A 247,641-nucleotide genomic window follows, 5' to 3' on the forward strand; every position below is an offset into this window, starting at 1 on the left:
AGGGAGAGGATTTGAGATCTATTTAAGAGAGAAAATCAACAGGACTTGATGTTGGATTGATATGGGAAGTGAGGCGGGGAAGGTCAAGGATAACCTTTTTTCTTCAGACTTATTGAAACTAAGGGAATGCAACAAATTCCACATGAATATTTTAGAGTAAGAGGATAGAATCCTGGAAAGCAAATGAGTACTTGAAAGGTGAGTCAAATATCTGGTATAAGGGGCTGGGGCAGAGAGGAGGCCAGGGAAGTTGGAGGAAAATGGGGGGAGTGGAGATTTAGGAAGCCAGAGATAAACTCTTCGAAAGCAAGGAATGATCAATTGTGTCAAATGCAGCTTAAGCCAAGTAAGAAAAGTCCGGAAAATGCCCTTCATACTCAGCAACCAGAAGGTCACTATCAGTGGTGGATTGACATGTTTAACAAGTGGCTTCCCAGAAAGTGTTCGTCAATTTTTGTGATTTAAATACTTCCACCATGGATGATTTTAAGCTTCAGTGAACAAGGAGTGGGGGAGAGATGCACACAATCAGCTCCTGAGAACAGGCTCCAGTGCCTCAACTGAAGACCTTGGCAAGGGTAATTTTGGTGTGGTGGTGCAGGTGGAAGTGAGGCTGAGAGACAGATGCAGGAGCAGAGGTAATGGCAGTAAGAGAAAACTCCTGTTTCAAGAAGGAAGGCCAGCAAAGGGTGAAGAAAGGTAGCTACAGGAGGAACCTAGGATTGAAGATCAAGGCTCCATCATGCAGGGTGGAACCAAACTGAGGAGGGGACCGGATGTGGCTCAACAGATAGAGCATCCGCCCACCACATAGGAGGTCGAAGGGTTCAATACCCAGGGCCTCCTGGCTCGTGTGGTGAGCTGGCCCATGCACAGTGCTGCTGCGCACGGGGAGTGCCAGCCCACGCAGGGATGCCCCTGCATAAGGGTGCCCCCCGTGCAAAGAGCAGCCCCTGTGCAGGGAGAGCCACCCTGCGGGAAACTGCAGCCCACCCAGGAGTGGTGCCGCATGCACAGAGAGCTGACACAGCAAGATGACGTAACAAAAAAGAAGAGACACAGATCCCCAGTGCCGCCTGATGAGAATGCAAGCGGACACAGAAGAACACAGAGCAAATGGACCCAGAGAGCAGACAACGGGGCTGGGGGGAGAGAAATAAATAAATAAATCTTTTTAAAAAAAGAGCCAAGGAGCTGAGGGTACTGGCAAGAGACTGGCTGTCGCCAAGAACTACAGAGCCTGGGCTTGATATGAGGAAGGACAGATCTCAGTGTCTAATAAACTGTCGCAAACGTAGACATCAAAAATGAGGTGTCTACATGAGGCTGAGAATCCCTGTTCTTCACCTCTCTTTCACAATTATTTTCATATTTGTCCCTCACAGCCCTCTAGTAGTGGCAGTGATTATTATCTGCATTTTAAAGACGTAGTCACCAAAGCACAGGAAGTTAAGAGACTTGCCCAAGCTCAGAAAGACAGGGCTGACACCGAGCCTTTTGGTTCCCAAGACACTGCTCTCACCCCCACCGATGGACTCCACACTGACTCAGGTATTTATTGGAAGACCTGGGACTGGGGCATTGACAACTACCAACCTTTCCTCAAAAGGAGTATTTCTTAGCGTGAGGCCCTCCTCCTCCTCAAAGTTCTGGTCACTTACTTTTTTATTCAACACGTTCTTCTATAGCACTTAGTATTGCCAGGCACAGTTCTAAGCATCATCTAACCCTCATACCAACCCTGTGCGGTAGATATTATTAGTATCCCCATCGAGGTTTGGTGTGGTTATCTTTTGCTTCACAGCGCCACAACACTTAGTGGCTTACAACAACCATTTATTCTCATGTCACTTAGCTCTGTGGTTTGACTCGGGTCAGCAGTTGCAGGCAGATGGTGGTGGGGCGGGGCTTATCCACAGTCCCACCAGAGTGTGCATCGGAGCAGTCCCAGCCGGGGCCAGTCCAAGTGGGTGGAGGAATGCACTTCTCAGTGGGGAGGTAGCAGGCACCTACAGAGAGGGGAGGGATTGATGGTAGGCATCTTTAGCGACGCTACGAAGGATAACCTAAATTGAGAAAGCCAAGGCGCAAAGATGTTAAAAAACTTACCCAAGGTCATATAGCTGGTATGTGGAAAAACAGAGTTAAACTCAGTTAGTTGAGTTCCAGAGTCTGCTATGGGAGGCAAAAGGGCCTGGAGCCCCAAAGCCGGGGCACAGCCTCTCCTATCAGAGCCATGGTGATTAAGAGCAAGCATTTTTCATAGGTACACCAGAGTTCCTGGGATTATGTACCAGGGATTTGGGAGAGAGGAAGAGTGGAAAGAAAGGAGAACACAGATTGTGTCACATTTCAAGGACTTTCTAAATAAGGCCCTTTCATGTTGAGGCTAAAGATATGCTCTCATCTGGTCAGTGGCAAATGGAAGACTTCATGCTTTTGTGTTTACCCAATCAAGATGGAGTGGAAATATAAGTGCATGTGTGTGTATGTGTATTGCTTTCCCTTTAATTAAAATCTGAAAGACTGTTAGTCAACTATTCAAAAGGATCAGGCCTGGGGTACCTAAAATTTGGACCAGGGAGTTAGAACCTGAGGTGTAGACCAGCCTCAGAGAGGATCTTTGTGCTCCCGCAGTGCCCCCTGTGGCATGATATCATAGCCCTGAGAGCTTGGATCATCACTAAGCTTGTACACATCCTGGCCCCTATAACTGAAGGACAAGCGAATGCCACCTCTACTTCAAAAAGGTGATCATTTTACATGAGCAATGAGGCAAAGAGAATGGCCAGAGTGGCCAGTGTCTCTTCCTGAACCCTGACAACCTGAGATCTTGTGTCCCTTGGGCCCTGCGCATTTCTAGCTTCACGGCTTTATGGGCCAAGAGGCCACCTCCCACAAATTATTTGGACATGCCCAACACCTAGGTAAGTATGATAAGTGAGAAGAACAGCAGGCCATTTCCCGGGTCTTTCCAAATTAGTCTCCACCATTTCTAATGTTTTTCTTCCCGAAGACCAAAGAGAGAATTTGGGGCCACTGCTTTGGTGAAAATTAGCTTCTTCTGCTATTGGTCATGCTGAGTATGACAGTATGATAGCCACTGGGACTCCTCCACACTCGGTGTCATCCTTAGACCAGAGGGCTTCCACCCCGGGCGGTGAAGAGTCTGCAAAGGCCACAGGGACGTGCCCGCCCAGAGTCTGCGTCCTCCTCCAGAGTGCACTCTGGGCACTCAGGACCTGGGAACTCCCTGCGCTCTTCCCAGACTTGCAGGTGTTTTCCCTGCGGGCCACGGCCCTAAGCTCCAAGGACGGCCAAGGGAACGTTATCTGCAGGGGACGTGGGCAGAGGCTGGGATGTATTACCATGTCTACATGTGTACACACGGGCCCCAGCAGTGTGAGACAAAGCAGGGGTAGGAGATGGGGGAGGTGGGAGAGACCTGGGCCAGCTCTGCCACACTGTCACTGCAGCATGGACACCAGGGAGTCCGGGATTCTAGAATCAAGCCTGACCTTCCAGATTGTTATGAAGGTACATATGTCAAGGAGAGAGGATAGGACATTGTTAATTAACAGTTTGTTAGCCTGATATATAGCTTTTAAATATTTAGGCTCCGTCTGTATTCTCGCCCCCAACCCTGCAAATGTGAGAGAAGTGCGACTGTCACAACTCCCCAAAATGCCTGGCTTCTCATCACACTGTATCTGTGCAAAGCCCCTGGCCCTATTAAAATGTCTGTCTCCACCTCCAATCCATTCCCAATCTGCTGGCAATCATCATTTCTCAATACCTAGTTCAGGATCCTCTTTAAAGCCCCTTCTTACAGTGTTAGATGAGACAGCCGCCCGGACCTTTGCCTCCCCGCTCGCCCCAGCTTTCTGGGATGAGCCGTCCTCCCCTCCCCCCTCAGGCCGCAAGCTCCTCCAGGATGATCCCAGAGCTCAGGTACCTTCGTGTCCCCAGCATCAGCCTGGTGCTCTCGTCTTCGTTCCTTAGGGCTGCTGTAACAACGGACCCCACACCGGGTGACTTAAAACAACAGCAATGTATGGTCTCACAGTTCTGGAGGGTAGAGCCAAGGCCAAGGTCCTGGCAGGGTGCTTTCATGGAAGTCTCTAGGGTGCTGGGGCAGCTTGCCGGCAACCCCTGGCGTTCTTCGGCCTGGGGCGTAACTCACCCCTGCCGGCATTGCGTGGCCGTCTTCTCGCTCTGTCTGCCTGTGTCTGAAAGTATGGCCTCATCTTAACTAAAACCTTTGAAGGTCCTATTTCCAAACAGGATCACATGCAGGTGGCCAGGGGTTAGGACTTGAGCATATCTTTTGGGGGGACACAGTTCAATCCATAACAGCCCTCAAATGTGAGTCATTTCCTACGTGTGCCGATTTACCATTCTAGGGTGGCCAGTCATCCCAGTTTTCCCAAGAGGCAGAACTACCAGTGCTAAAGTGAAGACACTTCTGGACTAACAGGGATGGCTGGTCACCCTATGGGTAAGAGACTCTTGGGAAGGGAGGTGGCATCAGCTGCCACAACACAAGTAGAACTAATTGGCCGCCTTGAGTTTGCGACAACCAATGGGGCCGTCAGCTTCCCAGCACTGACTCCTGAGCAGCAGGGAAACATCCCGGACACACAGAAATCGGACCAATCTTGGCCAGTCTAAGCTGGGAAAACTATGGGGCCTAATTTCCCAAGTGCCCTTTTATTATGTCACAAATGCTCCCTCTACTCGCCTTTCGGGCAGGACGTCCTGGGGCATCCAGCCCCTCCCTGAGCTTCCAGCCCCCACACAAGGCGTCTGCCTCAGAACCTTAGCGTTCCCCACAGGAATAAGTCAGGCCCGCCCAAGTCTCCGCCTCCCCCCATTTCTCCTCCTTCTATCCTCATGCTACTCAGTGGAGAGCTGTGGGTTTCCTGCGGAGTCCTCTGCTATACTTATGGTAAAACCAGGCATCTGATTGTTCTTTAAAAAGCAGCCCTCCCTGCTTCATTCCTCAGCCCCTGCCCTTCAGGCCGTGCGGGTCAGGTGGGACACTCTCCACCCCCTGGTCCAGGGCTGGGGGGCGGGATGGCTGGGAGAAGAGGGGGGAGACCTGTGGCCTGGTGTCTTATACACTCTGTCTCTGCATCTTAAGAACAAGTAAACGGAGTCAGGACCCTCTCAACTCCGAGGGACCTAAACCCAATTGCTCCTGATACCAGGAAGTCCAGGAACATAGCTGGCTGTAAGCCAGGCTGGAGCCAAGGGCTCCAAGCAAAGTGAAATTTTTTCTCACCTCCCTTTCTTTCCCTCTTTCCCTCTCCCTTCTTTTTCTCTGCTCTCCTTTCCTCTTCATCAGCTTCAGACTCAGACTGTTTCTCCAGAATGGGTGGCAAAGATGTCCTTGCTGACAGAGAGTGGAATAAAGTTCTCCAAACCAGGGGAAAACATATTCATCCGAAAAACAGTCTTCCAAGAAAGCAGAGGCACTTATACTAACAGCCCCCTCTAAGCAGCAGAGTCTGCATTCAAATCCAGGATACCCAACACCATAGCTACACTCATAATCTCTACCAAATAGGCTGTGCAACTCCTTTAAGGACACATTGAAGAAAAGTTCATCAAAATGACCACAAACCACACGGCATTCAGCTAAAACAAATTGTCTGAGGTCCTGTGCCAGATGGCTTAATATTTATTCCTCAGGAGAACCTGGAAGGAAGGAGGGTATTTTCACCATTTTATCAGAGTCTGACTGTTGTCCATGTGTCCTAACTGCCAGGCTCTGGAAAAAAGAATCTGATTCTCATTCTCCCCTCTCCCCACCGAAGGGATTGATTCTCCTTTAGTTAGGAGTTCACTCTTGATCCAAATACTCCAGTTAAAGGGACAGAGCCCTACGGTAGAAGGCGGCTGCAGAGGACAGTAGTTCAAACCCAGACATTGTCAGAGAAGGCAGGGTGGCCTGAGAGATGCCCCCTGTGCCACCTCCTGGTCCCTCAGGCCTGCCCCTTTATGGGTGAGAGCTTCTTTGTCAGTAACCGCATCAGTGTCACCCTCGAGGTCTGTGATAATGGCTTCGATTTTGCTGTCCGACTTTCCACACCAGAATCTTCCATTACAGATATGCCTAGATTGTTAAACCAGCAGGTCTGCATACCCTAGAGGTGGGCTAAGGCCTTGTCCAGCCTTTCACACTTATTTGTGGGTGAGATGTGACATAGGAAGTGTGGGATTTTTGTATAAGTGTCTGAAAAGGCTGCCTCATGCCCCACCCGACACACAGCCAAGAGTGAATTTATTTTGACGGAGCATTTTCACCTCATGGTGTCAAATTGTAAACATGTTATTCTTAGGAAATGTCATAAATGCGTTATGTGAAACTTGTTTTGAACATGCTCTTTTTCAGAAAGTTTTTTTTTTTAAAGAAAACATGTTTGCATCTTAAAAGTAAATACTGTAAATCAGTTTGTGTTTGAGAGAAAGCCTGCGGAGGCATGGAGAAGGATTACGCTAAAATCCCTGATTACTGTGGCCCCAATCCCCTAGTAAAAATTTTAGCATGAAAGCCCAGCCTGCCGGACGCTCAGGGAGCATCAGTGTTCCTGCATCTCCCGGAAGAACGCTGAGCCAGGCACGAGCCTGGAGGTGACTCCCACCTCTCTGTGCGGATGGCAGAAGAAAATCTTGCCAGCAGAGGTCACTGACGCGCCAGCTGGGAGCCAGCCGCCGCCGAGGCAGCCACCGGCCTGTAGCTCTAAAGCTGGGCCTGCCCGCCCTTGGCCTTCTCCATTAACTCGCTCCCTGCTAGCTCATTGAGGGAAAGAAATGTCACCGCTGCACTAACCGAGTGCGCGCCTTCATCGGCATTCCTCCCCGCAGTACCTGCCCTTCCATATCTCAAACCCAAGGGCTTTTAGTGTAACATTAAGTTAATGCTTAAAATAAAACAGCCCCAAACACGACGCTTCTGTTCTCTTTTCCCATTCGACCTCCTGCCCTCTACCAACCTCGAATTGTACTTGTCAAGTTCATGCCACACCCTAAACACATCCCAACACACACACCCATCAGACCTGGGGTAACACGCAGAGAAACCCTCAGAGTAAAGATGGGTGCCATGGTATGACCTGGAGTGGCACAGCCCAGTGAAAAGCAAAAAAAGAAAGTGCCTGTAAGGGATGAGAAGCATCTTAGAGCCGTCTGCGGGCCAAGAGCCAGCCCTGGACAGTAGCTGGGTACAATGGAGCCACTTGCCAGCCCGCTCAAGTGGCCACCAAAAGAGTGAAACACAGGGAGCGGGTGTAGCTCGGTGATTAAGTGCCACCTTCCTCATACAAGGTCCCGGGTTCAATCGCTGACCCCGGTACCTCAGAAAAAGAAAAAAAGAATGAAACAATGCCATCGGGGCGGGCCGCTTGTTAAGGATTAAGGGGAAGAAACCATGCATTCGGAGGGTGGGGGAGGGGGCAGTAGAGCCCCTAAGACCACTGAATGACCACACCTGACTCAGAGGCCAGGAAAGAATGCAGCTTCAGGCGTCACTTATCCTGTGGGCCTACCTCTCCCATAGGCAGCCTGGTAATTGGACAACACGAAACTAGGAAGAGGTACCAGGCACAGTGGCAGCTGGCAGTGGCAGCTGGGAAGGAGAGGACTCTGTCCATTTATCTAGGCTGAGCACTGACGGAGAAGCATGTGACCTTGGCCTGAGCCAATCAATGCCTTGCATTTCCTTGGTCACAGTGATTGGCTCAGCCACGTGCATGTGATCCCTTCAGAGCCAATGAGACTCAATGGCTCGGCGGGGCGTGCCGTGAGGAAGTCAGTGTGTTTCTTTCCCGACGGGACTTGGAGCAGAGGAGATGCAGTGCACAGAGAGACTGGTCCGTCTTGCCATCGTGAGGAAACGCCTGGAGCTGAGCTGGCCATCTTGTAGTTCCTGAGATTACAGTGAACACAGCGCACGAGTCTCAAGGAGAGAGAAATTAAATCCGCATGACATTGTTGGAGTCCTGAATCCAGCCATACCTGAAGTTAATTCTCCTGGATTTTCAGTGATGTGAGCCAAAGAACTTCCCTTTTGCTGATTCAAACCTCACTCCTCTGCGCTGGAGGTGGGAACGGAGGTAGGGGTTCCCTGGACTGGTTCTGGCATCTGCCAACATAAGATTTAAAAGAGTTTCTAGCAGGAGAAGATTATAATACAAATTAATTTGAACCATTCCCATTATTCTCATTTTAGGTGTGCAAAATATCCTTGATATCCCCTTTATTCAAAGTACTGCCTTTATCCCATTCTTGTAGTCATGGTAAAAAAAAAAAAATCTGGGGTCATTTTTTCCCGTTGTTCCTTTTTGCTGTTTTATTGAAGTTAAACGTACCAGCCATAAAGTGCACAAATCTTAAGCACACTTAATGGATTTTAACATATATAAAACAAGTGACTTAACCTCTTTGGGTATCAGTGTGCTCATTTGTCAAATTAGGTTGATGAGGCAGCATTTCTTCAAAAAGAGCTCCACTATCCTCCCAGTGACTTTCTTACAAGCCATTGACTCCTGTAGTGGATTGAATCATGCCACCCACAAAGACACATTCAAGTTCTGATCCCTGGTCCTGTGGATGTGGATTCATTCATAAATAGGGTCTCTGAACTGGATCAGAGTGGGTCTTAATCCAGTATGAGTGGAATCCTCATAAGGCCAGGAAATTTGGATGCAAAAGTACAAGCCACAGGCAGAGACAGAAGTTGATTGCCAGCAAGTCATCTGCAGATCACTACAGATTTTGAAGAAGGCATGGCCAGCTGATATCTTGATATCAGACTTCTAGCTTCCAAAACGTGAGCCAGTAAACTGTTGCTTAAGCCAACCATTCTGTGATATTTTGTTATAGCAGCTCTGGCAAACGAAGACAATACCCATTTTGCAGGTTTTGCTACACATTTGCATACCACAGCAACTGCATCATGATTGCAGTGTATGTTGTACCCCACATCTAATGCAGTGGCCCTGGCATAGTGGGTATTGGATAAGTCTTTGTTGGGTTGAGTTCCCCGAGGTCTCCTCTGACACTGCCTCTGGAAGAGCCCAGCTTTGGAAGCAGTAGGCTGTTAACTAAAGAGCTCATGGCCCACAGTATTGCCACAGCACCCAGCGAGGGAAACAGGAAACCCCATCACTGCCCCACTGGTAAATGCTCATATGGAGGAGGTTTGATAAATTTTATTGGATGCGTGGATACATGAATGGATGGATAGGTCTCAGTTCCAAAATGTTCAGGGAGAGACAACCAACTAAACAAAGAAAGCTGGTTCCATCCAAGGTAGGCTGTTGTCTCCACAGGAAAGGAGATTCCCTGGCCATCCACCCTGATGAGTATCATTCACATCAATTTCCGGTTTCTCCATAGTGAAACTATACATTCAGACTCCTCAGAAAACCTCTGGAGTTCAGCTTCTCGCTTTAAGCCATAACCAAACTAGAGTGTTTATAAATTGTTTGCTGAAGGATTTCTTTATGCCTGGTAATGTTAGATCAGCTGAGTAAGAAATATGCATATCAAATAGGATGCTTTGGGCAGCAATTTTTTAAAAACTCAGAAGTCTCCAAGTAGGCTGTTCTGAAGATCAGTTGTGTCAACAAGGACCCAGGCCTGTGTTCGCGTCCATCGCCTCAGTCTGTAACATCTACCTTCACAATCAGAAGATGGCCAATCCACTCGAAGCATCAGACCCTCACTAAAGTCCAAAAGCAAGAAGAAAGTAGAGCAGGACAGGACTATAGCCCTTCCTTGAAAGTCCTCAGCAGCTCACAATTTAGATCAATTCCAGGCAAAGAGGAAAGTTGGTTATGACAAGGGTTAACCTTTGGGATTGTGTCATGGCCACCCAATAGCTGTACATATTTGGGTTTCTGCAAGGACAGAAGGAGAAACTGTGACTTATGATTGAGCAACCCACATGTCTGCTGTACTAGTCAGCCAAAGAGGTGCTGATTCAAAATACCAGAAATCAGTTGGTTTTTATAAAGAGTATTTATTTGGGGTAGAAGTTTACAGTTACCAGGCCAATTAACATAAGTTCCTTCCCTCATCAAAGTCTTTCGCCAAGTGTTGGAGCAAGATGGCAGCCGATATCTACCAGGGTTCAGGCTTCCTGGGTTCCTCTCTTCCTGACAGTCATTCCTCTCTTGACTCAGCTCCTCTGTTTTCCTCACAAGGTCAGCTGTGGACTATAAGTTTCTCTAGGCTTTGCCTCTTTCTACAAGACCAGCTGTCGACTATCAGGTAAACAGCTATCTCTCTCCTTGGGGCTTCTGCTGTGTCTAAGGAGCCATCTCTATTCTTCTGTGTTCTTCTCCTATGTGTTCACTTCCTGGGCTCCAACTCAAAACTCCAGCATCAAAACTCCAACAGCAAAATCTCCAACTCTGTCCTTTGCCATGTCTTTTTTCTGTGAGTCCCTATCCATCAAGGGTGGGGACTCAATACCCTACTGACGTGGCCCAGTCAAAGCCCTAATCATAAATTAATCATGCCCAGGTACACATCAGTTTATAAACATAATCCAATATCTATTTGTGGAATTCATAACTATATCAAACTTCTACATCGGCCAACGCATGGTCATATTGGCAATCGTTGGCAATCTCCAGTCCAATCCAAATTCAGCTAAGTAAATTATTTTTTAACTTTAAATAATAAATTTTCACAGTAAAATTGGATTACAGCCATTGACCAAGCAAGGACTCGGTATAAAAGCTCTGGTGGCTTCTGAAGGCCCTTGGAGACAATGAGGGCCTTCTGGCTCCATTTACCACAGCTTCTCTCCAGCAAATTCAGAGACTCCTCAAGTGTGCTTGGCCTCTTCCTGGGTAAAGGTCAGAGCTCTGGAAGAAAGCAGCTCATTGTGTGGCTTTTCAGAACAGTCATCATTTGTTCCTTCTCAGTGAAATTCAACAGTGTGGGAAAAGAACCGAGTGCCCTTCAGCGTCTCGTGCCAGCTGCGCCTCGAGAGCACACCCACATGAGCCTGGATGAGTGCCACTGGGAGGGAGGAGTATGGGCGTGAGCAATGGCCCTGGAAGGGGCAGAGGTTGATGGCAAGAGAAGATTTCCCAGGAAGTGCCAAAAATGTCAACTAAAAGGCTTATCTACTAACAAGTGGTCCTTTATTTCTACCTTTTCTAGGCAATTACGGAGGCAGGACCAAGTCCTCCCCAGATACAGGGAATGTGTGTGTTTTGGGGGGGGGCGGGAAGAAAGAGAGAGAAAGAGGGTCTGTGTGTGTGTATAAGTGGGGGAAAGTAGGCAGAGAGTGAGTTTCACTGGGTCCACAGGGAAGGAAGAAAGTCCTGCCCCACATTTTCTTCCCTCCCTCCATATCACCTATATGTTAAATATAACTCCCTAGTTTGATGTGTGTTGTATTTTACATTAACAAAACCTTTATAAATTAATCAATGGAAATGGCTGGTTTCTAGAGGACTATATAGGAAGCTGTAAATTTCTGGATTCTAACCCAATTTCTAATTCTACTTTTATCTACTGCTTTTTAAAATATATAACTTATTTACCCATTCTGCTAATTTTTTTTGAGGTACCAAGACCAGAGAAAGAACCCAGGACCTCATATGTGGGAGGCCAACACTCAACCGCTGAGCCACATTGGCTCCCCTGAGTTGGCTCCCTCTTCTCTTTTGCTTATTGTCTGCTCATTTTTGTTGTTGTTCATTGTCTGCCTGTTGTCTGTTCATTGTTTTCTGCTTGTTGTCTGTTTCTGTTCTTTTTTAGGAGGCACCAGGAACTGAACCTGGAGGCTTCCATGTGGGAAGCAGGCACTCAACTGCTTGAGCCACTTCCACTCCCTGCTCATTTGTGTTTGCTTGTTTGCTCATTGTTGTGTCTTGGTGTTTTTTTTGCTCATTGTCTACTTGTTGTTTTTGTTCATTGTCTCCTCCTTGTTTGTTTGTTTTCTTTAGGTGGCACAGGTAACTGAACCTGGGAACTCCTATGTGTGAGTCGAACACTCAACTTCTTGAGCCACATCCCTTCCCTATGTAAGGCTTTTAACAGATCTCTGAATATCTTTCTCTTTCCTCGTTCCAGAAATTACAGGACACTACTGACATTACAATAAATTTTTAGTTTAGGACTTTAAAGATAATATCTTTAACCTGATTTCAAAGAAACTTTAATGGAAATTAAATTTCAATACCCAAATAAAAATGTACATCATACACAAGATTACACAACTCATATTTCAGTGCCAATCTTTTTCTGTAAACTCCTGGATTTCTTATTGCAGACTCAATGTAACTGAGACATCTAGTGTCCAATCTAAAGAAAAACACCATTAAGAAATTGAGAAGACAGCCCATATGTAAACATATGTAAAAATTTTGTAAATCATATGTAAAAGACAACCCAATTTTAAAATGGGCAAAAGATCTGAATACACATTTCTCCAAAGAAATCATTAAAGTGGTAAGTAAGCACATGAAAACATGCTCAACATCATTAGCCATCAGGGAAATGCACATAAAAACTACAAGATACTACTTCAAAAAAAAGAAAGAAAGAAAATAGCAAGTGCTGGCTAGAATGTGGAGAAATTGGATCCCATGGACATTGTTGGTGTGAATGTAAATTGGTAGAGCTGCTGTGGAAAATGGTTTGGCTGTTCCTCAGAGCGTTAAACATTGAGCTACCATATAACTTGGCAATTCTACTTCTAGGCATATACCCAAAAGAATTGAAAGTAAAGATTCTAACAGATATTGCACATCAATATTCATAGTGGCATTATTCACAATAGCCAAAAGATGAAAGCAACCCAACTGTTGCTCAATAGGTGACAGGATAAACAAAATGTGGTTTATATGTACAATGGAATATTAGATGTAAAAAAGAATGACATTCTGATACATGCTACAACATGGATGAACTTTGAAAACATCATTTTGAGTCTTGAAATAAGCCAGACACAAAAGTTACATGAAATAACTAGAATATGCAAATTCATTGAGACAGAAAATAGAGTCCAGGTTGGTGGGAGGGGGAGGAAGGGAGGACAGGGAGTTACCGCATAATGGACACAGGGTCTCTGGGGTGATGGATAAGTTTTGCTAATGGATGGTGGCAATGATAGTGCAAATGTGATTATGGCCCTGAATTGTGTGCTTGGGAGTGGTTGAGATGGGAAATTTTGTATTGTATATTTGTTACCACAATTAAAAAAGAGAGAGAGACTAAAGAGACAATGACAATTCAATGACCCTAGACTAGATGTAATAATGGAGGAGAAAATGCCCTGAAGGATATTACTGGGACAACTGAAAAAAATTGGAATAGAGATTTTATATTTTATATTAATTATTAATGTTAAATGTCTTTAACTTGATAACTGTACTTACTGTGGTTATATAAGTAAATACCCCTGTTCTTAGGAAGTACACATGGATGATTAAGTGGTAAAGGATCATAATGTATGTAACCGACTCTTAAATGTTTAGAAATAGATAGATAGATAGATAGATAGATAGATAGATAGATAGATAGATAGATAGACAGATGGATAATAAGAGTAATGTAGTAAATGTGGCAAAATTTTAAAAGTTGGTAAATCTCCTTATTTGGGTAGGAAATATATTGAAATTCTCTGTATTATTTTTGCATTATTTTTGTAACTTTCCTGTAAATTTGAAATTACTCAAAATACAAGTTTTTTTTCTTTGTTTGTTTGTTTTTTTCAGAAGGACAAGTATCGCCTGTTGGGGAAAAAAAACACAATGAGATACCACTTCCCACCCATTAGAATGAGTAGAACAAAAAAAGACGGATGATAAAAAGTGCTGGGTAGGATGTGCTGGTGGGACTGTAAAATAATGCAGTCACTTTGGGTTTTTTTTTCTTTCATTTTTTAATTTTTTTAAAAGGTACTTAGATTACATAAATGTTACAGAGAATATGTAGGGGATTACCATATGCCCTGCTCCACACCTCCCACATTTTCCCACATTGGCAACATCTTTCCTTAGTGTTGTACATTCATTGCAATTGATCAAACACATTTTGGAGCATTGCCACTAAGCATTGATTATAGTTTACATTGTAGTTTACACTCTCTTCCGCTCAATTCTGTAGGTTATGGCAAGATATATAATGGCATATATCTGTCATTGTAATGCTATTCAGGACAATTCCCAAGTCCCGAAAATGCCCCCGTGTTACACCTGTTTTTCCCTCTCTCTACCCTCAGAACCTCCAGTGGCCACTGCCTCCACATCCATGATTTTTTTCCATTGCTAGAATCACAATAAGTCTATAGTAGAATAACAGTGTCTATTCTAATCCATCATTCATTTCCCAATCCTGAGGATTCTGGGATGGCGATGCCCACTCCACCTCTAATTCAGGGGGGACTTCGATCCCATATGGCCAATGGATGGGACTGTCTTGCTTGCAGTTGTAGACTCTCTTGGTTCCTTGGTGTGGTGGTTGTCCATCCTCACTTCCTTGTTAGTTGTCCTGGGTGAGTTCAATGAACAGGTTAGTAGGTACTAAAGTTGTAAGTGTGCATCCAAGAGACTTAAATCTTTGAGATGCAACCACTTTGTAAAACAGTCTAGCAGTTTCTCAAAAGGTTAAACAGAGAGTTGTATGATCTGGTAATTCCACTCTTAGGTGGAATACCCAAGAGAAATGAAAGCATATGTCTACACACAAACTTGTACACAAATATCCATAACAGCAAAAAATGGAAACAAACCAAATGTCTGTCAACTGATGAAAGGATAAATAAAAGGTGGTATATCCAAACTACGGAATATTATTTGGCAGTAAAAACAAACGAAACATTGATGCATGCTACAGAATGGTTGAACTTTGAAAACATTGTGCTAAGAAACAGAATCAAGCCACGAAAGATCACATTTTGCATAATTCCATTTCCATGAAATGCCCAGAATAAAAAATCTAATAGATTAGTGGTTGCCTAGGGCTGGGAGAGTTAGGGAGAAATTGTGAGTGACTCCCAATGGGTATGGGGATTTGGGGTGGTGGTGGTGATGAAGTACTCTAAAATTGATTGTGGTGATGGTTGCACAATACTGTGAATATACAAAAACCCCTAAATTGTACATGTTAAGTATGTGAGTTGTGTGGTATGTGAATTATGCTTCAATAAAGCTGCTATTACAAAGTGAATTGAAAGTAGTAACATATTTTAAATAATTAGTAAAATGATAAATATGCACAGTAATTCATAATGTGCATATGAACATCTTTATGACCTTCCAGTTCTGGCAGACTTGAAAAGGCTGGAGCAACCTCATTGAATATCTCTACAAATTAAAATAAATAAATAAATCTTTTAAAAAAAAATACTTCATTGCCAAAAAATCCTAACCATCTGATCCTTTGATGAGTCAATCTTTTTCCAAGTGGAAGGTCTTGCCCCAGTGCTGAGACTGATGACTGATCAGGGTGCTGTTTGCTGAAGATTGGGGTGGCTGTGACAATTTCTTAAAATAAGACAGACGTGAAGTTTCCTGCTTTGACTGACTCTTCCTTTCACAAAACATTTCTCTGTAGCATGCAGTGCTGTTTGACAGCATTTTATCCACAGTAGGACTTCTTTCAAAATTGGAGTCAACCCCCTCACACCCTGCTGCTGCTTTATCTAAGTCGATTAATATTCTAAATCGTGTCTGGTCTTTTCAACAGTATTCACAACAACTTCACCAGGAGAGATTACATCCCAAGAAACTACTTTCTTGGCTCATCCATAACAAGAAACTCCTCGCCTGATAAAGTTTTACCATAATATTGCAGCAATTCAGTCACATCTTAGACTCCACTTGTAATTCTAGTGTTCTTGCTATTTCTACCACATCTGCAGTTTCTTTCTCCGTGGAAGTCTTGAACCCCTCAAAGTTATCCATAAGGGTTGGAATCAACTTCTTCCAAACTCCTGTTGTTATATATTGACCTCCTCCCATGAATATTATATTTTGACCTCCTCCCATGAAACGTCAATGCACTTAATGGCATCTAGAATGGTAAATCCTTTCCAGAAGGTCTTGGCTTTGCCTAGAAACATCAGAGGAATCACTATCTATGGCTGCTGTAGCCTTACAAAATGTACTTCTTATGTAATAATGCTTGAAAGTCACAATGACCCCTTGACCCATGGACTGAAGAATGGATGTTGTGTGAGCAGGCACAAAAGCAACATTCATCTTGTCCATCTCTATCAGAGCTCTTGGGTGATGAGGTTCGTTGTCAATGAGGAGTCATATTTTGAAAGGAAATCTTTTTTTTATGAGCAGGTCTCAACAGTGGGCTTACACTACTCTATAAATCATGTTGTAAACAGATATGCTGTGACCATTCACAGACCACAGACAGAGTAGATTTAACATAATTATTAAGGGCCCTAGGATTTCCAGAATAGTAAATAACCATTGGCTTCAACCTAGTCACAGCTGGATTAGCCCATTAAAAAGAAAGTTGGCCTCTTTTTTTTTTTCTCTCGTTAATTTTTTTTAAAATGTTACATTAAAAAAATATAAGAGGTCTCCATATACCCCCCCTCACCCCACTCCTCCCACATCAACAACCTCTTTCATCATTGTGGCGCATTCATGGCATTTGGTGAATACATTTTGGAGCGCTGCTGCACCTCATGGATATTGGTTTACATTGTACTTTACACTGTATTCCCAGGTGTGCATGTATCGGTTTGTGTCCTTGTTTTCAGTTCTACTGGGTATATACCCAGTAGTGGAATTGCTGGGTCATATGGCAAATCTATAGCTAGTTTTTTGAGAAACTGCCAAACTGTCCTCCAGAATGGCTGGATCCTCCTGCATTCCCACCAGCAGTGGATGAGTGTTCCCATTCCTCCACTTCTTCTCCAGCACTTGTAATCTTCTGTTTTTTTCATAGCTGCCAATCTTATGGGAGTAAGATGGTATCTCATTGTAGTTTTGATTTGCATTTCCCTAATAGCTAGAGACTTGGAGCATTTTTTCATGTGGTTTTTAGCCATTTGTATTTCTTCTTTGGAGAAGTCTGTTTAAATCTTTTTCCCATTTTTTAAATGGGTTGTTTGTCTTTTTATTCTCAAGATATAGGAGTTCTTTATATATGCAGGATATGTCTCCTATCAGATATATGGTTACCAAATATTTTCTCCCATTGTGTAGGTTCTCTTTTCACTTTCATGACAAACTCCTTTGAGGTGCAGAGGGCTTTACTTTTGAGGAAGTCCCATTTATCTATTTGTTCTTTTGCTGCTCGTGCTTTGGGTGTGAAGTTCATGAAGCCATTTCCTATTACAAGGTTCTGTAGATGCTTCCCTACATTGCTTTCCAAAGTCTTTATGGTCTTAGCTCTTATATCTAGGTCTTTGATCCATCTTGAGTTGATTTTTGTATAAGATGTGAGTTGGTAATTCTCTTTCATTCTTTTACATATAGATATCCAGTTCTTCAGGCATCATTTGTTGAAGAGGCCATTCTCTCCCAGGTGAGAGGGTTTGGTGGCCTCATCGAAAATTATATGACTGTATATATGAGGATCTAATATCAGAACTCTCAGTTCGGTTCCATTGGTCTGTGTGTCTCTCCTTGTGCCAATACCATGCTGTTTTCACTACTGTAGCTTGGTAGTATGTTTTGAAGTCAGGTAGTGTGATTCCTCCAATTTCATTTTTCTTTTTCAATATGTCTTTGACTATTCGGGGCCTCTTTCCTTTCCAAATAAATTTCATAGCTAGTTTTTCTAGTTCCTTAAAGAATGCTGTGTTGATTTTTATTGGGATTGCATTGAATGTGTAGATCAGTTTTGGTAGGATAGACATCTTAAAAATATTTAGTCTACCTATCCATGAACAGTGAATATTCTTCCATTTATTTAAATCTTCTGTGATTGTATAGTTCTCTGTGTATAAGTCTTTTACATCTTTAGTTAAATTTATTCCTAGATATTTGATTTTTTAATTTACTATTGTAAATGGTATTTGTTTCTTGATTTCCTCCTGAGCTTGCTCATTATTGGTGTACAGAAATGCTACTGATTTTTGCACATTTATCTTATAACCTGTGGCTGTACTGAACTCATTTATGAGTTCTAGAAGCTTTCTTATAGACTTCTCAGGGTTTTCTATGTATAGGATCATGTCATCTGCAAATAATGAAATTTTGACTTCTTCCTTTCCAATTTGGATGCCTTTTGTATCTGGTTCTTGCCACAGTGCTCTAGCAAGTACTTCTAAGACAATGTTAAATAGAAGGGCTGATAGTGGGCATCCTTGTCTTGTTCCTGATCTTAGAGGGAAAGATTTTAGGATTTCACCATTATAAATGATGTTGGCTATGGGTTTTTCATATATACCCTTTTTCATGTTCAGAAAATTTCCTTGTATTCTGATCTTTTGCAGTGTTTTTATCAAGGAAGGGTGCTATATTTTGTCAAATGCTTTTTCTGCATCTATAGATATGATCATGTGATTTTTTTCCTTCAATATGTTTATATGGTATATTATATTGATCCATTTTCTAATGTTGAACCATTCTTGCATACCCAGAATGAATCCCACTTGGCCATGGTGTATAATTCATTTAATGTGTTGTTGAGTATGATTAGCAAGTATTTTGCTGAGGATTTTTGCATCTAGGTTCATTAGAGAAATTGGTCTGTGATTTTCCTTTCTTGTGGTGTCTTTGCCTTTGGTACTAGGGTAATGTTGGCATCATAGAAAGAGTTAGGCAATGTTCCTTCCGTTTCGATTTTTTGGAAGAGTTTCAGCAAAATTGGCATTAGTTCTTTCTGGAATGTTTTGTCGAATTCACCTGTGAAGCCATCTGGCCCAGGGCTCTTCTTAGTTGGGAGGTTTTAAATGACTGATTCTATCTCTTTACTTGTGATTGGTTTATTGAGATCGTCAATTTCTCCTTTCATCAACGTAGGCTGCTTATGTGTTTCTAGGAATTTGTCCATTTCCTCTGAATTGTCCTTCTTGTTGGAATAGAGATTTTCAAACTACCTCTTATGATAGTCTTTATTTCTGCGGGGTCAGTGGCAATATCTCCTTTCTCATTTCTGATTTTGCATATTTGCATCTTCTTTTTTTCTTTGTTAGCTAGCTAAGGGTTTGTCAATTTTATTGATCTTCTCAAAGAACCAGCTTTGGTTTTGTTTATCTTTTCAAGTGCTTTCTTATTTTCTATTTCATTTAGTTCTGCTCTCATCTTTGTTATTTCTTTCTTTCTTTCTTCTTCCTTTGGGGTTACTTTGGTGTTTTTTTACTAATTCCTCCAAGTGTGCAGTTAGTTCTTCAATGTTAGCTCTTCTTTTTTGATGTTTGAATTTATGGCTATAAATTTCCCTCTCAGTACTGCTTTTGCTGCATCCCATAAGTTTTGGTATGTCATGTTATCATTTTCATTAGTTTCAAGGTAGTTATTAATTTCTTTTGAGATTTCCTCCTTGACCCACTGTTTTTCTAAGAGTGTGCTGTTTAATTTCCGTATCTTGGTGTGAAATCTGGGCCTCTGGCCCTTGCAGATTTCTAGCTTCACTCCACTGTGGTCAGAGAAATTATTTTGTATGATTTTGATCTTTCTGAATTCATTGAAACTTTCTTTGTGGCCTAGCATATGGTCTATCTTGGAGAATGATCCATGTGCACTTGAGAAAAATGTATATCCTGCTGTATTTGGGTGTAATGTTCCATATATGCCTATTAGGCCCAGCTCCTCTAATATACTGTTCAAAGTTTTTGTTTCTTTATTGATGCTCTTTTGAGACGTTCTATCCAAAGTTGATAGTGGTGTAATAAAGTTCCCCACTATAACTGTAGAGGCATCTGTTCTTTCACTTAGTTTTTCCAGTGTTTGCCTCATGTATTTGGAGGTGCCCTTGTTAGTAGCATAAATGTTTATGATTGTTCATTCTTCTTGAAAGATTATCCCTTTCACTAATATGTAGTGTTCATCTTTGTCTCTCACAATTGTTTTGCATTTAAAGTCTATTTTGATACTGATAAAGCTACTCCTGCCCTTTTTTGGTTATTGTTTGCTTGTAAGATTGTTTTCCAGCCATTCACCTTCAACCTCCTTGAATCCCTGGGTCTAAGATGAGTTTCCTGTAGACATCATTTAGATGAGTCATATTTCCTTATCCAATCTTCCAATCTGTGTCTCTTAACAGGTGAGTTTAATCCATTGACATTTAGTGTTATTACTTTCAAGGTATTACTTATATTAGCCATATTTTCTTTGGATTTGTGTTTGTCTTATGTTGTTTGATTTTTTCCCCTCTTTTTGTAGTTTTAGTTGTTCTTACAGTCTCCTTCAACTCTGTCTCTCCTGTTTGTTTCTTTCTACATCACTAAATCTTTCCTCTGCCCCTTCAAATCTGCTGTTATTTGCTGAGAGTGTATTTTTGACTTCTTGGATTGTACTATTGATCCCCATCATCTCTGTGATCTTTTTGTGCGTGATCACAGTTTCTTCTGTATGCTCTCCAAGTGTTTTCTTAATATGCTTAATCTCTTCCTTCACTTCATTGAATTGGTCCATGATACATGTTTTGAGAGGTTTAATTAATTGTTTGGTGTTCTACTTCTCTTCCTGGTTTTTAGTTTGTTTGTTGTATTGGGTCATGTTTTCCTGATTATTGGTATGGTCTGTAGTTTTTTGTTGCTGTCTGATCATCATTGTATCCTGTTGGGTTTATTTTGTTGATTATCTTCTTATTCTAGCCTTGGGGTTTAATTAGTTGTTGTTTTTGTGTGCATGTTAAGACTTCTCTTTGTCACTTTTTTCTTCTTATTCTATTTCCTTGGAAATGCTATTGGAAGCCTGTGAAGCACTTCCTACTGTCCTTTTCCCTTAGATGTGCTACAAGGGGGCGGGTTGATTTTCTGACTCCACCTTCTCCCAGACCATGTTTCCTATCCCAGGGCATTTAGGTAAATTGGGCTCTCTCACCAGATTTGCCTCCTTCTCTATTCCTAGGGTCTCCCCAAGTCAGCTAATATCTCCTCCAAACTCAATAAAAAGGGGGGGACCAGAAAATTGAACCTGCATTCCTTGGCCCCTGTGCACCTCCCACCTAAACTCTCCCACTTCCGGGGTTAGTCCGCTTCGGGAGGGGTCGGGCAATGCCGAATTTCTGGGAGTGCTGGGCTCCGGTAACAGAGGCCTGGGACAATGTGGACTCGGGGTATTTAGTGTGGGTCACCGGGGTCCCGGGGACACAGGCTTGGGGTTCACGTGTTTGGGGGACACGGGGCTTGGAGACTCCGCCCCACGATCGGCAGTTTTCAGTGAACGCCGGGGCTCTTAGCCCTAGGGAGGGAGGGATTTACCTTCCCACGGCTTCCGCGTTCAGTGTTAGAAATCCGCAGTTCTACCTTGAGCAAACACCAATTCTGCTGCAGTCTCAGCAGATCTATGTCCAGACACCACCCTGCCCTGCCGGTTCCCGAAACAGCCTGCGCCAATAGGACTCCGCCACCACACAGCCGGTCTTTTGTAAGAGAGATGACGACGGCGTACTTCTCAGACACCATCTTGTCCAGCCTCCCAACTGAGCTTTTAATGTCCAAGATGGACCTTGGTTCATGGAAAGAAATACATACGGTAAAGTGTGTCTGAATCAATCTTCAGTTCATTTTTAAATTAAAAATGTTTTAACTTTTAAAAGTCAACCCATAAATAAGGTTATTTTATTAGGTATATATGGTTAAAGGGATATATAAAATTGTTTTATGTACAAAAATAACAATCATTTTCTCTCATTCTTGAACTAATGCTCAATTAACTTGCAAGTTTAAAGGTTGTATGCCCTTGAACAAATAACTCTTTATACAAAATTGTTTAACCATTTTACCTGAAACGTTTTAAATAACATTTACAAATTTAATGTCATATACGTGCATGCATTTCAGTTGCCTCACAAAACAGACTTATAAATTTAAAAAACAAAATCTTACGAAACTCATTAAAAAATCATACATATCTTAAATAAAACTTGTAGATGCCAACCCAGGTGCCTCTAATATACTGAGTTTCATTTTAGCGTATGGGACTCTCTAAGCATATGACTTTTTTCAAATCTGGTGCATTCCATGTCCCCTTTCCCAATTTTTGCTTAACCTTTTACACAAATTTTAATTTCCTGATTTGAATTAAATAGTTTCTATATCCCTGTCTGGACTCAACCAGCCTGTTTCCCTCCTGGTTTACATGGAAGGGGTGTTTGCCCCTTCTTTACACCTGCCTTAGTCTTTACACCTGTCTGGTGTTCAGCTTATGAACCCCTTGATAGATGACATGAAAGGAGACATGTTAAACATTTAAAGCACCTTACAAATGTAAGGAACTACATGCTGATGAGTGTTGCTGCTATTATTATTTGCTCAACATTTATTACCTCCTTCATATTAGTTTTCAGTAAATACTTGTTGAATAGGTTGTAAATGGACAAAGTGAAATTCCAATAAACTGTCAAGATGATTCTAATAGTTCATCTAGAAGGAAAAAAGTGAGAATAGATAAGAAATATTCTGAAGGAAATAATAAAGGAGACTTGGAATATTAAAAGCATTCCATAGTTGTTGTGGCTTTAAATGTGCGGTATTACACAATAATCCATAGGCTGCTTAAGGGAATAGAAATGAAAGCCATAAAGGTGATATTCATATTTAAGATATTACTTAGTTTACAATAAAGAGAAGAACACAAACCAAATGGCCTATCAAACAAATGGTATTGAGGTTATTGCCTGTCTGGGGGAAAGCAAGATAGAAGGCAAGTTGAGATTATTGCCTATCTAGGGAAAAACATGCAGCTTGGTTCACACAATGCAGTTCAAATAATGTACTGAAGTAAATTTCAAAGAAATTAATGAGTAATGGAAAATAAAGTAGACAATATAAAAATCAAGTGCACATGGATCTGATCTAGGGACACTTAAGGATGTTCTCAACACAAAAGTGAGGAAAGACCTTGCACAGGAAATATTGTGACAATTTATAAATAGTGAAAAATAACACAAATAAGGGTATGCTAAAAAAAAAAGGAGAAAATATCAGCACATCACACACACATACAAATAGTTCATATCTACTGATGCAAAGGTGTCCTAGAAATCATTAAGAAGAAAACATTCTCTTACTCCTCCAAACAAAAGGGTCAGAAGAAGAGTCCACTAGTGACATGGAATGGAAAAAGAAAGAAAATATAAAATAGCAAATACCAAATATAAGACCTAACATTTTTTTTCCTTTTAAATCTGTCCAGATGTGGAAATAAGCAATTCCATTTTAAGCACTTATCATTTTACTGACATGATAAAACCACTGGCAAGAAACAGTGGGAACTCAGCATTTGAGTCAGTAAGCATTTTTCCTAAAGTGAACAAATAGATCAAGATGTACGTAAGTGTTTGACAAGTGTTAAAAAATATATGTGTTCCTGTAATGCAACTAAAGTAATTCACTGTAGTGAATTATACATACTATTACATAGTTTCATAATTTATACATAATTTTCATACTCACCATTAATTTTTAATATATTTTAGAATCAATAACATCTTTAGCCGGGATTCAATTAGCCATTATTTTCATGTTTTTTCAGTGTAATAGCACATGTTTACAATAATGACTGAGGAGCTACATGTTCTTGTAGTTTCTTCTCAATAATCTTTTATCAGTGAAAGTGTCATCATGATGTGGGCTATGGGTGGAAGGCTCTTTGTCTCTTCAGAGATAACTAAGTTGTTTGACTTGTAAGTGTAGAACGGTAAGAGGCTGCAGTCCTGCCCTTAAAAACAGTGGCAGCGGCTCCAGTCCCAAGAAACAGTTTAACAATGCAAGGGCTATAAACTTTAAGTATTTAAGAGAAATGCAAAAAGTAAATATGCTAAAAGCTTATCTAAAATATCTGGAGTCCATGCTAAAAGCTTACCTAAGATGTAGAAGAGATATATGCTAATTGAAGCCTAATGAAAACTGAAACAAAGGAACCATTTGGCCTTTCCTCTCTGTATAAAAGACGTTTGAAAATCTTGTTCGGGGCTCAAGATTCAAACAGAAAGCTCCCGAGTCCAGCCGGCCATCAATAAACCATTTTTCCTTCTCAAAATCATTCCTGAGTCCTGGCCTCTCTATACTCAAATAATTGAACTTCTCTCTAATTCCACAACAATCATACTGTAGAATATATTTCTATCAAAATGTCTTGTCTTCAAGGGATCCATGTATGGCACATAAAGTAATTCTATTAATAACTTCCCTTTGCCCAACTATTCCGTATAACAGTAATTTTACTATAATTTAATCCATAAAATACCTTTGTTTGAAATGTGGGCAATGGAATGGAACAAACTTACTATTTAATAGGGAAAGGGTAAGATGACAGTAGTTTAGAAGAGGAAACGAAGCTGATGTAAAAATTTTAAAATGCCGAAGACTATCTTAGATCAGCAAAATTTAAGTAGAACTAAAATGTGTTTATTAATGGAATGTAATTTGTAAAATCTTGATTTTCTATTTTTATCCAACAGGTGGCAATACAATAGCATCGTCCCTGGGAGCTCTACCCTAGGGCAGCCTCCAGCACCCGCCTGCAGCAGTGCTTATGGGCTCTGTCGCCAGGGTTAAAGTGCAGCCTTTAAGTACCTCACTCCGTCATAAAGCGTAGCATAGCCCCGCCCCCCAAGGTACTAGTAAAGTTTACTTGATGAGGAGGATGCCAATCATTCTCCCTAGAGGAAAATTAATTTCTTCATTTATTCAGTCAGAAAGTATTTGTTGAGTGCCTACTATGTGCCAGGCCCCATGCCAGGTGCTGGAGATTTCCCCACAATAGTGAGGGAAGTACATGGACCTGCTCTTACGGGCTGCATGGTTTAGAGGAGGAAACTGACGTTAATGGAATGATCGCATAAATGAAATCATCACAAGCTGTGGTAAGATATCTACAAGCTTTCAGGCTTAACACAGACTGTGGTAAGATAGCCACAAGCTCCCAGGACCAGGTGAATCCAGGTGGGAAGCCTGCGTGAAGAAGGAATAAATTCCATACAGACTAAGATAGGAATTGTCTAAAGTGTTAAAAACCTACCCTATGTCTATCTATTAGGTTATTAGAGGTGTCTGCGGCACTCTTTAAAAAAAAAAAAAATCACCTCATCCCCATGGTAACCAGCAGAACAGAAGAAATGGCCTGTTCCTCTCCCACCAAACATTATACATTGGTCAAAGTCTGGCATGGTTTCCATGTTTTCTCTCCTAAATAGCTTTCCTTCCTCTAGCCTCTCTTCCATCAGATGCAATAATTCCACCAAAGACTGCATATAACCTACAATTTAAACTCCCAAACATGGTTTTCTTTATGTCAGTTCCCTTCTGAAATTGCCAGTTCTGCCTCTCCCAAAGCTGACATTCTCACCCTGTTATTCAAAGATCTCCACGATGTGCCCTTTCTAGTCCTGCCTCCCACAGGCCCCTGTACAAACGCTTTAGGCAAAGAAGTCCCCTGCCACCCCTGGCACAGGCACTGCCTCGCTCCTTGGCTGCTCCTGGTCCATGCCTTTACACTGTGCCATTCCAGCTTCTGAAGTGGCTACTCTCTCTTGTCAGCAAGCAGCCCCTTAATAAAACAAAATCACTCTTTTAGTAGTTGTTAAAAGCCCTGTCTTTTGGGAGGAACTGATAATATAAATAGTGGTTTGTTTGTTTTAAACATGCATGCTCGGTAAAATAAAAAGCTGAAAACTGTTTAGTTTTCCCATTAAAAGTATTTCTTTCCTTTTTTGGCTTTTATAAAGGGTATTTATTTGGGGTGAAAGTTTACAGTTACAAGGCCCCGAAGAGTCCAACTCAAGGAACCATAAGAGGTATCTTCTCACAGATCTGTTGCAATGTGCTGAAGCAAGACGGTTGACAATCTCTGTGAGGCTGAAGGGTTCATTTCTTTCTGGGCCTTCTCAGCTGTTCAGGGCTCTGGTCTTTTCAGCCACTGAGACCAGGTGATTGATATTCTCCAGCATCACTTCTCTGAGTAGCTTTCTCTGGAAGGAGTCTAGCATTTCCCACTCTTCCTGGGTGAAGTCTACAGCTACATCTTTGAAGGTAACTAACTCCTGTGATTGCATTGTCAATACGTCAGCTGGCATCTATCTTCCTCTAGATTTTCACTCAAAACCAGACAAGTAGAAGATGAGGAAAGCTTAACAATGCATGTCCACGTTCAGGTTTAAGGTACTGGATCTGATAGTCTTCTCTTTCTTCAATTCAGTGTTTGTGGAGTCCTTCTCCAGCTTCTACCATCCTCCAGAGCTCAGGAATCTGCTCTTATAGTCACTAAATGATATCTCTGAAGTTTTTTCAGGGGATACCTTATGTCACTATCAAAAATATCTCATTTTTGACAAGGGGGCAAAAACCACTTACTTAGGAAAAAATAGTCTCTTTAACAACTTTTGCTGGGAAAACTGGATCACCACTTAGAAAAAAAAAAGAGAGAGAGAAGGAAAACCCTTACCTCTTACCTCATACCATATACAAAACTCAAGTCAAAATGGATCAAAAACCGGGCGGCGGACTTGGCCCAGTGGTTAGGGCATCCGTCTACCACATGGGAGGTCCGCGGTTCAAACCCCGGGCCTCCTTGACCCGTGTGGAGCTGGCCCATGCACAGTGCTGATGTGCACAAGGAGTGCCCTGCCACGCAGGGGTGTCCCCCATGTAGGGGAGCCCCACGCACAAGGAGTGCGCCCCGTAAGGAGAGCCGCCCAGCGCGAAAGAAAGTGCAGCCTGCCCAGGAATGGCGCCGCACACACGGAGAGCGGACACAGCAAGATGACGCAACAAAAAGAAACACATATTCCCATGCTGCTGACAACAACAGAAGCAGACAAAGAAGACGCAGCAAACAGACACAGAGAACAGACAACCAGGGTGGGGGGGAAGGGAAAATAAATAAATAAAATCTTTAAAAAGAAAAATGGATCAAAAACCTAAGTATAAGAACTAGAACTATCAAACTCCTAGAAGAAAACATAGGGAAGGAAGCGCCTTGTGTTAGGCAATGGTTTCTTAGACTTTACACAAAAAGCACAAGTAACAAAAGAAAATATATATAAATGGGACTGCATCAAAATTTAAAATTTTTGTGCATCAAAGGACTTTATCATGAAAGTAAAACAACCACCTACAGAATGGGAAAAAATATTTGGAAACTATGTATCTGATAAAAGTTTAATATCCAGAATATATTAAGAAATCCTTCAACTTAACAACAAAAAGACAAACACCCCCATTAAAAGATGAGCAAAAGACTTAAATAGATCTCTCTCTGGCCAGAAAGCATGTGAAAAGATGCCCAACATCACTAGCCATTGCGATACCATTTGACAGTCATTAGAACGGCTGCTATTAAAAAAAAGAAAGAAAAGAAAAATAATAACAGTTGTTGGAGAGGATGTGGAGAAATAGGAACACTCATTGATTGCTGGTGGCAATGTAAAATGGGGCAGCTGCTATGGAAGACAGTTTCCTCAAAAAGCTAAGTATAGAAATACCACACAATCCAGCAATTCCAATGGTCAGTATGCACCCAAAAGAACTGAAAGCAGGACTTGAACAGATATTTGCACACTGATGTGTATAGAATCATTATTCACAGTTGCCAAAAGATGGAAGCAACCCAAGTGTCTATCAACCGATGAGTAGATAAACAAAATGTGGTATTTACATACCACAGGATGGAATATCATCCAGGCATGAAGAGGAATGAAGTCCTAATACATGTGACAACATGCATGAACCTTGAAGACATCATGTTGAGTGACATAAACCAGACACAAAAGGACAAATAGTGCATGATCTCACTGATTTGAAACAATTTGAATAAGCAAACTCAGAGTCAGAATCTAGAATATAGGTTACCAGGGGATAGGGAATGGGAAATTAAGGCTTAAAATATATAGGGTTCCTATTTGGAATCATGGAAATGTTTTGGTAATGGATGGTGGTGATGGTGGCACAACATTGTGAGCACAATTAACACCACCGAAATATGTATCTGAATGGCTGATTAGCAGGAGAAATGTTAGATTGCATATATGGTAACAGAATAAAAAAGAATCCATGGAAGTCCATGTCACAAACATGTGAAAATAAACCATGGACTTTAATAGTACAACTATAAAAATGTGCTATCATCAATTGTAACAAATGTCCACAATAATGCAGTGTGTTGGTGTACGGGAATCCTGTATTTTGTGTATAACTGTTCTGTAAACCTACAACTTCTCCAATACAATATATATTTTATTGCACAGCTCTTTTGAATTATAGGAAGGCCCTAAAAGAAGCCTCCCTTCTTAGACACTGGCCTGACTCCCTGTGGGAGAGTTGACCCACACCTGGGAAGGCTGTCCTAGTCCGAGGCTTCTGTGAGTTGAGGATGGCAAAGAGCCCCTTCTTGTGTCTGTGAAGACTCACCCTCGGATTTCTGGTTTCTCCATCATCTTCTGACCATTGACGGACCTGTGCCGTCTGCCCACAGGGCTGTGGCCTCAGCCTTACAGGCCTCTATGGGGCAACCACCTTAGAATGTGACATGTGGTGAGGAAATTATCAGTGTATACAATGGTGATATTATTGGTTTCTTATTTAACAAATCCATTTTATTGATACGTATTACTAAAGCATTGCTTTGAAATACCCAAATATGCTGCTTCCCTTTATATTTCCTTCTATTGCGCTCTTCCCCCTTACCCCCCATGCCTACTTTCAGAGGTCTCCACGCCTCAGGGAGGTTTAGGTTTGATACAGAAAGGATGCAAAAGAAAAAGGAAAAATTAATTATCAGCTTCTGCCATCTGAATAGGGTTTTAGGGTTTTCCCGCCAGATTAAGAGTCTTAAAAGCTAGGCTTTGTAAGAAAGTGAAAAATTATCCTAGAATCTTCTCTCTCCCTCACTGGCATATCAAGACCCAATTCTGTGGACTTGATCATTGACTTTTACACAGAGAAGTCCTGGAGGAGACAGGAAGAGGAAGAGGCAGGCCACCCTGCGGGTCCGAGCGGGCCACCCAGCGGGGCAGAGCAAGTCGCTGTCGAGAGGCCTCAGGGCTGAGGCCACCTCTCATCTCCAGAGTCTGCCCGCGGCCAGGAGGACTGGGTCAAGATGGAGGGAAACGCCGAGGGCTTCCGTGGACTCCACCGCTGGGGTCCCGGGAGGAGCGCCCCCGGCAGGTTGCCTGACACCCACCCGAGGGGGGCTCCCTGAGGTGAATTCAGCAGCACAGTGCGCTGAGGCAGGGAGAAGGGAGGAAGAGAACTTCCTGGGCGGGAAGCATGGAAGGGATTGTGCCACGGAGCTCCGACCTGCTCCAGAAAAGCTGTCCCGGAGCAGGAAGTGAGGTGCGCGCCGCAGGCTGGCCCGCGTCTGGCCGTCATGAGGGGCGCGTGAGGCGGCAGCAGGGCTGGGGTGCGCGTTCCAGACCAGGGCCCCACGCAGGACGTGGGGTCTGGAGCGGCAGCCCGGGCAGAGGCGGAGTGCCCAGGGCGCCCAGCAGCCCCTTCCGAGCCAGCAGGGAACGGCCCGGGCCCTGGAGACAGCCGCGGCGCGGCCCCTCCGAGCCCGCAGGGACGCCATCAGCCGCGCGGGCCGAGGCCTCCATCCGGGGAACACGCAGGCCGCCGAGGCCTCCATCCGGGGAACACGCAGGCCGCCGCGGCCGGCGGAGACCCCAGAAGGCGTGGAGCCGAGGGCCGCGTCCTTCCTCCGTTAGCCGCGACTCCTCCACAGCTCCAGACGCCGTCCTGAAAAGACAGGGAGGCTGCAGATATCGGAAAGCCCAGGCGTTTTGTCCTTCCGGAGTCTGACCATTCACCTGAAGCGTCTGTTTCAATCGCGCCCGATGATTTTTTCCCTCTATTCAGGGGTTACAAGGGAGATAAGAACAGTGTCAGAGGAATGAAGCAACTACAGCTTCTTTGCACATGTGTGAAATCGGGTGAAAAAATTCTGCAACCCTTCATACATCTGCGTGTTGCCCGCTTTCCCGGTCCTCCTCCCCGCTGCTAAATTTGGTGCTGCTTTGGGATGCTCGGTTCCTCCCACCCACCCACACTCAGCTGTGGAGCAGAGCTTGGAAGGTCCAGACTGGATCTGGGGGAGGCTCAATGCAGAGTCAAGGGGATGGGAGTGGGGCAGAAGCCGCAGGCGTATACTCTAAGGAGAACAGAATGAAAAACCCGAGATCCTCTTGCAAGAGGCCAGGGAGAGCAGGGGGAATGCGTGGGTTCAGAGTATCAAGGACAAGTGGGAAGGGGGCCGAGAGAGTGAGTGGGTGAGAGTGCTGGCTCCTCTGGGGAGAGTGAGAGATCCTGGTATTGCTGGATATTAAAGAATATAAGAGGGAAACAGACTTTGGCCCAGTGGTTAGGGCGTCCGTCTACCACATGGGAGGTCCACGGTTCAAACCCCGGGCCTCCTTGACCCGTGTGCAGCTGGCCCATGCGCAGTGCTGATGCGCGCAAGGAGTGCCGTGCCACGCAAGGGTGTCCCCTGTGTAGGGGAGCCCCACGCGCAGGGAGTGCGCCTGTGAGGAGAGCCGCCCAGCGTGAAAAGAAAGAGCAGCCTGCCGAGGAATGGCGCCGCCCACACTTCCCGTGCGGCTGACGACAACAGAAGCGGACAAAGAAACGAGACGCAGCAAATAGACACCAAGAACAGACAACCAGGGGAGGGGGGGGAATTAAATAAATAAATAAATCTTTAAAAAAAAAAAAGAATATAAGAGGAAAGGTATTTTGATGAGAACTGCCAAAGAATGCATCCTTGGATCTCATTTTTATTCCTTGAGATTAAGAGTGGAATTCCTACCAGGATTCTGCTTCCTTGAACCCCCCTCTTTCAGGGACTGGACCGATGGAGCTCAGCTTTGACAGGTTTACAAGCACAGCAACCTGTGTAATAGATGCATTAATGTAAAGCCAGAGCAGGGGTTCAAAACCGGAGACGATTTTGCCTCCCAGGAGACACTTGCAGTGTCTGGAGACATCTTTGGTTGTCACAACTGGGAGATGCTACGGGCATCTATGGGTAGAGCCAGGGACGCTGCAAAACATCCTATAATCCAATAACAAAGAATCATCCCAACCTCATATTTTTTGAATGTAACATTAAAAAAATAAAGACAAAAAAAAAAAATCATCCCAGCCAAAATGTCAAGAAATAGTGCCACACTTCAGAAACGCTGATATAGAAAAGTGGAGGAGGCGGGAGACAGTTCTTTCCTTACATCTTCCCTTTCCAGTGACAAAATAAAAGACTGCTTTTTTTTTTTCATTTTTAACATTTCCTCAAATCTGTGATATTAATTCTTAAACAATGCTCTGTATGTACAGTAAATCATAGAAACTGGATTCCTAAAAGACTTTTAAGTGGGAGAATTCCTGCTTGGAGAATTCCAGCCCCTGCAGAAAAGTAGAACTGAATATGGAGGATTCTAAAAACTTTGTGACGAGCTCCTACAAATAATTTTACTCTCAATAACAAATATAAAACTAGCACATCAAATGAAACGGCTATCACATTTAAGATGTCATCAACATGAACAATCATGGTCACTGTCCGCCTTTGGCTCACGACTAGAGAATCGTCAGAATCTGGTTCTGCCACAGCTCTCCTGCCACCCCCAGCGCTCTCACTGAGGTGCAGATAAATCTGTTTTGTATTGTTCCCTATAAAACATCTACTAAGCAGGATTGTTTAGGGTGAGAGTATTGAGGGAGGGTGGTATAGCGAGCCCCCCACCATCCAAACACTGTATTGGAGGCCTTTTGTTTCCTAACTCCTTGACCCCCTTTTCATCAATCCTTCCTCCTCAGGTCCCAGAGTTCAGTCCTCATACCCCCATGACATGGCTTAAACAGCAACACAACAAGTCAGAGTTGTTTGACTTTGATTTCCTTGTGGCTATATGTTGATATCTTCTCTCTGGAGCAGCAGTCCTTTGAACTAGATAAAACAAAACTTGCGCACATCCACAAATACCATGCTTGTGCCTGTACCAAGGGGTGAGGGTTTTGTTCCCTCATCATACCCTGGACCCTTCCTCCTTTCAAAGCCTGAAGGCAGGAGGCAGCTGCCCAGGACAGGGCTCCGGCAGCCCTGGTGTGAAGAGTCAATCCCAGCTTCGCCTTCCTTGGCCCCCCACTGGCCCGACCCTCCATATGTCTCTCTAGGGCTTGGAGGTAGGATACAATCACGGAGGGAGATTGCCACCCCAACTCCAGCACCACCACAAATGACTGCCTTCAGAGGAAGGCACCGCTTTGGTGGACACGTGCTTCTTTCCTCCAGTAGCAGTAAATGGCCGGCAGTGCCACCAGGGGATGACTCAAGACGTTGGCCCATCAGGTGATTTTTGATCAGACAACCTTGGGATGATTTTGTAGCATCAGCACACACAGTGCAAACATTAAACTTGTAACAGGAGCATGCTTTTGGTTTAAGCTGACAAAGGGCAGCTTAAACAAACGGGCAATTATTTTTCGCTCCCATAAGAAGAAGCCTGGAGGAACGCATTCCGGTGTAGACCAGAGGCTCAAAGATTTCAAGGTGAGCTATTCTCTGGGCCTTTTAATCATGGACACAAGATGGTTGACTCGTTTGAACACCTAATGGAAAAAGAGGTGAGGAGCAGAAGTTAAGAGCTGCTTTTTTATGAGAGACTCTGGACCCAAGCAGTGCTGCTCTGGGGCTGAGAGTTGGGAAGAGGGCCCTTCTCTCCAGCTTCGCTGACACCTGGAAGCTCCGTGGGCTGTGTAGGCTATGGAGGGCGATGGTCTTGGCCTGGGCTCGGCATCGTCATGGCAAGCACCATAAAGCGGTAGGCCTCCCTCGAGCTGCCTCCTGAGTGGCCCAGTGTGAAGAGCACTCCTTCCAGAGCAGGAGAGGAAGAACGTAACAAACCCAGAATCCCCAACGTGGTCTTCCCCCATACTCAGCCAATAGTGAGTCCAGCTGAGCCCTAGGTTGGACATTAATTAGAGAGAGGTGCAGACAAGTTCAAGAACTTTGGGTTAATGGTGTTAACAGGATTTCATTTGTAACTACAGGCTGATCTGGTTGCCTGAAGGGTTTTCTTTATTTTTAAAGAAGCTTTAGATTGCATAAGTGTTATGTGGAAAACACAAGGGATTCCATCTACCCCACCCCTCATTAACAACATCTTTCATTATGTGGCACATTTGTTACAACTGATGGACATATATTGAAGCACAGCTACTAACCATGGTCTATAGTTTACATTATGGTTTATTTTATACTGCACAATTTTATAGGTTTTGATAATGTGTATATTGGCCTGTATCTATCATTGTCATGCAGTACAATTCCAATGTTCCAAAAATGCCCCAAGTTATACTGATTCCTCCCTCTTCCTCCCCTCAGAACCTCTAACGATCACTGTCTTCATATCAATGTTACTTTAGTCCATAGTTGCATTCCCCCGTATGTGTGTTCATTCCTCAATCTTAAAGATTTGGGGATGGTGATGCCCACTCTGTTGATGATTGAGAGGGGCTTAGATCCCATGGGACAGATGGATGGAACCACCTTGCTTGCAGTTGTTCTCTGTTTTTTGGAATAGGCATTGTCCATCATCATCCCTTTATTACTTGTCCTGGGTGAGTCTGATGAACTGGAGAGAAGGTGTTGTGACTCTGCTGAGATTCAGGACTCAACCAGCATATGAATATCCAAAAGAATTAAGTATCTGGCACACATATTTAATGAGTATAGTACTAATTACAGGTTCAAAAAAAAGAGGCAGAAGAACCATGTGTAGGAAAAGTATAAATGAGTCTAATTTTCATACACCCAGGAGATAGGTTATCACTTATTCCAAGGTAAGGCCCACCAGTGGGGTGCTGATTTTCTGGGGCTGTCTGCCCTGCCTATCGTGTCTAGAGCCCTCAGGAGCACTCCTGCTTGAGGCACTGTTTACTGTAGCAGTGAGAGCCTCCTGAGATGTGCATAAGCCTAACCTCTGGAATGACCTCCAAATTCACTTTGAAATCTCTTAGCCATAAAACTCATTTGTATTTAATATTTTCCCCTTTTGTCCAAGGTCTTTTTCCAAATGCATCTCTAGTTAGTGCTTGGTAATAATCCCTCGGTACCAGGGCGACTCATCCCTGGGAGTCCTGTCCCATGCTGGGGGGATGGTAGTAAGTTTATATGCTGAGTTTGGCTTAGAGAGAGTCCTCATTTGAGCAACAAGGAGGCTTTCAGGAGGTAAGTCTTAGGCAATATATATATTATTAGACTAAGTTTCAATTTCACAAGATCTGTTGCTTCCCACCCGGTTGGGGCAGGCTGCCTGTTCGCGAGGTAAGTGACGACGGAGCCCCAGTATCACACAGCCGGGTTAAACACACAGTAACCACTCTGGAGACGCAGGCTCATGGCGCAGGTCTAGTTTATTGGGGAAGTGGTACAGCTTATATAGGCAGGGGTGGGGGCTAGGGGTGGTGTGGTAATTAGAGATAGGCTAAAGGGACTGAGGTAATTTTAAGTGGCTGTTGATTGGATGAGGCAGGTTTAAAGTTGGTGCGCGTGGGTTTCTCTGGCGGGAAAATGGCGAGGAAGAAGGGCGGTGCCATTTGTGATAGCCATTATGTATGCTTAGAGGTCATTTTGGCTAGATGTTACTTGCTAGCGAGCTCACCAACAAGATCAAGGTTCATAAGTATAAGAATCAATATCAAGGGCCTGGGAAGTGGCTGTGTCTTAAGCAATTGGGCTCCCGTCTACCAAATGGGAGGTCCAGGGTTTGATTCCTGGGGCCTCCTGGTGAAGGCAAGCTGGCCCATGTGGTGAGCTGGCCCGTGTGGAGTGCTGGCCTGTGCAGGAATGCTGACCTGCACAGGAATGCTGGTCCACACAGAATGATGGCCCATGCAGAGAGCTGGCACAGCAAGATGACACAACAAAAGGAGACAGACAGGAGAGACAATAAGATGTAGCAGACTAGGGAGCTGAGGTGTTGCAAGAGATTGAGCACTCCAGAAGATCCCTGGATTGGTTACCGGTGCCGTCTAAAGAGAAGACAAGCAGACACAGAAGAACACACAGTGAAGGGACACAGGGAGTAGACAATGGGGGGGGGGGGGGGGGAACAGTATAAGTAAAATGAACAAAATCTTAAAAAATATATATATATCAAGGGCCTGGTGTACTGGTCTGTCCTCTTTCACTAAGCACTTCCCATGAACTCTAGAGATTGTTTCTGCTTTATTAGAGAATATAGCAGGACTCCCCAGGATGGAAGTTTAATATTGTCCTGTTTATTGTTTGCCTGGAGATTTGATCATAGTAACAAGTAAGTATGAAAATATCTTGCAAATTCAAAATCATTTTTTTTCAGCTTTGATAACAACCCCCCAAAATTAAAAGACGTTTAGATCAAGCCTTCTACTAGACTACTGTTCATGACCCTTGAGCTTCTGCTTTCCTTGCCCATGGCTGTCAAAAATGTCAAAAATGAGCTTGTGACATACCGGCCCCAGACCGGCATGAGCACTGCAAACCCCACACGCTGCCTCCTCGCCTCACTCCTTCCTCTTCTGACTTCCGAGACATGGCCCTTTTTTTTTCTATACTGAAGCTTTCTGCAGAGCTCAGGTTCAGCCCAACATGGTTATGTGGTCTGCTCTGGTTTCCTTGTGGGTTTTAAATTCAGAATTCTGGACTCATTTATTAGCAGCTTCTCTGAACAGCCATCTGATTCATTTGCTCATTCATTCATTCATTCATTCATCAAACATTTACCAAGTGTCTATATTTTCTATATTTTCTATGTACTAAAGAGACAAAGACAAATTAAAAAACTGTCCAGTCTTTGAGAAATTTAAAGACACGTATAAAAATAGGAATGGTAACTGTAAATAAACTGCAGTTTATTTACGGGGAACTATAGTGGAACAAAGGAAGAAAAGGCCAGTTCTATGTGGGAAAGGTGAGCCTTGGGTACTAGGTGTATTGAAATATTTTCAATTGAACTTAGATAATTTTATTGAAAGACAGGTAGATATGTTGGTATGGTGGACAGATAGCCTTTCTTCCTCACAAAAGAACATGGATTTGGTTCAAGTCTCAGGCAGGAATGCACTTTGGAAAGGAAGTTCCATTCCCAGCCCCAGGGGAATTGATGTTGATTAGACTAAGACAATTATAAGTTCATCATGATTGTGAGTGAGACTTAAGGAAAAGATACCTGGTCAGGTTGGGAGAGGGCATTTGGGGTGGGAGTGGAGGCAGGTGGTGACTTCTAGGAAAGCTATCTGGAAAAGGTTCTCCTCTCTAATTAAAAAAAAAAAAAGCTATTTTAGGAGAAAATGCTCCTTCTTGCCATTGGATGTCATTGAGATGTTTGGAGCTGCAGCAATCATCTTGTGACCATGAGACAAAAGCCAAGAGAATCACAAAGAAGCAAACTCAGAACCTTGTCATTGTTGAGCTGATGAATTATTAGGTGGCATCTTCAGGGCTGCCTACCCAAGGACTTCTTTTTTATGGAGAAAATAAATTGCAATTATTTAAGCCATTTTCTAACAATTTTTCTGTTACACGAGGTCAAAACCTTCCTAATTGATACCAGGGGGGATAGCAGTGGGGTAGGCGTCTTGAATAAAAGGAGCAGAGGAGCACAGCACCACCTGGCATCTTCAGTGAATTGCAAACAGCTCTGCAAGTCAACACATAAAGTGAATGAATGAAACAACAGAATTCAGCCTAGCTAGTTTAAGAAGAAAATGAACGTGTTAAAGTTAGTGGGTAGCTCAGAATCTCTGAGAGGATCGTAAAGTCAGGTTGGAAAGCTCTTCAGTCGAGGACAATCCCCAGGTCACCCAGCTGTTCAACACACATGGGCACAGGATACAGAAGCCCAGGCGCTGCCTCCGCTGCCCAAGATCCCTGTGCCATGCCCTGCCACTTTCACCAGCAATCTCTTCCTCCTCACATTTCTCTCTTCTGAATCGAAATCTCTCATGGCTGTAGCTCCCAGGGAAAAGCTGAGTCACACGCATACATCCAAGTTTCAAGGGCGGCTTTGACCTTGAGAAGGCTGGACTCAATGGTCCGAGGTTCATCCCAGCTCAGTAGGAAAGAGTGCTATGATTGATTAGTGCTGAGTTTGAGTCAGGGACATAAGGGAGTTTAATGTCCAGTCATTACCATCACTGCCTGCGAGCCTCCAGTTTGCAACTTCTTTTTTTTTTTTTTAATTTTTTTATTTTTTATTGACTTTGTAATAATATTACATTAAAAATATATATGCGAGGTCCCATTCAACCCCACCCCCCCACCCCCCCCTCTCCCCCCCCCAACAACACTCGTTCCCATCATCATGACACATCCATTGGATTTGGTAAGTACATCTTTGGGCACCTCTGCACCTCATATACACTGGCTCACATCATGGCCCATACTCTCCTCCATTCCATCAAGTGGGCCCTGTGAGGATTTACAATGTCCGGTGATTACCTCTGAAGCACCATCCAGGGCAGCTCCACGTCCCGAAGACGCCTCCACCTCCCATCTCCTCCTGCAACTTCTTTATTAAACATGTTCAGGACAGTCATATAACTGGATTTGTATTTTTGAAAAACAACGCTGGTAGTAAAGTGGGTAGGGGTGGGAGAGGAATAGACAAAAAGTCGAGAGCTTAACTCAGGTGGTGTCATAGTAACTCAAGGGAGAGATGATGAGAAGCTGAGCTAAGCAGTGACAGTGGGGGTAGGGGAGAAGACAGCAAGGGTTGGCGTCTACAGAATTGACTTTGAAAGGTGAGGAAGAGGAAAGAGCGATGACTCCCCTGGTTTCTGGCTCAGGCAGTTGGGCAGGTAAAGAAGTAATTCATCCAGATGGAGTATGGAAGGAGGAGCACATTTGGGAAGAAAAATAAATTCGCTTTACGTGTTCTCAGACCATTGCCCTACAAGATAATTGTTCATTACAATGGGAACAGAGTAACCTTACACAGGATAAATCTGGTGGTCCCCGCCTTAACCAAGGATCAAGGTTAACCAGTGAAAGGACACACGTTCTCCGTGTGCCTCCTGATGGAGGCCCTGAGAAGAACTCAGTATCACCTAAGTAGTGTCCCTTCCACAAAAGACATAACCCAAACTGAAGGACATTCTACAAAATAAGAAGCGTGTGAAAGACAAGGAAAAACTGAGTAACTCTCCCAGACTAAAGACAACTGAATGCAATTCATGACCCAAAGTTTTCTTTTCCTAAAATGATCCTTCTTAGGACAATTGGTGATATTTGGATAAAACCTGTAGATTAGATAACATATCAGTGTTAATTTCCTGACCTTGATTGTGATCATTGCACTGGGTCATGTAGGAGAACTCTTATTTTCAGGAAATAAACACTAAGTATTTAGGGGCCACATACTCTTAAATGGTTCCTGGAAAAAAGGTGTATGGAGGGAAATGGAGAAGAGAGAGAAAAAGAGAAAGAATGGCAAAGTAAAATAGTGTTAAATGTTAACATTTGGAAAATTGGAGCAAAGGGTATATATATATAAGCCTGAAATTATATAAAAATAAAAACTTTTTTTTTTAAAAAGAAGAATACGTTTTTGGACCTGACACGGTAGACACAGGTGTGTGTGGTTGTTGAGGTTCAGTGAAAAAAATTTTTTTCTTCCAAATAGAGGTTAGCGTTCCTCCTTCCTTGCTGGAAAATGATCCCTTGGGGAATTTACCTTTTGGGTGCTGGCCATCTAACCTTCACTCTCCCTCACGTGCATCACGGCAGCCTCACCACATGCCCCTGGAAGACATTTGCTAAGCTGTCCTAGCTGCGGTTCCCGGGGACAGCCGGTCATTCCACAGCTGAGCCCTCCCTGTAGGGAGCAGCCGTCTTCTGTCTGCAGGTCTGAGGAGGAACCTCCCGCCTCGCGCAGTCTCTTCCGCCCCATCCTTCCTTGTGCGTCACCTGGAAGGACTGTCCCCCTTGCAGGAGGTCTAAGTGGTCTCTGCAGCTCTCCCTCCCAGGAGCTAGGAGACCCGCTCCTTTACTTCCTGCTGCTGCCTGCGGCTGATGAGCAGCTCGGCCTGCCGTCCCCTTCTCACAGGCCTGCTGGGACAGGACAGTGCTGTGGCGTGTGTGTGGCTAATGTGACAGGCCAGAGCCCCATGCAGGATTTGCAAGACGCTGAGTCCCGTTCTGTTGGCCCGTGTTTGCCATCACCCCACTCTGGCGTGTAATAAGGAGAGGGTGGAGTTGTCCAGTGAGAGGATTCTCCTGGAAAGATTGTCACCGGGCTCCTAGCCTGGCCGAAAGCAGGAGGGCTGTTCCCTTCCTTCTCAAGCTGAGTGAAAGCAGCCTGGGCGAGGTGACCTCTCAGGGCACTTGGCAGGTGTCTCCGGAGGGTGCTAGACCTGAGAAACCTACAGGCCAGAGACTGTGGCTGGCAGAAAGGGAGAGCAAGAGAGAGGGAGCGAGAGAGATGCCCAGGGAGGGAGCTTCCTCTCCAGCCAGGATGGCCCAGACGCCCTGAGGGACTGACGTGGAGACAGCGTGCACAGGCCCTCCTCCACGGTGAGGGGTGCCGGGTGCACTGACCCGACAGAGGGGTGGGCCGTGGAGGCCGGGGGGGGGGGGGGGGAAGGGGCCGCGCAGTGGGGGCTGTCAGCTGCCAGCTGGGGGAGAGATGGCCGGAAAGGAGGCTCGGAGCCCGGAATCTCCAGGAAACCCACGGAATGGGCCAGGAGAGAGAGGCTGCTCCAGCCTCCTCAGGACCCAGGGGCAGCGGTGCTGGCGCAGGCTCGGGCCTGCCTCTAGGACTGTGCCAGCTCCCGGTCACCGCTGTCCCTGCACCCTGCCCACACCAGAGGTGTCAGAACCCGAGGCCAGGGCAAGTGAGCAGGAGCGGGTGGAGCAGGAAGTCTCACATTCTCCTGCCCCAGGAAACTTCCCAGCCTGGGGGAGTTTTGAATCTGGGAGAGTAAAGCTTAAAGTTTAACCAGAGTAGTCTGATTGTTGTGCTGAACTGGACAATTAAAGTATTGCAAGAAGACTTTTTTTCGGCAACTAAAATCGACTGAAAAAGCTCTGGGACCTATGTGAGACTCCACCCAATACAGGGACAGAAGTAGCCCAGAGCAGGGAGGAGAGGCCCTAAGGAAAAGGGTAAATGGTTTTGTACCCTACGGAGTCCTGCTCACGCAATAGCCTCCCAAGAATTGCTGGCTCCCCCTCCTTCAAGCTGCCCTGTCCCTCCTGCCTGGTTCCCTCTTCCTTGAGTCCTTTTTGGTCTCCAGGAGTGGAATAAGGTCCTGCTAGGTTCTGAAGCCAATTTTCTGCAACTAGGGGGCTAAAACCCCCAACCACCTCGTTCATCTCCAAACTATCTCAGAAGTTGTGCAGAAGCTGCTCCAACCATCAAGAGTAGCTATTTCTTAGAACTCCGCTTCCCAGCCTCTTGTCATTGGGAAAGTTGCCCATGGGAGAAGGGCTCCCGAGGACGGCAATGGAGAGCAGGGGTGAGGAATGTGCACTGCAGTCAGCCTGCCTGAGTTCAAGTCTCAGGTATTCTATTTGCCAGCGACCTGAACTGCAGATGTTCTTTTTTTTTTTTTTTTAAAGATTTATCTATTTATTTCTCTCCCCTCCCCCCTCCACCCCAGTTGTCTGTTCTCTGGGTCCATTTGCAGCGTGTTCTTTGTCCGCTTCTGTTGTTGTCAGCAGCACAGGAATCTGTGTTTCTTTTTGTTGCATCATCTTGCTGTGTCAGCTCTCCATGTGGGCGGCGCCATTCCTGGGCAGGCTGCACTTTCTTTCGCGCTGGGCGGCTCTCCTTACGGGGCGCACTCCTTGCGCGTGGGGCTCCCCTATGCGGGGGACACCCCTGTGTGGCAGGGCACTCCTTGTGCGCATCAGCACTGCACATGGGCCAGCTCCACACGGGTCAAGGAGGCCCAGAGTTTGAACCGTGGACCTCCCATGTGGTAGACGGACGCCCTAACCACTGGGCCAAGTCTGCTTCCCCAGATGTTCTTAACCTCTCAGTGCATAGAGACATGTCTGTGAAACGACTAACACGAATGATGTTAATGTCATCAGCCTGCAGAGGTCCATGAAGAGTCTCACACAGAGGGAACACTTAGTCCATGGCACCATTAATTCCTCTGTTTTTGTCAGAGAGCAGAGACTCTATTCAGAAAAGGACTCCTTGGACTTGCCTTCCTGAGCCTTTTATTGGCTTTTGCTCCCACTATGAGCTTTGCTGCACAAGGGAGCTTTGGGGGCAAGCTTCGTAGTTAGTTCATTTCTAGTTCTACCCAAGGCCTTTTCTTTCTCCTCCCTCAGAGTTTGGAAGAAATCAGGGACATCATCTACCCTCTCCTGTGCTCCAGGGTAGTGGAGGAGGGTGCTGGGAGGTGACACATTGACTCAGACATGCCATGAGCACGGTGGGCTGGGCATCTCCAGCCGCACTTCCTTCACTGAGTGCTGGTGTGTCCCCTCAGCTGAGTGACAGAGTCCCTGGCCTTTGGAGACCTCAGCTATGACATCAGAGCATCAAAACTTAATATCCGGGAAGCAGATTTGGCCCAATGGATAGGGCATCCACCTACCATACGGAGGGTCCAGGGTTCAAACCCCAGGCCTCCTGACCCGTGTGGAGCTGGCCCACACACAGTGCTGATGTGTGCAAGGAGTACCGTGCCACGCAGGGCTGTCCCCTGCGTAGGGGAGCCCCATGTGCAAGGAGTGCGCCCCGTAAGGAGAGCCGCCCAGTGAAAAAAAGTGCAGCCTGCCCAGGAATAGCGCTGCACACACGGAGAGCTGACACAGCAAGATGATGCAACAAAAAGAAACACAGATTCCAGGTGCTGCTGACAAGAATACAAGCGGACACAGAAGAACACACAGCAAATGGACACAGAGAGCAGACAACGGGGGTGGGGTGGGGGGGAAGGGGAGAGAAATAAATAAAAAAAGAAAATCTGAAAAAAAAAAAAAAAGTAATATCCACTGGCCCCAGCTGAGGTCCTTTGGCCTAACTTCCCTGTCTCCAGGGTGCATAGTGAATGGACCCATCTGTCCAGACAAATATAGAGGTTTCCTGAGTCCAGAATAGAAGATGAAACAATAAGTGCTTGGTTGCTCAACTTTCCCATTTTTCTCTTCAGATCCATTATCTTATCAGTTTAAAATGCAAGGAAAGTGCACTGGCAGTAGGGGTGGGTGGGGGTTGATTTGCCTTCTCAATTTAAAAAGAAGGGCGGTGAAATAACTGAAGTTGGACTGGCCTAAGGGTCATAGTCTGCCCCATGCTCCAACATCCAGGTCCTTAACATTCTCTTGCAGGAGATAAGTTAATGTGAATTTTAAAAAACGTTATTGTGAAATATAAATACAAATACACTAGTGAGAAGAGACACAGAATAGCAGCTATGTACGGCAGGCAGGGGAAGCCTAGAGAGATTGAGAGGTCAGGAGTTGGGTTTTTTTTTTTGTCTGTTGTTTACTATTATTATATGGAATAATGAAAGTGTTCTAAGAATGACTGAAGTGATGAATGCACAAATATGTGATTACAACGAATACCATTGATTTTACACTTTGGATGGATTTACACTTTATTAATATGTATCAACAATGTTATTGTGGTAACAGATACAACATGAAATTTTCCATTTTAACCATTCTTAAGTGTACAATTCAGTGGCATTAGTTACATTTACAATGTTGTATCACCATCACCACCACCCATTGAACTGAAAATGGAGAACTAAAATATTTTTAATGGAGTAACTGCAAGCTTTAAGTATTAAAAACTTATCATGGCTCAGTTTGATTCTGAGGTAAAATGTTAAAAGTAGTTTTTCTGACTAGATAAGTCCTCCCCACACCTTTCACCACTCCAACTTTATCAAAAAGAAAAATTCTGATAAGATTTAGGGGTGGTTTTATAATGTAACTAAGTGCATATGCTTAATATACAAATGTACTCCGATGAGATGAATGGGGAAATCAAGCCATCAGTGACTGAAGGAACTTGCCTCCCCACCAGTCCACCAGAAATAGTTCTGCCTCATGAATGTATGGCCCTATGAATGAGACTTACTTTTAAGTACAAAAAAAGTAAGTGTATTTCTCTTCCCTTGACTCACCGGAAAGCAGGTAATAAATAACTCTGGGCTAGGGGGTACGCCACATAGGTTGGCAGGTGCTGCTTTGAAACAGCTCTCTGCCTGACAAGTACTGAATTAGTTTATAGCCATTTTCCTACATCAGCCAGCATGAAGCAAGCCAGTTTATGGGTTAAATGAATGGGTTAAAAATTGGTGAAGAAATAGGAAAAGGCGTAGTAGTGAATGGTTGCTCATCAGAATGGTGAGGTGCAGAGATCGGCGCAATGGCCTTTAAATACATTCATTAAGAATTTGAGGAAGGAAGTGGAGTGCAAGTCTGTATGTGATGCAATATTCTTCCAGTTACTAAATATCATGAAGCAATGAGAGGAACTCTAGATGAATTTAAAACACAATGCAAGGGCAAAAAAAGGGAGTGAGATGTAAGAGCCTTCTTGTAATTTCATTGTGAGTAAATTGTAATAGTCTTTATTTCCCCAATATTCAACATTAATGGAGCATGGACTCTACAGAAGATTTCTGCAAAGTAGGTTAGTGTCAGTAATAGAATAGAAATGTATTTAAGTATTTATTTGGAATTAGAATAATTAGAAATGACTTCAAATGAAGAAGAAATGGAGTTTCTGGGTTTTGAAAAATTATGACAATTCTGACATCTACAAAAGACTGTAGAAGACTGCCTGGGGGCGGGGGCAGAGGCAGAATGTCAATTCACTCAAAATTGTTTTCATACATTTAGTAACAGTTTAGTAATGAAGTTATGTACTTGACGTTAAGCCTGTGAAAAAGAGGGGAGGTGAGATGAATCTGGTAAAGAAAAGAACAGGCCTTGAAAAATGAGCTTTTAATTTCAAATTATAGGATGCTATTAAAGTTTTCCACTCCAATTTTAACCATTTGGACAGACATGCTAAAGAATAATAAATACAGATCGCAACTTTCAAGGAGGAACACTTCAAATATGCAGCTTGAAGGAAGAAATGAGCTAATGTGATTCGACCCATTCAGTCAACAGATTTATCAAGGGGGTTTTAAAAATGAACTTAGGAGAAGAGTTAAAATAAGTGCATAGATAATCCTTAGAAAGTGGTCAAGACCATAAAAAGGTACAAGTAAGAACCTTTGTGTCTAGGAGAGAAGGAGATGGATGGCTGAGGCAGCACTCTGCCTGGTCACAGAAGGGCCACTCCTAGTGGAGACAGGGTGGCGGGGAGAGTAGTTCGGCGTGACCAGAGATAAGAGGAGTCAGGCAGGCTGCGTCCAGGCCCAGCCCTGAGTATTTGGCTGAGGAATTTGAACTCTATTCGTTAGTCATTTCTCACAGTGTTCAGGACATGTACTGTGTGCTTGCTGGCTGAAGGAATGCCTTTTGAGCAGGCAAGTGACAAGCTCTAAATTATGCTTGAGGAACTTTTACTTAAGTGGTGTGTAGGAGGAATGAGCAGAATGGAAGACCTGTTACAAGGGCTCCCATCAAGAGCATGAGGTGACATTTACTACTTAATCCCACTACACGCCCAGCATTCCACGAGCTGCTTCACACACACGTTCTCCACCATCAAACTTCATCCTAGTAACAACCCTTTGAAGAAGGAAGAATAAGTATATACAGCATTCCCATTTTACTGTTAAAGAAGCAGGTTCAGAAAAAGTGAGCACCTTACCCAATGTCACCCACATAAGAAGGGGGGAAGACTCAGGTTCCAACCCAAGTCTGTCTCCAAGTTCATACTGCTCTAGAAAAAGCTATGATGTGTTGATGCTCCTCAAATGAAGGTGATTTTAACAAGGGCAATGACAAGGAATGGAAAGGAAGAGTGACAGGTAAGAGATTTCATCAGAGTCAAAAGGACATAGCAACTAAAAACTGTTGGGGCAAAGGATAAGGAGGAAAAGTCTCTGGTACAGATGACAGAACATGGGTGTGTACTCAGATTTGGAAAGGAAGACAGAGTATTAAGTTTTGGACTTGTTGGAAAGAACAGCCAAACATCCACGTAAAAGGTAAGCTCACTTTCTCCAACAGGAGGAAGCATCACAAAGGGGGATGGTAGAGGGGTCCCTCCAGCACTTGTGTAACTGGAAGCATCTGCACCTCAATGCTGGGCACGTGCTAAACTCAGGCCATCCTCTTCTGTAGTCCAGCTTCTGCACAGCACCATGGTTTCTACTCCTTGTCACAGCGCTGCTTCCCCCTTGTTTTCAAGGCCCTGTCACGTGCGTTATTCCACAAAGGCTTTCCCTGACTCCCCAAGCACTGTGTAGGGCTCTCTTGGTGCCCTTGCACTCTGTTTTTCCCATCTTAGTTCTTATTTCCCAGAGCTTCTGTCTTTGTGTATATTTCCCACAAGGCTGAGCTGCTAGAGGGCGAGGGTTCTCTCTTCACTTGAACCCTTGCGAAGTCTCTGAGGCTATCACTAAGTCTGACCCTCAAAAAATATTTGTAGACTGACTGACTGATTTCTATTGTTGCCCTGGAAAGGAACTACCCTGCCCTATTAAGTCACAGTTTCTTCCTTCTTAGGGCAGCGCAGTTAGTAACCTCAAGACCAGGAAATCATCTTCCTCATCACATACCAGGGTATTATTCATGCAGTTTACTCATTGTAAAGAGTTCCCTGGAAATAAAGCTAACAATAAGGTAAAGATTTACGAATTTTCTAGTGTAGATCCACATTTTAACACGCCCACTTACGAGGGAGAAAAACCCTTACTTGCTTTTGTGTCTAAAATACACCCAAGTGGTGAAGGCTGAAGAGTTTCTCAGGTCCTGCACTCTTGTTGGAATTGGGGGTTACGGTCCTTCACTCGAATCAGCCTTTGCAGAGCGAGTACAGTGCTCTTTCTTTAAGGGTTTGTATGTGTCGAGCGGCTTTGGGGGCGCGTAGGTACTTTTGGGTGAATTCTTAAGGCACCACTCGCCTCTTTGAGTAAGGTAGTTCTGAGGCCCACCCAACTGCGAAATTCCATTCTATTTTCCTTCCACAGGGAGTTCCTCCGATTGGGAAGGGCCCCGAATTTCCCCGAGCGGTAGGAGGTGTGGAGGTTCGCTCCGCGGGGGAGCCCCGTTCCCAGGAGGATTCGGTGATCTCTGGGGGGCCAGGGTTTCCTCCCCGTGGGACTTCAAGGCTGCTCAGAGCCACGACTTGGAGCCACATTTGGCAAGCGCCCGAGCTTTTATGGGGCAAAAGGGAGCAAGGGTCGCGATCCGGGAGGTGCCCCGACAGCCGGGGCTCGGGGGAGGCGGGGACCGGGCCAGTGGCCGGCGGGGTGGGCCCGGCGCGGGGGCGGCGGGGCGGGGCGAGCGCGGCGGGCCGGGGGCGGGGCCGGGGGCGGGGCCGGGGGCGGGGCCAGGCGCGCCGCCCGCCCGGGCCTAGGCCGCCGCTGGGCCCCGCCTCGCCCGGCTACGCAGGCGGCGGGGCTGCGGCACGAGCCGGGCGGCACCATGGCGGCGGCGGCGCCTGCTGCTGCGGCGGCTTCGTCCGAGGCGCCGGCGGCGGCTGTGACGGCGGAGCCCGAGGCCCGGGACGAGGACGGACGCGAGGTTCGGGTGCTGCAGAGCCTGCGGGGCAAGATCTGTAAGCGGGGGCCGGGCTGAGGGGCCCGTCCCGTGGCGGCGGCCGCGGGGCTGAGGGGGCGGCGGGCGCTCGTGGGGGGGGGGGGGGGTGGCCGCGCCGAGCGGCGCGGGGATGGCCGGCCGGAGACTGGGCCTGGGGTCTAGGGCCGGGGCCGGCCGAGGCGCGCCGGGAGGGCCGGGCACGCGTGAGGCAGGAAGGGGGGTGTGTGGAGGGAGGCGACGCCTCCACAGGGCGGCGTGGGCTGGGGCTGCCCGACGCGGGCGACTGTGGAGGACGCGGGCGTCCGAAGCTCCGCGGGCCTGAGGTGCTCGGCCGCGGGGCGCGGCTGGGGGCGCGTGTCGGGGGGCGCTGGGAGCTTCCGGCCTCCCGCCGGCGCAGGCCTCCCGGGGGCCGCGGGCGCCGGAAAGCCGCCCCGAGGTGGGACCCCGCGGTAATTACGGGAGCGCGGCCGGAGGAGGAGGAGGAGGAGGAGGAGGAGGAGGAGGAGGAGGAGGAGGAGGAGGGCGGGGAAGCGCGGCTGGCCGGAGGGGAGGGGGCGCGCTGCTTCCTGGGCTCGCGAGGCAGTGGGAGGTTGAAAAAGGCGCCCCGAGCTGGAGGAAGCGGGCGGCCCCGGGACTTGGGTCCGCCGCGCGGGGTGTGCACGAGTGAACGCGCGGGGAGGGGCTCGGGCCCGACACCTGTGCTCGCCCCACCTCGCCGCGGCGGGGACTTGAATTGAGAGACAGCGTGACTGACAGGGACTTCAGGCAGGATGTAGTGGCTTCCTGTGAGCAGGTCTCAAAACACAGTCATCCAGCCCGCACTGAACCCACTTAATTCTTTTCCTTCTCATGCATTTAATTGTTACTTTTGTGAGTGAGCCGTACTCGTTGACTAAAAACATCATTTTGCTCAGAAGCGTTGCTGTAGTCTGGCCTTTTAAAGTTCAATCGTTTGGACATTTACAATGGACCCTTTGCCTTTTTTCCCCCACAGACGATTCAGACAGGCTTTTCCCCCTCCTTTTTTGGGTAAGATATATCAATAAAAACTTTTTTTTCCCTTTTGCTGCAAATTAGCTTTATTTTCTTTATCTTCACATTGTAAACGTGCTCATTTTGCACGCGAATAACCCTCAGTAGTCAGAGGTACTTTTCACATTGTATGAAGAAAATCGTATCACATTAATATGACAACATTGTTCATTCTTGTGCAGAATGTAAATTTTTCCTTTTCTTGAATAGTGGTATTATTTATTGAGCTTGATTTTTCTACTTTCTTCATGTCAGTTTGCTCCCCCCTTTGAAGTATTTGGGATTTTATTCAACCTTGGAAACAAACATGTCAATTTTTTTTATTCTCAGGAGTGGTCCTAGGACCCTTAAGAGATTACAGTTCTTAAAACTTGGAAAATGACACCAGAGTAGTAGATTCTTGTCTGTCTGTATCTAAGTTCCCAACATTGAAATTAACCTTTTAGGGTGTAAAGTCATCTCAAAATTCAGATTAAATATTCTGTTTAATATTTGCATATTTCCAATACTAATATTTGAGAAAGCTAGACATGGTCAGAATTCTCCCGTTGGTCTAATTTTACAAATTTTACAAATTTTCACCACTTTACATTTTAGTGAAAATTGATGTTCAGTATTGTCCTTTGGAGCGTGGAAGTGCATACACACAGATACTGGAATTGAAGGTTAGACCTGGGCAGTTTACAGAGGAACTTAATTACCCTACACTTTCACCTGCTGCATGACAGTGCCCACTGAGAACAGATTCATAAGGAGTTATCGCTGTGAATGAATCTTGGATCCACAAGCAACAAAAAACACAGCTTGGTTTCTATGATTTAGAGCACCTCCACCACCCAGACTAGGATATTGATCATCCAATTGCTGGGAATATTACTGTTGTAACCTTACTGAAAGTATTATATCTGTTATTCCAATCAGCTCCTTGCTTTTTGAATTAACTCAGTTTATTGTTCATGTAATGACGTGTATGTTTCATGGAAAAAATATGTTAGGATACTTACATACAGGAACTTCCCCATGCCCTCTCCATTTCTTTGCTCTTCTTTTAGTGGGTGTAACCCAGAGATGGTTGATCTTCAGAACCTTGTGAAGAGATGCTGTTCTCTGTTTTCTGAAACTTACGTGGGTTTGCAGGGTTGGGGTTAGGGAGCTGGAAGGGTCTTTAGCCAGTGCTAAAGTCACAGAAGTGGGATGATGGTGATTCTGACAACGAAGTTATTAAGCAACTTGGGGGTTGAGGTTCCCATGTCAGCTTTCCTTCTTTCTGCACGGGGAAACCTCAGAGAGTGCCTGGAGAGACACTGGCAGATTTCAAACTACTGATTGAGAGCCCTTGATCTGGAAAATTAGTGATCCGTAGGGCTGAAAGTGAGCCTGGAAGGAAACCTTTTTCCTGGACTTAGGTAGGATCCTTTAACTACAAACTATTCCAACAAAAAGTGAGGATCGATTGATTTATATTTACCTTTAAAATCCTCAAGGTAATGGTCCACAACCTTCTTTAGGGTTTTAATTTCTGTATTAATTTTCCTATATACTTCACAAAGTAAAATAACAGACTGACAGATTGAATAAAACATTTTTGTGGCCAGTTTCATGTAATCATGTGCATTAGGAAATCAATGTTGCTGAATAATATTTTGCCTTATGTGCTGAGCCCTAATTGCCTGAGGTCATTTTAGTGCCCTTGGAAACCTTGGCATTTTCAAGTGGTCTACTTCCTTAAATGTATTCAAGAGGTAGGTTTGGGTGTTGGATCCCCTGTGGCTGTCAAATGAACCCTTGATTAAGGAAATTGGAGGTGTACTCTAGATTCCATTTTTTTTGTCTAAACTCTGGGGAACAGTGGATAGCTGGTATGTGAGTGCACCTGAGGCGTATTTATACTTCCTTTCCCCCCTACCTGCCCCACCCCCCCCAAAGACCACACAGCCCACACACAAGTGAAAGAAGGGGGCTGGGCTTTTTTCCTTCACATACACCTTCTTTCAGGCTTCATGCTGTTATTTTGTGACCACTTTTTTGGGTACTGCATTTGTTAAGTTTGCTCTTGTCCAAATAAACCAGATTGTAAAAATGTTGCTGGAGCAGAGGGCCCATACCACTTTATGCATGGATTTATCTACTCAAGGGAGACAATCTAAGGCTTTGTGTTTTTTGAGATTCAAGATCTGTGGGGCTATACTGTGTCCCAGAAGTCACTTGATCACTTGATTTCCCTCATGTCTTCAGACCAGGAATGACCTAGGCTGTTTGACAAAGTAGGGAGCATATGTGGGGTATGGTTAAGTGCGTAGTCTGCTGGGCTTGAATCTCCACCAATTTCCAACTTTTGTTAATCGCTGTGTACTGCTGTATTTTCAGGTGTAAAATGGGAATAGTAAAAACACCTGTCTCATAGGATTACTTTATGGATTAAATAAATTCCCCCTCCCCCACAGCCCTCTCCTTTACTTTGCCCAGAATCTAGGTCAAACATGGACCAAGTCTTAGGAAGGAGTAGAGTAGAAGATAAAAACTAGTCTTTTGTCTGGTTTTCTTGACCAACATGTATGGGTATTTCCTGATGTACAAAGCTGATTAAAATCAGAAGACCTGTATTCTGCTTCATACATTGTTAATTATAGTCATGTTATTGTAGGGGTTGCTCACTTACTTTTGAGTTTATCTTCCTCATCTTTAAAATGGGAATAATATTTCATCACTAACCAATGATTTGATCCTTCTGCTGGGGAGTGTTTGTCTCTTTTCTCCCACCCCTTATTTATGTCAGGGAACCCCTCCTACTCATCCTTCAAAAGGCCACTTCATGTTACCTGCTGCCCAGAGGCTTCTTGGGGCGCCTTATCCCCATCTCTGTCAGAAGGCCCTGGTTAAGCCTTCCTGCTGCTGGGGAATCACAATTCCTTGTCCATTTCCTTATTACAGCACATTTCATAGAAATCATTTGTTTATTATTGAACCATGAGCTCTACCAAGGTTCTTGTTCTTTTTTTCCTTTTTTTAACTGTCCCGGTACCAGCACAGTGCCTAGAGCAGGGTGGGCACTTTAGGAAATGCCCTACCTCACAATGTTAACCTCAGGGTGATTTCATGTATGACTGGATACGAAGTGTTTTGTAAATAATACAACTAAACCAACAAGAAAATGATAGTATTACTAAAAGAAAACTACATGGTTTTGTTTCTGGAAGTTCATCTCTTTCACATTCACGATGCGCACTAAGCTAGGAGTCCCTTGAGTTTGAACTGATGCCAGTGGCCTCATTAGGAAAAGGATTAAACTTTTCTAAATGCTCTGATTGGTTATTATTAAGGTATTTGAATATTGTTACTGATTGGTTCTAGAGTATGGAAAAGAAAATCTCATACTGTTTTTATTTAGCATGGCAAATTTGAATTTTTTTGGTTATAAAGTACAAATCAAAACATTTTATTGACCACTCAATAGAGTTGAGAGGGAGAGATTAAAAAGGGTTTATTCATGCTAAGAGTTCATTATTGTCAGAAATTTGAAGTGAGATGAGTGATTTTAAGATGGAGGAAGAATCAATCTTAGAGATGAATAGAAACTGAAGAGAAAAGGGTTCTTTGTAAAATTCCACAGAGCAGTCTGCTAATCATTTGCTCTGAAGAAGACAGGAGGTAAACCCTGATGAGTTCATAGAGTTTGTGTGTGTGTGTGTGTGTGTGTTTTAACTTAGAACTCTTTGAATAGACTCTCTTAAATGACTGTGGAACTAATGAAGCTGGATTAAAATTATATTGATTAGTCAAAGATGTTAATCCTATTTCCTTGTTAAGGTGCTTTACAAAATTATTTGGCAATAATATCAGATTACATGTTTTATCTAAATGAAGTTCTGTGCTCTTTTGGGAACTGCTAACAAAGATTTGTTGTGCACTCATAGATTAATGTAAATTGAGAAATTTTGTATGTAAATTAAGGAACTTTTATCAGATATCTTTAGTTTTGTATGCCGTTAAGTCATCACAAATCCCTAGCTAAATGACATAACTTATAAGGTTATACCAATTTGCACACAAACATCAGTGAACTGTAATTAACAAATTTGTTATTGTAGAAGTGGTTCTAACAATGCCATTAACAATAGGACCACACTGGGTGAATTCTTAACCTTCCTAAGCCCCAGTTTCCTTACCTGTAAAATGAGAGGTTTGGATTTGGTTTTTAACATCCTTCTAGCACTAAGTCTTTGGGTTACTGCTTTTAAACTTTTACCATAAGCTTTAAGACAGTATCTCAGATGCCTTTATTTTAATACTTAAATGTATGAAGTACACCTCTGTTGCAAAAGATCCACTGTTCTAAAAATATTTATCCAAGGTTTATTAGATAGGGTTTTTCTGAGTCCTAAAAATATTTATTTATTTATTTTCTGTGACCACTAATTTATTTAGTAGTACATAATACATATTTGAGTACCTGCTAGGGCACTAGTCCACCAGCTTGTGAGTTGGGCCTAAGCTGTGACTAGAACAAGAAAGGTCTTTACTGTTTCATTCTTAAAAGCAGTAATTGCTTGGGAAATGGATGTGGCTTAATCATTTGGGCTCCCATCTACCATGTGGGAGGTCCAGGGTTTGATGCCCAGGGCCACCTGGTGAGGGCAGGCTGACCCGTGCGGCAAGCTGGCCTGCGTGGAGTGCCGACACAAGCGGGAGTGCTGGCTGATGCAGAGAGCTGACGTAGCAAGATGACACAACAAGAGACACAGAGGAGAGAAAATAAGATGTAGCAGAACAGGGAGCTGAGGTGGCGCAGGAGAGTAATTGCCTTTCTTCGGCTCTGGAAGGTCCTAGAATCAGTTCCTGGACCCGCATAACGAGAGAGTACATGCAGACACAGAAGAGCCCGTGGCAGGTGGATGCAGACGGGGTGGGGGGACGGGGACGGGGACGGACAGGGGGGTAAATAAAGAAAAATTTTTTTTTTACAAAAAAGCAGTAGTTGCTTTTAGACATGTGTTCTTAGAGAATTATGGAAGTTTAGAACTGGAAGGAAGAGAACATACCTTGTTCTGTCCCCTCATTTCACAAATGAAGAAATTGACAGACACCAGGGTTACACATTAATGACCTATTGGGGCTAGTCCACTGCTAACACAGTTCTTTCTAGAATGCTACATGGGATTAATTCACTACTGTGAATGTTACAAATATACTGGGTTTAATATATGAAGATTACATTGTCAGTGATCTGTCCAAAAGTGGTAATAAATTTTCATTGTGCCATCTAACATTCTTATCTGTTCATTCTTAAGAACTTCGTGAAGTGGTTAGGATTAGTGATGAAACTAGGTTGTGACCTAGGTTGAACCTGAATGTTTACTTATTTGTGTCATCCTCTTAACTCAGCTATTTTCAGCCCTGATTGCCTATCAGTATCATTTGTCCATCTAAAAAAATTCTGAAGCCCGGCTCTATCCAAGACCTACTGACTCAGGTTTTCTTGGGTGGTAAGTGGATGTCATATTTTAAAAAGTTCCACAGTGGGAAACGGACTTTGGCCCAGTGGTTAGGGCGTCTGTCTACCATATGGGAGGTCCGCGGTTCAAACCCCGGGCCTCCTTGACCCGTGTGGAGCTGGCCATGCGCAGCGCTGATGCGCGCAAGGAGTGCCGTGCCACGCAAGGGTGTCCCCCGCGTGGGGGAGCCCCACGCGCAAGGAGTGCGCCCGTGAGGAAAGCCGCCCAGCGTGAAAAGAAAGAGCAGCCTGCCCAGGAATGGCGCCGCCCACACTTCCCGTGCTGCTGACGACAACAGAAGCGGACAAAGAAACAAGACGCAGCAAATAGACACCAAGAACAGACAACCAGGGCGGGGGGAGGGTTAAATAAATAAATAAATCTTTAAAAAAAAAAAAAAAGTTCCACAGGTGTTGATATGGTGATACTGGGTAGCTTAGATGGTGAACCTCTGTTTTTTCCACTTGAACGGTCTAGCCAAAAACTATACCTAAATAACAGCTGTCTGCTAAAGGATACCTATAGAAAGTTTGATGTGATCACAGGGAGTTTTTCATTTATTTGCTTATTGTTTTTAAGATTTATTTGTTTATTAGATATGACAAATATCTGGTGCAAAATTCAAAAGCTCCTAAAGAGTATACCTTGAAAATAAGTTTTATTCCTTCCACTATCTCCTTTGTAGTAGGTGGGGACTCAGTTGCTTGAGTCACATACACTTCCCTGTCTACATATTTTCAGAGCCATTTTTATTTGTTTTTTTGTGTGTGAATTTGATAATTTTTTTTTTAAGATTTATTTTTTATTTATTTCTCTCCCCTTCACTCCCCTCCACCCCAGTTGTCTGCTGTCTGTGTCCATTTGCTGTGTGTTCTTCTGTGTCCACTTATATCCTTGTCTGTGGCACTGGGAATCTGTGTCTCTTTTTTTGTTGTTGTGTCATCTTGCTGCGTCAGCTCTCCGTGTGTGCGGCACTACTCCTGGGCAGGCTGAACTTTCTTTTCGTGCTGGGCAGCTCTCCTTACGGGGTGCACTCCTTGTGCGTGGGGCTCCTCTACGCGGGGGACACCCCTGTGTGGCATGGCGCTCCTTGTGCACATCAGCACTGCGCATGGGCCAGCTCATCACACGGGTCAGGAGGCCCTGGGTTTGAACCTTGGACCTCCCATGTGTTAGGCAGATGCTCTATACGTTGAGCAATGTCTGCTTCCCTGATAATTTCTTGTATACTTTTTTCCTTCTGGGCTATCAGTATTGTTTATTGATTTGTGGGAATACTATGAAGTAAGGAATTTAGCTATTTGAAGTTTTTTTGTTTTTTTAAGGTACCGGGGCTGGGAGTTGAACCTGGGTACCTTGTATGTGGGAAGTTGGCACTCAACCACTAAGCCACATGGGCTTCCCTGAGTTGGTATTTTTGTTTGTTTGCTTGTTTTGTTTTGTTTTTTAGGATGCACCAGAAACTGAACCCGGGACCTCCCATGTGGGAAACAGGCACTCAACCACTGAGCTACATCTGCTCCCCAATGAGAGTTGGTTTTTTGTTTGTTTTTAGAAGGTACCAGGGATTGAACCCTTGGTCTTGTACATGGGGAGCAGGCACTCAACCACTTAGGCTACATCCATTCCTCTGTTTGAAGATTTTTTAAAAAATTAGATGCTTTGACTGATGCCTACATATATTCTTGTGGAGAAGTTGATTGTGACATCTGGTGAGGGCAGTCAGTTTTTGGTTTCATTTACTTATATAATGCTTCACATTACAATAGAGGTGGAAAAAGAACTGTTTATGAGGAAAGGTAAGTGAAGACCTAAAACAAGAGTTAAATGACCATCAAGAGTTGGGAGAAAATATTTGCAACATATCCCAGAGATGAAGCAAACACTCTGTGCCAGGCAATTTTAAAGAATTTTATATGTAGCTAATTTAATCCTCACAGTAACTCTGTGAGATGAGTATAGTTATTATTCTCATTTTACAGATGAGGAAACTGAGGCACAGAGAAGCTAGGTAGCTTACCCAAGATCAGACAGCTAGTGAGCAGTGGAACTGTCATTACTATCAGGCACACTAGCTTTAGAGTCCATCCTGTTACTCTTACTATGCTGTGCTGCCTCTCTATTTATTAGAGTATGAATATATAAAGAATTCATATGAATTAAAAAAGAAAAAGACTAGTAGAAAAACAGAAAATGCTGGATAGGCATTTCACAGAAAAGGAATCAAAATGGCCAGTAAACATGAATTTGTGAGTTTGAGCACAAATTAGGAAAATATAAATAAAAAGTCATTAGTTTGTGAAAAAAGAAAAGTTTAATCATTTTAGTATTTGATGAAGGCTTAGGGAAACAGGTACTTCCCCCACTGCTAGCATGAGTTTAAATTGGTAAAGAAATATTTCAGGGCATTTTGGTAGTATCTGTTAAAAATGTAAACATATTTTACCTTATGCATTTCTATTTCTTCATATCTGCTCAACAAAAACACTTGTACATTTGCAGAGGAGGGTGTGTACAAAGATGTTTAATGTTGTCTTGTTAAAAAGGAATAGAGACAACTTAAGTGTCCGTCAATAGGGAAATAGATAAGTAATACGTTCATACATTTCATAGCAGCTAAAAAAGAATGAGATGTATCTATATGATGAAAGGAAAGAATTCCAAGACATTGTTAAGTAAAAAATACAGGTTGTTAGAGTGCTATTTGGAGTATCATATGTATTTTTTTTAAATCTCAAAATATCTTTTCTACATCTATAGAAAGAGGTCTGAAAAGATATTCACCATTGGTTACCTCAGTTATGTACAAAGAGAATTAGTCTAATATATGATGGTATTTAAAAAAATTTTTTTTTGTATTATGTTATAAAAAACGACGTGGTTTAAATGAATTTGAGGGAAACAGACTTGGCCCAATGGATAGGGCGTCTGCCTACCACATGGGAGGTCCTCAGTTCAAACCCTGGGCCTCCTTGACCCATGTTGAGCTGTCCCATGTGCAGTGCTGATGCGCGCAAGGAGGGCCCTGCCGTGCAGGGGTGTCACCACGTAGGGGAGCCCCACGCACAAGGAGTGCGCCCCGTAAGGAGAGCCGCCCAGCGCGAAAGTGCAGCCTGCCCAAGAATGGCACCACACACATGGAGAGCTGATACAGCAAGATGATGCAACAAAAAGAAACACAGATTCCTGGTGCCACTGATAAGGATAGAAGCAGTCACAGAAGAACACACAGCGAATGGACACAGAGAGCAGACTGTTCGAGGGGGGGAGAGAAATAAATAAAAAATAAATCTTAAAAATCAAATAGATGAATTTGATGCAAGGTTGGTCTGTCTTAAGCTTTGAGAGTCTCTCTTGCTCTCCTTTTTGAAGGCTATCCTGTCTGCTAAAATAAGAGTAACTAAATATTAGGTTTAGTAACATTTTGAGTGTGCATAGAAATAAAGTCAAGTTTTCTGTCAAGTTTTTGGGTAACTTTTTTTTTCTTCTTTTTTTAGACACTGGTCCCAGGGATTGAACTTGGGACCTCAACTATGGGAAGCTGTTGCACAACCACTAAGTTACACTGGCTCCCCATCTTTTTATTTTGATATAATTTCAAACTTAAAGAAAAATTGCCGAAGTAATACAGTAAACTCCCGTATACTTTGCCTGGCTCAGCAGTTGTTACTTATGTTTGAAAAGTTGACTTAAAAAATAATAAATGCTTTGTTTCAGAGGAATGTGGTAAAAAATGTTCTGAATAATTTTGATCCACAAATATATTATGTATGAGTGGTACAGAACCTCTTAGTTCTGAGTTTTTATTTTAAATAAAACTTTCTTGGTGGACGGGTGAAATGAACTAATGTTTATTTAGTATTATTCTTCTCCAGGTGCCGTGTTAGGAATCCTTGCAAATTTCATTTAATCCAGCTTCATGAAGGAGATTGTTCTTATTCCTATTTTTAGAGATAAAGCAGCAGGCAGATTATTTGTGAAGAATTTTAAGGGGCATTGCCAGGTTTCTAGAAGGTCTTTATATTATCAAAGTCTACATCCTTTTCTCTATCAAGTTGCCTGTCAAATGGTTTATTGGAAAGATTTGATGTTACGCCTAAATTGGTCATGGTTGAATATAATAGCAAATCAATAAAATTAGATTGTTTGCTATAAAAATTTTATCTTTGCTACTGTTTTTAGCTGTCACAAAATACTACTATTCTTTCTGCTTTACTCTGCTCATGTGTATTTGTACTTGTGAGTGGTTCTCAAACACACACACATACCCATACACATACACATGCACATGTGTGACTGAGATGTCTTTGTGTCTAGGTGCCACTTTTTCCTTCTTTTGAAAAGCAGTAGATCACAGTGAGCCCCACTTTGTCTCCCTGTATGTCATTAGCAGAAATAGCAACTAAATCCCATATTTGGCCTGTCCATGTAGCCCCAAGCTTTTTTGGCACTTGGCTTTGGGCTTTTTCTTTGCTTGCCACAACACCAGGCTCCCATGGGCCATCTAAGAACCTTGATAAGCTTTATGTAGCTTGTGAGTACCCTTGGCCTAGCCAGGGAGAGATTCCCTCCATATGTACTTCAGAGTTTGGTTTGCTACTTGAGAAGGGGGCTATAGGGAGCTTAGGGCCCAGTACACATTCAAAACTGAAACCGGAAGTGAGTGAGGCAAACCACAGGAGGATCCTGCCCACAGATGGTGACGTGACGGATCTCCATAACCCATGGACACTTCCTGGCAATACCTTGCGAAACTTGCCTTTCATGTATGAGTTTCCTAACTTCTTGTTCTAGACTGTGTTGCAGTCAGAGTTGATTAATAAGATAGCAATATAGATGTTTTCTCACTGAGTCTAGGCTGACCTCTTAAACTATGCTGGATTCCTGGAGTCCTGTGCCCACACAGGTGCTTGTTTTAGGCACCTTGATGAATGCAGAATACCTTAATTTTGTGATGGAGTAGGAGTACAGTATTAGTGAGAGTTATTATTCCCTATTTCCTTAACCTCCTGGTCCCAGATTATTATCACAGTGCCTTGTTCTTAGGCAGAACTAAATTTCTGACAGGAATTATTTAATGTGTTGAGTTTTTTAAGATTCTCAGCTGAATGGGCTTATAGAATCTCAGATTATGTTTTTTAAAGATAATTTATTATTTACTAGGAGTGAGAAATTGCTTGAAAATTGTTACCTGATCAGACTAATCTGTGGATTGGGAAACGTACTTTCTAGTAGATATACCAGCAGTCACCATATGTCTCTCTGTTCCATTTCTCACACTGCCTGAATAATATTACAAATGTATAACTTTCCAGTGGTGTTTCAAAGTTATAACTCAAGAAGAAAATAACATCTTCATATTTTTTTTTCTCTTCAGTAGTTCTTAACCCTTTTTTTTTCCTGCCAGCCATTCACCTAGGGCAATCTGACATACTCTGAGGGAGGGGAATGTCAGACTCTTTGGAAGGTCAAGTGTGACTGAGGCCGCTCTTTTCTTTTTCCCATTGAAAATGACTACTATAGATTAGTGACCAAAAGGAGCTCTTACCTTGTGCTAAAATTTCTTTATCCTATACATCTTTATCCCATAAATATAATATTTATTATATTAGGTATAAAGTATTTGTTTCTAAATGGGAGAAAAATGTAGCATATTGAACAAATGGTTTTCTGCTACTTTTTTAGTAATCACTTATCCTCTCTGGGCCTAAGGTTCTTTTCCTCTTCTATATTAATTTAGAATAGCAGATTTTCCAATTTTATAGGGTAGTTGTGAAAAGATTAAATGATTGTCCTCTGTACTCAGTTAAGGGTTGGCTACAACTTAAGCAGAAGTGATAATCAGTAAAGTGTTAATATATTTTCATAGTTTTCTAGATGAATTTTAGTTAATATAAATATGTGTACATAATTAATTTCCAGCTCTTATAGTATACATCAGATTGAACTGGCATTAGATAGTAATATCTGGAAATCGGATTTGGCTCAACTGATAGAGCATCCAACTACCATATGGGAAGTCCAGGGTTCAAATCCAGGGCCTTCTTGACCCGTGTGGAGCTGGCCCGCGTGCAGTGCTGATGCGCGCAAGGAGTGCCATCCCACACAGGGGTGTCCCCCGTGTAGGGGAGCCCCACATGCAAGGAGTGTGCTCCAAAAGGAGAGCTGCCCAGTGCAAAAAAAGCGCAGGCTGCCCAGGAGTGGCGCCGCACACACAGAGAGCTGATGCAGCAAGATGATGCAACAAAGAGAGACAGATTCCTGGTGCTACTGCAAGAATGCAAACAAACACAGAAGAACACAGCCACACAGTGTATGGATACAGAGAGGAGACAGTGGTGCAGTGGGAGAAGGGGGGGAAATAAATACAAAATAAGTTAAAAAAAAAACAAAATAGCAGTATCTAAAAATATTAGAAATCATTGGTACCCTGAGCCTTTTTAATTTCAAGTATTGTCTCAGAATTTTAGAGGTAAGGGAAATCTAGATGATTTGTTATGTAAAGGGTTACTAATGCAAATATCTGCAGAGACCAGGCATAATGAAGTAAGCCAGGTGGGATTGTTTTGATTTAATAAGGGTTTGTTTGTCTACAGTTTCTGTCTACTCAGAACTGTGTTGCCAGATCTTTGATTATTAAAGAGAAACCAAAAATCCAGATTTATTTATCGTTTTATTCTCCAGGTTTCTAGATGTTGGCCACAGATTCACAAAATCTTTTTTTAAAAGGTACTGTGCTAGCAAACAAAATAAATCTCTCACCCAACTCCCAGTTTGTGTTCTCTAATTCATCCCCCTTGTTTTGGAGATGTGGAGCCTGAGGTATAGAAAGGCCAGGTGTTTTTCCATGTATTTCCTATAACAGAAATGTATTACTTCTGTTTTAAAAAAAGCCTCAGTAAATAAATAAACTAATGAACTCCTCTGGTGTATCTAATTTTAAATTACAGATTATTTTTGGTTAGGGCTCATGGCTTGGGTAAAGGGAATTGTATTCAGATGTTAATTTTTAGGAATTGCTAGTCAAAGAAGATTGCCAATTGTTACTGTATACTGAGTGCTTACTCTTTTCTAGGCATTGTGCTAAGTGCTTTTACATTACTTGAATTAATGCTCATCACAACCCTGAAGCATTATAATGACCTCTTTTTATTTAGGGGGATTGCAACTAAGGACAAGTGAAACTCAGATATCTGTTTCCAAAATGCTTTCATTTAACTTGCTTTACTATACCAATACTGTATATGTTTTCAGAATTATGAGCACCTATTATCCTGTTGCAGAACTTGAAAGTAAACTTGGTAAGAAAATTTGAAAGACCTTCTAATATGTTAACATTATATAGGATTATCTTATTTATGTATGACTAGGTGGCACAACAGTTTTAAAATTTTACTCTGAATTTGTCAATGCCAGAAACTGTATTATATTTTAAAATGTACATTTGATTCATTCTTCTTCATTCCAGTTTTTGTTGTAATAGTAAAGGATAAAATTTGCATATTTTAATATCTTTTCCCCATCTAAAGTTCTAACTCTGTGTTTATGTTTATATTTCTGTTATTAGAACATCATATCTTGAGTCACTCAGGCCAGTTGCTGCCCCAAACCTGTGAATTCTTTTTCATTTCTTTCATTTTCCCTTTCCTCTCCATTTCCCTTTCATTACCTTAGCTTAGGCTCTTGTAACTGTCAGGGTACTTTTCCCGAAGCATAGTTCTAAACACACAGAACTATGAATGAAGTTAAAACTCCTTAGCTTGGCATTTCAGACTCTCTTTGATTCTCTTCTTTACAATCTTATCTCCTCATATGCCCACTTATCTCCCTTATACTTTAGCCAAATGCTTCTTTGAAGGTGCTCTTGTTCTTACCTCCAGAACTTGTTCACATTGTGCCTTTATCCCAGAATTTAAATCCTCAATTCTATATTTTGAAAAAAATATTGTGTCGTTTGGAAGAGGTACTGCAAAGATTGAATGAAGTAATAATGTATGTGAAGTCCTTAAAAATAATCTCCTATATTAATGTATTAAATTTATTCAGTAAATGGTAGCTATTATAATTGTGCCTTTTCCCCAATCCAAATAATCTTAATTTTGGGATCATCTTGTCCAGGACCCTTGCCCTTTGCAAGGGGGATTAATTCCACTGGGATATGTGTTGGCTTGTACCCCCTCTATTTAAGGTATCTTTCGAAATAGACCTGGGCGTAAAGAATAGTTTCAGACAGGTTCTCAGTGGCTGCTGTATTCAGAAACATCTTAGGAGTTAGAATAGAAAGGCTGAAGGCTTTGGAGTTTGATTTATGTCAAATCACCTTACCAGCTATAGAAACATGATTTAAAAAAAAAAAAATGAAAAAAGGAATAGTAGTACCTCACAGGGTTTTTGTACAGGTTAAATGATAAAATGTTGAGAAAATATTTACCTTTGTGAAGCATCTAAGTACTTGATAAATACCTACCTTCTTTTCTTATCTCAGTTTGCCATTTCATATGGTGCCCTTTCCTGCTTACAGTTATTACTAGCATGCCATGTATTTTTACTTACTTTTCTTGTATATTATGTATCTTCCCATTTATGTTAGTGTCATGAAAACATGAAGTTTTGTCTGTTCTGCTCACTTTTGTATCCCTAGCATCATAGTAGATATTTGAAAGTGCGATTTTCTAGCATTGGTTTGTTTATTTTTGATGACATCTATGTGTGAATTCTATTAAGATTTTTCTAGTGCTTTTGATAACTGCATATAGCAGACTTCCTTTTTTTGAGCTCTTAGACATTATCCTTGACCCCTCTCTTTTTCTCAAACTACACATCCAAAATATTAGTAAATCTTGTTGGCTCTAGCTTCAAAATATGCTCAGTTGACCACTTATTACCATGTCCATGACTGCCACCTGGTCCAAATGATTTCTCATTAGCATTATTATAATAGTCTTTTGCTTCTACCCTTTCCTTTCTGCAGAGTGATTCTTCTAAAACAGAAGTTTGAGTATACCTTTCTTCTGTTCAAAATCCTTCAGTAGCTTCCCAGCCCACTCAGAAAAGTTTGAGATTTTCCATTGGCTTACAAAACCTTGTTGAATCTGCCACCACCCCCAGCTTTTCCTCATCTTTTACAGTGTCCTCCCTTTCCTAACCTTGCTTATTGTTTTTCAGCCATACCTGCTGCCCTGCTATTCCTCCTACATTCCAAATTGTAGGAGCCAAATTGTAGGCTCTCTCAGAGCCTTTGCCTATTTTATTTTCTCAATCTCTCTCTTTCCCCAGATAACTGCATGACTCTTTCCCTCATTTCCTTTCTTCAGGCATCCACCCATATGTCTTAACAGAAAGGCCTTCCCGATTCCCTATGAGAAGCAGCATTACTCTTCTCCCTCTCTTTTTTTTAATAAATCAATTTTATTGATACATAATAGTAAAGCATATAATCCGTTCTCCCTCTCTTTACACTCTGGGCTTGGCACCCCCTACCTCTTTCCCCTATTTTGTTTTCTTCCATGGCAATAAATATTTGTTTCTTCTGTGACAATAAAGTATTATATACTTGTTCAAGAGTTTGTAATGCCTGTCTTCCCTGTCTAGATTGTACAACAGCTTCATGTGAGCAGACTTCTTTTTATTCACCATTTTCCCCCAGCATTTAGAATAGTGCTTGGCATATTGTAGGCACTTAATAAGTATTTGTTGAATGACATACAACAAGTGCAATACAATGTGATTACTATAATGGAAGTACATATAAGGTGCAGTAGGAACATAGGGGAAAGAATGACATGATTACCTAGGAAATGGAATACATTACAAACAAGGGTACCCTTAAGAAGGCCATTTTAGGACAAACATGATAACATTCCATTACAAAGAAAATACCACTGCATATGTGCAGTGCATGAGAGAATGCAGTGTCTTCAAGGAACCAGAAATACAGTACTGTTGGAGCATAACTTGTGGGAGTAAAGATTAAGTAGATGAGATTGAACATTTAATAGATGGGGCCAGATCATGAGTTTCTTGTCCTGCAAGATGGGCACTGATAAGTTATGTGAAGCCATTGGAGACTTTCAAGCAAGGTTTACATGTTAGAGAGGTAACTCTGGCAACAGTGTGAAGTATGGACAAATGGGAATGAAAGCATGACACAGCAGTTTATTTAAGGTATTTATGATGTGGAGAAACAATGACTATCACGTGTAGGTAAGAAGATATTTCATTTATGGATAGACAGAACCCATATGTTTGGCGGCTTGGCCCAGTGGTTGGGGCGTCTGTCTACCACCTGGGAGGTCTGTGGTTCAAACCCTGGGCCTCCTTGACCCATGTGCAGCTGGCCCATGCGCAGTGCTGATGCGCGCAAGGAGTGCCGTGCCACACAGGGGTGTCCCCCGCATAGGGGAGCCCCACATGCAAGGAGTGCACCCCATAAGGAGAGCCGCCCAGTGCAAAAGAAGTACGGCCTGCCTAAGAATGGTGCCGCCTACATGGAGAGCTGACATCAACAAGATGACGCAACAAAAAGAAACACGGATTTCTGTGCTGCTGGCAACAACAGAAGCAGATAAAGAAGACGATGCAGCAAATAGACCCGGAGAACAGACAACTGGGGCAGGAGTGGGGGAGAAGGGGAGAAATAAATAAATCTTTAAAAAACAACAACAAAACCATAGGTTTGTGAAGGTGTTCCTGGAATATTTGGAGTACATTTGTAAAGGAGAAGAAATCCCCAGTGGAGGATTATTCTGTTTATCTCTGAAAATCTGTGGTTTAAGAGAGGAGATTAAAAAAAAAAAAATTATTTTTTTAAGTCATCGTATAGACTTGAAAAGTGCTTAAGGAGTGCCAGTTATGAATTCAGCAAGAAGGGGTGGTATTTTAAAAAATAGGTTGTACTAGCCTTCTTTATAGAGGAGCAGTTGACTATTGATAATATGGCTCTTGGTCTTGATTCATTGTTAACGGAAACAGTGACAGTTGTAAATACAATCACATTCACACTGTTCGCTGTAAGTGCAGTATATCTGCCTTTGCATATTGCAGTACCCTGGCATGCACAGAATTTTTAAAATGAGGGATAAATTAAAAGCATTTCTCCCTTTAATTGAAATAAAAGTAAATACAATTTCCATTATTTCATTTGGCTTGCCAGAGTATCATATCTCAGCAATATTTTGGATGTTACTTCAAGTTTATTACTTTAGGGTCAAGATATGATTTGTAAATTTAGGGATAAGAGAAAGGTATCCAAAATGGTACACATGACTTGAACGTTGAAAATTTGAATTTGACACTCACAAATTCACAAAAATACAGTACTAAATTATTGAGCATATTTAAAAAATAATATCCAAATGCCACAGTAGAAAATGAAAAAAGCTTTCCAAAAGCATATGCATCCATAAAGAGAATTAAGATCTAGTTGTCTCTATTTGTCAAGTTGAGACGTTCAACCTTTCACCTTTTGAGTGTGCTGTGTTATTCAGCTCACTATCTGATGGAGCAAAGTATTTTGCAGTGAGAAATTGCTTCATGATTTCTGAGTCCATGTTTGATCCAGATAGCCGCAGTGAGCTGACAAATCTACCAAACTCTGTTGACAAGTAATCTGAGTGGAATTTTCAAATTTCTCAGAAATGAAGGGTAAAAAAAGAAACTTGTCAAGATTAGGAAACAGAATAAACTCTAGCTAGTTTAAGCAGAAAGAGATTTAATAAAGGATTGTAAGTGGTTTACATAGCAAGTTAAACTTTTAGAAATGGCATTCAAAATTGGGAACAAATGGGGCTCAAGTGGTTGAGTGCCTGCGTCTCACATGGAAGGTCCCAGGTTCGGTCTGCTGTACTTCCTAAAAACAAATAACAAGCAAACATGAAAAAATTAACTCAGGGAAGCCCATTTGGCTCAGTGGTCGAGTGCTGGCTTCCCACATACAGGATTGGGGTTCAATCCTGGGCCCTGGTACATCTAAAAAAAAAAAGTCACATTGTAGCTGGGATATATACCAAGAGAGTTACCACCTCTTTTAGGATCAAAAACGCATCTGCAAAATTGGGAAGCTACAACTTATAGTTGCTTGTTTTTAGAACTCTACCACCTCTGCCATGCTCAAAAATATGGTACTTTAGGAAATAGCCATTGTCTGATAGCCACCTTGATCTGTAAGCTATTGTGACTGCTGCTAGCTCTAGAGGCAGTCCACACCTGCGACAACCTGTACGGACAGAATGGATGCCTTCTGCCCTTGATATCGGTGACACCTCTGACTGGATATTAGGACTTCTGCAAATACTACTGCAGAAAACCTGGACATCTTCCTGACAGTGCTTCCTAGAGAAGAATCTACCTTAAAACACAACCTTTCCTTTTTTGCCATCCAAATTTTAGCGAGTGTATCTGATTTGTGGAACTTAAACCATACCCACAACCCTAGCTGTGAGACTGGAAAATACAGTTTTTTGGCTTCTTATTTATAATACAGGAAGGCAAAACCTAAAGGAGGTTTAAGTGGATGCTGAACACCAATCCTCCAGAGCTGACACAGGTAATAGAACCTGATTCTCCTTAAGGCTAGTCCATCATCAAAAATGCTTTAGCTACTTTGAAAAAGACTGCAAATAATACCATCAAACACTGTTGATAAGCTCTTACACCTCTTTGTTTTTAACATATTTTTACAGTTTCCAAATGACACATTTTAAAAAATACCTAAAACTGGTGTTCCACATATATGATGAATTTAGTGGTCTGAGGATGCTAGAAGTTTGGTTAGTGGATGAAAAATCAGAAAGAGAAGAAAAGAGTAACCATTAGATTGGATTGTGCAAACTTGCTCAGTGTTGTCAAATACTGATTCTTTGTTGTCTTCGTTTGTCTGAGCTGCTATCACAAATATCACAAACTGGTTTTGGCTTAAACAACAGGATTTTATTGGATAATGGTTTTGAGATTAGAAGTCCAAAAGCAAGATATCAGCAAGGCTTGCTTTCTCCTGGAGTCTACCATTCTGGTGCCTGTTGCCAGCAATCTTGAGACTCTTTGGCTTGTATTTCTGCCTCATATTACATGGTGATTACCTCTCCTTTGTCGTTTCTGTGACTTCCCATGTTCTCTCTAAGGCCTCCATTTTAATGGTTTAAGACCAACCCTCATTCAGTTTGGCCACACCTTAACTCAAAATAACATCTTCAAGAGATCCTCTTTATAATGGATTCACACTTAAAGGGACATGAATTAAGATTAGGAAGATATCTAAATTGGGGTACATAATTCAGCCTACCATAGTAGTCAGACCAGGTCGTTGCCAAAAAACATTCATCTGATTTGGTAGCATTTAGTGTTCTTCAAGATTCTGGTCACAGAGTAGTATCAGAAACCAGATTGAAGTTTTGCGCTATGAGTAAGGAGGGTGGGGAAGGATTGGAGAATATACAGTAAGTTCTCAAGAAGCCTGGCTTTTAAGGAACAATAGATTTTTCTCCCCCAGTGCACGTTTATTTGTTTACCAGAATTGGTTAGAACTAGTCAGACTCTAGGCCAGGGGTTCTTAACCTTTTTTGTTCCATGGACCCCTTTGCCAGTCAGGTGAAAACCACTCACTGACCCTTTACTAAGCCCACACTATACTGTATATTATTTGATAAATATATCACACCTGCACCAACACTTCCTTACAAGAATAATCTTTTTTTTTGAATTTCAATTCAGTCTCACAGACCCCTTGTTAAGAACTCTTGCTTTAGGCAGATATCACACATGAGACAAGTACAATCTTCCAAACTTGCTTCCTTTTGTCTTTTTGTATTGCTTGATGTAAAATATGTGTTTTAAACATTCTCTTTTTGCTTTGAGATATCATGGGTATACTCATACATTTATTGTTTGACTAATCATGAGTTAGTTCACTTTTGATTATGTTTTTATAAAGTGCCAATTAATCATTTAGATTTATGTTGCTTATAAAATGCCAGTTAATGACTTTTTGTAGTTTGTAGTTTCAGTTTGAAGTCCTGGTAAGTAACCTAAACAGTGTATTTGTATGATTGATTGGTGAACTGGGCATTGGTTATTTGAATTCATTTTGATGTAATTGATTTGAATTTTTAGTCAGTGATGGACATTCAAAGAGTACAGGTTATGATAAATTGGATGTATTTATTTATGAATTAGATACCTGATAGTGATAAGTTCATTGGATTCTACAAAATAACTCCATTGTATTCCTCTTATTTTTAAAAAGAGGGAAAATATGTGTATGTTTATATAGTATAGTTTACTCAAACTGAGTTACGCGAATGAAACAGGAACATGATCAGAATCAGTGATCCATTGTTCCAAATTCTCCAATTAGGAGCAATGAAGTTCTTAAATATGCTTCTACATGGATGAACCTTGAAGACAACAGGTTGAGGGAGATGTCAGACACAGAGGAACAAATACTATATGATTCCACTAATATGAAATAGCTAGAATATGCAAATTCATAGAGATAGGAAGTAGAGTACAGGTTACCATGGGAGGTTGCCATAGGGAGCTAATGTATAATGCATACAGGTTTCTGTTTGGGGTAATGGCAGGGGATAGTGGTGAGTGCAGTGCAACATGTGAATGTGAGTAAGGCCATTGAGATTTGGAGTGGTTAAGAGAGGAAAGTTTAAGTTATATAGATGTGTCTACAGTATTTTAAAAAGTGACTAAAGAGACAGTGGCAATTAAATGCAGTACATGATCCTGGACCAGATCAAGTAATGGAGGAGAAAATGTCCAAAAGGACATTGTTGGGACAATTGGGAAAAACTGGAATCTAGATGTATGCTTTATATAAATGTTAAATTTAAATTGATAACTGTACTTAAAGTGCTTATATGAGCAAAGATCCATGATTTTAGGAAATGTACATGGCATGGATGTTTGCAGCCTACTTTCAAAGGTTTAGAAAATAATAAATGGATGGACAGATGGATGGATAGAAGTATATATAGAATGATATGAGAAGTATGGCAAAATGTAAAGTTGATGGATATGGCTTTCTTGGTGAGGAGTATGTTGGAACTCATTTTGTATTTTTACAACTCCTGTAAGTTTGAAATTGTTTCAGAATAAAACGTTAAAAAAATAAAGTTGGACTTCAAATTAGAAAGTAAATAGGACAGTGCAATTGGGTTTATTATCATAAATGTCTAAACTATAAAGTCCTAGAATTATAAAGGACCTTGTACTCATTTATATTTTATCAGATGCTTCACTTTTTCGGATACTGGTAGTCAATGCTGACTTGTATGGTCTAACTTCCATGTTGGAGAATCTATACTAAAAATTTCCCCTTGCAAGCTGTCTTCTACAGACCCTGGTATGTTAAATGTGGAAAAAATCTAGTCAAGTGCAGTGTAACAATCTGGATTATATGTGTAAAAATTTTTTTTTTCTATTTGATAGGTAACATGTTTATCATGATCTAATTCCAAATTCTTCTACATTCCAGGCTCTATATGGTTTTCTGATTGGAAAACCTCCTCTGTATTATCTAGACAGGAGAAGTCAAAGAGAGAGAGATTGAAAATAAAGAAAATAGAATTGCTGGTCAGCCTCTGGAGGGAAGGAGAGGCAAGGGAGTAGTAGAGAGAGGACAGGTTGATGGATGAGCTTTGGATAAGAGGAGAGACACCTAGTCATTTGAAGAAGAGGAGAATGGGTGGATATAGATTCAGTTATATATTAATTTTCCTGTTAGGAGACTGATCTGTTAGTAAGGCCCAATTCATATTAGGTGATTTGAGAGTCATTTAAAGGGTTACATTCCTTGCCTCTGACTTGAGATGAACTTAAATTTGTTTATTTTGTTTAAATGGTAACTTGTTATTTTCCTATTCAAAGGCAAATTTAACCAGTAGTAAGATACTTGTGCTGTTCCAATGGATGGTTTTCTTGTTTTAATTTTAAAAAATTATTTATTTATAGGCTGTTTCACAGGTTTCTTAAGTTTCTGATAGTCATACTTGAAATATAATGGTTTAAATGTCCTTAGGTGTTAAAGCTAATAAGCAGAAAGACTTGAGTTTACCTAGTCCAAGCCTTCATTGGGAAAGCTTAAGTTATTTGTCTGAAATTAGATAGTGACTTATTAGCAGAGGTAAGACAGGAAAATTGGTTTTATAGTTGTTAGGGCAGTGGTTTTTCCTTTATGCCATTTTCTTTGCTTTTTGAATTTAGTACACTGTTTTCTGATTTCACCACTCATACTTATTGTCCTTTTGGTTCAATATCTCACAAGTACTTCAAAACTACTAGACTTCTTGAATTCTTTAATATTCGTTTATTCAACAAATATTTCTTGAGTGCCTACTATATGACAGTTACTATTTTAGATCTTGGGGATCAGCAAGTTCTCAGGGTCTCAAGAATGGGGGAAACAAAAGAAACACTAAAGTAAATAATTAACAGAGTTTCAGATAGTAATAAATTCTATAAAGAAAAAGCAGAAATAGAATGTGATAGTGGAATTATCTGCTTTAGATAGAGTAGTTAGGGAGAGTTTCTTTGGGGAAGTGCCATTCAAGCTGAGACTAGACTGATAAGAAAGAACCATCCATGTGAAGATCTAGGGTAGAACATTTCAGAGGCCCTAAGCTTGAACAAAATTGGCATATTTGATGAATGGAAAGAAAGTGAACATACTGCAGAAAAATGAGAAGAGGTTCAAGAGGTAGACAGGGACCACCATTTCAGTAGAGCTGTATAGACTGTGGTATGGAAATAGGATTTTATTCTAAGTGAAATGGGGTGGTGTTGGGGCAAGGGAATGACTGACCTGAATATGTTTAAAAGATAGGTCTGCTTTATAGAGATTGGATTGTAGGAAGGGTTAGGAGTGGGAGCAGACATACCAGGTTGGAAACTGTGTCATGCTTGTCCAAATGAGAGATGATGGTAGCTTGGACTTGGGTGCTATCAGTGAAGGTGAAGATAAGTGGTAGATTTGGAATTTATTTTGGAGGTCTGCTGGATTTGCTGATGGAGTGGATGCCAGGTTGGGGTGGAGGATGGGAGGATGGTGAGAGGGAGAAGATGATGATGGTGCCATTTATTGAACATCTTTGGGGAGGGGATGCTTTAGGGAAGGAAATCAATTTGTCTGGGACTTGTTAAATTTAAGATGCCTACTAGATAGACAAGGAGGCAGTTCAATATTTACATGTAGTATTGCGAATAGATCAAGCTTAGGGATGCAAATTTGGGAGGTGTCAGCATTAACATCGTATACTGCAGGAAATTGCATGGGGAAAGAGAAAGTGGCCCAGAACTGAGCCCTTGGATATTCCAGCATTTAGACATGAGGTGGGAAAGAAGTCAGCAAAAGGCCAGTGATTTAGGAGGGATACCAGAAATGTTGCCTTGTGGAAGCCAAAAGAAGAGAGCATTTTAAGGAAGAATGTCAGTGTTCACTTGTGTTAAATGTTCTGTGAGATCAGGCATGATGAGGACAGAGAAATACCATTGGATCTGGCAATATAGAAGACATTGGTAACATTGGCTAGAGCAGTGTCATTTGCATGGTGGAGTCAGAAGCTGATTGGAGAGAATTGAGTAAGTGGAAGGTGAGAAAGTAGAGACAGTAACTGGAGATGATTCTTTGGAGAGATTTTGCTGTGAAAGGGAAAACAAATGGAGTGTTATCAGGTGTGGGGAAGTGGAGTCAAAAGAGTTTCTTTTCTTTTTGTTTGCTTTTATGAAATTGGAAAATACCAAAGCTTGTTTGTGTGTGTGTGTGTGTGTTTTATAGACTTTACTGAGCCAGAAGAAAATGGGATAGAACAGTAAGAGTGAGGTTGATAATGCTGTTTTAGGTTTCTCATATGGTCAGTTTTGATTTATCTGTCCTCAAACAAACTTGAAATAATCAAGAAAAAAAGTATATTAGCATAATGTCTCCAAAACTTGTTTATATGCTGATGGGAATAATCCATTACAGAGGAAAAATTGATGATCCAGAAAGGAGGGATTTATTGCAGGAGTAAAGTTTTGAGGGTGGTGGTAGTGGAATGAGAGGGAGAGCACAAGTGGGGTGCTTACAAACACAGCATGTAAACTCACCACTGTCCCCCTGGTGTGGGACATGACTTTTGGGAATGAACCTCCCTGGCACTGAGGGATTATTACTGAGTGCCAGCTAGTGATGGATTGGAAAAAGACCTTGGCCAAAGGGGGGAAATATTAAATACAATGAATATTTATGGCTAAGAGATTCAAAGTGAATTTGGAGGTCATTCCAGAGGTTATGCTTATGCAGGACTCAGGAGGCTCTCACTGTCATAGTAAACAGTGCCTCAAGCAGGGGTGCTCCTGAGGGCTCTGGAGATTTCCTAGACACTGTAGGCAGGGCAGACAGCCCCAGGAAATCAGCACCCCATTGGTGGGTCTTACCTTGGAATAAGTGATAACCTATTTCCTCAGTGTATCAGAGTTAGACTCATTTATACTTTTCCTACACATGGTTCTTCTGCCCCTTTTATTTGAACCTGTAATTAGCACTGTACTCATTAAATATGTGTACCAGAGACTTAAATCTTTCAGCTGTTCATGTGCTGGTTGAGTCCCGAATTTCAGCAGAGTTGCAGCCAATGCCTACTCTCCAGTTCATCGGACTCACCCAAAACAACTAATAAAAGGATGACAATGGACAATGCCTATCCCAAAAAACAGAGAATATCTGTATTTCCATCCATCTGCCTCATGGGATCTAAGTCCCTCTCAGTCATTAGGAGAGTGGGCATCACCATCCCCAAATCAAGATTGAGGAATGAACAAACATAAGGGGGGAATGCAACTGTGGACTAAAGTAGACTTATTATTCTAGTAATGGGAGAACTTATAACACTGATAAAGAGACAGTGGTCATTAGAGGTTCTGAGGGGAGGGAGAAGGAAGAATCACTGTAATATGGGGTGTTTTGGGGACATTGGTATTTTTCTGCATTATACTGTATTGACCGATACAAGCCATTATACATTTTATCAAAACCTATAAAATAGGGAAGCAGACTTGGCCCAGTGGTTAGGGCATCCGTCTACCACATGGGAGGTCTGTGGTTCAAACCCCGGGCCTCCCAGACCTGTGTGGAGCTGGCCCATGCGCAGTGCTGATGCGTGCAAGGAGTGCCGTGCCACGCAGGGGTGTCCCCTGCGTAGGGGAGTCCGGTGCACAAGGAGTGCACCCTATAAGGAGAGCCACCCAGTGCAAAAGAAAGTGCAGCCTGAGCAAGAATGGTGCTGTGCACATGGAGAGCTGACACAACAAAAATAAACAGATTCCCAGTGCCGCTGATAAGAATAGAAGCAGTCACAGAAGAACACACAGCAAATGGACAGAGCGCAGACAACTGGGGGGGTGGGGGAAGGGGAGAGAAATAAACAAAAAATAAATCTTTAAAAAAAACCCTATAGAATATGGATTAGAGTGGACTTACTGATAGTCTATTCATGAACTATTGTGATTAGTAATTGAAGAAAAGTGGCATTGGTGTGGAGAAAGTGGCCATGGTGGCTGCTGGGGGTAGGGAATGGGAGGAAGAGATGAGATGTGGGGGCATTTTCGGGACTTGGAGTTGTCCTGGGTGGTGGTGCATGGACAGTTACTGGACATTGTAGGTCCTCCCATGGCCCACTGGGTGGAACGTGGGAGAGTGTGGGCTATGATGTGGACCATTGACCATGAGGTGCAGCGGTGCTCAGAGATGTATTCACCAAATGCAATGAATGTCTCATGATGATGGAGGAGATTGTTATGGGGGGAGGAGTGGGGGGAGGTAGGTGGGGGGTATATGGGGACCTCATATTTTTTGAAAAATATTAATAAAGACGAAAAAAAAAACCTATAAAATATGTGGTGCAATGTGTAAACCATAATGTAAGCCATAGATCATGGTTTGTAGCAATGCCGCAGTATGTGTTAGTTAATTATAACAAATGTACAACACTAAAGAAAGATGTTGTTAATGGGAGAATGTCTGGGAGGGGAGGGGAAGAGTATATTGGAATCCCCTGTGTTTTCAATGTAACATTTATGCCATCTAAAGCTTCTTTAAGAGTGAAGAAAAAACACCAAGTGGGGTGTTTGCCCTGTCATAGGAGTAGGAATACAGTGGTGTAAAATGGCCTTACATGCCCTTTTACACACAGCTTTTCCTTTCATCTTTCCAGATTCCTTTAAGAGACCAAGTAGGTGATATTCTTTTTCTAATCACTTATTTTTTGTGTGTGCCGTACTTAATATGTTCATCTGGATTAAATTTATCCTATACAAGATGTATATGAAGTAGCTGGTGATATTTAATACACATTTCAATTTTCTGCCAACAGGTGAAGCAAAAAATTTATTGCCATATCTTGGACCTAATAAAATGAGAGATTGTTTCTGCACCATAAATTTGGACCAGGAAGAAGTTTATCGTACCCAAGTTGTTGAAAAATCTTTAAGGTTAGTAGAAAAATTGGTAAATTATCTTATATGTAATCATATGACATATAGTGATTATTTTTATACATTTTACAGATTATAATGATTAAGAATTTTCATCTGAGACTTTTACTTTTCTTTTACATTCTGAATTTATGTTTAGAATCACAGAATCTCAGAATTTGAAGGGGCCTTTAATATTCCTCAAGCTGGACTAACTGCTTTATGCTTGGTTCCTTCTAACAGTATCCTTGACAAGTCATTTTAGCATCGTTAGTAGTTTTTTTTTTTTTTTTTTTTTTTTTTTTTAAGATTTATTTTTATTTATTTAATTCCCCTCCCCTCCCCCGGTTGTCTGTTTTCTGTGTCTTTTTGCTGCGTCTTGTTTCTTTGTCCGCTTCTGTTGTCGTCAGCGGCACGGGAAGTGTGGGCGGCGCCATTCCTCGGCAGGCTGCTCCCTCCTTCGCGCTGGGCGGCTCTCCTTATGGGTGCACTCCTTGCGCGTGGGGCTCCCCTACGCGGGGGACACCCCTGTGTGGCAGGGCACTCCTTGCGCGCATCAGCACTGCACACGGGCCAGCTCCACACGGGTCAAGGAGGCCCGGGGCTTGAACCGCGGACCTCCCATGTGGTAGACGGACGCCCTAACCACTGGGCCAAAGTCCGTTTCCCCGCCGTTAGTAGTTTTTAGGGGCCAAGGAAACTTCTAAGGAAGTTTTTATATTTAGTTGGTTAATGTTTATTAAAATGCGAACCTCATAGATGCCAAGAACTTGATGCTATTTATTTATACAGCCATGAAAACAGATAGATGTAATGCTTGCTTTCATGTATTTTTCATTGACCTAAAATGTGTCTTCTTCTTCATTGTTCCTAGTTATTTAAAAACGATCATATACCTCAGTCTATTCTCTAGGCTAAATTTTTTCCATTCACTTAAATTTTCCTCAAGAGTTTATCATTATTATTATCATTATTTTTTTAAAGATTTACTTTTTATTTCCTCTTCCCCGCCCCCCTCTCCCCAGTTGTCTGCTCTCTGTGTCCATTCACTGTGTGTTCTTCTGTGTCCGCTTGTATTCTTGTCAGCGGTACCCAGGATCTGTGTCTATTTTTATTGAGTCATCTTGCTGCATCAGCTCTCTGTGTGTGCGGCACCATTCCTGGGCAGGCTGCACTTTTTTTGCGCCGGGCGACTCTCCTTATGGGGTGCACTCCTTGCGCATGGGGGTCCCCTAGCGGGGGACACCCCTGTGTGGCACGGCATTCCTTGTGCACATTAGCACTGTGCATGGGCCAGCTCATCCCATCGGTCAGGAGGCCCTGGGTTTGAACCTTGGACCTCCCATGTGGTAGGCAGACGCCCTATCCATTGGGCCAAATCCACTTCCCTCATTATTTTTATTTTTCTAAAGAATAAATTACTTCTTAAAGTTCATATAAGTCATTTAACCTGCTATTGCATTATCAGGGAATAAACTCTTAGGCATCTTTTGAAGGTGTAATAGCACTTTGAGAGTATTTATGGTAAATTCTAATTTGTAAAATTTTCATTCCTCACGTTAGCCCTTGTAACAATGTCTGTGGACATAAATCTGGTGCATAGCTGTATTGGAAGGATATGGTCTTGTTTAGGGATAAAATGTCAAAGCAGGGGAATGGAGTTTTTGGAATGAGTATAGTTGTGAATGGAATATTGAGTACCATGACCTATGTGAATTGTATTTCAGGCCACTGGCTGTCTGTTTGATGTTCTTTTCGTATCTTTTTTTTTTTTCTTTTAAGCACTTGCCTTTTCTCTAAAGTTTCTCTTTTATGTCTTTATTTTCAGTTTTTATAATTTTAAATGTCTTTTGAGCTCTTCATAGGAAAGGCGTTGTATAAAGCTAAATACCTTAAGTAATCCAAGGAGTTAATACACTTCAAATCCTTACTCAAAAATTCCCTGTCCCTATAGTATCAGAATTCTGGTGTTAGTTAGGTATTACAAATGATAAAACTGAGGCATAGAAAGGCTGAATAATTTTTGCATGTAATAAAGGAAGTTGCAAACAAAACTGAGATTAGGACCTGAAACTATTTAAATTTCACTTTGTTACTTCATGTGCACTGATTCTGTATCATACAGTAATTAGTGATATACCAAACTAATTAGTAACTGTCCATAAACTGAATATTTAAGAATACTTATGGTAGTTTCTGATGTGTAGTCTTGTAAATGAGTAACTAAAATTAGCCTACTTTATTTTTTTAACCTTTGCCTTTTTAGAGATTTGTGTTGGGGGAAAAAGATAGAACTAGTTTTCTCTATCCACCTTAAATTATTTTTCTAGATGCATAGCAAGTTGGGAGATATTTTAATGCTAGCAATGGTTGCTTTTGGTAATTGCAATACAATTAGATGAGGTACTTCTTGGATTTCAGATATCCTCTAGAATTATTCCTTGTTTGAGAGGGCAAGAAAATATCTCTAGTATAAACCCTTGTTCACCTTGCTTTATTTTAGTGTTTCCTATGCTATGGATATTGTGATAAGCTGTTAAGTGAAAGTCAGTAGATAACCATTTAGATCTTTTATGGATTCTGGATACCATAGTATTTAACTGTAGTCTGGATATGGCATTTTCATAATGGAGGAGTAGGAATTACCATGGAATCTATTGCTCCTAAGCATCTAGCTTAGATCTTTTTAGGAAGTAGATATACTCGTGCCTGGTGCCTCTTTTCTACAACAGGAATCTCCTTAGGAGCCATGCATAGTTATAGGTCAGTGATACTAACAGGATTTGTTTTAAAAACTATATAAATGTAGTCATGGCTCTTTACCAACACTTGAAAAGTTTTCTTTGTATGGATTGATTAAATTAATTAATTTATAAAATAAAGATGGGGGCACTCAGATGTAGAGATTAGGTTGTTGAGATTGTGATGACTCAGTGATACAGATAATTTAATAATTCTCGTGTTCTTGTTTGGCTGTAGAATGTCTTTTTACAATAATATTTGAATGTGGTTATGTGATATTTAAAGGAAATTCTCCGTTTTATACTTGTTTATAAAATGTTGCGAATGAGAAAATATCTGAAAATTTCATGTTTTGCCTAAAGTTGGTTTTATATCAGTTTTTATGTTGAGACTAATTAGTTAGAAGACCTCGGTTATTTTGATAGACTAACTTTAAAAAGTTTATTTTTATTACATTTGCAGTGAGAAATATATTGACAAAAATTGACCAGGCATTATAACAACAAGTAAAAAAGTAAAAAGTTGAGTCAACTATTGTGGCAGATTGAATTAAGTGCCCCAGAAAAAAACGTTCTTAATCTTAATCCATTCCTGTGGATGTGAGCCCATTGTAAATAGGACCTTTGGATACAGTTACTTTTAAGTTAAACTCTGGCCAGGTGTAACTGGATGGGTTTTAATCCTATTACGGAAGGCCTCAAAGAGTAGGCTGCAGAGAGAAAGCCAGGAATAAGCCAGAAGTCAACATACCCTGCGGAGAAAGGAGAAGACATCGCCATGTACGTTGTCTTGACAGAAAAACTAAGGATAGCTGCAGCCAGCCACAGAACTCCACAGTCTTTGAGGAGAAGGCATTGCCTTGCTGATGCCTTGATTTTGGACTTCTCCTAGCCTCAAAATGTGAGAATAAATTCCTGTTGTTTAAAACAGCCCATTTTATGGTATTTGTTTTAGCAGCTGGGAGTCTCAGGCTACTGTTTTCTGGAAAAGATAAGAAATAACTTCTGTAAGTGTATTTTACTATGCATTTCAGCTTCTCTTTCAGTTGTGGCAGTCTGAAGATATTACACTTCATGGTGACATTTTTAAAGTACCTTTGTGTTCTTTTAATATTCTCAGGAAAGGGAGTAGATGTAGCTCAAGTGGTTGAGTGCCTGCTTCCCACGTACGAGGTCCCAGGTTTGTTCCCTGGTGCCTCCTTAGGAAACAAACAAACAAACAAACAAAAAAACTTTCAGGAAAGAGGTACTCTTTACAAAAGATATCACTAGGATTTCACAGATTCATTTCTTCATAGAATAATTTTAAGTCTGATCTAAAGAAGCATTTTTAAAAGGAATTTATAAAAATAAGTTGTCTCTTAGGAGAAAATGATCCTAATTTGGGGATAGACAAAGATTTCTTTCTCAGGATGCAAAAAGCACTAATCATAAAAGAAGAAAATGGATAAATTTGATTTCATCAGAATTAGAGCCTGCTCTAGAAAAGACAAGGTCAAGAAAATGAAAAGGCAAGTCACAGACTGAGAAGACATATTCTGACAAAAGACTCATCCAGAATTTATAAGAAAACCTTTTTAACTCAGTAAGGCAATCTGTTTAAAGTATGGACAGCAGAGGCCCCAGTCAAATGCTTCACAAAAGAAGATATTACTAATGGCCAGGAGCCATGTGAAGAGATACTCAACATCATTAGTTATCAGAGAAATGCAGTTTAGAACTATTTCTAACATGTTAGCTTCTAAAACGTAATATATAGTGATAGAAATTAGGTCTGTGGTTGATTGCCTGTGGCAGATATAGTGGGTATGACTGCAGAAGGGCAAAGGGAACTTTGTGGAGAAAGAGAATCGTTCTATATCGTGATTGGGTAGAAGTTACACAGATGTATAAATGTATTATGTCATATTCACTTGGAATGGCTAAAATTATAAAGACTGGCATTACCAGGATATTCGCGAGGATGTAGAGCAACTAGAACTTTTCATGCATTGCTGGCAGTTATAAAATCATATAGCCACTTTGGAAAACTGTTTGACAGTTTAAACATTGAACTTTCACCTACCCCTTAGCTCAGCAATTCCGCCCTTAGTTACTTACCCAAGAGAAATTAAAGGATATGTCCAGAAAAATCATTGTATAAAAATGTTTATAGCAACATTATTTTTAATATCCCCAAACTGGAAACAACTCACATGAGTAGGTAGGAGAATGGAATGTGGAATATTCATACAATGGAACACTACTCAGCAGTTAAAAGGAATGTGCTAATGCTATACACAATATGGAAAAATCTCACAGACATTAAGTGGAGTGAAAGAACCTGGACACAAGCATATATACTGTATAATTCCATTTATATGAAATTCTAGAACAGACCTAGGTGATAGAAATCCGATTACAGTTGCTTGTGGCAGGTATGAGGGAGTGGTGATTGCAGACTTCAACCTCTATACTGTAAACTGAACTTTATATAATTTATACCTCAATAAAGTTTATTTTAGAATAACCTGTTTTAATTTTCAGTATATATATGTAATCTGGGTTCAGTTCCAGACCATTCCAGGCCAATAAAGTGAATATCTCAATGAATCAAATCACATGAATTTTTTTGTTTCTGAGTGCATATAAAAGTTATGTTTACATTATACTGTAATCTGTTAAATGCTCAATAGCATTACATTGAAAAAAAAGTATATACCGTAATTAAAATGTGATACAGAGACGCAAAGTGAGCACATGCTGTTAGGTAAATGGCATCAATAGACTTCCTCAATGCAGGGTTGCCACAAACCTCAATTTGCAGAAAGAATATAGTTATCTGTGAAGTGTATAAAGCAAAGTACAATAAAATGAAGAATCCCTTTTTTTAATAGAATAGAATAAATAAAATAGATTTTATTTATTTGTTATACAAACAATAAAAATCCTGTTACAACTCCAATTGTAAAAAAATATTTTTTAAAGTAACATTTTGCATAACATTACCCATTTTAGACAGTACAATTATTAGACGGATATAGCGTTGCATTATTTCCAAGACGATGATAGTGTGAATAACACTATTCTCAGCTCTCATTTGTTCACATTAGGTGATCTTTACTCCAGTCAATCACTGGGTCTTCTGTCCACAGGCCTCCTGAAAAGCTGTCTGTTTAGATCTCAACCTGGGAATTGGGAATTCTCTCTGTAGTTAGCTTGGTTTGTACAGGATTTAGTTGAAATTTAGCATGGGGAATTATTTTAGAGCTTTTGAAATTCTTTTTCTGTGGCAGTTTAGTTTGCAATTTAATTGATTTTGTTGAAAGTAATATTTGAGGTCACAATTGAATTTAATCAGTTTTTTCCCTTTTTTCTAGCCCATTTTTCAGTGAAGAATTTTACTTTGAGATTCCAAGAACTTTCCAGTATTTGTCTTTCTATGTTTATGACAAGAACGTTTTACAAAGAGACCTTCGTATAGGTATGTATTATTCATAATTATTTTTAATCACAACATTGGTGTTTATATTCATTCTTTTTCTAAGTATGAAGTATAGACAACTACAGGGAAATACATGTTCACCATTTCTAACCCTTTCTCTAGACTTCATTTTCATTTGTCAATTTGATTTTTAATTTGTGTGCTCAGCTTGGGTGACACTTCCCCAGGGAAGTCTTTCTCTGATCCCCTAGTCACTGGGCCTTTTATTTTCGTAGATTTGGTGGTCCCCCTTCCATAGTACTCATTACACTTGTTCATCAGTTCATTGTTTAACATCTAGATTCTCTAGTTGAATATGCTCTTTTGGAGGGCAAGGACTGTTGCCTCACAGAATGCCTTACATTTAGTAAGTGTTCACTGAAGTATTTGTTGAATGAGTCAAACAGTGTTGTTTATACAAAGATCACACTATTGCTCCTCCAAGAGTATCTGTTTTTGAAGGTTTTCTAATAGAAATAATTTGCTTTAATCTAGTCAGACTCTTCTCCCTGGTTCTCTTGGTGGCCAAAAATGTATTTCTTAACTAATTGTCTGAGACTGGGGTATTTTCTGTGGGCAAGGACTAGAATTAAGCTCTCTGACTTACATGTGTTATATTCTTAGTCTTTGCCACCACTATTTGTATTTTAATAACAGCCAGAGGAAATGTAGTGTCTTGAAGTTCGTCATCTCCATCTTTCCTTTCTGACTTGAAATATGCTCAAGTCTCCTACAACTTAAGTCTTGTATGACTGTTCTTAGCTACCATCTAATGTATCTCTCCTTTTGCTGTTGAACTTTTTAATAAATGGTCTGTGCCCTTCTTCTGCTTACTACTTGTTTCTTTTTAAATCTCTGTGGTCTGGCTTCCATATTTTTCTGCTAAGTACTCTTTTTTGAAGTTTGCCGAAATCACTTGGAAGCAAATTACCTTTTAATAGAAATATTCCGTGTTATTAGTAAGCAGTAGTGACTCTGTACAGAGATAACTATGGTTAAGAGTTTGTTACACCTCTTTCTATTCTTTGTATTGTGCATTTATATTATCACCTTGTATTATTTACTGTTTTTTCCCTTTTTCACGTATTATCATCCAATGATCCTTTTCCCATGTGATCACATACTTTTTAAAAATTTTGTTATATAGTCTCTTTTCTATAAAAATACATTATTTTAACTACTCCCTTGTTGGTGAACATTTCTATTTCCAAATCTTTGCAATTCTGAATGACATTGCTGTGAATATCCTTTGTGTATCTGTTTTTCCTTAGATAAATTTCCAAAAGTGGAAATACCAGGTCAAATAGTTTTAAAATTTCCTCTATGTATTTTCACATTGGCCCCAGAAATATTGTACTAATTTTTATTTTCCCACTCATGACATGGGCATAACCATTTCATCTCACCTTTGGGCATCCTTGGATATTCTCTTTGAAAGAAAATTGTCAATTTGATAGGTGAAAAATAGGGTTTTATTATCCTAACTTGTTCTTCTTTAATTGTTGGTAAATTTGAGGAATTTTCATATGTCTATTGGCCATTTACATTTTTTTCTTCTGTGAATTAGTTGTACTTCTTTTGGGCTCATTTTTCTTTTGGTTGAAATTCTTTTATTTATTCTTGAGCCTTATTTGTTAAATATGTTAACTTTTGTCAGATACATATATAACAAATACTTTTTCTCTTTTTCTAAAAAGGCTTTTTCTTAGTTTTTGTTCTCATCTGCCTATGTGTTACATTTATAGTGATACAAGACAGTTTCATGGCATTGTATTTTGCTAGATGTAGCTGACTTTTCCTTCTTTACTTATATGCAGACTCTTCTATTTCTAGCAAACCCTTAATATAGATCACTCTTGAGGCCTCATCTTCGATTTAATTGAAAACCAACTTTCTGGGTGGCATACAGAGGATGGAACTATTAAGATGATTAATACTCAAGTTGTCCCAGGCTATCAGAGAGGCATTCATGTACCCTAATGCTAATATTTTATAATAGGGTCTGTGCTAGAGGTATGAACAAAGTACTATGGAAGCATAAAAGGGAGAACAGTTAATTTAGTTTGGTGGAAGATTAATGAAGACTTCCGGCATAGGAAAAGGAAGAAGAGTTTCAAGGTAATAAAGTTTGCAGAAGCAGAGGAGTAAAAGTGAATCTTATGCTTGTGGAATCTATTGGGACAAGTTGTGATGGCCCCTAAAAGCCAATTAAGGAGTTTGGACTTTTATTTTGTAGACAGTGGTTCTGAGCCTTTTAGGAATAAAGAACCTTTTGAAAGTTACATGTAATTACACACACACATACACACCATATACTTTTAACATGTAATCTATAGATACTGAGTTTGTAGTTTGAAAGTTACTGTTGCAGGCAATAGGAACTTGTAGATTTAGAATAGGGAGAGATTAGAGGCTGGGAGGCCAACTAAGAGGCTATTAATTGAGATGAATAGGGAAGTGGCAGTAGAAATGCAGATGCGGGAATGTATTTTAGAAGTAGCATCAAACAGGTCTTTAGGACCAAGCAGGTAAAACTGTGAGAAGGGGAACAGTTAAAAATGGTCCTGTTTCTATGGCTGTCATTAACTGAGGTAAGGAACTCCGAAGGAACATTCATTTTAAGTGAGGGATGCAAGGGAGAAGGGATGACTTTGGTTAAACTTGTAATACAAGGGTAGTGATGTTGGTTGACAGTTGAACATTTAGATCTCAAGCTTAGAGAAAAGACAAAGCTGGAGATGTAGATTTGAGAGTCATTAGCATTAAGTGATATTTGAAACCACTGCTGAGAAGAATGGAATTACCCTGGGAGCAAATAAGGAGGATTGCACAGAAAAGGCTTCAGTGTAGGAGATTGAGAAGGTGTATCAGGAAGGTAGGAAGAGAGATAGGAATGATTAATATCACAGAATGCAAGGAAATCTTATAGTGTGAAAAAACTAGAGAAGATAAGGACTGGGTGGAGGCCGGTGGTGATTATATTAGTGACCTGTGAGAGTATTTAATTTTGATCATGATGTCTTAAGAAAAAGTTTAGTAATTTTCTTTGTTCATATTATATTCATATTATAGTTTACATATAGTATTTCTTGAAAAGGCCTTTATAGCTGAGGTTTATAGTTATAAACCTTTGTGTTTTATTTTTGTTTTTAAAGGAAAAATCTATTTTATTTTAAGTAAAGTTACTTTAAATAAAAATCACATCTTTATGGAGCGATGTCAAAAAGCCATAACTGTTGATGGTGAGGACTTTAAAAAAAATAAGGTATTCTTATTAAGGAATAAAGTTTCTACATCTGGGGGAAATTTTTTCCTTTCACAAATGGAAATCATTAAAGTAAGCACAGTATATACCCTTTAATTTAAAGTTGTAAGGTTGAAAATGTTCTGGATATTTTCACTTATAAATTTTTAACATTTTATAGGCTAATACCATTTCTTTTATCATTAACTCATAAATTATTATTTAAAAATTTTGACCTATTGGAAATTGAGTTTCCCAGTTATAGATTAAAGACTGCCATAGCATTTTCTGAAAATGAAATTTGAGCTAGAGTTGAGAAAACCATCATCTTTGAAGCTTGAAGAGATCTGAAAAATACACCGGATGAATATAGCTTTAAGAGCCTTTTTTTAATTTTAATTTTTAATTATATAAGTAATATGAGTATGTTTTTTCTTGTAAAAATTTTTAAATTATGACATTATAGATACTGTTAAATTATTATTATTATTATTATTTTAAAGATTTATTTATTTATTTAATTTCCCCCCCTCCCCTGGTTGTCTGTTCTTGGTGTCTATTTGCTGCGTCTTGTTTCTTTGTCCGCTTCTGTTGTCGTCAGCGGCACAGGAAGTGTGGGCGGCGCCATTCCTGGGCAGGCTGCTCTTTCTTTTCACGCTGGGCGGCTTTCCTCATGGGCGCACTCCTTGCGCGTGGGGCTCCCCCACGCGGGGGACACCCTTGCGTGGCACGGCACTCCTTGCGCGCATCAGCGCTGCGCATGGCCAGCTCCACACGGGTCAAGGAGGCCCTGGGGTTTGAACCGCGGACCTCCCATGTGGTAGACGGACGCCCTAACCACTGGGCCAAAGTCCGTTTCCCTGTTAAATTATTTTTGACCAGGGCAATTACCCAGTTCCCTTCCCAGCGGTATTAACTATCTATCAATAAGGTACATAATTTTTCATGAGGCATCTTTATATGCTAGGAACAATTGGTGCAAAAATTGGATATATGGCTTAACTTTTAAAACTTGAGAACTAGGATCCGTGCTACAAGAAGATAGGAACTTGTAAAATTTGTGCTTTGAAAAGTGTCTTATTGTGTGATATATTGTCCTAATGTATAGGGTCCTCTCTTAAAAAGAGAGAAAAAGATTTTATGTAAGTATAGTATCAGTTTCCAATATGGATTCTTATAATATTGAAATTAAAAACATGCTAATGTGTATTTTCCAGTTGTCTTAGTTTACAGGAAGCTGGGTCTCAACTAAACTATGTGTGTTTTAGTAGATTTTGGCAACTTTTTTTTCCTTTCCCCTTGGTTCAGAATGATATAGAGATGAGCATCTCACTAGAATGTAGGAAACCTGAATTCTTATCATGATTTTGTCACTGACTACAGCTGTATAATTTGTATACCAAGTCTTCCTGGTATTATGTTGCTTAGCCAGGAATTTGATACAATCCATAACTAAAATATATTGAGAGACTTTTGTGATTTAGCTCTTAACCTAAACTTTTTCAGCATTGTAAAGAATATTTGTGTATCCTAGTCAGTGCTTGAGTTCTGTACTTGATTTTTAATCTGTATGTTCTGTATCATATGAGTTTGTTTCTCCACTATTTTTATCTTAAATTTAGCCAAAAATAAATATATTATTTCCTTAGTGCCATCTCCTACATGATTTGAATCAATTATAAATGCTGTATATTCACATGAAGATTTTGGTCTTCACATTAAATTTCATTTAATATATTTAAAAGAAAGTTGGAAAGATCATCCTTTTTGTGAGGGCCAGATTATTAATATTAAAATTTTACATCTTTTAAACTTCATGTGTTAATAGATACAGTTGATGAATTTTCAGTAGTTCTTTGGATTAAATATATAGTTTTTACTCTATAATAAAAATATAGCTGTGTATTTTAATATTTTCCTTAAAATTATACATAAAGGTAATCTTCATGTTTTGAGTTCCAAGTCATGAGTGGGAAGATAAAGTTATAAAAAATTTGATATGGTTAGATTAAAAAAAAAGTTTTATTGAGATAATTCACATTATTGAGATAATTCACATTATTTAAAAATGTACACTACAGTAGTTTGGGGGTATATTCACAGAGTTATGTGACCATTACCACTATCTATCCAAAGTAAAATTTTAAATATAATTTTCCTGTTTTTGTTTTCCTGTCATGTATTTCCTTCCCAATTGATACACAAAATTTGATGTATCTTAAGTGAAAATTTTCTTTACAGTTTTCTGAAAATTTTCACGTTAAACTCAGACCAAGCTATGTCATAACTAAAGGATATGAAGTATAATTAGGGTATTTAAAGCAAAAACTCTTTATTTGATGAAATGAGAGGCATTGACCTGTATTTGACTTTAGAATATATATTTTGTTAAAGCTTTATGTAAAACTTCAGAATGAGTTGTCAGTTGGAATACAAACTATATCTACTTCTTAAGGCTGAGGAAGGAAATGCTTTGTAAATATTACGATAAGAATATTTTTGTTTCTTCCTCTCACTCTGCTTTGTTCTTCGTATTTTATCTTTCTGAGAGGTAGAAACTCTTTAGGGAATTGCTTTGAGCTTTATAGGTATTGAAGCAACATAGACAATCAGTGTGTGTATTGGTTTGAAATAAGTAAAATTGTAATAAAATTAATCTTCCACAATTAAATACATTTTCAGATTTTTATGATGGATGATAATTGTTTTTACTTTTCTCTTAATTGGAACTTAAAAACACTTGTTAAATGGAGAAATATGTGCTTAAAATTTATCAGAACATATTGTTTGTTAAAGATTTGTGTTAAAGAGGGAAGCGGACTTGGCCCAATGGATAGGGCATCCACCTACCACATGGGAGGTCTGCGGTTCAAACCCCCGGCCTCCTTGACCTGTGTGGAGCTGGCCATGTACAGTGCTGATGCGTGCAAGGAGTGCTGTGCCACACGGGTGTCCCCCACCTAGAGGTGCCCTACGTGTAGGGGAACCCCATGCGCAAGGAGTGTGCCCCGTAAGGAGAGCCGCCCAGCGTGAAAGTAAGTGCAGCCTGCCCAAGAATGGCCCCGCACACATGGAGAGCTGACACAACAAGATGACGCAACAAAACGAAACATAGATTCCTGGTGCCAACAGGGGTAGAAGGATAGAAGGATAGAAGTGGTCATGGAAGAACACGCAGCAAATGGACATAGAGAGCAGACAACTGGGTGGGGGGGTAGGGGGAAGGGGAGAGAAATAAATAAAAAATAAATCTTTAAAAAAAATTGTGTTAAAGAATTGGGACTTTTTGTTTGCATTATCATTGTGCATTGCTTTTTACACTGACTGTACATGAGTGAAAACATGAATCTGAAAAAGTACTTAAAAATTCTATTGCATATAAATACAACTAGGTTTTTGTCTAATCCCCTGATTCAAAATGACCCAGGGAAAGGTCTTCCAAGGGCAAGAGTAAATGGGCTATTTGGATTCTTTAGAATATAGAAAATGCTACATAAAAGAGGATTTAAAAAATATCAATAGGTACAAATTATTTTAAAATATTTTCTACAGTGTATTCTATTTTATAGTGCTAAAGAGTCTTAGGATTAAACAAAATATGCTTTATGCGTTTTCATATTGTTTTACTTATTTTCTACAGGAAAAGTAGCCATCAAAAAAGAAGACTTGTGTAACCATAGTGGTAGAGAAAGTTGGTTTTCACTACAGCCTGTTGACTCCAATTCAGAGGTTCAGGTAAATATTATGACTTATATAATGCAAGAAGTTGTTATACACGAAAATGAGTGACAAAAAGGGCTAATGCTATTTTTGTGTAGATGGCGATTATACCTTATTCTAAATTCTGGCACCAAATCTAATTGGGAGGAAATGGCTTTGCCATATGAGTCAAGATAATTCATGTTTGTGTGTGTGTGACTTTTGGGAAGGTTGTGTTAGGGGGACATTTTTTCTCTTGTTCTGTTTGAATCACAGGAGAAAATTGTTACTTCTTTCTTTTTGGAGGGGAAACTATTTGAAGGGAAAAGATATGTTTTATTAACTCTGATTTTGAGAATTCCTAGAAGTCTGTGGTTTCATCCATTCTGATCAGGGTGCTGTTTTTCCTCTCTAATGAACTATACTTGGGAAACTATTACTCATTCAAACCATGCTTGAGCCCACCGTTGCTGAGCCTTCATTCCCACATCCACCCCTTCCTGTTAGTCACATCTCTTTTTATTTGAAAGCATGTAATTACTCTTTTTAAGGCTGTTCTTTCCTCTTTACCAAAGTTAAGTGTGCAGATTGTATATATGTGAGTAAGTAAGTATGTTTATGTAGCTGAACTTTATGTTTTTTTTTTTTTAAGATTTATTTATTTCTCCCCCCGCCCCTTTCCCCATTGTCTGCTCTCTGTGTCCATTCGCTGTGTGTTCTTCTTTGTCTGCCCATACTCTCATCAGGTGGCTCTGGATACTGATCCTGGGGCCTTCTGGAGTGGGAGAGAGGCGATCACTCTCTTGCGCCACCTCAACTCCCCTGTTCTGCTATGTCTTCTTATTTTCTCTCCTCTGTGTCTCTTATTGCGTCGTCTTGCTGTGACAGCTCTCCACGTTGGCTGGCACTCCTGCGTGGGGCAGCATTCCTGCATGGGACGGCACTCCACGTGAGCCAGCTCGCCTCATGGGCCAGCTTGCCCTCACTAGGAGGCCCTGGGCATTGAACCCTAGACCTCCTGTATGGTAGATGGGAGCCCAACTGGTTGAGCCACATCCATTTCCCAGTTTATTTCCGAAGAGTCTGAGCTGCTCTATTTTAGAAATTGTCATTTCCGTCTAAAGGGAATCTTTTTCTTGTAAGCCTATTTATTTATAAAGTATGGTAAGCATTGTGAAACCATGTCCTATGGGCATAACTGCAGTCAGGATTCTTCTCCACTAAAAGAAGTTATAATTTGCAACTGTGACTCAAACAGAAATTTAAGGCAAGAAAAAAGTGCTGCACACAGATCCACAGATAATTTATTAAATTCTCAAAAATATAAAATATTTGTGTATTGAAAATCCCTTTTTCTTAAATGTGAATTATAACTGAAACTTTTCCTGTTTAATCCATTCTATCCCCTTTTAAGGCGTTTTTTCTTTCCATTTGACTATAACAGTTATTCAGATCCCAATTACACAGTACTATAAATGATCCATATGTGAGGCAGTGCGATAAAGTAGAAAGAGTTTTAAATTAGAAGTCAGAATATTTATGTCCTAATTTTTTTATGTGGTTATTTTCATGGCATTGAATGTCATTTCCATTAAATAGGAGTAAACGTTGCCATTTTTGTCTCACATGTTTTGAGAATTATGGGAAATGTCTTTAAGAGTACTTTGAAAGCTGTTACTTGATATATCAATGTAAAATATCATCAGTTTACCACCAGTCAGTTTACACCAGGCCATTTCCCTAGTGAACCTTTATAAGAGGGCAGATACGAAAATTTTAATCATTTTAACGAAAGAAATGATAAGAAAAGACTTTGAAAACTTGGTCTAAAACCAATTTGAGGATTATTATAACATTTAGTTTACTAAATCCATTCTTCTTATGGCCAGTATAAATTTACAAAGGATTTGAAGGTTCCAGATCTCAAAAAGTAGAAATCTATGTAGAACACTCTTTATACTTTTTGGAGGTGGTATAAGAGATTAGTACTTGGTCACAGGGTTGTAGTTGATGGTATATATAACTCATCTCTGAAATATGAAAATTCTGGAAGCAGCATTTATTTGCCCGTTATAATACTAATATTATTTTTAACTTGCTATGAATTATTTTCTTGACAATGGTTTATTAACCGTTATATCTCTTTTATCTTAAACAATACTTAATTAGTAACATCTATCCATGATTTAAAGTAAATTTTGGTTTGGGAGGAAGAATGCTTAAGGGAGTAGGAGGGATACCATAACACTTTTCAGGTTAAAATGTCACCATTGAGAATGTTTTGCCTGGCCCCAAAAGTGACCTAGAAAATGAACTTGGAGTCTAGAAAAGGTAGAAAAGCAGCCCATGCTACCCCATGCTTCATACAAACCCTATTTTGTTAATACATTTGTTCAACTGCATAAATTTTATAAAATTTTACAAAAATATCCTGGAAAATAAGAGCAGTTTGTGGAGCTATAGGAGAAAACTATGAGACAGATTGAGTTCAGCAGGAAGATTAAACTTAGTAATTATAATAGTATGTACCAAGCACAGCACTAAGTGCTTAATGTATATTCTTTCATTTAATCTTCAGAAAGTATTAGGATGTAGGTAGTATTGCTTCCATTTAACAAATAAGGAAAATGACATTCATAAAGTTTGAATAACTTGTCCAAAGTCACAAAACTATTAAGTAGTGGAGCCATGATTACAACTGAGATCTACCTGATTCTAAACCTGCTAACTACAGTGCTTTACCACCTTTCATTATTCTATACTGTCATTCAAAGAGGCTTTAGCAGAGATTAGGAAGAATACCCAGGGAACATCTGAGTATGAGGAACAGAAGCCTACTCATATTGGTTCACAGAAAAAGAGAGGGGACATTAGAAAATTCCCAGGGAATATTCCTTCTTGGAATATGATTATAGGAACTCTCCTGTGACTAATGTGATCTAGAAAAATTCTCAGTCATTTGTGGAGGAGCTCCATCTTAAGTGGAGGTTAGGTTCTTAAGCCAACAAGCCAGGTGAAGTTTACATCAAGTCAGAATTATTTTTGAAGACTTAATTTCTTGTAAAATACACTAAAGTATTAATCTGTTTATTTTTTGGTTGACTGCTACGTAAAGTAGTTGGCTTGCATTTGGGGTCATGATGAATGGAAAATACATGCTTTCTTTAAACTGTAGACCCCTACTCAGTAGTACAACAGTAAATGCTCACATTGCAAGAGGCACGTGAAAAATGAGACCCACTGATTCATTTCTCCCTACTCCTATGCTCACTGTGCTTATTGAATGTAATTTCTCATTATTTAAATAGTTTTTTCTTGCCCTTTCATTTTGTAAAGTGAATAATATTTTCTCTATGTCTCGCTCTCATCAAGTGTATATGATTACACTCATTTACTTCAAATGATAAGATTCTGTTGTATTCTTTTTGCATGTCTGATGAGACCACTTGTCTCTCCCTTCTGCTTCTCTGTGAAACCACTCTAATCTCTTGTCTTTCTCTGGATAGATGCTTTTTTGTCGGCAGCTAAAAAAAATGCCACACCAGCCTTTCAGTCTACATGGCCATGCAGCCCCTTCTGACTCTAATAACTAATTCAGTTCTACCTCACAGTTTAGGAAAGAATTTGGCCAAAGGAGGGTCAGGTGTCCACCTCAGTCTAATTTGATATGTTTGGAGAATAAAGTCATTGTAGGGCAGTCCATTTGCAGGCTTTGGTTATGCATGTTCCATAAGAAAGTGGTTTGGGTGGGGAAGTGATTGGCACCTCTGTTTCGGGGGCAGGGTGGGGGGTGTTTGATTTCCCAAGTCTGCCACTAACTGGCATTTCAACCCAAAATGGTTGCTAACCTGTTGTTGCCTGAGGATCTTTATCTGTGAAGCAGAGACCAGTGCAGGATTCCCTTCAGTTCTGAAGTTGTGTCATTTTAGGAAGCAGAATAGGGAAATAGCATATGCAGAAATGTAATTTAGCCCTCAAATGAAGAAATCCCCAGTAATAGTAAGATAGGTTTTTTACAAAATAGTCAAAAATTGCTAAGAACTATAACCTCTTCCCTTGAATTGTCTCCTGGATACCTTATTATTGAAGTTGATAATGTTAACAATTATTTTCAGTTTCTTTTAAAAAGCTCAAGGTATTGTAGTATTTCATGAGTGCATTTTTCAACTTTTTTTCTTTTTACTTGTTGGTATCTTTTCACTCTTTGGGTTAAAACATTTTCTTCTCAACCCATTTTGATTTTCCTTCTGACCCCACAGTGGGTCAGGAGAGCACAAATAGATCTCACTAATTTTTTTTTTTTTTTGTGGCATTTGTGTTACTTAATCTAGTGGATGCTTTTCAGACCTCTTCTTACTTGACCTTTTAGTAGCTTGTGATGCTCTTAACCAGTCCTTCTATTTTAAGCATTTTCTTCCTTAGTTTCTGGTTCTGGAACTGGCTGTCATCTTGCTTCACTTGGTATTTCTCCATAAGCTGTGCCACTGTAGATGAAATTAATATAATGGATTGTGCTGGGTCCTCTCTTGAAAAATCTTCTTTTTGCCTTTGTGATCTGCATCCATTTTATTATCTGTTTGGTCCTAGAACTCCCAAGAAACTTTAAGCCTCTATTTTTTCTTTCTTCGGAACTATGATAAAGAGCATGACTCTGACAATTTTCTGAGTTATAAGAGAAAAAGGTTGAGTACAAAATGAGTTTTAGTAGTGGTCCATGAAGCTGATGAAACCAAATCTCCTATATGGAGAAGTTGGTGCTCTCGTTAACCAAGGGTTTGTACAAGTAGGAAATCCAGATACACTGTCAATCATGTGCTTTTGAAACTCTAAGTTCTTACCAACAAGCTTACCTTCAATTTCTGGATAATGCCATAAGTTATTGATTGATTTATAATATTTTTGCGTAATATGTCCTCTCCCTTACCTGTTCAAATATGCATTAAAAATAAATGTAATGATTATAGCTAATAATATATACATCAGGGTTTTTCTTTAAGTGCCTAATTAAGACATAATAAATGTAAAGGCATACGCCATTATAGCAGGTTGATTACCAAAAAAATTATTTGTGAAGTTAAAATAACAAAGAAATGAGCTTTTCTAGATCATATTAAATACTTCTTTAAGAAGCAAAACAAATATATTCATTAATAATTGGCATTAAGAGATGTTAAATGAAATTTTGTTTTTCATCTGAGACAATTTTGTCCAAAATGATTTATATAGTGTAATTACTATATATTAAAAAGTCTGTCAGAAATCCAGAAGTTGGGATTTTTCCCTGTCATATGAAGAAAAATTTTCACCACTTGAAACATCTTTTATATGGAAATGATTGTTGAACTTTAGTGGTTTTTTTTTTTTTAATTAGATTTGAGATGTTTTTAAGTGTATGTATTGTGTTTTGCCCAAATATTTGTCTGAGTTTCACATCTATATCCAGAAATTCATATGGTATCTGCTATATGGTACCAAGAATATACATAACATTGAAATAATCACAGATATAGTAAAAGTAATTGAATTAAAGTTGGTATATAAAATATTAAACCTTAAGACAGTACCAGAGTAATGTAAGTTCCCAAATATGCTGCTTAATGCAAATTAATGTGCTATAATTGTATAGTTAACCTAACATCATTTCTATGAAATCCATGTAGAATAATTTCTGCCAATAGTGTGGCTTATTTTTCCTTAAAGAAATGGGGGTACAGTACTGGATATTTTCTGACATATATGAAAGGTATGTTATTTGTTATTGAACCTCTTTAGAAGATTGAATAATAATGCAGCTGTGGACCAGTTCACATTGCAAATTTATCATCCAACACAGCTTCTTGTTAGAGTTTTATTGTTACTTCTTTGTAAGTAATGTCTCTGCTTTTTCTAGTTGCTTTTAGAATTTCCTCTTCATTTTCTGTTTTCAGCAGTTTTATTTTGATATGCGTAGTTGTGGTTTTCTTTGTATTTATCCTATTTGGGTGATTCTAGAGCAGGGACTCTTAACCAGGGGAATATGAAAATATTTCAGGGGGTCCATGAGCTTGAATTGAAAAAAATCAACTTATTATCTTTATTCTCTCTGACCTCTAATTGAAATCTAACATTTCCTTCACTTATGAATGTATGCAATAAATAAATTACATTAGTAGTCATTTCACCTGGCTGGCAAAGGGGTCTATGGAACATAAAAGGTTAAGAATCTCTGTTATAGAGTTTCTTGAATCTGTGGTTTGATGTCATTCATCAGTTTTAGAAAATTCTAGGGCATTATCTCTTAATCGGTTTTTTCCCCTGTCCTATTCTTTCTCCTGTCTCCTGGGATTCCAGTTACATGAATAATAGACTGTATCACCATGTCTCATATGTCTCTTATGCTCTTTCTTTCTCTCTGCTTCATTGTGAATATTTTCTACTACCCCATCCCATTTTACCAGTCTTTTTTCAGCTGTACCTAATCTGCTGTTTAAGCACATCTATTATTGTAAGTTATTCATTTTGGTTATTTTATTACCTAGCTCTAAATTTTCCATTTGATTCATTGTGTAGTTTCCAGTTCTCTGTTGGATTTGCCATTTGTTCTTTATTTCAAAAATTATTTTTAAACAGCCTTTTTAACCTCTGCAAGTTAACACCAATATGTGGATCTTCTATAAATTTACTGATATTGTTATTGTTTTTGTTTTCTGTGATTTGGTTTTGTCTTCTGGCATTCTTAGTAATTTTTTTAATTGAATTCTGGGCATTGTGTGTGAAATAATTTGAAGATAATTTGAGATTCCAGTGGTGTATATTTTTTCCTCCAGAGATTTACTTCTGTTTCTGGCAGGCAGAGGTAGATCACTTTAATTCTGTTAGGGATGTGGCTGATTCTGTGCTAGATTTCTATCTTTGTAAAGACTGATTTGCTTCCAGTTTACCCTTGTTCCTTGAATGTAGTCCTTCAGGGGGTCCATCTGAAAGCCTGGATGTTTACCATCTCTCTACCTTGATGAGCCCTAGAATCTGATTTTTGTCTTCCCAGTACCATGAGATTGTGGAAAGCTTCTCTTAGCTTCTCAGGCCACTGCTTAGGCTAAGGAGTCCCTTTAGCTCTAATAGGTATAAAAACTATTGCTCATATTTCTTTACTAAAACACAATACATATCAGCAGAAACTTCAAAAATCTAGATGAGCAAAAAGAAAAGAAAATCTTCTGAAATCCCATTAACCAAAGGTAAATTCTATCAATGTTTTGGTGGGTGGCCTTCTTGTATTTCTTTTATTTCCTTCCCTCCCTCATATAGTGTATATTTTATTAATTAACATTCTAGTGTACACCCTATTTTGTAACTTGTTTCTTTTATTAAATATCATGTACATATTTCCACATTAAAGTATACAATGAAGTAGTGTTTTACTGTTTAGAAATTATAATTTCCTTAATTTAACTCTGCCTTTAATTTTAGTATTACACCCTAATTGTATGTGTCTTGTGTCAACCTGTTCTGTCCCCATTCTTTTCTTGACCAGATTAATGTACAATTATGTTTACTGTTGACTAATACCAAAGGGATGTTCTGTTTAACAGTCAGTGGGAGTAATGAACATATTAGGTAGGCTTTGACTCAGTGATAATGATTCTTGGCAGAATACCATTAAATGTTTTTCCTAACCTTGACTAGGATATAGTACTATATTTTTAGCTATGAATAAGATATTTTTTTCCTTACTTGATTTTAATGGTTTTTGAAATAGAGTAGATCCTAGACATTTCCTGAGGGACAATTGGAGAATACCTTTAGTTATCCTATCTTCCATAAAATGCATACATGTTAAAACAGTAAAACTGCCTTGGGATGCAAAACTGGTGCATTTAGCTAGACTCATTCACTAAAGTGACACACACATGTTGGCATGACAGGAAACATGAAGCACAATTCTAGTTGAATAAAATTACAGATTGCTACATATCATGAACCTTCAAGGTTACTCATAAATAGTAGGGATTGTGACTATTAAATAAAGGATCAATTAAATGCCTGTAGTTTAATGATTTTGTAATATATAATGGTTTTATAGATATTTGTGTCTAGACTTTCAGTGGAAGATTTGCTTAATTTAGTTTCAACTCTATCTTACTGCTAATTGTATGACCACTGATGCCTTTTGTGCTTTAGAGCTTAGCTTTCTCATGTGTTGAGATACATCACTATTTATTGTTCATCACTTACTATCCATCTAACCCTGAGCTGTATAGCTAGTGGACTTCAGATTAACTCTTAAATAACAAATCCTCATAAAATAGTGAGACTGACTCAGACTAGGTTTCTGTAAAAAAAAAAGGAGTTGTTCCAAAAACGACAATAATTAGATAATGAACTTTCCTACCCTGATGAAATCATTTATGTCATCAGTTTCTAGATGTCACACCCCTAAAATCTCCACTTGACACTGGAGATTTGTCTTGTCAGCTGGGTGGAGGTAATATAGCACTGATTCTTAACCAGTTTAGAATTGTTCATCACGGGGTAGAAATATCAGGCTCTGAATTGTATTGTTCCTAAGCCTTTGTTTCTTGAGGAGTTGATAATTTGAATTCTTTAAAATTTGTACTACTGAAGTTTAAAAAATCCATTTAGTAGTTGCTCTTTTAGAAAGTGCTCCTTTATTTCCAATATCCCATTTTTTCCTTAATGCTCTTGACCATGTGTTATATATTTTTTATTATCTCCCCAGTTAGATTGTAAGCTTCTTATTAGCAGTGACTGTGCGTTATACAGCTTTGTATTCATACTCCCATTATATCTCCTAACACATCGTAGGTATTCCTAACTCTTTATTGTTTGATAAAAATAAGTTACTGACAAATTAAGTCTTATTGACTTTTACTTAGTTTTATTTTTATTGTATTAGAATTGTGTGGTTTTTCTGTATTTTAATGATACTGCTTCTGTCCTTATTGCTGGCTTATCTTTGCTGGAAAAAACTCTATATAATTTTATTTCATATTTTCCTAAAATAAAAGTGCTGTCCTTCTTTTTAATCCATGATAACTTAAATATATAAGTATTTGTTGAACTGTGCTTAAAATTTTTAGATTTAATACCATGTTTAGTAGGAGCATTTGACTACTTATCTGTCAGCATTTTGATCTGTGTTGTTGGTTATTAGTCATTTAAAAAGCATTTCATGTGGGCTAAGTCATGTGCAAGGGGTCAGTGGATAACTAAATATTATGGTACCATTTGAAAAAGTACATACCTCTGATATTTTCTCAGTTAAATAGACTACTCAGTTTATAATTTTTTGTCATTATAGGGTAAAGTTCACCTTGAATTAAAACTGAATGAACTGATAACAGACAATGGAACTGTGTGCCAGCAGCTTGTTGTACAGTAAGCATATTTCTTTTACAAGAATCAACTAGAAATAAATCCTCCATTTTGTGTTCTTTGAATCTTAAGCCAACTCCTTAATTGAAATATTTCAGAAACTGTTATTTTTTTTCCTTCAGAAATTAAACTCTGCTATGCCATTCCTCTACTAAGTTGATTCCCCATTTATTTCTCAGATCTAGTTTACTCAGGTTATGGTGAGTCATTAATTCATTCAACTAATATTTATTGAATATGAGTTCAATGACAGATAAAGGCACTAGGATATTCTTGGATCACAGATAAGGGTGCCAAACTGCCTAGCAAGGAATATTAGGAAAGGCTTCCTAAAGGAAATACTCTAGAAACTGTTATACCACAGAATAGAGCATTAGGGGTCTTGGGATTAGTCTTAAATGCTCACTCTGAGATTACCAGTATTGATTCCTTCCTGTCTTGAATTCCTATTTAGTTTTTCCAACCTTGGGTCATTTTTTATCACCCAGATTCTAATTTTCTAACTGTTCTAACCCAATTCTCTGCCTCTTCCCTTCCAACTTATACCCTTCCTCTGTATTTTCAACAAATTATGGTTATTCTTAACTTCTTAATGTTTTCTCTAATTTTGCCTTACCTGGTATATGAATATCCCCTCGGGTACTGCTTCCTTTATAGCCTTCGAAAGCAGGACTGTTTTTCTACCATACGCACATGCCCTAGGACCAGGGAATAGGGTAGATATTTTCCTTATTTCCCCATTGCTTCTCTAGACCATAATTTATTCTCCTAATTGTGAAAACCCAAGTTCTTTCAGGCAGTATAACTCTTATCACTTATCTCCTCCTTTCCCTTCATTCATTGAAAACTAACTATTGAATCAAATCTTTTTTTCTCCACCCTTACTCCCATCGTCACTCTAATTCTACATGGAAGGATGATGCAATCAATACCATGGTCTCTAAGTTCTTGACTACCCTAACTTTCCCTACATTTTCTTTTTACCTGAATCTCATGGCATGAGAACTTGAGGTATGAGAAACTTTACTGTTTAAAAAATATGATTTAAAAATCATATGAACTTATAACATACCTGGGAAGGAAGATGACCAGAAAATACAAGGAACCTCAATTTAGAGCTATTGACTTTGATCATAAACTACAGACCTTTCTCTCTCTGAGAAATATAGACCCAATTAATGGATAATTTGCTTGGATAACTACAATCTGACTTTTGCAGTTATCTGAGTCACTAAAGTTATCCCAAAGGGAGAGAAGGAAATCGATTGAAAACCTGGCTATCTGTGACATACTCTTCCCTCCTGAAGGATGGACCGTGGCTTCCAGACTTCAAATAGACTCAAAGCTCTGTAGCCAGGAAGGAGTGCCTTTCTGTAAGCACAGGTTTTCATATAGTTTTTGAGTTTTTTGCTCTGTTGCCTGAATTTTCATGCTTTAAAAAAGGATAGTCATCCCATTTAGAATTGCATTTAGAATATTGAAGTAATGTATTTTATTTAAGAAATGTATTATTCATTTTCCTTTTTAACATTTTTGGTTTAAAAAAAAACACTGTTAAAGAAAATTACTCATTAAATGTTAGAAAGCTTCAAGAAACCGATTAACATTGATATAATTAAAACAGAAATATCAGTTACATTTAAAAAAAATCATATACTCTGAAGACTTCACTCTTTTCTTCTAGCTCAGTTGTACTCTTATAACATTTTTTATTTTGCAGTAATTTTAAGTTCACAGAAAACATGCAAGAATAACAGAGAACTCTCATGTACTGTTTACACAAATTCCCCAATTTTTAACATATTGGCATTTACTTCATGTCTTTTTATCTGTCTAGCTATAATATTATGTGTATATAGTTATTTTTTTCTGAGTCATTGGAGAGAAAGTTGCATACATCATGACTTTTTAGCTTTTTAGTACTTGTTTTTCCTAAGACTAAGAATATTCTCTTAACCCCAGTGCATTTATTCAACCCAGGAAACTTAACATTGTTACAATACTTGATCTAAACTACAGTTATCAGGGAAGGAGGCTATGGATTGGGCAGAGAGCCTAACGGTATCAAATACTAAGTATTTGATTTGCCATCGTTCTGTTAGACACTCAAAGTTTGAATGAAACAACAGATGACCTTACTGAATCTTCCTTAATGGTAAAAGAAGAATGAGACATTAAAATGTGCGATGCAGGTGGTGATTGGTAGTGTTTCAAACAAAGAGTACTAGTGTTCATATGGAAGTAGGAAAAAATGATAAACAAGACCTATGGTCCCTGTGCTTATAGAGCATAATATGCTAATGATAGACAATTATTAAAGCAAACATTATTTTAAAATATCTTCCCAGTTTTGGTAAAATATATGAAGGAAATAAGCAGGAAGGGGTGGAGGAAGGTTATTTTTAGATTACTTGATCAGGAAAGGTGAAGAGGTGACATTTGAGCTGAGACTCAGAAGCCAAGCAAATTGCGTGGAGTTAGATTGGGAGAGAGCATTCCAAGTAGTGGGAACAGCCAGAGCACAGGTTCTAAGAGAGGAAAAAGCTGGTAGTGTTACAGCAACTGGAAGAAGGCCAGTGTAACTGGCCTATGGTGGAGGGAAACATTAGAGAGATAAGGAGCCAACTTATAACAAGACCTATTTTAAGAATAACACAGCCTTATTTAAAAAGAGTCTTTTATTTCCTTCCTTTTAGTTTCCTAGCTGCTAAAAGCAGTAACCACACAGTGTGTTGACTTAGTAAATGAGAACTTATTGAATCACAGTTTTGAGGCTCGCAGGAGTTTAAAATTGAGGGTTCATCAGGGTGATGCTTTCTCCCCAAAGACTATTACTTTCTGAGGCTGGCTGCTGGCAGTCCTTGGTCCTTGGCTTTTCTGTCGCATGGCAGTGCACATGGAGGTGTTTTCTCCTTTCTCTTCTGGGTTCCATTGACTTCCAGCTTCTGGCGCTGCTCCCTGTGGCTACTTTTCCGTGTCCATTTTGTTTGCTTTTATGGACTTCATCCATATTGGATTAAGGCCCATTCTCATTTCCATTTGGGCATACCTTAACTAGTAACATCTTTAAAGGTCCAGTTTGCAAATGGATTCACACAGGACCAGGGGAGCCTTTTGTGGGGGACATTATTCAATCTCCAACTTCTCTTTGTCAGTTAGATTATTGTGAACCTAATCAGGGTCTTAGTTCATTGTATTTGTAAAGAAGGTATTAAGAGGCTTATATTAGCCAAGATGGTAGTGCAGGATGCGCTCCTACAGACACTTTGAACAACTAGCACAAACTGGCAGAGCACTCGTCTCAGAACTCTGGGAAAGAGTTTAAGGATAGTAGTAACTGAGAAAGGACTGAATCTAGAAAAGTCAGCTTTGACAAACAGTAGGAGACACTTGTGGTACCCATGCTGACCCCTTTTTCATCCCCGACATGATGTGGATCCAGCCTGTGCTCCCATGTGGGTCCCTGGCCCTGTTCCAGAGGGAGCAGAGTAACCCCTGTGAGTATGCGGCAGTGCTTGTATGTCGGTGGCAGCCTATTGGGTGGTAGCCTGAAAAACTAAACCAGGAAATTTGTCTCTGACTCACCTCTCAGAACTTGCCTTGCAGGCAGAAGCAGCTTGCATAAAAAAATGATTATGTTGAAGCAGCCTAGGCAAGGATTACCTGCTTTAAGTCATAAAATAAAGCCCCCAAGAAGGGGAAAAAAATCTATTTCATAGGGAGTAGAGGGGATGTTTGAATTCCTGTAAACGGGAATTCCTAAGGCCACAAGCAAGCACAAACCCAGGACAAATTGCAGACTCAGAAAAGACAAAGAGGATCCTGCACTTCACATTCACCTAGGGCTGATCTTGATAAGAGGTCTAAATTCTAAAGGAGAGTGCCAACCAATGCACAGCCAGTTGGCAAAGACTCTGAAGGGTATTTTATGTGTTGGATTATTTGTTTTTGTTAGTTCCTGGCACTCAAAGAAATCTCTATCATATCACCTGCTAGATACAAACCTAAGAAACAGTCAACATAGGAACTAAATCTAACAGATAACCCTTAAAAATATTAAAACGTACAGTGTGCAGCAAAAGACTACAAGACAAACAAAGGAAAAGTAAATTGTAGGCCATCCAAAGGAACAAGATAAAAAACCAGAAACTATCAACAAAGAAGATCAGTCTCTGGGTATACTGGACAAAGACTTTTAAAAAAATGATCTGCAGGAAGTGAATGTGGCTCAAGCAATTGAGCGCCCACTTCCCTCATGGGAGGTCTTGGGTTTGGTTCCCAGTGCCTCCTGAAAAAAACAAGCAACAAGCAAAACAAATGAAAAAAACAAAACAAAACAAAACCGTTGAGGGAAGCTGATGTGGCTCAGTAGTTGAGCGCCGACTTCACACATACGTACCTAATATATATATATATGTCAACAAGATAAAATACAGAGAAAGAAATAAAAGATAACAGGAAAACAATGAAGAATATGAGATTCTCTATAAAGAAATGTAAATTATAAAAAAATGAACCAGGGAAACGGACTTTGGCCCAGTGGTTAGGGCGTCCGTCTACCATATGGGAGGTCCGCGGTTCAAGCCCCGGGCGTCCTTGACCCGTGTGGAGCTGGCCCATGCGCAGTGCTGATGCGCGCAAGGAGTGCCGTACCACGCAAAGGTGTCCCCCGCGTGGGGGAGCCCCACGCGCAAGGAGTGCGCCCGTGAGGAAAGCCGCCCAGCGTGAAAAGAAAGAGCAGCCTGCCCAGGAATGGCGCCGCCCACACTTCCCGTGCCGCTGACGACAACAGAAGCGGACAAAGAAACAAGACGCAGCAAATAGACACCAAGAACAGACAACCAGGGGAGGGGGGGAAATTAAATAAATAAATCTTTAAAAAAAAAAAATGAACCAAATAGAAATACTGAGTTTAAGGTCGCAATAACACACAAATGAAAAATTCCTTAGAGTATTTGAACAGCAGAATAGAGCTTTGAGAAGAAAGAATAAGTTAACACAAAGACAGGTCAGTTGAAATGATTTGAGTTAAGAAGTAGGAAAAAAAAAAAAGAATGAAAAAAGTGAATAGACCCTAAGAGACTTGTGGAAAACCATCAAGTATACTACTTGTAGGAGTCTCAGAAGGACTCTTCAAAGAAATAATAGCAGAAGACTTCCCAAATTTAACAAAAGAAATGAATATGCACATTCAAGAAGCCCATTGAAACCTAAACAGGATATACTAAAAAAAAAAAAAAACCACAGAAAACATGCAGACACACGTAATTGTCAAACTGTCACATGCCAAGGACAAGGAGAGGGTTCTGAAAGCTGTAAGAAAAAAGCAGCATGTTGTATACAAGGGAATCCCAGTAAGATTAAATGCTGATTTCTCATCAGAAATTAGAGAAGAAGAAAGTGGGACAAACTACTTAAAGTATTGAGAGAGAACAAATGGCAACCAAAAATTTTATAGCTGGCAAGACTCTCTCAAAAATGAAGGAGAAATTAAGACATTCCCAGATAAAAGCCGAGGAAATTTGTCACCACTAGAACTGCTCAACAAGCAATGAAAAGACACTAGACAGTGGATTGAAGTGACATAATGAAGACCTCAGGTAAAGGCAACCTTATGGATAGTTAGTTATACTATTGCACTATACTACCGTATTGTATGTTTTAGTATACAACTCCACTTTTTATTTCTTACAAGTTCTAAAATGCAGATACATACAAAGTAATTATAAACAATTATAAATCTATGTGTGTCTAATGGCAGAGGCCCACAGTATGTAGAATAAATATTGACAAATTAGAAGGGAGAAATATATGTTTCTCTTTTAATAGTAGGAGATTTCAATGTGCCACTTGCAATATGGATAAAACATCTAGACAGAACACCAAAAAGGAAATAGAAAGTGTAAACTATACTATAAGCAACCAGACCTAATAGACATATAAGAGCACTTCACCCAACAGCAGCAGAATATATTCTTCTCTAGTGCAGATGGGTCATTCTCCAGGATAGATCATGTGTTTGGTCACAAAACATATTGAAATCATGCAGGTATCTTCTTTCATCATAATGGAATGAAGCTAGAAGTCACTAATAGAGGGAGAAATGGAAAAGTCAAAAGTATGTGGAAATTAACCAATTGTTCTTAACTAATGGGTTCAGAGAAGAAATCAAAAGGAAAACTAGAAATATCTTGAGGCAGATGAAAATGAAAACAAAATATAGTAATACTTAAGGAATGCAGCAAAGGCAGTGCTACGAGAATGATTTATAGCTCTAAATGCTTACTATAAAAGAGAAGAAGGATCTCAAATCAGGGATCTAACTTCACTGGAGAATCTAGACAAAGAAGAGCAATGAAAATGCAAAGAGAGCAGAGATAAATGAAATAGAGAATTAAAAAACAATAGAGATACTCAGTGAAACCAGAAGTTGATTCTTTGTAAAGCGCAATAAAATTGACAAACCTTTAGCTAGACTGAAAAAAAGAGAGGGTGCAAATAACTGAAGTCAGAGGTGAAAGGGGGGTATTGCTCCCTTTACCACAGAAATAAAGATTATAAAAGTATACTATGAAAAACTATACACCAACAATTTAGATAACCTACTTGAATTGTACAAATTCTATCCTAGAAAGAACAAACTTACTGGATCAAGAAAAAAATTGAAGCTCTCAATAGACAAAATAACAAGGGAAGAGATGGAATCAGTAATTAAAAACTTCCCAACAACACCCAGGACCCATATAGTTTTCCCTAGTAAATTTTACCAAACATTCCAAGAAGATTTAACACCAATCCTGTTCAGACTCTTCCAAAAAATTGAACTAGAACTTTTCCCAACTTACTCTGTGAGGCCAAAATCATCTTAAAACCAGAAACAGGTAAGATATTACAAGAAAAGGTATAGATCCTTATAAATGTAGATGCAAAATCCTCAACAAAATACTGGCAAACCAAATCCAATAGCACATTAAAAAAAGTATACACTATGATGAAATGGGATTTATCCCAGGTATGCAAGGGTAAGTCACAATAAGAAAATCAATATGTTATTTACCACATTAACAGAATGAAGGAAAAAACTGACATGATCATCTTTTTTTTTTTTTTTTTTTTTTTGAGGTACCTAAGGCCAGGAATGAACTCAGGACCTTGTATGTGGGGAGCCAGAGCTTTACCACTGGGCCACAATGGCTTCCTTGAGTTGTTTTTTCCTTTTTATTTGTTTTGTTTGTTCTCCATTTTGTTTTGTTTTCAGGAGGCATTGGGAACTGAACCTGGGACCTCTCATGTGGAGGGAGGTGCTCAGCTGCCAGCTGCTTGATTCTGTCAGCCAAAGGGGTGCTGGTGCAAAATACTGCAAATCTGTTGGCTTTTATAAAGGATTTTTATTTGGAGTAGAAGCTTACAGTTATCAGGCCATAAAGCATAAGTTACTCACCAAAGTCTCTTGCCATGTGTTGGAGCAAGATGGCTGCCAGCGTCTGCCAAGGGTTCAGGCTTCCTGGGGCTTGTTTCTCTCAATGCTCAGCTGCTCTGCTTTCTACAAGGTCAGTTGTAGACTTTCAGGCAAACAGCTTGTCTCTTTTCCTGGGTACTGTGCCGTGTCCAATCTAGGCTTCTCTCTGCTCTTCTATGTGCTTACTTCCTGGGCTCTGGCATTAAAACTCCAACACTCTTCTCTGCTGTGTAGTTTTCTCTGTGAGTCCTGCCCCATCAAGGTGGTGGGGACTCAACGTCCTACTGATGTGGCCCAATCAAAAGTCCTAATCATAATTTAATCACACCCAGGTACAGACTAGTTTACAAACATAATCCAGGATCTATTTTTGGAATTCATAACCAATATCAAATTGCTACAAGGCTCATCCTCTCCATGATCATCTTAATTGATGCAGAAAAGGCATTTGACAAAATCCAGCACCACTTCTTTTTTTGCGCTCTTAAAATGGGTGGATTTTATTGCACATAAATTCTACTTGAATAAAGTTGATTTTTAAAATAAAAATGTATTGAAGTATATCATCCATACATGAACCTGTATAAACTATAAGTGAATAGTAAAATTGTGAATTACAAAACAAACATGCATATCGTTATACAGGGCTTACATACATCACCCCACTACCAACACCTTGCATTGTTGTAAAACATTTGTTACAAACTGTGAAAGACACTGTCAAAATATTACTGTTAACAATAGCCTATATCTTACATTTGGTATATTTTCCCTAACCCACCTGATCATTAACACCCTGTATTAGTATTACATATTTGTTATAGTTCATGAAAAAATACTCTTAATATTTGCTGTTAACCACAGTCCATCATCCCCCATTGGATTCCCTGTGTTACATAGTCCCATGCTTTGTACAGTCCTTTCAAAGGGTACACTAATGGCTCTCATTTTCACCACAGAGTTGTTCTGTCATCACCTCAGTCAGTTATAGAATGTTTTCATACTCTAAAAGGAAAAATCCCTTACGTCCTTATACTCCTCTCTTGTGCCTTAGAATCGATATATTTTGTCATCCAGCACCCCTTCTTGATAAAAACACTTAGAAAAGTAGGAATAAAGGGAAATTTCCTCAATATGAGAAAGAATGTAAATGAAAAATGCACAACTAACTTCATATTCAATGGTAAAAGACTGAAAGCTTTCCCACTCAGATCAGGAATAAGACAAAGATGCCCATTTACACCACTGTTATTCAACACTGTACTGGAATTTCTAGCCAAGAAGTAAGGCAAGAAAAAGAAATAAAAGGCATCCAAACTGAAAAGGAAGAAGTACAACTTTCCCTGTTCGAAGATTACATGATATTATACATAGAAAATGCTGAAAAATACACAGCTAAATTAGTAAGAGTTATAAATGTATTCCATATATAGTCATCCCCTGGTACCGACTGATTTAAAACTCATCAAATTTGGTACTCAATGCATTTTGACACAAAAATTTTGTCCTGGTACTCGTCGTTTATTTGGTACTTGATGTACAAGCTAGAACTTGTTGGTGTCGGTTGCTTCATGACATGTTTACCCTTTCCAGCTGAAACAAGGGTCATGCATTAGTCACGTGGTAGGTTTTGCCCAGTGCACATCCCATTGTGGTCTTGTCTTAGCTTCTGTGGTCATTTTGTATATTTTTGTGTTTTTTCACATCATGAATCCTAAGAACATGAGCAATGATAGTGCTGAGCAGAAAGGAAAATTACTTCTCACCACCGTTAAGCAAAAAAAATAAATAATAGATAAATATGAGAGTGGTATTCGTATTACTGATGTTACTAGGGAACATGGTGTGCTTAGAACAGTGGTCACCACCATCATTAAGAATAAAGAAGTGGGAAGAGGATGTGGCTCAAGCAATTGGACTGCCTTATGGGAGGTCCTGCATTCAGTTCCTGGGGCCTCCTGGTGAAGGTGAGCTGGTCTGTGCAGTGAGCTGACTCAACAAAAAAGAGACAACAGGAAAGACAGTGAGACAACAGACCAGGGAGCTAAAGTGGCTCAAGAGATTGAGTACCTCTCCCCCACATTAGAAGGTCTCAGGATCAGTTCCCAGTGCCTCCTAAAGAGAAGATGAGAAGAGTAGACAGACACAGAAGAAGGCACAGCGAATGGACACAGCAGACAGTGAACGCAAGTGGCAAGAGCGGGGGAGTAATAAAAAATAAAGAATAAAGAATGATCAAAAAGGCTGATTATGTGAAAGGGGTTAAGGCAGTAACAAAGCAGCTTTCCCAAACACTCCAGGAAGTTGAAAAGCTGTTAATAATTTGGGTAAACAAGAAGCAGTTAACAGGCGACAGTGTATCAGAAGCCATGATATGTGAAAAAGCCAAAGTGTTGCATTTTAATCTTCCAAAAACTAACCTCAACCAAGTGATCAGAGTGTTGAAGTTTTTAAGGCCAGGCACAAGTTGGTTTGATAATTTTTAAAAAGAAGATCAGCATCCATAGTGTTGTGAGGCATGGCAAGGCAGTGAATGCTAATAAAAAGGCTGCTGATGGGGAAACAGACTTGGCCCAGTGGTTAGGGCGTCCGTCTACCACATGGGAGGTCCACCAAACCCCAGGCCTCCTTGACCCGTGTGCAGCTGGCCCATGCACAGTGCTGATGCGCGAGGAGTGCCGTGCCCCTCGGGTGTCCCCCGCGTAGGGGAGCCCCACGCACAAGGAGTGCGCCCTCTAAGGAGAGCTGCCCAGCGGGAAGGAAAGTGCAGCCTGCCTAGGAATGGTGCTGCACACACCGAGAGCTGACACAGCAAGATGACGCAACCAAAAGAAACACAGATTCTCATGCCGCTGACGACAACAGAAGCAGACAAAGAAGACACAGCAAATAGACACAGAGAACAGACAACTGGGGTGGGGGGTAGTGGAGAGAAATAAATAAATCTTTAAAAGAAAATAGGCTGTTGATGAATTAGTGAATTTCAAGGCTACTTAGAGGCTGAGGGCTTTATTCCCTACAAAGTTTTTAACTGATGAGACCGGAGTTTTTTGGGAAAAAATGCTGAGTAGAACCTACATCACAAAAGAGAAGAAAGCATTACCAAGGTAGAATTTGTGGCCAGAAGCGGTCACTCAGAGAGACTTTGAAGGGTTTGGGGCTGACCCCAAGCCTGAAGGTACAGAGGGTCCAGTTGTGCGGGATATTCTATCTTTGGTCCAGTCCATGGGGCTGGAGGTCGATGCTGCTGATGTTGAGGAGTCAGTGGAGGAACATGGTGAAGAGTCAGCACTGAGGAGCTGCAGGACCTGCAGAAGGAGCAGCAACAAGAGGTGGCTGAAGAGGTTTCTTCAGGTGAGGAGGAGAAAAGGGAGGATGTCCTCAGTTCCTTGATAAAAGAAATGCGTGCAAAATGGGCCGAAGTTCAAAACTTTGTGGAGAAGTACCATCCGGACAAAGCTCTGTCAAGCAGAAATGTGAATTTATTGAATGACCAAACAATTCATGCTTTGAAGGGATTCTGAAAAGAAGACAGAAGAAATTCTCATTGGAAAAGTTTTTAGTGAAGATGAGAAAGAATGTGTCAGTACTTGTGGTGCAAGTTGAAAAAAGGCAGAAAAAAGAAAGAACACCTGAAGTGCAAGTGCCTGATGTTCTGTTAGAGGGGACTCTCCTTCCAAGCAGCACTCCATGTAGCCTCCCCTCCTCACCACTCTCCTCACACCATCCCATTAGGCCATGGACTCTTTTCCATGCAGGTAAAGTGGAAGTTTTATTTAATCTAAGTATTTATTTTTAGGTTTATTTCTCATGTAAAGTAATGATATACAACCCTAATCTTTTTACATATTGCCTTTAAAATGTGCATTGTCTTTGGTTTGGGAATGCATTACATTTATTTACGTTATTCCTTGTGGGAAAAGTTTGGTACTTGTTTTTTGTATTTGTCACGCCTCCTGGAACCAATTAATGATGAGTACCAAGGTACCACTGTATAAAACCTTTGTCAGATACATGCTTTGCAATTATATTCTTCTACTCTATGGCTTGTCTTTTCATTTTTTCTTACTAGTATCTGATTTTTCATTTTGATGAAGTCCAGTTTATTAACTTTTATAGTTTGTTCACTTTGTGTTACTATAAGAAATCGTTGCCAAATCCAGGGTCACAAAAGTTTTCTTCTATAAACAGCTATATTTTTAGCTGTCCATGATCTGGTTAATTTTCACATATATTATAAAGTAAAGATTTTGGCTCACATTTCTCTTTATACATATGTCCATTTGTTGAAAATAGTGTCTTTTCTGTATTGAATTGCCCTTTTTTCATGTTGTTGAAAAATTAATTGACTATGTGTGCTAGTTTATTTCTGGAATCCCTGCTCTTTTGCACTGATCTGTTTGCCTGTCTTTATGTCAGTACTCTGCTATCCTGATTATTGTATCTTTTTAATAATTTTCAAAATCAGGTAGTATAAGTCCATCACCTTTGTTCCTCTTTTCATGTTGTTTTGGCTCTTCTGGGTCCTTTGCATTTCCATAGAAATTTTAGAATCAGTCTGTCAATTTCTCCAAAAACAAAAAACAAAAAACCCTGCCAGGATTCCAGGATTTTGATTGGGACTTCATTGCATCTATAGATCAATTTGCAGAGAATTGACATTTTTAAGAATGGTACATGATCATGGACTATTTCTCTATCTTTTTATGTCTTTAATTTCTCTTAGTAATGTTTTTAATGTACAAGTCTTTGCATATTTTTAGCAATTTTATCTATATTTTTTTAATGCTACTTTATTATTTCAATTTTGGATTCTTGCTAAATTTGTATTCTGGAACCATGTTACATTCCCTTATTAGTTTTACTAAGTTTTAATGGTGTCCTCATTGAATGAATTAGGAAGTGGTCTCTGATGGGTTTCTGAATTTTTATAGATTTGGTATAATTCCATTTTTAGATGGAATTAGAAATGAAGCTACCTGGGCCTGAAGTTTTGTTTATTTCATTTTGACTTATTTTGAGTGTGTGTGTTTGTAGAAAGGTGTTTTACCATGAATTACTATTTCTTTAGTAGATATAGAGTTAGGTTATCTGTTTTTCTTGAATAATCTCTGGTAATTTGTATCTTTCAAGAACTTTCTCAATTTAATCTGAGTTGTCCAATTCCTTGCCTTGAAGTTGTTTGTGTTACTCTCTTCTTTTAATTTTGTAGACTCTGTAGTAATGTCACCTTGCTCATTCTTTTTTTTTAACAGATCACTTTTATTGATGCATATTAATAAAGCATATAGTTCACTCAAAGTGTGCAATCAGTAGCAGTTGGTATAATGCTCATTCTTAATATTCATGATTTGTATCATCTCTTTTTTTCCCCTTTGATTATCCTAGCTAGAGATTTATAAATTTCATTGACCTCAGAGTAACAGCTTTTGCTTTCATTGACTTTTCTAGTTTTTTTTTTTTTTTATATTTTATTGATTTCCACTCTATTATTTCTGTTTACTTTTTTCTTTCTCTAGTTTCTTATGGTGGAAACTGAGGTCATTGATTGAAAATCTTTCTTTTCTAATGCAGGTGTTTAGTGCTATCTGTTTTTTAAGTGCTATGTTAGTTGCATCCCACAATTTTTCTTTTTTGTCAGCTCCTCAGAGTTAGTTCCCTTGTCTATTTGCTCATTGTCTGCTTGTTTTTTTTTTTTATTGACTTTGTAATAATATTACATTAAAAATATATATGTGAGGTCCCATTCAACCCCACCCCCCCACCCCCCTTCTCCCCCCCACCCCCCTTCTCCCCCCCCCCCAACAACACTCGTTCCCATCATCATGACACATCCATTGGATTTGGTAAGTACATCTTTGGGCACCTCTGCACCTCATAGACAATGGTTCACATCATGGCCCATACTCTCCTCCATTCCATCCAGTGGTGGGCCCTGTGAGGATTTACAATGTCCAGTGATTACCTCTGAAGCACCATCCAGGGCAGCTCCATGTCCCAAAGACGCCTCCACCTCTCATCTCTTCCTGCCTTTCCCCATACCCATCGTCCACCATGTCCACTTTTCCCAATCCAATGCCACCTCTTCTATGTGGACATTGGATTGGTTGTGTCCATTGCACCTCTATGTCAAGAGGAGGCTCAGATTCCCATGGATGCTGGATGCAATCCTCCCATTTTCAGTTGTAATCACTCTAGGCTCCATGGTGTGGTGGTTGTCCTTCTTCAACTCCATCTTAGCTGAGTGTGGTAAGTCCAATAGATCAGATTGTAGGTGCTGGAGTCTGTTGAGGCTCAGGACCTGGCTATCACATTGTCAGTCCAGAGATTCAAATCCCCTAAATATATCTTAAACCCCAACATTAACTGCACCTCCAGCACATTAGCATGAAAGTCTTATGAAGGGAGATCCCATCTGAGTCCAGATTCATCACACATAAACACCATTTCCAAAGAGGGGCCATCTGCCCTGGTAGTTAACCCCATCGGCCATGACCATAACTCCCATGGGTCTCTTTAGCCCTCAAAGGAACCAATATCTGGGGGTTGTATCTGCTTTATCTGTCTCTCTGACTCTGCTCAGTTGTGCATGAGGGCAATCCTTCTGCCAGCCTCCAGACTCTTTTTTAGAAACTCGTAGCCATATAAACTCATTTCTCCTTTCCATTTCCCCCTTACTTTAGGTCAAACAGCATTTTAAAGTCATGGTATTTTATGTAGACATGGATATTCTGCTGATCCGCATTGAACCTTCCGTATAAGGTCATTTTCCAGTTGCATCATCAGTTGGTAGTTGATAGTGGTCCCTCGTTGCCAGGGAGGCTCATCCCTGGGTGTCACGCAGGAAACCGAACCTGGGACCTCCTATGAGGGAGGCAAGCACTCACCTGCTTGAACTATGTTTGCTCCCACATCCCACAAATTTTGATGTGCTGTCATTTCAGTTTTTATTCAGTTCACAATATCTTCTCAACTTTTTGTTGTTTTATTCTTTAATGGGTTATTTAAAAGTGAGATATTGTGTTTTAATATTTGAGGATTTTCCAGATAGTATTATATTTTGTCATTTCTTTCTTATTTGATTCTACTGTTTACGAAAAACATACTTGGTATGGTTTTAGTGCTTTTAAATTTACTAAGACTTGTTTTTTGGTCCAGTATTTGGTTTTTGTTTGTACATGTTCTTTGTGCATTTGAAAAGTATGTGCATTTGGTGGGTAGATTGTTTTATAAACATCAGTTATGTCAGATTGGATGGTAATACTGTTTAAACTTTTATTCTTATTGGGTTTCTGTCTACTTGCTTTATCGGTTATTTAGAGAGAGGTGTTGAAATCTCTTAACTATAATTATGGGTATGTCTGTTTCTCCCTGCAGGATTGTCAGTTTTTCCTTCATATATTTTGATACTCAAATGTAAGGTACATAAACATATAGGAGTGTTATGGTCCTATTGATGAACTGATCTCTTCATTGTTATAACAAGACTTTTAAAAAATCTATGATAATATTCTCTTTGTTGTGAAATGTTCTTTGTCTGATATTAATATACCCATTCCAGCTTTCTTTTGATTAGTATTAGCATCGTATATTTCTCCATCTCATTATTTTTAACCTAATTATATCTTTATGTTTAAAGTGAGTTTCCTGTGGGCAACATATAGTGGGTTTTGCTTTTTTATCCAATCTGAAAATCTCTGCTTTTTAATTGGAGTGTTTACATTATTTACATTTAATATGATTATTGATGTGATTGGGTTAGTATCTACCATTGTGCTGTTTTTCTCCTTTTTTCCTTTTTTTTTTTCTGACTTCTTTTGAAATCTTCCAATTTTTAATGATTCCATTTATCTCCTTTGTTGACTTAGTAGGTACCTCTTTGTTTTGTTTAACAGGTTGCTTTAATATTTATAGTATGCATCTCTAACTTATCCCAGTCCACCTTCAGATAATATTATACCACTTCACATGTAATATAAGAATCTTATAACAGTATGTTTCCATTTCCTTGCCCCTCGTGCTTGTGCTATATTCCTGTACATTTTACTTCTATATATGTAAAACAACAAAAACCCATAGTGCCATATTATTTTTGCTTTAAACAGTGAATTATCTTTTAAGGAGATTTTAAAAATAAAGTCTTTTATATTCTTTTATCTATCATTTTCAGTATTCTTCATTCTTTTTTGTCAATCCAGATTTCTATCTTGTATCATTTTCCTTCTGCTGACTGATTTCCTTTAACATTTCTTATTGTACTATTCTGTTAGTGATAAAACTTTCAGTGTTTGTGTCTATGAAAAAGTTTCCATTTTACTTATGCTTTAAAAGATCCCTGGATAGGAAATTCTAGAATGACTTCTTTCCTTTACATATTTTAAATGTCCCCTAATTTACGATTGTTTTTAACAAGAGTCTGATGCCATTTTTATCCTTGCTCTTCTTCTTTTTCTCTCTGATTGCTTTTAAGATTTGGAAACTTTGTATCCATTTTTTTCTCCATATATTTTTTTCTGTGGCCCATTTCTTTGAATACTCCAATTACATGTATTTTAGATTACTTGAAGTCATTCTGCAGTCTCACTAATGTCATGCTTAAATTTTTTCAGCTGTTTTTCTCTGTACTTTGGACAGTGTTATATCTTGTTTATGATTTTTTTTCTGCTGTATCTAATCTGTTAATTTCATCCAGTACATTTTTCATGTCAGGTCTTAAACTTTCCATCTTTGTACTTTCAATTTGTATATCCTCTAAGTCATTATGGAATGTATAAAAATACAATTTTAATAACTGTTTTTAATGCTTTCGTCTACTAATTTTATCATCTGTCTCATTTCTGATTCTCTTTCTATTGATTTGTTTTTATTTTCATTAAGGGACATGTTTTCTTCCTTCTTTGCATTTCTGGTTATTTTTTTATTAGATGCCAAGCATTGTGAGGTGGCTAGATATTTTTGTATTCTTATATTCTTATACTTTACTTAGTATAAATAAAGTGCTTGGAAACAGTTTGATCCTTTTTTGGCTTGTTTTTAAGCTTTGTTAGATGGAATGAGAACAGCCTTTTTCCTAGGGTTTATATTTACCCACTATTCAGGCAGCACCATGAATTACCAGGTTTTTCACCATGGCTAATGGGAACTCAAGTATTGCCAGTCATGTGTGGGCTTCAGAAATTGTTCCCTCTGATCTTTTAAAATGGTTAGCTTTGGATAGTGTCCCTCACATATATATGCTTACCAGTATTCATTTCAAGACTTGAGAGGGAATTTTGCAGCTCTTTGGAGGTCTTTCTCTCTGCAGCTCTCTTCCTTCTGATACTCTGCTCTGGAAATTTTAGTCAGTTGACCTTCCCCACCTGACAACTCCATTCCCTCTTCTCAGGAAGATATCTGCAATTGAGATTATCTGCCTCTAAACTGGGGCAGTTGGAGGGCTCACTTATTTATTACCCCCTTAGGATCTCTGTCCTGCTCTGTTTTTTTATTGTTTCAGGTGAGAGAGTATTTCTACTCCCTGTTACTTTATTTGGCTGGATGTGAAAGTTACTATATGTCTTTAGTTTTTAAAAAAATCCAAGGAAAATATTCAGATTAGTCAGTATTAAAAACAAGTTTGAAATAAAAATTTTAAAAAAGAATAAAAGCAAGTTTGAACTAAATTTATTTTCCTTTATAATTTCTAGGTAATATAATAATATCAAATGCCATAAATAAATATCATAAATAAGCAAAATACCTTGTAAGATAAATCTGTATACTAAGGTTATTTTCAGCATTTATTTTCTTCTCATCCATGGTTTATGATGTGAAATTGCTTGATTTACAGATTGGGAGAATATCTGTATCCTAAGTAATTGGGATAATATTTCAGAATATATGTAGCAAATTAAAACAACCTGTATTTAATATTATGTTGGTTTGGCATAAGAAGGTTTACCTTCTTCTGTTTGAAAATTAAGAGTACATCTGATGATTTTTTTTAAACAAATCAATTTTATGGATACATATTAATAAAGCATAAGTCCATCCAAAGTGTACACTCAGTGGTATTGATTTTTATAATCTCATTTTGGTTTGCAGGCATCATTGTTTTGGTTTGTGTGTATTCTTATGGAAGTCCAGTGTATACTGTACTGCATTTTTCTTCCATTTTTTATGTCATAAAATAATGGTGAATTGGGTTCTATAATTTAGATTTCTCCTATTAGTGTTTATGTGCAATAATTTGGTGTTGCAAGAAGAATAATACAATATATTGGGAAAGTGGGAATGTAGATGGGTACTGGACTTTATTAAGAGTTTAGAAAGTAGAAGAGTTTTGGCCCACTTCTTATGAGCTGCGTTACATCTTTAAGCCTTATTTTGTTACTTTCTCACATAACCTCTTTAAGCCTTACTTTGTTCTTTAAAACGGCATATTGATACTCATTATTTCAAAGGCAGTTATAAAATAAAAACAAAAACGAAAAAAAAAAGGATGCAGTTATGAGAACTAGATGAATTTTGTGAAAGTGCATAGTAAACTATAAATGCTATATAAAAATCAAGTATCATTTTGAGATTTAGCCTGAGAAGTGTAAGTTTCAAATAGTATGTACAGTGGGAAAATTTTACTGTACCTGAGCCTGACATTAAAAAACAGAACTATTATCTTGGCTTATGCTTTCTTTGGTTTGTTTCAGAAGTTTTGTTAATTTGATTTTTGATGCCCAGTTTAATTGAAATGAGTCATATCATTTCTCTGTTTACTCAGCAGTACACCATATGCACTTCACCCACATAGGCGATCTGTGGGCTGTGGAGAGAAATGAGGATGTTGTGCAATAGTTCTACATTTGTGCCCACGTCTTTCTACAAAGAATACTTTTCAGCAACACTCATGAATTTATCCTAAGCATTAGGAAATTACAGACCCTTAGACGTTAAACTCTTGAACTCAGTAATAATTTAGTGAGAAAATCTGAGGTACAAATCGTTAAGTCAGGTTCTCTGTTCGCTGTAAATGCCAGTGACGATAATCCATGAAGTGAGTTAGCTAGAGCCTTGATTTTATGGTCTAAAACATTTTCTATACAGATTGATAAAGAAGCTGTTCCTGAAATCAGAATAAAGCATTACAAAATTGTGTGAAAATTTGTCCTATATTTATGAATCAGATTTTAAGTGGAAACCACACTTGCTTCCTTGTTTCTCATTCATGCTTTAGCAGAGGATGTGATGCCATAGAGCTGCCTTGGTTTTAGTTCACTCAGAGTTTGCACTGCTTTTTTTTTTCCTTTTTAGAAGCCACAATAGTTTTGTGTATTATCTAACTAAAGAACATACCTGGTTGGATATTTAGGGGCCAGAAGTGTGTTAAATTTTATTTGTCAGTCTCAGTATTGATTGTAGCAGCACGTGGCAAATGGTTTTGGAAACATAGCATGAATAAGTAAATGCATACATACTTACATTTAGGATAAGTGGTATATGGGCAGCCTCAGACACATGGAAAACAATTTGAATTTAAATAATGTTTTATATTTTTTAACTTGGATATAATATATTAATTCTCTTTTATTCTTTCCTTAGCATCAAGGCATGTCACGGGTTGCCTCTCATAAATGGACAAAGCTGTGACCCTTATGCGACAGTTTCCCTAGTGGGTCCTTCTAGGTAATGTTTATTGAATTTTTATTGGGTCTTTAAATTCTAAAATTTGATTTAAGAATTACAGAACTAAGAATTTAAGAGCAAATGCTAAATAGTTATTTATAACACAAAGTAATGAATGCTTTGAAAGTAAAATCTTTAGTGAGTTCATACAGTTGAAGACAACCAAGCCCTGTTTTTTACAGAAAGAAAATAGGTGCCATTTCAAATCTGCCAGACTCTTAGGCTGTGGGAACCACTTCAGTTTTACACCAGTTAAAATGTCCTTGAAAGGACAAACTTAAACTCTGTTTATTCATCTTAGATGAATAAACAAATGTCTTAGATTTTATGCAGGTAAATCTTATTTAATAAATGTCAATTCAGAATAACAAGGCATTTTCCAGAATTTTTTCTGGAAAGCAGCTCAGATCTGAAAATGAATCTTCCATTCATGAGATCTGTCCTTAGAGAATTCCAATTAGAGACAAACGGTTGAAGTAACAGAACATGGTGAAGTACATCAGAGCCTTGATTCAAATAATCTATGCTAATTTATGAAGAAACAGCATACTGTAGTATTTTGTATTTTATAATTTTATTATGGTTTCTTTCAGGGCCTGACTGGTCTGAAATTTGTCTGCAGCTTAAAGGTTTAGAATCAGGAAATCAAAAGCACAATATTCCCTCTACACACAGACACACAGATGTGCATACACACACACATGCATGTATATCCCTCCTCCCCGATCCCAAGCTCTCTAGTCATTCTTATTTTTCAGAAAATCACTGTCCCTTTGAATAATATATTTGTATTTGTAGGTATATGTATATATATGTGTATATATATAATATATGTGTGTGTGTATATGTGTGTCTAGCGTCATGCCTGGAGTAAACTGAGTTAAAAATGACTTTTGTATTCCTTGGGTATTTTCAACATAGGTAAAGGTACTCCAGATCTCATTGTCTTCCTTCTTACCTTTATTCCAAGTTACTCATATAGTAGATGTGTTATTAAAAACTCCTGAAGAAAGCTTCGCAGTCAGTATAGTATAGCCATAGAGGGACTAATAATTTTGGCATATGTAGAACATAGGAAGTTTGCATATTCTTTAATTTTAGTTTGTTGAGATACCTCAATTTTTATTGAAAACTATAGCCTTTCCTGAGTATCTTAGCAGTTAAACAGAGGTCAGGCTCCTGGTTGGAAATAGCATGTTTTATAATTGTGTACTATTAAGTTCTACAAGGTAAAACTCTACCACATTGGAACAGGAATGACCAAAAGAAGACAAAAGTAAAGAAGAAAACAAGCAATCCACAGTTTAATGAAATATTTTATTTCGAGGTAAATTTTTTGTTTTATATAAATGTTAACATAGAATATTTACTATTGAATGCTGATTGACTCCTTTTTTCAAACCACAGCCATGTTAAACATTTTATCAAAGTCATTTGTGACAAGTTCATATCTGTAAGTCCAAAATCAATAAGAAGTGTAATACTTTCAATCACTTAATATTATAATCTAATAAGTCAGTCATTTTTTAAGAACAAAATATTAGATCTTTGGATTTCCTAACCAATAGGATGAAGAAATAATAATGTAAGTAAAATGGTAATAACATCAAAGGCTTTTTATTAATACATATAATTCCAGAAAGCTATTAAAATGTTTACCTGTATTCTTCACTTAAGAACATAAACCCCACACATTAGTTATTACTAACATACATTAATAAGAAACTACCTTAGTAGTTATGTAGTAGTAGACCCATTTGTAATGCAGTGGAGCCCTAATATATAAAACAAAGGCAGAGTTCTGATTGATTTGGGGGCAGGCAGATCTAGGTCCACATCCTCCTCCCTTCACCTTATTTGGCCCCCGCCACCTGATACACAATAGCCACCATACTTCCTTTGCAGAGTACTATTTGACAACCAAATGAAGTAAGTGTAATTTCACTTGGTAGATGTGAGTTATAGTCTCAGTTGACTTTGAACAAGCTACTACTTGTAAAAGGATAATTTTGTAAGTGAATAAAAGTAGAAGTCCTGCCTCAGTCATATTGTTTTGTAAGCCTAAGTGCAAGAATATTTGAGAGCATAAAATACTATATATGAGTAGGGCTTTATTAAGTTCTTTTTGCAGCTTAGGCTGATTTGCTCTGTGGACACATGCTAATTTTCATGGGAATCTTCAGAAACCTTGAAGTTGCCTCAAATATAATACTTTGGAGTTCTTGTATTTGTTTTAAAAAATCAGTTTGCATATTTGAGAACTACAGAAAAAAAATATAAACAAACTCTGTACTCTAAAAGATTGGGTTCTAATGACAGAATATATTGCATTTGAGATTAACAAGGAAGGTTTGAAAAAAGAAGTTAGGTTTTATGCTTTTTCTCCTTTTGTGTGTGTGTTTTCCCTGGTGTTTCAAAGTGGGAGAGAGTAAGGGCATATCTTGCCATGGCTGATTACTGGACTTTAATAAAGGAACATGCCAAGGGAAATGCCAAACTGAAGTAGGAAGAAATGTGGGGGTGGAGGCAAGGGAGAGGAAAAACAAAAGAAAATGGACCAGTGTGAGACTTTTCCATTTCCTGGCTAAGGACGTAGTGCAGTTGTTCTGCATTTATTAATTTTTGTTACATCTAGCCTGGGGAAGACAAAGAAGGCAGCAATATAAAGAACTACTGACTAAAGACACTCATACGTCTCATTAGTTCACATTCCTTAAACTTCGTATAAACTTTGGAATTTACCATGTCTCACAGGTTCTTGTAGCAAGTAAGTGGCTTTTAACAGGAGAAAGTCAAGTTCTGGACCTGCTTGCTATATTCAAGAGCACCTACTAGGCCTTGAGACATTATACAGCAGTCCCCTTTACTGAAGTAATTCTAGATAGATAAAGGTTCAGTCTCTGTCCTCTAGCTAGAGCAAGAAATGTGCATACACAGCAGTAAAATACAATAGATGTTAGGGATATCAGGTGAGCTGTGCTCCAGCTGAGGTCATCAGGGCAGAATTGCAGAAAGAGGATTTTCTTAAGTGAGAGAAAAGAGAAGGAACATTTTGAGCAGAGGCATCAAGTCAGAAAAGTAGAAAGTTATGTCCAAAGAATAGCAAGTCAAGTCATGATTTGACTAAAAGGTTAGTTTAGGGAATAATGGGAATTCAGACTAGAAAGATAGAGTAGGACCAGCCAATGAAATGACCTTGAGTACCAGGCTGAGACGCTTACATTTTAACCATTGAATGTTTTTTAGCCTATTAATGATAAGAGTACAGCAGTGTTACAGGATGAATAACCATGCTCTCTGGGCCACTTGGCTTAGGGAGAGAGAATAGAAAGTAAGAGACTGTTATAAAGTAGATGCTAAAAACAAAACACCCCCCATCCCCCCCACCACCCACCCCCACTAATCCAAGAGAGTAAAGATGGAAATAGGAAGGGGCAGATGAGAAAAAAATGCAATGGAGAGATGGTGAATTACTTATAGAAGAAAAAGAAAGGGAGGAGTCATATGTTTTCCAGTGGTTTCAAACCTGGGAAAATGGGAAAATTAAGAGGAAGGAAACAATAAATGGTTCATTTTGGAGCATAATGAGATTGAGTTCTGGCAAGGACTGAAATTTAAGTGCGACAGTGGGTTGTAGATAACGATTCAAGATTTGCTCACATTGTCAAGAAAGCCAAGGGAATAGAGATAGAAAATAATGGAAAAAAACTGGGGAAACTCAATCATTAGGTATTCAGCTTTGATGATGTCAATTATTTTCTGTATTTCAACTTCATTTTTAACATGAGGATCATAAATCTAGCCCTGCCACCTCAGAGTAGCATTCTTATGAACAAATATGAAAGCACTTTGTAAACTGTATAGCCCTCTGCAACTGCATGTTACTTTTATACTAAATTAAAGAGAAAACTTTGGCGAATACCCATCTTTATAGGTTCTGAAAAAGAGGAGAAGCCAGAGGAAGGAGCAAAGAGAACAGAAGGTTGTCATGTTAGTGTCCCAGTAAATTCATGAAGAAAATACTATTCCTAGGAAAGGAGGTATAGCTGTATAATTACTAGTGCAGATGCTTCAGAGTGGTCAGGGAAGATGAGAACTAAGAATTGATCACCAGATTTGGTGATGAAGAAAGGGATTTTACAAGAGTGGTTGTAGAAGAGTTATCCGTGCAGAAGCCATATTATGAGGAGTACCTCTAGTGAGTGGGTGGTGAGGCAGTTGAGGCTGTAAGGAGGGTTTCAGTCTTGTGAAAGATAAAAGATAGAAAGACCATAATTTTGGGAAACGGACTTTGGCCCAGTGGTTAGGGCGTCTGTCTACCACATGGGAGGTCCGCAGTTCAAGCCCCGGGCCTCCTTGACCCGTGTGGAGCTGGCCCATGCGCAGTGCTGATGCGCGCAAGGAGTGCCATGCTACACAGGGGTGTCCCCCGCGTAGGGGAGCCCCACATGCAAGGAGTGCACCCATAAGGAGAGCCGCCCAGCGCGAAGGAGGGAGCAGCCTGCCGAGGAATGGCGCCGCCCACACTTCCCATGCCGCTGACGACAACAGAAGCGGACAAAGAAACAAGACGCAGCAAAAAGACACAGACAACAGACAACCGGGGGAGGGGAGGGGAATTAAATAAATAAAAAAAATAAATAAAATCTAAAAAAAAAAAAAAAAAGAAAGACCATAATTTAATAGGAGAACTTTTCTTAGACTTGAGTGAGGTGAATAAGCTGGTAATGCTGTAATTAAAATCGATTGAGTGCTTACTGCATGCTTATTGCATACATTGTGTGGGTGCAGTAATCTTAGAAAAGAGAATGATCATCTCATCTCCTTGTTCAGAGAACAGGATGAGAAAACTCTTCAAGTAGAGGGACCTATGCGGGAATGGACATGTTCAGGTGGACATTAGCTAAGGAAGTTCCTGGCAATGGCCTTGTTATTTTCAACAAAAAAACATGAGAAGGGAGTGTGAGGATTGGATGGGTATTTTGAGAAATTCAGGAATGTCTTCAGTTCTTAGCACATGCAGCTTTGTTGCAATAGGATATTTTTATTTAATTTCGAGGTACAAGCGGGATGAGCCAGGAACCTAATGTTGAATCTGTTGAATGGGTAGGAATAGTATGAAGGCAAAGTTTCTTTTGCTATTTATACCTTCTTATTCTCACCTTCATGCTACTTCTCTGTTTTGTTTTAACTTTAGGGTACAATATTAACTAGGCATTTTCCTCCATTTATGTCCACAATTGAACATTTTGGGGATAATAATCTTTTAAGTTCATATATTAAGTTCATGTATTAAAAAAATTTTTTTTACTAAAATATTTTATTTACAGGTAACCAGATCCAGTAGTTACACCAGAAAATCCCAGTTCCAGGTAGAAGAGGAAGATATTGAAAAACTAGAAATTAGGTATGTACTTTGGGGTTTTACAGAATTGCTTTTTTCTGTGCCAAAAGAAACTCCTAAATTTAACTGAAAAAAGCGAGCCAATCTTAATATAATTCTCTTTAGCAAGTTGGTTGATGAAACTTAGAAGAATTGGCATCTAATTTAAATCTAAATCATCTTTTCAAAATCTGATTCCTATGCAGAAATAATCAAGGTGTGTTTATTTTATGAACAAAAATAACCTAAATTTCACGAACTATATTATTTTTAAACTTTTTCCCAAATTAGTTGCTCCTTAAATTTCTAAATCATAGCATAATGGATGCAAAGAATATATAGAAAAGCAATTATATCTCAATTTAGAAATAATTTTTTTATTCTTCTTGACATATCTGCTGTCTAACAGAAATTTCAGTGAGGTAAGAAGTCTTATAAGATAATTCAAGAGGTGCATGTGTTTGAAGTCTGTGCTATCCTAGGTCTTAAATTTATGCTCTTTGGGAGAGGAAATTTTTTGTAAATGCATGTGTAGGTGTGGTGTTAACAAGTGTGTTCATCCAAAGGGTGTATTAATCATGTTTGGAATGATAAGATAATGTACTTTTCTAAATCACCCATGTTTACATATTAATTGGTTATAATTGAGAAAGACATTTAATCTTTGTGCTTTTCTTAAATTCAACAAAGTAACCCTGTAGTCTTGCTACACTTTAAAATAAAGCCTATACTTTGAAACTAGTAAACTTAAGTGCTTTCTTTTAGACTTTTAAAAATGGTTACTTTCTGTGCTTTTAAATAAAAGCTATTGCAGCATTTTGCCTTCCTAGTTGGATAGTGAGGTGTATGACAGTGCTGTAACATCTCTTTACTTTTAAGCATGTAAAATTGATTCTATAATACAAATCAAAGTGATTTGAAGCTCTTTGGTACCATGTGTTTTCTTTAACATTATTTGCAAAAAATAAAGCCAGTTTTCACTTTCAGGATTGACTTGTGGAACAATGGAAACCTGGTGCAAGATGTTTTCCTGGGTGAGATTAAAGTTCCTGTGAATGTATTAAGAAGTGACTCTTCTCATCAAGCCTGGTAAGAAAACATACATTCTAGTAAACTCTGTAGTAGGTCACCCTTTAATACACTGTGTATGCAATTAAATGCTTATTTTAAATTTGCAGTGGGATAAGCCAAAAGTCTTCAGTGTTAATTGGTTTAATCATTATTTAATTGTTTCAGAAATATAAGTAGATAAGTAATTTTGTGACTTCACTTGTGCTATTGGGATAAAATAACTTAATTGTCTAGGGATATTTTTCTGTTAAACTAAATCTTAATTTCACGGGGAAAATGGAAAACATTTAAAACAGTACTTAAGAATTGCTTGTATGAGAAAATAGTCACAGATCAACCTGTGCAATTCACAAACTTTATTAGTGATCATGGGAACTGTGGTTGTTTGAAAGCAAAGGGTTTCAAGGGAATCATGTTTATGGGGTCTAACAACCAGTGATTGTCCTTCACCACACCCCACTGAAATGCACTGCAGATGGCCTTGGTGTTTTTTCCCACATGTCTAGTGTCTAAATATTGTTGAGCTGATTCAGTTAATACACCTTTCAGGAGCTTTGGGGACTCCAATATTGGCTACAATATTACTTTATCTTTTCATGACTTAGCAATAATGACATTAAACTTAATGTTCAAACATTAAATTGAGGTTAGTTTCTTAGCATACTTAATATGAAACTATTGTTTTTTCTGTCTATAGCACTTATAAGCATGCATATCCTATCCCTTCCAATAGGTAGCCTCAACTAGGGATTCAACTGAGTATATAAGAACATGCCTTTTAAGGCCCACTTGTTAAATTTCAATTTCAGCTGCCGGGAAAAAGAATTGATACTGCGTGTTTAGATGTTTCTTACTGTAGGCATCAGTCTCAGTTGTCCTGAAAGAGTCTTCCTCTCCTGATTGGCCATCAGACATACATCATTTTGGACTCTGTTTCTCTCAATCCTTTATAGACTGATTTTTAGACTTGCAAAAAAATTTTTCCCTGCTTTTTAAAATCTACATTACCAGGGCATATTTGCAATAGAAAGCACATACTTTATGCAGTTCAGTGAATCTGGATCCACGAATATACGCACAGCCAACACTGTAGTCAGGCACAGAACCGTTCCAGAGTCCCAGAGGTTCCCGGTGCCCCCCATCCCCAGGCAGCCCCAAACCTCCAGCCCTAGCTCTTGGGCTCTCTGTCCCTATAGCTCGGATTTTAGACTCTCCATTTTTCCATTTTACTTTTACCTCTTGCTAATGTAGATCAAATAATTATTGGTCTTTAGAGTGAGATTTTGTGAATTTTCTAAAATGCATCCACATTTTAGAGGAAAAAAAATAAACTTAGTCACTAGGAAAAATGGGGTCCATCACTCCCCTCCTATGTACACCTCTTCTCCTTCCCCATTCCATAATATATCATAAATTTTAAAGTGAACTTTCCAGAGTTCTGTTTGTCAAGTCTAAGCTAATAAGCCATACTACTCAGTTCCAAAATAGGATGTGAGGGTGAGGGAATACTTGTGCCACAAAGGGTTCCTAAAGTGAACTTGATATGTACTGCATAACCTGTATTTTAAGTGAGACTATCTCCATATATGCCCTCCAAAGTTGGTAATACTTTGTCCAGCTATGTTGTCATGATGTAAGAATGCATGGATATCATGCATGGATATCAATTTTACTCCTAAGATTTTTGTTATCAATAGTATTAACACTTTAACCTTTCAAAAGTAAATATGCTAAAATTTTTATGCAGCATGAAATAGAAACATCTGCTAATTTGTTTATATTTCCATTGATTCAAGGAAATACAAAATCTGAATGCCATTTTCTGAAGTCAGAAATTAAACACACTCCTTAGCCAACTGCAGAATTGTAGCATCCCATTGTGGGATTGATTGTAATCGCATGAAAACTCAAGAAAAGCTTTATTTATCTTAAGGATTTCATGCATATTCTTCCTAATCTTCATAATTAGGAAAGAGAATAGTTACCAATAATGTAATTTTGTTGTTTAAAAGTCTCAATTTATTTTCTTTCTTAGAAAATTTCCACTTAGGTTTTGTCTATTACAGTCTTCTCCTGAAAACTGGTGATTTTACTGTTTCAAGTTTAAATTTTTAAATAAAATTTTATTGAAGTACAACATTTTATACATGAACATACATAAACGATAAATGTGGAGTAAAATCTGTGAATTTATAAAACAAGCATATTATCATATATCCCATACATCTCCCCACCACCAGTACCTTGCATTATTGTGAAACATTTGTTACTTACTATGAAAGAGTATTATCAAAATATTACTGCTAACCATAGCCCATATCTTATATTTGGTGTACTCCCCCCACCTGATTATTAACATCTGATATTAGTATTATATATTTGTTAGCGTTCAGGAGAAAATGTTCTCATATTTATCCTGTTAACCACGGTCCATCATCCACCACTGGATTCTCTGTTATACAGTCCCATGTTTTAAAAAATCCATTCAAAATGTACACTCAGTGACTTTCATTTTCATCACAGAATTGTGCTGTCATCACCTCAGTCAATGGTAGAACATTTTCATTCCTCCAAAAGGAAAAATCCCATACCTCCTTGTATCTCCCTTTTATTGTCCCACTCTCTTGCCATTGCTGCAAAATATTACAGGAGTACTGTTAACTATCATCCATAAGTTATATTAGTTGCGATTTTCCTGTGTATCACCATGTTCTTAGTATTTTGTATAAGAACATTCTTACATTTATACTATTAACCACAGTCTTCATCCACCACCAAAATCAGGTATATATTCTCTAGATTATTCTCTGGTTTCCTTTCAGTTGACATTTAATGTCCACAGACTACCCCTTTCAGCCAGAATCACATTGTAGGTCAGCAGTGTTAGTTATACTCCCTATAATTTGTTACTGTCAACTCTATTCATTTCCATACTTTTATAGTTGTATTAGTCAGCCAAGGGGGTCCTGGTGCAAAATACCAGACATCTGTTGGATAAAGAGCATTTGTTTGGAGTAGAATCTTAACGGTCACAAGGCCATAAGAATAAGTTACTTGCCCCACCAAAGTCTGTTGTCATGTATCGGAGCAAGTTGGAGCAAGATGGCTGCTGACATCTGCGAGGGTTCAGGCTTCCTCTTCCTCTTAAGGCTCCATGGTCCCAGCTTCTTCTCATCTCAGCTGTAGGCTAGCATAGGCTCGTCTCTCTCCCTGGGGCTCATTTCTTTCCTGACTTTCTCGGCTGTTAAGGGCTTTAGTCTCTTCAGCTGCAAACTAACAGCTTGGCTCTCTCCCCAGGGCTCCAGGGTCCAAAACTAAACTCTCTGTGTTCTTCTTCATGTATTTTCTTCCCTTTGATTGAGCATCCATTTATATAGCCCACAAAGGAGGTGGGATGAGCTTTAAACCAAATTGCCCTCATGATGTGGTCCAGTAAAGCCCTAATCTTGATTTAATAAAGTAAAAGTGACACCTCTGAATCTAATACAATCTAATACACCCAGAGGAATTGCCCAGTTTACAAACACAACCCAATATCTATTTTTTTAATTCATAAATAATACCAAACTGCTACAACAGTTAACCTTATTAATAATGCTACTCAGTTTAATTTTATGCTCAAAGTATAAAATGATAATTCAGTCACCTTCACATTCCTTTCTTGACTATTCAGTTCCTTAGTAATGATGTGTATTCTTTATTCTGAAACTTCTATTAAAGATTAGGATTAGCTTGTTACAGTTGATATTTAGCTATTTTTTATTTTAACTGTAGATAATATAATTTTATTTGATATTTTTAGAATACACACATAGTGCATAGTTCAAAAGGTAAAAATCTCTCCAACCCTTTAAACCAGCTATTCAATTTCTATCTTCTCAGGCAGCCACAGTTTTGAGTTTCTGGAAATATTTTTTGCATATACAGATAGATATGTATTATTATTATTATTTTTTTTAAGATTTATTTATTTATTTCTCTCCTTCGCCATCCCTGCCCCCCACCCCGGTTGTTTGTTCTCTGTGTCCATTCACTGTGTGTTCTTCTGTGACAGCTTCTATCCTTATCAGTGGCACCAGGAATCTATGTTTCTTTTTGTTGGCGTCATCTTGTTGTGTCAGCTCTCCGTGTGTGCGGCGCCATTCCTGAGCAGGCTGCGCTTTCTTTCGTGCTGGGCTGCTCTCCTTATGGGGCGCACTCCTTGCACGTGGGGCTCCCCTATGCAGGGAACACCCCTGCGTGGCTTGGCACTCCTTGTGCACATCAGCACTGCGCGTGGGCCAGCTTATCACACAGGTCAGGAGGCCCTGGGTTTGAACCTTGGACCTCCCAGGTGGTAGGTGCACACCCCATCCATTGGGTTGTATCCTGCTTTGCATCTTGCTTTCTTTTTTTAAAAACAGATTTATTTATTTCTCTCCCTACCCCCGGTCCCCCATTGTCTGCTCTGTGTCCATTCTCTATATGTCCTTCTGTGTCTGCTTGTATTCTCTTTAGGTGGCTCTGGGAGAACTGATCCTGGGACCTTCTGGAGTGAGAGAGAGAGAGATGCTCATTCTCTTGAGCCACCTCAGCTCCCTGGTCTGCTTCGTCTCTTATTGTCTCTCCTCTTGTCTCTTTTTGTTGCATCATCTTGCAGCACCAGCTGTCTGCATGGGCCAGCGCTTCTGCACAGGCCACCATTCCCTGCAGGCCAGCTCACCATGCAGGCCAGCTTGCCTTCAGTAAGATGCCCCTGGTAAACAAACCCTGGACCCTCCTATATGGTAGATGGGCGCCTAATTGCTTGAGTCACATCCACTTCCCTGCATCTTGCTTTCAAAGCTCAATAAATATTTGTTGACTGTTGATGGTGGATAAGAGGTATAGACTCTGGAACCAAAGTATCTTGGTTCAGATCCCGTCTCTGTTACTATCTGTGTGACCTTCTTCAACAAGTTACTTAACCTCCAAGCATTTAGAGATAAGGGAAATTACTGTGGAACAAACCAAAACGGGATCTGTATATCTGAATATAGAGAATGGGACACTTTTAAAATGGGCACATGCCATCCCAGGGAAGCACAACCAAATCGTAACTGAGTAAGCAGTAGTACAGATAATTTTGTTATACTGTGTATGGAAAACACTAGTTAAAATAGAAAAGTAAGATCAGCCTAGAACAGTAAAAAAAAGATCCCAGAGAGGCAGATTTTGGTACTGTTTAAGCACAGGGATTCTGACTGAGAAGTATTGTTACTGTTTCCTTGCAAAGATTGTTGTTAGGATATATGAGAGTGTCTTGCTTAGAGATTCTTTTTTTTTTTTCATTTGTTTCTCTCCCCTTCCCCCCGCCCCAGTTGTCTGTTCTCTGTGAGAATTAGCTGTGTGTTTTTTTGTCCGCTTCTGTTGTTGTCAGCGGCATGGGAATCTGTGTTTCTTTTTGTTGTGTCATCTTGTTGTGTCAGCTCTCCATGGGTGTGCCGCCATTCCTGGGCAGGCTGCACTTTCTTTCGTGCTGGGCGGCTCTCCTTAAGGGGCGCACTCCTTGCCCGTGGGGCTCCCCTATGCGGGGAACACCCCTGCGTGGCACTCCTAAAATGTATTGTCACAAAAAATGCAGATACCTATACCACTTGACTATTGTATTTCCTTAATAACTTTAGTAATTGGCTCTCTGCTTTCTACGTGTATCAAGCTCTGAGCTTAGTCATTGCAAATCAAGTTTACCCTTCGATGTGCTGATAAAACTAAGAATCAGAATTTGCAAGACTACGGAACATATCCTGGATTGCCAAAGCCATGCCCTCATCAGGATGCTTGGTGATCAGCTGGCTTGACTTTCCTAGAGTCATCTTTCTTAACAGATTTAATAAGGTTCTGAATTACTTTATTGGACCAATCTTTAAATCACTACTTCTCAAATCAGAGTAGAACAAGAATTCCTCTCTTGGGGTGGTGACATAGTTTTGCCAGGTTAATTCATTGGTTCCCTTTTCTGTCTTTATCATATCTTTCTCAAAGCTAATAAAAATTTTATTAAACCTTTTCCCTCTCATTTTTAGACAAGTTAGTCAATTAAGGGAGGCCATAGGTAATCTAAAAATTAAGTATCAGAACTGCACCATCTCCTTTATTTAAAAAAAAAAAAACCCAGCAAATAAGTGAAGGAGGAATGATGGAATTACAAAATTAGCAATTTGCAGTCCATGATAATTAATGGCTCTAAGCCAGTGATCATCAGTGGTTGCTAATTTCACAAAAATAGAAACAATCAGACATTAGTGCCTCCTGGTGGTGGAGTTCACAACTCTGTCAATGAAGTATTCTTGCCAGAACATCAAATCTTGATCTAACGAATCCTCAAAATCTAGCCACCAATATATAGGAAATACAGGGGGAACAGAGGAACATGTTAAATGACATCATGGAGATAGAGTTAACACAATCTCAAATGCGGACAGCTCTAGGGACAAAATACCTGGTTTCTTGGTGGGGGAATCTATAAATTAAAATAGCCTTAGGCAATCTATCAACAAATTACAAATCTATGAACCTTCTGAAATACTTCAGTTAAAATTATAATTCATAGAAATGGAAATTGCTTCAAAATGATGTAGGAGTGGAAGGGAAAGGATGAGTGGAAGTACAGCAGAAAATTGTAACTCAGGAAAATTGACCTTGAGTTAATAATTATTGAAGATTGATGATGAATACGTGAGAGTTCAGTATTCTATTTTTTTGACCATACATTGAATTTTAAGTAAGTTTCACTTTTTTTTTCTTAACTGGCAAGCAAATCCAACACTTAATTCCTTTGAGATCTTCATTTTTGTATTTTCTGTACTTTTTGTTTCCTGCATAAAAATCTATTTATAGCTTTCTAGTCCAATATACAATGAAAGATTGAGTCTCAAAATTAATAGCCTGCTGCTTCTGAAGTTTCCCAACCTTAAAAATCTAGTTGACTCTTATTCAGGTTTCTTATAGCTTAGTTTGTTGATTTACCTTACTGGCTTGGATGCTCATTACCACTGCATGGCATTGACTGTACTTTTTACCTTAGGTACTTGCTCCAGCCAAAAGACAATGGAAATAAGTCTTCTAAAACTGATGACCTAGGGTCTCTTCGATTAAATATAAGTTATACAGAAGACTATGTGCTTCCTTCAGAGTACTATGGTCCTTTGAAAACTTTGCTGCTAAAATCACCAGATGTTCAGGTACTTTGTAATTTTATATGTAAAATAATTCTGTAAAAGATGAGGAAAAGATTTCAGAGTATCAAATCTTATCAGATCAGTAAATATACGTATTTAATTTGACTGAACCAGAGTACTTTGATTCCATTTGATGTGCTCCAAATTTCTTCTCTGTGATAGAATTTTGGGGAATTATTATTCTCTACAACAGATATAGTTAATGAACATATTTTAATTACTTTTACACTTTATGATTGCACATTTATTCATGTTTCCTTGATTTTGTGCTTGTTTTTCACCTTTCTGTGTTCTAGCCCATATCTGCCTCAGCTGCTTACATTTTGGGTGAAATATGTCGAGATAAAAATGATGCCGTTTTGCCCCTTGTACGACTGCTGCTGCACCATGATAAACTTGTTCCTTTTGCCACTGCAGTGGCCGAATTAGACTTGAAGGATACACAGTAAGAGTTGTATCTTATTATACGTTAATTATGTATTGCTGAAATTTGACCTTAGCTTGCCAAATTATTTTTGTATTCTGGGTACTTTCGAATTGACCAGCCTTACTGCATAGTAGGCTTAGCAAGTGCCAACAGTAAAGATAACAATTAATGAAGGATTTTTTTCTTCTTTTTTACTCAGTGAAAAAATTTCCTTTGTTACTTACCTTTGTTTCTCTCTGTAATGATTCTAGTGTCACTTTAAAAGCAAAACATCAGGGCAGCAGTTTTATTTCCTTTACCCGTTATGTATCATTCTTATTTGTACACATCACATTATAAAACATAATCAGGGAAGCAGATGTGGCTCAATTGATAGAGTATCTGCCTACCGTATGGGAGGTCCAGGGTTCAAACCCAGGGCCTCCCGACCCAAGTGGTGCACTGGCCCACACACAGTGCTGCTGTGCGCAAGGAGCACTATGTCACACGGGAACTTGTGTAGTGGAGCCCCACGCGCAAGGAGTGCACCCTGCAAGGAGAGCCGCCCTGTGCAAAAAAAGCGCAGCCTGCCTAGGAGTGGCACTGCACACACAGAGAGCTGATGCAGCAAGATGATGCAACAAAAAGAGACAAGGTTCCCGGTGCTGCTGAGAATGCAAGCGGGCACAGAAGAACACACAGCAAATGGACACAAGAGCAAACAACGGGGGGGAGGGGAAAAGGGGAGAGAAATAAATTAAAAAAAACATAATCAGGTGACTTCCCATTTCCACCATAGTCCAACACAGTTATTTTATATACACAAACACATATTTATATGCCACTTTTGTGGTTCATAAACATCCCAAATACCTTACATAGTTTGTTTTTTGCTTTAAAAAAAAAATTTTGCTCTTATACGTTTTTGGTAACTAATTTTGCTAAGGTTGAAAAACCTAGTGGCTACCAGGTTTTAAATGGGTGGTAAAAAAAATTACTAAAATTGTATATTGACCAGTCAAATATCTCATGTTATTGGTTTTGTAACTTCTGTTTATTACATATGGTTTCACTTTATTTATATTTCTGTTTCAGAGATGCAAACACAATTTTTAGAGGAAATTCCTTGGCTACCCGCTGTCTGGATGAGATGATGAAAATAGTGGGAGGGCACTACCTGAAAGTAACATTAAAACCTATTCTAGATGAGGTACATAATATACATCCAATAATGATAATTTGGGGCTTCATTATAATATCACTTTCACCTAATGATTTATTGATGGGAATAATATATCCATTCATGCTTTATTGAAAGAATAAGGCTTACCACTTTGAAGTGAATAAGTTACATTTCAACCAACAGAGTTTTACTCAACACATTGTAGTATAATCTACATCATTATTTCTTTTTTATTGGATTTCTGTGCTAGATATTTTGTTTCACCTAGAACTCTAATTCACAAGAAATATTTTTTTATAGAGTTCTTTTGGAATATTACATTATCTCTAGGTGAGGGGTTTAAACTTTCTTAGAATTTTAATTTTTATAATGAGCTTGTATTCTTATAGAAATAGTAGTTTCATTTTGCCAGGTTATTTAGAAAAAAACATTAATTGAAAAATTAATCTGTTTTTAGATATGTGAATCCTCAAAATCCTGTGAAATCGATCCTATTAAATTGAAAGAGGGAGATAATGTAGAAAATAATAAGGTAAGTCCTTGTTATTGATAACTACATACAAAACTGGTCTTAAAGTTGTACCTGTTTCCTACTTACATTGTAATATTGCTTTATACAGGGGAACAATGATATTGATTATTTTCATAATGCCCTTAGTATTAGCAGCATGTCCTGTGACTTATTTTTAGAATATTTCTTCATTGAACTTTACTTTTTTGGTTGTTTTTGATTTTCTCTTTCTTGGCTCTAATAACCGTAGTGGATTACAGCCATATTTAGTTGCAACCCCCATTTTTGCCATTCCTTTGGGGTCAGACTGATCAGACTAAGTAGCATTTGCCTCTGAGAAAACAATGAATGTGTTAGGGTCACAAGTTTTCATTGCAGTAGACACAGTGTCACACTGTGCATGAGGCTACAAATTCAACTTCTCTGACTTCCCTTCAGATCATTTTACTACTCTCTGTTGCTTCTTTTTCCGTACATTGACCTTTTAAATTTAAGTAGTCAAAATCTAATTTTTAAAGTTAGGTCAGAATATAAATTGCAGGACTTTGGAATATTAGATAGTGACTTTGTAATCTCATTTTCCTTGCAGTTTTTTCATAAAGGCTATTGAAGATGTGTGAAAGTCAAAATTTTCATGTTTACCCTTTTTAAATTCTACAGGAAAATCTGCGCCACTATGTTGACAAGTTATTCAGTACAATTGTAAAATCAAGTATGAGCTGCCCCACTGTAATGTGTGATATCTTTTATTCTCTAAGGCAAATGGCTACTCAGAGATTTCCTAGTAAGTGCCATTGTTACTAAAATATGCCATTTCTTTTCCTGTATTTGATTTTTTCTAGGTATTTATTGTGTTATGGTTTGTGTGAAATGTTTAAAAGGTTTATAGATATAGTCTTTAGTTTTTCAAAATGGTTCTAGCCTTTTTATAAAATGTCTTATTTTTCTTGTAATCACAAAACGTTCTTTGATACAATAGCAACTTTGTACCAAAACCATATCTAAAAATCTTAAAAGAAAGGCAAAAATTTAGAACTATAATATTATGTAAGCAAACATTTATGCGAGGTGCCTATGAGATTGTTAAATAGAATAAACAAAAATAACCTTCATTTTCTGTACCAACAGCTTTTTCACTGTACCTGCATTCATTTGGTGGGAATATTTAGATTTTCTCAAACTGCCTAACAGTTTGAGAAAGGCAAGGTTTTGGTGATGAGAGTTTCTTACAGAATGACTTTAGTCAATATAAACATTTCTATTGCAGTGTTTGTAGAATTTTGAGGTACATGTATCACTTACTGGTATGCTTTAATTTTGCAAGAGGAGCTGTGTCAAGGCTTTGCTTGGAAACATTTTGTAAAATTAAGGGTTGCTGGGAAGTGGACTTGGCACAATGGATAGGGCATCCACCTACCACATGGGAGGTCCATGGTTCAAACCCTGGGCCTCCTTGACCCATGTGGAGCTGGCCCATGCGCAGTGCTGATGCGCGCATGGAGTGCTGTGCCACGCAGGGGTGTTCCCCGCATAGGGAGCCCCACACGAAAAAAGTGCAGCCTGCTCAGGAATGGCACCGCACACACGGAGAGCTAATACAACAAGATGACGCAACAAAAAGAAACACAGATTCCCCGTGCCGCTGATAAGGATAGAAGTGGACACAGAAGAACACACAGTGAATGGACACAGAGAGCAGACAACTGGGGGGGAAGGGGAGAGAAATAAATTTTTAAAAATAAATCTAAAAAAAAATTATTAAGGGTTGCTATCTCACTGTAAATACTTGGAATTATTCTAGTTTTATACATCTCTTGATTAGTAAATAAACTTGCTGTAACTCTCCTTCAAATCTGCTTGTTAAGGTGGGGATGGGATAGGGCAGCACTTAAATTATCATTCTTACCCAGCTGTGTGAAACTAAAATTATTTCAGTAACTACCTGAACAGATTTTATCACTTTCTTTTAAGTCTGTCTGTATGTGTGCACATGCATGCACAATTATCTACTGCTAAATGTACTCAGTTCACTTTTTGTGGGGTTGTCTAAAGTAGATAAATTGAGACTTAAACAGTTAATATCAAATAAAAACATGAAATCTGGTCTTGGTAACAAAAGTTAGGGCAATAGAGACATTGAAATATGAAAAGATGAAATTCTGATTGAACTTGGGTTTCTTCAAAAGTGAGTTAGATCATAATAACCATATTGAGTGCTTAGTGAGTGAACAGACACAGTGCTAGCCTGCATCGTCCTCTACTCCCATCTTTACAACACTCACAAGGTAGGTGAAACTTCCACTGGGTAGATAAAGAAACCACCGAGGGTTAGAGAAGTTAAATAGTTTGTCCAAGTTCCCTAACATGGCCAGCAAGGTCTTAGAGTTAGGCCTGGGCTACGTCATAGTACGTGCTACTTATCAATAACTTCTACACTATCCAATGATCTTGGCCTTAAATATGCTTTAGTTGTTTAATTCTTTACATAAATTATCTAAAACACATTTTGAGTTTTTAAATAAATGCAGATGTATCTCCTTAACTATCTTTGGTGCCTTAAAGATTATGATGTCTTCACATCCTCAGCAAACTACAGTATTGATAGTTTCATTGTCATAAAATATTTTCATATTCTCTCATTTGTTCTTCTTATTCTCCTGGGAGGATAGGCAGACAGTGAGTGGGAAGCCACTATTGTTAAAGACCTACAGATTAAATAGCTTGTAAGTGGTTACCTAATGAGTGTCTTAAAAGAGTTAAAACTCAAACCAAATCCAGATATTCTTTTCCTACCCCACCTGCTTCTCTACCATCTATCTGCTTGCTGGGGTAAGTGATTTACTTCAGTCTAAGATGAAAGCTGTAGGTAAATGATAAAAGCCATGGAAGTCTTCAACTCATCTGCATTTTTATTTTGAATATTGATTGCTTTTTTTTAAGGAAAGGATTTCTAGATAATGGTTTTAATAACTTTTGATATTAATAGAATTTTTGAGGGACAAATTGAAACAGTATCCTAAAGCTGAAAGCAATCTACTATCCTAGTCTTCAGGGTAAAGTATTGCCACTAGGTAGTGCTAGATACTACCTTTATTTTTTTATTATTATTTTTTTAACATTAAAAACATTTTTTAAAGGATACTTAGATTTCATAAATGTTGCATAAAAAACATAGGGATTTCCATATGCTCCGCTCCCCATACCTCCCACATTTTCCTACATAAACAACATCCTTCATTAGTGTGGTACATTCATTGCAAATGATAAATGCATTTTGTGGCATTGCCACTGAGCATGGATTATAGTTTACTTTGTAGTTTATACTCTATCCCACATAATTCTGTAGGTACTACCTTTATTTTTGTTATTTTAATTTCAGGAGTCTCTTCGTGCAGGTGAGGAAAGAGGTATTTTTCAAATTAAATATTTCTGAAAATCTAGTGGTTTGCATTTCATTTTATTTCCTTTCAGATTTTTTTTTAGTCATAGGGTTTTTTCTTTAACTTAGTCATAATCATTACTATCATTTCATCAACTCAATCCTTACTAGACAAATTATATTGATCTCCTATTTAGTTTACATGTTTTCCCAATTTTATTTTACTGTCATCTTTGTTTTTTAATAGTGTTTTTTGTGCATGACATTTCACCATTTTTTTCCCTGCAGATGACCCTCATGTTCAATATTCTGCAGTGAGCAGCTTTGTATTTCTTCGTTTCTTTGCTGTAGCCGTAGTATCACCTCATACTTTTCATTTGCGACCTCATCACCCAGTAAGTGTTTGCTCTTTTCAAAGCTTTTTCCATTTATATTTATTTATATTAAAAAGAAGAAAAGATAAAATAACAAACCAATTTCAGTTGGCCATGTTTTCTTATAACTGTTACTTAAATTTGCTAGGCATTTTTTGGCCATTTCATTCTATCAGAGAAGGCTGAAAATTCTATTTCTATTTTGTGTTGTTAAAAGATATTATAGAAGAGTGACGAAATGTTGAGAATTGTTGACTCCTAGTGATGGGTACAAAGGGAATTCATTGTCCTTTTCCCTCTGGAGTTGTATATGTTTGTAAATGTTATTAATACAAGAATTTTTTTGTTTCTGTTTTTTTAACAGAACCTACTTTCCTTGTCTTAAAATAGTTTAATTTGGCAAATATTTTTAAATCTCACAGAAATTTAAGGGACTCATTTCTGAGAAACATACAGAGTTTTAGTAGAAAGTAATTTGGCATCTCCATATTTTTATTCACCTGGGGTAACATTGTAAATATATAGATTAAAATATTTTTAAAAGCATATATATAGTCTTTGTGTTCTGAAGTCCTGTTTAAGCATATTAATTTTTTTTTATTAACTATATTTCAGATTCGCAAAAATAAAAGAATAGAAAAAGGCAGTTCAACAAGTTATGGAAACATTACTCCTAAAAAGTTATTTTCCAATTCCTTTTATCACATCTAATTCCAACTGCTAACTCATTTGTCCTCTAATATTCAGAAAGATACAGAGATAAACATGGATTAGTTAAATGACATAGTCATGCTTTCCTTATGAATGAAAAAAAAATGCTTGATCATATTCATATCTCATAAAACCAAACCCCATATATATTTTTTAACCTTTAGAATTAATGTAGTACCAACTTTGCTTTTTCTACAAAACAGTACAATATTATTGCTAACTGTAGTCCATAAATTATGTTAGTTATATTTTTCCCACGTACCACCAATTCTTAAACCTGGCAGTAGTAGAACATTCCTGTATTTACATTATTAACCACAGGCCTTATCTATTTCTAAAATCATTGTTATACATTCCTAATATTGTCCTCCACCTGTCCTCCAACTAACATTAATCGACCTAGACTACTTATTTCAGCCTCAATCACATTCATAAATCAACAGTGTTTGTTGCATTTGTTATAATGTTACCATCAAGTCCAACCATTACCACATATTTACATTTGACCTTATTAAACAGTCTTCATACCAGCGTCTTCTCTACCTTCCCATCCCACATTCCATCTCCCACCAGCCTACCCTTCATAGTCCAACTTCATAAGTCTACTCATTATACTTAATTCATACTGATGAGACCATACAATATTCATCCTTTTGTATCTGACTGATTCACTCACCATAAATATCCTCAAGGTTCCTCCATGTTGCCATGTGCTTTCCTAATTAATTTCTTATGGCTGAGCAATACTCCATCGTACAAATATATCACATTTTGTTTATCCATTCATTGTTGATGGACACTGAGGTTGTTTCCATCTTTTAGAAATTGTAAATGCCACTATGAATATCAGTGTGCAATATCTGTTCACATCCTTGCTTTCAATTCTTCTGACTATATTCCTAGCAGCAGGATTTCAGGATTATATGGCAGTTCTATATTTAATTTCCTAAAGAACTGCCAAATTGTCTTCCACAGAGGTTGTACCATTTTACATTCCCACCAACAGTGGAGTGTTCAGATTTCTCCACATCCTCTCCAGCACTTGAAGTCTTCTCTTCTTTTAATAATGGCCATTCTATATGGTGTGAGATGATGTCTCGTTGTAGTTTTGACCTGCATTTCTGTAATAGCTAGTGATGTTGAACATCTTTTCTTGTGTCTTTTGATCATTTGTGTTTCCTCTTTGGAAAAAGTTCTGTTCAGTTCTTTTGCCCATTTTTTAATGAGGTTACTTATCATTTTGTTGTTAAGTTGTGTGATCTCTTTATATAATAGGGAGATCAGTCCCTTATCAGACATTGCGTAGGCTACCTTTTTACTTTATTGACAAAGTCTTTCGAAGAACAAAAGTATTTAATTTTGAGGCAGTCCCATTTATTTATTTTTTCTTTTGTTGCTCATGCTTTAGGTGTAAGGTCTAAGAAACCACCACCAAGTTCAAGATCTTGAAGATGTTTCCTTAGATTTTCTTCTAAGAATTTTAAGGTTCTAGTTTTTATATTTAGACTCTTGATCCTTTTTTTTTTTCTTTTTTGAGGGACAGTTCACAGCATTTTATTCAAGTTACTCCATTTTACTTAATAACCTGCCATGTAGTTCCTGGCACCATGAATATTACTGTCATTATGGTTTCTCCTTGGAAAGGACCATGGTTTTAAAAATTGCATCTCTTCTTATAATTCTATGGTCAAATCTTTTATTTATGGAAAAGCAACCCCTTAATCACAAGAGAAGCAGAAGGAACACTTGAGATTTATTTGTATAAATTTATCTCTACTGAAAAGAATTCAGAGCTCATAATCTTTCGGGTTTGTATTTCACTTGGGGGCTTTTTGGGGGAGAGGGGGTATCACTGCCTCTCACAAAACTGAGTGATACGAATAACATGCCCCAGTATCCATGAAAGGAAATGATGACTAGTCCCCAGAGGACAAGCAGGTAGCCCTTCAGGAAAGAAGTCTCAATGGCTTTTAGGGGTGACAGAGTCATCCTACCAGGGTAAGGGGACAGAATCATTAACCCCTTCCCTTGTCAGTAGTAGTAATTACCCATCAAGAGAATAAGGTATAACCAGGTAAATAGGAGAGGTAGTAACTAGCAGGGTAACGCATGAGTTAGAATCGCTAAAACAAGGATGTGTGTGTTTAAATAAGCCAGGGGTTGGTAGGGGGGTGACACCCATAGTTTGGAGAATATGACAGAGAAGAGGAATGTGTGAAAGCAATATATAGGTTTCCCACTAGGGAACCCACAAAAAGGTGGTACTACCAGTCAGGGGTAATCTTGGGCTGTTCTTTGAGATGAGAGTATATTGAATGGGTTCTATAGTTTTTAGGTGAAAATTGGAATGATAATGAACAAATGGAAATGGTAATCATTTTCCCTTGTTTGTTCAATAACTACTGACAGAGCACCTGTGGGCAAGCTAGTAGGACAGGTGCTGAGGAGAAAAATTAAAGCTGCCTGAGATGTGTCCTGACACAAGGAGTGATCTAGCAGTGGGCATCAGATCCTAGCACACTACAGAGCATTGCGTCCCAGGAACCACGGGAAGGGAAGGATCATTTCTGAACGGCAGGATCAAAAAAGGCATTCCCCAGTCCTCTTCTCTGGGTTCTGTGTGTGTGTGTGTGTGTGTGTGTGTGTGTGTGTGTCTTTGTGTCTTTATTTTTTTAATGTTACATTTCAAAAATTATGAGGTCCCCATATACCCCTCACCCCCTCACCCCACTCCTCCCTCCATAACAACAACCTCCTCCATCATCATGAGACATTCATTGCACTTGGTGCATATATCTCTGAGCACCGCTGCACCTCATGGTCAGTGGTCCATACCATAGCCCACACTCTCCCACAGTCCACCCAGTGGGCCATGGGAGGACATACAATGTCCAATAACTGTCCCTGCAGCAGCACCCAGGACAACTCCAACCCCTGAAAATGCCCCCACATCACATCTCTTCCTCCTACTCCCTACCCCCAGTGGCCACCGTGGCCACTTTCTCCACACCAGTGCCACATTTTCTTCAGTTACTAATCAAAATAGTTCATGAATAGACTATCAGTAAGTCCACTCTAATCCATACTCTATTCCTCAGTCCTGTAGACCTTAGAATGGTTGTGTCCACTCCACATCTGTATCAAGAGGGGGCTTAGATTCCAGATGGATGCTGGATGCAATCCTCCTGCTTTCAGTTGTAGGCACTCTTAGATCCCTGGTGTGGTGGTTGATCTTCTTCACCTCCATGTTAGCTGAGTGGGGTAAGTCCAATAAACCAGAGTATAGGAGTTGCAAGTCTGTTGAGGCTCAGGGCCTGGCTATCACATGGTCAGTCCAGAGATTCAGGTCATTCTCTGGGTTCTTAGCATGTCCTTTGTGCTAATGTCTCATTCTGCCCCATTCCAGGCACTTGCTTGTCTTATCTTGCTCTGTAGTTTGAGAGAGAGAAGTGTGAGAGGGTAAGGTCTTGCATCTCAAGTACCTAATAAATGTGTGTGTGTGGAATTGATGTTTGTGGAAGGGCTGTTCTATTTCGGTCCAAAAAGGTGGGAAATTTTGAGGGAAAGGAGAGCTAAGATGGTGGAGGCAAGGCATTCTAATCAGAAGGCAGGAACAAAGGTAAGTCAACAGGCAAATTCAGTCTGTGGTTGGAGACCAGCAGGTAGCCGAGATGAGCTAAAAAGTAGAGCTTTGCTTGGATATAGAAGGAATGAAAAAGTTGAAAAATTAAGATATTGCCACCACCAGGTTAAATTATCTGGACATTTTTTTATAGACGAGGAGCTTTGAAGGTTTGAGGGCAAGGAAGTGACTTGCTTTAAGGATGATTTCAGAAAGATTAATTTTGTGAGACAGTGAGGTACAAGAGAAGTCTAAATTAGAGAGCTGCTGCCATGATCCAGGTAGTAAGAAGGGCCTTGAACAAAAGTGGATGCAGTGGGAATGGGAAGGCTGCCCTGTAGTGATAAAGAACTTCATCACTGTTGGACAGAAGGGGGATAAGTCCAAAACAATTGCTAGGTTTTTAATCCAGGTCATGGGGAGAACGCCAATATAGTAAGGGACCTCAGAAATGGTAGCTGGACTCCCTCTGCCAAGTAGGTTTGTCAGATGAACTAAAAAGCTAAAATCTTTTCCTAGTTCTCTTCTTGGAAACAACTGTCCTACTCAAGCTCAATCGGATCATATTTTTTAAAATAATGAAAAATAGATGGTATTAAAGAGAATTGAAGGCTAGAAATTCCTACGTAAACAGCATCCACCACAGAAGGTGGGGCTACCACAAAAGGTGGGTCTGAATGTCAAAGTTTAGAGAAAGCTTTAAGTTTGTTTTTTGGTGCTTTGGATGGTAAGCAAACAAGATGGAGAGAGATGCTATTCCATTTGTGATACCTTTAGATTTGCACAATACCATGGCATGCAAGGACTCTACCATGTGAATCAGCCAGGCAAGCCAAAACCCATTGCTCAGGAGGGTGTGATAGTGGTCCCAAGTATTGATTGAAGGGGCCCAGAAGCCCAAGGCTCTGATAGGGGATACTCTGAGGCTGGAAGACAACCCACATGTAGCAGCCCATAGAGAGGGTGATGATTGTGAGCCAGAACAAACTGACCTTCCGGAAATAAGCTGCTTCACTTGCTGTGCTCCCCATTGTGGCCTCCTTGATCCATTTTGAATTAATTTTTGTATAAGGTGTGAGATAAGGGTCCTCTTTCTTTTAGATATGGATATCCAGTTTTCCCAGCACCATTTGTTGAAGAGGCTATTCTGAACCAGCTGAGTGAATTTGACAGCCATGTAAAAAATCACTTGACCATAGATGTGAGGGCTATTTCTGAATTGTCAATTCCATTCCATTGGTCAGTCTGTCTGTATGCCAGTACCATGCTGTTTTTACCCCTGTAGTTGGATAATATGCTTAAGTCTGGAAGTGAGAGTCCTCCAACTTCATTCTTCTTTTTAAACGTATTTTCGGCTATTCAGGGACCCTTACCTTTTCAGATAAATTTGATAATTGATGTACAAAGAGGGAAATTGGAATTTTAATCAAGATCGTATTAAATCTGTAGATCAGTTTGGGTAGAATTGACATCTTAATGATATTTAATCTTCCAACCCGTGAACATGGAATATCCTTCCATTTATTTAGATCATCATTGGTTTCTTTTAGCAATGTTTTATAGTTTTCTGATTTCAGAAAACTATATCCTTGGTTAAATTTATTCCTAAATATTTGATTCTTTTAGTTGTTATTATAAATGGAAATTTTTTCTGACTTCCTCCTCAGATTGCTCTCATTAGTAGTGTATAAAAACGCTATTGATTTTTGCATATTAATCTTGTATCCCTCCACATTGCTGGAATTATCTGTGACTTCAATAATTTTGTTGTGGATTTTTCAGGATTTTTCTAAGTTAGAATCAGATCATCAGCAAAAAGTGAAAGTTTTATTTCTTCCTTTCCTATTTGGGTACATTTTATTTCTTTTTCTAGCCTAATTGCTCTAGCTACAACTTCTAGTACAATATTGAGTAGCATTAAAGTAGGCATCCTTGTCTTCTTCAGTGGGAAAGCTTTCAGTCTTTCACCAATAAGTTCATGTTAGCTGTGGGTTTTTCATATATACACTTTATCATTTGAGAAAGTTTCCTTCTATTCCTTTCCTTTTTTATCAAGTGTTTTTATCAAGAAAGGATGTATTTTGTCAAATGCCTTTTCTGCATGCATTGAAAGGATCATGTGATTTTTCTGTTTTTTAATATGGTGTATTACACTGATTACTTTTCTTACATTGAACCACCCTTGCATCCCTGGTATAAAGCCCACTTGATTGTAATGTGTAATTTTTTGGATTTGTTAGCAAGCTTTTTTTTTTATCCCTCCCCTGTGGCTTTTTGTGTGCTCTTTGCTCTGTGTCCATTCGCTGTGCTGTGTTTTTGCTTGTCTCCCTTTTTTGTTGCGTCACCTTGCTGAGTCAGCTCTCTGCAGCTTGCGGGCCGGACAGCGCTTCTTGTGGGCCGGACAGCACTTCGCAGCATGCGGGCGAGCCTGCCTTCACAAGGAGACCTTGGGACATGAACCCAGGGCCTCCCATATGGTAGATGGAGCCCAACTGTTTGAGCCACAGCCACTTCCCTGTTAGCAAGCATTTTGTTGAAAATTTTTACATCCATATTCATTAAATAAATTGGTCTGTAATTTTCTTTTTTCGTCGTATCTTTATTTGGCTTTGGTATTAGGGTGATGCTAGCTTCATAGAATGAGTTTGGTAGTGTTCCTTCCTGTTCAGTTTTTGGAAGAGTTTGAGCAAGGTTAATATTAGAGCCTTTTTTTCTTCTTCTTTTTCTTTAAATGATTTGAAGCATCTGGTCCTGGACTTTACATTTCGGGGACGTTTTTGATGACTGATTGAATCTCTTTACTTGTGATTGGTTTGTTAAGGTCTTCTATTTCTCCTAAGGTCAGTGTGGATTGTTCATGTGTTTCCAGAAATTTGTCCATTCATCAGCATTGTCTAATTTGTTGGCATATGGTTCTTCTTATCATCTTAGGATCTCTTTTACTTCTGTGGAGTGAGTCGTATTGTTGCATCTTTTCTCTTTTGTTCTTTGTAAATCCAGCTAAGGGTTTATAGATTTTGTTTATCTTCTCAAAGAACCCGTTTTAATTCTATTGGTTCTCCCCATTTTTTTTTCTCCATTTCATTTATTTCTGTTTTAATCTTTATTATTTCTTTCTGCTTGCTTTTCGGGATTGATTTGTTGTTCTTTTTCTAATTCCTTCAGGTATACAGTTAGGTTTTTATTTTAGCTCTTTCTTCTTGTGTAGTATAAGCATCGAGGACTATAAATTTCCCTCTCAGCACTGCCTTTGCTGTATCTCATAAGTTTTGGTATGTTGTATTCTTATAAAATCAAAAATTTGTCTTGAAGTATTTACTTATTTCTCTCGTAATTTCTTCTTTAACCTACTGATTGTTTAAGAGTTTATTGCTTATTCTCCATATATTTTTCAGCTTTACTTTTTCCTGCCTGTTACTGGTTTCCAGGTTCATTCCATTATGGTCAGAGAAAGTGCTTTGTATAATTTCTATCTTTTTACATTTATTGAGACCTGTCTTGTGACCCAACATAAAGGGCTATCCTGGAAAAGGATCCATGAGCACTTGAGAAGAATGTATATCTTGCTGTTTTGGGGTGTAATGCTCTATAAATGTGTGTTAGATCTAGTTCATTTATCATATTATTTGAGCTTTCGTTTCCTTGTTTATCCTGTCCAGGTGTTCTATCTAATGCTGATAGTGGAGTGTTGAAGTCTCGAACTGTTATTGTAGAGATACTCATTTCTTCCTTCAGTTTTGCCAATGTGTGTCTCATGTATTTTTGGGCACCTATGTTAGGTGCATAAATAGTTACTGTTATTTTTTCTTGGTGAATTGTCCCTTTTATTGATAGATAGTAACCTATTTCACCTAAGAGTTTTGCATTTAAAATCCATTTTATACAATATTAATATCACTATACCCACTCCTTTTGGATTGCTATTAGCATGGGATTTCTTCTTCCAAATGTTCACTTTCAGCCTGATTGTGTCCTTGTATCTAAGGTGAGTTTGTTGTAGACAACAAATAGATGGATTTTGTTTTTTTTCTATCAGTCTATATCTTTTAAACTGGGAGTTCAATCCATTGACATTCAATGTTACTATTATAAAGGTGTTATTGCTTTATCTGTTTTATCCCTTAGCTTTCTGTTGTCATATTATACTATTTCTGTCTTTGAACTCTTTCAGTTTCTCTTACTTATGTTTTTCATTTCTACACTCTTCTCCCAGGCTCTCTCCCTTGTCTTCTCCTTGCAGACTGTAACACACTCTTCAGATTCAGTCTCTTGGTAACATACTCCCCTGGTTTTTGTTTGTCTGTAAAAACTTTAAACTTGCCTTCATTTTTGACAGATAGTTTTTCCAGATAAAGAATTCTTAGCTGGCAGGTTTTTCCTCTTAGTACCTTAAAGATATCATAACACTGCCTTCTTGCCTCCATGGTTTCTCAAGACAGAATGGCACTTAATATTAAGACTCCCTTATAAGTAATACATTGCTCTTCTCTTGCTTCTCTAAAAATCCTCTCTTTATCTTTGGCCTTTGACAATCTGAATAGTAGGTATCTCAGGGTAGGGCCCTTAGGATTTGTTCTGTTTGGGGTGTGTTATCCTTGAATATTGATATTCATGTCTTTCATCAGGGTTGGAAAATTTTCAGTCAGTATTTCCTCAAGTATTCTTTCTACCCCTTTTCCATTTTGTCTCCTGGGACACCTATAATGTATATGTTTGTGCATTTCATATTGTCGTTCAGTTCCTTGAGATGTTCAATTTTTTGCATTCTTTTCTATGTCTCATATATTTTCAATTTCAAATGTCATACCTTTGAATTCACCTATTTGTTCTTCTCATATTTCAGATCTGCTTTTATATTCCTCGAATGTCTTTTTAATCTCATCCATTGTGTGTTTCATTCCCATTAGCTCTGTTTTTGTTTTTTGGGTTTTTTAACAGGCTTTCAAGTTGTTCTTTATGCTCACATAGTGTCACCTTAATATTCTTTATCTCTTGAGTCATATTTCCCTTCATCTCCTTAAAATGATTAAGGAGGTTTGTTTGAGCATCATTTATTAGTTGTCTTAAATCCTGAATCCCATCTAGATTCACGGCTTGTTCCTTTGAGTGGGCCATATTATCCTGTTTCTTAGTGTGGGTTGTTATTTTTTTTATACTTAGCCATCTGCTTATGTTGATGATTTCGGTCTGTTGACAGTTTCATTCTCTTGCCCAGTGATTTTATTTCACAACTCTTCTTTGATTTTTAGTGTAATTTTTTCTAAAACTTTAATATTGCCCAGTTTAAGTAGTCAAAATTGTGGCAGGGAACTGCTAATGACCCAGTATACCGTGCCTAGGAGAAATTGGGAGAAGACAGCCTGTCTTCCTTCACTTTCCTGAGTGGTCAGCATATGGTACTCCTTGGCAAACATTTCCATGGAGATGGATCATTCCACTTCCACTGTCTCTTCCGAGCTGGTGAGTTTTGGTGGTTAATTTGCCAAAGAGAAACCACAGTCAGCCCTCCACCACACCTTCCATCTTCCCAGGGAGCCATGTCCTTTCCCCTCTCCATTGACTGCTCAGCTGCAGGTTTTACTGAGGCTCTTCGCCTCAAGGATATGGGCTCGGTGGCATTCCCAGCTGCAGGGGCATTACTCACACTTTTTTCTTGGGCCTCTCCCTGTCTGTGTCTCCAGTCCCTCCTGGACAATGTGTGCAGCACACACCTGGCATGGAGGGGTCTCCAACGTGGTTCCCTCAGACTACTTATATCCTTTCTCCTGTTTTGCAAGAGAGCTGCACCCTGCCTGAGGAGATTGAATGAGTTAGAATGCCAGTTTAACCTAGTTCAAATTGAGTGATTTATTAGTTGTGTGACCTTTGGGAAATTACTCTATTGTGATGTCCTTATCTTTACGTGGGAATGACAGAATTTATATTGTGATGCCTTTATCTGTTTGTGGGGATGATAGAAAAATTTACCTTACAGGGTTACTGGAAGGACTAGATGAGTTAAAACATATTAGTACAAAGAACAAGGCTTAATATTAATACAAAGTAAGTACTAAAAGTAAGTTGCCTATTATTATTTGTTATACAAATCTGCAACTGGAAGCAATTGGGTAAGATTATAAAATATTTGTAACAAAGCTTAAAGATTCGGCAAAAATTCGTTGTATGAGAAGGAAACAGAAACATAGCAAAAATAAAAATATTTTTATATTAAGAAATAAACACGGAGGGGAGACAGTTCATGCCCACATACAGATAAGGACATCACAATAGAGTAATTTCCCCAAGGTCACACAACTAATAAATTAGAATTTGATCTCACTCAATTTGAATTGGGTTAAACTGGCATTCCAACTCATCCAATCTCCACAAGATTTGATCTTAGCCCTGTTCCTTACAGATTCGTAGGCAGACAGATGTATGAGTGTGGTAATGCATCAGATGCTATGCTCAGCACTGGAGATGCAGTGATAATAAGAAACCCCCTGCACTCGGTTTAGAAGTCATACTTTGAATACTGTAGTGTAGAGAAGACACAGGAGTTGGAGTTAAAGTGGGCGGTGAATGCCTACTCCTTTTCTTGATAGCTGTGTGCTATTGGCCACTCATTTAACTTTATGATAACTGAATAGAACCACAGTAAAGTGGCAGCAACACACCCTCTTTTGCCACAGGACAAACTGCGAGTAGCTGCAGCAGACTGTGGGACAGCAATGTCATGATGTCAGCATTCTGAACATAAACAGAACTCCTACCTCTGAATTTATAACCCTGCCTTATAGTCAGACTTGGATTTGCATATTTCTGTAATAGATGTTGCAACAAAATCCTTCTTAAAAAAAAATCCTTCTAACCACAGACTCTTTGTATTTTAGGTCACTGTTTTCCTCTCACTATGCCAGAAGGACTGCTTCAAAATTGCCATATGACTTTATTGTTTGCCTTTATGTATAACCATATCCCTGTTTTTAAAGAGCATTCCGGTCTAATTGGAGAGCTAGAGCAAATACATAAGATAATCTTCAACTAGCACCTGATTAGTACCAAGTAAGGAGTATAGACAGCTCATACTATAGAAATTTAGAGCAGGTAATGGGCCCAGTGACTTGGAGTGATAACATTGTCAACACCAGTACTGAAAGAGTGGTTGAGGAGAAGAACTGATAAAAGGTTACTGGATTGTACATTTAGAAGTTCTTTGCATTTTGAGAAGCCAGTTTTAGTAGAGTAGAAGAAAAGAAACCCAGATTGCAGAAGATTGAAGAGTAAGTAGGTAAATGCAGTTTTACTTAGGAAATATACTAAAAGTAAGCTTGCCCTGCTGCTGAAAGACGTGGGCAAATTCAGGCATGTACATGTGTGGTGAGTTGGGGGAGTATGTTAATGGTATCGTGCTCTTTTCAGAAGTTTCATGATAGGAAAAATAAAAATAGAACATCTTTCTCATCATATTACCTCATCCTCTCATTGATATCTCCTTTTAAGACTCAGCTAAGGTAGACTTCTAATCCTTCTTTCTGGGTTGCATGTGTCTCTAGTACCCTTTGGCTCTGTCATGACTTTTCATACTGATTTTATAATCATCTGTTTCTAATCTCTCCATATGGACTTAAAATAAGAATAAAAATAGAAATTAGAACTTTCTCTTTTTTTTTTAAATCTGTGTATCCCAAGAAAATAGAACAGTCTTTAAGTGATGAATGAAAGATGGTAGCTCAGAGAGGGATCAGTTCAAATGGGAAAACTTATGTATGGCTTAAACAAAGGGAAAAGAGAACAGCAAAAAGGGAGAAATTAAAGCGAGAAGGGGTTTTACTCTTATCACATCAGTATTCTGGAGGATAACAGAAAAAATTATCTTTAAAAGAAAAAGTGATTAGATTAACATTGGGGAAGAAAAGAACAACTCCTCCTTAATAAGTGTTGTATAACATCGAATACATGTCAGGCTCAGTATTAGGTGTCAGATGAATAAAGTCCTGGGCATCTGTGAAAGGCTAGGTCATAAAAAAAAATGATTGTGGCAGGTGGTAGCAAGGAAAATATTCAGAACAGCTCATATGTAGAGTACATCAGGGAATCAGCAGTAACTGACATAATTGTGTTGATATAAAGAAACCTCCGATGGGCAGCAATTGTATAAAATATGCTTTGTTCCCTTTTTCTAGTTCAGGGAAGTAATGGCCTAAAATACTAGGTTTAAATAGGGAAGTCATGGTGAAATTCATTTCAAATTCAGTTTACCAGCACATCTTTAAGAACTTAGTTTCTTCAGAGGTAGAGACTTGTAGGGACCTTTAAAATATATAATATATATATTACATAATATACTATATATATAGTATATGTAAAAAATAATACATATTATATATAATGGAATCTCCTATATTCCATTGAAAATATTTTCTGAATAACCTTAATTCAGGTGTTTAACTATGTGATAAATATATTATAAAGGTCATATCATAAAGATCACAGCCTGATCTTCTCTTCCTGTTTATATTCACTGCCTATTTTAAGTGTAGTGATACTAAAATTAAGGAACTTCAACCAAAAACTAAGCTAAAGCTTTTCAGTGTATAAAATTTCCTGGTTATGTCTGTCTTTTGATGGAAGACATTATTTACTTGAATCCCCAAAATAAAGGATGTTCCATATCATGACAGAGGAGTTGGTTATGCAGATATATGCATTGGTAAAAACTCATCAGGCTATATATTTAAGATCTGTTCGTGTCACTATATGTTAATTATACCTTAATTTGAAAGGGAAAAAAAGGAGCTAAGACATACAAGGGAATACTGTTTAGTCAAATTTTTTCACATTTATTTCTTTCAAGTAGACAGGCCTGAAAGACCTCTTGGATGATAGATTTAAATAGTTACCCTTTTGTAAGATCCCACATGAACCACTCATTTCTGAAGGTGAATTTAGTTCTTTGTTTCATGGTGAAAAGTGTTGATTGTAGACATCACAAAGATTTTTGAAAATGCTTAGAGGTGTGTTGAGCACAGAAAATTTGGAAACTGCCATTTGAAATTATTATGTAGAAAAAAGTAGGTGCCATTAACATTCTAAAAGTGAATATAACTTGTCAGTCAGTCCAAGCTGCCATACTGTATAAAATAATTTACAGTAATTGATAACATGATGGCTTTCTAAAGTAACATATCATTAAATATAATTATTTTGGAATTGTGAATTATATGTGGCTTTTTTGGTGTCTTAATTCCTTACTCCAGTGAGTAGTGCCTAAGACATTAGCTAGATTTTATCTATATTGGTGGTTTGAAGTAAAATATTTAGTAACTTTTATAGGGCACTGTAGCCTTACTCTTCTTTTGATACAAAGTTTATTTCTTGAGAGCTTAATAGTAGTTTTCTATCTTTTTATATTCTTTAGGATGCACAGACAATTAGAACATTAACTCTCATCTCAAAAACTATTCAAACTTTAGGAAGCTGGGGAAGTCTGTCCAAGAGCAAGGTATGTTTTCACATTTTTGTTTTGTTTTCACACTTCTACATGTGGTTATATCCTACGATCCTTTTCCCCTCACTTGCAACCTTCCAAAATTAAAAATAAAACATTAAAAAATATATATACAGACTCAGTAGTAGACTTTCAGATACCTTTTATATCTTAGTCACTTATTTAAGAGGATAGTTTGATTTCAGCTAATACAGCTAAGAGGGAGAGAAAGTTTAGTAAGATTATGTACTAGCAGTCTATCTCATTATCTATGTCATGATTATCTAACAGCTATTGAAAGATGTCTTTGGCTCCAAGCTGCATAACTCTTGAAATATGTTATTGAATCCTTTTAGGCCAATTTTCAGCTTGAAAATACGAACTATATTCTTTATTTTCTACTTAACATATGTAAATTCTTTATTTTTTTCCTTAGTCAAGTTTCAAAGAGACATTCATGTGTGAATTTTTCAAAATGTTTCAAGAGGAAGGATATATTATAGCAGTTAAAAAGGTATGATCTTTTTATTCTGGAAATATTAAACATTTATTTTCCTATATCATTTGAGGAAATAAATACTGTCTAGAACACCCAGAATGCAAAAAATAGATATCTTTCCTTGAATTATTTTCTCCAGCCCCTTCACATTTCATATGATTCCTAGAATTCAATTCCTAATTAGAAAATAATGTTTGAACTGTCCATCACATATAAAAAAGCTATCTTTTTCTTCCTTTCTCCTCCCAGACAGCCCTGAAAACAAGTATTAGAAACAGCTACTGTTGTCACTGTCCAAACATCACAAATTACAAATGTCTAGGGCAGGGTTTCTCAACAACAGCACTCGGACATTTTAGGCTGGATACCTTTTTTTTTTTTTGGTACTGGGGCCTGGGAATCAACCGAGGACCTCATTTGTGGGAAACCAGTGCTCAGCCACTGAGCCACATCAGTTCCCCTGAGTTGTTTTTTTCGTTTGCTTGCTTGTTGTCTGTTCTTCTGTTTTTTTAGGAGGTAGCAGGGACCTAACCCGGGACCTTCCACATAGGAAACAGGCTCTAAACTGCTTGAGCCACATCTGCTCCCTGGATGACTCTTGATTGTCAGAGGCTATCCTGTTCTTTGTAAGAACTTTAGCAACATCCCTGGCCTCTTCTATTATATGCCAGTAGCAAGCGCCCAGTTGAGACATCCAAAAATGTCTACAGACATTGCCAGATGTCCCTCGAGGAGCAAAATTACCTCCAGTTGAAATTTATTGTTCTTGGGGTGAAGGCTTAATATGGTGCCTGACATATACTTGGAACTTAATTGCCTTCATAAAAAATATGTAAATTATTGAGCAATTTATAAACATTATAGGTTTATGGTTATAACCTGAGGAACATTACTATAAAATAAAATTTACTGCAGCCTACATTATTTAATATCCTAATGTGAGGTCTGCAACATAACAAAAAGTAGCTATATTGAGAAGTTGTGAATGTTTTAAGTTCTTTAATTTCTTGAGTCTTTAGTCTTGAATCATTTAAACAAAGTGTAATATTTTAAAGCCCTAAAAACTTGTAAAGAAAAATTACTTTGAAGTACATCTAAATAGGACTTGAAGGAAGTACTGTCATCACATTTCTAACTTAGTGAACCCAGATTAGCAAGACCAAATTTTAAAGGCTTCATTCGATTTCTGTAGCATGATTGGTAGTTGACTGATAAGAGTATATTTTGTCAAAGTGTATGTTTGAGCTTTTTTTTTTTTTTTTTTTTAAGTACTTTCGAGAAGAATAAGAAGTAGGTGTAGCTCAGTGGTTGAGCTGCTTCGCACATATGAGGTACCAGATTCAATCCCTGGTACCTCCTGAAAAATAAAATAAAAAATTGCAGGAACTTAGTAAGTGAAAATGATGGTCTAAAAAATTACAGACATTTGGAATTTTTTTCACTTAGAATAATAGGCTAACCAAAAAATTTCAAGCAATCATTGAAGACTTTTAAGGAGAAAGTCTTTCAACAGAAAAGGCAAAGAAAAAGCTGCCCTTTTATTTTTAAGGCATTGTTGAAACATTTGTGGGACAGTGTAGGCAGACTTTTGTTGGCATGATTATAGTGTATTGTCTTTTGTTTTTAGGTTGTTTTTCCATGTTTTATAACCTAGGCTACAGTATCATCTGATTTTTTTTCCTGATAAAATCGGAATGTGTAGAGCTGGTAATGTCAGTGAAGAAAGGATTGAAAGGTGCCAGGAGTTGAGTCTGTTCCTGCTGTGCCCTGAGCTACCCACTTACATTCTCACAGACAGTCTATATTCCTCCTGTCTCATATTTGGTTCTAGGCTTCTAAAGTGGCATAGGGTCTTTTACCCTGATTTACTAGTCTTCTTTACCATTTACTAGTTAAGTCTGGATACGTACAGTGCTAGAAATTGCAAACACGAAGCCCAGTTTCTTATTTCCTGCTGGCACTGTAACTCATGACTTTGACCACTGCACCAGAAGAAAATACTGACTACTAGACTACTCCCAAGTGCAGGAAGGGTAGCCTAGATAGTTCTGTAATAGGGAGACTATATATTTTAATATCCAGACCAGGACCCTTCTGAGAGTGAAAATAAGTGCTATGAATGATTATGCTGGGATATCAGCTATAGACTGAGATGATCCTGAGAAAAATAGAACCTATAGTCATGCTGCCTATAGTCTGTCATAATTATTGTTTTCTCTCACTATATATCTGTATTTACCTCACAGTTCCTTAGAAATATAATTAACAAGTAATGTAACTATTTTATCAAATAGTATTTTTAATAAAACAGGCAAATACTAAGAAAAGAAATATTCCGATAACTCTGTTACATTCCATTAGTGGATGGCCCCTGTGGGAGGACTAAAGATATGATAGGGCACCTTTCAGTTCCTTTGGATACCTATTCTTTAGTCACCCACATATAATGTAAAAGGCACTCTGTTCTTGTCTTTTCACATACCAAGATTTCCTTCTCACAAACTAGAAGTTAACATTCCATTGGAAAACCTCCGAAGTGTGGGTTCCGATGAACAGTCTACATACAGCCAGTCTAGAGAAAATAGCTGTGCCCACAGATTCTACTTTAGATTAAGCACTGATCCCTCAGTGTCATCTGTTTTGGAATGTAGGTGTGCTTGTTTCTTTTTAAGCCTTAAAGAGGGCAATATAGAAGGAAAGAGCAAGGAAATTCAGAACTTCTCTGAGTTTCTGATACTCAGCTGAGGAACTAAGCAAATGGATAGTTTATTTAGGAGGCAAAATAGGATTCCTCACTAAGAACAAGAATTGTTCCTTGAATTACGTATTTAAAGCTTTCCCATGAAAAGACAGCCACGTGTGAAGAAGCCCTTGACCAGCCTCAGTGGCATATTCATGAAGCTCAGTGTTCTTCATCGAGTGACTTCCAGTTGCTAGAGATGGATTTCCAGATTTCTTCAGCCACTTCAGACCCCTCTTTTCCTACATGGTGTACTTTCACTATAGGAAGTTTACAAATTGTGATTAAATTCCCAAGTTAGCCAAGAGTACCCAGTTACACTTCAGTCATAACTATGAAATGCCACCTTTCAGGGCTGAAATCAATTACGTATAGTAGGAGTTGGCAGACTCTTTTCCGTAAAAGGCCAGAGAATAAACATTTTTGGCTTTGCTGGCCACATAAGTTCTCTGCCTCATACTCTTCTTTGTTTTCGTTTTTACAACTCTTTAAAATGTAAAAGCTATTCCTAACTTGCAGGCCTCACAAAAACAAGCTGCAGGTCAGATTTGGCCCATGGGGCCATAGTTTGCTTATCTCTGACCTATAATTTATTTTCACAATCCTATATCTAAAATCTTTGGGACCAGAAATGTTTCAGAATTTATTTTTCACAGTTTAGCAAAGTAATTGGTATATACCATATGTTATGTAACACCCCCAGTGGGTGTTGAGTAACATCCCATAATCAAACATGAATGTTTCCATAGCACAGTTTATGAATATTCACACTAAGCAGGATAAATATAGACTGTAAAATAACCTGACATCAGTTCAGTCAAGTCATACCCCTAATGAGTTCATTACAAGTAAAAAACCAAACAAAGCGAAAAACCCTTTGTATTCAGAGCTTTATGGATTTCAGAATTGCAATTAATGGATTGTAGACTTGAATTATTTCCACAGAGATGTATATCCTGCGTCTTAAGTAACTTGAAAACAAACTTTTTAGAATATTTATCCTTCATAAATTAGGGGCTTAATCTACAATTAAATATGTATTTTGTTTTATAAATTATTATGTATGTTCTTTAGCAATGAAGAACTTCACAATAAGATCAGTGGCATTTAAGGTAAACTGAATTTTCCTGTGATATACTTTCTCATAGTTTAATATTTGCCCATTTCTCCATTTAGTTCCTGGATGAAATTTCATCTACTGAAACTAAAGTTTCCAGTGGTACAAGTGAACCTGTGCATCTGAAAGAAGGGTAATTTAATGAAATTACGGTCATATTTCAGTATAGGCATTAAGAAGTACAAAGAGCATAGGTCTAGAGTAAGGAAATCTAGATTTTTGATCTGTACTAGAAAAGCCTAACCAGTCAAATAAATCACCCTCATTATGCTATAAATTTCATCTATAAGGTAAACATTATGTCACCTGGCCATGACTCCCAGTCCATATAGTCCCAGAATTGTTTTGAAAATACAGTGAGATTATGAGTATTAGAATATTTTGAAAAAGTAACAGCATTATTCAGTTTTAGAATGTTAGAGCAGAGTATTACTATCGGAAGTGAGGGGGGAAGATCACTCATTTTGATCTCTTTTTTTGGTTCTAGGTAACACAATTGTAAATATTGAATTAAAGAATATTCTTTAGTATGGCTAAAATAAATGCAAGAATCATAGTGAATGGATTTTCATAGTCTTGATAGACATAATTTTTTATCTAACTTTTAATTAAAGTTTTAAAGGTCAATTTTTTGTTTTGGAGTAACTATTTTAATCTTTGTAACTAAATGGTTGCATCTGTTGTTTTGGCAGTGAGATGTATAAAAGAGCTCAGGGAAGAACTCGGATTGGAAAAAAGAATTTCAAGAAACGGTGGTTCTGTTTAACAAGCAGAGAGCTTACCTACCACAAACAGCCAGGTAGTTGTAGTTATACTTTATTGTGGAGTCTTTTCCTGGTTTTCAGTGAAGATTTCTTTTCTGATTCTTACTATGACTCTAGTGAATCCTTTCACTAATATAGTTAATAGTTTCTCGTAGTCATAAACAACATATTAAGAATGTAATATTGGCAAGTAACACCATGTAATTACATTTTTCTCATTAAATTTCTTGTGTTGTTAATAATGATGTATCCATAGAATGCTGTTTTCTGAAGTATCCCTGGTAAATCCCTGCAACAGTTAGACCCCTTATAACTTGGGGGTTTAGCTCTCAGAGTCAAATTAGTAAGAATTGATACCTAATAAATGAGAATATTCTAAGTGGTTTGCTGGAAAATATCAATTCAGAAGCCCCGCAGTCATACTATAGATTTTGATCCCTCACACTTATCAGATTCCCCTTAAGTTTACTCCATTGGGTTAAAGCGTTATTCACAGAAAGCCATTAGCATCTGATGTTTTGGCAAGAATAAATTACTTAGGTATCTAGATCATATTTCATATATGGTAGAATCCCTTTTATCCAAAGTGATCAGGATCCAAAGATGTTCACTTACTCAACAAGGTCACTTTCTGAATCATTGAAAAACAAACAAATGAAACACAAAGTTGCATGTGTATCATCAACATTTGTGTATATTTGTTTACCAGTTGTCTGTTAGAGAGCCAAGTACCTTTCCTTTTAATATGGATCTATAGATCAGATTTCCCCTTGGTCTTTCTTGTGTAAACATACCCATAATGCATCAGTTTTCAGAATGATTTATCTAAAATGATGCTAAACTTAGATATATGTAATCTAAGTACAGAATCCTTTTGGATTTTCATGATAGTCAGCCTAATCTTTACAGCTGCCTCACCCCCACATAAACCAACTTTGTGTATGTGCATCTCCTTTTTAAAAACTTTTCAGAGCATTTACCTGAATTTTGAATAAATAATAAGCCTCTTGGCTTAAATTAAAAATACAACAAAGAAAACTGGCATTAATAGGTTTGGGAACAAACCCAACTGTTGTGGTAAGCAAAGCAACCTAAGCAAGTGAAAATGAAGAGTCCAGGCTTAATAGAGAGTAGCCAAGCAACCACAAGCGTTCACCGTTCCGTGAGCACCACTTAGTGTGCTTTACCAAGTGGAGAGTCTCAGTTAATCCCTCAAGTCTGTTAGGTAAAGAACTGTTAATAGAGCTTCTGCTATAAATTTTAGAATGGTAAGAAAAATAACAGATCTAGGGTGCTTTCAAAAGAATGTATATTCAGTTAAGTAGCATGTTTCAGTGGAGATTCTTGGAAGAATAGAGTGATAAAAATTTTTTTGTTTAAGAAGTCATATGCATTATATATTTAGGTACCAAGATAATTTGTTATGGCATGTAAATATTCAAATGACTTAAGATCAGTAGGCTATGTACTTGCCCTTGCAGACATTTTAAAGCTAAGCATATTTTGAATGTTGGAGAAGTTAAAATTTACAGTGAATATTATTAAGTGATCTCACCTATGTCAAGCAAGATTTTAAAAATAGCTGTAATGATATGCTGATTATGTTTCCATTAATGGTACAGTTAGATCAAATTTAAGGTAGTTATTCTCCATGAATAGATGAGTTATTTGTTCCCTGTTTTCTAATCTAAACCAGTATTCTGAAATCTTTTTGGTTCATAGTCTTCTTCAAGGACTCTTTTCCTGAGAAAAATGCACATGCAAACATAGACACAAAATTTTGCATATAATTTCAGGGAGTTCAGACACCCGAAGGCAATCCACAGTTCTCAAGTTAAAAGAACTCTATTCTAGCCAATGATCTTGAGGATAAAATTCTGTAGAATTGATTAAGCTATTATTCTAGGTATAAAAGTGACAGATTCTTTAGAAGATACATTGTTTTCAGGCCTTTAGAAATTTAACATGTTGGAGTAATAATATTGGATGAATGAGGTCTGTTAAATGAGATTTCAGAATTATTTACTAAAGCCTACAGTTTGACACATCCATAATTTTTGTTTTAACCATTTTGATGGATTTTTCTAAAATGTATTACATGCTTCCCTGCCTTCTAAAAAAAAAGAGTTCACTGAACGTAAGTTAACGTTTTCCGGATGACTTGGGGGGGGGCTGTCATTGATAATAATAGTTATCATATGGTATCTTGATTTAGTGATTTTTCAGAGCTGCTTAAAGTATGTGCAACTGTTTACTCCCCAGCTCAATGCCTTGGAGTGTGTATGTGTTGTGTTCCTGTGTTTGCTTTATACAGTTTCTCTCTCTCCCCTTTATGGCCTGTCACCTTAAATTTCTTGTACAGCCACCTCCACCCCAGTCAGTCACCTCCATTTTTTACTGGAAATGTATTATGAGTGAGGATGCAGGTACTGTGCTGGCTGAAGTTATGTTTAAGTTTAAAAGGCTTTGAGTGAAGACTTCAGGACTTCCTCCTATGAATGGAATACACTGCTATGCATTCTCTGTTTTGTTGTTCAGCAAAATGTTTTGCTTACCTTCTCTTTCCTTGCTTTTTTCTGGATAGCCAAGACTGCTAGTTAAATAGTCTGCTGCTACACTACGCAACTTTGTTGTCTGAAGCAGTGCCTCTCCAATTTGCTGTAATGTAACTCTATAAATTGAATCCATTTCACTGTCCTCCTGCTGGACACTAGTATTCTGAATCAAGTATTTCTATCACATAGATTAAAATAATGTTCTTTCCTGCTTCAAAGGAAAAGGAATTAATAGAATGTTTCTCAGTTTTAAGAATTTCTTTATAATTAAATTTTTGATGCCTGCTTATCTAAGTGCCAACATGGAATAGTGAGCATCTAATCTTCAATACAACTAAGAATATGTGGCAGGGCACTTTATCAGCTGTCAGTCATGTTTGCTTTGACTTTTTTATGGCTCTTTATGCTTGTGATTATGATTTTATATTGCTATATTATAATGTCATTTTTTACAAATAAAATTTCTTCGAGTCATGTGCTGGAAACAAGTTACTGATGTTCTAGCCTCTTCCTGCTCTTCCAGCCTCATGTTCTGCTTTCTCCATAAGCTTCAAACTAGTTCTTGCAATTCCTTTAATTTGTGCTCTTTTACATTCATGCTTTTGCACATGCTCTATCTAGAAATCCCTTTTTTCCTTCATCACCTGTATAATCTGTTGTCCTTTAAGCCTCAGATCAGGTTCCACCTCTTTATGGATACCCCAATTTGGCTATTTCTTTTTACAATTATATTTCTTTAGCACCTTAGAGAAGGTGCTGTGTGGTCATTACTTCCGTCTTTCTCTTCCTCTAGCCTTTACCATACTCCGTGGGAGGGACTGTGTTTTTACTTACAGGCTTAGTAAATGTTTTTAATTAATGGTGTTCTTCTGAGAGCACCATGTCTTCCAGATATATTTCTATCCAAATTACTTGAAGATCCACTGCACTAGATTTCCCTATTTTCCACAAAGCATGCTAGATTGCTAACAAATGCACCTTTGAAATCTCATTCTATATTCCCCAAGCTTGATTAGAATGGGGGACCTATTATACAGAGATACAGCTTACACAACTTCTATGTGATATCATTTGTTTTAGTTCATATACCCTGTGGACAATATAAAAGAAACTTACATAATGTTTTACACATAAATGCTCAATACATTTAGGTTGATGTGCTCATATTTTCATACACAGGACTCTGCAGCGTTTTCTTTGATAGCTTAAGAACAATATATCATTGATTCAACCACGCATTCATTCAGTATATTTTATTGGGAGCCTACTATGTGTCAGACATATCCTAGGCTCTAGATGAAGGAGTGAGCTGTTTGGTTATTTGGGGTAACAGTGTCACAGACATAGTAATCATGCCATGGCTGGAGTGTTTAAGAGATAAAAGGAAACTTGTGGCTGGGGAAAAAAGCTTTAAGTGGATGAGTTATAGGAACTGAGGTCAAAAAGATCTTGAAGGGGCTAGATATTATAGAACTTTGTGGGCTACTATAAGGCTTTATTCTGAGGAAGATAAAAAAATCAGAGTTTTAAGTATAGGAGTGACAATGTTTGTTTTGGGAGGTACCGGGGTATGAACCCACGACCTCATACATGGGAAGCAGGCACTCAACCACTAAGCTACATCCCCTCCCCAGTGAGAGTTGTTTTTTTTTCATTTGTTTGTTTTGCTTTTAGGAGGTACTGGGGATCATACCTGAGACCTTGTACATGGGACGCAGACACTTAACCACTTGAGCTACATCTTCTCCCCATGGCTTATGTCGTAATAGGATCATTAATGCCATGTGGAGTGCTGTGGAGGATTATGGGGAATAGAACAAGGGGGACAAAGAGATCCTCTTGCAACAACCTGGATTAATAACCTTGAAAGGCACGTTGAATGATTAAGCCAGATACAATAGGACAAATATCGTATGTTTCCACTAATATGAAATATCTAGACTAAACAAATTCTTAAATACAAAAGTAGTTTAGAGGTTACCAGGGCTGGGGGAAGGGGGCAGGAATGAGTTAAAGTAATTAATACTACTGAATTGTATACCTAAAATGGTTAAAATGGGAAACCGTGTATATATGTGTTAACACAATTTAAAAAGTTAATTTTTACAAAGAGGCTATTGCAGGAACATGGGAGAGAAGACGATGGCTTGAAATAGTTGGTAGCAGCGGAAATGGTGAAAGGGGTTCACATTCTGGATCTGTTTTGAAGATTGTACTCATAGGACTTGCGAGACAATTGGATATCAGCAGTAAAAGAGGCAAGCTAAGGATAACTCCAAGGATTTGGGCCTGAGCAACTGAAAAGATAAATTTTCCCTTTTAAAAAGAGATACATGAAGAGTTCTGGTAATGGTAGAGAAGTCTGTATTAGATTAACCCCCTCAGAAATAAGAATTATAAACTTAGGACAGAATATATAAAACAGCTCTTTGAAGGATTTGACCCTTGAAAGACAGAAACCATGCTGGGTGAGATTTATGTTTATACAGCTTTTACCCTGAAAGCACTCCCAGAAGGTGTAATGTGAGGTGGCTAAAATTCAAACAGAAAGCCAAAGTTTATTGGTTTCAGGTGTCAGTGCTGTCAGAAAGGCTAGAAATTGAGACACATGGAACAGGGTGCTCTCCAATCTGCATGTCACCACTCTTGAAATTCTTAGCTGACTCTTGAATTTCTCATGCAAGAGGGAACTCCAGAGGGGCTAGGAAAAAGCAGTAACTGAAAGATTAAAAGAGATGAGCAGAGAGTTCAGTCTCTGCCTTTCTCAGAGGAGACAGTTTAGAATTTTAATTCTGCCAACTTAGAAGGACTAAGTAAATACCTTGACATTTTCATTGAAATCTCAAAAGGTCTATGACCAAAGAGTAAAAGCTATGTCCTAGCATTAAGAATTCATCCTAAGACTAACTAAGGACAAAACCAAAACAACTTTCCTAACAAAGTATAAACCAAGCATGAAAGTGATGAGCCAGTAATATACTCATTCAAGGGTAGGTAATCGAAAGTCTTTACAATGTTTTATCTGTAATATCTAGTATACTGGAAACAATAACAAGCTTGAGAAGAAACAAAATATGGTCAAGTAAAAAGCAATTAATAGAAATAGACCCCTAGATCATCCATATGTTAGAATTAACAAGCATGGACTTTAAAGCAACTATTGTAACTATATCAGGACTTAATGGAAAAGATAGTCATAGTGAGTAAAGAGTTGGGGCATCTCAGCCAAAAAAGGGAAAGAAGAAACAACTGAAGAAGAAACTATAAAAAGCAATCAAGTAGAAAGTATAGAATTAAGAAGTATGATATGTGAAATAAAATCATTGGATGGACTTAAAAACAGATTGAGGATATCTCAAGAGTCACTGAATTTGAAGATCGATCAATGGAAATTATCCAATCTAGGAACACAGAAAAAAGATTTTAAAAACAAACAAGAGACCTCTGATTTGTGGAACAGGCAGTCTAACATATGCATGGATGGTGTCCCTAAGGGGGCCTAGAGAAAGAGTGGGACAGAAAAAATATTTGAAGAAATAATGGCATAAAATTTCCCAAATTTGGTGAAAAACATTATGTTACAGATCCAAGAAGCCCAGTGAATGACAATCACAATACAAAGAAAACCACATTAGACACATAATAAACCAATGATAAAGAGAAAATCCTGAAAACAGAGGAACAAAAGACAAATTACAGACGAACAACTGTACAATTGACAGCTAACTTCTCATAAGAAACAAAGCCAAAAGATGTTTGCCATATGAGAAGTCCTGGGTTTGGTTCTCAGGGCCTCCTGGTGAAGGCAAACTGGCCTGCGTGGTGAACCGGCCTGCTCAGTAAGCTGAAGCAACAAGATGATGCGACGAAAAAGAGACAAAGAGGAAAGATGATGAGAGAGACAACAAATGAGGGAGCTGAGGTGGCTCAAGCAATTGAGTGCCTCTTTGCCATGTGGAAGGTCCCAGGATCAGTTCCTTGTACCTGCTAAAGCGAAGAAGAGAAGTGAAAAGACAAGCAGACACAGAAGAACACGAATTGAATGGACACAGAGAGTAGACAGTACAAGTGGCGGGGGGAGGGGGGGCGGATAAATAAAATATATCCTTAAAAATAAAGTGATAATGCTCTTCACCCAGAATTCCAGTGAAAATATCCTTCAAACATGAAAATATTCTTCAGATCAGGGGTTCTGGACCGTTTTTCTTCTACAGACCCCTTTGCCAGTCAGGTGAAAACCACAGACCCCTTCTCAGAATGTAGCGGCAGATAGTTTTCTAACACTCACCCAGCATCAGGTCTAACAACTACCATAATTTCAAAGTATGGCGAGCATAAGCAATTTTTTGAGATATCCAACAACTGTAATGTGATAAAGTTTTATGACACTCAACTAGCATCGGGTCTAACAACTACCGTAATTTTGAAGTAAAGATGAGTATAAGTGATTTTTTGAGATATTCAATGACTGTAATGTGATATGAAATGATTACTACTGTAATTTATTGCATGCATTCATAAGTAAAGGAAATGCTAGATTTCAGTTGGTGGTCAGAGAAAATAAAGATAATTTGATTTTTTTCAATTCAAGCTCAGGGATTCCCTAAAATCTTTCCATGGACCCCCAGCCATGGACCCTGGTTAAAAACCCCTGCTTCAGATTGTTGTGGAATTTAAGAGAAGTTCAATTATTTGAGTATAGAGAGGCCAGGACTCAGGAATGATTTTGAGAAGGAAAAATGGTTTATTGACGGCCGGCCGGACTCGGGAGCTTTCAGTTTGAATCCCGAGCCCCGAACAAGATTTTCAAACGTCTTTTATACAGAGAGGAAAGGCCAAATCGTCCCTTTGTTTCAGTTCTCAATAGGCTTCAATTAGCATATATCTCTTCCACATCTTAGGTAAGCTTTTAGCAAGGACTCCAGACATTTTAGATAAGCCTTGGTTTTTGCATTTCCCCTAAATACTTAAAGTTTATAGCCCTTGCTTTGTTAAACATTTCCTGGGACTGGAGCCTGCTGGTCCCTAAGAGCAGGACTGCAGCCTCTTACCGTTTCACACCCACAAGTCAAACAACTTAGTTATCTCTGAAGAGACAAAGAGCCTTCCACCCATAGCCCACATCATTCCCCCCTTTGTCAAAGTTTACTTGCTAAGCTTTGGCATAATTATTGTTGTAGCTATGAGGTGGATGACTGTTTGTTGTCTTGACTGATTATTTATCAGTCTTTAGTACAGCATCAAGGACCGTTTTTAGAAGTTTAGAACTTTTCATTCTGGACAGCAGAATCTTGGGCAGGGGCCTCCCGCAGTTATTCTGCTGCCACTGGCACTCACGTGGATTTCCAGTCAGGTTCCAGATCCATCTATTACTTTTATTTTACTCTTAAAGAGTTTACACCTTTAATTTAAAAGGGGTGCTGAAGGGAGACGATCTCTTTTCTGTAACTGCTTCCTGCTGGCCATGGGCTGTAGTCATTGCCTAATAAGGTGTAAAAACTCTTTAATTTATTCTAACTGGAGGAAGATGGATCTGGCATTCTGTACGAAGTTGGATGAAGTTTTCATATGGTTAATAAGATGTTCACTCTGAAAGAAACAAACTTAATTAAAAATTTGGAATACCCGTTTTTAAAAGAGGACACATTGGATTACAGAGATAGACAAGATTAGATGCCTATAAAGATGGCATTCCTTAAAAGCTGGTGGGAACAGCATATATATTCTTTTTTAAGTTATCCATCTTTAGAGAGAAATTGCAACAGACACTTAGCTTTGTCTGAAGACACATTCCAAGCTGTTCAATGATTGACACTCATTCGCTCTGTCAGATGCTCCTGGTGAACTGGCACTCCTTGGGCAACTGGCTTCACTCAGGATTAGAACACTAATTTGGAAATACTCTTAGTTTTCACCTGTGGGAGTGATCAGAACTACAGAATAAAGATTTTTACACCTTGGTTTTCATTGTACAATTTCTAGCAATTTTGACTTGTTCAATAGGTGACTCACCATCAGCAAGCAAGCCTCACTTTTGCTAACTGAGACTGGCTGAGACTGCCACCTTATTCTATAGACATGTTATTAACTGTTTAGAAAATGATTTTACCAGGAATTTAACATGTCTAATATACTTCTGCACTTGATCCAAAATAGAAAAGATAACATTTCAATTATTAGGCATATATTTAGTACAGGATAAAAGTACAGCACTTAATATTAACTAATGTATTACTTAATGCATAAGGATTCAGAGTTGCCATTATTAGTTTTGAGTTTCAGGTTTGTAATACTTTACATGTTATCTCTCCATGAGAGCAGGCCATAATGCCAATTGTGCTCAAGTTTTACTTACAGTCTCCTGGTATCATGGCTCCACTCAGCATGTTCTTCAACGCAGTGAGCAAGTTGCAGCATCCTTCCAGTATTCCAGAGATTTTCCAGTATTCTACTAGCCTGGTGCATAGTGCTCTCTGGCACCATGGAACAGTGCCAGTCTGGAGGCGATATCCATTGTACACTTGGCTGTACCGAGTCATTATTGGCTGCAGGAGCTTGAAACTGCAATATAGTTTCCATCAACTTCAGGAGCAGAACCAGAGACTGATATAGCACATATTTTTAATTGAGGGGTCAGTGACCAGCCTAGCCAATAACTCACATGGAGAGGCCACCTGTAATGTATACAAGGCCTGGTTCGAATGCACAAGAGTTTGACAATGTTAAAGTTTATTCCTTGTTTTATATATATCTTAAACAACTTAACGCAATACATATATCAAATGACTATTTACTTACACAATTTTACTATGAAGATAACAGTAGGTGCTTTACTTTAGTAATAGAGGAAAAATATTATTTTTCATTGTTAGAATGAAAACAATTTTTCCAATAGAATCAAGACAACTTTTTATTATCATTTACTTAAATGTGTATTTTGCAGTGGCCTTCAGACAGGTTTATTATCATGAAGTTATTTCTGCTACCAATACCAATCCAAGTTTCTTTAGTTAACAATGACTTCTACAACTAGAACTATTTAAACATTTTCAGTTTGGAAGATGTTTTACAAACTCTTTATAATTGACTATAACCGCATTGACTAGACACCTCATGTTTAAATAAACTTACTAAATTACAATTACCAATGAAAGAAATTTACTCTTTATTTAAGAGAGCATATCTACAATCTTTTCCCTTTAGCCTAATTTCACCAATGTGAACTTACAATTTTCACTTACAATTTTCATTACTGTAAAGATTTTGTACATATGTTAATTTAGTTTATAAATTAACTATGGGAGATTACACTCAAGTTAAATAAAATTGAAACCATAATAGTTTATGCAAGGAATGTTCTCTTTTTCCCTTACAGGAAGCTAAAAACTTCTTTTCTTTAAGTTATCAAAATTATTAAATTAAAAGCATACTGACTACCAGGTTTTAAAACACATTACACAATTACTTAATTTTTTTAAAAAATCATAACCTAGGAAAGATCTCCATAGTTTTTATGGACTTTCCTTTACTTACTGAAATTTGTTAATAGAGCCACTAATTACCTTATTTTGTTGGAAAGAAATCTTCTGGAAGAAAATAAGGCTCACCAGATTGTGGAGAAGAAAATAATTTATTCTCAGTCTTGCAAGAAGGGGCGCAGAGCCAGATATGGCTGGTGCCCCGAACAAAGAAAAATGACACAATTTATACCCCTAAGCCTAGCATGCAAGCTCTTCCTGTTTTTCTATAGATTGGATACTTCAGAAGTTACAGCTTATCTGAGATTTAACTTTCCCACGCAAAAGTTTGATTTAACTGCTTCTTCTATCACATTCCAACCATTTTAGTTTTTACCTGCTCCCCCCTTTTTCAAATAAGGAATAGAATTTAGTGCTGAAATGGCACCGACTTAGTTAGCTCCTTCTTGGGCATCCTTCCACTGCCCATAGGACTGGCCTAAACTGGTCTCCTCCACTGCGGTCCAACCCGGGAGTGGGAGACTGAGGCAGCAGGCCGCCGGGTTACATCAACATTTTTCTTCTGTGAAAATTAACCTAATCTTTGTTTTGTTTTTTTTTTTTTCCAATTTATGGCTGACAAAGGTTTAAACTGGGAAATTACCAGGCAAACTGATTCTTAATTCCCTAGCCTAGTAGATAGGTTTAATCTGCCACACCTAGTCTTGCCTTAAAAGCTCTTGCAAAGAGGAGGCCCTTTCCCAATTGTTTCCATAATCAGATTTCTATGACTTTTTCATCCTGCTTAGTTCAATTTGGGCTTTAAGAATATTTATAAATATAACTGCATATTTTTTAACAATTTGAGCAAATAGGCAGACATGAATAGTTTGACACAACAACATGACTTTAGTTACTTTAAACTTTTCAAAGACTTTTGAAACTCTTCTTAATTTGCACTATGACCATGCAGTTTACCACAAGAATTTTCTTTCTTACTTAATGGATTGTAATAACCAAAATGTTCTCAATGCCTTAGCACCATTGTTTTAGAACTTTATATTTTACCTTGAAATTAGCAGAATTTTGGATAAGCAACAAGATTAGTTTTATATATATTTACTGAGGCTATTTGAAGCCTCAGGGAGACAGACTGCTTTCTCTCATGAATTGCCACTCTTAGGAACACTGACCGTCAAGGCAGGAGACTTCTCCCCCTCCACCCCCCTTTGTCTTTGGAGATAATAAAACTCCAGTGGCCATTTAACCTTATTCTATCAGGCAGCAATTTATTTAGTTTACACTTGAATTCATGAGAGAAAGGGTTACTAATACCAGGAGAGGAGACAGTGATGTCCCAGCTCTTCTCAATTATGAAATAACCATAGGCAAAGGCAAAGGGTGAGGTTAGGCTTGAAGTAACCATAAACAAAGGAAAGGTTAGTGTAGAATTTACACTTAAATAATAGTTTCAGGCTAAATTCACCCAGCTATAATCTCAGTTATTGTCTTTCCACTGTTTTACAATATAAATGCATTTATAAATGATTTTAACTCTTAGTTACAGTTTTTATTAATTTTTTTAAAACCTATTAATTTTATAACACCTTTAAATACCTTTCATTCAACTTATAACATATTAAATGAACTTAACCATTACTTTAATTTTTCCTTTAAAGTGAAAGAATAAATCTCTTGCAGTTAGTTTGAAATAAAAGGCTACTTTTCAGGATTTGATTTCTAGAACATAAAATGTTCTTTTAAAAGAGGTAAGACTCTTCATCAAACACTGAGGATATGATGAGGTTAAAGCACAAGAAGCTATTGATAAATGATTTTCTTTATATATTGATCTTACTCAATTTAATCATAAAAATTTCTCTTTCACAAACCTTCTACACTTTCAGTATTCATTCAGGTTCTGTCCCACACTCTACTCTTTCCAATAATCAATCATTTTATCTTAGGACAAAATCATCTTCTGTTTCCTTAACAATAAAAACACACTCCATATATCCCACATACTAAGTTACCAGGCAAACGTCTTGCAACATATAATTGCCATTAATACTAACCAAGTTTGTTAAAATAATGAACTTTTCTTCACTTTAAATACTTAGTAGCATATAATACCAGAAACAGTTTTTTTTTTTTTGGAAGTAAGTTGGCAGGGGAGATTGGCTGCCGAATAAGTTTGTTATAAAATTGCCTTTTATTATTATTATTATCAATTCAGTTTTGTTAAATAATGACTTTCTGCAATTAGCCACTTAAATACCTTAAACAATGCTTTGTAAAACTTTTATATTTATACCCTTAACACAAATTTTACCTTCACAGAACATTCTCTTACTTAAGGTTACTACAATACCTTCTAAGAACCTGAGCAGAATGCAAACGTATTTTGGCTTTGACACCCTAAGGAGGGAACTTTACTGCATTTATTCTGATTCTGCTTTTCACCTCCTTCACTTCCCCCCCTTCCAGGCAGTCGGGTGCACAACAAACAGGAATGCGGCTTATGAATAGAAGGGTGGACTCACTGGAAAGGGGCAAGCCGCTCCCCCCTTTCCAGCTTTCAGCCAAAATGGGCAGACAGAACCTACTCAAATTTGGCAACTCTCCCAGGAACCCAGCCGCCCTGACTGGGACATTCCCAACAGACTTGGGTGCTTGGCGCGGACACAGATGGCCTCCAAGCCCCGGCAAAGGGCCAGACCAGAGACAAGACACCAGAACATGCACAAACATCTAGACTCCTCAGCTTTTGCCCCAGAATCATTTCACCCCCTTGCCAATGGCAAGGGAGGGCTCCAGCTCAGCTGTAATTCTACTTCATGTAAGGACACAACTCCAACACTAACATTGAGCTGACACAGACAGAAGCACAAAGGTCACTAATCTGACTCACAAGTTTATATATTTATTTTCACCACGGCTGCCCCCACAGCCATCACAAACCTCAGAACACTTAACATTTGGTATAAAGCAAATTCATTCACAAATTAGCACCATAACAAAAGATTTCAGCTAGACTTTTCCACTGTTTAAACTTTACACCCAGACCAAGCTCCACCAGAAAAGCCGATCCATTTTCCTGTAACCAAGTTTTGTTTTCCTTAATCTAGACCAATTTCCAGGATATTAGGACTCGAACCTATAAATACCCTTCCTATTGAAATCGAGACTCCACTCCTTTAGTGGATATAAGACCAGTACCAGATTCTAACATGCAGTTAGACAAACCCAAAACACCAGGGCTTTTCCCCGGTTTTCCTCCTTTTCCCAAGCCTAGAGAGAACGGCTTCCCCCCAGCCTTCTGGGGCTACTAGGGTTCTCTCGGGAGGTGATCAGCCTCCCCTTCCTAGCAATTAAAGCTAGGGCCTTCCAGACTCTGCTCACCCGGGGAGTCTTACCTTCTTCCATGTTCGGAGCTCTTTTTCGTTCCCAGAATCTTTCTCTTCAGACCTTCCATTGCCCCTTGATTTTGTCGGGAAGATTCTGGTGGAGCCCACATCTTTTCTGGATTAAATTTAATCCAGGGGCGCCCAGATTTGGGGTTCACCCGAGTCCTCCCGGCTTCCTCGGGGATTTGGAAGGGGCAGCAAAATGCTACCGTCTCTGGCCTTCATTTTTGTCCCTTCGTGGTCGCCATTAATGTTGTGGAATTTAAGAGAAGTTCAATTATTTGAGTATAGAGAGGCCAGGACTCAGGAATGATTTTGAGAAGGAAAAATGGTTTATTGACGGCCGGCCGGACTCGGGAGCTTTCAGTTTGAATCCCGAGCCCCGAACAAGATTTTCAAACGTCTTTTATACAGAGAGGAAAGGCCAAATCGTCCCTTTGTTTCAGTTCTCAATAGGCTTCAATTAGCATATATCTCTTCCACATCTTAGGTAAGCTTTTAGCAAGGACTCCAGACATTTTAGATAAGCCTTGGTTTTTGCATTTCCCCTAAATACTTAAAGTTTATAGCCCTTGCTTTGTTAAACATTTCCTGGGACTGGAGCCTGCTGGTCCCTAAGAGCAGGACTGCAGCCTCTTACCGTTTCACACCCACAAGTCAAACAACTTAGTTATCTCTGAAGAGACAAAGAGCCTTCCACCCATAGCCCACATCAAGATAAATGAAAGCTAAGAGACTCAGTTGCATTCAGGCCTGCACTATAAGAAATAGTAAAGGAATATTTCCAGACTAAAAGGAAATATCACCACCACATGAAAATTCAGAGTTACAGAAAGTAATGAAGAACACTGGAAATGGTAATATATGGATAAATGTAAGAGAGTATCTTTATTCTCTTCTCTCAGTTTCTTTAAAAAGTAGTTAACTGTGTAATGCAAAATTCACAACATTTTATTCTAGATATTTTAATGTATATAGATGTAAAAGAATAACTCTTTTAAGTAGACCATGATGAGCTAAAGCTATATATTTTAATACAACCAAAACTTTAAAAAGGGGTATGGGTAACCCATCTCTCATCCCATAAAATTTTAAAAAATTTAAATATAGAAAAGAAAACAGAGGAACAAAAAAACAGAGCAAATAGAAAACAGATTTTTAAAATGATAGCTTAAACCCAACCACATGAGTAATTACAATAAATGGAAATGGACTATATTATGTTTAAGAGTCAGGGATAATCAGACTAAATAATAAAGCAAGGTTTGATTATATACTTTCTACAATACATGTACTTGAAATATAAAAGCACAGATAGGTTGAAAGTAATTGGGTAGAGAGAGATGATGTAAACAGTACTAGCAATTCCAGACAAAGGAGACTTCAAGTTTTACCAAATACAGAGTGTCACTTTTTGCAGTGATAAAGGGGCATTCTTGAAGAAGATAAGCAACAGTCCTAAGTGTGTATATTCCTAGTAACAGGACGAAAAACTGAGAAACATTAAAGGAAAAATAAACATCTACATTCATAGTTGAATATCTTAATAGTCTTTTCAGTAATTGATAGAAGAACTAGGCAAAAACCAGTTAGAATAGAGACGTTCAGAACAACATTATCCATTACCTTGACCTAATTTATATTTTGAACACTATACCAGATAGCTGCAGAATATACATTCTTTTTAAATGCAAATGGAATATTCACCAAGTAGACCTTATACTGTGCCATAAGTCTCAATATCAAAAGGTTGATGTTTTACAGACTTGGTTCTTTAATTACAAAGAATTAGTAATATCTGGGAAAAAATAAATGTCTGGGAACTTAAATATTCCACACTTATAAATAACTGATGGCTCAAAGTAGAATTCACAGTGAAATTAGAAATTATTTTAAACTAATAATAATGAAAATCCAACAAGCATATCAAAGTCTGTGGATATACTTAAAGGGAACGTAATCACTTTAAATGTTTATATTAGGAAATATTTGAGCTCTTGGGTAAGACAAAGATTATTTAGATATGATACCAGAAACAGTCTATAAAGAAAAAAATGATAAATTGGACCTCATAAAAATTCAAGACATATGTACTTCAAAAGACACCACTAAGATCTGTTTCTTCTAGTTTACCAAGATGACAATGTAAGGTGCTCTAGGGTTCCTTTCCCCCACAGAATCTCTGAAAACTAGCAAAAAGTAGCAGAGCCATCTTCCTCAAAACTCTGGGAAAAAAACAAAGAGTTGCAGTAACTGGGTGAGTGCCAAATCAAGAAAACATAGCTTTACACAGTAGGGGAAGCTCTTGGCACCCTTACTGACCTCTTACCACCCTCTTCCTGGCATGGTATAGAATCAGCCTGCACTCCCATTGTGGGTTCCTGATCCTGTTCTGTAGGAGCAGAATAACATGAAATAACAAAGTGGGATGCATATGTATCAGTACCAGTCTGTTGGCAGCCTGAAAGATTGAACCAGGGAACTTCTCTCTGGCTCACCCTCCCAAAACTTGCCCTGCAGGCAGAAGAAGCTTATGGATAGCAAAAGCACTGTAAGAAACTGGTCAGAGTGGCCTGAGGGAAAGAATTAACTGCTTTAAGTCATGCAAAAGAGGACCCTGGAGGGGAGGAAGTTTATTTCATAGGAAGTTAGAAGGGGCATTTGTATTTTTGCAAAGAAGGGAGTTTCTTTCTGTCTTGAGCAAGCACAAGCCCAGGACAAGATACAGGCTCAAGAAAGAGGCAGAGGACCTTATACCTCACATAAGCCTCAGGCTGATTTTCTTGATAGTAGAGCTAAACTCTGAAGGAGAATACCAGCCAATACAATCAGTTTGCAAAGGCTATGAAATGTGTTTTACATTGTCTTGTTTCTTTTTATTAGCTCTTATCACTCAAGGAAATCTCTGACATATCACTATCTGTATACAAATTCAAGGTACAGACAGCTGAGGGACTCAAGTCCAGACTTAAGACTTTAAAATATTAATATATACACTGTGCAACAGAAGATTACAAGACAAAGAAATAGGAAAGGATGGCACATCCACAGGAACAAGATAAAAATCCAGAAACCATCAATGATGAATACCAGACTTTGGACATACTGGGCAAAAACTTTTAAAAAAACAATTCTCAGTATGCTCAAGGAATAAAGGAAAATACAGAGAAAGAACTAAAGGATTATCAGGAAAACAATGAGTGAATAATATGAGAATGTCAATATAGAGACAGGAATTTAAAAAAGGAAACAGGAGTTTACAACCATAGTAACTGAAATAATAAATACTGTAGAAAGTTTCAACAGCATATTGGACCTGGGACAAGAATCAGTGAACTTGAAGACAAAACAACTGAAGTGATTTAGAGTAAGGAACAAAAAGAAAAAAGTAAACAGAGCCTAAGAGACGTGTGAGGCAAAATCAAGTATTACAATATATGCATTATGGGACCCCCAGAAAGAGGAGAGAAAGTATAAAGACTTTTCACAGAAATAATGGCAGAAAACTTACCAACTTTAGGAAAAGACATAAAATGCATATTCAAGAAGTCCAACTAACCAAACAGGATATATCCAAAAAGAACCATATCCAGGCCTGTAGCAGTCAGATTGCCAAATGCTAAGGAAAATGAGAGAGTTCTGAAAGGGAGTAAAGCTATGTGTTATGTACAAAGGAGTCGCAATAAGATTAAGCTTATTTTATCAGCAGAAGCCATGAAGGCAAGAAGGCAGTGGATGAAATATTTAAAGGGCAGAGAGAAAACAAATGTCAACCAAGAACTTTGTATCTGGTGATACTGTGTCAAAACTGAGGGAAAAATTAAGATATTTCTAGATAAACAAAAGCTGACAGAGTTCATCACCACTAGATCTGCCATATAAGCAAGACTAAAGGGAGTTTATCAGACTGAAAGGAAATGATACTAGACAGTGAATCTAAGTGGCATAAAGAAAGAAAGACCTCTGGTAAGGATAAATATCTGGATAACTATATTATTATACAGTACTATTGGGTTTTTTTTGTTTTTTTCTTCTTACAGGTTCTAAAATACAATATATAGTATTTTATGATAAATCTGTGGTTTGGGGCATACAATGTATACAGATGTAATTGGTAACAAGTACCACAAAAAGGGTGGGAGACGGAGGGATATAAGAAACGTGCACATGTATGTTATTGAAGTAATATTGGTATCAAGTCAACCGTGATAGTTAAACATTTAGGATGTTAAATTTAAGCTCCATGGTAAGCACAAAGAGGATACGTGAATCACATATAAAGAAAGAGGAGAAGGGCCTCAAAATGATCCACTAACAAAAATCAGATAAATATGAAAATATTAACGAAAGAATTGAGGGACAAAAAGAAAGTCCTACATTATCAGTAGTTACTTTAAATGTAAGTGGATTAGGGAAGTAGGTGTGGCTCAAGTGATTGCGCTTCCGTCTACCATAGGGGAGGACTCGGTTTGATCCCCAGGACCTCCTAGTAAAGGGATGCCCACATGGCAAGCCGTGCAGCAAGATGACAACACAACAAAAAAGAGAGACGGGGAGAGTTAAGGCGAGATGCAACAGAAACCAGGAACTTAGGTGGCACAAGTGACAGGGAACCTCTCCACATCGAAGGTCCCCAGGACCAAATTCCAGTGAATCCTAGATGAGAAAACGAGAAGAGAAGACAAAAAAAAAAGAGAGAGAGAGAAATAGACACAGAATATCACACAGTGAATGGACACAGACAGCAAAAACAGCAGGGTGGCAGGGAGGAGGGAGAAAAAAATGTAAATGGATTAGTCTCTAGTCAAAAGGCAGAGATTGGCAGAATGAATGAATAAAAGATCATGACTCAACCATATTCTCTTACAAGAGACTTGCCTTAAACTCAAAGACAAAAGTAGGTTGCAAGTGTAAGAATGGAAGAAAGATATACTTTGCAAATAGTAGCTGAAAGAGAGCTGGGGTGTCAGATAAAATGGACTAAGTCAAAAACTACTACAAGGGAAGAAAGGTCACTATATACTGACAAAAGAGGTAAATTAATAAGAATACATATTAATATGTATTAATAGCAATTATAAATATATATGCACCTAATGGCAGAGCCTCAAAATATATGAAGTACAGATTCTGATGGATGAGAAGGAAGAAATAGATAGTTTGACATTAATAGTAGGAGACTTCAATGTACTACTTTCAATAATGGATAGAACCTCTAGATAGGAGATCAATAAGGAAATAGAGAAATTGAATGATACTGTGAACCACCTAAACATAACAAATATATAGGACACTTCACTCAATTGTAGAAGTACATATTCTTCTCTCGTGCATATGGATCATTCTCCAGGATAGACCATATATAGGCACCAAAAAAGTCATAATCAAAAGATGTTGAGATCATGATGTATGTTCTCCAACCACAATGGAATGAAAGAAGCTATAAAACAATAACAGAGCTCCAATAATGATTGAAATGATGAATGCACAACTCTGATTATACCAAATACCATTGATTGATGTACATAGTAGCATTATTTATAGTAGTCAGAAAATTGGAATCAATACAAGTATCCATCAGCTGGTGAATGGGTAGATAAAATGTGGCGTATCCATACAAAGGAATTCTGTCAACCAGAAAAAGGAATGAACTGACACATGATGTGTCATGGATGAACCTCAGAATGTGCCAAGTGAAAGAAACCAGACCCTGAAACCACATGATTCTACTTATATGAAATCTCCAGAAATGGAAAGTTTTAGAGACAGAGAGTAGATTCATGGTTACCTGAGGCTGGGAGCATGAGGTATCTTATGGGAGAAATATAAGTGTTCCAAAACTGATTAATTGTGATGGTGGGTACTACTTGGTAACATTACAAAAAAAATACTGAATTTTACACTTGAAATAGATGAATTTTTTATAGTGAAAATATAAATGTACTTGAATAAAGATATTTTTAAAAAAATAAAATAGTAAATATATAAGCTTTGAATTTAAGAAACTGAAAAAGAAAAGTTGGACATGAAATAAATTGTAGGAAAGTAAAAGTAAATATAACAGTAACAATGAAATAGATAGCAGACAAACTAATAGTGGAAATCAACAAAGCCAAAAGCTTTAATAAAATTTAATAAAATAAAATTCAGAAACCCCTAGCAATACCAAACAAAGAGGAAACAGAAAACACAAGGATTTTATAAGATAAAATAACAACAAATTAAGTTTATCAATATGTGTAAAGAATGAGACATCATGACCAAGAGGGGTTTGTCCCAAGAAAGCAAAATTGGTTTAACATTTGAAAATTAAAGCAACATCGTTCATCATATTAACAGAATAAAGGAGGAAAGTCATCTCTTCCACTTTTGACAAGTGTTTGACAAAAATAACATCTGATTTTTAGAAAAAACTCTTAGTAAACAAAGTCTAGAAGGTAATGTCCTTAATCTTTCTGATCACAGGCATATATTTAAAAACCTGCACTAATACATCTAAGACTGGGAAGAAAGTAAGGGTTATCCACTTAGATCAGTTCTGTTCAGCACTGTACTGGAAGTTGTACCCAATGCAATAAGATGAGCAAAAGAAATCTAAAAGGCAATTCATTGTACCCCTGATTTCTTTATATGTTACTCTCACCTATGTCTTTCCTTCAGAGTGCTGGTTTTCCTCATCTACTTGGTGACTTTTTGGTGATCTGTTCAGCTTTGTGTTTTAGAACCCCTTTTCATTTGTTCTTGAGTGTTCAGTAGTTTACCTCCAATGATGTGATGGAGGTACAGGACAGCTGCTGAGGGGCAGGGGTGCTCGTCTTTTGGAGTAGACACTCTCCTCTCCTGAGGGTCAGTAGCTACCCAGGATATTGCACTGCTCTACAGCCCAGCACATGTTTTAACTGCTTAAGCCTGTGCACGTATAACAGTTGCTCACCGCTTAGCACAAGCCAGAGAGGGGTAGAGGCTTATTGTCCTGCTGTTGCAAATGTAGCTCACTGATTATCATCCTGATGTACGTCTGAATACCCACCCTGCCCCCTGCCCCCACCTGTCTGTGTCCACTTATTCTGGCTTAAGCTGTCCTCTAACCACTCCTACTTCTGCAGAAGTCTTCTCTTATATGTGCCTCGTGCTGTGGCTTCCTTCAGTTTACTCTCTCCCCATCCCCAATAAATTTGATCTTGTCTATTTCTAGGAGACTGCTGATGGTCTTTTCTTACATTCCCATGCATTTATGATTTATATTTGTTGAATTTAAATGCCATTTCTTCAGCAAATTTCTACTAACCACCCAATTTTAAAGTAACAACCAAATTATTTTCTGTCATATCCCCCCCAGTTTATTTTCATTGTAGCACTCATTGCTAATACTTATTTGTCTCTTCTTGGTCTTTCCTGACCTAAATGCAAACTCTATTAAGGATTCGTATATTTTGACTGCTTTATCCCAGGTGCTTAGAATAGTGCCTCTTTTATAGTAGATATTCAATATATGACAGTTGGACTAAGTATCTTTTTTTAAATGTGAATATCATATCTACTTGCATTTCACAAAGTTTAGATTTCCCCCAGGAACCAGTAGCAAATACTCTATGTTAACCTTTCTGTTCAAGACAGAAAACCTTTGTTAATCAAATAGTTGTCTGCCAAAAAACTTTACAATAATCCATCAGTTAATGTAAAATGTAAAAGTGTTCACTTCCAGCTCTTCAGTCCACATGTTGTTAAAGCAAAGCTTGGTCAGGAAAAAAAAATTGCAAAGCTTTGGTTTTCTAGAACGATGTTGCAAAATGACTGGAAGAGGCCAAAATTATATTTGCTTACAATTTCTATGACTATACAATATACAATCTATTTGCAGGCAAATTAAGTTGAAATGCATCATATCATGTCATACTATGGAGCTGCTTTAGCAAACTCAGATTTCCTTAACCAAATTTCAAACTCTTAAATTAGGCCAAGGTAATAAGATAGTCACCTTCGTCCCTACATCTCTTAGAGTAAATTTGTTGACCAGCTAATTTGGGTTAGTGATGAATAGTTTTTCAATTTAAAAACACTGTTTTGAGGGTTAATCCCTTACATAAACATTAGGTTGGGGGAAGGAAAAAAGCAGAAAGAAACACATACTTTCAGACTCACTGCTCATATAGTTATAACTCTATGGAAGAAAGTTCCATGTCTCAGCAAGTTTTGAGTAGGTCTCTATGCTAAGTGTATTTTTCAGTCTCCCCAATTAGTGTTACATAAATCTGTGGCATTCTTATTTTCTACATAGAGATCAAATTTATTCCCACACATTTGCTTGAAAATCTTTCATTTTTACATTGAAAGAACTAAAGAGGAAGTCACTTTATAGAAGTGAATCAAAATTCAGCTCTTCTATAAAACAAATATTTGGAAATTTACTGTATACTATTTATACTCCCACCATCAAGAGTGTAAGTGTAAACCTTACAGATATAATCTTTATAATTCTAATGGAAAATTTTAAGTTTTCTCCTTCTTTAATTACTTAGGGAAAGATGCTATTTATACAATTCCAGTAAAAAACATTCTTGCTGTGGAAAAACTGGAAGAGAGTTCTTTCAACAAGAAAAATGTAAGTTACATAAATATTTAAAGTTTTTAACTGCATGTTTATTACTTAGCAGTTGAAAATTTTCAAGAAGTTATTTTAATATTTACCTTTAATTGTTAACAGTTTATTAATTGCTGTCTAAAACAGTCTTAAAATTGCCCATTATTGTCAATGTCTTATATAGTCTGCCTAGCCTATTAAAAGTACTTTTCTTTTTTTTTTTTTTTTAAAAGATTTCTTTATTTCATTTCTCTCCCCTTCCCCCTCCCCAGTTGTCTGTTCCCTGCGTCTATTTGCTGCGTGTTCTTCTTTGTCCGCTTCTGTTGTTGTCAGCGGCACGGGAATCTGTTTCTTTCTGTTGCGTCATCTTGTTGTGTCAACTCTCCATGTGTGCGGCGCCATTCCTGAGCAGGCTACACTTTCTTTCGCGCTGGGCGGCTCTCCTTACGGGGCGCACTCCTTGCGCGTGGGGCTCCCCTGCGTGGCGGACACCCTTGCGTGGCACAGCACTCCTTGCGCCCATCAGCACTGCACATGGGCCAGCTCCACACGGGTCAAGGAGGTCCAGGGTTTGAACCTTGGACCTCCCATGTGGTAGACGAATGCCCTAACCACTGGGCCAAGTCCGCTTCCCAAAAGTACTTTTTTTAATACTTCCCTGTTATGAAATTTCTCAACTTGACATTCAAGTCTCTAAATAATATAGCCAATCTGTGTGTCCAACCTGATCTGCTACCAATTAGTACGTGCCATACACCTACGCCAACCAAGTTGATTTCCATGTTCCTAAGTATTTTTCCTGCTGCTTTGTCTTTACTTGTACTTTTTCCTCCATCTGAAATCCCCTCCTTTTATTTCTATTTATATGATAGTCCATTTCTTCGGGCATATATGACTTCTATAAAATATGTTCTGTCATACTGCTCAGTACCATGTGACTCAGTATTGTCCTTTGGACTAACTTGCTTGAAGAGTAACAGTTCACGAGATACCTTAGCATCAATTCTTTAGCCAAATGAACTAAATTTCTATTATATACTTTTTTTCTGTTTTCTGTGTGTTGGTTTTTAGACTCTGACACTAACTTTTTATCTTAATTGCCTATGAAGATGTTCCAAGTAATACATACGGAGAAACCCCTCTATGTCCAAGCAAATAATTGTGTAGAAGCTAATGAATGGATAGATGTGCTCTGCAGGGTGAGCCGATGTAACCAAAACAGGCTTAGTTTTTATCATCCTTCTGTCTACCTGAACGGAAGCTGGCTCTGCTGTCAGGAGACTAGTGAAAGCACTCTCGGCTGCAAGCCATGTACTGCGTAAGTGTTTGTCTAATTTAAAAAGACAATGTTTTAAAATGTGTTATATCCATACAATGACTTAGTATTTGGTCACCAAAAGGAATGAAATACTGATACATGCTACAACATGGATGAACATTGAAAACAAGACACAAAGGCCATATATTGCATGATTATATGTATATGTGAAGTGTCTCGAATAGGTGAATTCATAGAGGTAGAAAGTAGATTAGTGGTTGTCAGGAACTAGGGAGAGGAAGGAATGTTGAGTGAATGCTAATAGGTATAGAGTTGTTTCTTTTCAGGGTGATGAAAATATTCTGAAATTAGTGGGTTCACAAGTCTTTGTATGTACTAAAACCACTGAGTTTTTACTTTGTAAGACTGAATTTGACAACTTCTGAATTATATCTCAATGAAGTTATTTAAAAGAAAAAGGTATTGTTAAAATGAATGCGCCAAGCTGAACAAGATGTCAAGGGAGAATGACTTAGCACTCTTTAATTGCATGAAGCAACCACTGTAGCCCAACAGACTTAAGTAATCATATATTGCTTTTATTATGAAGCATAGATTATGAAAATTATTTTACTTTAGAATTTGTCCTTTATGGTTAGTCACACAACCACCAAACCTCCCTTAGCCCCATTTTATTTTACTATTAAACGAGACTAGATTTCTGAGGTTCTGTCTATAAAATTCCATTATTCTATTTTTAGTTTTAAACCATCAAAAATCTTTGATATGTTAAAGTGAAAATTTTCCAATGTCTTTAATTTCATCTTACCATAGAGGTGTCCCTGCAGATATCCAAATAGATATTGATGAAGACAGAGAAACGGAAAGAATGTATTCCCTTTTTACCCACAGTATGCTTAAGCTGCAGAAGATGGAAGGTAAGTATGTAATTAATCTATTTTTACATAATAATGTTCCTCATTACCAATACCTGAAGTATTGCTTTGGCATTATCGAAAAGTTTAAAGTGCTCATGAATTTGGCAAAACATTACTTATGTGAAAATTTTTCATAGCTACTCATGAAGTAAAAATAGTGTTTTACATAAACGTGCTGAACCTAATTAATAAAATGCATGTATTTTGGTTAACTGTGCATTGTCAGGGGAAATTTTCCCAGCTTGGGACCCTTGAAAAATTCTTATTTACAATACTAATTACATTTGTGGAATTCCCCTGTCTAATCAGAGATTTTGTGGCTACTTGCAGAGGCTTGTGGAACTATCGCAGTCTATCAAGGACCACAGAAAGAGCCTGATGATTATTCTAACTTTGTAATTGAGGATTCTGTAACAACCTTTAAGACAATTCAGCAAATAAAAAGCATCATAGAAAAACTGGGTGAGCCTCATGAAAAGTATAGAAAGAAAAGATCAAGTAGTGCAAAATATGGAAGCAAGTAAGTATTTTCTTTTTAAATGCCTTAAACATAGTTTTAAACATGTGTGGGGTTGCCGCTGCTGCCTGTCCTCACACCTGAACTGCCTGCCTCTTCTTTTTTTCATCTTTCAAGACCCGGCTCAGAACCTCCTCTTATGCAAGAACTTCTCTGGCCACTCGAACTCTTAGCGAGCGGTCTCTTTCAGTTGTGGTATCATTTCATTGCATTGGTGCTGTGCATTATCACTACTTCTAATGTTGTGTTTCATTGGAATTCATTCCTTGAATACATAGGTAACTTTTTGGTTTTGTTTTTACTGATCTTCATCCTTCTTTCACAGTGCCTTATAAAAATACCGGAAAAAAAATCAGTTGTGAAAATGCCAGCAGTATTTTCTAGTTCACTCTTTGGATTTACCTCAGATGTAGAGAGAGACTACGGTGGATAACAGCAGCAAGAGCTGCCATGTACTGGGAGCTTACTGCATCACAGGGCACTGTGCATAGTAGTTCACATCTCTGTACGTAGAGTGCTTCTAGCAAGAAAACCCCAGTTGTAGTTGAAATTAAAGGAAATTTAAAAATCTCATAAGTCAAGTTTAAACTACTAGGGTTGGTTAATTCAGCAGCTGAACATCGTTGTCAGTGACCATCCTTTCACTTAGCCATCCTTAGCAAGATGACTTCTGTCTTCCTCAGGCTTCTCCCTCTTGGTCCCATATGGGCGATAGTAGTTCAGAGCCTTGCATTTTTATATGGTAGTAGATAGAGGCAGGAAAAGATCTCCTTTTTAAAAAAGAAGGAACCTTGTTCAAAATTGCTCTCAGCCTTCCCCAAAACACGGGACTGCACAAGTAGAACAAAATCAGTGTTCTGTATAAAAGAAGAGGATAGAGAGGGGATAATTGTTGGGCGGGCAAATAACAGTGTTTACCTCAGTGTGTGTGTTACTTCATTGATCCCTACAGCAGCCCTACATGTTTGTATCCTCATTTTACACCTGGAGAGACAAACTTGGGGAAGTTCATGCCTTGTCCAAGGTCACAGCTCACTTAGTGAGGGGACTCTGAATCCTGGCCCTATAACTTTAAATATTATTTGAAAACACTGTAGATCAGTAATTGTATCACTGACATATGAACAATAAAAATTAGTTAGATACAAATTTCTTTTCCCTGGATAGAAAACTCAGTACCTTAGAAAAGTTATTGTAAGCATCATAGTCCCATCCTCTTAGTCACTAAAATTGATTCCCTTCCAGCAGTCATTTTCTTGGAGCCTAAGGAAGTTTCCATGTGAGATCCCAGCCAATGCCTGACATACCCTCTACCCTATGTAAACACATTGTACTCCTTTCCAGCCTTTTTTTTCCCTAGTAAAAAAATATCAACCTCGGAATTACTTGTTTTTTTTATTTTCCTTGTACCAGAATGTAAGCTTTGTGAGGACTAACTTGTTCACTACTGTATCCCTACCTCTAGAACTGTGCCTGGCATTTAATAGGTAGTCAATAAATACTTGCTAAATAATGAATCAAGGCATGGCATGAGAGATTATCGGGGAAAATTATAAATACTTAATGTGGATACTATATTTCTTTTTAAAACCTTATTTAACTTAAAATGATTCTTTCATTGTTTTCTAGGGAAAATCCAATTGTTGGGAAAACATTTTAGAGTTTGACCAATTGATTCAGAAGAACTGGAAAATACTATTTTTGTTGGAGTTTTTAAAATTCATCACATTTTGTCCATAGTATTTAATAATGAACATTGGCTTCAGGGTCACTTGTTTTGTTCATATTGTATTTAATATTTAATAATTGAAATTAACTGTTTGGGAATCTTGATACTGATGTATTACTAGAGAATTTGAAACCCAAGATTTCCTTCATATATTATGTGTCCAAAGCCATGTTTCTGCAACTTGTTCTTAATAGAAAGAATCTTCAAAAAGAAGATGCTAAAGAAGCTTTGTAACAAAGGGAGAATTCCTCCATAGCAAGACACCATCTCCTTGTAACACTCCGTGTTGTGGACTTATTTTCTCCACCATTAGTGCCTGCTCTATACTGCCAACATTGCGTTTTATTAGAAAATTCCAATCCATGACAACTCAGAGCTTTACATTTAGTTCATCTAGACCCACCCTCTTTAAAAAAGAAAAACAAGAATTTTCTTTCAGTCCATTAATCATTATAAGTTACGGTAGGAACAGTGACAGAAACTTTAGAATAAACTGCTAGAGTATCCTCAAAAGTTGGTAGATGTGCAAACAGAACTCAGATAGGAAGAATCAGGGAATATGTGCTGTTGCATGCATCTTGTTTACATTTGAGTTGAGCAGTGGCAGATGAACTAAAATGAGACCACTAAATTTTTTCCATTGTTTTTGATATCAGGTACTCATTTTCTTAACTTGAGAGTTCAAGTTAACTTGACTTCTAAGGACATGTCTTCTGAAAAAGAAAAGTAAACAATGAAAGTAGGTGGTAGGAAAAATCACTTGACTTCACCTGCTATTTCATGTTATAATAAGGGTCTCTGTTAAGGACACCCTCCTCATAGTGTTAGGTTGTTATCTAACTCAAGACAGTCACTCGGCGCACTTTAAAAATCTGGACTGGCCAGATTATACTTTAGATACTCTGTAGTGTCTAATCTTTATGATCAGTTCAATGATCAATGTTTAAGTCTAAAAATAATACTTCCCTGAAAATGTTTATCTTTCATTGCTATTTCCTTATTGCCTGCTAGCCAAATGGAATTTGGCCAGCAACTGTTTGAATCCTTTTTCCCCCCTAATAATTTACTTTTATCCTGAAACCGTAACTGTAAATAAGCAGTCGAAGCAAGTTGCCACCTTGGGTTAAGAGTGATACACTTTGCTTCATCAGTATTAGAAACCATGGTACTTGTTTTGTCTTTTTTAATTCAAAATATTTTCTAAATGTGGTACTGATCCTGGAGTATTTACACGTTTGTTTAAAACTGTGACTTAATAATGTAAGTCTAGCTAGTAATGCTTTTTTGTTGTTGTTTCCCTGAGATAAGCTATATTTCAAGATACACTTTGGCAATTATGTTATTGGTAGATAATTGTTTTTAAATTATATTGTTATTAGCTAATTATTTTTGAAGACCACTTGGCACACAAAGTTTTTCCATAAATGATAATAATTGAGCAATGTATTACTTTAAATGATTCATAAAAATCAATTGGTTATATTTAAGAATCAGTACTAGTCTGCATTATGGTTGGTTATTACCCCTGGTCCATTTTAAAGACAGGCTTGAAAAAGTCCTTTAAATTTTATGAACTTGTAGAGTCTGTAAACTTTACTGATTTACAAATGGAAAGATTTTAACTAATAAATTTCTAATTCTTGGATTTCATTCAGATTAAAATTTCCTTTTTATAGTCTGTGACATATTCTGTCTAAAAAGGAAATGTGATCATGTTGGCTACCACTCATTGCTCTTTAGTGGCTTTTAGTCCTCTGCTGTTTTGTTAAGGCAAAAATAATCTTCCAATATATCTAATATCTAACCCTCAATTACGATGGTTAAGATCACAGCATTATGACAGGGACTAAGGCCATGTGTATACGTAACTCTGGATCTGAAGGCAAGAGTTTAGGGTCTAGTTATCTTCTTCACGTGACACATTGAAACAGCCAGTTTGACTGGAATTAACCAGCATGGCACAGTCTAAAAAGTAATGTGAAGTTGTTTTTCTTTGAACATCTTCTGAAATGAGACTACGTCAGTAGGCTCAGAAGATGATAGCCAAGGTACTTGCTTCCAGGGCCTCGTTCCTCGGTGGTTACTCCTGGGTACTTTGGTTTTTACTACCTGACCTGCTTTTTATACATTTTCCTCACTTGAAAAAATACATGGCAGCTCATTTTACCCCAAAAAACCCCAAGAAGGAAAGAAAAGGATGATATAGGGAAACTCTTGCCATTAATGCCAGTTCTGGTTCTTAGTTTTACCATTTCCGTCATTTGAAAATGTGGCAATCTATTGCTTGTTTTGCTGCTGCTTGTTTTGTTTAGCTGTGCTTTTAAATATTATTTTAATAAGAGAATGGGCAATAACAAAGATTTTTACTCCCAGGAATAAAATTTTATCAAGTTGAACTATTTTATTTGCCAAAGAAATATGTTTTTCATAGCACGGGTAATGGTTAAGTGTCAAAATTAGACTTATTTTATTATACAAAAGGAGTTGACAAATGATATGGCTTTTGTTTCTGTTTCTGAAGCCTAATTTGATTCATATATCAGAAAAGCTCATTTATGCCAAGTTTTGGGGGGAAAAATTTTTTTAAGTGAAAGCACCTTTAATTTGCTCTAACAGTACATTCTATAAAGACAGAGTTCTACAAAGCCTTTTAGATATCCCTACAGTATATGAAAAGTACAGGACTCATTCTAAAATTACCAGTATAGATTGATACTATTTGCTTTCATTTTTGACTAACTTAGAAATTAATATGTTGCTAGTAAATATTGGTTTTTACAGTGTCCAGTTTGAAAATGCAAGTTATCAAAACTTAATGTAGTGAATTTGTGTAACTTTGTTGTATTGTTGAGAATGTATTTTTATTTAAATTTTATTTTCTTATCAAGAGTATTATAAAAATTAAAGACTTTTGTAACTGTTGCTTGAAAATAACTCAAATAAATTACAAAAAACCTGTCCATTCTTTGAGACTTTACTTTCTTACCAATTAAGGAATTTCTTCAAAAAGTTTTTTAAAATATTAACTTTGCCTATTATATTGTAAGAGAATAGTGGTAATAAAACAGCTCCAATTTTGTGTGATCTGTATATCTTTTTTAAAAAAAGCTTCTGCATAGGGAGCAGTTGTAATTCAGTGGTTGAGTACCTGCTTCACATGTATGGCATCCTGGGTTCAATCTACAGTACCTCCTAAAAAATATCTGAAAAACAAAACAAGCAAAGCCAGCAATATGTAAAGACAAGCCAAAGAAGGGCGGGGGCACGGGACACACCTCTGATAACCGGAAGGAAGCAGTCTAGAAAGGGCTCAGTGTTCTTCTGCACTGAACTCAGTTTTTGATGGACTGTGACCCTTGTTCATTCATTCATTTGACAGACTTGTACTGAGGGCCTAAAGTGTGCAGGCACCATGCACACTCCCCTGTCATTCCCTAGAACCCACGCATATCTGGTAGGCAGAAGTATATTCTTCTCTTAGCTAGGTAAACAATTTATAGAGCTAAGGTTTTCCGCCTATGACTTTTTGAAGAATCCCACCTTCCACTGTTCTCAAAAAAATAACATCATCAGAGCCTTTGGTTATTCAGGTCCTACATTCACTCCTGCAGGTTAGCCGACTCTGTAGCTTGACCCTCAGTGCCCCCTTCTGGATGTTAGAATTTGACCGTGTTGTGCCATTTTTTTATGAATTATCTGGAGAACAAAGTGACATCACCAAAGTCAGGTTAGTGCGCAACTTGGTGCCTTCAACAAGAGAAGTCAGGGTCCTTCCCCTGTAGTGCTTCAGCAGCCTTCTTAGCATGCCTACATAAACCTTCCACAAAACCGCCCCTGCTACTCCAGAGGAGTTTAAGGTTAATAAAGAGGTAGGAATAGTGTTCTCAGTCTCTAAGGATTTTATTGAAACATCATAATCCTGCTCATACTAGTATAGAACAGGACTCATAAGAAACATCAAAGATTTAAGGTTCTATTCTATGATATAAACTTGTTAGCTCTTTCTGGCAGAGGGAGCCATACTTGAGTTGGGTTGCCCTATCCATACTGCATGATTCAAAACAAAACATCTGAAGCCAAGGAAAGTCCCTTTATGTGTAAGTAAGAAAAAAACACAAGCCATAGGTTGATACTGCTGGGTTCCAGCCACTGGTATATGTTTCTTTACTACTACAAGTAAATGGCAAGCTGCTGAACTCCCACAGACACTACTGAGAATAGCCTGTCTGGGGTAGACATGATGTGCTTCAAAGTAAGCTAGCCACTGTTCTGAGAACTTTGGTCTTAATTCCTCATACATATCCATCACCTGGGGTTTGGTCTTTTGTGGCCAATAAATTCATTCATTGGGTAGTTATTTTGCCATTTGATTCTTAGTTCAGAGACCCCATTTGCCTCCATATTTTGTGTTATTCCTATATTTTATATTAACAACAAAGACGTGGCCTGTTAACTAATGTCCCAATAATATTTGTTTTGGAATTTTTTTGCCTTGGACTTCCAATCCTCTTTGTTTCATACTATAAAATCCTTTGTGCTTTTCATTGATCTGGGTTTGTTTTGTTTTTTGAGGTACCAGGGCCAGGGCTTAAACCTGGCACCTCTTATGTGGGAAGCCAGCGCTCAACCACTGCGCCAATCAGTTCCCCTGAGTTGGTTCCTTTGTTTGTTTTGCTTGTTGTTTGTGTTGTTTTTCAGGAGGCACCCAATCCCAGGACCTCCCATGTGGGAAGCATGGCTCAAGCCACTTGAGCCACACCCGCTCCCTGATCTGTTTGAAATGGATTTTAGTTTTAAATACATAATGTTTTGCTCATTGAGGAAGAATTTTTTTTTTTAATGAATAAAATCCCCTTGCTTGTAGCAATTTTTAAATTCAAATTATGGGTGATTTTCAAAATAATGTGTAGGCATCTCCATTCCATGTATCCAAACTGTCTCAGTATCCTATAATAAACTTCCATATTTTTCAACTTTTTTAAAAGAGGATGTGTGTTTTTTAGGTAAAATTACAATGGCTCCTTGGAGCCAGAGGAAGAATTATTTTGTCTGGAGTAGACATTGTTTTCCAAATTTAACATACCTCTCAACTCCACCCAACCAAGAAGACCACACTGCCTGTGTGTTAAAGAAGCGTTCGTCATTTTAGATGGATTGTCAGTGTAAGGAGGAGTAAATGATGCCTCAAGAGTTAGGTAAGAATCTCCCTGAGAAACTGGAAGGGGATATAGTTTGAAAATGTATGTCAATATTATAATTTTACACTCAGAAATGGAAATAGTCACCTGTTTTTTGTAATAACAAACTACAAATATCAAAGCTCAACAAAATTTTGACTAACACAGATGCACATGAAAGACCATGATTCTCAACTGGAGGCAGTGTGCAGTATGAAGCCTAAGATTTTTGTGTTAATGTGGGGCTTTTGCGTTTAAAGCTTGAGAAACACTGGAATACAGGCTGGAGTAAATACAAATCCTGACTCAGAGTCTCAGTCTTCAACTGCACACCAAAACTCCATGGCAGGCGTAAGAGTCACTGCCTTTTTGGAGCTTACATTCTGAGGGGAAAAGGAAGACGAGCTAAAACATGGCAGATAGTCCTAAGTATTATGGAGCAAAGTAAAGTGGAAAAGGGAGATAGGGAGTCGTAGGCAAGGGAAGCGGAAGGGTAGGTAGCGATGCAATTTAAAATGTGGTCAGGGAGGGCCTCACAAGGAAGGAGATCCATGAGCAAAGACCTAAAGAAGGTAAGGAAGGGGAGTCGTGGATATATAGGAATAAAGATCCCCCAGAGGCAGAAGGTCTGGAAATGTATGGTGTGTTCAAGAACACAAAGGAGACTAGTGTGCCAGAGCAGATTGAGTGAGAGGGAAGACTGGTGGGAGACAAGTGGGTAAGGCCCAAGGCATTTAAGGGCTTTGGATTTATTCCAACATGGGAGCCACTGAAGGGTTCTAAGCAGCAGAGTGACACAATCCACTTTACTTCTTTGGGTTTCTCTGTTGCATTGAGAAAACTCAAGAAAGGCATAGGAGGAAGTGAGAGAGACCAGATGGGGGCAAGTATAGTATTCAGGTAAGAGATGGTGGTGGCTGGGTAATAGCATGGGAAGGTTGGTGAGAATTGGTCAGATTCTAGTTCTGTTTAATGGTAGAACCAACAGGATTTGTTGATAGAACGTGAGAGACAGAGCCTGATGAGATCTGGTAGCCTGAACAGCTGGAAGAATGGTGGGGTCATTTGCTGAGATAAGAAACTGTAGAAGTAGATTTCTGTGTTTTATGTCTGTGTTAACGAGTCCAGGCCCATTCATTCATTTCAGATTAAAAATATAATTTATTTACATATGGTAAGTCCATAAATTTTTTAATCATTTTTTTTAAGGATACATAGATCACACAAAATGTTACCTTACAAAATATAAGAGGTTCCCATAGACCCCATTCCCCATGCCCCCCACTCCACCCACATCAACAACTTCTTTCATCAGTGTGGCACTTTCATTGCATTTGATGAATACATTTTGGAGCACTGCTACATTGCATGGATTACATTTTATGTTGTAGTTTACACACTCTCCCATTCCATTCAATGGGTTGTGGCAGGATATATAATGTTCTACATCTATCCCTGCAATACCATTCAGGACAACTCCAAGTCTCAAAAATTCCCCCATATCACACCTCTTTTTCCCTCTCCCTGCCTTCAGCAACTCCCATGGCCACTGTCTCCACATCAATGATATAGTTTCTTCTGTTCCTAGAGTCACAATAATTCTATAGTAGAATACCAGTAAGTCCACTCTAGTCCATATTTTATTCCCCCATCCTGAGGAACCTGGGTTGGCAGTGCCCACTCCACCTCTAAATTGAGCGAGGGCTTAGATCCACATCGCTGATGGATGGGATTCTCCTGCTTGCTACTGTAGACTCTCCCAGTTCTTTGGTGTGGTGGTTGACCATCCTCACCTCCTTGTTAGCTGACCTGGGTAAGTCCAATGAACTGGAGAGTTGGTGTTGCATCTCTGCTGAGGCTCAGGGCCCAGCTGGCACACGGACAGTCCAGAGATTCAAGCATACACCAACCCCAGTGACAAACACATTCAATAAAAGGGGCAGAAGAGACATGTGTAGAAAAGTCACATTTGAGTCCAACTCTATCATACTCAGGAGCACAAATTCCAATTAGGGCCTACTGGCAAGGCAGTTAACTCCAGAGCAATCTGACATGACCATATGGCCTGGGTGTCTCTGTAGCCCTCAGGAGCACCACTACCTGAGGTTGTATCTGCTTTGGCTGTCTCCTAGTATCTGCTGAGATGTGTGTAAGCACCCCCCTGATGACCCAACTCATTTTGAAGTCACTTAGCCATATAAACTCACTTGTCTTTACCATTTCCCCCTTTTATTGAAGATCTTTTTCTAGTTGCATTACCAGTAGGTGCTTGGTTGTAATCCCTTGGTGCCAAGGAGGCTTATCCTCAGGAGTCATGTCCCATGCTGGGGGGATGGTAATGCATTTATTTGCTGAATTTGGCTTAGAGAGCGCCACATTTGAGCAACATGTTGGTTCTCAGGAGGTAACTCTTAGGCACCCTGCAGCTCTAGGCCAAGTTGAAATTTTAAGCACACAGGCTCATAAGCATAGTCATCAGTAGCAAGGGCCCATCATTGGACCATCCTTCACTGGTCTTTGCCCTTGCACTTGAGGGATTGTTGCTGTTTCATACAGGAATGTGACAGAGTTCCTCCAGAATGAGAACTCAGCACTCCCTCAGTTGTCATGTAAAACTACCCCCTATGTCAATACCCAATGAACATTCGAACATTTCTATATACTATATATGCATGCCCTGGAGAACTCCCTCCCACCCATGCATCCCCCATCAATGATACCCGACACCAGTGCTCCTCCCCTGCCATAGTTGAACCCCTCTGTGATCCAAAACTTTTTCAAAAATGAAGCATAATATATTGCCAAATTCAATTAATGGGAAAATGAAATAGTAATGATAGGTTTAAAGATTAGAAATAAAATAATCTAGAAAACCTAAAATAAAATAAAAAATAAATTGGGGCATTAAAAAACAAAATGTCATAAAAATTGTTTTTGACATTTTGCCTTTCATCACTGTAATAGGTATTGTCCTTTATGGACAGGGGCAAGACAATCTTCCATTTCTTCCTCAGTGTCTTACATCTTTTTTTTTTATTATGTCTTCCAATGCGGTCACCCCTCGGGCTGAAGTGTGGTTTGCTGGCCTGGTGGGGGAGAAGCCGCGGCAGGCCAAGCCGCTGCCCCCATAATAAGGTGGCTGGTCGGACTCACCGCCACCCCTGAAGGGAGCTCGGCATGGGCGCAGAGTGCCCTCGGGTCTCCCCTTCTCGGCAGCCATGCTTCCACGGCCGCCCCTCCTCCTGGATGGCACCACACGATGCCTGTGGGGTGGCACCCTTCTTCTTCTTTCTCCCTGCGCAGGTGCAGGGCGGAAAATTCCAGTCTGCCCTTTTCCCCTCCCCCGACAGCAGCAACAGCCAGGCGTGGGCGGAAAAATCCAGTCTGCCCTTTTCCCTCCCCCCGACAGCAGCAACAGCCAGGCGTGGGTGGGAAACTCCAGTCTGCCCTCTACCCCAGCAACAGCAGCCAGACCCCACCTCTACCGACCGAGCAAGCCGCCGCAGCTGGCGCCCAACGTGGGGCAAAGCAACCCCACCACAGTCTCACTCCATAACCTGGCAGCCCCCCCCCTCCTCTCTTCTCACCGTGGGACTTCTGTCGTGCAACATTGCTGCTACCTGAGCCTTGGCTACCTCATATGATCCACAGCGGTCTGGGAGAATCGCTGGATGGCTTTCTCCTTCCATGTCGGGGGCTTATACCGACCCACTATGATTAAGAGGAGCCGTGGACTTCTCGGGAGCGCGCACTTGCACGTCTGAAATAACCCTACCACAGCCCTATGCCCTCCTCTCTTCTCACCCCTATCTTTTCGCTCTGCATTGCTGCTCCTGAACCTTGGTGACCTCATATGATCCACGGCGGTCTGGGAGAATCGTTGGATGGCTTTCTCCTTCCATGTCGGGGGCTTATACCGACCCGCTATGATTAAGAGGCGCCAATAAAACTCTCAGGAGTGCGTGCCTGAGCACCTCCACCCCTGCCTTCACCTCTGCCTCCTCCCCCCCGCACTTGCTCCCCTTTGCCTTGCTCCACTGCTCGTCGTTCCGCCCTCCCCTCGTCGGGGCCTTCTCTTGGCCCGCGACCACCATCGGAGCCCCACCGGCTCCTACCCCTCGTCTCACCGCGCACCTCGGCTCCCATCGCCGCGCTCTCAAGGTAAGGGCCCCTTTTCTTATCGGCTCCAAAAGGCCATTAGCAATGGGTAACATCCTATCTGCTAAGCAAGCCCCACAAGTTCGGGCCCTCGCCGGTCTCCTAGACACTCACCGGTGTAAGATCTCTTTGAAACAGCCCCAAGGCTTCTGTAACCACGGCCCCCCATGCCGCCATCGCTCCCAAGCAGCTCCAGCCCCACTAAACGGCCCGCAACCCGCTTTCCCCGGCCCGCGGCCTGCTTTCTAGCATCTAATAACGTTTCTGCTTTTGCCTCCCCATACTTCTGCGGAGCTTCCTCCTGTCTCGACCTCACTCCTCTTCTCAGCCATCCAAAGCGTCCTTGCTTGTCCCCCGCCCCCCTCCTTTTTTGCCTGAACCCCCATTGCGTTGCAGATTGGGCCGCCCCATGTCGGCCCGCCCTGTTAACATCGGCCTCTCTCGCGCCCGTGGAGACCTTGGCCTTCTTGTCCTCGCCTACGTCTCCACCACTCCCGACGCTGCCGCCACCACCGTCGCTGGTGCCCTGACGCGACTTGTCCTCACAACTGTGATCCTCCAGACCATCACACAGTCTGCCTCTGCTGCTCTTCGCTGCCAAGGAGAGATCAACTACCTGTAGCGCGCTGTCACTCTGGACTTTTAACAGCAGATGGGACCTTATAGCTGCCGAGATCAGCAAGAATTGGACATTGGCCACCCTTGTTTGCAACGGCAAGATACCGCCCCCCAAATTGTACATTTATATCCCCGTCATACTCACCTCCCTCTTCAGCCCCGCTTCCCTCATTGCTTACTGCCTCTTGGGCCTTGGCTACTTGTTGCTGCTGCCATCCTGGCCCTTATTTGAAAAGAAGGGGGAAATGCGGTCACCCCTCGGGCTGAAGTGTGGTTTGCTGGCCTGGCGGGGGAGCAGCCGCGGCAGGCCAAGCCGCTGCCCCCATAATAGGGTGGCTGGTCGGACTCACCGCCACCCCTGAAGGGAGCTCGGCATGGGTGCAGAGTGCCCTCGGGTCTCCCCTTCTCGGCAGCCATGCTTCCGCGGCCGCCCCTCCTCCCTGGCGCCACACGATGCCTGTGGGGTGGCACCCTTCTTCTTCTTTCTCCCTGCGCAGGCGCAGGGCGGAAAATTCCAGTCTGCCCTTTTCCCCTCCCCCGACAGCAGCAACAGCCAGGCGTGGGCGGAAAAATCCAGTCTGCCCTTTTCCCTCCCCCCGACAGCAGCAACAGCCAGGCGTGGGCGGGAAACTCCAGTCTGCCCTCCACCCCAGCAACAGCAGCCACCAATCACTAAACCCTGCCACTTCCCTCAGCAACAGCAACAGCCAATCCCTAATCACCACCCCTCCCCCGTCCAGTACCGCCCACTGACCTTTTGCCGGCAACCAATCAGAACAGGGCGTGGCTTCGACCAATCAGCCTTCCCCAGCCCCTATAAAACTGTTGCCTCTCCCTCAATAAAGTGGACCTGCGTGTTTACCTCGTCTCCGCGGTTGTTCTTCTGCCGTGCGCCCTCCAGTCCTGAGAGCCCCCAACAAGGGCCTGGCCTCCCTTGTCCCCAGTTCGTCGCCTGCTTCTCCGGGCGACCCCCTCGTTGCCGGCTTCGCCGGGCGACCCCGTCAGCCGAACCGCGCAACCCCTGTGAGACCAACCCCTCGTCTGCTGCCGGACCAACCCCTCGTCCCAAGCGGGACCGATCCCTCATCCCAAGCGGGACCGACCCCTCATCCTGAGCTGGACCGACCCCTCGTCCGCAGCCAGACCCCACCTCTACCGACCGAGCAAGCCGCTGCCTTCCAAAAAATTTTAGGTCACAGTAAAGTCACATATAGAATACAGGGGACTCCCTCACACCCAACATCCTCTCCCTCCTCCCCCCTTCCCCAGCAATGATCTTTTTACATGTGGATGTTACATTTGCTACAACTAATGTACAAATATTGAAATATAGCTACCAACCATGGTTACATTATGGTTTACATTATGGTTTACATTTTAGACTGTACAGTTTTATAAGTTTTTGGTTACATTATGGTTTACATTCTGGACTATACACCTCTACATATTTTTGTGAAATTTAACATGGCCTGCATCCATCGCCACACAGTCACGCAGAACACCTCCACTGCCCGCCAGTTACCCCTTGTATTAGCCAAAGGGGCGCTGATGCAAAATACCAGAAATCTGTTGGGTGTTATAAAGGATATTTATTTGGGGTAGGAGCTTACAGTTACCAGACCATAAAGCATAAGTTACTTCCCTCTTCAAAGTCTATTTCCGCATGTTGGAGCAAGATGGCTGCTGACGTCTGTGAGGGTTCAGGCTTTCTGGGTTTCTCTGGGCTCAGCTCCTCTGTTTCCTCCATAAGATCAGCTATAGACTGTGAGGCTCTCTAGGCTTTGCCTCTCTCCACAAGGTCAGCTGTAGACAGACGAACGGCTCTGTCTCTTTCCTTGGGGCTCCAGCTTAAGTCTTCAGCATCAAACTCCAACATCAAAACTCCAATATCAAAAACCCTCAACTGTGTTCTTTGCCATGCCTTTTATCTCAAGGCCCTAATCATAACTCAATCATGCCCAGGTACAGATCAGATTACAAACATAGTCCAATATCTATTTTTGGAATTCATAACCATATCAAACTGCTTCACCCCTCATTTTTCCCCCTTATTTCTACCCCCTCCGTTGTCTGCTCTCTGTGTCCATTCACTGTGTGTCCTTTGTGTCTGTTGTATTCTTATTAGGCGGCTCCGGGGACCCATCCTGGGACTTTCTGGAGTGGGAGAGAGGTGATCATTCTCTTGCTCCACCTCAGCTCCCTAGTTCACTGCGTCTCATACTGTCTCTTCTCTGTGTCTCTTTTTTGTTGTGTCATCTTGCTGCCTCAGACCTCCATGTGGGCAGCTCCACTCCTGGGCAGTCTGCACTCATTGCACGGGGACCACTCCTTGTGGGGGGGGCACCCCTGTGTGGGGCAACACATCTCACACATGGCAGAACTCTACATGGACCAGTTTGCCAGTAGGTCCTGGGTATCGAACCATGGACCTCCTATATAGTAGGTGGAAGCTCTGTCTGTTGAGCCGTATTCACTTCCCTCCCTCTTAAATCTACTCTATTCCTCTCTCCTCTCCCCCAGGGCCCACAGTGACCACCAAGCTTCATTGCCTGAAGGACAAGACCATAGACACCTGCAGCAATGCTGAGGGCTTGACACACTAGTCTGTCCTCCCCCATTGGCGGAGTGAATAAAGGGGAGGGGGCGGGGAGTGAATAAAGAGGAAGGAAAGACAAGAAAACCAAAAAACAAAACAGACAAACCCACAGGCAAGGAGTCAACCAAACCCTAAGAATAAACAGACTTCCCTCTTAAGCCCCTGTGGAGCTGTCAGGCTGCTGGTGTTTTTCTATCAGTTACCCTGCAGCTTTCTCACTGCAGATTTTGAAGTGGGTTTTAGTAAGTAAACTAAGTTAAATTATATAACAAAAGTAACCTTTTATTTTTTAGGAAAATAAGAGACCCAAGGGAAGCTAATACAAGGATAATGTCTTTGTTTTCCCTGTCCTAAAGTATCAGCTAGATATGTAATATCCCAGTGGTCACTACTCTTAAGAGGAGCTAGGAATCGAACTAGAGACCTTGTGTATTCAAGGCTGAAACTCCTCCCCTGAGCCAAACCTTCCTGCTGGGTTGATGAGCTCTTCAATCCTGGGGCAGGATTGACTCTTTGCATTTGGATAAACTGCTAATTAGGAATTTCTCCTCTCTCTCCCACCCCTTTTTTTTTCCTAAATGCTTTCTCTCCCAGGGCAGCAGGAAGCAATAACCTGTGTGAATTCCTTTTGAGATTCGAATGGGACCCTGGTGAATTAGCTCACCACAGAAAATAGTGACCCTCAGTCTCTTTGAGAGAGAACACCCACACCTTACTGGGAACCCTAAATATACTCTTGGAAGCTTATCAAGAACTTCCTACTGGGAAATGGACTTTGGCCCAGTGGTTAGGGCGTCCGTCTACCATATGGAGGTCCGCGGTTCAAACCCCAGGCCTCCTTGACCCGTGTGGAGCTGGCCATGCAGCAGTGCTGATGCGCGCAAGGAGTGCCATGCCACGCAAGGGTGTCCCCCGCGTGGGGGAGCCCCACACACAAGGAGTGCGCCCGTGAGGAATGCCGCCCAGCGTGAAAAGAAAGTGCAGCCTGCCCAGGAATGGCGCCGCCCACACTTCCCGTGCCACTGACGACAACAGAAGCGGACAAAGAAACAAAAGCAGACAAAGAAACAAGACGCAGCAAATAGACACCAAGAACAGACAACCAGGGGAGGGGGGGAAATTAAATAAATAAATAAATCTTTAAAAAAAAAAAAAAAAAAGAACTTCCTACTGTCCCCCTCCCTTAGGTGAGTTGCACAGGACTAGTCAATTTCCTGACTCCACCTTCTCCCAGAGCAATTTTCCCTATCGCAGGGAGGTTAGGTAAATCAGGCTGCCTCAGCAGATTCTCCTCTCCCTTCTTCCTGGTTTCTCCTCGAGCCAGCTGGTATGCTCCTCAAAGCTCAAAAAAAGGGGCCCAGACAATTGAACCCACACTCAGGGGACCCCTCTCCACCCTTCACCAGAGCCCTCCCACTCACGGAGTTTGTCCCCTCCAGCTGACTGACTGGCAAGGGTCAGGGAACACTGCAGCCTCCTGCCCTGAGGGAGGGCCTTGGCCATCCCAGGCTCCAGCCTCGAGCGCCAGCATATTAGGGTTTTACCTTCAGCAATCACTCTTTTTGTTGCACTCTCTCCAGATGGATGCCCTGAAGTCTCCTCTGTGGGTTCCCAGAACAGCTCACTCAGGCAGGAATTTGCCCCCACTCCACTGTTTTTTGTAGGAGAAATGATGTGGGTACACTTACTCCGATGCTGTCTTGCCCCTCCTCCTCCAGGCCCATTTAAATCACTCTCAGCCACATATTTTATCTAGTTTTATAATCATCTATCATATTTTCCTCAGTAGATTGTAAGTGATCCCAAGGGTAGGAGAGGCTCTTTGGTACCCCACAGGCATCTGCCCTTAGGAAAGCAATACCCAATAAATATGCCACTGATGATCAACATGTATGTAGCAAGAGCCTTAGTTGAAATTCCTGACTCAACAAGCAACTATCTTTATGATTTTGGTCAGATAAACACTTTGGGGTCTGGCTTCTCTATACATGTAAAATTTAAAAGTTTGTTTCTTTGAACAAGCAAAATAGCAAAGGAAGTAAGTAGCTCCTAGAGTCAGCTCCTGCTACAGGGCAGTTAGCAAACACCCAGAGCTCTCTGGAACCAGCTGAAGCACTGTTTGGGGCTCCAGGAGACCAGAAGAGCGTCCTGCCACATCCTTGAAGGAACAGAAGGAGGAGATGCCCATCTGCAGAGAAGGTTTGTAGAGGCTCCATGCCCCGGAGGTCAGTGCCCATCCTCCACTAGAGGCGCAAGCTGCCTCTGGAGCTGTTCCACGGCTGGAACTGAAAGCTCCACTTCCCTAAAACAGGGGAGGAAGAGACAGTTGGGCACCAACTTCAGTTACTGATGAGTAAATTCAGTGGGCTACAGTATAATCCTGAGAACAGCTAAAGTTTGAGCCTGTCCACATCAGAAAGAGGCCGGGAGCCGCCATCTTAACTCCGCACCTGGCACAAGGGGAAGTGGGGTGGAATGAGAATCCCAGTGCTGTGGGGACCGGCTTCTTCCCATCCAGGTCAGATTGCAGCTGTAGCCTAGGCCCCAGCCCCACCTCCAGCAGGGAGGAAGCTGGGGGAACCTTCACCAGCTTCTCTGGGAAATTACCGGCCAAGCCACAAAGGCCAGTGATTATCCTACTCTGGCAGCACAAGCTGCCCAGGAGCTATTCTGTGGCTGGAATTGGAAGCTCCATTTCCTGAAACAGGAGAGGAGGAGAGAGTTGGCCACCGATTTTGGCTACTGATTTTTAGACTCGGCTGGCTAAGGTATAACCCTGGGAACTGCTAGGATGTGAATTTGTCCAAGTCGGAAAGAGGCCGGTGGCCGCCAATTGTACTCCACCCCTAGCCTGATGGGAAGCCAGGCTCTCTGAAAATCACAGTGACAGTAGGAACCAGTTTTGCCAGTTTCTTTCAGCCCCACCTCTGGCAGGGAGGAGACTGGCAGGCTCTGCACGAGCCTATCCAGGTAACTACCTGTAGGCACCTTTGGCTGGCACAGACTGAATAATCAAAAGTCTACTGGGGCAAATGCCATCACCTTGGACCCACACTGCATATATTGCTCTCCACACCTGCAGCTCCATCCCTGTCCCAGGCAGGGTAGAAAGGGGATGAAGCTTTATCAGTCTCTCTGGGTAACTACAGTCTAGGCCCGCATGACTTGGATTATTCCACACAGCTGTGACTCTGTCCCTACCCCTGGCAAAGGAGAAAGTTGGGAGTCATCAGTCCCTGGGGCAACGAGGACAGCTTGAACCTCCAGGGCTTTAGCACCAACTACATCCTGGGCTCCTGCTATACAACCAGCAAAGGACAAAGGGCAGGAAGCCCTAACCTAAAGAGAAAGACTGCACCCAGAATAAATACTCTAGGAAGCCAGATGCTAAGACACCAACAAAAAACCCACACCAAGAAACAGGAAGCTATTGCCCAGTTAAAGGGACAAGATAAACCTCCAGGTGACATAAAGGAGCTGAGAAAACTAGTCATTGATGTTCAAACAAATCTTCTTAATAAGTTCAATGAGACAGCTAAAGAGATTAAGGATATTAAGAAGACATTGGATGAGCACAAAGAAGATTTTGAAAGCATACATAGAAAAACATCTTATGGGAATGAAATGCACAATAAATAAAATTTTAAAACACTGGAATCATATAATAGCAGATTTGAGGAGGCAGAAGAAAGGATTGGAGAGCTTGAAGAAATGGCCTCTGAAAGTGAACATACAAAAGAACAGATGAAGAAAAGAATGGGAAAAATTGAAGAAGGTCTCGGGGAAGTAAATGACAGCAAAAGACATGCAAACATATATGTCATGGATGTCCCAGTAGGAGAAGAGAAGGGCAAAGGGGCAGAAGGAATATTTGAAGAAATAATGATAGAAAATTTCCCAACCCAATTGAAGGACATAGATACCCATGTCCAAGAAGAACAACATACTCCCATCCAAAAAAAAATCCAAATAGGCCAACTGAGACAACACATACTAATCAGAATGTCAAATGCCAAAGACAAAGAGAGAATTCTGAGAGCAGCAAGAGAAAAGCAATGCCTAACATATAAGGGGTATTCAATAAGATTTAATGCTGATTTCTCACCAGAAACCATGGGGGCAAGAAGACAGCAGTCTGATTTATTTAAGATACTACAAGAGAAAAACTTCCAGCCAAGAATCTTATATTTGGCAAGATTGTCTTTCAAAAATGAGGGTGAGATTAGAATATTCACAGATAAACAGAAACTGCAAGAATTTCTAACCAAGAGATCAGATTTTCAGGAAATACCAAAGGGTATGCTAGAGCCTGAAAAGAAAAGACAGGAGAAAGAGGCCTGGAAGAGAGCCTAGAAATGAAGATTGTATCAATAAAAGGAATTAAAAGTGTCAAAAGAGTAGTGAAAATAAAATATGATAGATAAAACTCAAATGTAAAACACTTGTATTCAGAAAACTGCAATTCAGTGTTAAAAGAAATCAAAAAAGGCCTAAATAGGAAAGTGGGTGTGGCTCACATAATAGGGCTTCTGCCTACCATATGGGAGGACCCTGGCTTGATCCCTGGGGCCTTCTGGTGAAAAAGAAGAGAAAGCGTGCCTACGTGGCAAGCCAGTGCCCATGTATCAAGCCAGGTGCCTGTACTGTGAGTCAAGTGCCCATGTGTGAGCCAAGTGCCCATGTGAGTGCCTGCATGGTGATCCAAGTGCCTATGTGGTTAGCTGAGTGCTCGTGCGGTGAGCCGAGTGCCCTTGCGAGTGCCTGCGTGCCCATGGGTGAGCCGGTGCCCATGCAGTGAGCCAACAGCCTGCACGAGTGCCCACATGGCAAGCCAAGTGCCTGTATAGTCAGCCACATACCCACGTGAGTGCCTGCATGGTGAGCCAGTGCCCATGCAGTGAGCCAGTGCCCACGTGGCAAGCCGAGTGCCCATAAGTGCCCACACAGCGAGTCAGTGCCCATGTGGTAAGCCAAGTACCTACATGGTAGGCCAAAAGTCTGCGTGAGTGCCCATGTGGTGAGCTAGTGCCCATGCAGTGAGCAAATGCCCACATGGTGAGCTCTGTGCCCACATAGCATTTTGAGTGCCCACACAGTGAGCCAGTGCCTGCACAAGTAAGTCATACAGCAAGATGATGACACAACAAAAGATAGATGAAGGGGAGAGTCAAGGTGAAACATAGCAGAGGCCAGGAACTGAGGTGGTGCAATTGACAGGGAACCTCTCTCTACATCTGAGGTCCCCAGGATTGAATCCTGGTGACTCATAGAGCAGAAAGATGAGAAGACAAAAAGAGAAACAGATACGTAGATCACTCAATGAATGGAAACAGACAGCAAAAACAGGATGGAGAAGGGGGAGGGAAAGGGGAAAAAAAGGCCTAAATAACTAGAAAAACATTCAATGTTCACAGATTAGAAGACTAAATAGCATTAAGATGTCAATTCTACTCAAATTGATATACAGATTCAATGCAATCCTGATAAAAATTCTACCAGCATTAAAAAAAAAATTGAAAACATGATTATCAAATTTATTTGGAAGGGTAAGTGGTCCTGAATAGCCAGAAACATCTTAAAAATGAAAGCAAACTTATCTCCAGACTTTAAATCATAGTATCTAGCTACAGTGGTAAAAACAGCATGGTACTGGCATAAAGACAGACAAGTAGACCAATGGAACTGAATTGATGGTTCAGAAACAGACCCTCACGTGTGGTCAAGTGATATTTGACTGGCCTGTCAAACCCACACAGCTCAGGCAGAACAGTCCATTCCACAAATGGTGCTGAAAGAACTGGATATCCATAGCCAAAAGAAGGAAAGAGGTCCCCTATCTCACATCTTATCCAGAAATTAACTCAAAATGGATCAAAAACCTAAAAATAAAAGGAAGAACCATAAAGCTTCTAGGAGAAATTATAGGAAATATCTTCAAGACCTGGTGGTAGGTGGTAGATTCTTAAAGAAGATAAGAGGAGGACTGAGTGGACTACTGATGTTTAATGTATGTAGAAGTTTTAATTAGCTTTACTGTAAAAGTGTGGAAATGTATAGAGTGGATGGCAACAAAGAGTGAGCAACAGCTAGTTTATAAGTGGGGATGTGGCTGAAAATGGTAGTGTAGGTATGTAAATGCCAATGGACAGAATGCTAGAGAATAATCTAAGAATCGAATAGCACAGTAAAACAAGAGGTGGATGAGAATTTCAGTTGATGGTACAGGTGAAAGAGCATCCTTTGTGAGCTAGAGCAAATGTACATCACTACTGCAGGGTGATGGGAATATAGAGAAGCATGGGAAAAATACAACTGTAGTGACCTGTGGACTGTGATTAGCAGTAATAATATAATATTTTTGCATCTATGCCAAAGATGTACTGTGTTAATTATGGGGCAGTATGGAGAATGTGAGCCAAATGTACACTATGGACATGGTACCAATCAGATGATATTATCTTAACTGTAACAAATGTTCCACCACAGTGTGGTGTGTTGATGGAGGCGTGTTGTTTGGGAATTCTGCACATTGCATAATTGTTTTATAAGTTTACAACTTCTGTCATAAAAAATATATTAAAAAAAAAATAGGGTCTGTTGGGGGAAAAATACACCAAATGTAAGATAAGGACTATAATTAGTAGTAAGATTTTGACAATATTCTTTCATAATTTGTAACAAACTTCTCACGACAATGCAAGGTGTTGGTGGAGGGTTGATGTATGGAGCCCCTGTATGATGTCATGCATGTTTGCTTTGTAAGTTCACAACTATACACTTATTGTTTATGTATGTTCATGTATAAATGATAGAAAGATAATAATAATAGGGTGGGTTGGGGGAAAATACTTTGGTTAGTAATATTTTGACAATGCTCTTTAGTTATTAGTCAAAAATGTTTAACAACAATGCAATGTATTGGTAGTAGGGTGAAATGTGAGAGCCCTGTATGAAGTTATATATGTTTGTTTTGTAAGTTCACAACTATTACTCTACACTTACGGTTTATGTATGTTTATGTATTGAAGTGATAGACTTCAATAAATTTCTCTGAAAAGTTTATATCTTCAGGAAAAGCGTACTGAGTGCCTGCTCTGCACCAAGCACTGGGCCTAGCAAGGAGCCTAAGGTGCTGCCTTCTCAAGTTGCTCACAGTCAGTCTGGACACTGGACCATAGCGATCCGAATTTTTTCCTACAAGTTCAAAATCCAGGAAACCTCTAGGGTTTCTCCCATCCATCTCCCAACGACGTGTCTAGATAATTCCCTTCCTTCCCTGGACCCTTCCTCACCGGATGTTCCCAGCCCTCCCGACCATGGACCGATGCAGCGGCATCGACATTGCTAGACCCTGCAGATTTTATCACTGTCTTCCCGTCACCCTATGAGGACTTTCTAGAAGGGAGCCCAGTTGTTCGTGAAGTAACTGACTTAGAAATGAAACAGCCGGGTGCAGGAAGAACACGGCACCCATTCTGCCAAGAGGTATAGACGAAAGGCGGCCCTGACGCAACAGCCTTGGCACCAGCTTGTGAAGGCAACTTTTTTTTTTCACTCAAGTAAGAAGTTGAAGGGACTGACAGGTGCAGCCTAATGTAGCAGACGATATTTTGAAAATAGGCCCTTCCAGTGATCAAAGAAAACGGGGAGCAGGGCTGAGCACTCTCGCCTCTGGCAGGCTTTGTTTTTCTGTAGCCACCCACAACCCCTCCCACTGTTCATCAGGACCTGGTGACCACTAAGACCTGTGGCCAGTCATAGTACAAGGCTCACCTGGGGCTTCAATTGCATTTTTTTAAGGTGGCTTTAAAGAAAACCACTAAAACTGCTAAGTTTAAAAAGCATTTATAACAAGAAAATGAAGCAAATCCTTCATGGTCTCAAACTGTCCAACTCGTACAATTAAATACCGTATTTACTTTTTTGGGGTCTTTTTATTCTTTCTTTTCATATTTACTTTTATCTTGGGAATTTAACATGTTTCATTTTACTTACATGCTTAAGGAAATTGAGACTTGTTGAGTAATGAGATTGAAATGCCTAAATCTAGTCACTATTTGAAAGCATCTACCCACATTCTGAGACTTAGGTGAAAACCTCTGTAAATAGACCACTGAATTGGAGTAGGGAAGTAGGTCATATAACCTGCACATCTTCAGTTCTATCCAGCTGTAAGTGAAAGTTCCAAATTCATTGAACCTTTGACCGTCAGCCATCCTAGCAAAGGAGAGGGGAGGGACGGTGATTTGAGATTCCAGTGACAGTTCAAGGGGAGTTTTTTCAAACCCAGACCCAGTGTTCCTGCAATTTCAGCTCCCCCAGCCTGCGGAGTGGGCCGTGGGAGGAGCTTGTCCTTGGGCTCCCCTCTTCGGAAGTCTTCACTTGCCATCCGGGGCTGACGAATGGCCTGCTTGGGGCTCCTCAGGCTCCAGGTGCCACTTAGCAGGTCCCGTGCCAGCCTCAGGCCCTGCCATTCTCCTGGGCTCCAGGGCCCCTCTTAGGGCCACACAGGTAGGCTTGCGGTGTCAGGGCCAGCGTGCCATCTCCTGACCGAGAGCACGCGGTGATGCTGTTGTCACAACTGCGAGGCCTGAGAGGAGCCAAAACCCGAATAGCCCTTGCCCACCCCCTCCATGCGAACCCATCCTGTGGGGTTTTAACTGGCACCCACATTCGGAGCTCCATAGGCCTGCTCCCTCTTTAAGTGCAGAAGGCTGGCCCTGCCTGGAGCAAAGCTCCACCTGGGCTATTCACCTCCTCAGCAGCCTGGGATGGATTTGCCTGCCAAGGGACATCCAGCGCTGTCTGGAAATATTTTGGGTTGTCACAACTAGAGAGTTGCCTCTGGTCGAGGCCAGGGATGTGCTAAACACCCTACAATGCACGGGACAGGCCCCTCCCCGCCGTACGAGTCAGCCAGACGGGGGTGAGGCAAAGTACCAAAAGTCTGTTGGCTGTTATAAAGGGTATTTATTTGGGGTAGGAGCTTACAGATACCAGGCCATAAAGCGTAAGTTCCTTCCCTCACCAAAGTCTATTTCCACGTGTTGGAGCAAGATGGCTGCCGACGTCTGCGAGGGTCCAGCCTTCCTTCTTCTGCTTAAGGCTCCGTGGCCCCAGCTCCTTCCAATCTTAGCCACAGGCTGGAGGGCTCGTCTCTCTCCCCGGGGCTCATTTCTCCCTAGGCTCAGCTGCAGCGGTCGGCTATTAGGCTCATCTCTCTTCCCAGAGCTTCTGCCGTGTCTATGAAGCCATTTCTAGCCTCTGTTTCTTCTCCTGTGTGTTTACTTCCTGGGCTCCAGCTCAAAACTCCAAGCTTCCTTCTCCACCATGTGGTTTCTCTGTGATTTCCCCCCACCAGGGGCACTCAACGTTCTACTGACGTGGCCCAATCAAAGCCTCAGTTGTTATTTAATCAAGTAAAAGTGAAACCTCTGAATCCAGTATAATCTAATCGGTCCAGAGGAACAAACCAGTTTACAAACATTATCCAATATCTATTTTTGGAATTCTTAAACAATATCAAGTTGCTATACCGCCCCTCCGTAACAAAGAAAATTCAAAATGTCGAAAGTGCCGAGGTTGAGAATCCCTGCCTTGGAAAGTCCAGCCGCAAGCGCTGTCCACCCTTCTCTCCTGGACTCCCAGGGGGCCGGGACCTGTGCTCTGGGGGAGGATGAGGCGGTAGATCCAGGCCTGTCGAGGCAGACCTGGTGCCATGGACCAGCTTAGTGGCCTCGGCCAGGTCACTCAGCCCCTCCAAGCCCCCGTGGCCAAAGGTAAGGTGGGAATGCTAGTCCCTGGCCTGCAGAGGGGGGACGTGGATACAAACAGGGTCGCTCGGCTCAAGGCCTGCAGCGCACAGGCAGGCGCTCAGGAGACGCCAGGCATTAATTTTTAGCGTTTCTAAGCGTCCCTCAGAAGTGGGAGTGTGCTTTGCTCGGCTACAGGGACTTTGTTCTAGCAGACAGGGGCTCGGGATCCCGCTTCTCCCCCACGTCCCCCTAGTTCCTGTGGTCCCATGGAGGCACGCTCATGCAAGGGCCCGGGTAGAAGGCTATTGGTTGCAGGAAGGACGTGCAGAAATCTCCACCACCCAGGGAAGGGCAAGGCCAGCGGGAGAGCTGCAAAGAAACCCTCGTTTCCTTACGCCGCTCACTCGGCAGAGCTGAGGTGGCTTTGTGGGCCTGGGCTGGCCGGCTCGTCTTACCTGGGGCATGGCAGCCGCCGCTCGGGACTCCCCCAGCAGGAGCTTGGAGGCCTCCACGCACCCCCCAGGAGCCGGAGGGAGCAGCTTGGCCTGGGGGACACGCAGCTAAAGGGCTTCCCACAGAAGGTGGGTCAGACCCTCGGGTGAGGCCCTGCTGAGCAAAACCACCTGGACTGAGGGCGAGCCTCTCTACCAGGAGGATATTGCTTACCGTGCTGACCCAAAAAGTGTCTCAGGCAGGCCAGGCCCGTCTCTCGGGTTCTTTGTCCTGCCGCCAACCCTCTGCCCCTGGGAGCGGCACCTTTTAAGCCAGCCCCACCTGAGCTCAACAGGGCTTCACGTGCGGATTCCACCTGGGCTAGATTGCCAGACTTGGCAAATATAATACAGGATGCCCAGGTAAATCTGAATTTCAGATAAGCGACGAATGGTTTTTTAGTAGAAGTATGTTCCATGCAGTATTTGTGTATTATGTCTGGCAAGCCTGCTCTGTCCACATGCAGAGGACAGTGATTCAGGGAGAGGAGCTCTTAACTCAGCGAGCACCTGTGGCAGATGGTTCTGAAGGATGGAAGATGCCCTACAGGGGAGATGTTCTGTGACCTGTAACCAGCAGGATCTTGGCATTAACCTTTAGAAGGGACCATCTTCCGGTCTCTGGAAAGTCCTTAGCTTGAAGATGGATCAAGGGGAAGTGGATGTGGCTCACGCAATTGAGTTCCCACCCACCCCATGGGAGGTCTTAGGTTCAGTTTCTGGTGCCTCCTAAAGAAGACAAACAAGACAGTGAGCTGACACAACAAGATGATTCAACAAGAGACACAAGGAGGAAAACATAATGAGAGCCCCAAGAAAGCAGGGAGTGGAGGTGGCTCAAGTGATTGGGCAACTCCCTCCCACATGGGAGGTCCTGGGTTCGGTTCCTGGTGTCTCCCAAAAGGAAGATGAGCACTCAACAAACAGACCCAGCAAGTGCAAATAACAAGGCGGTAGGGAGACATAAATAAATAAAATAAATCTTAAAAAAAAAAAAGAAAATTGGAACAAGCACAAACCAGGCCCAGAGTCAGCCAGGCTAGCTCTCGGTGACCAACTTTTCTTCCTGAGCCTCCCCCGGCCCCTCCAGGCCCTCCTCCCTCACTGGGCATGGCCTCCAGTCCCTTCCTGGCCATCCCTGGTGAGGACCCAGCCCATGAGCCCGCTCCGATGAGACTCGCCCCACCCGCGGGATCCAGCACTTTCCCCCGCGGTGAAGGAACACGGGAATCCGGCTGGCGTGGCCCCGCCCCGAGCCTGGGAGCTGGAGATGGCTCCCGGGCTCAGTTCCTTGCCATCACGTCCTCTCGGGAAAGTCGTCTGCCGACACCAATCCTCGTTCCTCCACTGGAAAAGGCCCCTCTTCCCCTTGGGGTTGTGTGTGGTCAAAAGCGAGTGGTCATCTAATGTCAGGGTATTTTTAAATTATTATCAATTATACAGATTATACATAAGGTGTGAGGAAGGAAGGAAGCATTTCCTGTCGTTCTTTTAAAAAGTGATCAGTGATAAAGGACAGCAGCCGCGTTAGGGGAGGTTCCTCGTCCCTGGGCCCCAAAATCTAAGTGCGGGCAAGGGACCACCCTCTCTGCTCTCTTCCTTTGAAAACGTGATGGGCACACGTTTGGCTGCAGCCTGAGGCACCAGATCAGCTGAAGGAGAGGCCCTGGTGCCCTTGACATTCTTGTCATTGGAAAAGATGATCAGCCCAGGTACACCAGAGTTCGTCCTGCCTTAGGGAAGGAGCTTGGCCACTGGTTCCTTCCATCCAGCCTTCACTGCTTGACTCTTCACACGTTCCAGGAATCATCCTTCCAGAATATCTTCTCCCCTTTGTCCAAACTCCCAGGCCATCAGAACTTTCATGCCTGGGGGGAGGGAGCCTGGGCCACGCCTCTAGGACCGCCCAGCTCTTCCTCGATGCCCATCTGCCCCCAGCCTAGAGCCCACATCACCAGCTCGAGGGCAAGGTTCCGGAGTTCGTCACGGGGGTCAAAGTGGACCACAGTTCTAGAAGCTGGGACAGGGATTGGGGGGACATTAATATGCATTTTGTGGACAACCCTGCATAATCAGTCCCGACACGGAGGGACCTTCTTGGCCCAGAGAGGCCGAGTGGCCTGACCAAGGAGGAGGGCTGGACCCAGCCCCGGGCAGCTCGCGGAGCTACAGGTGGAAGCCAGATGCGAGGCTTCCCAGAGCTTGAAGGCAGGCTGGGGCGCGCCTCGGTGCCGGCCAGCGGCAGCGCCCCGAGAAGAGAAGGGGCCAAAAAGGTGGCCGGCGGGGCCCACGGACAGGTCCCCGGGAGGAGGGGCCGGGCTGAGGGACGTGGCCAGGACCGGCCGGGGGCAGGTGCCGGGGAGGTGCGCCTCCAGATGGCCCCAGGAGGGCGTTCATCTGGGGACAAATGGCGCAGGGGGAGGAGTGAAGGGCGGCACGTGAGGAGGGGCTCGTGGACGTCAGCAACCAGCCAGGCCTGGCAGGAGCCCGGGGGCAGCCCCGAGCTGAGCCGCGTCTCCCCGAGCGGCACTGGGCTCCCCGCGCCCGCCGCTGGCCAGGCCCGCGCACGCCGGGACCCCGGGCCGGGCGCCTGTCGCCAGCGCCTCTGCCCCCGGCCGCGCTGCGGAGCACCTGCGCCCCCGGGCAGCGTGGACGCCGGAGGGCCAAGGCTGGGCCTCACCTTCCCTCCTCTCCCCGGCTCAGCCCCCAGGCCTGGGCTCGGACACCCTGAAATTCAAGGACTTTCTCCCACTTGGACCCCCAGGCTCCGCCAGCCCTGGAGAATCCAGGATCGCCTGGATAAGCACAGCTGTCCCCGGGGAAGGGCCACATCTGGGCACCTCCCACGAGGTTGGCAGCCACTCCTGACCTTTTGAGACCATCCCCTTTCACCCAAGGCCTGGCAACGAGCCAAAGGGCCCTTTCCTTCCCCTACCTCTTCATGCCCCCCAGGTAACTGCGCGTCCCCGGGGGCGCTCTTCCAAGCCCTGCAAACGAACGCCCCGCCGGGAGTCTGCATCTAAGGAGCCTTGGAGAGGAAAAGAAACACAGCACTAGAGGTTCTCAGATAAGGTCCTGGGACCCGCAGCTTCAGCGCCACCGGGGCCCGGGACAAATCCTCAGGGCCCAGGCTAGGCCTAGGAGCCAGCACGCCCAGGGGGGTGGCCTGGCCAGCGTGGTGCACGGCCCCCAGCGGACGCTGCCGGCCACCCGGTGGAGAACCCCTGCCTTAACCACTGGCCAACTGGTCTGGAACTGTAACCAGGTGCCGTAGGCTCGGGTGTCCCACCTGGCACCTGCTGCGGAGGGGACACCAGCCCCCCTTGGCTGGGGGGGGCCACTGGGGGTGAGTTGGCCATTCCCGGCAGCACCAGGGCGTTCTCTGAAGCTCTCCTGTCTCCCTGTAGGCTTAATCTTGGTGGGGAGAGGGGCAGGAGTCAGAGCTGAAGCAGAGTGGCGTGGAACCAGCCGAGATAGAAAATTCCAGTTCCCCAAATATTATTGTTGGGAGTACTTGGGAAGGCTCTAGTGTGGTGCCTTCTACCCAAATATTGTGAGTCACAATAAATGTGTGTGTCTTTTCTTTCCTTGGGCAAACAAGGAAACATCTGCGGGGGTGCTATTTATTTCTTTTTGGCTGAGTATGGTAATAGTGGAAATATTTCGTACGTGATTATAGAACCCTGGGGCTAAAGCACTGCCCCTGAGGAGGGGCGAGGGTTTAATTGGTAAATAATATAGACATTCCCTTCTAATCAAGGAGACCCCAGTGTGTAGATCCTCCAGGCTTCTTGCTTCTCAATAGAAGGCAAGGTCAGGCCCCTCGGGAAAGGAGGGTCCCTGGCCTGACCATCTCGAATGATACTGCCTTTCCAAACCTCAGTTTCCCCTTGTTTCTCCCCCTCCTGGGGTCAGAGTCAGGCGCGACCGTGGACTCAGGCCTTTGATCTGGCTGCAGGCGGACCCTAGAGAGGACCCCGTAAGGCAGATCCCCTCAGTGGCCGCCGTCAACCTCCCGCCTGAAAATCCTACTGACCTACGTGACTCCTGCGCTAAATGCCAGAGGAAAGGAATGCCCCGTGCCCTGGGATTACGGGGCACAGGGAAGAAACACAATCCTGTGAAAGGCCTAACTGGACCAGCGCCCGACCCAAAAGCGGGCTGTGCTCCTCCCACTCTGTGTTCTTGAGACAGGCTGAGTGCGGACGTGGCTGACCTCTGGAGCCAATACAGGTTTGTGTAAATACATCGGGAGACACGAAAACATATGACCACTCAATGCCTTGTACACAAAAGTCTGCAGTAGGGAGCGGATGTGGCTCAAGCAGTTGAGCGCCTGTGTCCCACATGGGTTCGGTCCCCGCTACCTCCTAAAAAAACAAACAAAAGAAGAAACCAGCTCGGGAAAGCCAAAGTGGCCCAGCGGTGGAGCGCCGGCTTCCCACACGTGAGGTCCCAGTTTCAATCCCTGGCCCCTGGTACCTCACACACACAAAGTTTGTAGTAGCTTTATTTGTAAGAGCCAAAAAAGTGGGAATGACCCAAATGTCATGCAACAGGTGAAAAGGGGTAAACTGTGGAGTATCCAACAATGGAAGACTACTCAGCAAAAAACAAAACAAAACAACTATTTATGTACCCAACAGGATGGATGAATCCCAGCCGTGCTGACTGAAATAAGCTAGGCAAAAAAAGGTGTATGATTCCATTTATATATATAAACTCTAGAAAATGCAAACTAATCCTAGGGGGCGGGGTGCTAGATTACAAAGGGGCACAAGGAAACTTTTGGGGGTGATTGAGTGTTCGCTATTTTTGATTAAGGTGATTGTTGGGAATTGATCTATGAACCTCACAAAAGACGTTCTTTATCTTAATCCTCATTCCTGTGGATGTGCCCTGATTGTCAGTAGGACTTTTTGAGGATATTATTATTAGTGTAGCCAAATTGAATCAGGAGGGGTCTTAATCTGTATTCCTAAAGATTTTACATTCAGTCAGAGAAGCCAGAAGCCAGAGAAAAACCACAGGAAGAGACTGAGGACATCAGCGCCTGACAGACGTAGAGATGGAGTTAAGGAACTCTAAGGATTGCTGTGAGCCGTCACCAGAACGTTACAAACTCTGGAAGAAAACATGGCCTTGCTGATGCCTTGGTTTGGGACTTCTGGCCTCTGGTATTTGTCATAGCAACTCTGGCAAACTAAGACAGTGATAGTTTCATGAGTGCTTACATATGTCAAACATTACAAATGTGCGTTTTATTGCATATTAATAATACCTCAATACGTTTTTAAAATATGGGTCGGCAATTCCAACTCTTTGAGAAACAGGTAACATTTTGTCCAGAGTCCCTCTCCTTCATGAGTAAGTTGAAATCATTTTTGTGGCGAGCTGCTGGTACCAGGAGAGAGATAAAGGACATTCTGGAACAAATAGCACGTGCATTTGTGAGAAGGAGGAGCAGGGAATAATGAAATGTATCTTTTCTTATTGACAATAATGTTGATAATCAACAATCTGATCACTTGTTGTCTACTAGGCTGAGCATTTTGCAAACATTTAGTGTTCACCTAACTTGTGAGTAGATTATTGGTCCCATTTCACAGAGGAGGAAACTGAATCTCTGGAGATTAAGGGACTTCCTAAATGAGAACTTTAAAATTATTATAGGGAGCAGATGAGGCTCAAGCGGTTCAGCAACCGCCTTCCACATGAGAGGTCCTGGGTTCGATTCCCAGTGACTCCTGAAAAAAACAACGAGCAAAACAAAACAAAACAAAACAAAAAAACAACTCAGGGAAGCCGATGTGGCTTAGTGGTTGAGTGCTGGCTTCTCACACTTGAGGTCCCAGGTTCAATCCCCAGCCCCTAATACCTAAAAAAAAAAATATATATATATATATATATATAAAACCACTTTGTAACAACACTTGAAAAGATGTTCTCCCATACGAATAATCCCTCCTCTATTAAGCTTATTAAGGTCCTCCTGCATAAGCTCTCGTTTTAATCTGCAAATTAAGAATGGGAAACTGAGGTTCATAGTAGGTGAGTTATGTGCCCAAAATGACCAAGTGAAGGTGTAGGAGACCAGGATTTGAATTCAGGGCACTCTGGCACTGGAACGCTTGTCCACCCACCAAGCTTGCATGGCCATTTTAACTTCCAGTCTCCAGTCACACATGCACATATTGAGTGCAGCTGAAGTCCACGTGTCCATCTGTCTGTGTTCCCCTTAGACTTCTCATTCGTTCTTTTTAAAGGGCCACACAAGATTTCAGGCAGGTGATGGATTGTAATCATTTGCTGAGCTCGGTTCTTCTACTGTTGGTCTGCAGTGAGCTTTTTATAGAAAGCAATGCTATTTGTGGAGGAGCCAAAAAGTACCTGGGAACTTATACTCATCTCCAAAAATAACACAGAGAGGAACAGAAAGGGGCAAAGGTGCTCTTGTGACTAAAGGCAGTTTTTCCACGCCCCAAATCAAGGCAGGGAAAGGCCTGGCAAAATGAACTTGTTCATCTTCAAGAAGGAAGGCAACAGGGTCTAAGGAACAGCTCAAAAATATTTCTCCACATCGATGGCTGCAGAGCACGCCTCAAAGTTTATTTCCAATTTTCAATAAAATAGCATGTTTTTCTTATTCTCACTATGAAACAATTACGACCCACCTAACCTCGACTTTGAGAACTGCACGGGTTCGTCACCTTTCCACGTGGAAATTCGGGCTCTTTCTGCGTTGGGAAGGGCTGGACTCACATTCGCTCCTAGAGAATGTTGGCAAACCACTGGCCCCCACCTTGTTTTTGTACGGCCCGTGAGGTAAGCATGGTTTTTACATTTTTTAATGGCTGAAAAAAAATCAAAAGGAAACGCTTATTTCATGGCCTTAAAGTTCCATGAATTTTGATTTTCAGTGTCCATCAATAAAGTTTCCTTGGAACACATCCACACCCGTGTGTTTACGTAACGTCTCCGGCTGCTGCTTTTGAGGCACAGTGATAGTTGAGTCGTTCTGACAGAGACCTAACGACCTGTGAGCCTAAATGGTTTATTACCTGACCCTTTTGAAGAAAAGGTTCTTCACTTCTGCTACAGGGCCTGGAGCTTCCCCCCGGTGGGAGTGGGTCTGCTTGGACCAAAGCTGGAGAAGCCCCACTAGCCCGCCCAGGGCCTCGGCTGCTGGGGGAAGAGGCCGGCACCAGCCCTCCCCGAGCCTCAGGGAGCCGCAGACCTTTGCTGCTACACAGACTCAGAGGCATGGCTCTCTCTTGGCACAGGAAACAGGTATTTTGTGAAGCACCTAGGAAGGATGGATTTGTTTGTTGGCTCGTTTTCGGTTTTCCTAGAAGGCGCCACATCATTCACTTTGTAGGAAAAACAACCACTTGGCACACGTTAATATTTGAGCACAACCAACCCTACAGAAATTACTCTAAGAAATTAATTCAGTACACATCTTGGAGGCTAACTGCTATATGCCAAGGTTTTTGCTAGTACTTAGAATGTAAATAGATTGTCTTTTCTAAATTATAATGAGCTTCTAGAAATCAAATTAAAAAAAGAAAAAGAAGCAAAGGATATGCACAATAGGGTCACAGAAATGGAAATAAGGTGTTTTTACATATGACAAAATGCCCAATCTCGTGTATAATAAAAAATACAAATTAACACCATAGATACCATTTTTCACTTATTGGCAAAAATAAAGAAGTCTTAATAACATACAGTGTTAGTCTAGGTTTGAAGAAATAATCACTTTTAGAAATCACTGTTAAGGGAAGTGGACTTGGCCCAGTGGTTAGGGCGTCCGCCTACCACATGGGAGGTCTGTGGTTCAAACCCCGGGCCTCCTTGACCCGTGTGGAGCTGGCCCATGGGCAGTGCTGATGCACGCAAGGAGTGCCCTGCCACGCAGGGGTGTCCCCGCGCAGGGGAGCCCCATGCACAAGGTGTGTGCCCTGTAAGGAGAGCCGCCCAGCGCGAAAGAAAGTGCAGCCTGCCCAGGAATGGCACCACCCACACGGAGAGCTGACACACAAGATAACGCAACAAAAAGAAACACAGATTCCCGTGCCGCTGACAACAACAGGAGCAGACAAAGAAGAACACGCAGCAAATGGACACAGAGAGCAGACAACGGTGGGGGGGAGGGGGTTGGGGGTGGGAAGGGAGAGAAATAATAAATAAATCTTTAAAAAAAAAAAAAAGAAATCACTGTTAAGAGTATTTGTCCTACAGAGTAATTTGGCAATATAAACCAAATTACAAATGTACATCTCCACTGACTAAACAATTTCATTCAGGAATTTGTCCCCTCGATGTGCAGATAGACATGTGCAAAAAAAATCATATGTATAAGGTTATTCACTGCAGCCCTGTTCAAAATAGCATAAGATTGTAAACATCCTAAATGGCTAATAGAACTGGTTAAAGAAATGTTATATCTATACAAGAATGAAAAAGAATGAGAAAGATTTTTAGGTACTAATATTAAACTTTGTGGTTTAGTGTTAAGTTCAAAAAAGAAAGCAAGGCACAGAATGGTGTGTTTGGTATGCTATCATTTGTGTAAAAGTGTGTGTATACTTTATGCATAGTAAACATCATGGGAGTTGATGCCTAATGTTTGTAGCATTAATAATATTAATTATAAAAGAGTGGAAATGAATATAGTTGATGGTGACACATTATAGTGGGTATAACTAACTGCTGATTTATACACGTGATTGTGGTTTAAAAAGAATAGTCTGTGGAAGGAAATGTTAATTGAAAGGAAACTGGAGAATAATCTCAGGAATGTGTAATACAGTGATTTTGGTGGTGGATGAAAATCGTGGTTAATAGTATAAATAGAAGAAGGCTCTTCTTTTACAAAATGCTGAGAATATGGTAATACCTGGGAAAATTACAACTAATGTAATTTATGGATGATAGTTAACAGTAGTATTATAACATTTTGCAGCAATGGCAAGAAATTATTTCAATGCTAGTATATTAGCCAAAACGTTGCTGATGCAAAGTATGAGAAATCTATTGGCTTTTATTGGGGTAAAAGCTTACAGTTACAGGGCTGTAAAGAGTCCAAAGCAAGGCTGCTTTCCCAACAAAGTCAGTTGCCAACGGGTGAAACAGGATGGCTGCCAGCTCTGGCTGGCCTCTGCCTTCCTCTGGCTGCCTCTTCCCCTTCAGGCTCTGCGGGCTTCATGCTTAAGTGCTTAGTGCAGTACTCCCCTCCTGGCACAGGCTCATTTCCTTCCAGGCCTGCGACAGCAGTCTCAACTGTCCTGCTCTCTTCCCAATCTCAGTTGAAAGCTATCAGGCAAAATGGTTCCTCTCTCCCCGGGCTCCAGCTGTTTGAGCCTTCTGCCTTCTGTCACATGGCTGGATAAAAATGACAGCACGCTCTTCCTGGGTGTCTCGGGGAGTGTCCCTTTATATACCAGACCCAGCAAGGGGGCGGGCCTCGACCCAAGTCAGCCACTGACAGAGTCAAATCAAAGCCCTAAACTTCCCAGGTAATCCAATTCAAGACACCTCAGCTGAACTTAATGCAATCAAAAGGTATCACAGCCAGAGGAAGAGATTCATTTACAAACATAATCTTTCTCTTTTTGGGATTCATAAAATACTCTCAAAGTGCCACACTAAGGGGCAGCAAGAGTGGGGTGATAAGGAGATATGGAATTCTTCCTTTCAGAGTAATGAAAACATTCTAAAATTAACTGTGGTGATGACAGCACACCTCTGTGATGAAAATGAGAGCCCCTGAGTGTACACTTGGAAAGGACTGTACAAAGCATCGGACTGAAGAACACAGGGAATCCAATGGGGGCAGATGGACTGTGGTTAACAGGACACATATAAATGTTTTTTCCTAAATGATAACAAAGATAGAATACTAATACAGGGTGTTAATAAATGAGTGGGTTGGGGGGAAAATGCACCAAATGTAAGATATAGGCCATAGTTAGTAGTGGTATTTTGACGATACTCTTTCATAGTTTGCAACAAATATTTCACAACAATGCAAGGTGTTGGTAGTGAGGAGATATATGGGAGCAGTCTTGTATAATATGCGTGTTTGTTTTGTAAATTCACAACTTTTACTATACACTTATTTATGTTCATGTATGAATGATATACTTCAATGAAATTTTCTGTAAAAAAACAAACAAAAGCACAGAATTGTGTGTTAGGTGTGCTATCATTTGTGTAAAACTGTATACATTATGCATAGAATATCTTTGGGAGGATACACAAAAAGAATTGCCACTGATTGGAGGTAATTAAGGGATGATGGAGGGAAATTTACTTTTCACTGTATACTTTGCTAGCCATTTTGAATTTTGTAATATGTGATTTTATTAACTATTCCTCAAATATTTTTAAAGTTTTTAGAAGATTTAAATGTATATAAACTTTTCACATAGAGCAATAGGATACACTGATATCCCAAAACCCTCCCACTGTAAACACCTAAAATGCTGGGAAAATATTTTTTAAAACTAGTTTTAGATGCATGGCTAAACTGACATGAAATTAAGAGAAATCCTCAGAAGCCAAATCAAAGAAAACCATGAAACTAGGAAGGAAACTGGTTGCACTAGGGCACGAGCAAATCCCTGGAGATCAAGAGCTTCCACTTTCCCAGCTCAGGACAGAGGGGAAGAGAGAATGCCCACGGCAAGGCAGGGAGGCAATGTACTGAGTCCAATAATGCTTTTGGCTTATGGATCACACCTTTAGCGAAGGGATAATCTAGGGAAACATCCACCTCCACCCCCCAAAGGGAGGTAGCAAGAAAACTTGCCAACCACAGCCTTCAGCGGATAGAAGGCGCAAGAAGCTCCCTGCACACCCACCTCCACAAGCCTGAGCCACCAGCCCAGGGTCACCGCACCTGCAGCCTCAGCCACACCACCTGCACGGCCCTGAAAACCCAAGCGACAGTGAACATTCTCTAATTCATTTGATGAAGTCAGTGTGACCTTGAACCAAGACTAAGCAAGGAACCAGAAAACACTCACAGGCCAATCTTGCTCATGAAGAGACCTGCAAAATCCTAAAGTGAATATTAGCAAACCAAATCTAGCATTGAATGTAAACTACCATGTTACCAATTTGGGTTTATCCAGACCCACTGGGTTTAATATTAGAAAATCTACTAATATAATTGACCACATGTACAGATTAAGGGAGAAAAATCATGTAATCATCTCAACAGAGAGAGGAAAAAACACTGAACAATGATTAAAAGAAGCTATTTGAAAAAACAAACTAGGCACTAAATAAAAGCTATCCCTAAAATACATTCTTTATGGTGAAATATTGAAAGCAGGGTCTTGGAATCTAGAACAAGATAAGGATGCCTCCTAACACAACCAATCGCTGACTAGAGGTCCTCGCTGGCACAGTAAGATAAGAATAAGAAACAAAAGATGTAAAGGTTGGAAAGAAAGACCCCAAACTGATATGAAATCAGATAATAGTCCATAGAAAAACCTAAAGAATCGACAGCCTGACTAAGAGAATTAATAAGAGACTTGATCAAGATTGCTAGACAGGATGGTGGGAAGATGGCAGAGCAGGACGTTCCAGGAATCAGTCCCTCCTGCAGAACAATTATTAAATAGGCAGAAACTATTTTACTTTAAAGTATAGCAGAAAAAATATATAGGGGAGTGGACGTGGCTCGAGCCGTTGAGCGCCCACCTCCCACATGGGAGGACCCGGGTTCAGTTCCTGATGCCTCCCAAAGAAAAAACAAAATAAAACAGACAATGAGCACAAACAATGAGCAAAAACCAAGCAAACGGATGAGGGAGCCATCCGGGCAGGGGGGAGGCCTAGTAAGGGAATATTATAAATATATTTATATATATATAGTTCTTCTTACAAAGCACTAAACTCCAGATTCAGCCAGTGCCATGAGTTGATGCATATTATCTTTTGATTGAAATTCATGGTTTGTTTTTTCTTTCTGCTGAAAGTAACCCATGTCCTAGTTAAACAGCCGTTTAACATAGACAGAACCTTGTTACTGATACGTAAATGGTATCATTTTCTTGGTCAAAAATGTATTTTCACATTTGCTTGCCCACCCCCATCCCCACCCCCCATATACCATGAGGCTATCCTCAGAGACACCTTATAATGCAAGACCTTCCTTCTGCAAGGAGGTAATTGTGACCCTACCCCACCCACCCCCAGCACTGCCCTTGAGGTGCACTCCATCAAAAACCACTTTGGAGAACACAAACAGTAGTTGGCTTCCAGATCAGACTTCTGAAAAGAATTGCACTATACAGCATAAATTTAAATGCCAATTTATTATCGATTGTATGTGGAAGTGAGCTGCACAGAAAGGCTTGTTGCTTTCCAACACAAAGTATTCTATCAGATCCTCCCTCTCTTCATCTTTGGGAAAAAAAGATGCTTGCAAAAAGGTTGAATAGAACATTCTTCAGAATACACTCTGTGTGTGCTAAGGAAATTTGGAAGAAAAGGTGTCCTGCCCCTATCGGGAAGTATGACGGGAAATAGGACGTGGAATGGCATAGGAGTCACCCACATCTGTCCTCAGAAGGCACCACATCTGAGCAGCTGTAGTTCCCCAGATTTAAGAGCCTGAGTTACAGTAAAAATCAAGGTCTGGGGAGTGGGTATAGCTCAGTGGTTAAGCACCTGCTTCCCATGTACAAGGTCCCTGGTTCAATTCCCAGTGCCTCCTTAAAACAACAACAACAACAAACAACCAAGGTCTGAGTACCTGGAAGTTCTGCCTGTCTTGTAAAGCCTTAGACGGAACACTCTAAATATCTTTTGGTCAGGCACTAGCACCGAAGCTACAAATCATCTGACGGCGGATGCACTACAAAGTGAGGACTTGGAAATACTCTTCTCTGGGGATTTTAAAGGCTATGATAAACCAAAACCTTTCCAGGGTGTTTTAAGTGCAATTCTGACCACAAATAATAGGGGAGATTGGATGGCATCTCAAGCTGCCTTACACTCTGTCACTCTGCCCTGCTAAAATACAGCAGAGGGGCGCCATAATAGCTCATGTTACACAGTTTAAATACAAGAAGGGACAATTCAACATAACATAAAACTGAAAATACCAAATACCATTTGAAGGTGAGGGCAAATGAAAATACATGGAAGGGAGCAGATGTGGCTCATGCAGTTGAGCACCTGCTTCCCACATGGGAGGTCCTGGGTTCGGTTCCCTATGCCTCCTAAAAACAAAAACAACAAGCAAACAAATGAAAAAAAAAAACTGAGGAGAGCCCACGTAGCTCAGTGGTTGAGCACTGGCTTCCCACATACAAGGTCCCAGGTTCAATCCCCAGCCCCTGTACCGTAAAAACACAAAAACCAAAACCAAAGCAAACAAACAAAAACATGAATTAGCGAGGTAGTACATGTTTTCAAATGAGAAGGATCTTTGTGACCAAATATAAATGACTTTCTCACACAGTGAAAGAGTCCTGGCTTGGTTTAATTGGCTTTGAGCATACAATCCACCCAGAATGTACAAACAGCGGTATTTGATACAATCGCACAGTTGTGCGTTCATCATTTCAATCACTAGAGCATCTTCATTATTCCAACAATAACAAAAAACAAAAAAGAAACAAACAAAAAAGCCGCATCCCCTCTCCATCTCTCTATGCTTCCCCTGCTGTCCATAGCAGCTCTCTTTGACTATTCTTGCACATTATTTATTTTTCAGCAGTTTTATTGAGATAGATTCACATACCATACATCTATCCAAAATGTATAATCAATGGCTTTTAGTATAATCACAGTGCTGTGCACTCATCACCACAAAACATCTTAGAACAATTTCATTACTCCAAAAAGAAAAACTCCACACCCCTTAGCAGTCACCTCTCAGTCCCTCCATCCTTCCCCAGCTGTACATAACCACTCATCTAATTTCCTCTTTATAAATTGATTTATATTTACATTTTATATAAATGGAATCATACGATTGTGCTACTGTGACTGGTTTCTCTCACTTAGCATGTTTTTTGTCTGATTTTAACATCTTGTAGTATTTACATATATTATTTCAGTTTCATAGAAAAACAGTCTTATATATGCAATTTTACCCGTATTTATATTTCACATGAGGTTTTGCTATGCTGTACAGTCCCCTGTTACATTTTTTAGCTTTCCTTTTAATAATACACATGACCTATACTTTCCCTTTCAACCACTGTCATAGCCACATAATAGTACTGCTAGTTACAAACATACGATGTGCTTTCACCTTTTCTATACATTTCCAAAGATAAACACACATTCTGCACTAGTTAACCCTCAGCCTTTCATTCTCTAACCTGCTATTTTCTGGTGACCTATATTCTAATCATTAACTCCATGAATTTACACAATTTATTTGGTTCAATTCAGCACAATCGTACAGTATTTGTCCTTTTGTGTCTGGCTTCCTTCACTCAGCATAATGTCCTCAGGTTTATCCATCTTGTCATATACTTTACGACTTTATTTCTCCTTAGAGCTGCATTGTATTCCATCAGGTGTGCATATACCACAACTTGTTAATCCAGTCATCCGTTAATGGACAGCTGGGCTGTGTCTATCTTCTGGCAGCTGTGAATAACGCCGCGATGAACATCGGTGCACAGATGTCTGTTCGTGTCCCTGCTCTCAGTTCTTCTGGGTATATACACAGCAGTGGTATTGCCAGGTCATACGGCAGATCTATATCTAACTTCCTTAGGAACCGCCAAACAGACTTCCCCAGTGGCTGTTCCATTCTACATTCCCACCCACAGTGAAGAAACGTTCCTTTCTCACCACATCCTCTCCAACACCTACAGTGTTCCAACTTTTTAATAGTGGCCATTCTAATTGGTGTTAAATGAGATCTCATTGTAGTTTTGATTCGCATTTCCCTAACTGCTAATGATTTTGGACATTTTTTCATGTGCTTTTCACTTTTTGTATTTCTCCTTTGGATAATGTCTGTTCAAGTCTATAGCTTATTTTTTAATTGGGTTGTTTGTCTTTTTATTGTTGAATTGTAGTGTTTTGTTATATAGCATGGATATTAGACCCTCATTGGATAGGTGATTTCCAAACATTTTCTCCCATTGAGTTGGCACCTTTCCACCCTTTTGACAGTGTCCGTCGAGGTGTAAAAGTGTTTAATCTTGAGGAGGACCCATTTATCTATTTTTTCTTTTGTAGCTCCTGCTTGGATATAAGAGCCAGGAAACCACCACCTACCACAAAATCTTGAAGATGTTTCCCTATGTTTTCTTCTAGTGGTTTTATGGTCCTGGCTTTTATATTTAGGTCTTTGATCCATTTTGAGTTGACTCTTGTATAGTAGTCCTTGTTTATTTTTTGGTTATGGCTATCCAGTTTTCCCAGAAGAGATAGTATTGTCCCAGGAATGTGGCCTGGGTAGGTTTGTAAAAACCCAGTTGTCTGAAGAGGGGAGGGTTTATTTCTAGACTCTCAATTCTATTCCACTGATGAATGTATCTATCTTTATGCCAGTATCATGCTGCTTTGACCACTGTAGGTTTGTGATTTATTTCAAGGTCAGGCAATGAGAGCCCTCCCACAACACTCTTTTTTTTTTTAAGATTTTTTTTCTCCCCCCACCCCCTCGTTTTTCCACTTGCTGTCTGCTTTCTGCGTCCATTCACTATGCGTTCTTCTGTGTCTGCTTGTCTTCTCTTTAGGTGGCACTGGGAACCAATCCTGGGACCTTCTGGAGTGGGTAAATGATGCTCAGTCTTTTGCGCCACCTCAGCTCCCTGGTCTGCTGCATCTCTTATTGTCTCTCCTATGTGTCTCTTTTTGTTGCATCATCTTGTTGCGCCAGCTCTCTACTCGGGCCACCTTGCTGCGCAGGCCAGCACTCCTGTGCAGACTCTGTATGGGCCAGCTTTCTGTGTGGGCCTGCTTGCTGTCACCAGAAGGTCCCCAGAATCGAACCCTGGACCTCCTATGTAGTAGACAGGAGCCCAATTGCTTGAGCCACATCCACTTCCCTCACTCTTCTCTTTTAGGATGCTTTTGGTTATTCAGGTGCACTTTCTCTTCCAAATAAATTCGGTATTAGCCTTTTCTATTTCTGTAAAATAGGCTGTTGTAATTTTGGTTGGTATTGCATTGAGTTCAACTCAAGGTACCATCAGAGGTACTTTCTCACCAAATGTCTGTTTCCATGTGTTGAAGCAAGATGGCTGCCAAAATCTGCGAGGGGTCAGCTTCCCTCTTCCACTTAAGGCTCCTTGGGCCCAGCTTCTTCTCATCTCAGCTGTAGGCTGGAGGGCTCGTTTCTTTCTGGACTCAGCTGCTCTGTTCTCTTCACAAGGTCAGCTGTAAACTACCAGGTGAACGGCTAACCTCTCTTCCTGAGGCCTCTGCCGTGTTTATGGAGGTGTCTCTTCCTCTGTGTATTTCTTCTCCTAGGTTCTCCTTGATTGAGTGTTTATATAGCCCACCAAGGGGTTGGGGCCTCAAACCAAGTCACCCTAATGAGGTGGTAGAATCAAAGCCCTAATATTGATTTAATCAAGTAAACTTAAAGCCTTTGAATTTAAATCAATCAAAGAGTATCATGCCCGAAGGAACAAATCAGTTTACAAACATAATCACTACCTCTTTTTGGGAATTCATAAATAATATCAAACTGCCACAATCATGGTATGTAATTCTTTTCATATGCTGTTGGGCTCTATTTGCAAGTATTTTGTTGGGAACTTTTGCATCTATGTTCATTAGAGAGATTGGTCTATAATTTTCTATTTTTGTGTACTATCTTTATCTGGCTTTGGTATTAAGGTGATGTTGGCTTCATAAAATGTGTTGGGTAGGGGAGTGGATGTGGCTCAAGTGGTTGAGCACCTGCTTTCCACATGAGAGGTCTCAGGTTCAGTTCCTGGTGCCTCCTAAAAACAAAACAAAATAGCAAACAAACGAAAAAACCAACTTAGGGAAGCTGATGTGACTCAGTGGTTGAGTGCTGAATGCCGGTGTCCCACATACGAAGTCCTGGGTTCAATCCCCAGCACCGGTGCCTCAAAAAAGTGTATTAGGTAGTTTTTCCTCCTCTTCAGTTTTTTGGATGAGTTTAAACAGGATTAGTATTAATTCTTCTTGAAATGCTTGGTAGAATTCCCCTGTAAAGCCATCTGGTTCTGGATTTTTCTTTGATGGGAGATTTTTGATGATTGATTCAATCTCTTTAAATGTGATTGTTCAGTTGTGTTTCTTGTAGAGTCAGTACAGGTTGCTTGTGTATTTCTAGGAAAATGTCCATTTCGTCTAGGTTGTCTACTTTGTCGGCATACAGTTACTCATAAAATCCTCTTATTCTTTTTATTTCTGTGGGGTCAGTTGTAAATCCCCCCCTTTCATTTCTGATTTTATTTATTTGCATCTTCTCTTCTTTTTTTCTGTTAGTCTAGCTAAGGGCTTATCTATTTCATTGATCTTCTCAGAGAACCAGCTTTTAGTTTTGATGATTTTCTCTATTGTTTTTGTTTTATGGTTCTTTTTTATTGTTGTTCTTCTCAATTTCATTTATTTCTTCACTAATCGTCATTATTCCTTTCCTTCTCCTTGCTTTGGGATTGGTTTGCTGATCTTTTTCTAGTTCCTCCACAAGTTCAGTTAGATCTTTGATTTTTAGCTCTTTCTTCCTTTTTAATATGGGCAATTAGGGCTATTAATTTCCCTCTCAGCACAGCCTTCACTGTATCCTGTAAGTTTTGATAAGTTGTGTTTTCATTTTTGTTCATCTCAATATATTTAATAATTTCTCTTACAATTTCTTCTTGACCCACTGATTGCTTAGGACTGTGTGGTTTAGCTGACACACATCTGTGAATTTTCCAGTTTCCCATCAATTAATCATTTTCAACTTTATTTCATTATGATCTGAGAAAGTGTATAATTTCAGTCTATTTATATTTGTTGAGACTTGTTTTGTGACCCAAAATGTGGTCTATCCTGGAGAAATAGCCATGAGCACTTGAGAAGAATGTGAATTTGATTTTGGATGCAACATTCCGTATACGTCTATTAGTTCTAGCTTGTTTATCATATTATTCAAGTTCTCTGTTTCCTTATTGCTCTTCAGTCTAGTTATTTTATCTAATGATGTGAGTGGTAGGTTTAAGTCTCCAACGATTATAGTAGAAATGGCTTTCTCCCTTCAGTTTTGCCAGAGCTTGCCTCATGTATTTGGGGGCATCCTTGTGAGGTCCATAGATATTTATGACTGTTACTTCTTCCTGGTGAATTGTCCCTTTTATTAATATGTAATGGCCTTCTGCATCTCTGAGAACTTTTTTGCATTTGAAGTCTATTTTGCCTGATATTATATAGCTACCCCTGCTCTTTTTTTTTGTTTACTGTTTGCGTGGAGTAGCTTTTTCCAACCTTTCCTTTGAGCTGGTTTGTATTCCTGGGTCTAAGGGTCTCTTGTAGGCAGAATATGAATGGCTCATGCTTTTTTATCCATTCTGTCAGCCTGTATCTTTTGAATGGAGAGTTTAATCGATTCACATTCAATGATATTATTGTAAACGCAATATTTATTTCTACCACTTTATTCTTTGGCTTTCATATGTCATCTTATTTTCATCTGTCTTTTTACTCTTTTGGTTATCCTTTCTGTTAGCCCTCTCTTCTATACTCTCTACCCAGCCACTCTCTGCTGTCTTATTCTTTTGGGCTGTAAGTCTCCCTTTAATATTTCCTGCAAAGCTGGATTCTTTTTTATGAACTCTCTTACTTTCTGTTTATTTGTAAATATTTGAAGCTCACCTTCATATTTGAAAGACAATTTTGCTAGATAAAGAATTCTTGGCTGGAGATTTTTCTCTTACTATCATAATTATATCATATCACTGTCTTCTCGCCTCTGTGGTTTCTGATGAGAAATCTGCACTAAGTCTTACTGGGTGTCCCTTGCTCTCAGAACTTTTTCTTTATCCTTAGCATTTGACATTCTGAGTAGTACGTGTCTTGGAATAGGGTGTATTAGTCTGCCAAAGGGCTGCCACTGCAAAATACCAGAAAACGTGTTGGCATTTATAAAGGGAATTTATTTGGGCTGAAAGCTTTCAGTTTCACAGCTCTGGAAAGTCCATCTCAAGGCACCATAAGAGGTGCTTTCTCACCAAAGTCAGCTGCCATGTGTTGAAGCAAGATGATGAGCCATCTCAGCCTGGTCTCTCTGTCGCCTCTGGACTTTCCGTGGCTTAGCTGCCCCGCTTCCTTCCAGATTTCAGCTCAAGCTGGCATAGGACTTGTGTCTTAGGGCTTCCTGGAGCAGTCTCAGCTGTTCTGCTCTTCCCAGTTTCAGCTGTAAGCTATCAGGCAAATGGCTCATCAATCCCTGGGGCCTCAGGTCTTTGAGACTTATCCTTTCTGTCATATGGCAGGATAAAAAATGACAGAGCTCACTTCCTATATCTGTCTCAGTAGGTGTCCATTTATATCAGACCCAGCAAGGGGGCAGGGAACTCAGCCTGAGTCACATCCACTGTCCAATGCATATTCCAGTCAAAAGCCCAGAGCAGTCTTATCAAATAATCTAATCAAAGGCCTTTCAACTGGATTTACTGCAAAGGGTATCATACCCAGAGGAATAAATTAGCTTTCAAACAGAATCTTCCTCTTTTGGGGAATCATAAAATAATCTCAAACTGCCACATAAATCTATTCAGATTTATTCTGATTGGGGTATGCTGTACTTGTTGGACATGTAAATTCATTTCTTCCATGAGAGTTGGGAAATTTTCAGATATTATTTCCTCAAATACTCTTTCTGCCATTATTCCCTTTTTGTCTTCTGCAACAAGTATGTTGTCCTTTTGTTATCATTCAACTGCTCAATTTTCCCCATTCTTTTCTTTCTCTGTTCTTTCCTCTCTTCAATTTCAGTTCTTCCAAGTTCTGCATCACTTATTCTTTTTTTTTTTTAAATTTCTCTCCCCTTTCCTCCCGCCACCCCCCAGTTGTCTGCTCTCTGTGTCCATTCACTGTGTGTTCTTCTGTGACCACTTCTATCCTTACCAGAGGCACCGGGAATCTGTGTTTGTTTTTGTTGCGTCATCTTGTTGTGTCAGCTCTCCGTGTGTGCGGCGCCATTCTTGGGTAGGCTGTGCTTCCTTTCACGCTGGGTGGCTCTCCTTATGGGTGCACTCCTTGCCCGTGGGGCTCCCCTATGTGGGGGACACCCCTGTGTAGCACGGCACTCCTTGCACATCAGCACTGCGCATGGCCAGCTCCACACGGGTCAAGGAGGCCCGGGGTTTGAACCGTGGACCTCCCATGTGGTAGACGGACGCCCTAACCACTGGGCCAAGTCCACTTCCCTCTGATGTGTTTCTGATCTCATCTATTGTGTCTTTCATTCCTGTAAGCTCAGTTATTTTCCTATCCAGGTTTTCACATTCCTCTTTGTGCTTGCCCCGCATCTTATTGATGTCCTTTATCTCTTGATCCATATTGTCTTTCAACTTATTGACTTGATTTAGGAGATTTGTATAAACCTTGTCGATTAATTGTTTTAAATCCTGTGTCACATCTGGGACTTTGATATATTCCTTTCTTGGGCCATTTCTTCCATTTTTTTAGTATGGCTTGTTATTTTTTGTTGTTGTCTAGGCATCTGGTTATGATGGTGAGTTACTCTGAAGCTCACTTTCTCTCGTGTATGGCTTTAATGGTGGGAGGCTGCGTATTAATGCCGTTCTTTGATTCTTGGTTCAAGGTGTTCTAGGTCTTCAGGATTGTCTCTGTTTAGTTGCTCAAAAATGGTCCATGGACCCAGTAATGGGTTGCAGACCCACTTCCAAGGGCCTTTGGGAAGGAGATTGTAAAGACCAGAACAAGCCTCTCTTTACTTTTTAAAAAAAATATATAATAAACCTTATTTTTAAAGAAGTTTTAAATGGCATAAAAGTTACATCAAAACTTTGAGGGATTCACATGTATCCCTCCTCCCTCTCCCAATCATCCCCTATTTTTGAAAAATGTAGCAGTACAATTTATTATGACGTATCTGTAAAACCAATCATTTTTTTAAAATGTACATTTAAAAAATGACTCACTTGTGGTAAGAACTAACTTACCTAGTGATAATCTAAAAAATAAAGCCATCATTGTGACATTTATCAGTATTTCACACATCTAGCAAATACTGAAGGAGGCAACAACATTATTATGACATCTTTAATGCCAAAAACTTAAGCACAAATCAGAATTAAGAGAAACTTCAGAATGTTCACATGTGCATGCATTTTTGGCTGAACTTTCAAAGATTCCACTTATTAAAAAATCACAACTTTGAATCAAAATGAGTATTAAAAACATTGAAGACTTGTGACAAACTTACTCTACAGAAGCAAGGAAAACAGAGTAAATAGTAACAGCAGAAATATTTCTAGGAGAGAAATCAATCACTTACTTTCTTTATCATAAAACAAAAGTCAATGAATCAACATTTTAATAACACTGATCAATTATTTACTATTCAAGAATTTGCTTTTCAAGTTGTGTCTTTTAAATGTATCCATTCATATATTTGGATTAAATTTATATATCAAAAACATTTTGCTCAGAATTCTAATCTTAAGTATAAACCATAATTTACCAAAGCATAGTCTGAATATTAATACTATACAATAATGCTACCATTTAGATTTATATGCTTCATCTGAAAAACTTATCTTACAAACAGGAGTTTTGACCTGTTTTTCCAGAATAAATGTCCCTATGTCTAAAACTTCAAATGAAAATCAAAAAAGACAGAGTCAAATAATTCATGCTATACATTTTCCTTCATCAGGCTTTGCTAAAAACATCTGGTGTTAGAGCACCATTTTCCTTCTCAGTTACAGTGTCTACAGTCCCAGAAAAGACACAGGAACCACTGTTTTTCAGCAATAGCTGCACAAACAGTAACAATCTCATCACCTTCAAAGTCATAGTCAGGAATTAACTTTGGTGAGAAAACTGTTGCTTCTGCTGACTCACTCTTTTTAATCCTCTGTGCCGCTTTCTGCTGCTCCTGGAGTGTCCTTGCCCAAGAAAGGTCTTCTTTCCATATCTGAGTGTTCATTGGATAGATGTGAAGGGCTACCTGAAAACTCTGAATTGCTTCATCCATTTTGTCCTTCAGCTCTCTGTTGTCATATTGTTCTATTGTCTGTCTTCTTATCCTTTAGTTTACCTTTTCTAATAATCTTCATATCTAAACTCTTCTCCAAATCTCTCACCCTTGTTTTTTTTTTTTCTTTTAGGCTGCTGTACCCTCTTTAGTATCTCTTGCAAATCTGGTCTTTTTGTAACATATTCTATCAGTTTTTTGTTTGTCTGTGAAGACTTCGACCTCACCCTCATTGTGAAGGACAGTTTTTCCGGATAAAGAATTCTTGGCTGGCAGTTCTTCTCTTTCAGTACCTTAAATACATCATACCACTTTCTTCTCTCCTCCATGGTTTCTGATGAGAAGTTGGCACTTAATCTTACTGAGTTTTCCTTGTAGGGGTTGTTTTACTTTTCTCTTGCTGCCTTCAGAGTCCTCTCTTTATCTCTGATATTTATCACCTTGAATAGAAGGTGTTTCAGGGTAGGTCTATTTCGATTTATTCTGTTTGGGGTGCATTGTCCTTCCTGGATATTGATATTTATGTTTTTCATAAGAGTTGGGAAGTTTTCAGTCATTATATCCTCAAATATTCTTTCCATTTTCTTCTCCTTCTGGGACACCAATAATGTGAATGTTTGTGTGTTCTGTGTTGTCATTCAATTTCCTGAGACTCCATTCCATTTTTTCCATTCTCTTCTCTTTCTCTTCTCCTGTCTTTTCCAGTTCAGATAATCTGTCTTCAAAATCACTAATTTTGCTTTCAAGCAATTCAAATCTGCTCTTATGTGCCTGTAATGTATTTTAAATCTCATCCATCATGTCTTTCATTCCCATAAAGTTTGTTACTTTTCTTTGCAGGCTTTTAAATTGTTCTTTATGCTCTCCCAGTGTCTTCTGAATAGCTTTTATTTTAGTAATATTTTCTTTAAACTCTTTGAAGTGAATTAGGAGAGCTGTATGATTATCACCTATTAATTGTATTAAATCCTGTATCTCTTCAGGATATTTGGTTTGCTTTTTGGCTGGGCCATCTCTTCCTGTTTCCTAGTATGGCTTGTAATTTTTTGCTGATGTCTAGGCATCTGGATATCTTGGTATATTTACTCTGATACCTAATTTCTCTCTCTTACCTATTGTTTTGTTTTGCTTTTTTCCCACAGCTGTTCTTTGATACTTGTTTAACTTACTCTTAGTCTTTAAAAATTTCCAGCTTAAGTTTTCAAATCGGACCAGGAACTCACTAGTGGGGCACAGATTTTCTCCCAGGGGTTGGATACAGACAGCATGAGCAGTTTTTGTCCATGCAGTTTCCAGACCTGCCAGCAGATGGCAATAATCAGTGCACCTTTCCATGGATGGTTTCAGTAGAGGCTTTCCTATGGTCCTATGTTGAATCTTCAGACTGGGAGATTCAAAACGGGCTCTGCAGGTGGAATTCACTGAAAAAAAGCACCCTGATCTTCCTTCCCTATTCCCTTGAAACAGCTGACAGGGAGGAAAATGTCTGTTCCCCTCTCAGTTGGCTACAGTGAGCCAGGGGTTTTACCTCAGCTTGAAATCTTGGGGGTGGGGCAAGGGAGCCCTTCCCAGCTGTTGAGGGGTCTTGGTAACTCACCTTTGTCTTTTTGGCTTCTTCGTCTCTCTGTCGCTTGCCCTCCTGGGATATGTGTAGCACTGTCTTGGTCTGCTGACCCCCAAAGCAAGTCCTTCAGACAGCTTTTGGTTCTTTCTTCCTTGTTTTTGTGAGAGCATTCAGCTCTACCTATCAGTTCATCGCAATCTTCTCACATTCCTCTCTTATTTACTTTTAATTTTCTCACATGCAATTACTTGGTTCACCAGCTGATGAACCCTCTCAGTTCAAACCCTGGTAGGTGTGCTTTAGCTGCAATGCCAACTACAACAATGGGACAGAGGATTCTACTTCAAGGCTACTCAGAGCCTCTCATATCAAACTTGCTCTTAGGCTGTCTGCAACCCTTACCAGCAGCCCCTCTCCCCTTTTCCCGGGTAAGAAACAATTCCACTTCCCTCTGCATCCTCAGCAAGTCCCAGTCAGTAGGGAGGTTGTCTGTGAGAGTTGGATCTCTTTAGTCCTCTGCCAGCTCCCAGAGCTAACCATAGCATAGCCCCATACAGCCTGGAAAGGCTTGTGGGACACAGCAGACCAAACTTGTTGGTCAAAAGCTAGATCATCCTTAGGTTGCATCCCCCTCTCTCCCCATTCCTGGGGAGGTAGACCGCTGCAGTCTCTGTCCATCACCATCAGCCAGAGGCCAAAGAATTCAAAGCTGTCTGCTCTGGGGGTGGGGGATGGGTGCCAGCAGCTACAGCTGCAGCATTAACTCAATTTTGCCATTGAAATTCTTTTCTTTTGCTCCTCTCTCTTCTGGGTGATGTCTAGCTTTCCCCGGTGTCCTAAATCTAGAACATTTTTTTCTAGACTGTTTCTCTAGCTATTTTTCTGGGAAAAAAGTGAGTCCTGCATCTCTCTAATACACCATCTTCATCAAAGTCCTCTATGTATTATTCTGAGCAGGATCTTATACAGCTGATCAACATAGTTCCACAAAGGTGAACAAAACCCACAAAATTTTGGGGTAGAAAGGCCTCTTAGGGGTTGTCTAGTACAAGGGTCTGCAAACTTTTTTCTGAAAAGGGTTAAGTAGCAATCATTGTAGACTTTATGGTCCATATAGTAATTGTGGCAACTACTCAGGTCTGCTGTTGAAGAATAAAAGCAACCATAGATAAAACATAAACCCAGCATGCCTGTGTCCCAATAAAATTTATTTATAAACACGGAAAAAAAAATAGAATTAGCAAGAGATTTGATCAGAATTGCTGGACAAGAAAGGAGGGGACATTGTTAGGTGACACAAGGCAGGGTACAAACCAGGGAACCCCAAGGATCCCTGGGAACCAGTACCAGAATGTTACAGACCTTGGGAAGGAAAGCATCACCTTGCTGGCACCTCAAATTTGGACATCCAGCTTCAAAAACCATGGCAGAATAGGGAGATCTAGGATTCAGTTCATCCTCCAGGGCAACCAGTAAACAGCCAGAAACTGTCTGAAACAACTGTTTGGGGGCTTCAGAGACCATATGAACACTGTATACCACCCAGGGAAGAGAGGAAGGAAGAGACTAATAAACTGCAGTGAAGGTCTGTGAATAGATTTTTCCACACTGCGAGGCTGGTGCCCATCCCTCACTGGTATGGCAGTCCGCTTCAGGAGCCACTCCCTGTCTGGAAAGAAACGTCCTCTTTTCCAAGAGCAGGGAGGTGGGTGGGGGCATGCAAACCAGGCAATTGATAGCTAATTCAGATTACTGGGTCCCAGCTCCGAGGACAGCTACTGTCTCATTCTGCCCAGGAGAGAAAGCAGCTGGCAGCCTCTGTTTCAACCCTGCTCCCAGAATGGGAGGAATTTGATCAGAATTGCTGGACAGAATTGCTTGTGTCACCTAACAATGTCCTGCAGCCAGAATGGGAGGCTGACTCAGAGATGCAGTAACTTCTCAGGGTGGCAGGGAACAGTTTCCTGAAGGGTGGTATTTCCCCAAGAAAAGGTGGTGGCATGGCCCAGAGCAGTTTATAGCTGTTCATTAGGGAATTCAGATTGCAGAGTCTGGAATCTGAGTACTAGTTTCAACCTGCACTGGCCAAAAGGGGCTGGCAGCCTCTGTCTCAACCACAACCCCATCAGGGATAGGTTGGTTGAGAACTAAAGGCACAGTATCACATTAGGATGGTAGGCAACAGTTGGCTGAAGAGTAGCATCAGCTGGGCACACCAGGAAAGTGCAGATTTAGGGAGCCGTCAAAAAAAATATGGACATCCTTCTGAATCTCCTCTTCAGTGCACTTGGAACCAATCTACATCCCCTCTTTTTGTTCCCTGAGACAGTTTTGACTGCGAAAAACCACTTGGGATGGTCATCTCTGGGGAAGAGGGGGCACCCTCCTGCCAGAATTAGCCTTCCAGGTAAAAGCAGATAATGAAAGGAGTGTTAAAAATATATAAAGGCAGGGGACAAGATGGGGGCAGAGTGGGGGGCTCCAAGAGTCAGCTTGTCCTACAGTCCAGTTAATAATCAGCCAGAGCTATCTAAATCACCCCTTTGGGGAGGGGGAACAGGAGACCAGAAGGGCATCCTGCAACATCCTTGGAGGAACAGAAGGAGGAGACTACCCATCTGCAGAGAATATTCATGAGTAGAGCCCTCCACACCCTAAAGGCCAGTGCACATCCTCTGCTGGCTGGGCAAGACACCTGGGAGCTATTCCATGGCTGGAGATGGAAGCACCATTTCTCAAAAACAGGGAAAGACGAGAAAGTTGGACACCTACCTCAGCTATGGGTTAGTAAATTAGGCTAAAGTCCTATCTCAAGTACAGCTAAAGTTTGAACCTGTCCAAGTTGGAAAAGGCTGGTAGCCTCCATTTTAACTCTGCCCCCAGCATGACAGGAAGTGGGGCTGATTGAAAATCACAGTGATGTTAGGAACCGGCTTCTTTCCACCCAGGTCAGATTGCAGCATAGTCTGGACTCCAGCAGGGAGGAAGCTGGTGGAACCTGTACCAGCCTCTTTGGGCAACTGTAGTTGCTTTTGGCCCACACATACTAGACTGTTGGGCATATCTGCACCTCCCTCCCTGCCCCAGGCAGGGAGAAAGGGGCATGGAACTTCATCACTCTCATCTGGGCAACTACCGATGGTTTCAGTCTGCACGGCTTGGGTGACTGCACACAACTGTGGCTCCATCCCCACCCCTGGCAGGGGAGAAAGTTGGGAGAAGCTTCATCAGTTTCTGCAGCAACATGTGCAGTTTCAGCCTCCACAGCTTGCAGTACCAACCACATCCTCTGCGGCTAAACTTCCCCTAGCAAGGGAGAAAAGGCAAGAAGAAGATGAAAAAGAGCTGAAAAAATTTCAGATTGGCTAAACATGAGTCATTATAAAGTTCCAAAATAAGTTGAACCAACTATCAAAAAGGGGCTTAAGCACAAAGCCAATCAAATAGAAAACCCTAGACTAAAGAGCAAAACTGAGCCCAGAATAAATACATGAAGTAAATCAAATGCTGAGACACCAAAAAAAAATTACAAGCCATACCAAGAAACAGGAAGGTACAACCCAGTCAATGTAACAAATTAAACCTCCAGATAACATAAAGTAGTTGAGTCTACTAATCACAGATGTTCAGATAAATCTCCTTGACAAATTGAGTGGGATGGCTAAAGAGATTAAGGATATTAAGAAGACACCGGGTAAGCATAAAGAAGAATTTGAAAGTGTACCTAGAAAAATAGCAGATCTTATGGAAATGAAAGGCACAATAAATGAAATTAAAAATAAACTGGAAGCACATAACAGCAGATTTGAAGAGGCAGAAGAAAGAAGCGGTGAGCTGGAAGACAGGATCTCTGAAAGCAAACACACAAGAAAACAGATTTACAGATTTAAAAAAAATGGAAAAAATTGAACAGGACCTCAGGGAACTAAATGATGACAAGAGATGTACAAATATATGTATCATAGATGTCCCAGAAGGAGAAGAGAAGGGAAAGGGGGCAGAAGGAATATTTGAAGAAATAATGGTAGAAAATTTCCCAACTCTACTGAAGACCATAGATATCTATTTCTAGGAAGCACAATATACTCCAATGCAAATAAATCCAAACAGACATACTCTAAGACAGATACTAATCATAATGCCAAATGCAAAAGATAAAGAGAGAATTATAAAAGCAGCAAGAGAAAAATGATTCATCACATACAAGAGATACCCAATAAGATTAAGTACTAAAGGGAGTGCTACAGCCTGAAAAGACAGGAGAGGAAGGCTTGGAAGAAAGTCTAGAAATGAAAATTATATCAATAAAAGTAACTAAAAATATAAAAAGAATGGTGAAAATAAGACATGACATATAAAACCCAAAGGCCAAAATGGGTAAAGTAAGAGCTGCCTAAACAGTAATAGCATTAAATCTTAATGGATTAAACTTCTCAATCAAAAGACACAGACTGACAGAATGGATAAGAAAATATGAGCCATCAATATGCTGTCTACAAGAGACTCACCTTAGACCCAAAGATATAAATACATTGAATGTGAAAGGCTGGAAAAATATACTCCACATATGGAGTGAATAAACAAACAAAAAAGCTGAAATACCTATTTTTTTTCTTTTTTTGTCTTTATTTTTTTATGTTACATTAAAAAAATATCATGTCCCCATATACCCCCCACCCCACTCACCCCACTCCTCCCATAACAAAAACCTCCTCCATCATCATGGGACATTCATTGCACTTGAAATACCTATATTTATATCAGATGAAATAGACTTTAAAATCAAAGCTGTCATTGAAGACAAGGAAGGACATTATATATTAATAAAAGAGGCAATTCACCAGGAAGAAATAACAACCATAAATGTATTCACACCTAACTAGAGTGTCCCAAAATACATGAGGCAAACACTGGCAAAACTGAAGGAAGAACTAGACATTGCTACAATAATAATTGGACACATCAATATACCATTCTTATCATTGGATAGATCATCTGGGCAGGGAACAATAAAGAAACAGAGAGCCTGAATAATATGTAATATGATAAAGAACTAAACCTAATAGACATATACAGAATATTACATCCCAAAACAGAAAGGATATATATTATATATCCTATAAACAACCATATACCAACAAACTAGACAATGTAGATGAAATGGACAAATTCCTAGGAATATATGGACAAACTACACTGACCAAAGAAGAAATAGAAGACCACGGCAAACCAGTCACAAGCAAAGAGATTGAAATAGTCATCAAAAATCTCCTCAAAGTGAGGAGCCCTGAACCAGATGACTTCATAGGTGAATTCTACCAAGCATTCAAAGAAGAGTCAACACCAATCTTACTCAAACTCTTCCAAAAAATTGAACAGAAGGGAATACTATAAACTCATTCTATGAGCCAAAATCACCCTAATACCAAAGCCAGATAAAGACATTATGAAAAAAGAAAATTGCAGACCTATTTCCTAATGAATAAAGATGCAAAGGGAAACAGACTTTGGCCCAGTGGTTAGGGCGTCCGTCTACCATATGGGAGGTCCGCGGTTCAAACCCCGGGCCTCCTTGACCCGTGTGGAACTGGCCATGTGCAGTGCTGATGCGCGCAAGGAGTGCAGTGCCACGCAAGGGTGTCCCCCGCGTGGGGGAGCCCCACGCGCAAGGAGTGCGCCCGTGAGGAAAGCCGCCCAGCATGAAATGAAAGAGCAGCCTGCCGAGGAATGGCGCCGCCCACACTTCCCGTGCCGCTGACGACAACAGAAGCGGACAAAGAAACAAGACGCAGCAAATAGACACCAAGAACAGACAACCAGGGGAGGGGGGGAAATTAAATAAATAAATAAATCTTTAAAAAAAAAAAAAAAAAAAGATGCAAAAATCCTCAACAAAATACTTGCTAATCAAATCCAGCAACACATTAACAGAATTATTCATAATGATCAAGTGGGTTTTATCCCAGGCATGCAAGGGTAGGTCAACACAAGAAAATCAATTGATGTAATACATCATATTAATAAATCAAAGAAGAAAAATCACATGATCATCTTGATTGATGCAGAAAAGGCATTTGACAAAATACAGCATCCTTTTTTGATAAAAACACACCAAAAGATAGAAATTGAAGTAAACTTTCTCAACATGGTAAAGGGCATATATGTAAAATCTTCAACTAGCATTGACTCAATGATGAAAGACTGAAAGCTTTCCCATTGAGATTGACAAGACAAGAATGCCCACTGTCACCACTGATATTCAATTTAGTGCTAGATGTTCTAGTTAGAGCAATAAGGCAAGAAAAAGAAATAAAAGGCTCCCAAATTGGAGAAGTAAAACTTCCGCTATTCACACATTTTATGATCCTATACCTAGAAAGTCCTGAAACACCTACAACAAAGCTATTACAGCTAATAAACGAGTCCAGTAGAGTGGCAGAATACAAGATTAATATTGCAAAAATCAATAGTGTTTCTATACACTTTTTTAAAAAAAAGATTTATTTATTTATTTAATTCCCCCCCTCCCCCGGTTGTCTGTTCTCTGTGTCTGTTTGCTGCATCTTGTTTCTTTGTCCGCTTCTGTTGTCGTCAGCGGCACGGGAAGTGTGGGTGGCTCCATTCCTGGGCAGGCTGCACTTTCTTTCACACTGGGTGGCTCTCCTTACAGGCGCACTCCTTGCACGTGGGGCTCCCCTATGCGGGGGACACCCCTGCGTGGCAGGGCACTCCTTGTGCGCATCAGCACTGCGCATGGGCCAGCTCCACACGGGTCAAGGAGGCCTGGGGTTTGAACCACGGACCTCCCATGTGGTAGACGGATGCCCTAACCACTGGGCCAAGTCCGTTTCCCTCTATACACTTTTAATGACCAATCTGAGGAGGAAAAAAAATCCATCTACGATAGTCACTAAAAGAATCAAATATTTAGGAATAAACTTAACCAAGGACATAAAAGTCCTGTTTTAAGAAAACTACAAAACATTGCTAAAGAAACTAAAGAAGAATTAAATAAATGGAAAGACATTCCATGTTCATGGATTGAAAGATTAAATATCATTACAATGTCAGTTCGACCCAAATTGATTTACAGATTCAATGCAATCTCTATAAAAACCCCAGCAGCCTTTTTTTTTTTTAAAGAAATGGAGAAGACAATATCAAATTTATTTGGAAGGGTAAGAGTCCCTGAATAGCCAGAAACATCTTAAAAAGGAAGAACATAGTTGGAGGACTCTTAATATCAGAATTTAAATCATATTAGCTAGCTTAAGTGGTAAAAACAGAATTATACTGGTGTAAAGATAGATATGTAGACCAATGAAACTGAACAGATTGTTCAGATACAGACCCTCACATCTCTAGTCATGTGATTTTTTTTACAAGGCTGTCAAACCCACCCAGCTGGGGTAGAGCAGTCTATTCAACAAATGGTGCTGAGACACTGGATATCCATAGCCAAAAGAAAGAAAGAGGACCCCTATCTCACACTTTATACAACAATTAGCTCAAAATGGACCAAAGACCTAAATATAAAAGCTAAAACCATAAAACCTCCAGAAGAAAATTTAGGGATATATTTTCAAGATCCAGTAGTAGGTGGTGGTTTCTTAAACCTTACACCCAAAGCACAAGCAATGAAAGAAAAAAATGGATAAATGGGACCTCCTTAAACTTAAACACTTTTGAGCTTTAAAAGACTTTGTCATGAAGGTGAAAAGGCAGCTTACTCAATGGGAGAAAATATTTGGACACCACACATACAATAAGGGTTTAATGCTATATAAAGAGATCATACAACTCAATGACAAAAGGGCAAGCAATCCAATTTAAAAATGGACAAAATACTTAACCAGACATTTTTTTCAAAGCAGAAATATGAATGGCAAAAATGTATATGAAAAAATGTTCAATTTCACTATTAGGGAAATGCAAATCAAAACTACAATGAGATATTATCTCATACCACAAAGAAAGGCCATTATTAACAAAACAAAACTACAAGTGCTGGAGAAGATTTGGAGAAATGGGAGCAATCCTTCAGTGTTAGTGAGAATGTACAATGGTGGAGCCTCTGTGAAAGACAGTTTGGCAGTTCCACAGGAAGCTAAATATAGAACTGCTGTATTATCTGGCAGTCCCTCTTCTAGGAATATATCCAGAACTGAAAACAGGTCCATGAACACACCTTTGTACACTGATGTTCATAGCGGCATTATTCACAATTGCTAAAAGATGGAAGCAACCCACATGTCCATTCACCAATGAATGGATAACAATGTGGTATATATATATATATATATATATATATATATATATATATATATATATATATATATGTGATGGAATACTGTGCTACAGTAAGAAGAAATGAAATTGGGACACATATGACAACATGGATGAACCTTGAGGATATTATGCTGAGTGAAATAAACCAGACACAAGGACAAATACTCTATGGTCTCACTAATATGAACAAAATATGAGGAATAAGCACATGGATTTAGAATCTAGAATATAGGTTACTGGGAGATAGGATGAGGGTTAAGAAGGTGTATTGATGCTTAATGTCTGTAGAAGTTTCCATTGCCTTGAATGTAAAAGTGTGGGAATGGATAGAGTTGATAGTAACACATTATAGTGAGTATAAATAACACAGCTAGGTTTTAAATGTGATTGTTGCTGAAAAGGGTAGACTATGGATGTAAATGTAAATTGAAAGAAAGCTAGATAATAATATAGGAACTGAATAAGATAGTGAACCTGGAGAAGGATGAAAATTGTGGTTAGTAGAACAAGTAAAAGAATGTTCTTCTATGAACTAGAACAAATATATGTCACTATTACAAGGTGCTAAGAATATGGTAATGCATGAGGAAAATACAATTAATGTAACTTACGGATTATATTTGACAGCTATATTGTAATATTCTTTCATCAATGTTGAAGCAAGTACTATATCAACACTAATGATCAATAATGGGTAGGTATGGGATTTTTTCTTTCAGACCAGGGAAAACATTCAAAATTTACTGAGTCAATGACTGCACAACTGTGATGAAAGTGAGAGTCACTGAGTGTACACTTTGGATAGATGGTATAAGGCATGGGACTGTATAACACAGTGAACCATGTGATGGATGATGGACTGGGATTAATAGTATAATACAAATATGAGCGCATTCTCTCATGAACTATACCAAATGTACAATATACTAATATATGGTGTTAATAATAGGGGTGGTTTATGGAAAAAATATACCAAATGTAATCTATGGACCATAGTAGTAAAATTTTGATGATGTTCTTTCATAATCTGTAACAAATATTCACAATGATGCAAGTTGTTTGTGGAGGGGTGATGTATGGGAAATCTTCACTTTATGCATGACTTTTTTGTATGTACACAACTTCTCTTATAAAAAAATTTGAAAACATGGTGCTGGTAGACTTGCTTGGCACAGGGTTGCCACAAAACTTGCATTTGAGAAAAGTGCTATATATATAAAAAACAAATAGAACAGGCCAACATTCCTGGAGGAGGAACAGGGGAAAGGATATTCCATGCAAACAGTAATCCAAAAAGAGCTGGGGTAGTTATACTATTAGAGACAAAAAAGGACATATTAATAAAAGAGGCATTCTACCAAAAGAAAATAACTATCATAAATATTTCGATGCCAGGGATGTTCATCCCCGGGAATATCTGGGGTTGTATCTACTTTATCTATCTCTGGGAGTCTGCTGAGGTGTGCATAAGGGAACCCTTCTGATAACCTCCCGGCACTTTTTGGAGACTCATAGCCATGTAAACTCATTTGTCCTTTCCATTTCCCCCTTTGATTCAGGTCAAAAAGCATTTTTAACTCCTGGTATTGTATGTAGACTGAGATATTCTGCTGGTCCAAGTTGACCCTTTTATTCAAGGTCATTTTCTAGTTATATCATCAGCTGGTACTTGGTAGTAATCCTTCGATGCCAGGGATGTTCATCCCCGGGAGTCATGTCCCACACTCGGGGGAAGGCAACACATTTACATGCTGAGTTTGGCTTCGAGACTGGCATTTGAAGAAGGTGACCTGTGGCAAAGGCTTACCTGCTTTAAACACCCAGAAGAGGAAGAAGGTCTGTCTCCTCAGAAGTAGAGGAGATAGTCAAACTCCTGTATACTGGGTCTTCTAAGCAACTAGGGAGCACAAGCCAGGACAAGACACAAGCCTAGACAAGACAGGGAGGAACTGCACTTGGGCAGACCTTCCTGATAGGAGGGCTGATACTCAGGAAAATCTGTTATATCACCAGTTGGTTACCAATTCAAGAAACCTCTGGGAATAAATCCCAGGTGAACATTTTAAACACTAAAATATACAGTATACAACAAAAAGACTAAAGACAAAGAAACAGGAAATGATGGTACATCTAAAGAAAGAGGTTAAAAATCCAGAAAACAGGTGGCGAACTTGGCCCAGTGGTTAGGGCGTCCGTCTACCACATGGGAGGTCCGTGGTTCAAACCCCGGGCCTCCTTGACCCATGTGGAGCTGGCCCACGTTCAGTGCTGATGCGTGCAAGGAGTGCCCTGCCACGCAGGGGTGTCCCCTGAGTAGGGGAGCCCCACGCACAAGGAGTGCGCCCCGTAAGGAGAGCTGCCCAGCACCAAAGAAAGTGCAGCCTGCCCAGGAATGGTGCCACACACACGGAGAACTGACACAACAGGATGATGCAACAAAAAGAAACACAGATTCCTGTGCTGCTGACAACAACAGAAGCAGACAAAGAAGATGCAGCAAATAGACACAGAGAACAGACAACCTGGGTGGGAGGGGGAAGGAGAGAGAAATAAATGAATAAATAAATCTTAAAAAAAAAAAAAATCCAGAAAACATTAATGAAGAAGACCAGACCATGGACATATCAGAAAAGACTTTTTTAAAATGATCTTCAATATGCTCAGGACATGAAGGAAAATATAGAGAAAGAACTAAAGGATTATCAGGAAAACAATGAATGAGCAATATGAGAATCTTAGTAAAGAGAAAGAAATTTTTAAAGGAACCAAACAGAATTACTGGAGTTGAAGACCACAATAACAGAAACCAAAAACTCCCAGGAAAGTTTCAACAGCAGATTAGAGCTACAGAAGGAAGAATCAACAAATTCAAAGACAAGCCAGTTGAAAAGATTCAGGCTGAGGAGCAGAAAGAACAAAAGAATTACCAAAAGCAAAAATAGCCAAAGAGACCTCTGGGACCCAAAAATCATACCAATATATAAATTATGGAAGTCCCAGAAAGAAAAGAAAGAACAGGGCAGAAAGAATATTCAAAGAAATACTGACAGAAAGCTTCCCAAACTTAGCAAAAGATATTAAATATGCACATCCAAGAAAACCAGAGAACATCATCCTGGAAAAACATGAAGAAAAATACACCTCATCACATACTGATTGAACTGTCAAATGCAAATGACAAGGAGCAAGTTCTGAAAGCTGAAAGAGAAAGGTGTGTATAGGGGAGTTCCAATTAGATTGAATGCCAATTTCTTATCAGAAACCATGGAGACAAGAATACAATGGTTTGAAATACATGAAGTGTTGAAAGAAAACAGCTGCCCACCAAGAAGGTTATATCCGGTAAGACTTCTTTTAAAAATGAGGTAGAGATTAAGACATTCCCAGATATATGAATGCTGAGAGAGTTCATCACAATTAGACCTGCCGTACAAGCAACACTAAAGGGAGTTCTTCAGACTGAAAGGAAAGGACACTTGACAGTGGTTCCAAACAGCATACAGAAATAAAGACTTCTCATAAATGTAACCATGTGGATAATTATAAATGCCAATACTGTTATGTTGAATTTTGGGGTATATAATTCCATTTCTTATAGCTCACTGTTGCTAAAATACAAATGCATGAAAAGTCATGATATACTTATTGTTATAGACATACAACATACAAAGATATAATTGGTAAAGAGTACCAATAAATATAGGAGGACAGAGGTATAAAGAAAAAGTGTATGGGCATGCTACTGAAGTCAGATTGGTATCAAATCAAATATGATTATTGTATATTTAGGATATTAAATTTCAAAAGGTCAAAAGGGAGAATATATGAAATATATATCCAGAAAAAAAGAAAAGGCATTCAATATGATTCATCACAAAAATTCAAATAAAAATGAAAGTAGGTATTAATGGAAGAATTGAGGGACAAAAAAAGGTGTAAGACTTACAAAGACTAAATTAAAAAATGGCAGAAGGAGGTCCTATATTATCAGTAGTTATTTTAAATGTAAATGGGTTAAACTCTCCAATGGATTGGCAGAATGGATAAAATAGCATGACCCCACCATATGGTGTCTGTAATAACCAAAAGAGAGCTAGGGTAGCTATACTAATGTCAGATAAAATAGACTTTCAGTCAAAAATAGTTATGAGGGACAGAGATATTCATTATATACAGATAAAGGTGTCTATTCACAAGAAGATATAACAATTATAAATATATATAGACCTAACAGCAGAGCCCCCCAAAACATGAAGCAAAAACTTACAGATTTGAAGAGAGCAATTGACCATTCTACATTGATAGTACATTTTAGTACACCACTTTCAATAATGCTAGAACGTGTAGACAGAAGATCAAAACAGAAAAATGATTTGAACAATATACTAAATTAACTGGACCTAACAGACTTATATAGAACACTTCATCCAACAACAACAGAATACACTTTTTTCTCAAGTGCTATGTATCATATTCCTGGACAGAACATATTTTAGGTCACAAAACAAGTCTCAATTAATTCAAATATATTGATATCATACAATGTGTCTTCTTGACCACAATGGAATGAAGCTATAATCAGTAACAGAAGGAGAAATAGAAAATTAAATATATGTGGAAATTAAACAACACACTTAAACAACCAGTGGGTCAAAGAAGAATTCACAATGGAAACTAGGAAATATCTTGAGGCATATAAAAATGAGAATACAACATACCAAAACAAATGAGATGCAGCAAAGGCAGCGCTGAAAGGGAAATTTATAGCTCTAAATGCTTACATTAAATCAGAGATCTAAACCCAAAACTGAAAGAATTAGAAAAAGAAGAGCCAACTAAATACAAAGTGAGCAGAGGGAAAGAAATAAGATTAGAGCAGAGAAAAATTAGAGAATAAAAAACAATAGAGAGAATCAGCAAAACTAAAAGTTGGCTCTTTGAAAATATCAATAAAATTGACAAACCATTAGCTAGTCAAATGAGGAAAAGAAAATGGACACAAATAACAAAAATCAGAAATGAAAAGGGGAACATTACAACCGACCAACTGAAATAAAAACCCTCTAAGAGGATACTATGAACAAATGTACGCCAGCAAATTAGATAGCCTAGATGAAACAGAAAAATTCCTAAAAACACAAACTACCTACAGTGACTCAAGAAGAAACAGAATATCTTGACAAATGAATAACTAGTAAAGAAATTGAGTCAGTAATCAAAAACCCTCAACAAAGAAAAGCCCAGAACCGGATGAATTCACAGGGAAATTTTACCAAACATGCTAAGAAGAATTAACACCAATCCTGCTCAAACTCTTCCAAAAAGTTGAAGAGAAGGGCACCCTTCCTAACTCATTCTTCAAGGCCAACATTACCCTAATACCAAAGCCTAATACCAAATAAAGTTTTGAGATGATACACAACAAATTTTTTTCAACTTAACAACAAAAAGACAAATAACCCAATTGAAAAGTGAGTAAAAGACCTGAATAGCTTTCTCTTCAAAGAAAATAATACAAATAGTCAAAATTTACATGAAAATTTGCTCTACAATATTAGCCATCAAGGAAATGCAAATCAAAGCCACTATTAGATATCATTTCACATCCACTACACGGGATACTGTTTAAACAAAACAAAACAAACAGAAAAGTACAAGTGTTGGAGAGGATGTGGAAAAACAGGAACACTCATTTATTGTTAGTGGGAATATAAAATGGAGCAGCCGCTGTGGACAACAGTTTGGCATTTTCTCAGAAAGCTAAGTACAGAATTACCATATGACCTGGCAATCCCACTTCTAAGTATATACCCCAAAGTACTGAAAGCAGGGACCCAACCAGATATGCGTACACTGATGTTTACATCAGCATTACTTACAATTGCCAAAAGATGGAAGCAACTTTAGTATCTACCAACCAATGAATGGATAAACAAAATGTGATAAATATATGCATGATGGAGTATTATTCAGCTGCAAAAAGGAACAAAGTTCTGACACATACAACTTGGATGAACCTTGAAGACACCATGTTGAGTGAAATAAGCCACACACAAAAGGATAAATACTGTACGGTCTAACTAATATGAAATATCTAGACTAAGCAAACGTATAGAGTCAGAATCTAGAATATAGGTTTCCAGGACATGGGGTAGGGACAGGGAATAAGGAGTTGGCTTAAAATGTACAGAGTTCCTATTTGAAACAATGGAAATCTTTTGGTAATGGATGGTAGTGATAGTAGCACAACATTGTGAATGCAATTAACAGCATTGACATATAAATCTGAATATGATTAAAAAGGTAAAGGGGAAAATGTTAGGTTGCATATATGGCAATAGCATAAAAATATTTTTTTTAAACCCAGGGAACTGCACTACACAAACAGTGAACCCTAAATTACCTCATGCATTGTAGTTAATAGTACAATTATAAAAACGTGCTGTCATCATTTGTAACAAATGTTCCACACCAATGCAAGGTGTCAATGATGGGGCGGTCTATGGGAATCCTGTATTTTATGCATGATTGTTCTGTAAACCCACAATACAACTTCTCTCATTAAAAAAAAGCCCACAATGAGATACAACTTCACACCCACTAGAATGGCTACTATTAAAAAATAATAATAAAGGAAAATAACAATGGTTGATGAAAATGTGGAGAAATTGGAACCATCGTACTTACATAGTTAGAATATAAAATGTTGCATCCCCTGTGAGAAATCATTTGGCAGTTCCTCAGATAATTAAGTATAGAATTACCATATTACTCGGCAGTCCCACTTCCAGGTATATACTGAAAAGAATTGAAAGCAGGGACCCCAACAGATATTTGCACACCAGTGTTCATAGTGGCATTATTCACAACTGCCCCAAAAAGGAAGCAACCCAAGAGTCATCAACAGAAGAGTGGATAGACAGAATTTGCTATATATACACAATGGAATATTTTGCCGAGAAAAGAAATGAGGTTCTGATATATGTGAAAACACGGATGAACCTTGAAGACATCATGTTGAATGAAATAAGTCAGGCCCAAAGGTACAAATATTGTATGATCTCACGTATATGAAATAATTAGACTATGCAAATAGACAGAGTCAGAAATTAGGATACAGATTACCAGGGGCAGGGGGCAGGAATGGGTAGTTAATGCTTAACTGGTACAGAGTTTCTATTTGGGGTGATGGAAAAATTTTGGTGATGGATGGTGGTGATGGTAGCACAACAATGTGAATGGAATTAACACCTCTGTGGTATACTTGAAGATGATTAAAATGGGAAGTCTAAGGTTGTATAGATGTTGCCAGGATCACAAAAATATTTTAAACCCATACCAAAACACACATACACAAAACAAACAGAAAAACAGGTTGCTAGACACAACACCCACATTTCTGATTCAGATAGTCTGGGACAGCGTCCAAGGCTTTTCGTGTCTAACAGTTTCCTAGGTGCAGCTTTGAGAATCTCTAACCTGATGCCTTGCTATTCAAAACGTGCACCATGGGCCAGCAGCTTCAGCAACATGCAGGGCCTTCTCAGAAATGCAGATTCTCAGGTCCTGCTCCAAAGCTTCCGCCCCAGAATATTATTTTGACTAGCTCTCTAAGTGATTGTTGTGTACATTAAAGCTTCAGAAACACTGGTTTTCAACTCCTCTCACTTTGGACATGAGGAAAATCCAGTCAGCGTGGGTAAGTGACTTGCTCAGGGCGCGCTTTCCACGCACAGGTGCTTGTCCATCCTGGCTGCTGTTAGAATCACCTGGAGAGCAAACGCTGCTGGTTGCGCCCCTCCTCACCTCCAACTCCCCGCCCCCCCAGCCTCCAGATATTCTGAAGTAACTGATCTGGTTTTAGGTTCCTGGGGCTGCACACAAACCGGGTGTCCCACAAACCGAATGGCTGAAAATGACAGAAATGTCTTGCTTCACAGTTCTGGGGGTTAGAAGTCTGAAACCAAGCAGGGCCATGTGCCCTCTGAAACCAGCAGGAACGAATCGCTTCCAGGCTTCCCTCCTGCCTCTGGCAGCGATTGGCAAACCTTGGCGTTCCTTGACTTGCAGCATTTCAATCCCTGCCTCAGTTGCCACGTGGCATTCTCCCCCGGGTCTGGTCACCTCTCTCCTATAAAGATATCCATCATACTGGATTAGGATGCCATCCTGCTCCAGTATGACCTCATTGTAACTTAGCTGTTCACCTCTGCAAAGACTCTATTTCTAAATAAGTCCTGGGGATTGGGACTTCAACATGTCTTTTTGGAGGACACAATTCAACCTGTAACAGGTCCTGGGCATGGATATTGATAATAGCTCCCAGCTGGTTCTAATGGGCAGTGCTGGTATAGCCCATGATGAGACAGTTTCATATCATCATCCCATTTACCTCAGTGAAAAACTATTTGAAACTTGTTTTTTTTTTTTTTCTCTCACTCTAATCCATATTTTATTCCTCCATCCTGTGGACCCTGGAATGGTGATGTCCACTCCACCCTTGTATTGAGAGGGGGCTTAGATCTCACATGGTTGATCGATGCAATTCTGCTTGCAGTTGTAGGCACTCTCAGTTCCCTGGTGTGGTGGTTGACCATCTTCACCTCCCTATTAACTGACCTGGGTAAGTCTAATGAACCAGAGAGTAGGAGTTGCAACTCTGCTGAGGCTCAGGGCCCAGCTGGCAAATGGACAGTCCAGAGAGTCAAATCTCCAGAGTATACACCAACCCCAGAACCAACCACAGGTTCAGTAAAAGTGACAGAAGAGGCATGTGTAGAAAAGTCACATCTGAGTCCAACTCCATCACACTCAGGAACACAAATTCCAAAGTAGGGCCCAGTGACAAGGCACTGAATTCCTGAGCCATCTGCCATGACTGTAGAACCTGTGTGTATCTGTAGCCCTCAGGAGCACCAGTACCTGGGGTTATATCTACTTTGGCTGTCTCTGGGATCCTGCTGAGATGTGCATAAGTGTAACCCCTCTGAGGACCTCCTGACTCTTTTCTGAAGACTCTTAGCCATATAAACTCATTTGTCTTTACCATTTCCCCCTTTTATTCAAGGTTTTTTTCTAGTTGCCTCACCAGCTAGTGATTGGTAGTAATCTCTTGGTGCCAGGGAGGCTCATTCCCAGGAGTCACGCCCCACGCTGGGGGGAAGGTAATGCATTTACATGTTGAGTTTGGCTTAAAGAGTGGCCACATTTGAGGAACATGGAAGCTCTCAGGAGGTAACTCTTAGGTACCCTGCAGCTCTAGGACTAGTTGAAATTTCAGGCACACAGGCTCATAAGCGTAGTCATCAGTATCCAGGGCTCATCACTGAACCATCCTTCCTCACTGGTCTTTGCCCTTGCACTTGGGGGATTGTTGCTGTTCTATTGGGAAATGTTTTTAAATGTCCTTCTTTGCAAGTGTTTCTTATTGGAAAACATTCCATCACCCTTTTAGGTATGATCTTTTCTATTTTTTTTTTTTTTTCCAGGTCAGGACATGCTTCAGAAACACCTGCAAATGGTTGCAAGGCCAGTCTTCATTGACCCCACTACATCTAGTTTCTATAAATTTCAGATATGACCTAGCCCCAGGAACACCTCCTCTTCCTTCTAAGTGCTAGAAATCTTACAGCCTGATGCAAGGATTCATGGTTTTCTCATTGAAGATTCTTGTTTCTTTTTTACATAGAGACCCAACCAGGATGGCATACTGACTACAGAAAGAGTGAAAAGGAGAGGGGAGTTTCCCAAGAAACTTTCTCAGGATTTGTGAAGATGTTAGCTGGGGCTGAGCAAGAGGGATACAAAGTCCATTCCTTGTCCCTCCAGTCCACATTGGAAGAAAACAGACTTGCAGATGGAGAAAAAGTTGAGGCCAAGGTTGAGTGCGTTAGAACAGTTCCAACTTCCCCTAGTACTAAGGTCTTTTCACAGCCTTCTTGCACTATGTCATGAGCCTCTCTTTTTGTGAGACACTGGAGGTGAAGGGGATTCTGACTTTGGAGTTCACTATTAAAGCCCGCTGGGTAAAGATTACTAGGAGTGCACCTGTGATCAAAGAGAAAAAGATGTTAGGTTTATTGGACTTGCTGCACAAGGAGAAAACAGCATGGACTTGCTGCACAAGGAGAGAACAGCATGGAGGCTCTGGAAGAGGGACTTGGGAGGGGCTTCTCATAGGACTGGGGACCTGCTGGGTGATTCTAAGGAGGGGTTAAGGGCAAATTGGTAACTGGAAATCTAAGTAACTTTTATCTAGAAGGGAGAAGCACTAGAGTTAGTTGTCATTAGTGAAGGAGCAGCAGCCACTCAGATTCATCAGAAGACATCAGTTTGTGTTTGGGGAGGGCTTGTCTCTGTCTTGTTCCACACATGGTGGGGCAGGGGCGCAGGCAGAGGGTTCTTCCAACCATATGTGCAGTTGGGGAGCCATGATCTGGCTGCCAGCCGGGCTGGTTTTCACTTTCTCAGTTTGAAGCCCAGAGTTCTTCATAGGAACCCAAGAGGCAGTGCCCTTCTTCTGGCCTCTGTAGTCCCTCTTCTCTTCAGAAGTTACTATGTGCTTCAGGATGGGTCAACAGCACAAATTCTAAATAGAACAGTTCCAATCAAATGTGTGAAAAGTGCTCCCCGCACACTTTTTAAAGTGTGTGCAATTGGGTATCTGCAAAATTTCCAAAAATGCTAAAGATGCATTCGTCAAGGTATTTGCATTTTGGTAAACCCTCATTGTTCTTTGGGGAACAGAAGTCTGCACAGCTTTGTCTCACATAGACTGGGTTGCTCTCTTCCTCCTATAATGACAACCCAGAGCCAGGCAACCCTGGCTGAGACAGAGGCTCCAGGATGCCGTCAGAGACCTGATTCCTTCCCTCCATCTGCTCAGCCATCCGTGGCGTGTGCTTGATGCCGGGTGATTACAGCACTCACAGGGAGGCTACTCTACCTGCAGCACTCTGACTGTATTCCAAGCAAGAAGAAACTGAAGAACAAAGATAAGAAGGTCATGCCAGCTGGGCCTGCCTCCTTTTAAAAAGCATCCTGGGAAGCCTTGACTGACAACCTCTGCTTATGTCTCATTGGCAAGACCTACGTCACATGGCTGCCTCACATGCAAGGAATGCTGGGAATGTTGCCTTCTCAACCTGTCTTATGGACCCACATGCCAAACTTGTGTTAGCAACTCAGGTGGAAAATGGATACCAGGGAGGTCACCAGCAGTTTAGCTATGCACACCTGAGAACTCTGTACATCTTCCATTATTGGGAAAGAAGGTCCTAGGCATAGATATATAGATATATATGAAAAAAAAAATCACTCCAAAATTTAGTGGCTTAATAAAAAAATACACACAATCTAATACTTCACACAATTTCCAAGAGTCACAATTCTGAGAGCAGCTTAGCTGTGTGGTTCAGGCTCAGAATTTCTCAGGATTTGTGAAGATGTTAGCTGGGGCTTTAGTAATTTGAAGGCTTGATTGGTAGTTTGAGGCTTTTATGGTCCCCAGAAAAATCATGTCCTTAGAGCTAATCCATCCCATTTGCAGCTTACTGTGAACTAGTTTCATCCAACTTATTTTTTCATTCTTTCTTTCATTAAGCAAATATTCCGTAAGGGCCTGTTCTACATCCTAAGTCCATGGTGGTGAACTAGACCAGTAAGGCCTCGCCTTCAAGGAACTTACGCTCTAGTAGCCAACAAATACATAAAAAGCAAAGCAGCCAATACATGAAAAGGGAATGTCATGTCATTACAGGTGCTATGAAGATACAGAACGGGGGACAGTGTCGTAAGAGAAGGCATCCTTGAGGCAGAAATGAGTTTGGCAAAGTTGAGGAACAGAAAGGCCTACGCTGGAGCACTATGAGCAACTGCTGCCAGATTTTCTCTAGGTTCTTCGCTAAGCTACAAAAAATGAATTTTAAGTACCAGCCAGTTTAGTTAGGCCAGTAATTTATTAAGGAAGGGAGGGAAGAGAAATGTGAGAAAATAACAGATCATGGGTCCCAGGTAGAGAGGAAAGGGGCTGAAAAGAGATAAAGGGCCGATTTACAGACTACAAATCCCCAGGTTTACTTACAGGTTGTTCCAGGCAGGGGGAGAAAAAGGCAAGAACAGGGCCAGTTTGGCACTTGCGCTTGCCTTTTAAACCATTAATTATTCCATCCCATTGCTAATGTCGGGAGAGGAGTCCTAGCTGTTTGCTGTTTTGATTGATTACCCCACCCCTCAATCCCCGCGGGGGGGCCCCATGATACAGCCCCTTGAGAACATCTGGGGCTTCTTTTTTGCAGAGGAAATCCTTTTCCAGATGGGGCTTCTTGCAAGGTTCTTCCAGCAGCCATCTTGTGGAGTACCCATGGCCATACGGGTGTTCTGCCAGGTTCCAGAGTCTTCTCTTGATTTCCTAATCTAGCCTGCTTTACAACTAGCAAGGGGGCGGCCTGACTGGCTCCAGCAGGGCTCCTGGACCGCAGTTGAGGAGGTTGGGTTTTACTCTAACTGTGATGGGAACCTGTGGGAAAATGTTCTGCTTCCAAGCCTTC

The 247,641-nt window shown here is 40.0% G+C and overlaps 1 protein-coding gene and 1 long non-coding RNA gene across 4 annotated transcripts; both read left to right on the top strand.

The window, feature by feature from the left end:
- The first annotated feature begins 20,972 nt into the window (after nt 1–20,972).
- On the top strand, nt 20,973–28,733 carry LOC111764331 (uncharacterized). Its single transcript, XR_002796966.2, has 3 exons — nt 20,973–21,644; nt 24,574–24,978; nt 25,840–28,733. It is a non-coding gene; the product is annotated as an uncharacterized lncRNA (long non-coding RNA).
- Nucleotides 28,734–46,595: 17,862 nt separating this feature from the next.
- RASA2 (RAS p21 protein activator 2) lies at nt 46,596–183,225 on the top strand. 3 transcript variants are annotated; one of them, XM_058295088.2, is made up of 24 exons: nt 46,596–46,797; nt 73,657–73,774; nt 79,857–79,960; nt 86,845–86,939; nt 96,205–96,281; nt 115,312–115,395; nt 116,650–116,722; nt 120,726–120,802; nt 121,766–121,867; nt 128,895–129,051; nt 129,345–129,493; nt 130,550–130,664; nt 131,095–131,169; nt 131,809–131,932; nt 134,816–134,922; nt 148,635–148,718; nt 149,140–149,217; nt 153,119–153,192; nt 153,752–153,861; nt 175,762–175,844; nt 176,933–177,141; nt 177,916–178,019; nt 178,350–178,539; nt 180,166–183,225. In XM_058295088.2, exons 1-24 carry the CDS (start codon nt 46,665–46,667, stop codon nt 180,194–180,196), a joined length of 2,553 nt encoding a protein of 850 aa, XP_058151071.1. In that variant the 5' UTR covers nt 46,596–46,664; the 3' UTR covers nt 180,197–183,225. The 3 variants fall into 3 exon arrangements, with proteins under 3 accessions (XP_058151071.1, XP_058151072.1, XP_058151073.1); XM_058295089.1 differs by having other exon boundaries at nt 46,601–46,797; nt 153,752–153,858; XM_058295090.2 differs by lacking the exon at nt 180,166–183,225 and adding an exon at nt 178,862–178,965 and having other exon boundaries at nt 46,601–46,797.
- The last annotated feature ends 64,416 nt before the right edge of the window (nt 183,226–247,641 follow it).

Source organism: Dasypus novemcinctus, chromosome 4, assembly GCF_030445035.2.
Source record: "Dasypus novemcinctus isolate mDasNov1 chromosome 4, mDasNov1.1.hap2, whole genome shotgun sequence".
NCBI classification, from domain to species: Eukaryota; Metazoa; Chordata; class Mammalia; order Cingulata; family Dasypodidae; genus Dasypus; species Dasypus novemcinctus.

Excerpts from the sequence above, each read along its gene's own strand:
- RASA2 (XM_058295088.2), top strand. The coding sequence starts at position 46,665 with ATGGCGGCGGCGGCGCCTGCTGCTGCGGCGGCTTCGTCCGAGGCGCCG. Across the intron at positions 73,775-79,856 it reads GTTGTTGAAAAATCTTTAAG|CCCATTTTTCAGTGAAGAAT; the intron begins GTTAGTAGAAAA and ends CCTTTTTTCTAG. Across the intron at positions 115,396-116,649 it reads TCCCTAGTGGGTCCTTCTAG|GAATGACCAAAAGAAGACAA; the intron begins GTAATGTTTATT and ends ACATTGGAACAG.